Source organism: Engystomops pustulosus, chromosome 3 (assembly GCF_040894005.1).
Source record: "Engystomops pustulosus chromosome 3, aEngPut4.maternal, whole genome shotgun sequence".
Taxonomy (NCBI): domain Eukaryota; kingdom Metazoa; phylum Chordata; class Amphibia; order Anura; family Leptodactylidae; genus Engystomops; species Engystomops pustulosus.
In genome coordinates, this window is record NC_092413.1 from 78,653,969 (window position 1) to 78,942,326 (window position 288,358).

Consider the following 288,358-nt stretch of genomic DNA (forward strand, 5'->3'; position numbering starts at 1 on the left):
TACTTGTCCCGCAGAAGTACGCCCTCTGCCGCTAGCGTTGTCAGAAGGGAAATACTGTTTCAGCTTGTGCACCAGGGCCTGCTGGTATTCATGCATTCTCACACTCCTTTCCTCTCCAGGGATGAAAGTGGAAAGATTTTGCTTGTACCGTGGGTCCAGGAGAGTGAATACCCAGTAATCGGTGCTGGAATAAATTCTTTGAACGCGAGGGTCACGGGATAGGCAGCCTAGCATGAAATCTGCCATTTGTGCCAGAGTCCCAACACGCAAGAATTCACTCCCCTCACTGGCCTGACTGCCCATTTCCTCCTCCTCCAACTCCTCTTCTACTGCCTATACACGCTGAACAGTGAAGGACTGAACAATGGTCCCCTCTTCTGTCTCGCCAACATTCTCCTCCTCTTCCTCCTCCACCTCCTCCACCTCCTTCGATATGCGCTGAGAAACAGACCTAAGGGTGCTTTGGCTATCAACAAGGGAATCTTCTTCCCCCGTCTCTTGTGACGAGCGCAAAGCTTCCGACTTCATGCTGACCATAGAGTTTTTCAACAGGCCAAGCAGCGGGATGGTGAGGCTGATGATGGCGGCATCGCCACTGACCATCTGTGTTGACTCCTCAAAGTTACTCAGCACCTGACAGATATCAGACATCCACGTCCACTCCTCATTGTAGACTTGAGGAAGCTGACTGACCTGACTACCAGTTCTGGTGGAAGTTGACATCTGGCAGTCTACAATCGCTCTGCGCTGCTGGTAAACTCTGGATAACATGGTTAATGTTGAATTCCACCTCGTGGGCACGTCGCACAACAGTCGGTGAGCGGGCAGTTGGAGGCGGCGCTGCGCTGCCCTGAGAGTGGCAGCATCTGTGCTGGACTTCCTGAAATGCGCACAGATGCGGCGCACCTTCGTGAGCAAATCAGACAGATTGGGGTATGTCTTGAGGAAACGCTGAACTATGAGATTTAACACATGGGCCAGGCATGGCACATGTGTCAGTCTGCCGAGTTGAGGAGACGCCACCAGGTTACGGCCGTTGTCACACACAACCATGCCTGGCTTCAGGTTCAGCGGTGCCAGCCACAGATCAGTCTGCGCCGTGATGCCCTGTAATAGCTCTTGGGCGGTGTGCCTTTTATCGCCTAGGCTCAGCAGTTTGAGCACCGCCTGCTGTCGCTTAGCGATGGCACTGCTGCTGTGCCTAGAGCTACCGACTGATGGCGCCCTGCCCACGGATGGTAATTCGGAGGAGGAGGAGGTGGAGAAGGGGTGGGAGGAGGAGGCATAGTAGGCCTGAAATACCTGGACCGAGGTAGGCCCCGGCAGCACTCGTCCACGTGTCCGTGGTCAGGTGGACCTTGTCAGAAACGGCATTGGTCAGGGCACGGATGATGTTCTCTGACACATGCTTGTGCAGGGCTGGGACGACACATCGGGAAAAGTAGTGGCGACTGGGGACCGAATACCGAGGGGCGGCCGCCGCCATGAGGTTTCGAAAGGCCTCGGTCTCTACCAGCCTATAGGGCAGCATCTCCAGGCTAAGCAACTTGGAGATGTGGACGTTGAGGGCTTGGGTGTGTGGGTGGGTTGCGCTATACTTCCTTTTGCGCTCCAGCGTCTGGGGTATGGAGAGCTGAACGCTGGTGGATGCTGTGGAGGATCGTGGAGGCGAAGATGGGGTTTTCGCACGGGAGGTGTTTGGGCCGTGGTCCTGGGCAGGGGGCTGACTAGCAGATGACACAGGGGAAGGAGCAGTGGTGTGCCCGGCCGGAGGTGAACGGGCTTGGTGCCATTGAGTGGGGTGTTTAGCATTCACATGCCTGCGCATACTGGTGGTAGTTAAGCTAGTAGTGGTGGAACCCCTGCTGATCCTGGTTTGGCAAAGGTTGCACACCACAGACCGTCGGTCATCCGGTGTTTCTTTAAAGAACCTCCAGACTTCTGAAAATCTAGCCCTCGCCACGGGAGCTTGACTACGGGCAACATTTGGCGCTGATGCACCAGCTCTGGCCCTGCCTCTCCATCTGGCCCCACCACTGCCTCTTCCAACCTGTTCTGCTATAGGACTCGCCTCCGTCTCAGAAGCACTGTGTTCACCCGGCCTATCAACCCAGCTTGGGTCTGTCACCTCATCATCCTCCGATCCCTCAGTCTGCTCCCCCCTCGGACTTCCTGCCCTGACAACAACTTCACCACTGTCTGACAACCGTGTCTCCTCATCGTCCGACACCTCTTTACACACTTCTTCCACTACGTCAATAATGTCATCATCACCCACAGACTGCGACTGGTGGAAAACCTGGGCATCGGAAAATTGCTCAGCAGCAACCGGACAAGTGGTTTGTGACTGTGGGAAGGGTCCAGAAAACAGTTCCTCAGAGTATGCCGGTTCAAATGCCAAATTTTGCTGGGAGGGGGCAGACTGGGGGGAAGGAGGCTGAGGTGGAGGAGCTGGAGGAGTGCTGATTTCGGTGACATGGGTGGACTGCGTGGAAGACTGACTGGTGGACAAATGGCTAGAAGCATTGTCCGCAATCCACGACATCACCTGTTCGCACTGTTCTGGCCTCAACAGTGCTCTACCACGAGTCCCAGTAACTTGAGACATGATGAACCTAGGGAGTGTAGCTCTGCGGCGTTCCCCTGCTCCCTCATCAGCAGGTGGTGTCTCACCCTGCCCAGGACCACGGCCTCTGACCCCTGCAGTAGTTGGACGCCCACGTCCACGCCCTCGTCCTCTACCTCTAGCCCGCGGGTTAAACATTTTCCAAATTAAAGTGTAAACTTTTAATTTTTTTTTTTTTTAACAAAACGATGCTATCCTATTGCTATGGCTAGTTTCTAACCTACACTGACAGCACACAACTGGATTTTGTGCTATGCCTGATGACTTTGAGCTATAAAATGAAATAAAGGTAAAAAAAAAATAAATCAGCAGACTCTGCCTAATTCTAATCAAACCCCTAATAAATTGTCCCACTTCGGTGTTTGAGGTGGATATGCGTGTCACTAATAGCTAAACACAACGGTCGCAGGTCTCCCAGCAAATTCCTCACAATATGGTACTAGCTGCACTACTAATGCCAGCAAGCCCAGCCACAAGCAAACAAAAAAAAGGAAAATATAACGCTATTGTAGGCCTAAGTAAGCCGTTGGGGTTCTCCTATGGCTATTTTCTAGCCTACAGTGAAAGCACACTGTTTTGCAAGATGAGTTTGAGCTATAAAATGAAATAAAGGTAAAAAAATAAATAAATCAGCAGACTCTGCCTAATTCTAATCAAACCCCTAATAAATTGTCCCACTTTGGTGTTTGAGGTGGATATGTGTGTCACTAAGAGCTAAACACAACGGTAGCAAGTCCCCCTGCAAATTACTCACAATATGGTACTAGCTGCACTACTAATGGCAGCAAGCCCAGCCACCATCAAATTAAAAAAAAAATGTATAACGTTATTGTAGCCCTAAGGCCCCTTCTACACTGGCGTTTTTCACGCGCGAGTTCTGCGCGTGCATTTGACGCGCAGAACTTGCATTGCACTCTGTCCCATTGTATTCAATGGGTCTTTCTTCATTTGCGTTGTTTTGCACGCGCGTGCTTGCGTTCGTTTGCACGCGCGTCAAAATCGCAGCATGCTCTATTTTTGCGATTCACGCGCATTTTTCACGCCCCATTCAAGTCTATGGGGACGTATCAAAAACGCATTGCACTCGCAAACATTGCAAGTGCAATGCGAGTGCAATGCGTTTTAAACGTAAGGGTTGCTAGGTGACCAGTATAACAGTATTTCCCCTGCTCGCGAACGATCAAATAATTAAAAAAACACAATGAAGAACAGTGAAGAATAGAATAAAAACAGTGAACACAGTGAACACAGTGAACACAGGATCATTTAAGTGAAAAACACAGTGCAGAACACAGTGCAGAATAGATTACAGATGTTCGGCACATCTGCTTACTTGTCGGGAGATACGCGCGGAGCGGTGCGAACAAAATAGCATGTGAAGAACAATATATATGTGTGTAAAGAACACATTGCAGATGTTTCCATACATCTGCAATGTCTTCTTCACACATATATATTGTTCTTCACATGCAATTTTGTTCGCACCGCTCCGCGCGTATCTCCCGACAAGTAAGCAGATGTGCCGAACATCTGTAATCTATTCTGCACTGTGTTCTGCACTGTGTTTTTCACTTAAATGATCCTGTGTTCACTGTGTTCACTGTTTTTATTCTATTCTTCAATGTTCTTCACATCTGCTAACTTGTCGGGAGATAATATACGCGCGCGGAACAGTGAAGAATAGATTGTAGATGTTTGCATACATCTGCTATCTTATCAGAAGACATTCTTTTTCAATTAAATAAAACATTTTATTCCCGAACCTTGGTCCCTTTGAAAAAGTCCCATTGACTTAAAAAAACGCGCGTGAAAAACGCACCGAAAACGCAAAAAAACGCGAACAAAATTGAAACAAAAACGCAGCAAAAACGTCAGTTTTTCACGCATTGCACCCTGACGTGAAACGCAACGCTAGTGTGCAAGAGGCCTAAGAAGGGCTGTTGGGTTCTTGTAGAATCACTCCTGCCTAACCCTATTCTAATAGAACACCCTAACGCTTTCCCTGACCAGCAGCAGCTCTTTCCCTAGCGGCATCCAGACACAGAATGATCCGAGCAGCGCGGGCAGGGGCTAGTCTATTCCAGGGTCACCTGATCTGGCCAGCCAACCACTGCTATCGACGTGAAAGGGTACCACGTCATGCTGGGTGGAGTGCAGAGTCTCCTGGCTTGTGATTGGCTCTGTTTCTGGCCACCAAAAAGCAAAACGGCGGGAGATGCCATTTTCTCGAGCGGGCGAAGTATTCGTCCGAGCAACGAGCAGTTTCGAGTACGCTAATGCTCGAACGAGCATCAAGCTCGGACAAGTATGTTCGCTCATCTCTATTTATTATGTTTACTCCAAGAAAAAAAAAACAGACACACACTGTGGGGGGGAGGGGGCTGGTGACATGAACACTGGGGAGGAAAGGACAGGGACACACAGACACTTTGGTTAAAGATAATTTACATTATGTCAGCAGCTTGTTCTGAAGACAACCAAAGTGTCTTTGGCTGTGTTCACACCATGTTCTTGGTATAGGCCCACTAAAGCACCCGACGTTTAAAGGGGTTATCCGGGACTATAAAAATTCACCAGATGTTCCCAGTAGTCATCAATCATCACCCTAATGACCATGCCTTACCTTGATTCAAACTTTGAATCCTCCCTGCATATGGGGTTACACATCAGCCTGCAAATGTTTACAATCTCAGCTTCCTGTATGGACGTTTTTGTGCTGCAGAAACTACACTCCCCACAGTGCATTGTGCTGTAAACACAGCAGGGAATGTATCCACCCAGTCCAGCCTACACGGTGCTGGCAACCCCACCCACTACACCTTCCAGGCTCTGCTGCATCCCGCCCACTACACCTTCCTGTTTCCTACACAGTGCACAGAGAATATTCCATCCTGTCCAGCTACTGCATCTTTCCTCAGCAAAGTGTCAGTCAGATTTTCAAGGCAAAGGCAATAGATCCCTCACACAATAAAATAATGGTGATGATAGCAAAGTGTTATGAATGATACTGTAATACTATACTATAAATTAGTATCTGTAACTGCAGGGCTTTATCTCTTAGTTCTATGCTATATGATATGCATCCTACTACACATCTATGTAACTATCTCGACTCCTATATATTTATATCTAGGTATTGTATATCAATCTGCTGTTTTTATCAAATTATCTATGTGTATATATATAATATATATATATATATATATATATATATATATATATATATATATATATAGATAGATATCCTATATATCAAAGGACAGAACGTGAAAAGTGCAGTGTAAAGTGCTAAATGCACTAACGGGGACAGAATTCAATATCTGATGTATTTGTAGTAGAGCTGACTCTACTCTCACTCTCACTCTAATCATTCTAGTGCTGCCTCTGCAACATTTTGTGAAGCAGAAATCATCTTCCATGATATGATGCATTCTGTCCCTGGCACCGCAATAGTCTTTTGATCATGCCAAGTCCATCTCCTAGGATAATTGCAGCTGGTCTCATATAAATTCCTGCCCCTTCCCTTGCCGGATCTTCAAGCCTTCTCCTGAAGAGAAAGCTCCCCTATTTATCCTGCGTTCCGGTGTGCCAGTCCGTTCCTCTGTACCTGCGTTCCTGAGTGCCAGGCCGTTCCTCTGTACCTCCGTTCCTGAGTGCCAGGCCGTTCCTCTGTACCTCCGTTCCTGAGTGCCAGGCCGTTCCTCTGTACCTCCGTTCCTGAGTGCCAGTCCGTTCCTCTGTACCTCCGTTCCTGTGTGCCAGTCCGTTCCTCTGTACCTGCGTTCCCGTGTGCCAGTCCATTCCAGTGTTCCTGATCCATGTTCCAGCTCCTGCCATTCCTAGTGTCCTAGTGTGCCTTCCTGTGCTATTCTCCTGCCATCACCCCGGGTACAGATTGTCTCCTGCATTACTACCTTGGCAGCCACCACGGGCTAGTCGCACCTGCTGAACGACCTGGTGGTACTCTGCCGCAGCAAGACCATGTGCCAGGCCAGGTGCTGGGGCCCATGACACAGCTGACCCCATAGCAGCTGCTATGGCTACTACTACTGTACTTATTTTTATTATAAACTTTTTTATTTTTCCATGTACAGAGCTCTGTGATGGCTTGTTTTCTGCATAACAAATTGCACTTCATGGTGATGGTATTTACTATTCTATGCCGTGCACTGGGAAGCGGGAAAAAAAATTCTAAATGCAGTGAAAATTGTGAAAAAGACATTTGAGTCCTTTTCTTGTGGGCTTGGATTTTACTGGCTTTCACTGTGTATCCCAAATGACGTCTACTTTATTCTTTTGGTCGGTACGATCAAGGGGACACCAAATGTGTTTTATAATGTTTTCATACATTTACAAAAATTAAAACCTGTACAAAAAATTTCTGTCAATAATAACTTTTTCATAATTCTGTGTATGGAGCTGTGGGTGGTGTCATGTTGTGCGACTTTTGATGGCGTTTTCAATGCTACCATGTTTAGGACTGTACAACCTTTTGATCAATTTTTATAGAATTTTTTATATTTTTCAAAATGGCAAAAAAAATCCGACTTTGGGTGCTATTTTCCGTTACCCCCAAACCGACGGACCCCTCGTTGCGCCATGAGAGTAATGGAGCAGACGGCTGTGCATGACCGTTTTTCTCCATTCATCTCTATGGAGCTGACAGAGATTGCTGGGCGCTGCGCTCAGCAATCTCCGTCAGCTCCATAGAGATGAATGGAGCAGAACCGTCATGCCCGGACGTCTGCTCCATTACTCTGATGAGCAGTGTGCAACTAATTGCAATCATTTCAGTGCTTGTATACCAGAAACTGGCATACAAGCACTTTATAAATTCCAGCACACATTAGTACCTATAGGGGGTGGTCATATATGTTATGCCTCATATGTGACCACTACGTGACATCTATGACAATACAACATGGACCATGCCATAGGGGGGTTATGACATTTTGTTTTGGGATGTGCGTGGTCACATATGTAATGGAGAGGATTGTCACATATGAGGTCCATGTCATCTGTAACAAAAGAAAAATATTAAATGGACCTCATATCTGTCAATGACCTCCATTACACGGGCCACCCACAGCCCAAGACAAAATGACATAAGGGATTGTACATATATTTTGGTGTGTTCACATATGTCATGGTGGTGGTCACATATGAGTTTTGGGAAGATCATATTTGATCACCTCCCCATGACATATATCAGTGATGGCGAACCTTTTAGAGGCCGAGTGCCCAAAATGCAACTCAAACCCAACTTACTTATAGCAAAGTGCCAAGACAAAAATTAAAAAAAAAAACACATAGGTGTTTTATATAGGGACTTCTGTAATAAACGTTAAAAAATCCTGGCAGTGTACTGTTGTCCGCTGCTCGCCTAAAACTGTTGTATACTGTTCAGGGGAAGGATTGGGGCAGAGCTCAGGTACACCTGCAGCTGATAACCAGCATTATAGAGAGAATTGCCCCATTTTAATATTGATGTATTTTATTTATAGCGATGTCATATGTCACATATAGGGGTCTGCTGACCTTTATATGTGACCCCAATCCCAGTGGTGTAACAAGACACCAGTGGGCCCTGATAGATAGATAGATCATTTTTCTAGATACATAGATATGAGAGAGACAGAGAGATAGATATGAGAGAGAGAGAGAGAGAGAGAGATAGATAGATAGATAGATAGATAGATAGATAGATAGATATGAGATAGATACAGGGGCGGACTGGCCATTGTACCCACCGGGAATTTTCCCGGTGGGCCGGTCGGTCCTGGGCCGGTCTGGGGCCGGTCCGGGCCGGCCCGCACTCCCTCCCTACAAATTTTCATTTACTGTATAGTACCTGCATCGTACGATCGTACAATGCAGGTACTAGTAATTTGCACACAGACGCAGCGCAGCACCGCTGCTTCTGCGTCTGTGTGTACACGCAGCTGCACAGGTCGCGCAATCGACTTCATTGCGCGACCTGTGTAGCGTGGAGGAGGCTGACACTTACCAGCTGTCAGGTCTCCTCCGTCCGTGTAGCTCCGCGGCTTGGTGTAAGAGGCGCGGAGCAGTGACGTCACTATCCCGCGCCTCTACACCAAGCCGCCGAAGACCGAGGGAAGAACCCTGCTCCAAAGAGGTGAGTATGATGTTTTGTTTTGTTTTAAGTTATAGAATGGGGACATTAATTATATGTCTGGGGCAGGGGAGAGGGGACATTACTGTAAATCAAGGGCTGGCAGGGGGGGGGACATTATTGTATATCAGGGGCTGGCAGGGGGGGCATTATTGTATATCAGGGGCTGGCAGGGGGGGACATTATTGTATATCAGGGGCTGGCAGGGGGGGACATTATTATATATCAGGGGCTGGCAGGGGGGGACATTATTATATATCAAGGGCTGGCAGGGGGGGGCATTATTGTATATCAGGGGCTGGCAGGGGGGGACATTATTATATATCAGGGGCTGGCAGGGGGGGCATTATTGTATATCAGGGGCTGGCAGGGGGGGACATTATATATCAGGGGCTGGCAGAGGGGGGCATTATTGTATATCAAGGGCTGGCAGGTGGGGGCATTATTGTATATCAAGGGCTGGCAGGGGGGGCATTATTGTATATCAGGGGCTGGCAGGGGGGGCATTATTGTATATCAAGGGCTGGCAGGGGGGGGCATTATTGTATATCAAGGGCTGGCAGAGGGGGGCATTATTGTATATCAAGGGCTGGCAGGGGGGGGCATTATTGTATATCTGGGGCTGGCGGGGGGGATTATTGAATATCAAGGGCTGGCGGGGGGACATTATTTCATATCTAGGGCTGGCAGGGGGCATTAATTATATGTCTGGGGCGGGGGAGGGGTTTGTTATTCCATATCTGGGGCTGGCAGGGGGCATTAACTATATGTCTGGGACAGGGCTGGCAGGGGGGCATTAATTATATGTCTGGGGCGGGCAGGGGGGCATTATTCTATATCTGGGGTGGGCAGGGGGCATTTATTATATGTCTGGGACGGGCAGGGGGGCATTATTCTATATCTTGGGTGGGCAGGGGGCATTTATTATATGTCTGGGGCAGGGGGCATTTATTATATGTCTGGGGTGGGCAGGGGGCATTTATTATATGTCTGGGGCAGGGGGCATTTATTATATGTCTGGGGCAGACAGAGGGCATTAATGATATGTCTGGGGCAGACAGAGGGCATTAATTATATGTCCGGGTGTAGAACATAAGACGTCTGTGTGGTAAACTCTGCAGGAAAGCTGTGTACCTGGAGGAAGAGACAAGGTGATGGTGGAACTAATGGAGAAGATGAGGAACGAGTACAATCCGAGGAGACGTCACCTGATGTCACTGGATGCAAAAGGTGAGGATCTCATGTGTTTTCTGCAGCTGTATATGATAAATACTGATTTTTTTCATGTTCGCTTCTGTGTATATATGTAGGATTATAGTAGTTATATTCCTGTACATAGGTGGCAGTATTATAGTAGTTATATTCTTGTACATAGGGGCAGTATTATAGTAGTTATATTCTTGTACATAGGGGGCAGTATTATAGTAGTTATATTCCTGTACATAGGGGGCAGTATTATAGTAGTTATATTCTTGTACATAGGGGGAAGTATTACAGTAGTTATATTCCTGTACATAGGGGGCAGTATTATAGTAGTTATATTCTTGTACATAGGGGGCAGTATTATAGTAGTTATATTCTTGTACATAGGAGCAGTATTATAGTAGTTATATTCTTGTACATAGGGGGCAGTATTATAGTAGTTATATTCTTGTACATAGGGGCAGTATTATAGTAGTTATATTCCTGTACATAGGGGGCAGTATTATAGTAGTTATATTCTTGTACATAGGGGCAGTATTATAGTAGTTATATTCCTGTACATAGGGGGCAGTATTATAGTAGTTATATTCTTGTACATAGGGGGAAGTATTATAGTAGTTATATTCTTGTACATAGGGGGCAGTATTATAGTAGTTATATTCTTGTACATAGGGGCAGTATTATAGTAGTTATATTCTTGTACATAGGGGGCAGTATTATAGTAGTTATATTCTTGTACATAGGGGGAAGTATTATAGTAGTTATATTCTTGTACATAGGGGGCAGTATTATAGTAGTTATATTCTTGTTGTATATGTGTTGTATTCTTGTTGTATATGGGAGAAGGTATTGTAGTAGTTTTATTTTGAATGTGTTATTCTAAATGTGTTATTGTAGCATTATTCCTGTACATAGGAGGCAGCATATATTCTTTCTCTGACTTGTACATGTATGGCACAGGGGAAAGGTATTTAAGGCTTACCGGGTCGTGTGTTTGCAACATTCTTTGCACATTAGATTCACTTAATGCAAAACAAGAACATCTTTTGCTAGTAAGGCCATCTACCAACAATTTGTCTGTTATAACTCCACCCACATAATCTGACCACACCCACTTGTTTTTACTCCGCCCATAAAATGGGGCCACTTTTGTAGTTTTTTCCAGGGCCATTTTAAATTCCCAGTCCGCCCCTGGATAGATAGATAGATAGATAGATAGATAGATAGATAGATATGAGATAGATAGATGATAGATAGATAGATAGATAGATAGATACATAGATAGATACATAGATAGATACATAGATACATACATAGATAGATACATAGATATAAGATGATAGATAGATAGATAGATAGATAGATAGATAGATAGATTGATAGGAGATAGATAGATACATAGATAGATAGATAGATGATACATAATAGATAGATAGATACATAGATAGATAGATACATAGATATAAGATGATAGATAGATAGATAGATAGATAGATAGATAGGAGATAGATAGATACATAGATAGATAGATAGATAGATACATAGATAGATAGATAGATAGATACATAGATAGATAGATACATAGATAGATAGATACATAGATAGATAGATAGATAGATAGATAGATACATAGATAGATAGATACATAGATAGATGATAGATAGATACATACATAGATAGATACATAGATAGATAGATAGATAGATAGGAGATAGATAGATAGATAGATAGATAGATAGATACATAGATAGATGATAGATAGATAGATAGATAGATAGATAGATAGATACATATGCAACACCCTCGCCGATGCAATGGCGAGGGAGGGTTTGCGAATACGTCCCACCTGCATGTAATCCCATTACACTACATGGTCCTGACAGGACATAGGGATATTGCAGTGGTGAATCCTGCCTGGCAAGGCAGAGGTTAAGTATTTTGTATGATGCAAGATGCTGTTGTCCAATGATATGTGTTACATCCTGTGCTTTGTGAGCTGAGATGTGATTGGAGGAGCAGCCACCACCTGACCAAAGGGAGGTAATAAAACCCCCTGGCCAGGAATGTTCTGGAGATTCTAGAGAGGTTCCAGTGTAGGAGAATCCTAGAGATCAGTGAGTGAGTGAGTAATCTCAGTCTAGCCCATACCAGAGCAGGAAGAGCCTAGCCCCTGCCTCTGAAGAGTGGAGTAATAGATTAGAGTTAGTGTAGTGAGGAAAGGGGTATCATCTTACCTTTAAAGGTGATACCTGAAGCCCTACAGGACGAGCTGAAGCTGCCTCCCAGCCTGCCCTCTACATCCAGGCTGGTGAACTATCTCCTGAGGCTCCCTCCAACTCACATTCCAGTACTCCACCATCTTGTTAAAGGCACGTTTGCTGCGGTTCCTGCGGTTCAAATAAAGAACTGTAAGTTGTTTTCTTCAACTTCTGTCTCCATCTGGTCCCTGCTAATACGGCTGCCTTCATCACCGGCACCCTGTCCATCACCCAGAGACTCACACTCGGGACATTAAGGGGTTGCCCCAGGGAGATCCGCTATAGCAGCCTCTCCCTCATCATTTCTTGCCAACACCACCCTGCTGGAGACCTGCCAGGCTGTAGGACAGCCCTCCGGTTCCCCCGTACCAAGCACCGTGACCATAGCGTGCTTAGGCCACAACCGCCAGCCACTCCGGTACCGCGGGCCCCGGCTGTCTCCAGGCCTCACCTCAAGGGCTAGGCCCCGGTGGGGGATGTTGCACATACATAGATAGATACATAGATAGATAGATAGATAGGAGATAGATAGATAGATAGATAGATAGGAGATAGATAGATAGATAGATAGATAGATAGATAGATAGATAGATAGATAGATAGATATGAGAGAGACAGAGAGATAGATAGATATGAGGGTGCTGGAAAGATATGAATAGTTTATATTTACAGGATAGCAGGGGAGAAGGGGAGAATGAGCTGATGCTACACTTTATGCATGTCATTTATTACCTTTCTATACTGCAGCTACATGCAGCCCGGGCTCTGGTGATTCCTCTTCCCTCCTCTCCTCTCCTATTGGCTGGTCGGGTCAGGTGACCAGCCCTCTGTGTGAGTCCCGGCTTTAGCAGGGGGGAAGGCAGAGCAATGACTGCCTTCCTGCCGATATTACTGTCCCAAAAGAGCACATTGAACAGTGCAGCCGCTGGACCCCTGTATCTAAGGGCCAGATCCTTATGCCCCTGCCCAATTCTATTATGTGGGAGCAGCTGTATCATGCTGCTCTCTTCTCCCGGCAGTGGTTTCTATGGGAACCACAATAACATTCAGCGCTCCCGCGTGCCCACAGGAACAGCTCTGCGTGCCGCATGTGGCACGCGTGCCATAGGTTCGCCATCGCTGACATATATGAACATGAGTCCAATTAGGTATATATAAATGTTTTATAGGTGTTTTACAACTGTAATTTTTAGAATCATTCTCGTCCAATTCTCAAGCACAGCAAGCCACTCTGCGCCTAAGCAAGCAAGCTGTGCTGTGATTGGACGCGAATATGCGGCAGCGGACGAACGCGATGACGTGCCCTGCGCACCCCAGCATGGCAAAGTACTAGGTATTCCGGGCATGCGCAGCGGCCGCATCAAAGCGCTTCCTCTACTGCGCATGCGCCGGAATGATGCTGACTACCCGACCCCATTGCAGTGACGACGAGAGAAGACTCCACCTATCCGTCCCGCAGGCGGCAACCTGTGGAAGAGACCTGTGGACGTGACGTCAGCGGAAGTGAAGAGAGAAGAAGACGCGATGTCACGTGACCGGCTCCGGACCGAGGGGAACCAGCCACTTCAGGAACGGTAAGTATATTGGAAAGTTAGTCAAGTGACACATAGTTTTAGATTAGTCAGGGGAACCTAGGTCCCGGACAACCCCTTTAAGCTTAGTGTATACATTGGCAAATAGTTGCAGATGGAGGCGGATTATTTGGCTCCCTCTGATGCCAAAACTTTAAATCAATGACTAAATGCATGCTGGCCAAAGTTAACAAGATAATTATCTTTATTTAAATAGCGCCAGCAAATTCCGTAACGCTTTACAAATCAATATACATCTTTCCACTATGTAGCCACCACAAGAGCAATGTATGCTGGGTGGCACGGTGGCTCAGTAGTTAACTCTAAAACTTTGCAGCACTGGGGACCTGAGTTCAAGTCCCATCCAGGTCAACATCTTCAAAGAGTTTGTATGTTCGCTACGTGTTTGAGTATGTTTTAGAGTGTGGGAGGAAACCGTAGGACCCGGAGGAAACTCAAAGGTTGTTTTGATTGTGAGCCCCATTGGGGACAGGGACCATTTTGGTAAGGAATGATTATTAATTATTATGTGCTCATCGGAGGCAAGGGGTGCCTATGTTAAGCAAATGCAGTGTTTTGCATCCCTACTCACAGCCCCGCCAAGCACTTACATCACTCATCATTATTGAAATTATTGGAAGGGTTAGTAAAAGACTTCATACTGGAGTATGTGACATCAAATAGTATAATAAGTGACAGCCAGCATGGGTTTACTAAGAATAGAAGTTGTCAAACTAACCTGATCTGCTTCTATGAAGAGGTGAGCAGATAACTGGATGGAGGAGCTGCTGTGGATATTGTGTTCTTGGACTTTGAAAAGGCATTTGACACTGTCCCTCATAGACGCCTGTTGGGTAAAATTAGGGCTTGGTTTGGCAGAAATCATTTGCAATTGGAATGAAAACTGGTAAAGGATTGTAATCAGAGAGTTGTGGTCAATTATTCTTACTCGGAATGGTCACCAGTTATGAGTGATGTACCTCAGGGTTCTGTGCTTGGCCCACTACTATTTAATGTATTTATTAATGATTTAGAGGTATGAATTAATAGCACTGTGTCTATGTTAGCAGATGACACCAAACTGTGTAGTGTAATAACGTCTATGGAGGATGTTCATAGGCTGCAGGGGGACTTGGACAAACTGAATGTTTGGTCATCCACTTGGCAAATGAGGTTTAATGTTGATAAATGTAAGGTTATGCACCTGGGGGCCAATAATCCAAAGGCAAATATGTCCTTGGGGGAGTAAATCTGGGAGAGTCCCTTGTTGAGAAGGACCTGGGGGTACTAGTAGATCATAAATTGAATGACAGCATGCAATGTCAATCAGCTGCCTCTAAAGCTAGTAGGATCTTGTCATGTATCAAAAGTGGTATGGACTCTCGTGATAGGGATGTAATATTACCACTATACAAGGCACTGGTTCGGCCACACCTGGAATATGCTGTCCAGTTCTGGGCACCGGTCCATAAAAAGGATGCCCTGGAGCTGGAGAGGGTTCAACGTAGAGATTTATTTAGTTTGGAAAAGAGACGACTACGAGGGGACATGATTAATTTATATAAATACATGAATGGTCCATACAAAAAAATATGGTGGTAAGTTGTTTCAGATTAAATCAAATCAAAAGACGAGAGGGCACTGTCTCCGTTTGGAGAAATCAAGGTTAAATCACCGGAGGAGACAGTGCTTTTTTACTATGAGAACTGTCAATCTGTGGAATAGCCTGCCTCAGGCCCTGGTCACAAGAGGGACAGCGGAGAGCTTCAAGAAGGGTCTAGATGCCTTTTTACACCTAAATAACATTGATGGTTATGTTATACAGAATTGTTTCCCCTAAATCCCTTTTTCATCCAATCCCTTCCCTTCCTTGGTTGAACTTGATGGACAAGTGTCTTTTTCAACTGTATAAACTATGATACTATGATCAGGAAAGAGGAGCAGCGTGGAATTCACGTACATCACACCATATCCCTTTAACTGAGCCTGGAGCATAGAACATACATGCAGACACATCCCTTTAACTGGGCCTGGAGGAGGGAACATATATGCAGACACATCCCTTTACCTGAGCCTGGAGCAGAGAACATACATGCAGACACATCCCTTTAACTGGACCTAGAGAAGGGAACATACATGCAGACACATGCCTTTAACTGGGCCTGGAGGAGGGAACATACATGCAGACATATCCCTTTAACTGGGCCTGGAGGAGAGAACATACATGCAGACACATCCCTTTAACCTGGCCTGGAGGAGGGAACATACATGCAGACACATCCCTTTAACTGGGCCTGGAGGAGGTAACATACATGCAGACACATCCCTTTAATTGGGGCTTCTTGCTTTTCAAAAGCAACATTTTCAAAGTAGGATCGAAAGCTAAAAAAAATTGCCCTGACATTCACCACCTTCTTCCCGATGTATGTGAGTGCATGTCTTGCGACACAATTTGAATTGTAAATTCCACGGTTTGTCCGAATCAGTCGGGTTGTCCGACAGTCACGCCCCCGATTTGTGTCGTGTGCAAGCCGGCGTCAATGAGCCACAATCCGATCGCGTGTGCCAAAAACCCGGGGCAATTCAGGGCAATCAGAAATATTCGGAAAACCCGTTGGAAATACGTCCGACGGACCCTTCGTAAATGAGCCCCATTGTGTCTGAGACTTTTACTGTTTACTGTAACTTTTTTTCTATTATTTTTAAAACTTTTTTGAAACTTTTTTTTTTACTATTTCTAAGACCCTCTAGGGTACATCAACCCTACATTGTCTGATTGTTCCTACTATATACTGCAATACTACTGTATTTGTGAGGATAAATAAAGTATACTTAACCCCTTAACGCTCTGCGCCGTAGCTCTACGGCACAGAGGTACAGGGAATGTATGAAGAGGGCTCACGGGATGAGTCCTCTTCATACAATGGTGGAGGTTGTTGCATATTGCAGCAAACCCCCACCACTAATAACCGTGGTCGGTGCTTGCAGGGCTATAACCCTGTATTAACCCTTTCATCGCCGGCAAAGTCGCCAGCGGCATTTAAAAGGCGGTGGCGCATGGGCGCCACCATCTATATATTACGATCGTCGCGCCCCCGAACGTCATTGGGGGGGCGGCGTTCAGTTGCCATGGTAGCCTCGGGTCTTCGTTTGACCCAAGGCTATCTGGCTTCTGCAGATTTGTTACAATCAGCCAGTGGCTCATTGTAATGAATGACGATCTGACCATCTAGGGTTAATGTACCCTAGATGGTCTAAGAATTAGTGAAAAAAAAAAGAAAAAAAAAAGTTTAAAAAAGAAAAAAAATTATTAAAATTTCAAATCATCCCCCTTTCCCTAGAACTGATATAAAACATAATAAACAGTAAAAATCACAGACACATTAGGTATTAGGTATAAAAACAGTTACGGCCGGCGGTGACCTCCGAGACGGGAAATGGCGCCCAAATGTCCGAAATGCGACTTTTACATCACATCACACTTTTACATCACATAAAAAAATGGAATAAAAAATTATCAAAATGTCGCACAGACCTCAAAATGGTAGCAATGCAAACATCGGCTCATTTCGCAAAAAAATTACACCTTAGACAGCTCCGTGCGCCAAAGTATGAAAAAGTTATTAGCTTCAGAAGATGGCAACATTATTTTTTTCTTTTTTGTACACATTCGTTTAATTTTTGAAAATGTATTAAAACACAATAAAACCTATATAAATTTGGTATCACCGCGATCGCACCGAACCAAAGAATAAAGCTGAGGTGTTATTTGGAGCACAGTCAAAGTCATAAAAACTGAGCCCACAAGAACGTGACGTGCAGGTTTTTTTTCCAATTTTTCCACATTTGGAATTTTTTTTCAGCTTGGCAGTACACGGCATGTTAGAATAAATAAAAATACGGGAAAGTAAAATTTGTTACGCAGAAAATAAGCCCTCACTCAGCTCTGTACATGTAAAAATGAAAAAGTTATGGATTTTTGAAGTGGAGAGCGAGAAATGAGCGAAAAAACCCTGAGTCCTTAAGGGGTTAAACAATATCAATTATTTGCTGAAAGTGGACAACACTTTTAATCCTATACAGAAACAGGAACTTCAAGATGTTGCTAGATGATACATGGGGGTATAACCAGATGCTGAGGAGGACAAACAAGTGAGTCTACATTCTACCACCAGCCACTGGACAAGGTGGCATAAAGCAGATACCTAGGGCTCCTAAATCCCCAACACTCACCTCTGGAGTGCCCGATGGTCCCCCAGATGCCAGCGATGGCCAAAGGAAAGGGAAGGAAAGCACAGCCACTGAAGCTGACTTCTTCTACTCTGTGATCATAGTATTATAGTAAATAATGCCGGAAAAAGACGCAAGTCCATCAAGTCCAGCCTTTAAGAAATAAATAAATGTTTTATCCCCATAACCCGTGATATTTCTGCTCTCCAGAAAGTCATCCAGGCCTCTCGAACATGTACATAGAGTCCGCCATAACAACCTCCTGCGGCAGAGAGTTCCATAGTCTCACTGCTCTTACAGTAAAGAACCTTTGTCTATGGTGATGGTAAAATCGCCTCTCCTCTTGGCGTAGAGGATGCCCCCTTGTCCTGGTCACAGGCCGAGGTATAAAAAGATCTTTGGAGAGATCCTTGTACTGTCCGTTCAGGTATTTGTACATTGTAATGAGGTCTCCCCTCAGTCGTCTTTTTTCTAAACTGATTAATCCCAAATTTTGTAATCTGTCATTGTATTGGACTTTCTGCCGCACGAGGTTGTTATGGTGCATTCTATGTACATGTTTAATAGAGGCCTGGAGGCCTTTCTTGAGAGCAAAAATATCAAGGAGGTGATGTCCTGGTCTAGTCCCCCCATTCCCTTAATAATCTTGGTTGCTCTCCTCTGCACCCATTCCAGTTCTACTATGTCCTTTTTATACACTGGTGCCCAAAACTGTACACAATATTCCATGTGTGGTCTGACCAGTGATTTGTATTAGGGCAAAACTATGTCTTTATCATGAGAATCTATTCCTCTCTTGATACATCCCATAATTTTATTTGCTTTAGCAGCAGCTGCCTGGCTCTGGTCTCTATAATTAAGTTTCACGTCCACCAATACCCCAAAGTCCTTTTCAGCTCCAGTTTTACCAAGTAATTGACTGTTTAGAACATAATTAACATATTTTTTGGACTATAAGACGCATATAAGGGCTCTTTTAATATGAGAACTGTCAATCTGTGGAATAGTTTCATAGTTTACACGATTGAAAAAAGACACTTGTCCATCAAGTTCAACCAAGGAAGGGTAGGGATTGGAGGAGGAAGGGATTTAGGGGAAGCAATTCTATATAACATAACAATCAATGTTATTTAGGTGTAAAAAGGCATCTAGACCCTTCTTGAAGCTCTCCGCTGTCCCTCTTGTGACCAGCGCCTGAGACAGGCTATTCCACAGATTGACAGTTCTCATAGTAAAAAAGCCCTGTCGCTTCTGGTGATTAAACCTTGATTTCTCAAAACAGAGACAGTGCCCCCTCGTCTTTTGATTTGATTTAATCTGAAACAACTTACCACCATATTTTTTGTATGGACCATTCATATATTTATATAAATTAATTATTTCCCCTCGTAGTCGTCTCTTTTCCAGACTAAATAAATCTAGTTGTTTTAATCTTTCCTCATAACTAAGACCCTCCATACCCCTTATAATTTTTGTGGCTCTACGTTGAACCCTCTCCAGCTCCAGAGCATCCTTTTTATGGACTGGAGCCCAGAACTGGACAGCATATTCCAGGTGTGGCCGAACCAGTGCCTTGTATAGTGGTAATATTACATCCCTATCACGAGAATCCATACCACTTTTGATACATGACAAGATCCTACTAGCTTTAGAGGCAGCTAATTGACATTGCATGCTGTTATTCAATTTATGATCTACTAGTACCCCCAGGTCCTTCTCAACAAGGGACTCTCCCAGATTTACTCCCCCAAGGACATATTTTGCCTTTGGATTATTGGCCCCCATGTGCATAACCTTACATTTATCCACATTAAACCTCATTTGCCAAGTGGATGACAAAACATTCAGTTTGTCCAAGTCACCCTGCAGCCTATGAACATCCTCCATAGACTTTATTACACTACACAGTTTGGTGTCATCTGCAAAAATAGACACAATGTTATTAATTCATACCTCTATATCATTAATAAATACATTAAATAGTAGTGGGCCAAGCACAGAACCCTGAGGTACACCACTCATAACTGGTGACCATTCCGAATAGGAATCATTGACCACAACTCTCTGGATACGATCCTTCAGCCAGTTTTCAATCCAATTGCAAATGATTTCTGCCAAACCAATAGCCCTAATTTTACCCAACAGGCGTCTATGAGGGACAGTGTCAAATGCCTTTACAAAGTCCAAGAACACAATATCCACAGCTTCTCCTTCATCCAGGCACCTGCTCACCTCTTCATAGAAGCAGATCAGATTAGTTTGACAACTTCTATTCTTAGTAAACCCATGCTGGCTGTCACTTATTATACTATTTGATGTCACATACTCCAGTATGAAGTCTTTTACTAACCCTTGCAATACTTTCCCCACAATGGAAGTTAAGCTCCTGGCCTGTAATTGCCTAGCAAAGTTCTAGAGCCCTTTTTATATATTGGCACCACATTTGCCTTGCGCCAGTCACTTGGCACCACACCAGACATTAAGGAATTCCTGAAGATTTTAGACAGCGGTATAGCAATAACAGAACTGAGTTCTTTAAGAACTCTGGGGTGTGACCCATCTGGTTCAGGAGCCTTGTACACATTGATTTTATTGAGCTTAGATTGGATAATGTCATTTAGCCAGTCTAGTATATTACAGGGTGCATGACCCGCACTGGCACCACCCAAGTCAAAAGTTCTCTCTTCTATTGTATAAACGGAGCTAAAAAACCTATTAAGTATCTCCGCCTCCTCTTGGTCTCCAGTCACCGATGCCCCATTTTCAGAATAAAGGAGTCCAACCTGTTCTGACCCATTTTTTTTTTGCATTGATATACCTACAAAATTCTTGGGATTTGTTTTGCTATCTTTAGCCACCTGTCTTTCATTTTGTATTTTGGCTGATTTGATTTCCCTTTTACAGATTTTGGTAAGTTTTTTGTAAGTATTGAAAGCCTCAGGTGACCCATCAGATTTATATTTTTTAAATGCCCTCTTTTTCTCATTAATTGCCCTTTTAACTGTAGCTGTAAGCCACGAGGGGTGTAATCTAGCCCGTCTATACTTGTTACCTATTGGAATAAATTTAGAAGTATAAAAACCCAGGATAGATTTGAATTTCTCCCATCATTTGACACAATCTGATCCCAGTCTATATCCTGTATTGCAGCCCTGAATTTATGGAAATTAGCCCTCTTAAAATTCAAAGTTTGATTTTCCCACCTGTTTCTGCTTTTTAAAGTTTAAGAGGAAAATAATTACATTATGATCGCTGTTCCCAAGGGGTTCCCGGATTCTGACATTTTGGACAATCTCCTCATTGTTAAAAATCACAAGGTCCAACAATGCGTCACCTCTTGTGGAATCTTCTACAAGCTGCACCATAAAATTATCCTGAAGAATGTTCATAAAATGTCTCCCCTTCACAGATGAAGACGAGCCCTGACCCCAATTTATATTTGGAAAGTTAAAGTCTCCCATTATCACTACGGTCCCCTCCTGTGCAGCCCGCTCCATCTGTTTATATAGGTGACCCTCTATTTCCTCAGAGATGTTAGGGGGTCTATAAATTACACCAAAAATAATTTTTTCAAAGCTCTCTTGGCTTTGAATTTCAACCCACAAAGTTTCAGCCTCCTCACACTCTTCTGAGACCACTGACTCATTCACAATCGCTTTTAAGTCTCTTCTGACATACAGACATACAGCACCTCCCCTCCTATTTGCCCTGTCTTTCCGAAAGAGTGTAAAACCTTGAATATTAACACCCCAATCATGCGATGCATCAAGCCTCTGCTACACCAACGACATCTAACTGTTCCTCTAATATCAGAGCCTCAAGCTCGTCCATTTTGCCTGTGATACTTCTGGCATTTATGAACATACAATTTAATTTTCCACAATTATTTGTCTGATTTAAAGTAATTTTACTGCCACATATATCCTCACCACTGTTCTGCAACTTGTGGATCTCCTTATTCACTGCCTTAGGCCCCCATTACACCGCCCACCTCACCACCCACCAACATAACCTGCCCCCTCTCTGACCTGTCTACTAGAGATGAGCGAGCACTAAAATGCTCGAGTGCTTGTTATTCGAGACGAACTTTTCCAGATGCTCGAGTGCTCGTCTCGAATAACGAGCCCCATTGAAGTCAATGGGAGACTCGAGCATTTTTCAAAGGGACCATGGTTCGGGAATAAAATGTGTTAATTAATTGAAAACGAATGTCTTCTGATAAGTTAGCAGATGTAGATAAACATCGGCAATCTATTCTTCACTGTTCCACGCGTATATAATCTCCCGACAAGTTAGCAGATGTGAAGAACAGTGAAGAATAGAATAAAAACAGTGACCACATTATCATTTAAGTGAAAAACACAGTGAAGAATAGATTGCAGATGTTCGGCACATCTGCTTACTTGTCGGGAGATACGCTGTCCCGGGATCCGCTGCTCTTCTTCCACTGAAGTCTCCCCGATCTCTAACTGCTGCCCCATGTCTCCCCGCTGCCCGATGTCTCCCCGCTGCCCCATGTCTCCCCGCTGCACCATGTCTTCCCACTGCACCATGTCTCCCCGCTGCACCATGTCTCCCCGCTGCACCAGTCTCCCCGCTGCACCAGTCTCCCCGCTGCACCATGTCTCCCCGCTGCACCATGTCTCCCCGCTGCACCATGTCTCCCCACTGCCCCATGTCTCCGTGCTGCCCCATGTCTCCGTGCTGCCCGATCTCTCCGTGCTGCCCGATCTCTCCGTGCTGCCCCATGTCTCCGTGCTGCCCCATGTCTCCGTGCTGCCCCATGTCTCCGTTCTGCCGCTGCCCCATGTCTCCGTGCTGCCCGATGTCTCCGTGCTGCTCCCCGATGTCTCCATGCTGCCACTTCCCCGGTGTCTCTGTGCTGCTCCCCATTGTCTCTGTCCTGCTCCCCGGTGTCTCTGTCCTGCTCCCCGGTGTCTCTGTCCTGCTCCCCGGTGTCTCTGTCCTGCTCACTGTGTTCTTCAATGTGTTCTTCACACATATATATTGTTCTTCACATGCTATTTTGTTCGCACCGTTCCGCGCGTATCTTCCGACAAGTTAGCAGATGTGCCGAACATCTGTAATCTATTCTTCACTGTGTTTTTCACTTAAATGATCCTGTGTTCACTGTGTTCACTGTTTTTATTCTATTCTTCATTGTTCTTCACTGTGTTTTTTTAATTAAATGCTCGATCTCGAGCAGGGGAAAAACTCGTCCGAGCAACGAGCCGTTTCGAGTACCTTAATACTTGAATGAGCATCAAGCTCAGACGAGTATACTCGCTCATCTCTACTGTCTACCCATTTAGTGTCTTCCTTTTCCTCCTCCCCAGATCCTAGTTTAAATACTCCACCACCCCTGCTAGGATCTTCTCCCACAGCACTGCAGCCCCCCTTCCATTTAGGTGCAAGTTATCTGCGGAAAACAGCTTGCACCCCAGTGAAAAGTCAGCCCAATGCCCTAGGAACCCAAATCCCTCTGCTCTACACAAGGATCTGAACTCCCTGAGCTCCTGCTGTCTGCTCTGTGTAGCGCATGGCACAGGTAGAATTCCAGAGAATACTACCTTGGAGGTCCTTCCCTTAAGCTTTGAACCTAGTTCTTTAAAATTATTCTTCAGGCTCCTCCACCTACCATCTATTCTGTCATTGGTACCAACATGGACCACGACAGCTGGGTCATCCCCAGCCCCTCCCAGTAATTTATCCACCCTTTCCACCACATGCCGAACCCTGGCACCAGGGAGACAGCAAACCATTCGGTTGAGGCGGTCTTATTCTATCCGTCTTCCTGATTATAGAGTCCCCTACAACCACTAGCTGCCTTGGCTTACCTGCACTCCCATCCGCTAGGGCTGCCATTTCTGACACTGACGTCCTTACTTCATTGCACAATTTTGCAATTTTGCTTGGATGTTTAGAGTCAGAGTTGGCCCTCCTTTTCTTTGACCCCATCCTACCCCCTCTATTTACAGTAACCCAGCTACCCACCTGGCCCTGCTGGCTTTCCTTTCCACCCTCCACTTCTACCCCACTTATTGCTTGCTCAGTGAGAAGCATACTCCTCTCAAGATTGTCAATTGCTTGCAGCCGTGCAATATCTTCCTCCAGATCTCTAACACAAGCTTCCAGTAGAAAAATATGGGCACATCTGTCACAGCGGTATTCACCCTGGAACTCTTGCTCCAGCAGTGTATACATGCGGCAGAGTGTGCACTGGAGCATACCACCAATCTTGCTAGCCATATCCTAGTACAAAACTGTGATGAGTATATAAATCAAGAGATATAAAATGTAGATTACTTACAGCTCTGTGGACTTCTCTTTTTCAAACTCTGCTTTTTTCAACTCCACTTAAGCTCACTAGCCACTTAGAATCACAAGCCAAAACTGAGCGAGCCTGACTCAGGCCTGACTCAGGCTCTGGTCACAACAGGGACAGCAGAGAGCTTCAAGAAGGGTCTAGAGGCCTTTTTACACCTAAGTAATATTGATAGTTATGTTATATAGAATGGTTGAACTTGATGGACAAGTGTCTTTTTTCAACCATATAAACTATGAAACTATGAAACCCTACTGACTGCTGTAATTGAGATCGGGTACTACCCTGACATAGAGCTGCACCCGATCCCCCGAGAAGACCCTCCATACTGCTCTCTTCCTACAGGACCTGCAGTGATGTCATAATCATGTGACTGATCACGTGCTTCTTATATCACTGCCATGCTGTGCTGGGAAAGGGTATGAAGAAGGGGAATGGGAGAAGTGTGTGTGTGTAGCTGAGCTGTGTGTGTGGTTCTGTGTGTGGTTCTGTGTGTGTGTGTGTAGCTGTGTCTGTGTGTGGTTCTGTGTGTGTAGCTGAGCTGTGTGTGTAGCTGTGCTGTGCATGCGTGGTTCTGTGTGTGTAGCTGAGCTGTGTGTGTAGCTGAGCTGTGTGTGTGTGTGGTTCTGTGTGTGTAGTTCTGTGTGTGTGGTTCTGTGTGTGTAGCTGAGCTGTGTGTGTGGTTCTGTGTGTAGCTGAGCGGTGTGTGTGGTTCTGTGTAGCTGAGCTCTTTCTGTGTGGTTCTGTGTGTGTAACTGAGCTGTGTATGTGGTTCTGTGTGTGTAGCTGAGCTGTGTGTGTATCTGAATGGATGATGCAGAGCTGAGTGCGTGTAACTATGGATTATGCAGTGCTGAGTGCGTGTAACTATGGATGATGCAGAGCTGAGTGCGTGTAACTATGGATGATGCAGTGCTGTGTGTGCAAATGTAAGTCTGTGTGTGCTGTGCTTTAGTGCGCCTTGGGTGCGACCTATAGTGAGAAGCGTCTTATCGTCCTAAAAATATGGTATACTTTATCTACATTAAACCTCATCAACCATTTCTCTGCCCACTCCTCAAGCTTCCAAAAATCTCTCTTCAATGCTAAACTATCTACCTCAGTATTAATGACTTTACACAGCTTAGTATCATCTGCGAATATTATAACTTGACTGTGTAAACCGTCCCTCTGTTTTCTATCACTAAGCTTATTACTTACCCGAATACACAGACTTTCCACTAGTCCCAGCAGTCTCATTTTGTGCACCAACCTTTTATGCGGCACTGTGTCAAATGCCTCCTTTGTCTCTTTGAAATGTCCAGATATACAACATCCACAGCATCCCCAAGATCCAGTCTACAACTTACTTACCAATCAGATTAGTCTGACAGGACCGATCTCTCATAAACCTATGTTGATACTGGGTTATAAGTTTATGTACAGGAAGATACTCCAGGATAGCATCTCTAACAAACCCCTCAAATATTTTGACCACCATAGAAGTGAGACTCACAGGTCTGTAGTTTCCATGATCGCTTTTTGATCCTTTTTTTGTATATTGGTAACACATATGCTATGCGCCAGTCCTGTGGAACATAACCAGTCCTTAGGGAATCTTCAAATACTAAAAATAACAGCCGTACCTCTTCCTGGGTTAAAGTTGTTGACATTCCAAAGAGAATTTACATCATTCCTCATTGTGTATTTCGCCAGGGGATTTTCCTGGGTGAAGACATCTGAGAAGGCGACATTCAGTAGATTGGCCCTTTCCTCACCTCCTTCCACCATGACCCCCATGTTACTTCTCAGAGGGCCCATACTCTCCGTTTTTAGTTTCTTATAATTTATATACTTGAAAAATAATTTGAGATTATTTTTGATCTCCCTGGCAATATTTTGGATTTATTTTTCTCTCTATAATCCTACAATGCCTCATAGCTACCTTTGCGTTTTAGCACCTTATCTTTCTCGCTTATTGCTCTCCTTACAAGACTACTTTTTCCTCTTATGCTTTTTTTCCATATGGTAAGTGTTTCTCACAGGTCTTTATTAGAATAATTGTGACAAAGCCCCATTTTGGGGGGCGGGGGGCTTTTGCCTTTGAGAAAATTGTCCCAGTTTATGCCTATAAGGTCTTCCCTTAGTTGCTGAAGAGTTGCCCTCCTGACGTTTAGAGTGTTCGCTGCCCCTCCACTAACGCTCTTAGTAAAGCATAATAAAAAAAGACTATAAATATCTATATCTATACTAAAAGCCCAGTCATAGCTACTGTCCAGCCATGTCTCGCTGATATCCACTATATCAAATTTACGCTCCAACATTAAGGGTTCCAGTTCCTCCATTTTGTTTGTGAGGCTTCTGGCATTTGTGTACATGCACTTTATATGGTTTTCCGTATCCCTATTCCTTTTGTTCTTATTCCCCAATATTATTCTAGCCCCCCTTTCTCCCCCATGGACTATGACGCTTCCCAGCTCCCTATCAAAACAATCTTTTTGCCCTGCAAATGTGTAGTTACCCTCCCCCTATGTCTCTAGTTTAAACACTCCTCCAACCTTCTAGCCATTTTTTTCCCCAAAACAACTACACCCTCCCCATTGAGGTGCAGCCCATCTCTTCCTTCCTATACCTTTTGATCCACTTATTTACCTCCCTGATCTCCTGCTGCCTTTCTGGTGTGGCACGTGGTACAGGTAGTATTTTGGAGAAAACTACCTTTGAGGTCCTTGCTGAAATAATTTTTAAGGACCTTCCACCTACCTCTTACTTTGTCATTAGTGCCAATGTGAACCATGACTGCTGGTTCCTCACCAGTAATCTGTCAACCCAATCCACAACATGCCGTACCCGAAAACTTGCCAGACAATACACTGAGGCACATTTACTTACCCGTCCGAGTCGCAATCCCCTATGTAGATCCTGAGCCCGATATCCTGCATGTGTTGCTCCCCGCTCAGGTCCGCTCATGCATGTAAGTGCTTGGCTTGCGACAAAATTTGAAGTTAAAACCCACACTCAGTCCGAATCCGTCGGATCGTCCAACGCCTCCCTGGCATGTCCCCCCGAAAAGTCAGGAATCCCAACGAAAATGCGGCTGCGAAACCCTTAGTAAATAAGCCCCATGCATGGTCTTTGTGACAGATTGCCCTCTCTGTTCCCCTAATTATAGAATCTCCCACTACCATCTGTCTGATCTTTCCTGTGCTACCATTACCCTTCTTACTGGAGCAGAGTTGCTAGAAGCCAGGTCTTGCTGCAGCAATGCAACCCCAGAGCTGATATCCCCCTCATTCGCCAGCCTGGCAAACTTATTGGGGTGCTTCCATCCCCACACCCCTCTTCCTCAGAGTTTGTGCTCCTGGAGCAGCAAACTTCGCTCCATATAGTCAATTGTCCGCAGCCTTGAAATTTGCTCATTTAGATCCAGAATTTGATCTTCCAGATGAGCAAATTTAACACATCCCACACAGCAGTATTCCCCCTCGAACGGTTGTTCAAGGAAAGCATACATGACACAGGATGTACACTGTGTAGCATTGCCACTTATGAAGTACATAGTGCTAACGGGGAATACAAGAGAAATATGGAAGAAAAGAAGAATTCACAGTAAAAGTAACACAAAATACAGCAGTTACCTGCTAAAGTCTCTCAAACTTAAGTCCTACTTTGGACACTGCACACACTTAGGGGCGGACTGGCCATTATACTCCCCGGGAATTCTCCTAATGCGCCGGTTGGTCCGGGGCCAGTCGGGGCCGACTGGGCCAGTATCGTCTCCCTTTCCCCGCTACGCCCTCCCCGGGCGTTCTACAACTGTCCTTAAGTAGTCAATAGTAACCACACTATTAATTAACATACAGACGCAGTGCAGCACCTCTGCTTCTGCGTCTGTAGGTTACTCTCCACTAAACAGGTTGTGCAATTGATGTAATTGCTGACACGGGAGCCGCGGAGACGAGAGATGCGGAGGCAGGAGCCCCGGAGACGGGAGCAGTGGGGTAAAGTATTTTAAAATCTGTCTGTGAAAAACTTTTATTGTATGTGAGGGACTTACTATTTATGATTAAAACTACATAAAATTATTATAAGTTGGGCTGGGGGACTAATTATTCAAATAAAAATGAAAGGGAGCACATTATTGTTATTGAGGGATACTATCTATTGTTATGTTTGCACTAGAAATATTATTAACCCCTTAATGTCCAGGCCCATTTTAGTTTTTGCATTTCCATCTTTCACTCCCCTCCTTCAAAAATTCATAACTTTTTAATTTTTCTGTGCACAGAGCTGTATGAGGTCTTGTTTTCTGTGTAACCAATTGCACTATATAGTAACGGTATTTAATGTTCCATGTCGTGTATTCTGGTCCTAATAACCTTTTCATACTTCAGTGTACGGAACTGGGTAAGATGCAAATTTTTGTGGGATAAACTGATATATTCTTTGCAACCATTTTGGGGACTGCACAGCGTTTTGATCACTTGTAGGCGAAAAAGTGGCATTTTAAACATTTGGGCGCTATTTTGCATAAGTGGGTCCAACGCTGAGAATAACCGTCATTATATTTTGATAAAACAGACAGTTTGAGTTGTGGGGAAACCTAACATGTTTATGATTTTTACTGTTTATTTTTGTATCAATTCTAGGGAAAGGGGGTGATTTGAATATTTAGCTTTTTTTTATAATTTTTTTCCCCCTATTTTTCATACCCCTTGGTTGTCTGATTTATCCTTCCATACACTGTAATAAAATGGTATGGCAGTATATGTGGATTTAACACATTGGGGGTCATTTACTAAGGGCACGATTCGCGTTTTCCCGACGTGTTACCCGAATATTTCCTATTTGCGCCGATTTTCCCTGAATTGCCCTGGGCTTTTGGCGCATCGGCGCCAGCATGCACGAGACGGAAATCGGGGGCGTGGCTGAATGATAACCCGACGGATTTGGAGAAACCGCCGCACTTAAAAAAAAAAAGTGTTGCGGGACACGCACTTACCCTCACCAAGTATAGGATCGTACGCACTCCGGCGGGCCTCGGCGCAGCAACGACACCTGCTGGACGTCGGAGGAACTGCCTTAGTGAATCGCCGGAAGACCTGAATCCACCGCAGAGAACGCACCACTGGATCGCGAATGGGCCGGGTAAGTAAATCTGCACCCATTATCTATTATGTCAAGCTGTGAGGCTGTGGACCCTCTGGACCGGAGTCTAAGAGGCACCTGGCCTTTACCGGTGCCCTCCACAAAGCGGATTGGTGTTGCTGCGGCGGGGTACCACCAGGTTATTACACAGGTGCAACTAGCCTGCGGTGGCAGCCAAGGAAGTAATGCTCTGTAGAAGACAGTCTGTTCCCTGGCGAGACAGCGGGAGAACACCACAGGAAGGCACACTAGGACTCGCAGGAGCTGGCACACAGATCAGGAACACAGTAACTGACTGCCACACTGATTAGGAACACAGGAACGGACTTGCACACGGTTCAGGATAAACAGGAATGCAGGAATACACAGGAGGGCTTTCTATTCAGGGAATGGCTTGAAGATCCGGAAAGGAAGTGGCAGGAATTTAAGTGGGAAGGCGGCAAGCCAGCGCCAATTATCGGCGCTGTGGCGCTGAACCGTGGGAGCCGCTGAGACTGCCATTGGAGCCAGGAGAGGTGAGTTAAGCTGGACTCCGGGGGCACACAGAGGAACAGGGGTGCGTCCGCAATCCGAGACAAGAATAGCGGGAGCACCCGTAATGGTACCCCCCCCCCCCCTTCGGTCTCCCCCTCTTCTTGAGCCTGAGGAATCGCTGAAGCTGGCTTTTGTCCAGGATGTTATCTTCAGGCTCCCACAATCTCTCCTCAGGCCCGAACCCCTTCCAGTCTACAAGAAAGAACCGCTTACTTCTCACAATCTTCATGTCCAGAACCTCCTTAACTTCATAGACATCTGGGGACCTTGCCTCAGGAGCAGGAGGAGGGGATTGCTGGGAGAAGCGGTTCAAGAAAACTGGCTTCAGGAGGGAGACATGGAAGTAGTTTGGGATGGGCATAGAGGGAGGAAGGCAGAGCTTGTAGGTCACTTGATTGATGCGCTTGATTACCTCAAAGGGACCAAGGAACTGGGGACCAAGTTTGGAGCTTGATATCTTAAGCCAGACGTATCTGGAGGATAACCAGATCTTGTCACCAGGAGAGAAGACAGTAGGAGCTTGACGTTTCTTATCAGCCTGGGTCTTGGTACGATCTGTAGCTCGCAGAAGGGACTGGTGGGTCTGGTCTCAAATAGACTTGAGGTCCTGCAACAGATCCTTTACCACAGGGACATCAGAGGGAGTAGACAGCAGAAGGGGAGGGCGAGGAATACGTCCATAGACCACAAAGAACGGAGCCGAGCCAGTAGACGCAGAGTCTAGGGAATTGTAGGAGAACTCAGCTCAAGGTAGTGGGTCAGCCCAGTTATCTTGACAGGCTGTGAGGAAGTGGCGGATGTAGCAGCCCAAAATCTGGTTCACCCTCTCTACTTGACCATTTGCCTGAGGGTGGTAGGCAGAAGAAAAGTCAAGGTTGACTATGCAATTGGTTACACAAGAAACGCCATAATGTGGACACAAACTGGACTCCTTGATCGGACACGATGAGTAGCGGAAGATGATGTAGCTGGAAGTTATGTTTGAAGAAAAAACTGGCAAGCCATGGGGGAAACAGAAGACCTGGAAGGGGAACAAAATGGTTCATTTTGGAAAACTGGTCTGTCACCACCCAGATGACAGTACTGCCTGAAGAGACAGGCAGATCGGTGACAAAATCCATTGCCACATGGGACCAAGAGCGACTGGGTATCGGCAACGGAAGTGACAGTCCAGTCGCTTTGAGACGAGAGGGTTTGTTGTGGGCACAGGAGGAGCAGGATCCCACAGACTCCCGAACATCTTTGACCAGGTCTGGCCTCCAGTAGTAGCAGGATATGAAGGCCACGGTGTATTGAACCCTAGGGTGTCCAGCCACACAAGAAGAATATCCCCAAGACAGAATCCTCTTCTGGACAGCAGGTCTAACATATGCCTTGCCTGGAGGTAGCTGACAAAGATCCACCAGAGCTGTAACAACAAGCTGGTAAGGAGAAATGATGTCCCGAGGAGCCGGTTCTTCTCCAACAACATCCGAAGCATCAGGGCATCAGCCTAGACATTCTTGTCAGCTGGATGAAAATGAATCAGCAGGTCGAACCAGGAGAAGAACAGTGACCACCAGGCTTGCCTTGGATTCAGGCGCTGGGCTGTCTGGAGTTACAGCAAATTCTTGTGGTCAGTGTACACACTAATGGGATGGAGAGCTCCCTCCAGAAGACACCGCCTTTCTTCCAGAGAAAGTTTGATGGCCAAAAGCTCTCTGTCTCCAATCAAATAATTCCTTTTCAGCGGGAGAGAAAGTTTTGTAAAAGAAGCCGCATGTGGAAGTTCGACCCTTTGGCCCTTTTGGGTGAGCACCACTCCAGCTCCTACGGACGACACATCCACCACGGAGGCGATCAAAGAGTTCTGTAATTAGTGGTATCTTAGTGGACCCTTATAATCAGCATTGTAAGCATAAGGCCTACACTTATCATGAGGGCGGGAATGCCACCCGCATAGACAGGGTATACACAAAGAGAGGTATGAGAACCTCCCAGTATAATATCACCCCCATAGAGTTCTCTGACCATTGTATGGTAAGTGTGTACCTGGAGCTGAACACTGCTGTGGTTTGTGGTAGGGGTTACTGGAAGAGTAACAGCTTGCTCTTCCAGGACCTGGAGTTTAAGGATTCATTTACCATGTTCTATAATGACCGGAAGACCACCCAGTGTATGTTTGATGGTACGGCAGAGTGGTGGGAGTGTATGAAAGGTGACATCAAGCAGTTTATTCTGGGTACTGCCAGGAGACAGAGTAATGTGGAGTACATGAGATACTCTGCCCTCAGACTACAGCTCAGCCGCCTGTATAGCAGGATGAATAGTGGTGAGAGCGTGGACAGTGAGAGTCTCCATCAGGTGAAGCAGAGGATGAGACAGCTGCAGTACAATTGCCTCAAATCCCTCAAAGCTCACAACCCAGACCCTTTTATTGTCTGTAAAAACAGGGTCAGTAAGAAGCTGATGAAGGCATTATTAGATGAGAATGGGCTGGAGCAGTCTGAGCAGAGCAGTCTTCAGAAGATCATTGGAGACTATTATGAAGATTTCTTCAGAGGTTGTCAGATGAGCAGTGATAACATCCAGAGCTATCTCAATAGTGTGACTCTGCAAAAAGAGGATGAGGTGAAGAGGAGCATTGACTCCTTAAAAGCCAAGAGGAGCCTGGGGTTGGATGGTCTCACTAGTGAATTCTACAAAGAGTTCAGGGACTTGCTGGCACCGGACCTGGCGCAGGTCTATAATGACTGTCTATGTGCTGGGAAGCTTCTTCCCTCACAGAATAATTCTGTACTTGTTCTCTTGGCAAAGAAGGGAGACCTGAAAGACTTAAAGAACTGGTGGCCATTGTCTCTGCTTAATACAGATTATAAAATCCTGGCTAAGATCTTATATTTCAGGCGAGTGAGGTAGCGGCTGAGCTGATCATTGATAACCAGACATCTGGTGTGAGAGGTCGGACTATAGAGGACTCATTACTGCTGGTGAGAGAAGCAGTGGCCTATGTCAAGCAGCATCATGTTGCGGCATACATTGTCGGCCTAGACCAGAGTAAAGCCTTTGATAGAGTCCACCACGGCTACTTGTACGAAGTGCTGTTGGAGTATGGCCATCCTCCACGTTTTGTCCAATGGCTACAGGTCCTCTATAAGGAGGCAATGAGTCAGCTTTAAGTTAATGGTCACCTTGGAGACCCTTTCCAGATCATGTTGCGTGTGAGACATGGCTGCCCCCTCAGCCCCTTGCTATATGTCTTTAGTTTAGACCCCTTTTTAAGAAAATTGTTTGGCAATAAGGAATTTACAGAACTGAAGCGTAGAGTAAAGTTGAGACGGTAAAGTTCTGTGCCTATGCAGATTATGTGAAAGACTTCATGTCCTCTAGAAATGACTGTGTGGCTCTACAGCAGGAGATAGCAGCTTTCTCCAAGATGTCTAACTCAGCCATGAACATGGAGTAGAGCGAGGCTCTGTGGCTTGGTGATGAAAATGGGGTCTTCTCAGTTCCTCTCAGGACAGTAGATAAAGAAGATAAAGATTCTGGGAGTTGTGTTTGGAGCTATAGATGAAGGGAAAGTAAACTGGGATGAGAAGCTGGTCGTGTGTAAGTGGAAGGTGCGGAGCTCGGAGCACTGGAAGCTGACGTACCGAGAGAAGGTCAGACTGGTGAGGACCTTCCTGCTCCCCATCTTCTTGTATGTCAGTGTGGTGTTCCCTGTGTCAGACAATTTACTTCCCATTCTGACCAACGTCTTTTTCCACTTTTTGAGGGGCAGTAGAGTCAATGTGGTTAGGAGGAATGTTGTTTATCTTCCTCATAAAGAGGATGGTCTCTCCATGCCATGTCCAGAGCTTTTCTATAATCTGATGTTTTTGATGAAAAATTTTTCAGAGGTGAAGCCGTGGAGCAGTCTGTTTAAGAGCAAGATCCAGAAGTTTGTGTCTGTGTGGTCGGTCGGGGACCTGATAAAGAGGGTGACTGCCCCTGTAAAACGTAATGTTTCCTGTTATGGGGTCCATATAATTGGTGAGATCTTGTATGAGGATGTTAGACAGCTCTCCAGGAAGCAGTTTTACAATGATCTTCTGATGTCTAAGTTTGGTGTCCAAATACAATTATGTGGAGCTCCGACACTGGATGTGAAACAGGCTGCAAAAACCCTGGAGGACCCCAGATTCCCCCCTCATATGAGGGATGTGGCCTGGCTGGCATTTCACGGGAAAATGTTTGTTAAAGCAAACCTTAAGTGCAGGAATGTGCCAGATAGATCCTGTCCTAGGGAAGAGTGCCAGCAGGACCTGGAGACCATGCAGCATCATCTGCTGGAGTGTTGTTTCAGTGTGTCAGTGTGGGAGGTTGTGTCCCAGTCTTTACACCTACCACATCTAGTGGGGCAGCCATACGGACAGCTACTGTATGGGCATTTCCAACCAGAACTCAGCAGATACAGTAAGAGCACCCTGTATGTAATAAATGTGGTGACCATCTACCATCTGTGGTATGCCCGCTGCTGCCTGGTCATCAGTAAGGAAGTCCTGACCCTGAATACAGTAACATGTAACATCATAGAGAGTCTGAGGAGCGTCTATGGCAGTGATGGCGAACCTTTTACAGACAGAGTGCCCAAACTACATCCAAAATCCACTTATTTACCGTGAAGTGCCAGCATGGAATTTTTTAAAGTAACTTACTGCTACCTGTTCTTCCACATCTTTCAATTGTATAGGCCGCCTGAGGATACCAATACAGTTGACAGAAGGAAGGCAAATTCAAACTATCATTGTAGCTTCTTTCCAGGGCCTCTCTGTACAGGAAGAAATGGTGGGTCCAGCAAGATGACCTCCAAAAATAATGCAGTTCTGTCAACACCTTCTTACTTTCCCCGCAGTTCCAAACAGCCAATAAAGTGTCACTTTGAAATAGTGCTGAGAGCAGCACCTCTTAAGTTAAAGTGTTCAGTGTTTGGCGAACTCTGTCCTTGGACAATGGCCTGAGTGCCCTCAGAAAGGGCTCCAAGTGCCCAACCCCAGTGACAACCAACCCCAGTAATATGTATTGGAGGAACATCCATATGTCAGCAATTATGTGATGTCTGTTATATTATTCATGTAACATTACTTTCTACTTGCATTCCATGATTTTATTGTGAATTTATTGTAATATTTTGATGCAAGTTTTTAAATAAAAGATCATTATAGTAGTTATATGCTTGTACATAGGTAGCAGTATTATGGTAGTTATATTCTTGTACATAGGGGGCAGTATTATAGTAGCTTTATTCTTGTACATAGGGGGTAGTATTATAGTTACAGTATAGAAAAACAAATGTCGTGCAGCTCACCTCTCCAATGATTTCCAAAGATCAGCCATTCGGGGAGTGTGGTGGTGTGAAAAATAAACACGTCTTGCGGTGTGCTCGCGTTGCCTTCTAGGATTGCAGGTGTGTCAATGCAATTTCAATCAAGGTAAACGCAGCACTTCCTTTTAAAATCTTTTTTCTTCTTTATTGATGACAAAGTTAAAACATGATAGGCAGGATAAGATTACAGCTGACGCGTTTCGCGCTATTACAGCTCTTAGTCATAGCATGTAAATGTACAAAATGTTTCAGAATTTAAAGGAAAAATCCACCAATCAAAAACATAGGGGATGTGTACAAGCCAAGCATCACAATGCGTTACAGCTGGTGCTGTCTGAATAGATCGCATGTATTGCAGTATTATACACATCCACATCAAATCAAAACATCATAATATTTCAAAGCAAGAAGAAAACATTAATCTTAGATAGTAAATCTGTAAATAACAACTGACATTTGAGAAAATTCGAAGTTATTGGATCTGGGAACAAAGACATGTTGGATACAGGTGCAAATCAATTCATGGTGATACTCAGAATCACTGTAAACATTCTCGTAAACATGGAAAAAGTTAACTACATTGCATCCCTACATAGCCAATAGGTCTAAATCTATAAATGATAACTCATTAGAATAGGAGATATGAATGATAGAACCATGAATGACAGCTGCCAATCAAGCACTTTCAATGTTGTGAGATTTAACAACAAAGATATGCAACTAAAATCATGATGATGTTTTCAGAGTTTCTATAAACATTCAATATGAGTATTCTTTGTGAATGTAGAAAATTTCTAAAAAGAGAAAAACGCTACCTCACCGTAAACATTTTTTGACTGTAAACATACCTCTCCGTAAACATTTTGTAAACATTCACTGTAAACATGTAGAGGTTTGTTGTATTGTGTTTCTATAAACAATCTCTTTAACCCATGAGGAAATTTACTCCATTATCACGAAATATTCTTCGTGAACAGGGAGAAATTGACTAACTGTCCGTAAACATTCAAGATGACATCCAATTTTTCATCCTGATATAAAATGGGTAAATTTTTTTTGACAATGTTAACAATTTGTGGAAAATCCAAACTAAATTGAGTGGAAAAAGTTATTTTAGACTTTTCAAAGTGGGCTCTAGATGTTTTTTGAGTAGTTAAGAGAATGTCACGATCTTTCTTATTGGCAATTTCAAAACCTCTGTCTATCATCCATTTGGGATAATCCCGGGAGGCTAATCTCTGATGTAATGCATTGGCCTGTTGGAGAAACTCCCCTTGGTCAGTACATGCCCTTTTGAGTCTAGTAAATTCTCCTGCCGGAATAGACTTGATGGTATGTGTAGGGTGATTACTCAATGCATTTAAAATTGTATTTCCTGCTGAGGATTTTCTATATAGGCTAGTACCGACTTTGCCTTCTAACGGGTAACCCTTCAAGAGTAAATCAAGAAAGGGTACTTCAACCTCATCCACTTTAAAAGTGAAACTGAGATTAACATTGTTATGATTGAGGTATTTGGCAAAGTCTGGCACGGACGGCACACCTCCAGACCACACAATGAGTATGTCGTCGATGTACTGCCCGTACCAGACAATGCTATCCCTGTAGATATTATGATGGGAGTAAATAAACTCCTCTTCCCACCATGACATAAAGAGGTTTGCCAATGACGGTGAAAATCGAGCCCCCATTGGCGAACCTCTAGTCTGCAAATAAAAAGTTTCATCAAAAGAAAAATAGTTGTGAGAGAAGAAATTTAGTGGCATCTATGATGTATTCGCATAATTCCGCTGAATAATGGCTAGATCTATATAAATAATGGGCCAGCGCAATAATGGCTAGGTCATGAGGTATAGAACTATACAAGGAGCTAACATCACAAGTAACCCACACATACTGCTTTTTCCAAGAAAAATTCTCAAAAACTCTCAAAACCTCTTTGCTGTCTCTCAGATAGCCTGGAAGAGAAATCACTAAAGGCTGCAATAAGGAATCTATCCATTCACACAATTTCTCATTGATTGATCCGATTCCAGAAATGATCGGTCTTAAAGGGGGGGGGGAGTTCCTTTATGGACTTTCGGTAATCCATGAAAAATTGGTGTGACAGGATTGGTAGGGCACAGATATGTTTGGTGTTTCTCTGGAATTATACCCAGATTTACACCTTCCTGTATTATGTTTTGAATTTGTTCCAAAAACACAGAAGTAGGATCTATGTCTAATTTTCTGTACATAAGTGTGTCACTGAGTATGTCCATGACCAGAGATCTATAGAGGTCCTTGTCTAAAGCTACAACTTTGCCCCCCTTTTGATTATTATTATATTTGCCCCGCCATTTTGATTATTATATAGTTATTATGTCTTAATGTGTTTAGGGCGTGTTGTAGATGGGGGGTCAAGTTGTCGGTTTGACAAGAAAGTACGGTATTGGACAAACTCAGTAAATCCCTTTCCACTGTAGATTGAAATTGGTCCATAGCTTGGACTCTGGAATTGATAGGGTAGAATTGTTTGTTAGACACTGGCATAGAAACTGTATGAATACTAACATATCTCTCACCTAAATTACTCATGCTGTTAAGATTGAGCAATACACATTGGTCGCCAAACTCTAAATTGTTATATTCATTATTACCACAAGTAACAGATTCACATGGATGGATGGATTCATCCTCGATACAATCAAAAAAATGTCGCTTCACTGTGAGGGCCCTAACAAATCTATTGACATCTAACAGCGTGTTAAATAAATCAAATCTTCTGGTGGGTACAAAATTAAGACCCTTCTCCAAAACTTTGACCTGATCACTGGAAAAAATACACGAAGACAAATTCAAAAAACTGGTTTCCATGGGACTAGCAAAGGCTTCAGAAAGCATTAATTGTGTCCTTTCTTTTTGCTCCGCGTTGAATAATCCCTGTTCACTGAAGCGGTACCGCCTGTGTCTCTTGCTGCCTCTGCGCCCCCGTTTTTTGAAGAATTAGAGTAAGTTTTGGGACTCTTAGGCCCCCGGGATTTGTCCGAATTTCCTATTGAAGTGTCAGAGTCAAATTCAGACGAACTAAAGGAAACCTTAGCATCACGATATTTCTTGTATTTTCTTTTGTTTTTATTTTTGTTTTTTAGAATAGAGCGTGGAGTCATAGGTTCAGGTCTTCTTTTCGTATAAATGTGGCCAGTCGAATAATCCTCTGAGTCCCTCAGGAATTTTTTCTTTTTGGTTTCCATAATGGTTTGTTCTGTTTCCATAACTTTAGTTTGAATAGTATTCAGATGTTCTTGAATATCCGGTATATCTAGAGATTTCTCTAGGGATTCAATTTCTGATTTCAAAGAAATTAGTTTAGAAGCTTCTTCTTGTACAATAAGTTTTATTAAAGAAATGGAGCAGTCCGAAAGTGTTTTGTCCCATTTCTGGAGAAATTCTTCATTGTAAATTGTTGTAGGTCTTTTGTTACTACGGAGACCTCGTGGTATCATCTCTCTTTGAAGGTAAGAGTTTAAAGAGTTATGGTCCCACCACGTTCTCAGTTCTTGAAGCATTAATAGAGATGAGCGAACATACTCGTCTGAGCTTGATGCTCGTTCGAGCATTAGCGTACTCGAAACTGCTCGTTGCTCGGACGAATACTTCGCCCGCTCGAGAAAATGGCATCTCCCGCCGTTTTGCTTTTTGGCGGCCAGAAACAGAGCCAATCACATGCCAAGAGACTCTGCACTCCACCCTGCATGACGTGGTACCCTTACACGTCGATAGCAGTGGTTGGCTGGCCAGATCAGGTGAACCTGGAATAGACTAGCCCCTGCCTGCGCTGCTCGGATCATTCTGTGTCTAGATGCCGTTAGGGAGAGAGCTGCTGCTGGTCAGGGAAAGCGTTAGGGTGTTCTATTAGAATAGTGTTAGGCAGTGATTCTACAAGAACCCAACAGCCCTTCTTAGGGCTACAATAACGTTTTATTTTACTTTTTTTTGTTTGCTTGTGGCTGGGCTTGCTGGCATTAGTCGTGCAGCTAGTACCATATTGTGAGGAATTTGCAGGGGGACTTGCTACCGTTGTGTTTAGCTCTTAGTGACACACATATCCACCTCAAACACCAAAGTGGGACAATTTATTAGGGGTTTGAGTAGAATTAGGCAGAGTCTGCTGATTTTTTTTTTTTTTAGCTGTATTTCATTTTATAGCTCAAACTCCTCTTGCAAAGCAGTGTGCTCTCATTGTAGGCTACAAAATAGCCATAGGAGAACCCCAACGGCTTACTTAGGCCTACAATAGCGTTATATTTCCCTTTTTTGTGTTTGCTTGTGGCTGGCCTTGCTGGCACTAGTAGTGCAGCTAGTACCATACTGTGAGGAATTTGCTGGGAGACCTGCGACCGTTGTGTTTAGCTCTTAGTGACACGCATATCCACCTCCAACACCGAAGTGGGACAATTTATTAGGGGTTTGAGTAGAATTAGGCAGAGTCTGCTGATTTTTTTTTTTTTAGCTGTATTTCATTTTATAGCTCAAACTCCTCTTTCAAACCAGTGTGCTCTCATTGTAGGCTACAAAATAGCCATAGGAGAACCCCAACGGCTTACTTAGGCCTACAATAGCGTTATATTTCCCTTTTTTTTGTTTGCTTGTGGCTGGCCTTGCTGGCACTAGTAGTGCAGCTAGTACCATACTGTGAGGAATTTGCTGGGAGACCTGCGACCGTTGTGTTTAGCTCTTAGTGACACGCATATCCACTTCCAACACCGAAGTGGGACAATTTATTAGGGGTTTGAGTAGAATTAGGCAGAGTCTGCTGAATTTTTTTTTTTTTAGCTGTATTTCATTTTATAGCTCAAACTCCTCTTGCAAAGCAGTGTGCTCTCATTGTAGGCTACAAAATAGCCATAGGAGAACCCCAACAGCTTACTTAGGCCTACAATAGCGTTATATTTCCCTTTTTTTTGTTTGCTTGTGGCTGGCCTTGCTGGCACTAGTAGTGCAGCTAGTACTATACTGTGAGGAATTTGCTGGGAGACCTGCGACCGTTGTGTTTAGCTCTTAGTGACACGCATATCCACCTCCAACACCGAAGTGGGACAATTTATTAGGGGTTTGAGTAGAATTAGGCAAAGTCTGCTGATTTTTTTTTTTTTTTACCTTTATTTCATTTTATAGCTCAAACTCATCTTGCAAAGCACAAAATCCAGTTGTGTGCTGTCAGTGTAGGTTAGAAACTAGCCATAGCAATAGGATAGCATCATTTTGTTAAAAAAAATTAAAAACTAAAAAAAAATAAACACAAAATTTTTTTTTTTTTCAAGTTTACACTTTAATTTGGAAAATGTTTAACCCGAGGGCTAGGGGTAGAGGACGAGGGCGTGGACGTGGGCGTCCAACTACTGCAGGGGTCAGAGGCCGTGGTCCTGGGCGGGGTGAGACACCACCTGCTGATGGGGGAGCAGGGGAACGCCGCAGAGGTACACTCCCTAGGTTCATCATGTCTCAAGTTACTGGGACTCGTGGTAGAGCACTGTTGAGGCCAGAACAGTGCGAAGAGGTGATGTCGTGGATTGCGGACAATGCTTCTAGCCATTTGTCCACCAGTCAGACTTCCACCCAGTCCACCCATGTCACCGAAATCGGCACTCCTTCAGCTCCTCCACCTCAGCCTCCTTCCCCCCAGTCTGCCCCCACCCACCAAAATTTGGCATTTGAACCGGCATACTCTGAGGAACTGTTTTCTGGACCCTTCCCACAGTCACAAACCACTTGTCCTGCTGCTGCTGAGCTATTTTCCGATGCCCAGGTTTTCCACCAGTCGCAGTCTTTTGGTGATGATGACATTATTCACGTAGTGGAAGAAGTGTGTAAAGAGGTGTCGGACGATGAGGAGACAAGTTTGTCAGACAGTGGTGAAGTTGTTGTCAGGGCAGGAAGTCCGAGGGGGGAGCAGACTGAGGGATCGGAGGATGATGAGGTGACAGACCCAAGCTGGGTTGATAGGCCGGGTGAACACAGTGCTTCTGAGACGGAGGCGAGTCCTATAGCAGAACAGGTTGGAAGAGGCAGTGGTGGGGCCAGATGGAGAGGCAGGGCCAGAGCTGGTGCATCAGCGCCAAATGTTGCCCGTAGTCAAGCTCCCGTGGCGAGGGCTAGATTTTCAGAAGTCTGGAGGTTCTTTAAAGAAACACCGGATGACCGACGGACTGTGGTGTGCAACCTTTGCCAAACCAGGATCAGCAGGGGTTCCACCACTACTAGCTTAACTACCACCAGTATGCGCAGGCATGTGAATGCTAAACACCCCACTCAATGGCACCAAGCCCGTTCACCTCCGGCCGGGCACACCACTGCTCCTTCCCCTGTGTCATCTGCTAGTCAGCCCCCTGCCCAGGACCCCGGCCCAAACACCTCCCGTGCGAAAACCCCATCTTCGCCTCCACGATCCTCCACAGCATCCACCAGCGTTCAGCTCTCCATACCCCAGACGCTGGAGCGCAAAAGGAGGTATAGCACAACCCACCCACACGCCCAAGCCCTCAACATCCACATCTCCAAGTTGCTTAGCCTGGAGATGCTGCCCTATAGGCTGGTAGAGACCGAGGCCTTTCGAAACCTCATGGCGGCGGCCGCCCCTCGGTATTCGGTCCCAAGCCGCCACTACTTTTCCCGATGTGCCGTCCCAGCCCTGCACAAGCACGTGTCAGAGAACATCCTCCGTGCCCTGACCAACGCCGTTTCTGACAAGGTCCACCTGACCACGGACACGTGGACGAGTGCTGCCGGGCAGGGCCACTACATATCGCTGATGGCACATTGGGTTAACTTGGTGAAGGCTGGGACCGAGTCTGACCCTGGGGCTGGTCATATACTGCCGATGCCGAGGATTGCGGGGCCTACCTCGGTCCAGGTCTCAAAGGCCTACTATGCCTCCTCCTCCTCCCACCCCTCCTCCACCTCCTCCTCTGAATTACCATCCGTGGGCATGGCGCCATCAGTCGGTAGCTCTAGGCACAGCAGCAGTGCCATCGCTAAGCGACAGCAGGCGGTGCTCAAACTGCTGAGCCTAGGCGATAAAAGGCACACCGCCCAAGAGTTATTACAGGGCATCACGGCGCAGACTGATCTGTGGCTGGCACCGCTGAACCTGAAGCCAGGCATGGTTGTGTGTGACAACGGCCGTAACCTGGTGGCAGCTCTGCAACTCGGCAGACTGACACATGTGCCATGTCTGGCCCATGTGTTAAATCTCATAGTTCAGCGTTTCCTCAAGACATACCCCAATCTGTCTGATTTGCTCACAAAGGTGCGCCGCATCTGTGCGCATTTCAGGAAGTCCAGCACAGATGCTGCCACTCTCAGGGCAGCGCAGCGCCGCCTCCAACTGCCCGCTCACCGACTGTTGTGCGACGTGCCCACGAGTTTACCAGCAGCGCAGAGCGATTGTAGACTGCCAGATGTCAACTTCCACCAGAACTGGTAGTCAGGTCAGTCAGCTTCCTCAAGTCTACAATGAGGAGTGGACATGGATGTCTGATATCTGTCAGGTGCTGAGTAACTTTGAGGAGTCAACACAGATGGTCAGTGGTGATGCCGCCATACTTAGCCTCACCATCCCGCTGCTTGGCCTGTTGAAAAACTCTCTGGTCAGCATGAAGTCGGAAGCTTAGCGATCGTCACAAGAGACGGGGGAAGAAGATTCCCTTGTTGATAGTCAAAGCACCCTTAGGTCTGTTTCTCAGCGCATATCGGAGGAGGTGGAGGTGGAGGAGGAAGAGGAGGAGAATGTTGGCGAGACAGAAGAGGGGACCATTGTTCAGTCCTTCACTGTTCAGCGTGTATGGGCAGAAGAAGAGGAGTTGGAGGAGGAGGAAATGGACAGTCAGGCCAGTGAGGGGAGTGAATTCTTGCGCATTGGGACTCTGGCGCATATGGCAGATTTCATGCTAAGCTGCCTATCCCGTAACCCTCGTGTTCAAAGAATTTATTCCAGCACCGATTACTGGGTATTCACTCTCCTGGACCCACGGTACAAGCAAAATCTTTCCACTCTCATCCCTGGAGAGGAAAGGAGTGTGAGAATGCATGAATATTTCCCTTCTGACAGCACTTGCGGCAGAGGGCGTACTTCTGCGGGACAAGTAGCGAGGGAGAGTAGGCGACCAGGCAGCTTGTCCAGCACTGGCAGGGGTACGCTTTACAAGGCCTTTGCCAGTTTTATGTCACCCCAGCAAGACACTGTCACCTGTCCCCAGTCTCGGCAGAGTAGGGCTGATCTTTACAGAAAGATGGTGAGGGAGTACGTAGCTGACCATACCATCGTCCTAAATGATCACACAGCTCCCTACAACTACTGGGTTTCAAAGCTGGACATGTGGCACGAACTGGCGCTGTACGCCTTGGAGGTTCTTGCCTGCCCTGCCGCTAGCGTGTTGTCCGAGCGGGTTTTCAGTGCAGCTGGTGGCATCATCACCGATAAGCGTACACGCCTGTCGACTGACAGCGCTGACAGGCTGACGCTTATCAAGATGAATAAAGACTGGATTTCTCCGCATTTCCATTCTCCACCAGGTGAAAGAAGCTGAACCTGAATAATGTATGCACTCCTCCTCCTCATTGTCTTCCTTCTCCTCCTCTTTGTACACTAAAGCAGAGGAAACTGGCAATTTTTTGCCAGGGCCAACTGGCTCTGGCTATAGTACTCTATGTATTTCATTTTTCTGGAGGGCCAACTACCCTGTCCTCTGTTTTAAACAATTTTTGGGAGTGCCACATACAGGCACTCAATCTATGTAATTTTTCTGGAGGACCAGCTACCTGCTCCTCTGATTTGAAAACTTTTTTGGACTGCCACATACAGGCACTCAATTTATTTAATCTTTTTGGAGGACCAGCTACCTGCTCCTCTGGTTTGAAAACTTTTTTGGACTGCCACATACAGGCACTCAATCTATGTAATTTTTCTGGAGGACCAGCTGCCTGCTCCTCTGGTTTGAAAACTTTTTTGGACTGCCACATACAGGCACTATCCAAATTACATTGTCTCCATAGCAGCCTCCACACGTCGTCTTTTTAGCTGCCTTCACACGTTGTTTCCATTGCTACCTTCACACGTCATCGCCATAGCTGCCTCCAAAAGTCGTCCATATAGCTGCCTCCATACATTGTCCCCTTATCAAACGAGCTGTGTCAGGCAGAATTTTGGGTTGTTTTCATGGCTTCCACATCAAACTTGTTAACTTTGTCGCCACCCTGCTGTGTAATCCACAAAATATACTGGCAAACTTTTATCATTTACCAATATTATTTCAGCGCTTCTTGCGCATCTGTTTACATTCCCCTCACCCGCCATATCCTAAACTTATAAGAACGCTACTACACTTGATCTTATACAAAAGGTTCTTAGAAGTGCTGTTTGGGGAGTAGCCTAGAGACAGGGGCTTGGATTGGCGAAAGCTCACCTGGCAGCGGAGCGTCAGCTCTATCCCAAGATCCAACTAACATAGTTTTAACTGCAGCACCTTTAATCTACTACTAGTTCACTGCCTCCATACATGGTCCCCTTATCAAACGAGCTGTGTCAGGCAGAATTTTGGGTTGTTTTCATGGCTTCCTCATAAAACTTGTTAACTTTGTCGCCACCCTGCTGTGTAATCCACAAAATATACTGGCAAACTTTTATCATTTAACGATATTATTTGAGCGCTTCTTGCTCACCTCCTTTGGTTCCTCTCTGCCACCCATTGGTTTTAAGCCTGAGTCCATTTGGGGTATGTTGCCAAGACACTCTCTAGCCTGCCGCTGCTGCCGCTGCCTCTGCATGCCGTCCCCTATAGTGTCAGGGTCAATTATTGGATGTTTTAGATGCTATCTAGCCTCATTCGGTCACTCTGTCATTGCCATGCTGTTGCCCATAGTTTTGGCATAATGGTGCGATTAAGCAGCCTCAGAGGCATCCATGCATGCTGCCCCTGCTGTTTCCTGTCCATTTCCGTGGTGTTTCCATCCTTTTCTGAGGTTCCCAGGTGCTTGGCCAAGCTTCCCTGTGCAGATCCTTGGTCCCCTTGAAAAATGCTCGAGTCTCCCATTGACTTCAATGGGGCTCGTTTTCGAGACGAGCACTCGAGCATCGGGAAAAGTTCGTCTCGAATAACGAGTACCCGAGCATTTTAGTGCTCGCTCATCTCTAAGCATTAACTTTTCATGATTGAAGAGTTTGTTTCTCAAGTCTAAGTCTTGTGCCATATTGTCAGCGTTCACATTGAAAATCTCCGCTAACTTGCGGTTTCTTTCATTAATGGTTTCTTCAGTGATACGGGTTGCTGAGTTTCCGCCCGACTCCATGTCGGCAGTCTTTGGGTGCTATCCTTTCCCCAAGTCTTAATACCAATATACAGCCAAAAAAAACCTCTTGGCTTAACATTTTAGTTTTTTTCCGATGCGGTACAACAAGATGCAATATGTGCACATATGCCAAATGCAATGATCATTTTTTTTCTTTTGATAAAAAGGAGAAATTTCCCATTAAGTCTTTCATCAATTGTGATTCCACTTTAACTATTGTTTACATCATAGAGTGCATATTTTGCAACATCATGTATGTAGGTTCTACTACACGCAAATTAAAGGTTAGAATTGCGGAACATTTACGAGACAGCACTAAAGATTTCCAAAAAAACATGTCAGGGGCGTCCAGACATTTTGTCAACATACACAAAGGAGATTTATCTTCTTTTCGCTTTTTTGGATTCGAAAAGGTACACTCTCCTTCAAGAGGAGGTGATAGGAGAAAATTATTACTACAGAGAGAAGTGTTTTGGATTTTTAAGTTGGGCACAAGAGCACCACAAGGTCTAAACTTCAGAACAGATTTATCTTATTTTTATTAATGGGATATCTGTTTTTGCATTAATCCAGAGAATGTTATTGATTTTGTATATACTTCTTCACATCGATCCATGGAATGACATCCAATTTTCCTTACCTATAAAGGGTCACAGACATTCAGATTCATACATGGATATTCTCTATTTCAAATGAATTTCCATTTATGGACCTAAGTTTGTTGTTCATATAGAGATAATATGGAGCAAATTCCCCTATGTTTATAAAGATTGTTTACAGAGATACAATATAGCAAACAGTGCATGTTTACAGTGAATGTTTACGGAGATGTGGTCAATTTCTCTGCGGTCACGAAGAAGTTCATGTAAAATGAAGTTAATTCCCCTATGCTTACAGTGATTGTTTATAGAAATATAATATAATAAACTTTCCTATGTTTTATAGTGAATGTTCACAGAGCATGTTTACGGAGATGTAGTCAATCCCTCTACGTTCACAAAAAATACCCACAGGGAATGTTTATAGAGATTCTTAAATACCATTATGATTGGGAATGTTTATAGAGATTCTTAAATACCATTATGATTGTAACTGCATACTTTTGTTCACAAAGTGAATGTTTAGATTGTATGTTCATAGAGAATGTTTACGGACAGTTAGTCAATTTCTCCCTGTTCACGAAGAATATTTTGTGATAATGGAGTAAATTTCCTCATGGGTTAAAGAGATTGTTTATAGAAACACAATACAACAAACCTCTACATGTTTACAGTGAATGTTTACAAAAATGTTTACGTTGTATGTTTACAGTCAAACATGTTTACGGTGAGGTAGCGTTTTTCTCTTTTTAGAAATTTTCTACATTCACAAAGAATACTCATATTGAATGTTTATAGAAACTCTGAAAACATCATCATGATTTTAGTTGCATATCTTTGTTGTTAAATCTCACAACATTGAAAGTGCTTGATTGGCAGCTGTCATTCATGGTTCTATCATTCATATCTCCTATTCTAATGAGTTATCATTTATAGATTTAGGCCTATTGGCTATGTAGGGATGCAATGTAGTTAACTTTTTCCATGTTTACAGAGAATGTTTACAGTGATTCTGAGTATCACCATGAATTGATTTGCACCTGTATCCAACATGTCTTTGTTCCCAGATCCAATAACTTCGAATTTTCTCAAATGTCAGTTGTTATTTACAGATTTACTATCTAAGATTAATGTTTTCTTCTTGCTTTGAAATATTATGATGTTTTGATTTGATGTGGATGTGTATAATACTGCAATACATGCGATCTATTCAGACAGCACCAGCTGTAACTTATTGTGATGCTTGGCTTGTACACACCCCCTATGTTTTTGATTGGTGGATTTTTCCTTTAAATTCTGAAACATTTTGTACATTTAAATGCTATGACTAAGAGCTGTAATAGCTCGAAACGCGTCAGTTGTAACCTTATCCTATCATGTTTTAACTTTGTCATCAATAAAGAAGAAAAAAGATTTTAAAAGGAAGTGCTGTGTTTACCTTGATTGAAAAGGTAGTATTATAGTAGTTATATTGGTGTACATAAGGGGCCAGTATTATAGTAGTTATATTCTTGTACATAGGGGGCAGTATCTCAAGCATATTCTTGAGAGGAACCACCGCAATGTGATGCTGGGAGACCAGAGTGGCATCCATAAAATTACCCATATAACCAGAGTCCAGGAATGCTGAGACTTGCACGGGTGAGCGAGCACCGACACTGAGGAGCACAGGAACCAACAGACGAGGAGACACAGCATTAACACCTAGGGAAATACCTCCCAGAAGTTCAAGGTGTTGGGCCCCAGTGGAGTGTTCAGGACTAGCGCAGTACAGGCAAAGTCTCTCTCTGACTGTCTGTGTGACCTTTTCTGTCTCTAATTGACTGTCTCTGTATCTGACTGTCTCTGTTACTGACCTTCACTGTCTCTGACCTTCTCTGATCAAGTATGTCTCTGACTTTGTCTGACCATTTCTGTTGCTGAGTGTTTGTCTCTGTTTCTTTGACTGTTTTTCACATCTAAGGGAACATTTTGTGGTATTCTACTGCCACCTACTGACTCATAAATATAAAACATGCTGGAGGTAATGTCCATCACTGCCTTATATTTTGCCCAGCCCTTCATGGCTGCTGGTTGTTCAGTCTAATCTGTGTATCTAGTGCTCTTGCCATTGCGTTTCTTGCTATTCTGTGTATTGACTTCTGATTTGCCTATCGACCATTCTATTGCTATTCGATTCTGTACATTTGCCGCCATCGTGGTTTTGACCCGGTTTGTTTGACTCCGTAGTCTGTCTGTATTTGTTGTTTGTCCCTCAGTATCGTTTATCTCCTAGTGTGACCCCACTTTCCTGTATCAGTCTTGTTTTGGGTTGTGTGTACCAGTGTGAACACTGACCTATATCTGTATTCTGGTTACCTGTCCGCTCCACCATTCAACAACTGTCAGACGAAGTAAATCTTCCCTATCATCTTGTAGGGTCACTCGGGGACCATTAGTTAGGTTCGGGATAGTGGGTTCACCCTTGCTAGGGCAGTTTATCTGCTTTGGGCAGGGCCTTAGCTTGCAAGGACATCGCAGGGTGAGTTTGCCACCACTTACCTAGTCTGAAAGCTAGCACCAAGCCTGGTTGTGGTTGCTCGGTTGCTGGACAAGTACTGACAACATCAGTTTAAACTCCGCACACGTTTTGCAGGGATGTCTGCTTCAATCCCAGGGTGTCCATTTTGGGGGATCTATATACCTCAAATAGCAGTTCTTTTTTGTTGCCAAACAGAATAAGAAGAATTCTGTGTAAAATCCACGTATATTCTGTAGTGATTTCTGCTCCTATTCCAGGATGTTAGTGCTTTTGCTTCTGTATTTCCCAGATTTCAAGTTTTTTTGGTAGATAAAGTAGATCCATGTCAAATTTAACATAGTTGATTAACCAATATGTCAGACATAGAGGTGGCAGGTGGAGCAGACACAGGTTGCAGCACAGTAAGGGGACGTCACAGCAGGCGTGACTCTGTGAGGCTATAACTGCCATTGTCATCTAATAGCAGTTGTCGATTGGTTGACTAGCTCATCCAATTCCTCCCAGATAACATCTGAAAACCCCAGCCAAGAGTCTGTGGGTTCGTCAGATACAACCCTTAGTAGGCATGGCCCAGGAGCAGGTCAGTGGCGCTCACCTGTCCTCAACCAGCTTCTGACCTGTTCATTTCACTCAGCCAGCGATCTACTAGGTGGTCTGGGCTCAGAGCCACTATACAGCGAGGACAAACTTCTTGAGGACAGTCCGCAGCTGCTTGGCAGAGAAGAGTTGGGGCAGACATCTGCTGCATTGTGCAGTAGGCGGGAAAGTAGAGATGAGGAGAGGCACAGGAGGTTATGTTGCACTTGCAAGTAATCAGGCTGTGCATACTGAGACCGTTGAGAATAGCAGTGACAGGGAAACACAAATTGTTGATGATGAGACTGGAGCAACTCAAGAAAGCCGCAGACTGGAGCAGCTCTTGGAAAGCCGGAGACTGGAGTGACTTCTAGAAAAGCCGCAGACTGGAGTGGCTCTGGAAAGCTGGAGACTGTAGTCGCCTCTTGAAAGCCGCAGACTGGAGTGGCTCTTGTGTAGCCGGAGACTGGAGCAGCTCTGGAAAGCCAGAGACTTCTGGAAGAGCCGCAGACTAGGGTGGCTCTTGTGTAGCCGGAGACTGGAGCATCTCTGGAAAGCCGGAGACTGGAGTGGCTTCTGGAAAAGCCACAGACTGGAGTGGCTCTTGGGAAGCCAGATACTGGAGCAGCTCTGGAAATTCAGAGACTGGAGTGGCTTCTGGAAAAGCCGCAGACTGAAGTGGCTCTTGGGAAGCCAGATAATGGAGCAGCTCTAGAAATCTGGAGACTGGAGTGGCTTCTGAAAAAGCAGCAGACTAAAGTGGCTCTTGGGAAGCCAGGGACTAGAGGGGCTCTGGAAATCCGGAGACTGGAGTAGCTTCTGGAAAAGCCGAAGACTGAAGTGGCTCTTGGAAGGCCGGAGGCTGGAGTGGCTTTTGGAAAAGCTGCAGACTGGAGCGGCTCTGGAAAGCCACATACTGGAGCGGCTCTTTTGTAGCCGGAGACTGGAGCAACTCTGGAAAGTCGCCTACTGGAGCAGCTCTTGGAAAGCCGGAGACTGGAGTGACTTCTAGAAAAGCCGCAGACTGGAGCAACTCTGGAAAGCCGCAGACTGGAGCAGCTCTGTAAATTCAGAGACTGGAGTGGCTTCTGGAAAAGCCGCAGACTGAAGTGGCTCTTGGTAAGCCAGAGACTGGAGCGGCTCTGGAAATCCGGAGACTGGAGTGGCTTCTGGAAAATCCGAAGACTGAAGTGGCTCTTGGCAAACCAGAGTGGCTTCTGGAAAAGCCGCAGACTGAAGTGTCTCTAGGAAGGCCGGAGACTGGAGTGGCTTTTGGAAAAGCTGCAGACTGGAGCGGCTCTTTTGTAGCCGGAGACTGGAGCAACTCTGGAAAGCCGCAGACTGGAGAAGCTCTTGCAAAGCCGGAGACTGGAGTGACTTCTAGAAAAGCCGCAGACTGGAGTGGCTCTGGAAAGCTGGAGACTGTAGTCGCCTCTTGAAAGCCGCAGACTGGAGTGGCTCTTGTGTATCCGGAGACTGGAGCAGCTCTGGAAAGCCAGAGACTTCTGGAAAAGCCGCAGACTAGAGTGGCTCTTGTGTAGCCGGAGACTGGAGCATCTCTGGAAAGCCAGAGACTGGAGTGGCTTCTGGAAAAGCCACAGACTGGAGTGGCTCTTGGGAAGCCAGATACTGGAGCGGCTCTGGAAATTCAGAGACTGGAGTGGCTTCTGGAAAAGCCGCAGACTGAAGTGGTTCTTGGGAAGCCAGATACTGGAGCAGCTCTAGAAATCTGGAGATTGGAGTGGCTTCTGAAAAAGCAGCAGACTAAAGTGTCTCTTGGGAAGCCAGGGACTGGAGGGGCTCTGGAAATCCGGAGACTGGAATAGCTTCTGGAAAAGCCGAAGACTGAAGTGGCTCTTGGAAGGCCGGAGGCTGGAGTGGCTTTTGGAAAAGCCGCAGACTGGAGCGGCTCTGGAAAGCCACAGACTGGAGCGGCTCTTTTGTAGCCGGAGACTGGAGCAACTCTGGAAAGCCGCAGACTGGAGCAGCTCTTAGAAAGCCGGAGACTGGAGTGACTTCTAGAAAAGCCGCAGACTGGAGTGGCTCTGGAAAGCTGGAGACTGTAGTCGCCTCTTGAAAGCCGCAGACTGGAGTGGCTCTTGTGTAGCCGGAGACTGAAGCAGCTCTGGAAAGCCAGAGACTTCTGGAAAAGCCGCAGACAAGAGTGGCTCTTGTGTAGCTGGAAACCAGAGCAGCTCTGGAAAGCCAGAGACTGGAGTGTCTTCTGGAAAAGCCGCAGACTGAAGTGGCTTTTGGGAATCCGGATACTGGAGCAGCTCTGGAAATTCAGAGACTAGAGTGGCTTATGGAAAAGCCACAGACTGAGGTGGCTCTTGGGAAGCCAGAGACTGGAGTGGCTTCTGGAAAATCCGAAGACTGAAGTGGCTCTTGGCAAACCAGAGTGGCTTCTGGAAAAGCCGCAGACTGAAGTGTCTCTTGGAAGGCCAGAGACTGGAGTGGCTTTTGGAAAAGCTGCAGACTGGAGCGGCTCTTTTGTAGCCGGAGACTGGAGCAACTCTGGAAAGCCGCAGACTGGAGCAACTCTTGGAAAGCCGGAGACTGGAGTGACTTCTAGAAAAGCCGCAGACTGGAGTGGCTCTGGAAAGCTGGAGACTGTAATCGCCTCTTGAAAGCCGCAGACTGGAGTGGCTCTTGTGTAGCCGGAGACTGGAGCAGCTCTGGAAAGCCAGAGACTTCTGGAAAAGCCGCAGACTAGGGTGGCTCTTGTGTAGCCGGAGACTGGAGCATCTCTGGAAAGCCGGAGACTGGAGTGGCTTCTGGAAAAGCCACAGACTGGAGTGGCTCTTGGGAAGCCAGATACTGGAGCGGCTCTGGAAATTCAGAGACTGGAGTGGCTTCTGGAAAAGCCACAGACTGGAGTGGCTCTTGGGAAGCCAGATACTGGAGCGGCTCTGGAAATTCAGAGACTGGAGTGGCTTCTGGAAAAGCCGCAGACTGAAGTGGCTCTTGGGAAGCCAGATACTGGAGGGGCTCTGGAAATCCGGAGACTGGAGTAGCTTCTGGAAAAGCCGAAGACTGAAGTGGCTCTTGGAAGGCCGGAGGCTGGAGTGGCTTTTGGAAAAGCCGCAGACTGGAGCGGCTCTGGAAAGCCACAGACTGGAGTGACTCTTTTGTAGCCGGAGACTGGAGCAACTCTGGAAAGCCGCAGACTGGAGCAGCTCTTAGAAAGCCGGAGACTGGAGTGACTTCTAGAAAAGCCACAGACTGGAGTGGCTCTGGAAAGCTGGAGACTGTAGTCGCCTCTTGAAAGCCGCAGACTGGAGTGGCTCATGTGTAGCCGGAGACTGGAGCAGCTCTGGAAAGCCAGAGACTTCTGGAAAAGCCGCAGACAAGAGTGGCTCTTGTGTAGCCGGAAAAGCCGAAGACTGAAGTGGCTTTTGGGAATCCGGATACTGGAGCAGCTCTGGAAATTCAGAGACTAAAGTGGCTTCTGGAAAAGCCACAGACTGAGGTGGCTCTTGGGAAGCCAGAGACTGGAGCGGCTCTGGAAATCCGGAGACTGGAGTGGCTTCTGGAAAAACTGAAGACTGATGTGGCTCTTGGGAAGCCGGAGACCGGAGCGGCTTTTGGAAAAGCCGCATACTGGAGTGGCTCTTGGGAAGCTGGAGATCGCGGCGGCTCTGGAAAGCCGGAGACTAGAGTGGCTTCTGGAAAAGCTGAAGACTGAAGTGGCTCTTGGGAAGCCAGAGACTGGAGTGGCTTCGGAAAAAGCCGCAGAATGGAGTGGCTCTTGGGAAGCTGGAGATCGCAGCGGCTCTGCAAAGCCAGAGACTGGAGTAGCTTCTGGAAAAGAGGCAGACTGAAGTGGCTCTTGGGAAGCCAGAGACTGGAGTAGCTCTGGAAAGCTACAGACTGGAGCAGCTCTTGGAAAGCCGGAGACTGGAGTGACTTCTACAAAAGCCGCAGACTGGAGCAGCTCTGGAAAGCTGGGGACTGTAGTTGCCTCTTGAAAGCCGCAGACTGGAGTGGCTCTTGTGTAGCGGAGACTGGAGCAGCTCCGGAAAGCCAGAGACTGGCTTCTGGAAAAGCCGCAGAATAAAATGGCTCTTGTGTGTAGCCGGAGACTGGAGCAGCTCTGGAAAGCCAGAGACTAGAGTGGCTTCTGGAAAAGCAGCAGACTAAAGTGGCTCTTTGGAAGCCAGAGACCGGAGCGGCTCTGGAAATCTGCAGACTGGAGTGGCTTCTGGAAAAGCCACAGACTGAAGTGAATCTTGGGAAGCCAGAGACTGGAGTGGCTCTGGAAATCCGGAGACTGGAGTAGCTTCTGGAAAAGCCAAAGACTGAAGTGGCTCTTGGGAAGCCGGAGACCGGAGTGGCTTCTGGAAAAGCCACAGACTGAAGTGGCTTTTGGGAATCCGGATAATGAAGCAGCTCTGAAAATTCGGAGACTGGAGTGGCTTCTGAAAAAGCCGCAGACTAAAGTTGCTCTTGGGAAACCGAAAACCGGAGCGCCTCTGGAATTCCGGAGACTGGAGTGGCTTCTGGAAAAGCTGCAGACTGAAGTGGCTCTTGAGAAGCCAGAGACTGGAGTGGCTTCGGAAAAGCCGCAGACTGGAGTGGCTCTTGGGAAGCTGGAGATCGCAGCGGCTCTGCAAAGCCGGAGACTGGAGTGGCTTCTGGAAGAGGGGCAGACTGAAGTGGCTTTTGGGAATCCGGATAATGGAGCAGCTCTGAAAATATGGAGACTGGAGTGGCTCTTGGGAAGCTGGAGATCGCAGTGGCTCTTGGGAAGCTGGAGATCGCAGCGGCTCTGCAAAGCCGGAGACCGGAGTGGCTTCTGGAAAAGCCACAGACTGAAGTGGCTTTTGGGAATCCGGAAAATGGAGCAGCCCTGAAAATTCGGAGACTGGAGTGGCTTCTGAAAAAGCCGCAGACTAAAGTTGCTCTTGGGAAGCCGGAAACTGGAGCCCCTCTGGAATCCGGAGACTGGAGTGGCTTCTGGAAAAGCTGAAGACTGAAGTGGCTCTTGGGAATCCGGAGACCGGAGTGGCTTTGGAAAAGCCGCAGAATGGAGTGGCTCTTGGGAAGCTGGAGACTGGAGTGGCTTCTGGAAAAGCTGCAGACTGAAGTGGCTCTTGGGAAGCCGGAGACTGGAGTGGCTTCTGCAAAAACCGCTGACTAAAGTGGCTCTTGGGAAGCCGGAGACCGGAGCGGCTCTGGATATCCGGAGACTGGAGTGGCTTCTGGAAAAGCCGCAGACTAAAGTTGCTCTTGGGAAGCCAGAGACTGGAGTGGCTCTGGAAATCCGGAGACTGCAGTGGCTTCTGGAAAAGTCGAAGACTGAAGTGGCTCTTGGGAATCCGGAGACCGGAGTGGCTTTTGGAAAAGCTGCAAACTGGAGTGGCTCTTGGGAAGCTGGAGACCGCAGCGGCTCTGGAAAGCCGGAGACTAGAGTGGCTCTGGAAAGCCAGAGACTGGCTTCTGGAAAAGCTACAGACTAGAGTAGCTCTTGTGTAGACGGAGACTGGAGCAGCTCTGGAAAGCCAGAGACTGGCTTCTGGAAAAGCCACAGAATAAAGTGGCTCTTGTGTAGCCGGAGACTGGAGCAGCTCTGGAAAGCCGGAGACTAGAGTGGCTTCTGGAAAAGCCACAGACTGGAGTGGCTATTGGGAAGCCAGATACTGGAGCGGCTCTGGAAATCCGGAGACTGGAGTGGCTTCTGGAAAAGCCGCAGACTGGAGAGGCTCTTGGGAAGCCAGAGACTGGAGTGACTTCTGGAAAAGCCACAGACTGGAGTGGCTCTTAGGAAGCCGGAAATAAGAGCAACTCTGGAAAGCCAGAGACTGGAGGGTCTTCTGGAAAAGCCGCAGACTGAAGTGGCTTTTGAGAATCCGGATACTGGAGCGGCTCTGGAAATTCAGAGACTGGAGTGGCTTCTGGAAAAGCCATAGACTGAGGTGGCTCTTGGGAAGCCAGAGACTGGAGCGGCTCTGGAAAGCCGGAGACTGGAGTGGCTTCTGGAAAAGCCATAGACTGAGGTGGCTCTTGGGAAGCCAGAGACTGGAGCAGCTCTAGAAATCTGGAGACTGGAGTGGCTTCTGAAAAAGCCGCAGACTAAAGTGGCTCTTGGGAAGCTGGAGACCAGAGCGGCTCTGGAAATCCGGAGACTGGAGTGGCTTCTGGAAAAGCCGCAGACTGAAGTGGCTCTTGGGAAACCAGAGACTGGAACGGCTCTGGAAATCCGGAAACTGTAGTAGCTTCTGGAAAAGCCAAAGACTGAAGTGGCTCTTGGGAAGCCGGAGACCGGAGTGGCTTCTGGAAAAGCCGCAGACTGAAGTGGCTCTTGGGATGCCAGAGACTGGAGCGGCTCTGGAAATCCAGAGACTGGAGTGGCTTCTGGAAAAGCTGAAGACTGAAGTGGCTCTTGGGAATCCGGAGACCGGAGTGGCTTTTGGAAAAGCCGCAGACTGGAGTGGCTCTTGGGAAGCTGGAGACCGCAACGCCTCTGGAAAGCAGGAGACTGGAGTGACTTCTGGAAAAGCTGCAGACTGAAGTGGCTCTTGGGAAGCCGTAGACCGGAGTGGCTTCTGAAAAAAACGCTGACTAAAGTGGCTCTTGGGAAGCCGGAGACCGGAGCGGCTCTGGATATCCGGAGACCGGAGTGGCTTCTGGAAAAGCCGCAGACTGAAGTAGCTCTTGGGAAGCCAGAGACTGGAGTGGCTTTGGAAATCCGGAGACTGCAGTGACTTCTGGAAAAGCCGAAGACTGAAGTGGCTCTTGGGAATCCGGAGACCGGAGTGGCTTTTGAAAAAACTGCAGACTGGAGTGGCTCTTGGAAAGCTGGAGACCGCAGCGGCTCTGGAAAGCCGGAGACTGGAGTGGCTTGTGGAAAAGCTGCAGACTGAAGTGGCTTATGGGAAGCCGGAGACTGGAGGGGCTCTGGAAAGTCGCAGACTGGAGTGGCTTCTGGAAAAGCAGCAGACTGAAGTGGCTCCTGGGAAGCCGGAGACCAGAACGGCTTTTGGAAAGCCAGAGACTCGAGTGGCTTCTGGAAAGCCGGAGACTCGAGTGGCTTCTGGAAAGCCAGAGCCAAGCAAGGGGGACGTGGAAGCTGACCTCAAAGTTGCTGAGGTTCAAGCAGACATTTAAGCGTGGAGGCATCTCTGCCTACTTGTTTTTCCAGAAAAGTGAGCAGGCCAGACTGCTGGTTGACCACTCCGGAAAAAACAGCCAGCAACAGCCAGCCTGATCCTGGCAGAGTCCACAGCTGGATCTTTCTGTAACGGTACACTGACAATGGAACTAAAGTCTCTGTGGGAAGAGTCCAGAAGAATGTGTGGACCAGTGGACCATCTGGACCACCACGGGAGGATGTAGATGGTACTAGCCGACACCCAGTACCAGAGTCTAAGTGCCACCTGGTCTTCAGCAGAGCCTGCCGCAAAGCAGGATGGTCTTGCTGCTTCGGGGTGCCACCAGGTCGTTCCACAGGTGTGACTAGGCCCTCGGTGGCATTCAGGGAAATGGTTAGCAGGACACAGTCCAAGCCTGGGACGACCGCGGGAGTATGGTTTGGAAGGATGAGCTGGAACTCATGGCAGGCAAGCAGGCAGGAGTTGGCACACGACCCAGGCGGACAGGAATGGACAGGTCCTTGAAGACACACTGGAGATTCTGAGGACACACTGAAGACACGGAGGCATCTGGAAACGCTGAAACTATCTCACGCCAGTACGGTTAAGACCTTGACAATGGCCCACATCTGATACGTAATAACCTATCGCGTATTGATAGACAAGCCCTCACTGAGCTAATCCATGATGACAACTTAATAATAAAACATGCCGATAATGGAGAAGCAGTTGTTGTCATGGACCGTGATAAATATATATGTGAAATTCAGCGTCAATTGGACAAGGATCAAGTGTACCAGAAATTAACAGGGAATCCACTCTCTTTGGATTTTGCCTATGCTACTTCTATCATTGACGAATATACTCATGTCTTTTTGATCCCTGATAAACCAGTTACTACTGAAATATACTGCTTACCTTAAACCCATAAATGCCTTGTTCCCCACAGGAAGCCCATTAGTGTCAGGGAAGAATTCTGTATTGTTCCCAGCAGCGATGTTTGTAGATAAAATACTGTCCCATTTCGCCACAATTCTCTATTATATCTTATATTATATAATACACCTCTTATTTCTTTATGAAGTTACCTGAGGTTGAAATTCCACAAGCAGCCATTTTAGCATAATTAGATGGTACCAGCCTCTATACAAGTTTTAATAATGAAAGGGGTCTGGCTTGTATCAAAAGTACTACAGATTACTCTGGAGATTGTCAATCACTTGTCTTGGGTTTACTGAAGATCATATTGACATGTAACTATTTCATTTTTGGTGATGATTACTACCTGCAGCCACATGGCCTAATATGACCCCAATGTATGCCAATATTTTCACAGCGGATTTGGAGTCATTGGTATATCTGTCACCATTCTTTGGCTCTGTACTCTGTACTATGGTAGCGTTAGATTAATAATATCTTCCTATCCGGACAGGTGATGTTGACAATTTCTTAGAATCAGATGGACCCAGACATCAAATTTACTAAGTCTTATTCCTTTTTGACTTTTCAATTTTTGAAAACCAATGTTTATATTGATGGTAACAAACTGAAAACAGACCTATTTGGGAAACCACTTGACCTTAAACATTTATTAAGGTATAACAGTGCACATCCCAAGAGAACAATGGAATTTCTCCTTTATAGCCAAATAATTAGAGTCCGTAGAATTGTTCATGCCCCAATACGGGTTGATGTGAGACGAGATGTGGTTGTTCCACTTGGCTTATTACTAAACAAAGACAAAGGGTTAAAATTCTTCTTAAGTCTTCTCTATTAAAACACGATGTATGGGACAGAAAAACATTGAACAGGATCCCATTTGTGTTGTCAATATGTTTCTAAGGTGATACGCAAGAACTGGCCCATTATCGTAGCGATATTAGTAGAGATGAGCGAGCACTAAAATGCTAGGGTACTCGTTATTCGAGACGAACTTTTCCCGATGCTCGAGTGCTCGTTTCGAGTAACGAGCCCCATTGAAGTCAATGGGAGACTCGAGCATTTTTCAAGGGGACCAAGGCTCTGCACAGGGAAGCTTGGCCAAACACCTGGGAACCTCAGAAAAGGATGGAAACACCACGGAAATGGACAGGAAACAGCAGGGGCAGCATGCATGGATGCCTCTGAGGCTGCTTAAATGCACCATTATGCCAAAATTATGGGCAACAGCATGGCCATGACAGAGTGACAGAATGAAGCTAGATAGCATCTAAAACATCCAATAATTGACCCTGACACTATAGGGGACGGCATGCAGAGGCAGCGGCAGCAGCGGAAGGCTAGAGAGTGGCATGGCGACATACCCTAAATGGACTCAGGCTTCAAACCAATGGGTAGCAGAGAGGAACCAAAGGAGGTGAGCAAGAAGCGCTCAAATAATATCGGTACATGATAAAAGTTTGCCAGTATATTTTGTGGATTACACAGCAGGGTGGCGACAAAGTTAACATGGAAGCCATGAAAACAATCCAAAATTCTGCCTGACACAGCTCGTTTGATAAGGGGACGATGTATGGAGGCAGTGAACTAGTAGTAGATTAAAGGTGCTGCAGTTAAAACTATGTTAGTTGTTTCTTGGCATGGAGCTGGCGCTCCGCTGCCAGGCGAGCTTTCGCCAATCCAAGCCCCTGTCTCTAGGCTACTCCCCAAACAGCACTTCTAAGAACCTTTCGGATAAGATCAAGTGTAGTAGCGTTCTTATAAGTTTGGGATATGGCGGGTGAGGGGAATGTAAACATCTGCGCAAGAAGCGCTGAAATAATATCCGTAAATGAAAAAAGTTTTCCAGTATATTTTGTGGCTTACACAGCAGGGTGGCGACAAAGTTAACAAGTTTGATGTGGAATGCCCTGCAATAGCTCTTGGGCGGTGTGCCTTTTATCACCTAGGCTCAGCAGTTTGAGCACCGCCTGCTGTCGCTTAGTGACGGCACTGCTGCTGTGCCTAGAGCTACCGACTGATGGCGCCATGCCCACGGATGGTAATTCGGAGGAGGAGGAGGTGGAGGAGGGGTGGGAGGATTTGGAGGTATAGTAGGCCTTTGAGACCTGGACCGAGGTAGGCCCCGCAATCCTCTGCGTCGGCAGTATATGACCAGCCCCAGGGTCAGACTCGGTCCCAGCCTGCACCAAGTTAAGTGTAGTAGCGTTCTTATAAGTTTGGGATATGGCGGGTGAGGGGGATGTAAACAGATGCGCAAGAAGCGCTGAAATAATATCCGTAAATGGTAAAAGTTTGCCAGTATATTTTGTGGATTACACAGCAGGGTGGCGACAAAGTTAACAAGTTTGTTGTGGAAGCCATGAAAACAACCCAAAATTCTGCCAGACACAGCACGTTTGATAAGGCGGGCATGTATGGAGGCAGTGAACTAGTAGTAGATTAAAGGTGCTGCAGTTAAAACTATGTTAGTTGGTTCTTGGCATGGAGCTGCCGCTCCGCTGCCAGGCGAGCTTTCGCCAATCCAAGCCCCTGTCTCTAGGCTACTCCCCAAACAGCACTTCTAAGAACCTTTTGTATAAGATCAAGTGTAGTAGCGTTCTTATAAGTTTAGGATATGGCGGGTGAGGGGAATGTAAACAGATGCGCAAGAAGCGCTGAAATAATATCCGTAAATGGTAAAAGTTTGCCAGTATATTTTGTGGATTACACAGCAGGGTGGCGACAAGGTTAACAAGTTTGTTGTGGAAGCCATGAAAACAACCCAAAATTCTGCCAGACACAGCACGTTTGATAAGGCGGGCATGTATGGAGGCAGTGAACTAGTAGTAGATTAAAGGTGCTGCAGTTAAAACTATGTTAGTTGGTTCTTGGCATGGAGCTGCCGCTCCGCTGCCAGGCGAGCTTTCGCCAATCCAAGCCCCTGTCTCTAGGCTACTCCCCAAACAGCACTTCTAAGAACCTTTTGTATAAGATCAAGTGTAGTAGCGTTCTTATAAGTTTGGGATATGGCGGGTGAGGGGAATGTAAACAGATGCGCAAGAAGCGCTGAAATAATATCCGTAAATGGTAAAAGTTTGCCAGTGTATTTTGTGGATAACACAGCAGGGTGGCGACAAAGTTAACAACTTTGATGTGGAATCCATGAAAACAACCCAAATTTCGGCCTGACAAACCTCGTTTGATAAAGGGACGATGTATGGAGGCAGCTATATGGACGACTTTTGGAGGTAGCAATGGAGACAACGTGTGGAGGCTGCTATGGAGACAATTCAATTTGGATAGTGCCTGTATGTGGCAGTCCAAAAAATTTTTCAAACCAGAGGAGCAGGTAGGTGGCCCTCCAGAAAAATGGAATAGATTGAGTGCCTGTATGTGGCAGTCCAAAAAAGTTTTTAAACCAGAGGAGCAGGTAGGTGGCCCTCCAGAAAAATGGAATAGATTGAGTGCCTGTATGTGGCAGTCCAAAAAAGTTTTCAAACCAGAGGAGCAGGTAGGTGGAGCTCCAGAAAAATTGAATAGATTGAGTGCCTGTATGTGGCACTCCCAAAAATTGTTTAAAACAGAGGACCGGGTCGGTGGCCCTCCAGAAAAATTAAATGCATAAAGTACTATAGGTAGAGCCAGTGGGCCCTGTCAAAAAATAGCCAGTTTCCTCTGCTTTACTGTACAAAGAGCAGGAGAAGGAGGAAAATGAGGAGGAGGAGGAGGAGGAGGAGTGGATAAATTATTCAGGTTGAGCTTCCTTCACCTGCTGGAGATTGGAAATTAGGAGAAATCCATGCTTTATTCATCTTGATAAGCGTCAGCCTGTCAGCGCTGTCAGTCAACAGGCGTTTACGCTTATCGGTGATGATGCCACCAGCTGCACTGAAAACCCGCTCGGACAAGACGCTAGCGGCAGGGCAGGCAAGAACCTCCAAGGCGTACAGCGCCAGTTCGTGCCACATGTCCAGCTTTGAAACCCAGTAGTTGTAGGGAGCTGTGTGATCATTTAGGACGATGGTATGGTCAGCTACGTACTCCCTCACCATCTTTCTGTAAAGATCAGCCCTACTCTGCCAAGACTGGGGACAGGGTCTTGCTGGGGTGACATAAAGCTGGCAAAAGCCTTGTAAAGCGTACCCTTGCCAGTGCTGGACAAGCTGCCTGCTCGCCTACTCTCCCTCGCTACTTGTCCCGCAGAACTACGCACCCTGCCGCTAGCGCTGTCAGAAGGGAAATACTGTTTCAGCTTGTGCACCAGGGCCTGCTGGTATTCATGCATTCTCACACTCCTTTCCTCTCCAGGGATGAGAGTGGAAAGATTTTGCTTGTACCGTGGGTCCAGGAAAGTGAACACCCAGTAATCGGTGCTGGAATAAATTCTTTGAACGCGAGGGTCACGGGATAGGCAGCCTAGCATGAAATCTGCCATATGCGCCAGAGTACCAACGCGTAAGAATTCGCTCCCCTCACTGGGCTGACTGTCCATTTCCTCCTCCTCCAACTCCTCCAATTCCTCTTCTTCTGCCCATACACGCTCAACAGTGAAGGACTCAACAATGGTCCCCTCTTGTGTCTCGCCAACATTCTCCTCCTCTTCCTCCTCATCCTCCTCCACCTCCACCTCCTCCGATATGCGCTGAGAAACAGACCTAAGGGTGCTTTGGCTATCAACAAGGGAATCTTCTTCCCCCGTCTCTTGTGAGGAGCGCAAAGCTTCCGACTTCATGCTGACCAGAGAGTTTTTTAACAGGCCAAGCAGCGGGATGGTGAGGCTGATGATGGCGGCATCGCCACTGACCATCTGTGTTGACTCCTCAAAGTTACTCAGCACCTGACAGATATCAGACATCCACGTCCACTCCTCATTGTAGACTTGAGGAAGCTGACTGACCTGACTACCAGTTCTGGTGGAAGTTGACATCTGGCAGTCTACAATCGCTCGGCGCTGCTGGTAAACTCTGGATAACATGGTCAGTGTTGAATTCCACCTCGTGGGCACGTCGCACAACAGTCGGTGAGCGGGCAGTTGGAGGCGGCGCTGCGCTGCCCTGAGAGTGGCAGCATCTGTGCTGGACTTCCTGAAATGCGCACAGATGCGGCGCACCTTCGTGAGCAAATCAGACAGATTGGGGTATGTCTTGAGGAAACGCTGAACTATCAGATTTAACACATGGGCCAGGCATGGCACATGTGTCAGTCTGCCGAGTTGCAGAGCCGCCACCAGGTTACGGCCGTTGTCACACACAACCATGCCTGGCTTCAGGTTCAGCGGTGCCAGCCACAGATCAGTCTGCGCCGTGATGCCCTGTAATAGTTCTTGGGCGGTGTGCCTTTTATCGCCTAGGCTCAGCAGTTTGAGCACCGCCTGCTGTCGCTTAGCGACAGCACTGCTGCTGTGCCTAGAGCTACCGACTGATGGCGCCATGCCCACGGATGGTCGTTCGGAGGAGGAGGTGGAGGAGGGGTGGGAGGAGGAGGAGGCATAGTAGGCCTCAAACACCTGGACCGAGGTAGGCCCCGCAATCCTCGACGTCGGCAGTATATGACCAGCCGCAGGGTCACACTCGGTTTCAGCCTCCACCAAGTTAACCCAATGTGCCGTCAGAGATATATAGTGGCCCTGCCCGGCAGCACTCGTCCACGTGTCCGTGGTCAGGTGGACCTTGTCAGAAACGGCGTTGGTCAGGGCACGGATTATGTTGTCTGACACGTGCTGGTGCAGGGCTGGGACGGCACATCGGGAAAAGTAGTGGCGGCTGGGGACCGAATACCGAGGGGCAGCCGCCGCCATGAGGCTGCGAAAGGCCTCGGTCTCTACTAGCCTATAGGGCAGCATCTCCAGGCTTAGCAATCTGGAGATGTGCACATTAAGGGCTTGGGCGTGCGGGTGGGTTGCACTATATTTGCGTTTCCGCTCCAGCGTCTGGGGTATGGAGAGCTGAACGCTGGTGGATGCTGTGGAGGATCGTGGAGGCGACGATGGGGTTTTTGTGGCAGGGTCCTGGGCAGGGGGCTGACTATCAGCTGACACAGGGGAAGGAGCAGTGGTGTGCATGGCCGGAGGTGAACGCGCTTGTTGCCACTGAGTGGGGTGTTTAGCATTCATATGCCTGCGCATACTGGTGGTAGTTAAGCTAGTAGTGGTGGAACCCCTGCTGATCCTGGTTTGGCAAATGTGGCATACCACAGTCCGTCGGTCATCCGGTGTTTCCTTAAAGAACCTCCAGACTTCTGAAAATCTAGCCCTCGCCGCAGGAGCCCTTGCCACGGGAGCTTCACTAGTTGACACATTTGGCGCTGATGCACCAGCTCTGGCCCTGCCTCTCCGTCTGGCCCCACCACTGCCTCTTCCAACCTGTTCTGGTCGAGGACTCTCCTCCGTCTCAGAAGCACTGTGTTCACCCGGCCTCTCAACCCAACTTGGGTCTGTCACCTCATCATCCTCCGATCCCCCCTCGGACTTCCTGCCCTGACAACAACTTCCCCACTGTCTGACAACCGTGTCTCCTCATCGTCGGACACCTCTTTACACACTTCTTCCAGTACGTCAACAAGGTCATCATCACCCACAGACTGCGACTGGTGGAAAACCTGGGCATCGGAAAATTGCTCATCAGCAACCGGACAAGTGGTTTGTGACTGTGGGAATGGTCCAGAAAACAGTTCCTCAGAGTATGCCGGTTCAAATGGCAAATTTTGCTGGGAGGGGGCAGACTGGGGGGGAGGAGGCTGAGGTGCAGGAGCTGGAGGAGTGCCGATTTCGGTGACATGGGTGGACTGCGTGGAAGACTGACTGGTGGACAAATTGCTCGAAGCATTGTCGGCAATCCACGACATCACCTGTTCGCACTGTTCTGGCCTCAACAGTGCTCTACCACGATTCCCAGTAACTTCAGACATGAACCTAGGGAGTGTAGCTCTGCGGCGTTCCCCTGCTCCCTCATAAGCAGGTGGTGTCTCACCCCGCCCAGGACCACGGCCTCTGACCCCTGCAGTAGTTGGACGCCCACGTCCCCGCCCTCGTCCTCTACCCCTAGCCCTCGGGTTAAACATTTTGAAAATGAGAGTTATAACTTGAATTTTTTTTTTAACTTTTTTTTTTTGTTTTATTTTTTTTGTGTTTTTTAGTTTTTAAAACCAAACGATGCTATCCTATTGCTATGGCTATTTTATAGCCAAGTATGAAAGCACACTGCTATGCCAGATGAGATGACGCTGAGTTATGAAAAAAATAAACGTAAAATAAAAAAGGAAATGGCAGACTGTGCCTAATTGAAATACAACCCCGGCCCCTAATAAATTTTCCCACTTCGGTCTTTGCGATGGATATGTGCGTCACTAAGCGCAAAACACAGTGGTCGCAAGTCTGACTCCAAATTGCTCACAATTTACTAGTAGATGCACTGCAACAACTACAGCCACCAGCAGATCAACCAGAAATCAAATATATATAACGCTACTGTAGGCGTAATTAAGCCGTTTGTATTCTCCTATGGCTATTTTCTAGCAAAGTATTACAGCACACTACTATGCCAGATGAGATGACGCTGAGTTATGAAAAAAATAAACGTAAAATAAAAAAGGAAATGGCAGACTGTGCCTAATTGAAATCCAACCCCGGGCCCTAATAAATTTTCCCACTTCGGTCTTTGCGATGGATATGTGCGTCACTAAAACACAGTGGTCGCAAGTCTGACTCCAAATTGCTCACAATTTACTAGTAGATGCACTGCAACAACTACAGCCACCAGCAGATCAACCAGAAATCAAATATATATAACGCTACTGTAGGCGTAATTAAGCCGTTTGTATTCTCCTATGGCTATTTTCTAGCCAAGTATTACAGCACACTACTATGCCAGATGAGATGACGCTGAGTTATGAAAAAAATAAACGTAAAATAAAAAAGGAAATGGCAGACTGTGCCTAATTGAAATACAACCCCGGGCCCTAATAAATTTTCCCACTTCGGTCTTTGCGATGGATATGTGCGTCACTAAAACACAGTGGTCGCAAGTCTGACTCCAAATTGCTCACAATTTACTAGTAGATGCACTGCAACAACTACAGCCACCAGCAGATCAACCAGAAATCAAATATATATAACGCTACTGTAGGCGTAATTAAGCCGTTTGTATTCTCCTATGGCTATTTTCTAGCCAAGTATTACAGCACACTACTATGCCAGATGAGATGACGCTGAGTTATGAAAAAAAATAAACGTAAAATAAAAAAGGAAATGGCAGACTGTGCCTAATTGAAATACAACCCCGGGCCCTAATAAATTTTCCCACTTCGGTCTTTGCGATGGATATGTGCGTCACTAAAACACAGTGGTCGCAAGTCTGACTCCAAATTGCTCACAATTTACTAGTAGATGCACTGCAACAACTACAGCCACCAGCAGATCAACCAGAAAACAAATATATATAACGCTACTGTAGGCGTAATTAAGCCGTTTGTATTCTCCTATGGCTATTTTCTAGCCAAGTATTACAGCACACTACTATGCAAGATGAGATGACACTGAGTTATTAAAACAATAAACGTAAAATAAAAAGAAACTGGCAGACTGTGCCTAATTCTACTCAAACCCCTAATAAATTTTCCCACTTTGGTGTTTGAGGTGGATATGTGTGTCACTAAGAGCTAAACACAACGGTAGCAAGTCCCCCTGCTAATTCCTCACAATATGGTACTAGCTGCAAATAAAAAAAAAAATTATAACGTTATTGTAGCCCTAAGAAGGGCTGTTGGGTTCTTTTAGAATCACTCCTGCCTAACAGTAAGCTAATAGAACACCCTAACGCTTTCCCTGACCAGCAGCAGCTCTCTCCCTAGCGGCATCCAGACAGAGAATGATCCGAGCAGCGCGGGCAGCGGCTAGTCTATCCCAGGGTCACCTGATCTGGCCAGCCAACCACTGCTATCTACGTGTAAGGGTACCACGTCATGCTGGGTGGAGTGCAGAGTCTCCTGGCTTGTGATTGGCTCTGTTTCTGGCCGCCAAAAAGCAAAACGGCGGGAGCTGCCATTTTCTCGAGCGGGCGAAATACTCGTCCGAGCAACGAGCAGTTACGAGTACACTAATGCTCGATCGAGCATCAAGCTCGGACGAGTATGTTCGCTCATCTCTAGATATTAGCGAATATCAGTAACCACCTGTATTTTCCTACAATAGGCCACAAAATCTTAGGGATCGTCTGGTCAAAAGTGACATTGGTTCTAATGATAAGAGAGTCAGTCTAACTATTTTAAAACCAGGCTGTTACCCATGTATGAACTGTGAGAATTGCAAATATATTTTAAAAGGTGAAACATTAACTCGCCCCATGACTGGTACTGATACGATATCAAATACCATATGATCTGTAGATCGGTTCATGTCATTTATGTCCTGACAAGTTCTTGTCCTAAAGTCTACGTAGGTGAATCTACTACAGAATATAAAATGAGATTACACCAGTTCTTCTATTAAAACTAATAAACTTGACTTACCTGTCCCTCGACATTTATTTAAATCCGGTAACAGGATCCATCATCTTTAATTCTGCATTGTGGATAACGTTCCGCCATTGAGGAGAGTGTTTAACAGACAAAAGGTCCTTAAACGATGTGAAACTGAATGGATATAAAGACTCAATTGATTACAACCTTCTGGTCTCAACATTGAATTTAATTTGAACACTCTGAACTGAGTTTGCCCTGTTGATACAACCACCGTGCATATGCAACATGCATAATTTATTGTTGGGATGTAATTTCTCTTCTTTAGGATCTAAATGATGTCAATTGTATGGTAAATTAGAGATTGACTCTCTTTTTTTACACAGATCACTTTGCTCACATTGTCAAGGGACACTCACCACCAAGTGCTGCTGGGCTCTTTTTTAATTTTTTTAAAATTTATATTTATGAACTGACATTAGAGATGAGCGGGCACTAAAATGCTCGAGTGCTTGTTGCTCACGTCAAACTTTTTCCGATGCCCGAGTGCTGGTTTCGAATAACAAACCCCATTGAAGTCAATGGGAGACGAGCATTTTTGAAGGGGACCAAGGCTCTGCACAGGGAAGCTTGGCCAAACACCTGGAAACCTCAGAAAATGATGGAAACACCACGGAAATTGACAGGAAACAGCAGGGGCAGCATGCATGGATGCCTCTGAGGCTGCTTAATCGCACCATTATGCCAAAATTATGGGCAACAGCATGGCGATGACAGAGTGACTGAATGAGGCGAAATAGCATCTAAAACACCCAATAATTGACCCTGACACTATAGGGGACGGCATGCAGAGGCAGAGGCAGCAGAGGCTAGAGTGTGGCATGGCGACATACTCCAAATGGACTCAGACTTCAAACCAATTTAAAAAATTTGTTTTGGCGAGGATAACGTGTAGCACTGTATGTATGTATCAGTATTTTTCCTGGTTAAGGCGGCAGAGAGGAACCAAAGGAGGTGAGCAAGAAGCTCTGAAATGATTTCCTATGTGAACAAAAGGTTGACTGTATATTTAGTCGATAACACAGCATGGTGGCAACATTTTTTTATTTTTTGTTTTTTTCGGAAATGGTTCCATGATTAAGAGCAACAGCATGGGGCATCCATATTGCGCTGCTATGATTGCAACTTCAGGTCTCCAGCATGGCAGCGACAGATGGGCCGAGTTCCATTATGTATCTGGTGAAACACCCGAAAATTCTGCCTGACACAGCTCGTTTGATAAGGGGACAATGTATGGAGGCAGTAAGGTAGTAGTAGATTAAAGGTGCTACAGTTCAAACGATGTTAGTTGGATCTTGGGATGGAGTTGGCGGTCCGCTGCCAGCTGAGCTTTTGCCTGTCCAAGCCCCTGCCTCTTGGTTCCTCCCCACCCAAAATGGGCCTGGGGGCCAGAAGTGTTAAATTTGAAAAAATTATAATTTTCAAAGCAGGTGGGGTCGTTTGAATATTTCATCTAGGAATAATAGAATAGCATAGTGGTTCTATTTTTTATTTTATCCGGAAATGGTTCCATGATTAAGTAGTGGGCATCCATACTGCGCTGCTATGATTGCAACTTTAGGTCTCCAGCATGGCGGCGACAGATGGGCCGAGTTCCATTATGTATCTGGTGAAACACCCGAAAATTCTGCCTGACACAGCTCGTTTGCTAAGGGGACGATGTATGGAGGAAGCTATGTGGATGACTTTTGGAGGCAGCTATGGAAATGACGTGTGGAGGTAGCAATGGAGACAATGGGGGTCATTTACTAAGGGCCCGATTCGCGTTTTCCCGACATGTTACCCGAATATTTCCGTGGCCAAACGAAGCCCCGACGTATTCGGAAAAACCGCCGCATTTAAGAATGGAAAATGTGTCGCTCGGGACGCGCTTACCTTCACTCAGCCCGAGCCGGTGAACTCCAGCGCGTTCGGATGCTTTTCAGCGCAGCAGCGCCACCTGGTGGATGGCGGAGGAACTACCTTAATAAATCCCGGCCGGACCCGAAACCAGCGCAGAGAACGCGCCGCTGGATCGTGAATGGACCGGGTAAGTAAATCTGCCCCAATGTGTGGAGGCAGCTATAAAGACGACGTGTGGAGGCTGCTATGGAGACAATTAAATTTCGATAGTGCCTGTATGTGGCAGTCCAAAAAAGTTTTCAAACCAGAGGAGCGGGTAGGTGTCCCTCCAAAAAAATTAAATACATAGAGAACCTGTATGTGGCACTCCCAAAAAATTGTTTAAAACAGAGGACCGGGTAGGTGGCCCTCCAGAAAAATTAAATACATAGAGTACAAAAAGCTAGAACCAGTTGGCCCTGGCAAAAAATATCCAGTTTCCTCTGCTTTAGTGTACAAAGAGGAGGAGAAGGAGGAGAATGAGGAGGAGGAGGAATGCATAAATTATTCAGGTTGAGCTGCTTTTACCTGGTGGAGAATGGAAATCCTGAGAATTCCAGGTTGATAAGCGTCAGCCTGTCAGCGCTGTCAGTCGACAGGCGTGTACGCTTATCGGTGATGATGCCACTAGCTGCACTGAAAACCCGCTCTGACAACACACGAGCGGCAGGGCAGGCAAGAACCTCCAAGGTGTACAGCACCAGTTCGGGCCACATGTCCATCTTTGAAACCCAGTAGTTGTAGGGAGCTGTGTGATCATTTAGGACGATGGTATGGTCCACTACGTACTCCCTCACCATCTTTCTGTAAAGATCAGCCCTACTCTGCCGAGACTGGGGACAGGTGACAGTGTCTTGCTGGGGTGACATAAAACTGGCGAAGGCCATGTAAAGCGTACCCCTGCCAGTGCTGGACAAGCTGCCTGCTCGCCTACTCTCCTTCGCTACTTGTCCCACAGAAGTACGCTAGCACTGTCAGAAGGGAAATACTGTTTTAGCTTGTGCACCAGGGCCTGCTGGTATTCATGCATTCTCACACTCCTTTCCTCTCCAGGGATGAGAGTGGAAAGATTTTGCTTGTACCGTGAGTCCAGGAGACTGAATATCCAGTAATTGGTGCTGGAATAAATTCTTTGAACGCGAGGGTCACGGGATAGGCAGCCTAGCATGAAATCTGCCATATGTGCCAGAGTCCCAACTCGCAAGAATTCACTCCCCTCACTGTCCTGACTTTCCATTTCCTCCTCCTCCTCTTCTTCTGCCCATACACGCTGAACAGTGGAGGACTGAGCAATGCTCCCCTCTTCTGTCTCAACAACATTCTCCTCCTCTTCCTCCTCATCCTCCTCCACCACCTCCAATACGCGCTGAGAAACAGACCTGAGGGTGCTTCTTCCCCAGTCTCTTTTGACAAGCACAAAGCTTCTGACTTCATGCTGACCAGAGAGTTTTTCAACAGGCCAAGCAGCGGGATGGTGAGGCTGATGATGGCGGCATCGCCACTGACCATCTGTGTTGACTCCTCAAAGTTACTCAGCACCTGACAGATATCAGACATCCACGTCCACTCCTCAATGTAGAATTGAGGAAGCTGACCGACCTGACTACCAGTTCTGGTGGAAGTTGACATCTGGCAGTCTACAATCGCTCGGCGCTGCTGGTAAACTCTGGATAACATGGTCAGTGTTGAATTCCACCTCGTGGGCACGTCGCACAACAGTCGGTGAGCGGGCAGTTGGAGGCGGCGCTGCGCTGCCCTGAGAGTGGCAGCATCTGTGCTGGACTTCCTGAAATGCGCACAGATGCGGCGCACCTTCGTGAGCAAATCAGACAGATTGGGTATGTCTTCAAGAACCGCTGAACTATGAGATTTAACACATGAGCCAGGCATGGCACATGTGTCAGTCTGCTGAGTTGCAGAGCCGCCACCAGGTTACGGCTGTTGTCACACACAACCATGCCTGGCTTCAGGTTCAGCAGTGCCAGGCACAGATCAGTGTGCGCCATGATGCCCTGTAATAGCTCTTGGGTGGCGTGCATTTTATCGCCTAGGCTCAGCAGTTTGAGCACCGCCTGCCGTCGCTTAGCGATGGCACTGCTGCTGTGCCTAGAGCTACCGACTGATGGCGCCATGTCCACAAATGGTAAATCGGAGGAGGAGGTGGAGGAGGGGTGGGAGGAGGAGGAGGCATAGTAGGCCTGAGAGACCTTGACCGAGGTAGGCCCCGCAATCCTTGGCGTCAGCAGTATATGACTAGCAGAGGCAGCAAATGACACAGGGGAAGGAGCAGTGGTGGACCCGGCCGGAGGTGAACGGCCTTGGTTCCATTGAGTGGGGTATTTAGCATTCATATGCCTGCGCATACTGGTGGTGGTTAAGTTAGTAGTGGTGGCAGCTCTGCTGATCCTGTGTGGCACAGGTTGCACACCACAGTCCGTCGGTCATCTGGTGTTTCTTTAAAGAACCTCCAGACTTCAGAAAATCTAGCCCTCGCCATGGAAGCTTCATTATGTGAAACATTTGGTGCTGATGCACCAGCTCTGGCCCTGCCTCTCCGACTGGCCCCACCACTGCCTCTTCCAACCTTTTCTGGTATAGGACTCACCTCCATCTCAGAAGCACTGTGTTCACCCGGCCTATGAACCCAGCTTGGGTCTGTCACCTCATCATCCTCCGATCCCTCAGTCTGCCCCCCCCCCCCCGAACTTCCTGCCCTGACAATAACTTCACCACTGTCTGACAACCGTGTCTCCTCATCGTCCGACACCTCTTTACACACTTCTTCCACTATGTCAAGAAGGTCATCATGACCCACAGACTGGGACCGGTGGAAAACCTTGGCATCGGGAAAGAGCTCATCAGCAACCGGACAAGTGGTTTGTGACTCTGGGAAGGGTCCAGAAAACAGTTCCTCAGAGTATGCCGGTTCAAATGCCAAATTTTCCTGGGAGGGGGCAGACTAGGGGGAAGGAGGTTGAGGTGGAGGAGCTGGAAGAGTGCTCACTTGGGTAACATAGGTGGACTGCGTGGAAGACTGACTGGTGGACAAATGGCTAGTAGCACTGTCCACAATCCACGACATCACCTGTTCGCACTGTTCTGGCCTCAACAGTGCTCTACCACGAGTCCCAGTAACTTGAGACATGAAGCTAGGAAGTGTAGCTCTGTGGCGTTCCCCTGCTCCCTCATCAGCAGGTGGTGTCTCACCCTGCCCAGGACCCCTGCAGTAGTTGGACGCCCACACCCTTGTCCTCTACCCCTAGCCCTCGGGTTCAACATTTTCAGAATTAAAGTCTATTATATAGACAAAACAGAAATATAAACTGTAAATGTTTTTGTGTTTTTTTTTATCTTTTGTTTTTTTATTTTTTGTGTTTTTTTGTTTTTTAAATTTTTTTATTTTTTGTGTATTTTTTATAGAATAAAACGTGCAGAAGAAATCACACAGCAACCACAGAAGATGATGATTGCTATGGCTAGTTTCTAACCTACACTGACAGCACAGCACACAGGATTTTGTGCTGTGCCTGTGACTTTCAGTTTTGAAAAAAAATAGACTGTGCCTAATTCAATCAAACCCCTAATAAATTGTCCCACTTAGGTGTTTGAGATGGATATGTGTGTCACTAAGAGCTAAATATAACGTTCCCAAGTCTCCCTGCAAATTCGTTACAATATGGTACTAGCTGCACTACTAGTGCCAGCAAGCCCAGCCACAAGCAAATAAAAAAAAAATAAAATATAACGTTATTGTAGCCCTAAGAAGGGCTGTTGGGTTCTTGTAGAATCGCTCCTGCCTAACACTATTCTAATAGAACACCCTAACGCTATCCCTGACCAGCAGCAGCTCTCTCCCTAACGGTATCCAGACAGAGAATGATCCGAGCAGCGTGGGCAGGGGCTAGTATATTCCAGGGTCTCCTGATCAGGCCAGCCAACCACTGCTATAGACATGTAAGTGTAGAGATGTCTAGCTAGGCTGCAAAGGTTACATGTGGTTCTTCTTGGGCAATCCTTAGAAATGTGTCCTGTCACCTGGCAATTTTTGATGCTTCCTCCTTGCAGGCCTTCATCACGTGCCCTTCTTTGCCACATTTCTGGCAGGTCTGCAGCATGTCCGGGTAGTAAATCAGGCCATAGGAGTTCCCCAGCGTAAACGACTAGAGCAGGTGCTTGAGTCCGTTTCTGCCTTCCGGGTCCGGGGTGAGCCGGACAGTCGCCGACCACTTACCCATCCAGAGGCCGTAGCAGTTCAGGAGTTTCGTGGGCTCCTTCACCAGTATGTCGAACCTCTTGAGAAAAGTGTTGATGTCACAGCCGGGGGTCCGCAAGTTCCACATGGACACCGTGATCTTCCTCTCTTACCTTTACAGCAAGCAGTTGCCAACAAAGTTGGAGAAGGGAGAGTACAGGGCCGCCACTTTGATAGTTTCCCGATATCTTCTACAGACGCTCACCAAGATGAATGTCATGAAGAAGAGCCTGGTAACCATGGCCTGGATTCCGAAGCTGTCTGAGGCTTGGATCCCCTGGTCCAGCAGCATTTAATTGCAGTACCCTTCTTTTGTTATGTCCGGCACCCTTCCGTCTACCTACTTCAGTCGCAGCGCCACCATGTCCCCCATGTATGGTGGGAGCTTGGAGGGTTCTGGGTTGGAGGAGGTTTTAGGGGTTGAAGCAGCTGCTGGGACCTAGGGTTCCTCTTCGATCTTCTTTTCCAGGGTGTGCTGCGTCTTCTTCAGTTTCTTTGTTCCGATGGCTTTGCTTGAAGAGGCCATGGCTTCTTTCAGGATTCCTCCGGAGGTGTGAAAGATCTTCCAGGCAGGCTTGCAAGAAGGGGCAGAGTTATGCAAACCTTCCCAAATGAGTTCTTCTCAAAAAGCATCTTCATTTCTCTTCAGGTGAATCGAGAACTAAGCTTAATCTGCACAACTAGCAATGATCACGCCTCGGATAAACCTTGTGAGCTACTGTACTGCCGCTGCGCAAAGTACTGTTTTAAACCTGGTTGTGTCTCCTCAGTACAGCGCAGGGAACTGGTTTGGCTGTGTGAGAGGCTATTGACTAGGGTCAGACAGTAGGTGTTCTTCTTACAGAGACATTGCCAATTAAGGACACCTTAAAGGCATGTGGAGACTTAAAGCCATAGATCCTCCACTAGGGAATTCTGGGAAGTATGCAAATACATTTCCAACGTGTTAAATGGAAAAAAATTGCCTCCTTTTGCTACCTTGAAAGGCAGCCCCCTTAACACCAAGTATGACCTACTAGAGGTTAAAAACATGATGTATGATTAACCCCTTAGCGCTCTGCGCCGTAGCTGTACTGCGCTGAGTCCCGCGAATAGCGCTCAGCGCAGTACAGCTACTGCGCAGAGACGATGCCGGTTCAGCGCTGTATAGCAGCCGAACTGGCATCGTTAGCCGCGGGATTTCAATGGTAATCTACCGTTGACATCCCCGGCTAACACCCGCGGTCGGAGTGGGCTCCGATCGCGGGTGTTTAACCCGTTAAATGCCGCGGTCAACGCGACCGCGGCATTTAACATGCCTTCTGGGGGTCTTTACCCCACGATCGGCCCCCCCGCACCGTTTTCGGGGGGGCCGATCGCTGTTTTGGCACCTCTGGGGTCCGATCGGGACCCCAGAGAAGCCTGGAGGGTTTACCTTTAAGATGGCGCCTGTGACGTCATCTTAAAGGCAAAGTGTCAGCCTATGCATCTGCATAGGCTGGCACTGATAATACCCTGCAATACATTAGTATTGCAGAGTATTATCAAGAACAAGCAATCAGATGATTGCTTGTTCATATCCCATGGTGGATCATGTAAAAAAATGTAAAAAAAAATGTTTTTCAATAAAAAATTACTTTATAAATCACTAAAAATGCCCCTAAGCCCCAAAACATATAAAGAGACATATAACACTCAAAAAAGTCTAAATCATAACACAAACCCCACATATATAGTATCACCGCGTCCGTAACAATCCATAGAATAAAACTAAATAACTATTGAACCCATATGATGAACGCCGTAAAAAAAAACGTTAAAAAACTGCCAAAAATTATGATTTTTACCTATTATATCCCACTAAAAATGCAATAAAAAGTGATCAACAAAACATATGTACTCCAGAATGATATTTTTGCAAAGAACAACATGTCCCGCAAAAAACAAGCCATCAATCAGCTCTGTAGCCAAAAACGTAACAATGTTATGCCACTTGGAAGACGGCGATGCAAAAATGATAGATTTTTCCCCACATTAGGGTTTTATTTGGCAAATTTAGTAAAACATAAGAAAAAATATTCATGTCTGGTATCCCCGTAATCGTATCGACCCATAGAATAAAGATAACAGGATTATTAGGCTATACGGTGAACACAAAAAAAAAAAAAAAGTAAAAAATCCAGTACAGAATTGATGCTTTTCTACTCATGACCTCAAAAAAAGTTCCAAAATTTTCAACAATAGGTGATACCAACCCCAAAATGGTAACACTGGAAAAAGCATCTCGTCCCGCAAAAAAAATGCTGTCACATGGCCCAAATAACGGAAAAGCGAAAATGTTATAGCCTTCAAAAGGGGGCAACCAGAAAACTAAAATCCTGGCAGCTGCAGGGTGCTCCTTCCCTTCTGCGCCTTGCTGTGCCCCCATAACACAAGTAATGTCCACATGTGGGGGGTCGCTGCACTCAGGAGAAATTGTAGAACAAATTTTATGGTGAGTTTTCTCTTTTTATCTTTTGGAAATGTGTAAATTTTAGGGCTAGATGAACGTATAACCGACAAAATTTGACCATTCTAAATTTCACCGCCATTTTGATTCAATTACTATGAAGATCTCAAGGGGTTAACAATCTTTGTAAATGCTGTTTCTGATAGCTTGAGGGGTGCAGATTTGAAAATGGGTTGGTTATATAGGGGGTTTTGTTGCTACATATGTAAAATTTGATTTCAAACAGTATTTATCCCCAAAATAGTCAATTCCGAAAATACGGAAAATCGCTATTCGATTTGTAGGCCGCGTGACGTCAAAATAAATTATCCAAACATTTCAAAAATTATGAAAATGTAAAGTAGACAAATGGGAAATGTTATTCTGCAAGTTATTTAGGTGGTAAATTTATCTGCCTGAAAACGCGGTGATTTTGAATTTCGAAAATGGCAAATTTTTCTAAAAATTCATCATTTTTTTCTTTTTTTTGTAAATAAACGCAAAACGTATCAGCCAAAATTTACCACTAAAATGAAGTACAACATGTGGGGAAAAAACAATCTCAGAATCGCTTTGATAAGTAACAGTGTTCAAAAGTTATAACCATATAAAGAGACGCAGGTCAAATTTAAAAAAAAAGTTGCGAGCCTTAACCTGCAAACAGGCTGCGTCCTTAAGGGGTTAAGCCAAACCAGTACAGTATATCTATTCCAGAAGGAACAGACTCCCAACTGTTTATTTTACACATGAACGCTCCTTGACGTACATGTCTGTCATGGGTCTGTTAAGAATGTATAAAGATGACTCACAAAGTCAACAAGAGTACTAGTTTTTTTCAACAGTTTCACCACATTTGGATTTTTTTTCCAGCTTCCCAGGACACATGGAATATTCAATACCGTCACTTGGAAGTACAATTTGAAATGTCAGCAAAAATCAGTAGTACAGGTGATAATATTACATTTTCTTTAATCCATTTTTTTCTCTTTTTCCTTTTGCATTTATCACAATTTGTAAACCAGCTTTCCCTCTGTACTCACACTTTCAGCAGATAGTATCGCTTTATAGTCACTTTATTCTATAAACTTCATACAGAGCAGTAATATTAAATATTCCTCAGATCCGTATGGATATCTACACACAGTGTAGAATGGCTGCATAATTTACTAAAATCGGCTTGTTGTAGATCCTGTTGTGATTCTGTCCAGTGCTCAACCTTTGTATAGAAAAACGTTGATTTCTGCAGCAAAAGTGAAATGCCATCAATCAAATACACTACAATACAACTGTATTGCACTGCAAATAAGCTGTGTGGAAATTCGGTGTGGCAAATCCACAAGCAATCCGCAACTTGTGCAGATAAGGTAAATGTTAGTCTCCATTTTTTATCTGCTTTCAGAAACACTGTTCACTGCAGGACACGACAGATTAAAAAATATAAGACGGATAAGTATTTTTCTTTAAAAAAACATATTACAAAGTTTAATCCCTTCTTGACACGTGATGTACTATTTTGTCAAGGCATTGGACAGGGTGTATAAAGAGGGCTCAAGGGGCATATTGCAGAAAACACAGATTGAGAGTGTAAACCATTTATATGCCTTTGGCAATGCTTCTGACATCTTGGATTAGTTTGTCACACCTCCCCCCGTTGATTAGTTGCTATGAACTCCCACGTTTCTCATTCAAGCCTGATCTGCAACCAACTGCTGGAGGCAGTTCAAATCTGCCCATTTCCCTAGAGCTGATATAAAAAATTTATAAAATCATGAATCATAAACATGTTAGTATGACCAAGTCAAAAAATGCTTGATCTATCAAAACATAAAAATGATTATTCTCGGAAATAAACCGTGTGCCTAAAATTAACCCCTAACTGTACAAATTACCACTTTTTTTGCATTTTGCAACATATAGAAATTAGAATAAAAACATAAAGTCTTACAGTCTCCAAAATGATAGCAATGAATAATGTTAACTTGACGACAGACGCTACTGTCAATTTCTGAAATAAAAATAATAATCAGAAATTGCTTCAAAACACTTAAACGGGTATTCTCATTTTAGCAAATTGTTATTTTTTGTATGATGAAAAATTCTATAAAAACCTATGTTTACTTCAAGTGGACAGAAATCTGACAATAGTTACGCAGATGCGTGGCTTGTTACAACAAAGAACTCAGATTTCTGTCCACTAGCTCTGTCCAGCAGACCTGATTCAGCTCAACATCTGACAGCCAACACCCCAATGTAACATCCGCGGTCGGAGTGGGTTCTGATCGTGGGTGTTTAACCCGTTAAATGCTGCTGTCATAGCTAACGCGTCATTTCAACTGCCATCCCACCCCATGCACTGTCTTCGGAGCCCTGAGGTTCGATCAGGACCCCAGGCCTACCTGCCGACAGTGCCTGTAGAATGGCGTCTATGATGTCATCTTAAAGGCACAGTGTCAGCCTATGCACATCAGTATTGCAGAGTATTATCATGAACAAGCAATCAGATGATTGCTTGTTCATGTCCCATGGTGGAACTAGTAAGAAATCAATAAAAACTCCATAGCAACTCGTAGAATAAAAGTAAATAATTATTGAACCTGCACGATAAACGCAGTTAAAAAAAACTTTTAAAAACCCACCAAAAATTATGATTTTTACCTATTTAATCCCACCAAAAATGCAATTTATAGTGATAAAAAAATATGTACTCCAGAATGATACTGTTGCAAAGTACAACATGTCCCACAAAAAAACTAACCATCAACCAGCTCTGTTGCCAAAAAAGTAAAAATGTTATGCCACTTGGAAGACGGCAATGCAAAAATGATAGATTTTTTCCCACATTAGGGTTTTATTTGGTAAAAACGTAAGAAAAAATATTCAAGTATGGTATCCCTGTAAACGTAGTGATCCATTGGATAAAGATAACATGATTATTATGCTATACGGTGAACTCCAAAAAAAGAAAAAGTAAAAAATCCAGTACAGAATTGATGCTTTTCAACTCCTTCCCTCAAAAAAAGTTCCTAAGTATTAAACAATAGGGGATACCAACCCCAAAATGGTAACACTGGAAAAAGGATCTCATCCCACAAAAAAATTGTCATCACATATCCCCAATAATGGAAAAGCTAAAATTTTATAGCCTACAAAAGGAGCCAATGAGAACTAAAATCCTGGCAGCTGCAGGACACTCCTTCCCTTCTGCATCTCGCTGTCCACCCATAAATAAAATAACGGTCACATGTGGGGGGTCTCTGTACTCTGGAGAAATTGTAGAACAAATTTTAAGATGGGTTTTCTCTTTTTATCTTTTCGAAATGTGTAAACTTTAGGGCTAAATGAACATATAACCAACCAAATTTGACCATTCTAAATTTCGCCACCAGTTTAATTTAATTACCATAAAGATCTCAAGGGGTTAACAATCTTCCTAAAAAATGTTTCTGATAGATTAAGATATGAAAAGGTGTTGATTATATAGAAGGTTTCTTGATGTTAAATATCTAAAATTTCATTCAAAACAGTATTTATCCCCAAAATAGTCAATTCTGAAAATACGGAAAATCGATATTCAATATGTAAGCTGCGTGACATCAAAATAAATTATCCAGACATTTCAAAAATTATGAAAATGTAAAATAGACATATGGGAAATGTTATTTAGCAACTTATATAAATGTTAAATCTATCTGCCTGTAAACGCAATGATTTCGAAAATGGCAATTTTTTTAAAACATTAATCATTTTTAATTTTTTTTTTGTAAATAAATGCAAAACTTATCAGCCAACATTTACCACTTAAATGAAGTTCAGCTTGTGAGGAAAATCTCAGCATCGTTTTGAGAAGTAACAGTGTTCAAAAGTTATAACCATATAAAGCGATACAAGTCAGAATACCAAAAATGGGGCTGAGCCTTAAGTTACAAAAGTATTTTAATAGATTGCACATATTAAATTGCTAATTGCTATGAAAGAAAATAGATGTATAAAATCATAAACAGTGGTCATATTTTTCTACCAAAAATTAACATTTTTGAGATATTTGCAATGATTATTTTTGATTGTAAAAAAAATCAATACTTCCAACCCTTTTAATATGTAAATAGTCATATTTAGAGATGGGCGAATTTGTTAAAATTTGGTTCGTCCTGATTCACCAAATTTTTGGGAAAAATTTGATTCGACCCAAATCGAATCATAACAAATCACGTTAAAAACAGGTATTTTCTGGCTGCAGTGAGCCTGTTGGGTGTTGTAGAATGTTGTGCCATGCTTAAATATGCATAGGGAGCATGGTTTGGTCTTCAAACAATGCTGTGTTTTATATGACACGCACATGAAAGCCACCGCTCTTAGAATCGCTTCACTCTTCACTTCCATGTGCACTTACATAGGCCAACTTCACCAAATAAGTGAAGCGGTAACGCAGCCTGACAAGGTAATGTCTGTGCCAGCTCCAAAGGACCAAGCTGAGGGCCAAGATCCCACTATATCACTCTTTTTACATTGACAGCAGATAATTCCATAGATTATGACAGAACCTGTTCAGTTAAACGCGGATACATGTAGAACCCCCCCAAAAGAGTCGAGAGGGTGTCGCAGTAATTTTGCATTGACGTCACTGATCATTTTGCCCTGCTTTTCACCCGTCAGTGTCCTCTTTCAATCGGTCAATAATCCATCAGTATTGCTAAAGCCAAAAACAAACAGGAGTTGATCCAGAACAGAGATGAGCAGTAAATGGGATACTTGCATGTCCTGTGTGTTCTGTATCGACTCCTGTTTTGGCTATCAATCCTGAAGCTTTTCATCCTTCTGACAGATGAAATGAAGGGGAAAACCAAATAGTGGCAACGTCATAAAGTGGTGGAGGGTGAAAACAGCATTATGGAAATCACAGGGTTTTCCTGGGAGACAGCAGTTGGCAGAAGCATGAGTAGGCTGCAGAGTGGCACAATCACAAATAATGGAGGTGGCAGAAACATGGTAGGCCACAAAGTGGCACAATGATATAGTGTGAAGGTGGCATCAACAGGAGCCCACAGGTGGCAGCAACATCTTGGCAGAAACAACAAGAGGCCACAAAGTGGTACAATGTTAAGAGTGTGGAGGTGGCGGCAGAAGCAGCAAGAGCCCACAGTTGGCAGCAATATGGTGACAGCAACATGGAAAGCCACAGAGTGGCAAAATTATATAGTGTGGAAGTGGCATCAGAAGCAGCAACAGGAGGCCACAAAGTGGCACAATGATAAGAGTATGAAGGTGGTGGCAGAAGAAGCAGCAGCAGGAACCCACAGGTGTCAGCAAAATGGTGGCAGTATTAGGGAAAGCCACAGAGTGGAACAATGCTATAGTGTGGAGGTGGCATTAGTATCAGCAGGAGCCCGCAGGGTGGCACAATGATATTATGTGAAGGTGGCTTCAGCAGCAGCAGGAGCCCACAAAACCCACAGCAGAGGAGGCCACATTGAACAATGAAGTTTGAAATTAATTTGAATTAGAAGAATTCAAGGTAAATTTTAATTTGTAGATTTGAGACGCCACATCCATTATACATTACAGTTTTCCTGAAAATATCAGGTCTTTGACAAAAAAGGAACTGCAAAGGTGGCGCCAACAGCAGCAGCAACATGGTGTCAGAGGTGTGGAGGTGGTGGCAACATGGTAGCCACAGCGTGGAACAATGATATAGTGTGATGGTGGCATCAGCAGCAGAAGCAGGAGCCCGCAGAGTGGCTCAACTATATAGTGTGGAGGTGGCATCAGTAGCAGCATCAGCAGGAGCCTGCAGAGTGGCAAAATAATATAGTGTGAATGAGCATCAGCAGCAGCAGGAGCCCGCAGGGTGGCACAATGATATGGTGTGGAGGTGGCATCAGAAGCAGGAGCCCAGCGAGTGGCACAATGATATAGTGTGAAGGTGGCATTAGTAGCAGCAGCAGCAGGAGCCCGCAGAGGGGCACAATGATAGTGTGAAGGTGGCATCAGTAGCAGCAGGAGCCCGCAGGTTAGCACAATGATATAGTGTGGAGGTGGCATCAGTAGCAGCAGCAGCAGGAGCCCGCAGAGTGGCACAATGATATAGTGTGAAGGAGGCATCAGTAGCAGCAGGAGCCCGCAGGGTGGCACAATGATATAGTGTGGAGGTGGCATCAGCAGGAGCCCACAGAGTGGCACAATGATATAGTGTGAAGGTGGCATCAGTAGCAGCAGGAGCCCACAGGGTGGCACAATGATATAGTGTAGAGGTGACATCAGCAGCAGGAGCCTGCAGAGTGGCACAATTATATAGTGTGAAGGTGGCATCAGTGGCAGCAGGAGCCCACAGGGTGGCACAATGATATAGTGTGGAGGTGGCATCAGCAGCAGCAACAGGAGCCCACAGAGTGGCACAATGATATATTGTGAAGGTGGCATCAGAAGCAGCAGCAGCAGGAGCTCGCAGAGAGGCACAATGATATAGTGTGAAGGTGGCATCAGTAGCAGCAGGAGCCTGCAGGGTGGCACAATGATATAGAGTGGAGGTGGCATCAGTAGCAGCAGCAGCAGGAGCTTGCAGAGTGGCACAATGATATAGTGTGGAGGTGGCATCAGCAGCAGCAGGAGCCTGCAGGGTGGCACATTGATATAGTGTGGAGGTGGCATCAGTAGCAGCAGCAGCATGAGCCCGCAGAGTGACACAATGATATAGTTTGAAGGTGGCATCAGTAGCAGCAGGAGCACAAAGGGTGGCACAATGATATAGCATGGAGGTGACGTCAGAAGCAGCAGTAGCAGGAGCCCACAGAGTGGCACAATGATATAGTGTGAAGGTGGCAGCAGCAGCAGCAGGAGCCCACAGAGTGGCACCATGATATAGTGTGGAGGTGGCGGACCATTACAGTTCCTGGTAAAGATGGTAGGAGGCAGATGGAGCAACTGGCAGCAGGCGGGTGGCGGCATCAGAATAGTGGCTGAGGCAGGTAGTTAGAACCTCGACTCATTTCTCAACGTTTGGTGGAGGTGTTATGGCTGATCTAATCTGATGCATTAGGCATTGATGAGTTGAAATCCTAGCCGATCCAAGCCTGATTCATCTTGACAAAGGTCAGTCTCTCCACATTAGTGGTGGACAAGCGGGTTCTCCTTGGGGTAACAATGGCCCCTGCCGCTCTGAAGCCATACTACTGGCTGGGCAGGACAGCTTCTCTACTGCAAACTCCGCAAGTTGCGGCCACGCATCAAGTTTGGCTGCCCAGTAGTCCATGGAATCCTCTACCTAAGGTGGTAAAGTGCTGTCCAATTAGGCCACCACCTGCTGGTGCAGGATCTGTTCCATGTCCTGCTACTACTGCTGCTCGTGGCGGCTACCCTCCTCACTAGGCGGGTGAAGGAAGTTGCTCAATAAGAAATCCAGACTTACGCTGCTGCTGATGGAGCTGCTACTGCTCCTACCCCTCCCCCCCCAGCTCCCCACAGCAGCCGTGGCAGTAGTACGCGAGGGATCACTGCCAGGAATTCCCCAGTCAGATCTGACAGAGGATGGACAATGGCTCACAAAGACAGCGGCCAACTGTGTGCACAGTATTTCTCTATAGTATGCCAGTTGTTTCTCCCTCTCGGCATCTGAAAAAGTCACCCATTTTTGATCGGTAGCAAGGGTTCAAGAGGGTGGAGAGTCAAAAGTCATCCTTATGGCGGATGTTAACTATTCAGCTTTCACTAGTTAGGCAAAACTTGCTGCTGGCCACCTGCGCAAGTGACTCTGAGGGACTCCCGCCTCCATATCCACTGTATACTGCCACGGTGCTTCTGGGTCATCTGGCTCGTCTTATACCTCCTCCAGATGCTCCTGCTCCTCCTCTTCTGTCACCTGAGTGGAAAAACCACAAATTGCACCAGAGTCTGCCTGTGCTCCAATGCCCTCCTCCTCATCCTCCTCCAGTTCAGCCCCCACCGGACTCATGTGGCCATGAGATGTAGTCTCCACTTCTCCAGTGCACTGACCAGACAGATTTTGCAGCATAAGTTCTAGGACATGAAGCAGTGGAATGACGTTATTCATCCTGCAGTCCTGGCGACTGACAAATAACGTGGGCTCTTCAAAGGGCCTGAGCAAACGGCAGGTGTCACGCATGAGCTGCCAGTGGCTGACATCAATGTTACACAGAGGAGTACTACGGTCCGCTTGCATCATCAAAAGGCGGTCTAAGATATGGAGGCTGGAATTCCAAAGGGTGGAAACATTGCATATCAGACTATGTTGGGGTAGGCCGTTCTGACGCTGCAACTCGAGGAGGGTGTGCTTGGCTTTGTTAGAATGGCTGAAGTGCATGCACAGTGTACTGGCCATTTTTATAATGTCTTGCAGATGGGTGTAAGACTTCAAGAACTTGTTGTCTACCAGATTGAACACGTGCGGCATGCAAGGCGCATGGACCATCCCTCCTCGGTGCAGCGCGGACACCATGTTCCTCCCATTGTCTGTCACTATGGTTCCGATTTTTAGTTGTCACGGGGAAAGCCACACATATATTTCTTGTTGCATGACGTGGAGCAGTCCCTCCCCTGTGTGACTTCGTTCGCCCAGGCAAATCAGGTGTAGAACTGCGTGAAACCGCTGTGCCCTGCACATGTGGCATGATGGAGCAACATTTGTGGAGGCTGAGGTGGTGGTGGAGAAGGAGAAAAAGGAGGCGAACACTGGCGCAGGAGCAGCAGTTTGACAACATGGTGGAGAAAGCGCTGTCTCTTGTGGAAGTTGTTGGTGTGGCTGGGCGGGAAGCACATTAACCCAGTGGGCTGTAATGGACATGTACTGGCCCTGAACATAGTTGCAGCTAAACGTGCTGCTGTGCACCTTGGAAGAAACTGATAAGCTCGAGGACTGGCCCACTTTCTGTTGTACATATTGGTGAAAGGCTGGCACTGCCTTTTTGGAAAAAAAATTGCGGCTTGGCACGCTTTACCTCGGTTTGACACAAGCCATTAGTTCTCTGAAGGGTGCAGAGCCCACGACGTGGAAAGGTAGAGACTGCAGTATCAACAACTTCGACTAGAGCGCGGTCAGCTTCTGCACCTTAGGATGGCTGGACGCATAGAGTAGTCTCTTTGTAGTCGCCTCGCTCAAAGACTGCTGGCTCAATGCGTAGTGAGGAGCAGGAGCATCTGGACCGGGAGATGATGTCAAAGACAAACAGCTCCCTTTGGCAGAGGTGCTGGAGCCTTGACTTGATGAAACAGCATGTGTGCCACTAGGTGCTGCTGCTGCTGCTGTTGCTGCGCCTGCAGGATGGACCACATCTGACACCCGTTTCTCCCAGGCCATTAGATGGTGACGCTTTATTTGTTGGTCGCAAGGCCATGGTGCCAACGTTAGCTCTCTGGCCATGCTTCACTTTCTGCCCGCTTGGCTCCACGGGTGTCGTTACAAAAAACTGCCACACCGCCGAGGTGGTAATTTTACCGCCAACACTCTGCACTGAGCGACTACTACCGCCGCTGCCTCGCTGAGCCCCTGTGCCACTGCTTACTTGGACCTGCAAATCGGAATTTGTACCCTTGCGGACGTTTGGCTCCAGTACTCACACTGCTGCCACCCTGCTGACTCAAGGCCACAGTAGCGACTTGCTGCCTGACGCGCAAGCTGACACTCTCTTCGCCTGACGATGATGAATCCCTTGCTACACCCAGGTCCCAAGTGCAATCAGCTACATCATCATCAATTTGCGTTTCCCGGTTACTGCTACTCTCCTCACCCGTGTCAGTATGCACAGCCTGCCTACTGCAGGAAGCAGCGGAAGTCTGCCCCACCTCTTCACTGCCAAGCAGCTGCTGACTGTCCTCAAACACTTTGTCCTCGCTGAATAGTGATGCTGAGCCCAGACCACCTAGTAGTCTCTGGCTGCTGGAAAGGAACAGTACAGAGACAGTGTTTCTAAGTCATCTGCCTCGTCTTCTACCTCCTGCGGATGCTCCTTCTCTTTTGACACATGAGTGGAAAAACCATAGATTTCACCAGACTCTGCTTGTGCTCCAATGTCCTGCTCCTCCTCAAGTTCAGCTCCAGCCAGAGACCTCAACCGCAGCCCAGATTGCGGAGAAAGTTGTTTTGGACCGTTTCCTCAGGGCCTTGCCGGGTGAGATCCAGCAAGGGGTGGGACACAGGGACTCATCTGATGCCGGGGCACTGTTGGGGTTAGTGGAGAGATTTTGTGCTACCCAGTCCCTAAAAAAGGGAGCCCCTTGTACCAGGGCAGGCCTTAAGGCACGGAAGGTCATGTCACCTATGAGTCCTCAGGCTAAAACCACTACTCATGTCCAGGAGGTACCCCAGGGGAGGAGGAGGGGGAGGCTCCCGCCTCTTGGACCTGCCATGAGCCAGGTCATATTGCAGCCCATTTCCCCAATTCCTCAGAGCCCATTGACTGCAGTTCTGCCATAAGGGTTTCTCTCTATGCTGCCCCAGTCTACACAGCTACTAGTCTTGACTACTAGCGCTGATGAGCCACCTGTGTAGGGTGACTTTTGCAGGGCATCCAGGGTTGGCCCTGCTGGACTCAGTCGGGTGACCTTGATTAATGGGTCCCTTATAGATCCCAAGCCAGTCACAGGGTGCACAATTGGTGTCCTGTGCATCCATGGGGACATAAAGGACTTCCCCACTAAAGTTATTAACTTCCAGACCTCCTGTTGAGAGACGCTACATGAGGCAGGGGTTGTCATGAACTTGCCCCATGACCTTATCTTGGGACGGGACTTCCCCATGTTCTTGAATTTATGGCGGAGAAACCAAGAGTTGGGGGTTCATTCTCCAGTGTCGTCTGGTCAGATCTCAGAACCCGAGCCTAGTGACCCAGACTCAGGGGTTCCTGCCGTAGGGGTGGCCGCCATAGAAGAAGATGGTAGTTTAACATTTCCCCTAGATGTTATGGCAGGTGAAACTGATTTGGTAGTGACAGGGCCGCTGTTGTCAGATTTGGAGGTATCTCGTGACAACTTTGGTAGCGCACAACTCCAGGACTTCACTCTGGTCCGCACCAGGGAAAACTTAGTAGAAATTAATTGAGTACCTCAGCACAGAGGTGCTGATAAGTTGTTTCCTTGAGTGGTGGTTAATTAGGAATTATTGTACCGAGTTGACAAGGTGTACGGTGAAACCCGGGAGCAATTAATGGTTCCCCAGCCATATCGCCAAACGGTATTGGACCTCGCACATAAGCATGTTATAGGAGGACACCTAGGCACCACAAAAACACTGGAACACATCTTGCAGCATTTCTATTGACCAGGAGTGTACGATAAGGTAAAAAATATTGTGAAACTTGCCCTGATTGTCAATTGCATGCACCCATGGTACACTTTCGAAGTCCGTTGGTACCTCTGTCCATTATTGAGGTACCATTTGAAAGGGTCGCTATGGATTTGGTGGGTCCTCTGGTTAAATCTGCTCGGGGGCATCAGCATATTCTGGTAGTCAAGGACTATGCTAACAGATATCCTGAGGCCATCCCACTATGGCACACCTCAGCAAAATTAATTGCTAAAGAATTGTTTGCCATGTTTTGCCGAGTAGGACTACCAAAGGAGATCCTCACAGATCAGGGAACCCCTTTCATATCAAAAGTCACCAAGGAGCTATGTGGGCTCTTTAATATTAAACAGTTACGCACCTCTATGCACCATCCTCAGACGGATGGATTGGTAGAATGGTTTAACAAAACTCTAAAGAGTATACTAAAGAAGGTGGTAAACAAGGATAGGAAGGACTGGGATGTACTGTTGCCATATTTAATGTTCGCCATCCGAAAAGTCCCACAAGCCTCTACTGGGTTTTCACCGTTCGAGTTGGTGTACGGCAGACATCCCAGGGGCCTTCTAGACATAGCCAAGGAGATATGGGAACAAGAGCCCACCGACCACAAAAGTGTAATAGACCATATTGCAGATATGCAATACAGGGTGGCGACTGTCATGCCCATAGTCAAGGAGCATATGGAGGAGGCACTAAGAACTCAAAGCCGGGTTTATAACAGGTTATCAAAAGTAAGGACCTTTAATGTCGGTGATTGGGTACTTGTGCTAGTCCCCACTGTAGAGAGTAAATATCTCGCTAAATGGCAAGGACTGTATGAGGTTCTAGAGAAAATAGGAGAGGTGAACTACAGGATACGTCAGCCCGGATGGAGAAAACCTGAGCAGACTTATCATATAAATCTGTTAAAGGCCTGGAAAGACAGAGAGACTCTGCTTACAGAGATGGTTCTGGCTAGTCCACCTCCTGTGATACCCTCACAGGCTGCAGATAAGCCTGTAGCAAATGCAGAGGTGCGAATAGCTGATGCCCTTACCAAAAGACAACAGTGAGAGGCTCGAGAATTTGTAGCAAGAAGATGAGTTCTCAGAGTTGCCTGGTTACACATCTGTAATTAAACATGATATTGACACTGAGCCAGGGGTTAAGGTAAGATCAAGGCCGTACAGAGTCCCTGACGCCAGATCGACCACAAACCCCAAGAAATGTGCGCTGGGAATGGAGGAGACACACTATTTGGGGTATGTGATCGGTCGAGGTAAAATTAAATCTCAGGTCAACAAGATCGACGCTATCCATGGTTGGCCTCAACCAGTGAGCACTAAACAAGTCTGGGCGTTACTGGGCATCGTTGGGTACTACAGACGGTTTATACCAAACTTTGCCACAGTATCCGCTCCCCTGACAGACCTGCTGAAGGGTAAAAGATCTGTCATGGTGCGGTTGAATGAACAAGCAGAAGGTGCTTTTCAGGCATTGAAGTCTGCGTTGTGTGGATCTCCCGCCCTCATTACCCCAAACTTCAAGGAAGAGTTTACTGTGCAGACGGATGCGTCAGATGTAAGGCTGGGGGCTGTCCTGTCTCAGGAGGTGGATGGAGAGGAAGACCCCATTACCTACCTGAGCAGGATACTCATCCCAGCAGAGAAAAATTACAGTATAGTAGAAAAGGAATGTCTGGCAATAAAATGGGCATTAGAGTCCCTAAGGAACTACTACAGTTCCGTCTTATAACTGACCACTCTCCTCTTTCATGGATGAGTAGAATTAAGGAGAAGAATGCCAGGGTCACTAGGTGGTTCTTGTGCCTCCAAAATTTCAGCTTTACGGTGGAGCACAGAGCTGGGAAACTACAGGGCAATGCGGATGCCTTGTCCCGGATGCATTGTTTAATGGCATAAGTTTTCCCCGGTGGGTCTGAACTGAGGGAGAGGGTAAGTGAGAAAGTGAGAGGTGTCATTTGGGAGAACAACTATCTGTCCTACAGGCAGATAAAAAGTACATGGTAAAAGCCCTGGATTTGTCTGCAGTAACCCAAGGGTTAATGCAGACATGTGGTAAGCAGGAGAAATCTGTTTGGTCTATGTTGGCCTAGCTAGCATAGACAACTTTGTAATGTCAGTACTGGGCCGCTTATTATGGAGTAGGGGTAGACTGATAGTGGTACTCCTACTCCATCTGGGCGTCAGTCCTGGGTTTCTGTATAGCCTACAGGTGCGGGTCCAGTAGGAGAGGCACTACCTGGAGAGCTGAAGGCTGGACCGTGTTCACACAGCAAAGGTAACTGAGTGCCTCCTGATATTTTGCTGCCCAAGAGCAGCCTGGTACATGTATAGTTAGGTGCTGTTATTATATTAGGCAGTGCCAAGCCGGGCAGGGTTTATTTTTGTATTTTGTATGTGCCTAAGCCAAGGCTGAATTTGTGATTTGACAAAGAAGTGTGAATAAACACTTGATTTTGGACTTTAACTCTGCGTGTGTCTTTGCTTCCTGCACTGCTACAAGGCATCTACCAGAGCAATTCCCCACAACCCCAAATAGCAGTTCTTTTTTGTTTCTGAGGTCAATAGGAAGAAATCAGTGTGAAATCCACATACTTTCTGCAGTAATTTCTGCTCCTTATCCTGGTTGTCAGTTTTTGTGCTTCTGTATATCATAAATTTCAATTTGTTCTGTTAATTAACGTAGATCTGTGTCAATTCAACATAGTTGATTAACCAAAACCCCAGTCAAGAGTCCGTGGGTTTGTTAGATACAACCGTTAACCAGCCTCTGTCCTGTTCGTTTCCCTCAGCCAGAGATCTATTAGATGGTCTAGGCTAACCGCCACTATATAGCGAGGGTGAATTCTTTGAGGACAGTCAGCAGCTGCTTGGCAGTGAAGAGGTGGGGCAGATATCCGCTGCTTTATGCGGGAAAGTAGAGATGTGGAGCGTGGCAAAGGAAGTTAAGTACATACTAAGACCTTTGAGGAGGATAGCAGTGACAGGGAAACACAAATCGATGATAATGTAGCCGATCGCACCTGGGAGACGGGTGAAGCCAGGGATTCATCATCCTTGTTAGGAGAAGAGGGTGTCAGCTTGTGGGTCAGGCAGCGAAGTGAGCAGCAAGTCGCTACTGGGAGAAATGTGGAACAGATGTGGTGGTCCATCCTGCCGCAACAGCAGCAGCACCTAGTGGCACACATGCTATTTCAGCCAGTTAAGGCTCCAGCACCTCTGTCGAAGGGAGCTGTTTGTTTTTGTCATCATCTCCCGGTCCAGATGCTCCTGCTCCTCACTACGCATTGTGCCAGCAGTCTTTTAAAGAGGCGAGTACAAAGAGACAACTGTATGCATCCAGCCATCCTAAGCTGACCTTGCAGCTTGGAACTCTCTCGTGAAGGTGGAGAGTTCCAAGCCGCATTTTTTTTCCCAAAAAGGCAGTTCCAGGCTTTACAAATATGTAGAACAGAAGGTAGGCCAGTCCTTGAGCTTATCTGTCAGCTGTAGCTACAGTCAGGGCCTGTACATGTCCTTTACGGCCCACTGTGTGAATGTGCTTCCCGCCTAGCCACACCAACAACTTGAACAAGTGATGCCGCTTTCTCCTCCACGTTGTCAAACTGCTGCTCCTGCACCAGTGTGCGCCTCCTCCTTCTCCACCACACCTCAGTACCCACAAGTCTAAGTGCTTCTCCCTCATACCACATGTGCAGGGCACAGCGGTGTCACGCAGTTCAACACCTGGTTTGCCTGGGCGAACAAAATCACACACAGGGGAAGAACTGCTCTGTGTCATGCAAGAAGAAATCAATCTATGGCTCAATCTATGGCAGTGAAAACTGAAAATCGGAACCATGGTTACAGACAATGGGAGGAACATGGTGTCTGTGCTGCACCGTGAAGGGATGGCCCATGCGCCCTGCATGGCGCACGTGTTCAATCTGGATGTAAACAGTTTCCTCAAGTCTTCCACCCATCTGCAAGACATTCTAAAAATTGCGCACTGTGCATACAATTCACCCATTCTTACAAAGCCAAGCACACCCTCCTCGAGTTGCAGCATCAGAACAGCCTCCCCCAACATGGTCTGATATGCAATGTTTCCACCCATTGGAATTCCAGCCTCCATATGTCAGACCGCCTGTATGAACAGAGAAAAGTCAATAATGATTTTTTGATGATGCAAGCGGATCGATGCACTCTCCAATGTAAATTTGATGTCAGCCATTGGCAGCTCATGCATGACACTTGCTGTTTGCTCGGGCCCATTATTTGTCAGAAAATAGAGAAAAAGGGCAGCAATCCACAGCAATTCCTCCTAGGGTTTGGTCCTCGCAGCTGAAAGTTCTGGCGTTCAAAACTTCATATATGGCATAGTGGAAGGAGAGAGTCACAGCACCGAAGAGTAAAATGCGAAGAAGTCTTTATTGGTACATCATCCAGGCATAAAAAGAGCAACGTTTCGATTCCAATGCAAATCTTTTTCAAGCATTCATGCACTGCTACAAGGCATCTACCAGAGCAATTCCCCACAACCCCAAATAGCAGTTCTTTTTTGTTTCTGAGGTCAATAGGAAGAAATCAGTGTGAAATCCACATACTTTCTGTAGTAATTTCTGCTCCTTATCCTGGTTGTCAGTTTTTGTGCTTCTGTATATCATAAATTTCAATTTGTTTTGTTAATTAAAGTAGATCTGTGTCAATTCAACATAGTTGATTAACCAATATGTCAGACAGAGAGGTGGCAGGTGGATCAGGCACAGGGTGCAGCACAGTAAGGGGACGTTGCGGCAAAGGTGGCTCTGTGAGGCCACAACTGCCATTGTCATCTATTGGCATTGTGTTGATAAACAACCCAAAGATTGTTGATTGGTTGACTGAGTCATTCAATTCCTCCCAGATGACTTCAGAAAACCCCAGTCAAGAGTCCGTGGGTTTGTTAGATACAACCGTTAACCAGCCTCTGTCCTGTTTGTGTCCTGCTTGGAAAAGATTTGCATTGGAATCGAAATGTTGCTCTTTTTATGCCTGGATGATGTACCAATAAAGACTTCTTCGCATTTTATTCTTCAGTGCTGTGGCTCTCTCCTTCCACCATGTTATTTGTCAGTCGCCAGGACTGCAGGATGAATAATATCATTCCACTGCTTCATGTCCTGGAACTCATGCTGCAAAATCTGTCTGGTCAGGGCACTGAAGAAGTGGAGACTACATCTCATGGCCACATGAGTCCGGTGGGGGCTGAACTGGAGGAGGAGGAGGACATTGGAGCACAGGCAGAGTCTGGTGAAATCAGTGGTTTTTACACTCAGGTGGAGGTAGAAGCAGGTAGAGCAGGAGCATCCGGAGGGGGTAGTAGATGAGCCAGATGACCCAGAAGCACCATGGCAGTATGCATTGGACATGGTGGCATGGAGTCCCTCAGAGTCACTTGCGCAGATGGCCCGCAGCATGCTGCTTTGCCTAACTAGTGACAGCAGAATAGTCAACATCTGACTTTTGGCTCTCCACCCTCTTGAAGAGTGAAGCGATTCTAAGAGTGGTGGCTGTCATGTGCATGTCATACTAAAACACAGCATTATTTGAAGACCAAACCACTCTCCCTATGCATATCTAAGCATGGCACAATGTTCCACATGGCACAATGTTCTACTGACCTTTGTCAAGATGAAGGAGGCTTGGATCGGCCAGGATTTCAACACACCAATGCCTTATGCATTAAACTAGATGAGCCATGACGCCTCCCCCAAACGTTGATAAATGAGTTTGGGTTCTAAGTACCTTTATTGAACGCTGCAGGTGCATATATACATGAACAAATGCTTAAGATCGATGTGTTACTACGCTAGCTTGTCTTAATCATGATCTCCATAAAAAGCATATGAAATACACTCTTTAAATAAAATTACTCACCCAATGTCTGTTCTGGGGGCGGCAACCAATACACACCGAAACATGCAGCAAACCACACGCTGGCATAGTTGTGCTTCATCTGTAGCTAGTATATCTCGCACTGTTGACGTAATGCCAAAAAAGTCACATGATATTAGTCATGTGACTTAGGCCGGTGCTAAATTATGAAACTGGACCCCAATCATATAGAAAAACATATATATGATAAAAACATATAGACTTTCCCAACAAATATAAGTATGCACATAAAAATGTTATATGAAAGCTAACATGTTACACTGGAACGATAACATTGATCCGTAGATATATTACCTCTTAAACAACATGCATAATGTAAAGTACGGGACATGACAAATTATTTTATATATTAAAAATTGGAAACAAAGCACAGTAAGTTACTGGTGGGGAAAACACTTACCCACGTTAATACAAGTGTAGACTGGAAGTGCAGACTATCAACCTAATAAATTACCTGTATAGTGATACTAGGAAACCATATAACTGGTTTTGCTGCATATACAGCAGTGATGCACAACCATCTGAATGGCAAGGTAAAACCACGCATTCACTCTCAATAATTAAGGATCAAATCAAACCTTTTGTTGAGACCCTCTGGATGTCGAGTGCCCAGTACAAACATCCAGAAGGTCTCACAGTTAAGCAGTTTTCGTTTAATGTCCCCTCTTCTCCAATTAACAAAGACCCTTTCAATGCCACTCCAGATAAAACCCAATGTGCTTTTATTATGTATTTCCCTAAAATGTCTGGATAGTGTTGAGACATTTACTGCATTATTTTCTATATTAAATAGATGATGTCTGATCCTAGTTTTCAAAGGACCTGCCGTATGACCCACATACTGTTTACAACAAATGGAAAACCCTGCTAGGTACACAATGTTCTCCGAGTTAAAGTTGATGTAACAGAGTATATAGTACTGTTTACCGAGTATGACATAAAAGAGTTCTGGACACTTATATAGGAACAGGCCTTACATCTAGTGTGACCGCATTTATAGCATCCAGGAAATTTTAGCCAACTAGGGGCCAGAGTACTACCACCTGAGCTATCAAATAGACTGGGAGACAAGATGGAACCTAATGTTTTGGCTTTTTATGCTATACATTGAACGCCAGGTGATATTATTGGGGCCATCTCTTCATCTTGCAGTAGAATGGGCAAATATTTGTTGACTATATGTTTAATCTGAACAAATTATTTGCTGTAACACGTTGAAAAGACGAGGGCTTTAGATTTATTGACTTTGTTGACTAGAGCACGCACCTCCACATGGATTGTCTATAGGATGACACTAAGGTGATTGGGTGAGCTAACCGGTTATTTTTCTTTTTGTACATAGTGCTGCTATATTTGGCTTCTCCCGGTGTTGCTCCCTGTTACACCAAGTCCAATATTGTGGACTGCATCACATATTTTTTACAGCTGCTTCTGTTGTTTATGTTGCTTGACAATGGAGAATGCGGTGCCGGTTGATCAAGAGGATTTGTCTGAATTAGATCTCAATAGGGACAAACGAGACTGTGCAAAAAAGATATTTAATATTGAATCCTCAGAACTTGATCAGAATACTAGTTTTTTTGTTCAATGGAACCAATTACACAAGTTAATGGAGAAAGAAGCACGCATGTGGTGTGACGCGGAAACCCTAGAGTCATACTTAGACCAAAAAATGATACCACGGGGTCTCCGCCTTTTGAAGACACCGACCACGCTATATTCACAAACCTTCTTGGATAACTGGAACTCTGTTCTTAGTGAATGTTCATTAAAAAAAGTACTACTCCGGCCCCTAGTTGGCTAAAATTTCCTGGATGCTATAAATGCGGTCACACTAGCTGTACGGACTGTTCCTAAATAAATGTCCAGAACTATTTAACGTCATACTCCACCGGTAAACAGTACAATATACGCTGTTACATCAACTGTAACTCGGAGAACATTGCGTACCTAGCAGGGTGTTCCATTTGCTGTAAACAGTATGTGGGTCATACGGCGGGTCCTTTGAAAACTAGGATCAGACATCATCTATCTGATATAGAAAATAATGCAGTAAATGTCTCAACACTATCCAGACATTTTAGGGAAATACATAATAAAAGCACATTGGGTTTTCTCTGGAGTGGCATTGAAATGGTCTTTCTTTTGGGTGAATACATGGTTTTACCTTGCCATTCAGATGGTTGTGCATCACTGCTATATATGCAGCAAAACCAGTTATATGGTTTCCTAGTATCACTATACAGGCAGTCCCCAGGTTACGTACAAGATAGGGTCCGGAGGTTTGTTCTTAAGTTGAATTTGTATGTAAGTCGAAACTGTATATTTTATAATTGAAGTTTTTTTTCTCTTGTCCCAGTGACATTTGGAGTTTCAAAATTTTTGCTGTAATTGGAGCAAGGATTATCAATAAAGCTTCATTACAGACACCTTACAACTGATCATTGCAGTCTGGGACTAAAGTAAAGCATCCAGAGAGCTTCACCAGAGGTCACAGTAGGCAGAGGGGTCCGTCTGTAACTATGGGTTGTCCGTAAGTCGGTGTCCTTAAGTAGGGGACTGCCTGTACAGGTAATTTATTAGGTTGATAGTCTGCAATTCCAGTCTACACTTGTATTGACGTGGGTAAGTGTTTTCCCCATCAGTGAATTACTGTGCTTTGTTTCCATCTCTTAATGTATAAAATCATTTGTCATGTCCCGTACTTTACATTATGCATGATGTTTTAGATGTAATATATCTACGGATCAAAGTTATCATTCCAGTGTAACATGTTATAACATTTTTATGTGTATACTTACATTTGTTGGGAAAGTCTATTCTTCATTAAGTTTTTATCTTATATATATTTTTCTCCCCTAGTCTGATCGGGGTCCGGTTTCATTATTTAGCTCCGGCCTAAGTCACATGACTAATATCATGTGACTTTTTTGGCATTACGTCAATAGTGCGAGACATAAGCATTTGTCCATGTATATATGCACCTGCAGCGTTCAATAAAGGAGGATTCGTTTTGTACTACTTTTTGGAACTGAGTGCCGTTAACCGTTAATCTTTTCCTAAGTTTGGATCAATATTGTAAACTAACTCAAAGAAATATTCTCATGTATATAATCATATATCCGCAGGTGGCATGCGTGGTCACTCTTTATGGGAGTGCCAAAAATACTAACTTCCATATGGCCTGGTCACAGGAATGGATATATAGAACCCCATTTTTGAGGTAGGTACGGTACCCAATGTTGTAACCCATATCTATCATGTATTAACAACTTATTTTGTTGATATGTCATAAAAGTTATATATGAGAATATCTTTTTAACAAAGGAGATGTTTCATGCTCAGACCTTTTCATGGACAGCTTCAATGTCCTTAAAACTGTGTACTTGTATTTGTGTTTTCCTGAAATCAATGTACTCAACAATAATATAAAGCAACATTCCAAACAATAAAGTTGCTAACAGGATGCATAATTTTACATACACGCCTAAAAATGAACTATATCCAAATGATAACATATATCCCAAGGATTTCCATAGTAGATAATTGGCAAAAGCTGCTTCTCTGTTATCTTCAAATAGTATCCCATAAAAACCTGCACACAAACAGAAAAAGTTTATAATTTCGTTACATCCTTCTTCGCCTTATTTTCATGAACTCATTGATCCTTTGTGATACAGCTTATGGCATCTTCAAGGCATATGTACCAAATCTGCGTTTTGCAAATCCCAATGCTGACCCCACATTGCTGGCCGGGATCAGAATGAAGAGGAACACGTGTGAGCATCTGTAGCTTGTTTTAACCCCTATGGGACTCAGCATCTTTTGGCCTAAAGGACGCGGCCCCATTTTTCAAATCTGGCCTGTGTGGTTATAGCGTGGGAACACTATGAGATATCCAGGGGATTTTGAGATTGTTTTCTCGTGACACATAGTAATTCAAATTAGTTTAAAAATTTGGATGAAATCTTTTGCGTTTAGTTATGAAAAAAAACAAAATTTGGCAAAAATTTTGAAAAATTCTTTATTTTCAACGTTCTAAATTCTGTACTTTTGATGCAGATAGTCAAAGCACCCAAATAAATTCATAACTTACATTTCCCAAATGTCTGCTTTATGTTGCCATGATTTTTTAAGATTCCACATATTTTGCTAGAATGTTATGAGGCTCAGAATTTGGGTGCCATTTTTCACATTTTTTGTAAAATCACCAAAACCCGTATTTAGATGGACCTGCTCAACTTCTAATTGATACAAGTAGAGAGAAAAAAGGGGCACTCCCAATGGCAGTCTTGATGAGAAGGGTACACCTCCTACTTGGTTTCTCTGAGCCTTTTCTATTGGAGGACTGGCGACATATCTTTTATGTGGTGGTGCTCATACCTAAAACAGCAATAGGTATACAGTGATTTGTCCATATAGGATATAGAAGGAAAGAAAGGTAGGCACTCACCACATCTTCTTAAAAAATTCTTCTTTTATTCAGACATCTTTAAAAATTGGCATACACAGGGAAGGGAGGATAGCATGCTGTGGAGCGTTCCAGGGACGAGTCGTTTCGCGTTACTGTCAACGCTTCATCTTGCCTGAAGCCCTTGGTGTTCGCGCCCGATTTTTAAGTCGGGCCGCCCAGGGTAGCTTAGACACACCTTCACCTTAATAGATATGTGATTGGTTAAAAACAGGGGGGGGGCGGGGTGATATCGCGTCAACTCCGCCCTTTTAGTCTAGCAAGCTGCGTTGTCGGACCTGAATGGAGACTGCTGCGTTGCTCGCAGCCAATTAGATCAAGGTACTGTTAGAAGGTAGGAGGGGTTTCGCTAGATAGCGAAGGCGGACCTAAGAGGAAACAATACTCGCTAACGTCACAAAATATGGGCGTTACTGATCGAATTAGGGGAGGGACCAAAGGGGGACTAGGCTAAGTTACGATGCATTCTAGAGGGGCATATCCATACATTTTTTCTCATCGTCTCATGTATATAAGGGGGAAAAAACTTCTAACTTCTAATTGACACTGAGATGCCTAAATAATAGCGAGACTCATAAATTACCCCATTGTGGAAACTACACCCCTCAACGTATGAAAAACCACTTTTAAGAAGTTTGTTAACCCTTTACGTGTTTTATAGGGGTGAAAACAAAATGGAGGTGCAGTCTGCAAATTGTAATATTTTTTTAACAATTGGGTGGAAAATTAAACATTTACAATGGATTAAATGAAAAAAGGCTCCACAAAGTTTGATACCCAATTTCTCTCGAGTACACCGATACACCATGTGTGGTGGTGACCTGCTGTATGGGCACACGGACGGGCATAGAAGGGAAGGAGGCGCCATCCAGATCAGATTTGCTATGTCACATTGTACAGGCTATAATTTTTTTCTTTTTTTATTGAGGACCTATAGGGGCTTATTTCTTTTGCCACATGAGATGCACTTTTCTGGTACGTAATTTTGGGGCATCTATAGCTAATTGGTGAGATTTAATTAACTCTTTGTTAGTGGAGGAAATGAAAATCATACATTTTTAGGAAAATTTTTATATGTTTTTTTTTTGGCCGTTAACCATACCATAAAAATAGTATATTATATTTATTCTATGGGTCGCCATGATTACGAAAATACTTAATTTATATATATTTAGTATTTTTTCCCATTTTTAAATTATCTTTTTTCAGAACGTTTTTTGCGTTTTTTTCCTCCTGCGTTTACCAGTCGGGCCCAGTAACAATTCTGTTTTATTATGCAGATTGTTACGGACGCGTCAATACCAAATATGCGGAGGTTTTTTATGTGTTTTATACTTTATTAAGTGTTTTTAAGTGTTTTTATGGGAAAGTGACATTTCAGGGGCTTATATTTTTATGTATTTATTTTTTATTTATTATAATGTGTAGTGTTTTTAAAGTGTTTTTGCATATTTTTACTTACTTACATACTTGAACTTAAACCAGCGATGCTCTAATCCCTGGTTTAAGTTCAATACACTGCTCTACAATACTATTTTATTGTAGAGCAGTGTAAACTGTCTGAGCATGGACCCCCGGAAGGGGTCTGACTGCCATGGAGACCGGGCAGCTCTGGGGCACATGCCAGTCCTCGGAGCTGCCCAGAAGAGGATCGGATCCCCCGTTAAGCGGCACGGGGGATCCGATCCATAGGGGGAAGAACCTTACACGCCGTGGTCATGCTTGACCGCGGCGTGTAAGGGGTTAACACCCGCGATCGGAGTCGGCTCCGATCGCGGATGTTACAGCGCGGTGTCAGCTGTACTAGACAGCTGACAGCAGCTGCTTCTGGTACCGGCTCCATTCGTGAGCCGTGCCAGAAGCAGGACGTTATAGTGCGCCCTGGTGCGCTAAGTATCTAGCCACCGGGACGTACTATAACGTCCTGGTGCGCCTAGGGGTTAATATATACGTACTGGTTGTTTTCCTTTAAATATATTGAAGACTCGGGGAGTATAATATACATAGTGTACGATATTCAACTGTGATATCATTGCTGCTGAATTATTTATTTTTATTTTGTATTTCTATAATTTTAAATACATTTTACTATTCCTCCTAATGCTTCCAACCAATTGTTATAACTGCATGCATCATAGGTTTTGCTTCCACTCTTATCAAATGCAGTGTGTATTTTATAATTTAGTTATAACCCTTAAACATATTTTAAAAGATGTTTGAATCGGTGAACTTTTAACAGCTATAAAAAATGGTGTAGTTAACTCCTTAATGACCACCGTATCAGGATTCTACGGTGGTCATCAAGGGTACTTCTTCTGACGCGACGCCTTTCTACGGCAACGCGTCATAAGAAGATTTCAGGACATCGGGTCTCGCTAATGCCGGTGTCGGGCTGTGATATCACAGCCCGGACCCAGCACCAACACCCAGGATCTGATCCCGGGTATTTAACCCCTTACATGCCACGGTCAAGCATGACCGCGGCGTGTAAGCGTGTCCCACGTGGTTCGGACCCCCAGGGGTGCTTTTCAGGAGATCCGATCCCTCCTGCCGCTGCTCAGCATGCTCAGTTACTTACACTTTACACTGCAATACAAGAGTATTGTAGTGTAAAGGCTTGAACAAGCGATCGGATGATCACTTGTTCAAGCCAAAGAATGGAAAATGTAAAAAAAGATTAAATCATTTTATAATAATAATTAAATAAATAAATACAATAAAAGTCCCATAATCTCCCCAGTTACACATATAATGCAAATAAAGTGTATAAAACACAAAAAAAATTTACATATTTGGTATCACTGCGTCCGTATTAATCTGTACAATAAATCTAAATCAATATTGAACCCACTCGGTGAACGACGTAAAAAAAAAAAAAAACCCACGAAAAACTTCCCGTAATATAAAATTTTTCATTAAACACCATCACAAAAAATGTTCTAAAAATAATGTGATTTTCACCAATATTGGTTTTGCTCAGTAAAATTGAGCAAAGATAAGAAAAATATTATATAAATGAGGTATCACCACAATCGTAGTGAACCAGAGACTAAAGATAAAAAATTTTTTTGACATTACAGTATTATGAAACTGTTAGTTTTGGCCTAAATTAATGTATTTTCCCCAAAAATTCTAAAGTTTCTAAATCGCAGGTTCATATTGTTTTAACCCATGTGAAACACTTAAAGGGTTAATAGACTCAATAGAAGTTGTTTTACATACGCTGAGGGGTGAACTTTTTATAGTGGGGTAATTTATGGGGTTTTATTATTTAGGCCTTGGAACATTTCAAACTTGGAAAATGAAGAATCACTTCATTCAAAACTTATCACTTAAATTTTACAACTAACATGAAGTACAATGTGTCAAAGAGTTCCAAAGTTATAACCAATTATCGTGAGACATGTCAGATTTGAAAAATCGAATCTGGTCATTGAGCTGAAAACTAGTGTCGGTGATAAGGGGTTAAATATTTTATTGATGCACAAATTAAAAATTATTGCAGGTTTTTATTTTTTTGCCATAGAAAAAATTAATCACAGAAGTTGAGGAGGAGATCATAAAATGGATTTGTTAATGTGTAAACCTTAGGGGATTTGTAACTTAAGCACTATATTTCAAGAATGATTTGGCATACATTTATTAAGCAATATAATGAATTAATATGCATTTGCAATTGTAAGGCTTAGAGGTTGTGGATCCTCTGAACCACTGCGGACGATGACACAAGCCACTACCTGGGACCGGAGTCCAAGTGGCACCCGGTTTTCACCAGAGCCCGACGCAAAGCGGGTTGGACTTGCTGCGGTGTGGTACCACCAGGTCGTTCCACAGGTGTGACTTGTCCGCAGTGGCAGCCAAGGTCGAGGTACAGAAACGGCATGCAATCTCGTAGTCGGGGACAGGCAGGAGGTCAGGACGGGCAGCACATGATCGGAGTCGGTGTCCTAGCAACAGGTCAGTGCAGGCGGCACAATGGGAAATCTCAATAATAGCACTAGGCATCAAACACAGCTTTCTCTAAGGCACAAGGCACAAAGTTCCAGCAAGGGTAACAGGAAGAGGTAGGGTTAAATAGTTAACCTAGGAAAGGCCAGCGCCAATTAGTGGCGAGCTGGGCCTTTAAATCTGCTGGAGCCGTCGCGCGCACAGCTGAGAAGGACGGAGCAGCAGCAGCCGGACGGGACCGATCTGGAGTGGGGCTGGAGTGGGGACCTGTGAGTTGCGTTTGCGAGGCGCTGGTCGGGGACGAGAGGCACTGTTGAGCCCGCGATGTGGTTCGCGGGACCACCCGTGACAGCAATATATCTACTGATGAATCATTAGCAACTTACGTGAACATTTATGTGTATTTATATATACACTCACCGGCCACTTTATTAGGTACACCTGTCCAACTGCTTGTTAACACTTAATTTCTAATCAGCCAATCACCTGGCAGCAACTCAGTGCATTTAGGCATGTAGACATGGTCAAGACAATCTCCTGCAGTTCAAACCAAGCATCAGTATGGGGAAGAAAGGTGCTTTGAGTGCCTTTGAACGTGGCATGGTTGTTGGTGCCAGAAGGGCCAGAAGGGCCAGAAGTATTTCAGAAACTGCTGATCTACTGGGATTTTCACGCACAACCATCTCTAGGGTTTACAGAGAATGGTCCGAAAAAGAAAAAACATCCAGTGAGCGGCAGTTCTGTAGGCGGAAATGCCTTGTTGATGCCAGAGGTCAGAGGAGAATGGGCAGACTAGTTCGAGCTGATAGAAAGGCAACAGTGACTCAAATCGCCACCCGTTACAACCAAGGTAGGCAGAAGAGCATCTCTGAACGCACAGTACATCGAACTCTGAGGCAGATGGGCAGCAGCAGAAGACCACACCGGGTGCCACTCCTTTCAGCTAAGAACAGGAAACTGAGGCTACAATTTGCACAAGCTCATCGAAATTGGACAGTAGAAGATTGGAAAAACGCTGCCTGGTCTGATGAGTCTCGATTTCTGCTGTGACATTCGGATGGTAGGGTCAGAATTTGGCGTCAACAACATGAAAGCATGGATCCATCCTGCCTTGTATCAACGGTTCAGGCTGGTGGTGGTGGTGTCATGGTGTGGGGAATATTTTCTTGGCACTCTTTGGCCCCCTTGGTACCAATTGAGCATCGTTGCAACGCCACAGCCTACCTGAGTAGTGTTGCTGACCATGTCCATCCCTTTATGACCACAACGTACCCAACATCTCATGGCTACTTTCAGCAGGATAATGCGCCATGTCATAAAGCTGGAATCATATCAAACTGGTTTCTTGAACATGACACGGAGTTCACTGTACTCAAATGGCCTCCACAGTCACCAGATCTCAATCCAATAGAGCATCTTTGGGATGTGGTGGAACGGGAGATTCGCATCATGGATGTGCAGCCGACAAATCTGCGGCAACTGTGTGATGCCATCATGTCAATATGGACCAAAATCTCTGAGGAATAAAGTGGCCGGTGAGTGTATATTTATATGTATCATAGTACCATAGTTTATACGGTTGAAAAAAGACACTTGTCCATCAAGTTCAACCAAGGAAGGGAAGGGATTGCATGAGGAAGGGATTTAGGGGAAACAATTCTATATAACATAACAATCAATGTTATTTAGGTGTAAAAAGGCATCTAGACCCTTCTTGAAGCTCTCTGCTTTCCCTGCTGTGACCAGCACCTGACGGGGGCTATTCCACAGATTGACAGTTCTCACAGTAAAGAAGCCCTGTCAACTCTGGTGATTAAACCTTGATTTCTCCAAACGGATATATAGATATATAGTTTTTTGTTTTTTTTGTGAAATATAATTGTTATGCAGGATGTGACGTAATTGTATTTTCAGGTGTACTGCTATGGGCTATTTGTCTTTTAAATGTTGGCACATGGCATTTAGAATCTAACCATAATTAAGGCATGTTTTTTCCAATACTCATAGTCTAATTCTATGCCTATAGCTTACATGTTTCAAGCATCATGATTTTTTTGTAAAATACTTTAGGAGTACTCGGAATACAAGTTCCTTCATGTGAAGTCAGCATCCATTAGTGCACTTCGAATTAGCTGCACGTGTATGGTTTCCTAGGACGAGGTGTGAAAGCTTTTCCTACACTTTGCACTATATTTCAGGTACCAGGTCTTTCCTTTTACTAGCTTTACTTACTGATTCTGACTGACAAGATTTTTGCCTCCTCACCCCCGCCCCAACATTGCATATTAGTTCCTCATAAATTATATATTTATAATTCCCTGGAAATTATTATATCGAGTAAAGCATCCCCAATATATTATATATACTGCACAACCACTTATACATTACTTAAGGGAGTATACATATAACATAAGCACAAAATGCATTAACATTGCAAATACAATACATACTGTTGAATGCTTGTACACATTTAAGAGGAGCCAGGATACTTTTGATTTGCAATGATATTTCTATTTTATGTTGTGCGCTTTGACATTTCTGTGGGATCTCTACAATGGTTGAACAACGACCCCAGACATATTGACCTAGCAGAGGTCTGATACATGGAATTTTCCCCAAGGATCTTTATATATGCTATTTGACTTTTTTTGTTCTGAATGTGCTTCTGAATACTTTAAAAAGGAAAACCGTATAGCAGGAAGATTATAGGTAGATGGAATGAAGTAATCATATAATGGGCTGATTTGTCTGAGTTGCCTGACAACAGCAATAATCTGATACCGATACCCTATGGTAAGGTTAGTTTAACAATATGCTGATTCTAGAATCTTACTTTATGATTTGTGAAATACTTGCCATTTAAAAGTGTTTGCCAGACAGCATCTGCAATACCCCAAAGTCCAGAAAATACAAAAAACACTCCTAGCTGATAGTCATGAGGCCTCCATGTAAACAGTGCTGCAATACTGCTGATGTTTATAACCATTGCTGTGTAAAGAAAGAAGAAAAATATCCTGTTAAAATATCCTTATTAAAAATTAATTTCTTTTAACTCTTTTTATACTTAAGACATTTAGCTAATTGTGCCATGAACTGAAACAAAGGTAATTTTCATGCAGTAGTGTTTTATACAATTTTTTGCATCAATATATGAACCCCCACATTAGAAATGGCTATGTGGTTGCAATTTTGCTGCAAGAATCAGAATATACAGTAAATGCTGAACAATAAATGGCCATTCTACCCTATTTTACTGCAGTTTAGCTTAGGGTTACTTTATTAGCTTGAGTTTAGTCCTGGTGCCACTCAGCTGAAGGAAAAAAAGCTTTTTTATTTTTTTCCTAAGCATGTTTCGAAAAACTTTTCCCAGCATACTGTATAGACCTAGATGAGAGCTATTATACCATGTGGAACACTACACCATAAGAGTATGAATGACATTCTGGGCTGGAGAACAGTAATGTGTTTTAACTCAACTATTTTAGGTAGAAGTATCAAGACAGAGATAGCACTGAATACTGTGGTAACCCACAGGTGACAACTGTATGACAGACCCTACTCTGAGTATGTGCTCAGAACAGATGACAAACGAACATCTTTTTTCCCAGTCCAGCTCCTGGGCTCCTTTAATTATGTCTTCTACAAAAAGTCAGCCTTGGAAAGTGTCTGCTTTCCATTACACAAAACAACATCCCTGAAACCTAGGGGAAAAGCATCTTCCTTCAATGACTTTTCCCATCACTATCTCACAACATATGTGGAGATCCAGGAGACTTCTTCAACTGCTGATTGGATTTTCTGTTCATCACTCAAACCACACCTGACACCCGCAGCATTAGTTCTGACAGAATCACCCCTTTAAAGAGGGGTCACCCTTGCCCAAGGGATCAAACTTATTGGGGTTGAGGATATGTAACCTCATTAGTAGGCAAAAAATGGAAAAGCAGCACTCCGTGTCAAATGGGTGTCTATTTCACCAGTGGGGATTACAACGTTTCAGCTATCTCAATGTAGCCATTTTCAAGTAATAGCTGAAACGTTGTAATCCCCACTGGTGAAATAAACACCCATTTGACACGGAGTGCTGCTTTTCCATTTTTTGCCTATTGGATACTTGGGATCCCTAAGTCAGACCTTCACAAGCCTGCACCCTACCCTTGGATTTAATCCGAATTCACAGTGCTGCTTCATCCCTCTACTCTCTATAACCTCATTAGTAGGTGGCCACCTTCTTTCCTCAGGACAATGCCACTTCCAATAAGATATTAAACAGAACCTTGGACCCTTGGATCAGCAACCTCATGCTCCAATTGCCCTAAATGATAATGGATTCTGGCAGACTAGCTGGGGTAGAATTGGCAAGACATACTTTTTAACATATGTTCATGGAAAATATTATGAATTCTGAAAGTATGCGGGAGAATTAAACTGAAAATGACAGGTTTGATGTTTATTAATAGACAAGATCTATACATTTTAGACCAATTCACCTAAAGGGACTTCCAGATGCAAATTTTTAGTACAATCCAGACCACATCACCAGTAGCAAAATCCCATCCAGCAATTTGTTTTTTTTCCCTCTTATTTACAGGTGAAGCATTGGGCTTTTATCCTCTGCTTGAGGTGTGCCGTAATAGTAAGGTATGTGTCGGGTGTGGATGCACAGAGAGGGCTCACAGGCTGCAATATGCAGCAAAGACTTACCAGTAACACCTGCAATCGGTGCTAGCACCAATCGTGGGTGTTATCCCGCCGATCGCCGCCTGCAAAGCTGCCGGAAGCTTCAAAAAGATGGCTGCTCATGGGTACCGCAATCTTCCAAGGACCTGAGGCTGTCTCATGTTAACCATTTCATTACAATGTGCAATTTGCAATCAGAGCATTTTTTAAAGAAATGTCCTGTGTAAGTGCTTTAAGGTGGTACGTTGCACCCAATCCAACACAGTCTGAACCTGAAGGGTGCCCCTGACTGCCTGACTGGAGCCCAAGGGGTTAAATCGGGATTACGATTTGAGTTGTCTGGAATCCTGGAATCATACCTAGAGATGGGGGAATTTGTTAAAATTAATTTCGTCCCGATTCGCCAAATTTTTTGAAAAAATTTGATCCGAATCGAATCAAAACGAATCATGTTAAAAAAACAGGCACTTCCTGGCTGCAGAGAGCCTGTAGGGTGTTGTAGAATGTTGTGCCATGCTTAAATATGCATAGGGAGCGTGGTTTGGTCTTCAAACAATGCTGTGTTTTAGTATGACACGCACATGACAGCCGCGGCTCTTAGAATCGCTTCACTCTTCACTTCCATGTGCACTTACGTAGGCCAACTTCCCCAAATAAGTGAAGCGGGAACGCAGCCTGACAAGGTAACGTCTGTGCCAGCTCGAAAGGACCGAGCTGAGGGCCAAGATCCCACTATAACATCAAAGAGCGCACTCTTTTTACACTGACATTAGATGATTCCATAGATTACGACAGAACCTGTTCTGTTGAACGCGGATACATGTGGAAAGGCCCCCAAAAGAGTGCAGAGGATGTCGGCAGTAATTTTGCATTGACGTCACTGATCAATTTGCCCTTCTTTTCACGCGTCAGTGTCCTCTTTCAATCGGTCAATAATCCATCAGTATTGCTAAAACCAAAAACAAACAGGAGTTGATCCAGAATAGAGATGAGCAGCAAATGGGATACTTGCATGTCCTCTGTGTTCTGTATCCACTCCTGCTTTTGGCTATCAATCCTGAAGCTTTTCATCCTTCTGACAGATGAAATGAAGGGGAAAACCAAACATAGTGGAAACGTCATAGAGTGATGGAGGTTGAAAACAGCATTATGGAAATCACAGGGTGTTTCAGGGAGAAAGCGATCAGTTGGCAGCAGCATGAGTAGGCTGCAGAGTGGCACAATGACAAATTATGGAGGTGGCAGAAACATGGTAGGCCACAAAGTGGCACAATGATAAGAGTGTGGAGGTGGCGGCGGCAGCAGAAGCAGCAGGAGCCCAAAGGTGGCAGCAACATGGAGAGCCACAGAGTGGCACAATGATATAGTGTGAAGGTGGCATCAACAGGAGTCCACAGGTGGCAGCAACATGGTGGCAGCAACAACAAGAGGCAACAAAGTGGTACAATGAGAAGGGTGTGGAGGTGGCGGCAGCAGGAGCCCACAGGTGGCAGCAATATGGTGGCAGCAACATGGAAAGCCACAGAGTGGCAAAATGATATAGTGTGGAAGTGGCATCAGAAGCAGCAACAGGAGGCCACAAAGGGGCACAATGATAAGAGTGCGAAGGTGGTGGCAGAAGAAGCAGCAGCAGGAACCCACAGGTGTCAGCAAAATGGTGGCAGTATTAGGGAAAGCCACAGAGTGGAACAATGCTATAGTGTGGAGGTGGCATCAGCAGCAGCAGGAGCCCACAAAACCCACAGCAGAGGAGGCCACATTGAACAATGCAGTTGGAAATGAATTTGAATTAGAAGAATTCAATGTAAATTTTAATTTGTAGATTTGAGACGCCACATCCATTATACATTACAGTTTTCCTGAAAATATCAGGTCTTTGACAAAAAGGAACTGCAAAGGTGGCGCCAACAGCAGCAGCAACATGGGGTCAGAGGTGTGGAGGTGGTGGCAACATGGTAGCCACAGCGTGGAACAATGATATAGTGTGATGGTGGCATCAGCAGCAGAAGCAGGAGCCCGCAGAGTGGCTCAACTATATAGTGTGGAGGTGGCATCAGTAGCAGCATCAGCAGGAGTTTTCAGAGTGGCAAAATAATATAGTGTATAATATAGTGTATAATATAGGAGCCCACAGGTGGCAGAAACATGGTGGCCGCAACAGGGATAGTCACAGAGTGGCACAATGATTTAGTGTGGAGGTGGCATCAGCAGCAGGATTCCACAGGTGGCAGCAACATGGTGGCAGTAACAGGGAAAGCGACAGAGTGGTACAATTATATAGTGTGGAGGTGGTAACAGCAGCAGCCGCAACAGGAGGCCACAAAGTGGAACAATGATAAGAGTGTGAAGGTGGCATCAGTAGCAGCAGCAGCAGGAGGAGCCCAAAGAGTGGCACAATTATATAGTGTGTTGGTGGCATCAAAAGCAGCAGCAGGAGCCCGCAGAGTGGCACAATGATATAGTGTGAAGGTGGCATCAGTAGCAGCAGCAACAGGAGGAGCCCACAGAGTGGCACAATGATATAGTGTGTTGGTGGCATCAGAAGCAGCAGGAGCCCGCAGAGTGGCACAATGATGTAGTGTGAAGGTGGCATCAGAAGCAGCAAGAGCAGCAGAGTGGCACAATGATATAGTGTGTTGGTGGCATCAAAAGCAGCAGCAGCAGGAGCCTGCAGAGTGGCATAATGATATAGTGTGAAGGTGGCATCAGTAGCAGCAGCAGCAGGAGGAGCCCACAGAGTGGCACAATGATATCGTGTGTTGGTGGCATCAAAAGCAGCAGGAGCCCGCAGAGTGGCACAATGATATAGTGTGTTGGTGGTATCAAAAGCAGCAGGAGCCCGCAGAGTGGCACAATGATATAGTGTGAAGGTGGCATCAGAAGCAGCAAGAGCGGCAGAGTGGCATAATGATATAGTGTGTTGGTGGCATCAGAAGCAGCTGCAGCAGGAGCCCGCAGAGTGGCACAATGATATAGTGTGAAGGCGGCATCAGAAGCAGCAGCAGCAGGAGCCTGCAGAGTGGCTCAATCATATAGTTGAAGGTGGCTTCAGAAGCAGCAGCAGGAGCCCGCAGAGTGTCAAAATGATATAGTGTGAAGGTGGCATCAGAAGCAGCAGGAGCCTGCAGAGTGGCACCATGATATAGTGTGGAGGTGGAGGACAATTCCAGTCCCTGGTAAAGATTGTAGGAGGCAGATGGTGCAACTAGCAGCAGATGTGTGGCATCAGGCGGGTGGCAGCATCAGAATAGTGAGGCAGGTAGTTAGAACCCGACTCATTTCTCAACGTTTGGAGGAGGCGTCATGGCTGATCTAATCTGATGCATTAGGCATTGGTGAGTTGAAATCCTGGCCGATCCAAGCCTGATTCATCTTGACAAAGGTCAGTCTCTCCACATTACGGGTGGACAAGCGGGTTCTCCTGGGGGTAACGATGGCCCCCGCCGCACTGAACACCCGCTCTGATGCCACACTACTGGCCGGGCAGGACAGCTTCTCTACTGCAAACTTCGCAAGTTGCAGCCATGCAACCGGACCCACGCAACCGGTAGCGAGTGTCCAAGAGGGTGGAGAGCCAAAAGTCATATCTATCCTGGATGTTAACTATTCGTCTGTCACTAGTTAGGCAAAGCAGCATGCTGCGGGCCATCTGAGGTGACTCTGAGGGACTCCCAGTCACCATATCCACAGTATACTGCCACGGTGCTTCTGGGTCATCTGCTTCGTCTTCTACCTCCTCCGGATGCTCCTGCTCCTTCTCTCCTGTCACCTGAGTAGAAAAACCACAACCTCTGCTTGGGCTCCAATGTCTTCCTCCTCCAGTTCAGCCCCCACCGGACTCATGTGGCCGTGAGATGTACTCTCCACTTCTTCAGTGCCCTGACCAGACAGATTTTGCAGCATGAGTTCCAGGACATGAAGCAGTGGAATGACGTTATTCATCCTGCAGGATGAACTTGGTGACTACCAGATTGAACACGTGCGCCATGCAGGGCGCATGGACCATCCCTCCTCTGTCCAGCGCGGACACCATTTTCCTCCCATTGTCTGTCACCATGGTTCGGATTTTTATTTGTCGTGGAGAAAGCCACACATTGATTTCTTCTTGCATGACGCGGAGCAGTTCCTCCCCTGCGTAACTTCGTTTGCCCAGGCAAACCAGGTGTAGAACTGCGTGACACCGCTGTGCCCTGCACATGTGGTATGATGGAGCAGCACTTGTGGAGGCTGAGGTGGTGGTGGAGAAGGAGGAGGAGGCGGACACTGGCGCAGGAGTAACAGTTTGACAACGTGGAGGAGAAAGCGCCGTCTCTTGTGGAAGTTGTTGGTGTGGCTGGGCGGGAAGCACATTCACCCAGTGGGCCGTAAAGGACATATACTGGCCCTGACCATAATTACAGCTCCACACATCTGCGCTGCCGTGGAACTTGGAAGAAACTGATAAGCTCAAGGACTGGCCCACCTTCTGTTGTACATATTGGTGAAGGGCTGGCACAGCCTTTTTGGAAAAAAAATTGCAGCTTGGAACTCTCCACCTCGGTTTGGCACAAGCCATTAGTTCTCTGAAGGGTGCAGAGTCCACAAATTGGAAAGGGAGAGACTGCAGTACCAACAACTTCGACAAGAGCATGGTCAGCTTCTGCACCTTAGGATGACTGGATGCATAGAGTTGTCTTTTTGTAATCGCCTCGCTCAACGACTGCTGGCGCTATGCATAGCGAGGAGCAGGAGCATCTGGACCGGGAGATGATGTCAAAAACAAACAGCTCCCTTCGGCAGAGGTGCTGGAGCCTTGACTTGCTGAAACAGCATGTGTGCCACTAGGTGCTGCTGCTGTTCCTGCGCCTGCAGGATGGCCCACATCTGACACCCGTTTCTCCCAGGCCATTGGATGGTGACGCTGCATGTGTTGGCGCAGGGCCGTGGTGCCAAGTTTTGGCCCGCTTCACTTTCTTCCCGCAGATACGACATATACCCACGCTCGGCTCCTCTGGTGTCTTTACATAAAAGTGCCAAACCGCTGAGGTGGTAATTTTACCGCCAACACTCTGCACTGAGTGACTACTACCGCCGCTGCCTCACTGAGCCCCTGTGCCACTGCTTATTTGGGCCTGCGAATCGGGATTTGTAACCCGCGGACGTTTGGCTCCCGTCCTCACACTGTTGCCACCCTGCTGACTCACAGCCACAGTAGCGACTTGCTGCCTGCTCCGCAAGCTGACACTCTCTTCGCCCGATGATGATGAATCCCCTGCTACACCCAGCTCCCAAGTGCGATCAGCTACATCATCGTCAATTTACGTTTCCTGGTCACTGCTACTCTCCTCACTAGTGTCAGTATGCACAGCCTGCCTACTGCAGGAAGCAGCGGAAGTCTGCCCCACCTCTTCACTGCAAAGCAGCTGCTGACTGTCCTCAAACACTTCGTCCTCGCTGAATAGTGGCCCTGAGCTCAGACTGTGGGAAAGGAACAGCACAGAGCCTGGTTGAGGACAGGTGAGGGCGCTGACCTGCTCCTGGGCCATGCCAACTAATTGTTGTATCAGAGGAACCTACGGACTCTTGGCTGGGGTTGTCAGATGTTATATTTGAGGAATTGGATGACCTAGTCAATCATTCAACAACCTTTGGGTTGTTGATCAACACACTGCCACTAGATGACAATGGCAGTTCTGGCCTCACAGAGTCACCCCTGCTGCGACATCCCCTTACTGTGCTGCCACCTCTGCCTGCTCCACCTGCCACCTTTCCGTCTGACAAAGTGGTTTATAAACTACGTGGATTTGACATGTAAATCTGGCTGTAAACTAGAGCCCCCAAAAGGTATTGCAATGTGCGTTATACAGATACCCCACAACTGACAGTGTAATTTCAGCGAAAATCACTGTATAAACTATGTGGATTTGACACGTAAATCTGGCTGTAAACTAGAGCCCCCAAAAGGTATTGCAATGTGCGTTATACAGATACCCCACAACTGACAGCTCACTACTGCAGATGCATGAATGTCAAACAGATTTCTTCCTATTCGATTTTGTCACTAAATAGAACTGCTATTTGGGGTATACAGACCCCCCTTTAAGAACAACCAAGGATTGGTCCACCAATCGCTACTGCAGATGCATGAAAGTCAAACAGATTTCTTCCTATTCGATCTTGTCACTAAATAGAACCGCTATTTGGGGTATACAGATCCCCCTTAAAGAACAACCAAGGATTGGTCCACCAATCACTACTGCAGATGCATGAAAGTCAAACAGATTTCTTCCTATCCGATTTTGTCACTAAATAAAACTGCTATTTGGGGTATATAGAACCCCCTTAGAGAACAGCGAGGGATTGCAGCAAGAATCGCACAGTACAATAGCAGCAGCTGGATGCTACAACATGAAGTGTAAAGTGCTGAGATAGAAAATGGCTGGGTTTTATAGGGCTGTGTGACATCACATAAGCCTGCCGGTCGCTGATTGGCTTACAGGTCTGCAGATGTCATTGAGGGTGTTCCTTTCTCCTTCCCAGAGTGCCACATGTAACACTTTGTTCTCGCGCCCATTTAGCAGAAACATGAGGGGAAAAAACCAACTTCATTCCTGCGAATCAGCATAAACTTCGGCTTCGTGGCGAATAGGGCATAGAAAGGCTGAGTCGTGGCTGGGCGGGTGGAGGGGAAGTAGGAGTAGATGCAGAAGCTTGTTGCTAGGAATCAAGCAGCTGTTGAATCGCAGCGGCAAATTTGCCTAGTAGTTCACCTTGAGCAGCAATTTGCTGAGACTGCCAGGATACAATGCTACGTTCCGGAGGTGTATCCTTTGCGGGGTCCCTGGCCGGATCTTACTGTCACAGATTTTTGACAGTTCGTATAGACGACTGTCAGGATTCAGAGTCTGTGGACCGCGGGAGATGGTAGTAGCCGACACCCAGGAAAGGAGTCTAAGTGGCACCTGGTCTTCACCTGGGGTGCCACCAGGTCATTCCACGGGAGCGACTAGGCCCACGGTGGCAGACAAGATATTATGGAGATGCAGGACACAGTCCGACCCTGGAGTAACAGCAGGAGAACGGCTTAGGAGGATGATCTGGAACTCACGGCAGAAACGCAGGAGCAGGCACATGGAACAGGCATGGATGAAATGGTAGATGAAACAGGAATGCAGGAACTGGCACACGGTACAGGCAGATAGGACCGGATGACAGGAACACAGAGGAGCACTGGAAACACAGGAACACGGAGGACACTCAAAACGCAGGAGGGCTTTCGCAGGAATTGATGCTGAAGATCTGGCGAGGCAGGAAGGGAGGTGCCGGATTAAAAGGCTGAGCCGGATTAATCAGCGCCAATAAGGAGGATGCTGACCCTTTAAGTCTTGAAGAGCCGACAGGGGGACGCGCCCAGCCTAGGCGGATGGGACGCAGGCTCTTAGAAAGGTAATTCTGGGCCGGGGGGCATCTGTGAGAGATATTTTCCCTCAAACTACACTGCTACTGTATTACACTACAGATTTACTACATGCATACGTCACACTTCAAATCCACAGGTAATACACAACGTGAGTGGGTACCCTAAGACTATTTTCACACTTATGTATGCTTGTCCAGGCCACAGATAGGGCAAGCATACAGCCATGCTGCAGATTAGGTTGTAGATGTTTTTTATAGATTTCTCTGCAATTTTGGTAAGCCAAATATAGCAGGGGAACAGGTTGAACGATAGGTGGGCTCATCATTTCAATTTTCTTTTCAGACAGCAAAAAAGCTTGAAATGGCCCTAGTTGCTATGGACAAGGCTGCAAAGGTACTAAAAGGAGACTCATAGGCAAAATACCTGGAATACTGGCAATGTTTCCCAGGAACACCTGGAACAGAAATATGTTTTTTTTGATCAGAACAACGGTTAAGCTTGAAGCCAGAGTAGACAAAGGACTACATCGACAGACAGATCTTTCAAAACAAACAAGCAACATTTCTCAACATGAATAACACCAACTCTCATGAAAACTTCCAGAGTACAGAATTGAAACTACCCCCTCACAAGTGAGCAGCATTAACACCAGTTATCTGGATTGGATTAGGCAGACCTTGCAAAATCTAAAGCCAAAATGAATTTGAATTGACAAAACTGACAGCAGCCCCTGAATCAATTAAGACCTTGCCAACATAGAGGCACTGCATTTTTCCACCGGTGGGCTTGTTTGAAAAGGGCCTTATCAGATGACCGGGATTACTTTAAAAGAAGCAGAGAGACTTCATTAGGTGATAGTCTTTATGTTCATGTCATGACATACAGCAGTTCTTGCTTGAATGGGTTTTTCAGCATGCCACAGGTTCTATTTAGATCTTAGTAGGAAGTGGAAGGAGATAGAGAAGAAGGGACAGGTGCAGAGGACATCTCTCTATAGCATTAGCAGCATTGTCTGGTTCCTCATACAAGAGCACCAAAGCAAAGAAAAATACATCAGAAGACATCTTAGGAATGGAAGAAAGTGCTCATTCCCAAGGATCCTCATGCAAAAAATAAAAAATAAATTGGTCCAACTGTAGGACATCATTACCAGAGAACTGGAGTTTTGAACCACTTAAATTTAGGTTCTGACACTGGCTGACTCTCAGGACATAATTTCCAGAGGACTGGGGTCTTAAAACAAAATAAAGGAAAAGAAAAGCTTTCTGTCTCCACTAAATATTTGTTAACTTAACTTTTGGTTCCGACACTGATTGACCTAAACTAGGAGGAGCGCTCTGTTCCTGCAGCTGAACATACTCAGCCAGGTTCTAGACCAGTGGCGGTGAACCTATGGCACGGGTGCCAGAGGTGGCACTCGGAGCCTTCTCTGTGGGCAACCAGGCCATCACCCCAGAATAGAGCTCACCATACAGGGCTCAAAGAATGTTGGCCCAACGATTCTTCCTGTACACAGGCACCCTGTAGAGAATCTGCAATAGTCCGAATTTTCCATACTCCTTTCAACTGCGTTGGTGTTCTCAGCAATAACTTACTGCCTAAATTGCTGTGCTGGCACTTTGCCATAAAAAGGTGGCTTATGGTTGAAGTTTGGGCACTCATGATCTAAAAGGTTTGCCATCACTGTTCTAGACCATTTGAATCAGACCCTGCATCTGATTTAGAATAGCGTTTATGTTCTTCATAGAAGAGTAGGATGGTAGGGATGGATATTCTGTCAAGACAAAGAGAAATACCGTATATACTCGAGTATAAGCCGACCCGAGTATAAGCCGAGACCCCTAATTTTACCAACAAAAACTGGGAAAAACTACTGACTCGAGTATAAGCCGAGGGTGGGAAATGCATTGGTCAATCCCCCCCAATAGTATACAGCCTGCCAGCCCCCAGTAGTATACAGCCTGTCAGCCCCCAGTAGTATACAGCCTGTCGGCCCCCAGTAGTATACAGTCTGTCGGCCCCCAGTAGTATACAGTCTGTCAGCCGCCATGTAGTATTTAGCAGCCCCTAGTAGTATACAGCAAGCCCCTAGTACTATACATCAGCCACCAGTAGTATACGGCAGCCCCTAGTAGTATACAGCAGCCCCTAGTAGTATACAGCAAGCCCCTTGTAGTACACAGCAGCCCCTAGTAGTATACAGCAGCCTGCCCCCACGGACCTTAAAAAAATAAACTTAAATACTCACCCTCCGACGTCAGTGCGGCTTCCCAATGTCGGCGCTGCTTACCGATGTCCCCGATGTCAGCGCGTCCTGTCTTCTTTCTTCTCCGCGGCTCCTCTTCATTCTTCCGGCATGGACGCGGCCATCTTTTCTTCTAGCAGGCACATAATAAGACGCGGCCACTGCTGACGTCATAGTATGCGCGGCCATGAAGAAAACATGGCCGCGTCAATGCCGGAAGAAAGAAGAGGAACCGCGGAGAAGAAAGAAGACAGGACGCGCTGACATCGGGGACATCGGTAAGCCGCGCCGACATCGCTGACGTCGGAGGGTGAGTATTTAAGTTTATTTTTTTTAACTGGGTCTTTTTTTTTTATAATAGACTCGTGTATAAGCCGAGGGGACATTCACGAAAAAAAACTCGGCTTATACACGAGTATATACATTAGGTGCAGACCCTGCACAAGAGTTACTACTTCTAGCATGTGCTCAAAAAAGATGAAAAATGAACGGAGATAGACAGGCAGATACAAATAGACACAAGTGAAGTTAGAAGAACTTGGTCCAAACCAAGCTAGCAATGAGCTAAAAAGGATTTTGGTGAAAAATTCATACAAAAGTCTAAAATTTTGATTCAACTAGTTCTTATGTTTTTCCTACACCAGAAGGTACTGGAGAAGGTTTCTGCCTTAATTTGTGACTTTTTTGAAAAGTCACACTTTATAAATCTGTCTAGCACTTCCAGATTCACATGCTAAATGTCTAAAAATGTGGGATGAGTTGGTAAAAGTCACCAAAAAGCCACAAATCGGTACATTGCAACAAATTGAAACATTCTGAAAACGGAAAACTGAAATAACTGGAATGATACACACTAGAGATGAGCTAGCACTAAAATGCTCGGGTACTCGTTATTCGAGACGAACTTTTCCCGATGCTCGAGTGCTCGTTTCGAGTAACGAGCCCCATTGAAGTCAATGGGAGACTCGAGCATTTTTCAAGGGGACCAAGGCTCTGCACAGGGAAGCTTGGCCAAACACCTGGGAACCTCAGAAAAGGATGGAAACACCACGGAAATGGACAGGAAACAGCAGGGGCAGCATGCATGGATGCCTCTGAGGCTGCTTAATCGCACCATTATGCCAAAATTATGGGCAACAGCATGGCCATGACAGAGTGACCGAATGAGGCTAGATAGCATCTAAAACATCCAATAATTGACCCTGACACTATAGGGGACGGCATGCAGAGGCAGCGGCAGCGGCAGCAGCGGCAGGCTAGAGAGTGTCATGGCAACATACCCTAAATGGACTCAGGCTTCAAACCAATGGGTGGCAGAGAGGAACCAAAGGAGGTGAGCAAGAAGCGCTCAAATAATATCGGTACATGATAAAAGTTTGCCAGTATATTTTGTGGATTACACAGCAGGGTGGCGACAAAGTTAACATGGAAGCCATGAAAACAATCCAAAATTCTGCCTGACACAGCTCGTTTGATAAGGGGACCATGTATGGAGGCAGTGAACTAGTAGTAGATTAAAGGTGCTGCAGTTAAAACTATGTTAGTTGGATCTTGGCATGGAGCTGGCGCTCCGCTGCCAGGCGAGCTTTTGCCAATCCAAGCCCCTGTCTCTAGGCTACTCCCCAAACAGCACTTCTAAGAACCTTTTGTATAAGATCAAGTGTAGTAGCGTTCTTATAAGTTTGGGATATGGCGGGTGAGGGGAATGTAAACAGATGCGCAAGAAGCGCTGAAATAATATCCGTAAATGAAAAAAGCTTTCCAGTATATTTTGTGGCTTACACAGCACGGTGGCGACAAAGTTAACAAGTTTGATGGGGAATGCCCTGTAATAGCTCTTGGGCGGTGTGCCTTTTATCACCTAGGCTCAGCAGTTTGAGCACCGCCTGCTGTCGCTTAGCGACGGCACTGCTGCTGTGCCTAGAGCTACCGACTGATGGCGCCATGCCCACAGATGGTAATTCGGAGGAGGAGGAGGTGGAGGAGGGGTGGGAGGAGGAGGAGGCATAGTAGGTCTGAAACACCTGGACCGAGGTAGGCCCCGCAATCCTCTGGGTCGGCAGTATATGACCAGCCCCAGGGTCAGACTCGGTCCCAGCCTGCACCAAGTTAAGTGTAGTAGCGTTCTTATAAGTTTGGAATATGGCGGGTGAGGGGAATGTAAACAGATGCGCAAGAAGCGCTGAGATAATATCTGTAAATGGTAAAAGTTTGCCAGTATATTTTGAGGATTACACAGCAGGGTGGCGACAAAGTTAACAAGTTTGTTGTGGAAGCCATGAAAACAACCCAAAATTCTGCCTGACACAGCACGTTTGATAAGGCGGCCATGTATGGAGGCAGTGAACTAGTAGTAGATTAAAGGTGCTGCAGTTAAAACTATGTTAGTTGGTTCTTGGCATGGAGCTGGCGCTCCGCTGCCAGGCGAGCTTTCGCCAATCCAAGCCCCTGTCTCTAGGCTACTCCCCAAACAGCACTTCTAAGAACCTTTTGTATAAGATCAAGTGTAGTAGCGTTCTTATACGTTTAGGATATGGCGGGTGAGGGGAATGTAAACAGATGCGCAAGAAGCGCTGAAATAATATCCGTAAATGGTAAAAGTTTGCCAGTGTATTTTGTGGATAACACAGCAGGGTGGCGACAAAGTTAACAACTTTGATGTGGAATCCATGAAAACAACCCAAATTTCGGCCTGACACACCTCGTTTGATAAAGGGACGATGTATGGAGGCAGCTATATGGACGACTTTTGGAGGTAGCAATGGAGACAACTTGTGGAGGCTGATATGGAGACAATTCAATTTGGATAGTGCCTGTATGTGCCAGTCCAAAAAAGTTTTCAAACCAGAGGAGCAGGTAGGTGGCCCTCCAGAAAAATGGAATAGATTGAGTGCCTGTATGTGGCAGTCCAAAAAAGTTTTCAAACCAGAGGAGCAGGTAGGTGGCCCTCCAGAAAAATGGAATAGATTGAGTGCCTGTATGTGGCAGTCCAAAAAAGTTTTCAAACCAGAGGAGCAGGTAGGTGGCCCTCCAGAAAAATTGAATAGATTGAGTGCCTGTATGTGGCAGTCCAAAAAAGTTTTCAAACCAGAGGAGCAGGTAGGTGGCCCTCCAGAAAAATTGAATAGATTGAGTGCCTGTATGTGGCACTCCCAAAAATTGTTTAAAACAGAGGACCGGGTCGGTGGCCCTCCAGAAAAATTAAATGCATAAAGTACTATAGCTAGAGCCAGTGGGCCCTGTCAAAAAATAGCCAGTTTCCTCTGCTTTACTGTACAAAGAGGAGGAGAAGGAGGAAAATGAGGAGGAGGAGGAGTGGATAAATTATTCAGGTTGAGCTTCCTTCACCTGGTGGAGATTGGAAATTAGGAGAAATCCAGGCTTTATTCATCTTGATAAGCGTCAGCCTGTCAGCGCTGTCAGTCGACAGGCGTGTACGCTTATCGGTGATGATGCCACCAGCTGCACTGAAAACCCGCTCGGACAAGACGCTAGCGGCAGGGCAGGCAAGAACCTCCAAGGCGTACAGCGCCAGTTCGTGCCACATGTCCAGCTTTGAAACCCAGTAGTTGTAGGGAGCTGTGTGATCATTTAGGACGATGGTATGGTCAGCTACGTACTCCCTCACCATCTTTCTGTAAAGATCAGCCCTACTCTGCCGAGACTGGGGACAGGTGACAGTGTCTTGCTGGGGTGACATAAAACTGGCAAAAGCCTTGTAAAGCGTACCCTTGCCAGTGCTGGACAAGCTGCCTGCTCGCCTACTCTCCCTCGCTACTTGTCCCGCAGAACTACGCACTCTGCCGCTAGCGCTGTCAGAAGGGAAATACTGTTTCAGCTTGTGCACCAGGGCCTGCTGGTATTCATGCATTCTCACACTCCTTTCCTCTCCAGGGATGAGAGTGGAAAGATTTTGCTTGTACCGTGGGTCCAGGAGAGTGAACACCCAGTAATCGGTGCTGGAATAAATTCTTTGAACGCGAGGGTCACGGGATAAGGCAGCCTAGCATGAAATCTGCCATATGCGCCAGAGTACCAACGCGTAAGAATTCACTCCCCTCACTGGCCTGACTGTCCATTTCCTCCTCCTCCAACTCCTCCAACTCCTCTTCTTCTGCCCATACACGCTCAACAGTGAAGGACTCAACAATGGTCCCCTCTTGTGTCTCGCCAACATTCTCCTCCTCTTCCTCCTCATCCTCATCCACCTCCACCTCCTCCGATATGCGCTGAGAAACAGACCTAAGGGTGCTTTGGCTATCAACAAAGGAATCTTCTTCCCCCGTCTCTTGTGAGGAGCGCAAAGCTTCCGACTTCATGCTGACCAGAGAGTTTTTCAACAGGCCAAGCAGCGGGATGGTGAGGCTGATGATGGCGGCATCGCCACTGACCATCTGTGTTGACTCCTCAGTTACTCAGCACCTGACAGATATCAGACATCCACGTCCACTCCTCATTGTAGAATTGAGGAAGCTGACCGACCTGACTACCAGTTCTGGTGGAAGTTGACATCTGGCAGTCTACAATCGCTCGGCGCTGCTGGTAAACTCTGGATAACATGGTCAGTGTTGAATTCCACCTCGTGGGCACGTCGCACAACAGTCGGTGAGCGGGCAGTTGGAGGCGGCGCTGCACTGCCCTGAGAGTGGCAGCATCTGTGCTGGACTTCCTGAAATGCGCACAGATGCGGCGCACCTTCGTGTGCAAATCAGACAGATTGGGGTATGTCTTGAGGAAACGCTGAACTATCAGATTTAACACATGGGCCAGGCATGGCACATGTGTCAGTCTGCCGAGTTGCAGAGCCGCCCCCAGGTTACGGCCGTTGTCACACACAACCATGCCTGGCTTCAGGTTCAGCGGTGCCAGCCACAGATCAGTCTGCGCCGTGATGCCCTGTAATAGTTCTTGGGCGGTGTGCCTTTTATCGCCTAGGCTCAGCAGTTTGAGCACCGCCTGCTGTCGCTTAGCGACGGCACTGCTGCTGTGCCTAGAGCTACCGACTGATGGCGCCATACCCACGGATGGTCGTTCGGAGGAGGAGGTGAAGGAGGGGTGGGAGGAGGAGGAGGCATAGTAGGCCTGAAACACCTGGACCGAGGTAGGCCCCGCAATCCTCGGCGTCGGCAGTATATGACCAGCCGCAGGGTCAGACTCGGTCCCAGCCTCCACCAAGTTAACCCAATGTGCCGTCAGCGATATATAGTGGCCCTGCCCGGCAGCACTCGTCCACGTGTCCGTGGTCAGGTGGACCTTGTCAGAAACGGCGTTGGTCAGGGCATGGATTATGTTGTCTGACACGTGCTGGTGCAGGGCTGGGACGGCACATCGGGAAAAGTAGTGGCGGCTGGGGACCGAATACCGAGGGGCGTCCGCCGCCATGAGGCTGCGAAAGGCCTCGGTCTCTACTAGCCTATAGGGCAGCATCTCCAGGCTTAGCAATCTGGAGATGTGCACATTAAGGGCTTGGGCGTGCGGGTGGGTTGCACTATATTTGCGTTTCCGCTCCAGCGTCTGGGGTATGGAGAGCTGAACGCTGGTGGATGCTGTGGAGGATCGTGGAGGCGACGATGGGGTTTTTGTGGCAGGGTCCTGGGCAGGGGGCTGACACAGGGGAAGGAGCAGTGGTGTGCACGGCCGGAGGTGAACGCGCTTGTTGCCACTGAGTGGGGTGTTTAGCATTCATATGCCTGCGCATACTGGTGGTAGTTAAGCTATTAGTGGTGGAACCCCTGCTGATCCTGGTTTGGCAAATGTGGCACACCACAGTCCGTCGGTCATCCGGTGTTTCCTTAAAGAACCTCCAGACGTCTGAAAATCTAGCCCTCGCCGCAGGAGCCCTCGCCACGGGAGCTTCACTAGTTGACACATTTGGCGCTGATGCACCAGCTCTGGACCCGCCTCTCCGTCTGGCCCCACCACTGCCTCTTCCAACCTGTTCTGGTCGAGGACTCTCCTCCGTCTCAGAAGCACTGTGTTCACCCGGCCTCTCAACCCAGCTTGGGTCTGTCACCTCATCATCCTCCGATCCCTCAGTCTGCTCCCCCCTCGGACTTCCTGCCCTGACAACAACTTCCCCACTGTCTGACAACCGTGTCTCCTCATCATCGGACACCTCTTTACACACTTCTTCCAGTACGTCAACAAGGTCATCATCACCCACAGACTGCGACTGGTGGAAAACCTGGGCATCGGAAAATTGCTCATCAGCAACCGGACAAGTGGTTTGTGACTGTGGGAAGGGTCCAGAAAACAGTTCCTCAGAGTATGCCGGTTCAAATGGCAAATTTTGCTGGGAGGGGGCAGACTGGGGGGGAGGAGGCTGAGGTGCAGGAGCTGGAGGAGTGCCGATTTCGGTGACATGGGTGGACTGGGTGGAAGACTGACTGGTGGACAAATTGCTCGAAGCATTGTCGGCAATCCACGACATCACCTGTTCGCACTGTTCTGGCCTCAACAGTGCTCTACCACGAGTCCCAGTAACTTCAGACATGAACCTAGGGAGTGTAGCTCTGCGGCGTTCCCCTGCTCCCTCATAAGCAGGTGGTGTCTCACCCCGCCCAGGACCACGGCCTCTGACCCCTGCAGTAGTTGGACGCCCCCAAGTCCCCGCCCTCGTCCTCTACCCCTAGCCCTCGGGTTAAACATTTTGAAAATGAGAGTTATAACTTTAATTTTTTTTTTAACTTTTTTTTGTGTTTTTTTTGTGTGTTTTTTAGTTTTTAAAACCAAACGATGCTATCCTATTGCTATGGCTATTTTCTAGCCAAGTATGAAAGCACACTGCTATGCCAGATGAGATGACGCTGAGTTATGAAAAAAATAAACGTAAAATAAAAAAGGAAATGGCAGACTGTGCCTAATTGAAATCCAACCCCGGGCCCTAATAAATTTTCCCACTTCGGTCTTTGCGATGGATATGTGCGTCACTAAGCGCAAAACACAGTGGTCGCAAGTCTCACTCCAAATTGCTCACAATTTGCTAGTAGATGCACTGCAGCAACTACAGCCACCAGCAGATCAACCAGAAATCAAATATATATAACGCTACTGTAGGCGTAAGTAAGCCGTTTGGATTCTCCTATGGCTATTTTCTAGCCAAGTATTAAAGCACACTACTATGCCAGATGAGATGACGCTGAGTTATGAAAAAAATAAACGTAAAATAAAAAAGGAAATGGCAGACTGTGCCTAATTGAAATACAACCCCGGGCCCTAATAAATTTTCCCACTTCGGTCTTTGCGATGGATATGTGCGTCACTAAGCGCAAAACACAGTGGTCGCAAGTCTCACTCCAAATTGCTCACAATTTGCTAGTAGATGCACTGCAGCAACTACAGCCACCAGCAGATCAACCAGAAATCAAATATATATAACGCTACCGTAGGCGTAAGTAAGCCGTTTGGATTCTCCTATGGCTATTTTCTAGCCAAGTATTAAAGCACACTACTATGCAAGATGAGATGACACTGAGTTATTAAAAAAATAAACGTAAAATAAAAAGAAACTGGCAGACTGTGCCTAATTGAAATCAAACCCCTAATAAATTTTCCCACTTTGGTGTTTGAGGTGGATATGTGTGTCACTAAGAGCTAAGCACAACGGTAGCAAGTCCCCCTGCTAATTCCTCACAATATGGTACTAGCTGCACTACTAGTGCCAGCAAGCCCAGCCACAAGCAAATAAAATAAAAAAGTATAACGTTATTGTAGCCCTAAGAAGGGCTGTTGGGTTGTTGTAGAATCACTCCTGTCTAACAGTAAGCTAATAGAACACCCTAACGCTTTCCCTGACCAGCAGCAGCTCTCTCCCTAGCGGCATCCAGACAGAGAATGATCCGAGCAGCGCGGGCAGCGGCTAGTCTATCCCAGGGTCACCTGATCTGGCCAGCCAACCACTGCTATCGACGTGTAAGGGTACCACGTCATGCTGGGTGGAGTGCAGAGTCTCCTGGCTTGTGATTGGCTCTGTTTCTGTCCGCCAAAAAGCAAAACGGCGGGAGCTGCCATTTTCTCGAGCGGGCGAAATACTCGTCCGAGCAACGAGCAGTTACGAGTACGCTTATGCTCGATCGAGCATCAAGCTCGGACGAGTATGTTCGCTCATCTCTAATACACACCCAATGGGGGATATTTATCAGGACCTCTGCGCACCGCAAGTGGCGCAGAGGCCCTGAAATAATCGCAAATGCTAGCTTATTGCTAGCTTTTGCGATTATTTTCCCCAATCCGCCACCTTCACGCCAGTGGGGCGTGAAGGGGCGTGAAGGGGGGGCGTGGCCGGCCAGGGGGCACGGCCGGACGGGAGTGGGCCGGCGCGGGGCGTTACTGTCCCCACGCCTGTGCACTCGCTGCTGCCGGCGACTTTTCATACGTGAAAAGTCGCCGGTTGCGTTTTTTTCTACGCCAGGCCCTGCCTGCCGTAGGATAAGCGCTGCGCAACTGGCAACTCGATACATCAAGAAGCAGAAGCCTCTTCATGTATCGGGCTGCAAATTTGCAGCGGCGGGGCTATCATACATAAATATCCCCCAATATCTCTTTCTCATTTCCAAATTTATCAATTTCAAATTTATTTAACAGAAACATTTGACAACCTTTTAAAAATCAATAGTGCAAGTGACAATATTAAACTGTTTCTGTGTGTTTCTTTTTTCTCTGCCTTACTTACTTATTTAAGAAGTTTGTGTAAATCAGCACCATCTCTTGTACAACACTGATCAAATAAGAACCTGATAATATTCCTTATAACTTAGAGGGGTATTCCCATCAGGGCATTTACATTTAATTAAATTCATTCGCCATATATAAACATTTCTTCAATTGGATGTTAATAAAAAAAATGTTCATGTGGGAAGATAATTTCTCAAAAATGTTGCCATGTTGTCCCTTAGAAACGAGATAGCTTCCTTGGATACGACCACCTCACACTCTGGCAGTGGTGGCCAGACATGCGCTGCAGGACCATTAGGATTCAGCAATCATTACCACATTATCATTGCTGTGGGACCTGCAGTAACTCCTGAACATTTCATATACAAAAACAATTTGTTTCTTTGTGCAATCACTCCAGTAGAGGTGGCCATATCCGAGGAAGATATCTCGTTTCTAAGTGACAACATGGCTACATTTATGAGAAATTATCTTCACACAGGAACATTTTTTTTAATAACATCTAATTGAAGAAATGTTTAGATATGGCAGATTAATGAAACTTAATGCGAATGCCCAGACCAAAATACCCATTTAACTCTTTCCAGACTGTCTCTGGATGTCTAAACACTTTAGAGAGTTTCATAATCAAGGTAGAAATACTATAGCTTTAGAAAGAGTTAATAATGTGTCTTCTTATCTGCTAAATGTAGAACTAAATGCTTTGGAATACACTTCTCATTGCTTATGATAGAGCAGAAACAAGACACAGAGATGCTGATTTAACTATGAAGTTTACTATTATCACCTGCTGTATTCATTTCTGAAATAAAGAAAAAATGTTTCAAAAGTTTAGTTTCTCTTTAATTCTATGGGAAGAAATGTGAATCTTACCTGAAATAAAGAAGGAAATTCGTTTTACATACTTTGACAATTTTCCGAATACATATGAAAAAATTGAGGCAGTCGTTCCATAAACAATGATTACATAACCAACATACTGCATACCCAAAGCGCATGTGACATAGGACTTGAAAAATATAAAATGAAAAAAATAATAAGTAATCGATAAGTATATTGAATGTACTTGTTATATCTATAAGATTGCATTGAAGCAAATGTTCTCAGATACAGTTAAAGGTTTTGTCCCATTGTCCCTGCTCTTTCTTTTGATATATTATAGGATATGGACATTTTTTGTTATTCAGAAAACAGCAAAACATGGCTTCTGCTGTGATAGGCCACATATTATTATATGGTTTTGCATAGAAGATCTAGAGAAATCTAAACATATTTTAGAAAATATGTTCTTATTCAACAGTAGCTTTTTGGGTTTCCCAACATAAATACTATGCTGGCATAAATCAATGGCCTATATTAATAGATGACCTAAATATATAGATTTACATTTTTTGTAATTAAACATATAGATAAGTCAATTCCAAATTTTGGGCATTTATGTTCTCAAATAAACAAAAAATAATACAATTAAAACCTTACCTTTGTGTAGTCACTCAAAATGAAACCTTGTACTATTCCACTATACACTGTTATTGGAATTAGGAGGCACTGGCGCTCATCTTGAAGTTGTTTCATAGTTTCCAAAAACGGTGTGTAAAAGTTTTCATGGCAGTCAGCATTCTTATTTTCAGTTTGATGGTCAATTGGATCCAGAAATACAGCAACGAGTAGCAGAGCAATCAAGCCACATGCTGGAAATGTAAGTAAATATTGTGGTTTTTAAAGTGCTGTGGTGGCACTATATAATAACCTTGTATTATTATAGGGTGAGTTCTGTGACAATGCTCAATTATGACTGTTTTTACTTGTCATGTGCTTAAAATATCTAGGACAAGATCTCTTAACTAAATGTTCTCATCACATGTATAGTAAAAGCTGACATGTAGCAAAAGCTGGAGAGTGTCATTATGTGTAATATGCATCTCACTAATCTCATCATCTCATCTTTGATATGCCTCATCTCTCTTTTTCTATGAGTCAGATACCAGTACAATGTTCAGAAGATAAATGAAAGTGTATATAAACCTGTACCCTGATAATCTAACCACGCTCACAGAACAAGATGGATCATAATGTATGTTCTAAGAGAGTGCCCGTCCACACTATCAGTGACTGAGTGATAGGAGCTAAAACAGAATTAAAACAGAGTAAAATTTTAAAGTAAAGGGTTAAAAATTATCTTTAGTGCGTTATCATCAGTAGGGGATTAAAATTTGAGAATTTTCTTTCATTGGCAAACCTGTTTAATTGAACAATGGGGGTTAGACTAAACATTCTTATTCTGCAATAGATTTATTAGGAATAATGTTCCAAATAAATATAATTTTGGTGCCGATTTTATGGCACATAGTTTTTTATTCTTAGGGCACAAGTCTGTAACATATTCTTTTTCAAGTCTGTAACATACTGCAAAAGGTCTAAAACCTTTAATAAATATGCTGCAAGGCATTTCCGGCAGTTTTTGGTACAAATAGCAAAATTTTGGCACAGAAAACTTGATAAATTTCTCCATTGAATTATGACTTCTTATATTCTCAGTATCACATTTAAGAATGCAAAGTTTGTACTGGAATAGTTTTTCTGTATACTGTAATAATTCTGAATAAAAGACGTAATTTATACAAAAAAATACTGTATAAACAAAGCATGCGGGGCTAAAGCAGTCTTACCTACATATACTCCAAAGATGATATAAACTACAATATTTGATGGTGGGGGTGGACTAGATGATGTCTGATTCGAGCTAACGTTATGTTCACTTAAATTTCCAGCAATCTCATTCAAGTTTCCCGTAAATAATAAACTTTCACTTGCTCCACAGTCTGTATTATTCCAGATTTTTTCATCTAGAAAGTAAAGAAACTTTTCTGTAAGGAATATACATTTATAAAGAAATTAAAAAAGAGCTCTCATCCACTAACTGAAATAGATCTGAGTCTTTCCCCAATTAACCCCTTAAGGACGCAGGGTTTTTTCGCTCATTTCTCACTCTCCACCTTCAAAAATCCATAACGTTTTCATTTTTATGTGTACAGACCTGTGTGAGGGCTTATTTTGTGCGTAACAAATTTTACTTTCCCGTAATGTTATTTATTTTAACATGCCGTGTACTGCGAAGCTGAAAAAAATTCCAAATGTGGAAAAATTGAAAAAAAAAACGCACATGCGTCACATTCTTGTGGGCTCAGTTTTTACGACTTTGACTGTGCGCTCCAAATAACACCTTAGCTTTATTCTTTGGTTTGGTGCGATCGCGGTGATACCAAATTTATATAGGTTTTATTGTGTTTTAATACATTTTCAAAAATTAAACGAATGTGTACAAAAAAGAAAAAAAAAAAAGAATTTTGCCATCTTCTGAAGCTAATAACTTTTTTATACTTTGGCGCACGGAGCTGTGTGAGGTGTCATTTTTTGAGAAATGAGCCAACGTTTGCATTGCTACCATTTTGGTCATTTTTTATTCCATTTTTTTATGTGATGTAAAAAGGTGTAAAAGTCGCATTTCGGACATTTGGGCGCCATTTCCGTCTTGGAGGTCACCGCCGGCCGTAACCGTTTTTATATTTTGATAGATCGGGCATTTTGGGATGCGGCGATACCTAATGTGTCTGTCATTTTTACTGTTTATTATGTTTTATATCAGTTCTAGCAAAAGGGGGGTGATTTGAATTTTTAATATTTTATAAAATTTTTTTATTTTTTAAACGTTTTTTTTTTCACTATATCTTAGACCATCTAGGGTATATTAGATAGTCAGATCGTTCCTACCATATACTGCAATATTTCTGTATTGCAGTATATGGCATTTTTGCAGCTCATTCATTACAATGAACCACTGGCTCATTGTAACGAATCTGCAGAAACCATTAAGCCTCGGGTCAAACGAAGACCATGGCAACTGATGACGTTCGGGGGCGCGGCGATCGGAATAAAGATGGCGGCGCCCATGGGCCGCCGTCTTTTAAATGCCGCCGGCAACTTTGCCAGTGGCAATGAAAGGGTTAATAGCCGCGATCGGTGCAAGTACCGACCGCGGTTATTAGCGGTGGGGGTTTGCTGCAATATGCAACAACCCCCACCTCTGTATGAAGAGGACTCAGCCCGTGAGCCCTCTTCATACATTCCCTATACCTCTGCGCCGTAGAGCTACGGCGCAGAGCATTAAGGGGTTAATCTGCAGTCCTGACCATCCACCATATTCCTCAATAACCTCCATCACCTTTGTAATGGAGCTGGGGGATTCTCTAAGATACAATATAATGTTGTCTGCATATAGACACACCTTATCATCTACCCCCCCCCACATCCTCCACCAACTATCCCCCTATCCTTTCTTATTCGAATGACTAATGGCTCTATAAACAGGGCAAACAGCAGGGGTGACAGTGGACACCCCTGCCTAGTGCCTCTAGTTAACTCAAAGCTACTGGATTCCTTGCCATTCAGGACAATTTTTGCCCTTGTTCCAATACTTTCCAAAGAAACCTCCACTCCACTCTGTCGAACGCTTTATCTGCGTCCAATGCCAGGATGGAGTGGAGGTCTCCCTTCCCCAATTCAATGGTGGCGTACAGTCTCTGTAGGCAGTCCCCTACTTTCCTCCCAGGTATGAAGCCATTCTGATCCTCATGAATGAGGGTAGTTATTACTTTCCTTAATCTTATGGCCATCGTTTTCGCTAATATTTTAAAGTCAGTATCGAGCAAGGATATGGGCCTATAAGACCCCATGTCCACTTTGTCTTTCCCCTTCTTGAAGATCAGAACCATATTGACTTCGGACATACTATAAGAGACTTTCCCTTACTTATATACTTCCTCATATCATTCTAGTAATCCTGGTAAAATAACCTCGGAATTCTTCCTGTAAAAATCAGATGATTTATATATCTCTGAGTAGAATTGAGCAAACTGTTGTACTGTCTGCTCCGTATCCCTTCTGATTTCCCCATCTATCCCCTTTCCTGCACTCACATAGCGACCGGGTTTTCTCCCTTGTTGTTCAAAAAAGCCTGATATTCCTGCCGTGCTTGTAGCGTTCTCTTTCTGTTCTCGTCTGAGGGGGCCTCTACCAATTCCTTCTCTGATTCGACAAGTTTCTGTTTGTGTATCTCTTCCTGCTTGTGAAACTGTTGACGGGCTACCCATATCGCTTTTCGGTATATACCCCGGACAAAGGCCTTGAAGGTATCCCACGCCACTAACCTATTGCTATCTTTACTGTTCTTATCCCAAAATTCTTTCACCTCCCTTTTGAGATCTAGCTGTCCCTCTAAGACCACCAGCCAGTGCGGATTTAGTCTAAAGGGTCTAAGTGATTCTTCACCTCCCTTAATCGTAACCACTATTGGTGAGTGGTCTGAGAGAATAATGGGCTCATAGACAACCTTATGGACCAGAGGGATAAATAGCTGATTCGCTAAGCATAAATCAATTCTAGATAGTGTACCATACGATTTACTCATACAGGAATACACCGTCCTCTGACCACACTTATTCCTCCATACATCCATCCACCCTAATTCTGCACAGAAGGTTGCCAATCTGGATCCCTGGGTCTGACTCAGTGTCTCCTGCTTGTTCCCGCTAAATCTATCCACCTTGGGGTCCAATACCATATTGAAATCCCCTATAACCAGGACTGGGGACTCCTCTCTGAGACAAACTTTGCCAAATCACCTAGAATGGTTACAGAAAAGGGGGGAGGTATATAGACAAAGGCTAAAATAACTCTACGTCCTTCTAAAACTCCATACAGAAATACGTATCGACCCTGCGAGTCAATCAGCTTACTTAACAGGGAGAAGTTAAACTTTTGATGGAATAATACTGTCACCCCTCTGGAATAGTTGTTCCCAAACGAATGAAACTCTAACCCCACGCATCTCTTCTCAACTCTATTAACTGTTTCTTTAGTAAGATGTGTTTCTAGTAGGCATATCACTGCGGGTAGGTGTTTCTGTATTAGATCGAATATTGAGCACCTTTTTACTCGATCGCTCAATCCACGAATATTGCATGACATAATTCTTACCGCCATTTCATTAGATCAAGAGGGAAGTACAAAAAAACAAAAAAAAAACAAAGACAAAAAGAATAATAATTTTCTCCAGCTCTCGTCCAAACAATCCCTCCAACCATTCAGTCACCTCCTGTACCATGTCTGTCCCATTTTCCCCCTCCGGGTACCCCACTATCCTGATGTTACTCCTCCTTGAACGGTTCTCCAAACCAGGGATCTTGTCTTTTAGGGATCTATTATCCTTTTTAAGATCTTCCAGTGACGCCTTTACACCTTTTACTTCTTGTTCTAACAGTTTCAATCCCTTTTCTGTACTCTTGAACTGGCCCCTCAACTTATTTACTTCATTTTTCACCGCAGAAATCTCCGCCAAGGCCCCTCCCATTTGTTCATTCAAGGACAAGGAGTCCACTGTATTTTTTAGTTCTTTTACTGTGGAGAGTATCTCTGTCAGGATACCACTGGTATCTTGGGATGTCTCAGCTCCCTTTAGAGCCGAGTACCTTGAACCCGAGACCCCTGGGTTATCCTCTACCACTTTCCCCTCGCCCTTCACCTTCCCATTGCCAGAGGTTTTCACAGATGATGCTTTCCACATTTTTTCCAACCCCGTGGACTTAAAGGTATTACCTTTAGGTGGCATTTCTCTTTCCCTTTTCCTCCTATACCCCCTGGTCTGGCTTCTAGTATACAGTCTTGATTCTTGTATACTCTAGCTGTTGTACCCCTGCTTAGTCAATAACAGACAGGAATGACCACTAAGCAGAGTTAGTATTCATACACACTCTTTCAGTCTCCCCGGTTCCGGCTTATTCAAAGAGATTACTTAAGCCTCAATTTAAATGAAGGTCCCCGTAGTACCAGTTACAGTAAAGCTTAGACCTCCAATTGGAGATCTATCAGCCGGACTTAACCAATACAAATGTCAATATTTACCAACAATCCCCTTATATAAGCCAAAAGAAATTAATCAATATAACAGGGTAAAAAAACAGGTACAATTTGCTCAACACTGCAGAAAAAGGTAAATTTTTAAACTTCAGCTCAGAATCCTATGTGCCAATGTTAACCACTCCAGTAGTACCAACGTCAGAGCTTATTGCTATAACATACAACAGTCAGCACAGAAGCAGGCAAGGAGCAACGTCAGATGTCAGCTCAAGCAGCGCATGAAGAAGTCAATCAACATGACAAAGCAACAGACAGGTACGCCTTGCCGAGCAGTACATACAAGGTAGGCTTTTAAACTTTAGTTCAAAATCCTGTCTGCAGATGTTAACCAGTTCAATAATGCAGATGTCAGAGCAAGTTGCTATAAAATGTAACAGTCAGCACAGGAACAGACGAGGGATAATGTTAGATGTTAGTTCAGAAGACACAGAAAGAAACCAGTGGGCCAGAGGGTCTCTGATACCTTGGTTAATGTCACTTTTAAATCATGTCTCCAGGAGCACCAATACAGCGTAACTGCCATTAAATCATGCCCTCAGAGGGGTTAGTAGAGAAATATGGCCGCTGAATCATATAGCTAGATTGCAAAGCATGAGAGAAGCATCAGTTAGTTGAAGCAAGAGCAAAAGCGGGGGAGCAGCAAACAGTCAGACGATCTCACTAGTCTTCCTCACAACAGCCCTGCAGGTCTTCCACGTGGAGAAATATTCCGGAGACGGCAGCATATCAGACTCCAACCTCCCGTAATCGTAACAAGCAGGATCTGCGCATATAGCCAAGGTTCTTCTCCCACTACCATACAGCTTGTAGCTTACTCTCCTGCCCCTCTTGACTTCCTACCCAACCTCGGTGCCCCGACGTCGGGGAAATCCGTTGGCCCAAGCGGGCAACTGCACCTGAGGGCCCAGTCTCTGGCCAGATGGGAAGCTACCCCCTCTGTGCCGGTGTACTCCGGTGTACTACACAGTCAGCGGTGCGGTTAGCAGAGTGGTGCAGCTAGCGGAGCGGTGCAGTTAGCAGAGCGGTGCAGCTAGCGGAGCGGTGCAGTAAGAGCTGGGTCCCGGGGAACTCCAGTGTCGGTGCCTGGAAACATCAGGTGCCGCGGCCGGCCTCGCTGCACCTAGTTGCAAGACCGCCGAGTCTCCATCAGGTTGCAGGGCAGGTGCGCTTGGCTGGGGGAGTAGCATTGCGGCGTGCTTCCTCACATCGCCGCGTCCGCGCCCCTCATCCTCCAAACAGTGACATAACTCAAACATAATTACAAATTACATGTTAAACATTTAAAAAATGAAAATGCTTAAGGTAACAATGGCTGAATTGACTCATCCACAAAGCTCTGCATGATGCTGCACCTTCTATCTCCCACCCTTGTCTGCCAGTGAATCTAGATTAATCTCTCTACCTTAATTCAAACCTCTCATGCACGTCTCTAGGACTTCTTCCAAACTGCACCACTGGAATGCCCTACCCCGGACTAACAAACCAATACCTGACCTCCAAAATTTCAAACATGCTCTTAAAACCCACCTCTTTAGGCAAGCCTAGCACACTCGCTAACTGCATGTCCTCCCCCTGTCTGTTATCTGGCAAACACCAGATAGATGCCAAGATACAGTCTTCTCTGAAATCACAATAACCTTGAAAATTTGTATATAGGATGACAGATGATGGCTGGTTCAAGCAGCAGCATTTTTATTTATTAAATTATTTCATTCTGTTGTATTAAAAAGAATGGCTGGACCATCATACAAGCTCTATATAGCTTATACCTCTTGTGTCACCGCTTCATCCTCACAGAATGTAAGTTCTTGAGAACAGGACCCTCACTCACTATCGTTCCATATGACTGTTTGTACTCTGTAATGTAATATTATATTTGTACATGTCCCCTATGATTTGTAAAGTGCTACGGCATATAATGGTGCTATATAAATAAAGATTTTTGTTATGATGATGATAACATGCACTAATAACTATACTTAAGGCTTCATGTACACTACCATGTGTAATTGGTAGTGCCATTTTAACTACCAGTTTCTGGTCACAGGAACATGCAGTTTTTGTAGCATATACCACAGTTTTTCCTGTAAAATCTGTGGGCTGGCAAATGATGTCAGTGGCTTGTCCAACACAAAATGTGGTCATCTGACCGCCCCAAACTCAAAATCTTCTTTACTTGAGAGCATGGTTAGATTTTATTGTTGACTCTGGCTGTGGTTTCTGGCTTTTCTGAGCTATTTCAATGGCATTCAACCCTGTCGATGATCTTCTTTTTTGACTGGGTCACTCTTGAGTACCTCAGAATGGTGTCATCTACTATAAAAGAGGACCATATGGTTTTATATTCACCTATTGTCGTCCAGTGGTCTAGGAAGGGTCACTTCAAGATATTGGAATCGGGGCTCAGCCTCAGGATACAACCTTAAATTGGTCCATCAATTTCTTATGAATGGCTCCTTGTTACACAGTGGTAAGTTTTTATCTCATTGTTGTAATTAGTTGGTTGTTTCATCTGCAGCATATTGCAACAAACACTCACCAGTGGTTAACCCTATAATTGTCGCCAGCCATCTGTTGTGATCATTTCTCCCCGGGGAGAAATGGAGAAAGAGGGGCGTCCCAATGGTGTAGTTATTCTGACTCAATAACACATATACATGTCAATGAATAGAAACAAGTCCTGGGACATGACAGTAGTATCCTTGTTAAACCGGTGGGTTAAACTCTGTGATGCACATATATCTCGGTACTTTTCCGTTGGCGTCTTGCCTGCAGCTACACTCCGGGAGTAAATCTTTCTCCGGATAGACTCCCCCGGTAAGACAGTTATCTGGCACTCTTTTTCCGCACTGAATGAGCGTTTAGCATGGCGCTGGAAGATCGGACTGCCGTGATGATTTCAAATCCAATTGTTATTGGTTAAAAAGACACTTTTTAATAAAATAAAATAAAGTAAATTGAAAATAAATAAAATTAAAATTGGAACTATGCGTTTCGCACTCGGACTAAGCGCTTCTTCTGGTTCATGATAGGTATGTATAAGTATATGCTCTTTTATATCAGTAGCGATCAATTGATTTAAATGGTGTGATACGAGGATGAGTAGTAAGTGTGACAATTGCAGTGCAGTGTTGCAGTGTATGCAGTGTTGGTACAATGGATTATAGATTTACATATACAGGCAGTCCCCGGGTTACATACAAGATAGGGACTGTAGGTTTGTTCTTAAGTTGAATTTGTATGTAAGTCGAAACTGTATACTTTATAATTGTAGTTCCCGACAATTTTTTTTTTTTGCCCCAGTGACAATTGGAGTTTCAAATTTTTTTGCTGTGATTGGACCAAGAATTATCAATAAAGCTTCATTGCAGACAATTTTAAGCTGATTATTGCAATCTGGGACTATTTTAAAGCAACCAGAGAGCTTCACCAGAGGTCACAGTGGGCAGAGGGGTCCGTCTGTAACTATGGGTTGTCTGTAAGTCGGGTGTCCTTAAGTAGGGGACCGCCTGTACATAACAAAATGTGTTTCTACATCATGATGATATAACAAAACAAAGTCTGGACAGCGAGAATAACATTAAATTATAAATGGAAGAACTATAATTGTACTTTGTAAATGGAACTACAAGACTGCAAACTGGACACCTGAAAAAACTACAACTACTGGAGCCGGATGTAACCAAAAAGTCTTACTTGCGTGTATTTAAACTACGGAAGCCGTATAGGGTCAAAAAGAAAAATGCGATGGTCGAAGGAAAAGACGTTGTATCAAGGCAGGTATCTCCATGAAGTGCATCAATAGTCATCCCGTGGGGGAGAGCAGAGAGATGCAGCCATCTCTTGGGGAAACAACAAGGAGCCGGCGATAAACTGGGTAAGTAAAATAATTATTCTGATATTATATTTTAAACTGAAATACATATATATTGAGTTGTATACTCAGAGTGTTATAAGATGGTTTCCTGAATTTTATTTGGCCCATTTGGAGATAGTGTATTCAGTTTGAACATCCAAAAAACTTCACGCCTACACAACATTTGGAAGCGATTAGGTGTCATCTCAGAAACGTGATCTATAGGCATGATCGAGATTGGAAATTGTACTTAAGGGTGATATAATGTACAGTGTTTAGATACTCCTTGCAGGAGAAATTTCTTTTTTACATTTCCCCTACGTTTATTTAGACGGCTTCTTAGGGACTGTACCGTTTTTCCCACAGATAGAATGTAAGATATGCCATATGCAATCAGATATATTATATATTTTGTATAACAAGACATTTGTGTTTTTATGGGGTAACTTTCTTTTTTGTTTGTAGATGCGAATAATGTCCCTGTTTTGATAGATGAACAGCAAAGGCACCTTGCCTTGCCACATTTTTTTACCTGCCCTTTATCTTTGTTTTCATTTTTTATCCTGTGTTGCCTTAGGATGCTAGGGGCTAGTAACTTTTTAATTGTGGCTGACTTTCTGTATGTTATTTTCAGCTGTCTAGGGAGGTGTTCTTTCAGATATATATCATTCTGTAATATATGCCAGTGATTTTGCATAATTTTCCTTATTTCTTTGTGTTGTCATTATCTAGTGATAAAGTTTGTTTCATATGGGTGTTTCTTGTCTGCTATATTAGGGTTATCCTTAGTGACAGAATCTAATTGATTAAGGGATCTAGCTTTTTGGTAGCATATTTTAACAGGTTTTTAGGGTATCCCTTTTCTTTAAACCGATCTTTAAGAATCTTGGCTTGTTGGTCATACCAGTATGTGCTTGTACAGTTTTTTCTTATTCTTTTATACTGTGAATATGGTACATTTGTTATCCATTTTTTATGGTGTGAGCTTGAAAATTCTAAATAGTTGTTAGTCTACCTTCTTGAAATGGGTTATAGTTTTGAAATGGCTTCTTCATGGTAGATTTGAAGATCTAAAAGTAAACAGATTTCTTCAGCGTGGCTATAGTAAAAGATCTCTGAAGCAAGCATACAGACGCGCAAAGAATACCTCACGCCAAACTCTTTTAGTACCCAGGCAAAAGGAAACGCCTCCAGATCTGGTTATTTACATCTCGGGAAAATCCGGCACCATCTTTGGAGCCGAACGGCCAACAGGGGGATGTAAACCAATGTCCCAATGTGGAACGTGCATACACCTTCACGGATTCGTCAGGCTCCAAGACCTATAACGTCCTACACAATATCTCATGCAGAACCACAGCGGTAATATACTATGCTACTTGCCCCTGCAACCTGATCTATATCGGCCTAACAAGTAGAGCCATGAAAGTAAGGGTCAGGGAACATATGCGGGACATTAAAGCTACACTCGACAGGGACACAGACCTCGAGGGTAAACCAGTGGCACTCCTGTTTAAGGAGAAACATAATTCGGATCCAAGTCTCCTGCGAGTGCGTGGTATTGAAAAAGTGGACCTCGGAATCAGAGGTGGTCCGATCCAGAAGATTCTAGCTCAACACGAAACCCGATGGATCTGGACCCTAAACACCTTAAAACCAAGAGGTCTCAATGAGACCCTTAGTTTTGCTCCGTTTCTCCAATAAACAAACCCTCTAAATAGTCGCTATCCCCTCCCCCCACCTCTCCAACCTTTACTTTGTTAATACCGCCGGGTTCATGTCTTGCATTCACACACTGGCGTCTCAGAACACCAATTTTTAATTGTTTTTTTAAACGTTGCTAACTTTTATATTTTGTGTTTCAGCATTCTTTTCTTCCACAGTTTTCGATATGCATATATCATCAACAATAATTAGCCCTTAGGATTTTTCCAGACGAATGATGAGGAACACATAAGACTGAAACTGAGAATATATTCAAACCTGCTTGAATCATTAATTTTCTTCTCTATAAAGTTCTTTTGGTTTTCCGGTTTACCGTGAACATGTACTTAGATATATGAGACTACACTGTATTATATTCATTTGGATAAACGATATGAACAAGATAATACCGATGCCCTGGTACCTTTTAAGCTTTTTAGTGTAACATGTTAGTCACAATATATCTCACATTGTCTCTTCACACCCCTCCCACACTCCCTCACTTCACACCCTCCACTCTTTCCCTCCAATTCCCCTGCACTGCCACAATCACTCCACACCATCGTACTTTATTGCAAAGTCAAAAATGTGGGTCTTTACATGGTATAAGTATTTTAACATGCTTATCTTCACAAAGGTCAATGTTAAAAATTGTTAATACCAATGCTAAGAATTCCTACGTATGTGCTATTCTGTACCTAGAAGTTTCAGTATTTATATATGCCATCTAGCTTTATGTGCGCATTATAGATTATCTAGCCCTTTATGTATAGGTCACTCAACATGTTCATTTTTTTACAAAGGTCAATGTCAAAAATTGTTATCAATAATGTTAAGAATTCCTACATATGTGCCATTCTGTACTTAGAATTTCCAATATTTATCCATGTCATATAGCTCTATGTGCGAATTATAGATTATTTAGCCTTTTATGCACAGGTCACTTTATTCTCAAAAGGTTGCACAAATTCTTGTGTTTGCTATGCAAGATATAATATAATAATTTTTCACTACAATAATGCACAATTCAGCGCTTTATGCACAGGTCACTTTATTCTCTAAAGATTGCATAATTTCTTGTATTTGTTATACAAGATACAGTATTGGCTACTATAATATGCCTTGTTCCTATGCACTGGTGATACTTATCACCTGCAACAAGTTTGTTTTGACTCATCACCTGCATGCTACAGCATATCTTCTTCTTTTTGTAAGCAGGTATTTCTTCTCTAGGGGGCGCCCCGTACGCATGCGCTTCACAGCGCTACATCTGGGCTCCTAGACCAGCGTTGGTAAGAGATGTCGTACTCTCGCAAGATCACGTCACGTGTCCCGGTGACGCCGCAGGTCACGTGACCAAGCTCGACGTCATCGGGTCTCGTAATTAGCGGGTTTGCGATCACATGTACGTCTTCCTACATGCCCATTGGCTCATTCCCCCTTTATATATGTTTTCCATACCTGGTAGACGCCACTCCCCAGACGAAGGCTCAGCGCGAGCCGAAACGCGCGTCGGGGACGCGGTATATCCCGGACGGTGGAGCATCATTACCTTCTCTAATCTGGTAGGAGCTGGCTATTCACCTGTTTGTCTACTTCTCTCATAATATATAATTTGTCCCTTTCTTGGGCATTAATATTTGGTTGCCAATAGATTGGTCCACAGACAAAACATTCCTGGTGTAGCATACACCTCAGGCCTAGCTCCATTTGCATATACAGTGTGTACCATTCACCCTCCATCTTGTCCGGGTAGACCCGCTTTTGTATCTGTACCATCTCACTTGCTTGCTCTTCTGTAAACTATGTACACAATTTTCATTTATATATTAGTGCCAGTTTGCTGTCACTTGTATATTTTTATATGTTTGCAATCTTCACCAATAAAGATTTAATTTTAATCTCAATATTAGTTCTCAGTGTTTGTCCAATCTCCCCTGTAATGCAAGGGGTACTCTTCCTACCTCCATTGACTACAGTAGTGGCCTTGATCTGGTTGCATATCGTGTGGCAAGATCAAGGCACAGCACACGGTAGTGTTCATGTAACCTTTGTGACATAGTGATAGGCATAGAGTCATAGATGGAAGTTTTTTTCCACCAGAATATTGTCATATTCAGCTTAATCTCCAGGGAATACTCTGTTCCGGTTGGCAATGTGTAAAGGGTCTGTTCATGTACATAGGTATTTGTCCGTATATGTGTATGTATGTATAAGTAAATATATGCGTACATTCCTTCCCCCTGGAAAAGGGCTCATCTGTTTTCAACTCCCCAGGGCCAGTTATTCGGAGATTATATGTCTGGATGGGAATCCAGGTGCTTTTGTTTCCAAAGTCGTTCAACTCCCCAGGGCCAGTTATTCGGATACTATATGTCTGAATGGGAATCCAGGTTCGTTTGTCATTCCCATCTAAGGGGGGCTGAATGGTTGACCATTTTGGGGGAAAGGGGAAAAGGAGAGACTTATAAGGGCATGAGTGTGGAGCATAGGGGAAGAAGGAATCTTCCCTGTATACCAGCTAGGAAGGAAGAAGGAATCTGCCCTCATTACCACCTAGGAGGATCACCACACAGAATACACCATACCACCTTCCCAGAGTTGGCTGAGTACCTGTCCCCCTCCATTCTCTTTAATAGGAGGGATAGTTAGGTGTAAGGATTATTATAAGTGTGTGGGTGTGTGTTTGCACGCATTGTTGTGGGTTGAATTCCGTGGGTTTTGTGGGTATTGTGTTTAACATTGCATTCTATTAGTGTGTTAATAAATATTTTTAGTATTAACCCTGAGTGTGGAAAATTATAGTGTACAACACAGAAACAGAAGATACAGAATATTGTAAACAGTACAAGGAATGTAGTGATATTAATCGTTATATCGCATAATAATTTATAGCACTACCCGTCCCTTTACATTGGCAAGCCAGCCAGGACTGTTTTTATTTGTTCTTTTGTCTTTATTAAGTTTAGCTTTTTTATACTGTTAACTAAGACAGGTGGAGTGGCACAGGCATTGGTACACGGTGTAATGTCGTGTTATACTGCCTAGACCTTGATGTTTAGAAAGGTAACACAGCTGTGCTTTAGAGGACAAAGAAGACTTTATAACAGAGAATCTATTTGAATTTTTTTGTGTACTGTTGTATGATTTGTAATAATTTTCTGTTTCCTTTGCAAAACTATCTGTGTGAGGCTCTTTGACAAGGAGTAGTTGGAAGAGAAGTCCATCAGGGCATTCCACTGCATAAATGTTGGTGTTTATGTTCTACGGTTGAAATCCAGCTGGTCGGGAATAGGCGTTCTGGAAGATAAAGGACCTTTTTCAAGCAGCGCAGACAAAAAGGACAGCATACAACAGCGGAGATGCCATGGAACAAGTAAGTTCCATCGCCCGCGATGGTCCAGAGGATCCACTGATCCTGACAGTAAGATCAGGCCATGGATCCTGCCGAGGCTCCTCCTCCCAGTCAGCTGATCTAGCCACCATCGTGATCCACCAGTCCCGGCAAATTGCCGCACAGTGGAATCAGCTAGAGCAAGTCACCGCCATGCTGCAACAGCTGCTAGCTACCCAGCATCAGCAACAGTCTCCTGAGGCGGCCGCTGCTACTCCTGCTACCCCGGCTTATCTTCCTGCTGCTGAACCCAGGCTCTCTTTGCCCGGCAAGTATGATGGAGATCCCAAGATATGCAGGGGCTTCATAACCCAGTGCTCTCTGCACATAGAACTCATGCGGTCGCAATTCGTCACAGAGCGGTCCAAGGTGGCATTTGTCCTCAAGATTCTTTCCGGGAAAGCCCCGGCCTGGACTACTCCTCTTTGGGACAGAGATGACCCGGTTATGTCTAGCCTCAAAAAAGGGCTCTCTGCGCAGGTCAAAGACGCACTGGCAGCTCGGGACCTTCCGTCTACCCTGAGTGGCCTCATCACCTTGGCCACTCGAATTGACGTTCGGTTTAAGGAGCGCGCTGAGGAACTACGCTCCGAGTATCCCCAAGGCTGTGTTAGATGCCTTCCTCGCCTGGCACCAGTCTTCCAAAGGCCGCTCCAGCCCCCACCAGAATCTTATGCTGAGGAACCCATGCAGGTCGACTGAACCTGGCTCCCTCTACAAGAGCGTTCCAGACGACGTCAGGAGAACCTGTGCATGTATTGTGCTAGCCCAGAGCACTTCCTCGGGACTTGTCCTGTCCGTCCCCAACGTCCGGGAAACGCCAGCACCTAGGCTTCTCAGGAGAAGCGTCCCTAGGTGTGAATAAAGCTTCTCCATGCCTGATTCTCCCCGTGCCGGTACCCCGGTCCAGGTTTCCGTTTTCCTGGATTTGGGCTTTACAACGAACTTTGTAGATGCTGCCCTGGTCTCCCTGCATTACTTCCCGGTGGTTCGTCTCGAGAAGCCCTTGTCCATTGCCTCAGTCAGTGGCCAGATTCTCTCTATGCCCATCTGGTTTCGCATGGAACCTCTGCTCCTTCAAGTTGGTGCATTACATAAAGAGAAACTCTTTTTCTGTGCTGCAACAGTGCACTTCCACTCTCCTGCTGGGTCTTCCCTGGTTGCAGCATCATCCCCCTGTCTTGGACTGGTCTTCAGGGGAGATTCTCCGTTGGGGTCCGGATTGTTCCTCACGCTGCATGACGATTCCACATCCGCTCCCTGTCAGGACTGCTACCTTGTCTCCCAAGCCTCTGGAGGGACTTCCCGCTCCGTACCGGGACTTTGGAGATGTTTTTTTTAAAAAACAAGCTGAGACCCTTCCTCCACAAGTATGTTCGGCTTAAGATCCCGAGCTATAAATTGGGACCCCGGTTCTTGGGTCCATTTGAAATTCTTAGCCGCATCAACACGGTGGCTTACAAGTTGCGTCTGCCTCCCAGCATGCGCATTCCCAACTCTTTCCACGTTTCTCTCCTTAAGCCAGTCATCTTCAACCGTTTCAACCGACAAATTACTCCTCCTCCGGCACCACAGGCTGATTCCACCGATGTCTTCGAAGTGAAAGAGATCCTGGATACTGAGATGGTGAGAGGTAGGCGGTTGTTTCTGGTAGACTGGAAAGGATTTGGTCCTGAGGAGAGATCTTGGGAGCCAGAGGATAACATCCTGGACAAGAGCCTGCTCCAACGTTTTCTCAGGCCCAAGAAGAGAGGGAGGCCCTTCCGGGGGGTACTGTCACGGGCGCATCCGTGCTCCTCCGTGTGCCCCGCTGCAGCCCGGTCACGTCACTCACCTCTCACGGCTCCTACTCTTCCCCGGACTGCTGTGCGCGTGTGTCCCCGCCTCCTAGGGCGTGCGGCTCCTGACGAAAATTTAAAGGGCCAGCACACCGCTAATTGGTGCACTGGCTGAACACCTCACTTTTAAGAATCCTGCCTCTTCCTGTGCCCCCTGCTGGATCTTTGTGCCTCACAGCCTAAGAGAAAGCTTCCTGGTGATTATTCCTGCGTTCCTGTGTATTCCTGCGTTCCTGTGTATCCCTGCGTTCTTGTGTATTCCTGCGTTCCTGTGTGTTCCTGCGTTCCTGTGTGTCTCCACTCCCGAGTCCTGTGTAGCCATGTTACCCGAGTTCCTCTGTCTTGCTGTGTTCCGTGTACCTGTGTTCCCGTTCCCACCTGCCTGGACCTCCCATTGCTGACCCCGGATTTGGACTTGACCTTGCATCTCTGCTGCCTGCCCTAACCCTGTGCCTGGACCTGACTACGACACTGTCTTCTGCTAAGGTACCTCGACCTCGGCTGCCACCGCGGGCTAGTCGCACCTGGGAACGACCTGGTGGTATCCTGCCGCAGCAAGTCCAACCCGCTTTGCGGTGGGCTCTGGTGAAAACCAGGTGCCACTTAGACTCCGGTCCCAGGTGCCAGCTAGTTCCATCTCCCGCGGTGGTCCAGAGGATCCACTGATCCTGACACAGAGAGTGCTAATCTTAAGTCAAAATTGATGGAAAGTGGAATGCACAATGCTGATATTGAGGCACAGTTGGCATAGCTCTAAGCTGAGGTCAAGAGATTTAAGGATCAGGCAGCAGCTACTGATGTAGTGATTGCTAAGCTCAATGATGAACTTGCAGCCCGGTCTCAACTGATATCTAGCTTGCAAGACATCGTTAGTAATTTCTCTAAAATGGTGCCAGCCTTGTCTTTTTCCTTAAAGTCAAGGCTAGAGTCCTCAGAAGTTTTGCCCTCTGCAAGGCAAAAGGGGGGTGTAGAGCTGGCAAAAGATTTAACATCCCCAACAGTGATCCTACCCAGAAAGCTAAAGGTAAAACAATGCTTTCTGGTATAGTAAGTAGGATTGTTAGAAGTGCATCCCTAGCTATGGATGAGTTTAGAAAATGTAGAAACAATCTATACTGTCCTAAGCCAAGCATGAAAGGTATTACGTGTTTTTCTTGTGGTTGCTCAGGTCATATAGCTAAGTATTGTAAATTGAAAAATAGTGAAAGGCAGAAGAAACATTCTTTGTGAAATGTTTTAAATGTGACAGCTTTGGTCATATTGCTAGACAATGACCGTTCGCAAGTAGCTGTAAGGTGTCTAGAAATGTCACCATAGAAAATTCATCAATGTGGCACAAAGAAAATGGCTATAAAAGAGTTTCTTCCCAGCAACATGTGCCCCACCAAGTGATGATTATTCAAAGTGACCAATTAAAACTGGGTAGGACCTAAATTACATTCTATGTGGTGTCTGTTTGTGATTACTCGTTGTCTTTAACCCCTTCACGCTCTGTGGCGGATATATCCGCCACCGAGCGCAATGAGTTAGCGCTGGGTGGTGGATATACAGTATCTGCCAGCGGCGCGACATGCAAATATTAGGTCATCCCGTCGGGAGACGGAATGACAGTCCACCTATACCGGGCGGAATCAAGAGGGGAAATCCCCCCTCTGACATCACAGGACCTGTCATGTCAGTCCTGTGATGTTGATCACTGCGATTGTCCCGTCTGTACAGATGGCCAATTGCAGCGATCAGAGGCTAGGGGCTGGCGGCTCTGGGGTTAAATGACGTCATCCCGTTGCGAGACGGGATGACATACCCCCGGAGCATGCCGGGATTGCTAGGGGACGTCCCCCTCTGAAATCACAGGACCGATCTGATTGGTCCTGTGATGTCAATCGCTGTGATTGGGCTATCTGTACAGACTGGCCTATCGCAGCGATCCGTGAGTGTGGAGGGCAGATCCAAGACCCTGCACGTTCTCCAATGCCGCCATTCTGCATTTGGTAGTGTTGGAGAGCAGAGTGTCTTGGGATCTGTCCTGTAGAGTGTGCAAAAATCACTACACCCATCCTCCATCCCCTCCCAGTGTAATCCCACTTCCTTGTACTATCCCCCCCATTGTCTGTATTCCCTTTTCCCCCAAACCGCACTTTTAAGTGCGAATCGTGTGGAGTAGGTGTTTAGTGGAAGAGAAGGCGTGTGTGGAGGAGAAGGTGTTTAGTGGAGGTGAAGGGGTGTGTGGAGGAGGAGGCGTTTAGTGGAGGAGAAGGCATTTAGTGGTGGAGAAGGCATGTGTGGTGTAGTGGAGTAGGTGTAGTGGAGAAGTGTAGGTGTAGTGTAGGTTGCATACTATCCCCCCCACATCATGTCCCAGGAGACATATACTGATTTGGAGGTCTATAATTATATGGACTCCGATACGGAGTCAGCTAGTGCCCGGGACTTCTGCTGGAGTGCCCGGGACTTCTGCTGGAGTGCCCGGGACTTCTGCTGGAGTGCCCGGGACTTCTGACCCCACATAGGTGACCCCCAGTAGTTATGCCCCCCAGGTCCCTGATTTTACGGCCAGTCCTGGGATACACAGGGCTCGGACCAGTGGACTTTTTTAAGTTCTTTTTTAGTGAGTATCTAATTTGTCTGATGGTTTCCCAGACCAATCTTTATGCTGCACAATACATGGCCAAAACCCCACTACTTTTTATGCGCAACACCACAGGTGGACCACTGTTAGTGCAGCAGAGATGGAGAAGTATTGGAGCATAGTACTTCTTATGGGACTTGTCAAAAAGCCCGCTATCAGGGACTTTTGGAGCACAGACAAACTGTACCACACCCTGATGTTCCGCATGGCAATGAATAGGATGCGCTTTTAAGCCATCCAGAGGTTTCTGCATTTTGCTGACAATACTCAGTGCCCACCCAGAGATGACCCCAGTTATGACAGGTTGTATAAGGTCCGACCCATATTAGAATACCTGAGTGCCCAATTTATGGATGTGTAGACTCCAAAGATGCACATATCAGTGGACAAGTCCCTGATTTCAAAGGGAGACTTCAGTTCCGACAGTACCAGCCCAATCAGAGGGCACGGTATGGCATGAAGATGTATAAGCTGTGTGAGAGTACATCAGGGTACACTTTTAGGTTCAGGGTATATGAAGGGAAGGACTCTAGGATACTGCCCCCTGAATGCCCCCCCTTCCTGGGAATTACCGGAAAGATAGTTTGGGATTTGGTGCGCCTACTATTGGACCAGGGCTAACACCTCTACCTGGATAATTTTTATACAAGTATTACCCTGTTCAAGTGTCAGAGAGTTCTCCCTAAGTTACTGCTAGGGGAAAAGCTCAGAAGGCACGAGAGCCGAGCACCAAGCAGCGACTCAGTATTGTGTGTTAGGTACAAGGACTAGAGGGACGTCCTTTTACTAACTACAATACATGGGCACAGCACCACCCCTGCCTATGTACGAGGTACCAGTGCAGAAGCCCCCAAGCCAGACTCTATTCTGGATTACAATAAGCACATGGGAGGGTTGGATTTGTCGGACCAGGTGCTTCAGCCATACAATGCCATGCGGAAGTTGAGGGTGTGGTACAAGAAGCTGGCCGTGCACATCATGCAGATAGCACTGTATAATGCTTACGTTCTGCATCGATGTGCCGGCCAGAGGGGAACTTTCCTGGAATTTCAAGTCATGCTTGTGAAGCAGTTGATTTTTAGGGGAGTACGTCTGGAAGCGAGGCCACATCACGGATTGTACCAGGGCAGCACTTTCCAGGAGAAGTTCCCCAAACAGCCAGCAAGGGAAGAAATCAAAAAAGGTGCAGGGTTTGCCACAAAAAAGGCATAAGGAGAGAATCCATATACCAGTGTGACACATGCCCCGACAAACCAGGGTCATGCATGAAGGCGTGTTTTAGGATATATCACACGTCCCTGGATGTATAATTGTACCCTGATGCACACAGCTTATACATCATGCCGCATCTTCCCTGCTGAGCTCTGCCATGTGCTCAGCAGATGGGGTATTGACGTACCTGGGAGAACCCACATCATGATCTTTGGGGTGTATGTCTCCCGTGGCAGGAGCTGGGAACAAGATGACATAATGGATATTTTGTACTATGCTCTATCCATTATGCATCATCCTTGGGGTCCACCTGTGGGGTTAAAATGCTCACTACACCCCTAGATTTATTCATGGAGGGTTGTAGTTTCTAAATAGGATCAGTTCTCATGGGTTTCTATTGTACTGATCCCTAAGGGCATCTACAAATGTTTTATGATGTAAAAAAAAAATTAAATATCTGTGCTCCAAATACCATTCTATTCTGAGCTCTGCCATGTCTCCACCTTGTAGCCTATTACCACACATGGGATTTTGCCATACCCGTAATAACCTGCAGAAAGATTTTTGGGGTGTTTATCCACAGTGGCATGAGTTGGGCGGTTTTCATTTGTCACTACAATGCCACATTTGAGAAAATAATGCAATTTCTACACTGACCCATTCACTTTGTATTACATTTGGGCCAGCATCTCAGGGGTTAAAATGCTCATACAACCCTAGATCAATTCTTTGAGGTATGCCCTTTCCAAAAACGGGGTCACTACTCGGGGTTCTATTGCATTGGTACCTCAGGGGCACCCCAAAAGCAAAATCTTACTCCATCCCTTCTCAGCCTTGTTGTGTGCCCAGCCTGTCAATTATTGGCACATGTGTGATATTGCCGTACTCAGGACAACCCACAGAATTATTTTTGGGGTGCTTGCCTAGAGTGGCATGGGTTGGGCACAGTAAATGAGGCACTAAAATGACATTTTTTACTCTGCACCATTTACTTTACATTAGATTTTGGTCAGCATTTTGGGAGTTAATATGCTCACCACAACCTCAGATAAATTCTTTGAGGGGTCTAGTTTCCAAAATGGTATAATTTCTCAGGGGTTTCTATTGCACTGGTACCTCACGGGCCTTGCGAACATGACATGGCACTCCGAATCCAAACGTGTGAAAAAGGAGAGGAAAAGCTAAATTTCACTCCTTCCGTTCTCAGCCCCGCTGTGTGCCCAGTCTGTAAATTATTGGCACATGTGTGGTATTGCCGTACTCAGGACAACCCACAGAATGATTTTTGTGGTATTTGTCTAAAGTGGCATGGGTTGGGCACAGTATATGAGGCACTAAAATGACATTTTTGAGATAAAAACGCATTTTTTACTCTGCACCATTTACTTTACATTAGATTTTGGCCAGCATGTTGGGAGTTAAAATGCTCACCACAACCTCAGATAAATTCTTTGAGGGGTCTAGTTTCCAAAATGGTGACATCTTTGGGGGTTTTCTATTGTACTGTTACTTCAGGGGCTCTTCAAGTACACTGTGGCACCACAAAACATTTGCAGCCAAATTGGCCTTCCAAAAACGCATTAGTACAAACTCTGTTCTGGACATCGCTGTGCGTCAAAGCAGCAGTTGACATCCACATGTCTGGTATTGCTGTACTCGGAAGAAGTAGGGCAATAATTTTAGGATGTATATTTACCTCAAATTTCTTCTGAATGTGTGCATTTTAGGGCTAAATTAGAAAAATCGTTATGAAAAATTTAAATTTCAGAATTTCAAATCAAAGTTTGTTTGTTTCCAGGAAAAATAACAGACATCCTAAATGCTTATTTGAATAGGTTGTGATGTTAAGTTCATAAAATGGTGCTACTTGTGGCGGTATATAGTACAAAAGGCTTTATAGGGCACTGCCAAACTGAATAGATCACCAAAAATTTAGCAATTTTCAAATTTCAAGAAAATCGGAGAACGTTGCTACTAAAACTTCAAACCTTCTCACATCCGTAAAAAAAATGGAAACTTAAAACAAATAATGGAAATAAAAAGAAGACCAATGGCAAAAGGTTTCTACCAAAAAAAAAATTGCAGTGTGACTTTTTGTCTAAAGAGTATAACATTTGAAACTTTGAAAATTGTAATTTTTTTCAGATTTTTCCTAAATTTGTGAATTTTTACCCCCCAAAAAAGGAACGGATCACCGAAATGATACTACTAACATAAACTACAATGTCTCACGAGAAAAAATTCTCAAAATCACAGGGGTATCTTAAAGCGTTGAAAAGTTATTACCACAGGACAGACACTGGGCAAATTTCTAAGGGTTTCCTAAGGGTTCATTTTATGTGTAACCTGTGTAATGTTTGTTTTCTTGTGATAGATCCTTATATGTAAACTGCACCCTGTAGACATATGGCATATGACAAAACACTTCCCTCAAATTTAATTGTCACATTCCCGAAAACAGGGGGATTGTAAACGGAATTGTCTGTTCATGTACATAGGTATTTGTCTATATATGTGTATGTATGTACAGGCAGTCCCCGGGTTACATACAAGATAGGGACTGTAGGTTTGTTCTTAAGTTGAATTTGTATGTAAGTCGAAACTGTATATTTTATCATTGTAGTTCCCGACAATTTTTTTTTTTGCCCCAGTGACAATTGGAGTTTCAAATTTTTTTGCTGTAATGGGACCAAGAATTATCAATAAAGCTTCATTACAGACACTTTTAAGCTGATTATTGCAGTCTGGGACTATTTTAAAGCATCCAGAGAGCTTCACCAGACGTCACAGGGGGCAGAGGGGTCCGTCTGTAACTATGGGTTGTCTGTAAGTCGGGTGTCCTTAAGTAGGGGACCGCCTGTATATATAAGTAAATATATGCGTACATTCCTTTCCCCTGGAAAAGGGCTCACCTGTTTTCAACTCCCCAGGGCCAGTTATTTGGAGACTATGGGGCACATTTACTAAGGGTCCGAACACCGCATTTTCGTCGGGTTTCCCGACTTTTTACCGTTTTGCCCTGAATTGCCCCGAGTTTTTGGTGCACGTGATCGGATTGTGGCGCATTGTGCTGGCTTGCTTGTGACACAAATTGGGGGGCGTGGATGTCGGACAACCCATTTTGACGCTAATAACTTTTTCATACTTTGGTGTACTGAGCTGTGTGAGGGGTAATTTTTGGTGAAATTAGCCGACATTTTCATTGCTACCATTTTGAGGACTGTGCAACATTTTGATCACTTGTTGTTACATTTTTTATGTCACGTAAAAAGGTGTAAAAGTCCCTTTTCAGACATTTGGGTGCCATTTCCAGTTTTGGAGGTCACCGCCGTCAATAACCGTTTTTATATTTTGATATATTGGGTATTTTGGCAATACTTATTGTGTTTGTGATTTTTACTCTTTATTATGTTTTATATCAGTTCTAGGGAAAGAGGGGTGATTTTAATTTGTAATATTGTATAAATATTTTTTATTTTCTGAACTTCTTTTTTTTTCTTTTTTTTCCCTCTATTTCTTAGACACTCTAGGGTACATTAACCCTAGATGGTCCGATCGTTCCTACCATATACTGCAATGCTACTGTATTGCGGTATATGGCGTTTTTGCACCTGATTCATTACATTCATTCATTGTAACAAATCTGCAAAAACCAGGCAGCCTCGAGTCTGACGAAAACCCGCGGCTGTAGTGGCAACCAATCTGCGCCTCCCGATGATGTTCAGGGGAGCGACGATCGGAAGAAACATGTGGCGCCATGTTTTTAGTTCCGCCGGCGACTTTGCAAGTGGCAGAAAAAAGGTTAACACCCGGGTGATAGAGATGGGTCTTTGCTGCAATATGCCCTCTTCATATACCCTTCATAGCTCTGTGGCGGATATATTCACCGCACAGTGTGAAGGGGTTAAAGTGATAACAAGCTTACCAAAGGCTGTTTTAAATAGTTTGAGGGGTGCTGTTTTAAAAAAATGGGGCAATCTGTGGGGAGTTTCTAATAAATCTAATCTTATAAAGATGAATTGTCCTCTAAAAAATTTAATCTGAAAGTTACTTAAAAAGGTAAGCCTCCTAACGTCCTAATAAAATAAATTAACAGAAGTGCAAAATAAGTAAACCAAAATATAGCATTAATGTGAAGTACAATATGTAATGAAAAAATAAACTTGGTAAGACAAAGTGTTCCAAAGTTATAACTGCATATAGTGACACAGGCAAATTTGAAAAATCAGGCTGTGTCCTAAAGGTGAAAATGAGCTGTGTCCTTAACCCCTTAACGCTCTGCGCCGTAGCTCTACGGCGCAGAGGTATAAGGGATGTATGAAGAGGGCTCACGGGCTGAGTCCTCTTCATACAAAGGTGGGGGTTTTTGCATATTGCAGAAAACCCCCACCGCTAATAACCGCGGTCGGTGCTTGCACCGATCACGGCTATTAACCCCTTTGTTGCCGCCGGCAAAGTCGCCGGCGGCATTTAAAAACTGCGGCGCGCGGGCGCCGCCATCTTTGTTATGATCGCCGCGCCCCCGAACTTCATCGGGGGGCGGCGATCGGTTGCCATGGTAGCCTCGGGTCTTCGTTTGACCCGTGGATACATGGCTTCTGCATATCCATTACAATGAGCCTGTGGCTCATTGTAATGTATAGTGTGCAAAAATGCCATATATTGCAATACTGTAGTATTGAAGTATATGGTAGGAGCGATCTGAACATCTAGGGTTAGTGTACCCTAGATGGTCTAAAAAATAGTAAAAAAAAAAGTTTAAAAAATAAAAAAATTAATAAAATATTAAAAGTTCAAATCACCCCCCTTTCCCTAGAATGGATATAAAACATAATAAACAGTAAAAATCACAAACATATTAGGTATCGCCGCGTCCCAAAATGCCCGATCTATCAAAATATAAAAACCGGTTACGGGCGGCGGTGACCTCCGAGGCGGGAAATGGCGCCCAAATGTCCGAAATGTGACTTTTACACATTTTTACATAACATAAAAAATGAAATAAAAAATTATCAAAATGTCGCACAGACCTCAAAATGGTAGCAATGAAAACGTCGCCTCATTTCGCAAAAAATGACCCCTCACACATCTCCGTGCGCCAAAGTATGAAAAAGTTATTAGCGTCAGAATATGGCAAAAAAAACCTATATAAATTTGGTATCACCGCGATCGCACCGAACCAAAGAATAAAGTAGGCGTGTTATTTGGAGCGAAGAGTGTAAGTTGTAAAAACTGAGCCCACAAGAACGTGATGCACGTGCGGTTTTTTTTCAATTTTTCCACATTTGGATTTTTTTTTCAGCTTCGCAGTACACGGCATGTTAAAATAAATAAGATTACGGGAAAGTAAAATTTGTCACGCACAAAATAATCCCTCACACAGGTCTGTACACGTAAAAATGAAAAAGTTATGGATTTTTGAAGTTGGAGAGCGAGAAATGAGCCGAAAAACCCTGCGTCCTTAAGGGGTTAAAAGGTTAAGGCGGTATTTTTGTTTTATTGATAAACCCAGGCAAAACTTGGACTTTACATTGTTGTCATTGTCTTTAAAAGCCCTGGTTGCCTACCTGATCCTGCCGCTACTCCCCACACCTTATGCACTATGCCTGTAAATGCTGCGTAATTAGATGCTGCATCCTTTAGTTTATTTTGAACTTGTTCATGAATATGTGGACACAATTTTTCTCATTTAAACTGCTGTTTTCGCTCTGTTTTTATCTGACAAAGTGGTTAGATCAGGGCACAGTGTTTATCTACAGTATTATCGAGCTTCTGGACATTCTACTAGCATCTGACATATAAAAAAATAAATAAAGATCTTATGTTGCCTGTAGCTTGTAGATTTAGAACTCACTCACATTGGTTGAAGTGTGTATGTGAGAGCTTGTCTTGGAATGCAGTGGGAAGGGGCTGAAGTGCAGAGTGACTACAGCAAGCAGGAAGGAGAAGATTTTCATGAGAAGAATCTGTCCTGTCCGGCCCAAGACAGTCGGATCCCAGGGCAATCAAAATTGTGTACACCAGGACTGATAGAGACAGGTTGTATTATATCTGTGACATACTGTATTTTTGTTAATAAATGTGAATGTCCCGGCAGCCATTAACCTTTGCAGGTCGGATGAAATTCCGCTTCGCCAGCTTCCCTAAGCACTTATAAGTGCCAGTGTGCGGAGCCTACAAGCCCCCCAGTCTTCACCAGAAACTGCAGCAAAGTGGGATGGATTTTGCTGCAGGACGCTTAACTTGTGGTAAAAGCTCGACAGGTAGTGGCTGATAAGAAGCCGGGGCTGAGGACAGGCAGATGTCAAAGCAGAGTCCAGAGTAAGAACCAGGAACAGGTTGGAGTGTAATGGTCACAAACACTAGGTCTGGGACACATTATATACACGGAGCAGGCAGAGGTCTGCGGCATCGGGTAGAGACCTAATACATGAGCAAAGACAAATGGCACAAGAAACACATTTATAGCCCATCCCACAGAGATCATGTGACTTCAGGAGGAAGTTGCAGGATGGAGCTGCAGTGCAGAACACCAGCCACCAGAGGGAGTTCAGCAAACAATCTGATTATCTGACAATTTGGTACTTCCTTCATTCCTGTGTCATTCTAAATTAAAGAGAACCCGTCATGCAAAATAATCCCCCTAAACTAAATATATTTTCATATTCTGCCATTAGAGAGCATTGCCTCTATCCCTTCATTGTCCCTCTACATGCCTGTAAACCTAAGCAATGAGGTCCTAAAGCTGTATGCAAATGACCTGTGAAATGTCCAATGAAGCATTAGCATATTCAAGCTGTCCACTCTATTCATGAGTGGGAGGCACAGCCACACCCCCAGTGCATGACTGACAGCCTGTGTAATGGAGTGAGGCTGTATAATGATGTGCTTCCTTGTGCTGGTGGCCACACCCCCTGCAGCCTGTGTGTGCATGTGGGTGTGTATAGGAGAGATACAGCAGCTCCAGGATGCAGCCATGTTATAGCAGAACATGTCAGATTCATGTGTAGCTGATGTCTGTGTCTCTCACCTGTATATTAGGAGGATGCAGCATGTCAGCAGATGCAGCACACACACTAGCCATGCTTTACTATACATTACACACAGACATGAGCAGGGGGAGGAGAGGGGAGGGGTGACAGTGGCGACATCACTGCCTCTGACCATGTGACCAGCCTCATTTACATGATAAAGAATAGATGATTTTACAATGATTAATGTATGAAATAACTAGATAAAGGCTGGGATGGGATCCTTGTGAGCTGCTCCAACAGGAAGAGGTGACAGGACTAGTGGCAGAGACCTGATGACAGGTGTCCTTTAAGCAGATAAAAGGTTTGGAGTTGATTTGAGGTGTTGTGCTTGTATTTAGAATATTTTGCTGCAAATAAAAATATGGTCAAAGGACCTCTCCGTGAAAGCCACAGAAAGAAAGTTCCCACCTGGAAAATTGCTACAATACAGTGGCAAATCTACAGTTTGGAACTTCCTGAGAAAGAAATGAAGCACTGATGAGTTTATAAATGCAAAAACAGCGGTAGATGATCCCAAAATAATTTTCATGGTGAAGAGAAACTTCTTCACAACAGCCAATCAAGTGAACAACACTCTCCAGGATGTAGGCATATCACTTTGCAAATCTACCAGACTGCATAAAAGTAAATACAGGGGTTTTACTGCACCTGCACCTTATAAACATCAAGAATAAAAATGCTAGATTGGACTTTGCTAAAAAAAATAGCAAAGTTCTGGAAGAAAATTGTTTGAACAGATGAAACCAATATCAACCTCTGACAGTATGATGGAAAAAAAGGATGGCGAAGGCACCTCGCCACAACTCATGATCTAAAGCATACCAAATTATCTTTAAAAAAATACGCCAGAGGTGTGAAGGCTTGGGCATGCGTGGCTGCCAGTGGCACTAGGCCACTAGTATTTATTGATGATGAGACACAGGACAGAAGCAGCCAGATGAATTTGGAGTTGTTCAGAGACATATCAGCCCACATTTACTAAGAACATTGAAAACTGTGGAGTGTGTAAGGTGCACCAGATTCAGGAATTGTTGCACCCGTTCTACATGAATCTGGAGTTCCCTGCATTGCTCTGACAGAGTGCAACAATTTTTTTTTTGGTGCACTTTTAACATGGGACCTGCGACAAACTTCTGTCGGTCTTTGCATGAATAATAAGACTACACCAGAACACCCATTTCAGTACAGAAATTTGTGTTGCATCGGGAATAGTGTAGCCGCAAAAGAAATCCGTGTGACACATGTGGAGCTGACATTTCTTAACCCCTTAACGACCTGGCCCTTTTTTGTTTTTTCATTTCCATTTTGCTTTCCCCACCTTCAAAAATCTATAACTTTTTTATTTTTACATGTAAAGAGCTGTGTGATGGCTTGTTTTCTGCTAAACAAATTGCACTTCATAGTGATGGTATTGAATATTTCTTGTCATGTACTGGGAAGCGGGGAAAAAATTCCAAATGCAATGAAAATGGTGAAAAAACTCTTTTGAAACCTTGGTGAAAATGGTGAATAGCTTTTGAAATCTTGTGGGCTTAGATTTTATTGCTTTCACTATGCGGCCCAAATGACATGTCTACTTTATCTTTTTGGTCGGTATGATCACAGGGATACAAAATATGTATATGTTTTATAATGTTTTCATTAAAAAAACTTTATTTTTTGATTTTGCCATCTTCTGGCTAATAACTTTTTCATACTTTGGTGTACGGAGCTGTGGTTGATGTTTGTAACGTTTGATGACGTTTTGAAAGCTATCATTTTTAGGACTTTACAACTGTTTTATCACTTTTATGGAATTTTTTTATTTTTTTCAGAATGCCAAAAAAGTGCCATTTTCAACTTTGGGCGCTATTTCCCGTTATGGGTTAAACACAGTAAAAAAAAGTTATTATATTTTGATAGATCGGGCATTTTCTAATGTGGCAATATCTAATGTGTTTATGATTTTAACTGTGTATTTACATTTATATCACTTCTAGGGAAGAGGGGAGTGATTTGAATTTTTGTTTTTTTATTATAATTTTTTTAAACTTTTTTATTTTTATTTTTCCTATTTTTCAGACTCGCTAGGGTACTTTAACCCTAGGTTATCTGATTGATCCTATCATATACTGCAATACTACAGTATGGCAGTATTTGGGGATTTTCTTCCCCATGAATGGGTTAAAACGAGACAGCCTTGGGTCTTCAGAAGACCTGAAGCTGTCATAGCAACAGATTGCTGCTCCCCTATGACGTCACGCAGCTTTGAAGCAAAGACATATTGGCTATGGAGAGTGTTCAGCCCGGGGTATGTACCCGCACCAGACGTCGTTAAGGGGTTAAATACCTGTGCAAGTATTTTGTACATAAAAGAATGTGCAAGGTCTGCTAGAAAACCAGTGCAGAGGTCTTAGTAAATGCCCCGTTGGGGCACATTTACATAGAAAGACTAAAAGTGCTCTTTCCGTGTATAATGCTGGGTGTGACACATTTATTAACAACATACGCCAGAAATCATGAATCCATCGCTCTCCCGCACTGGCCCGACAGAGTTCACCAACTTTTTTTGGTGCACCTTTAACATAGGCCGTGCTACACAATTTGAATGTTAAATACCGCGGAACACCCCCTAATTTGTGTACCATGAAGGCTAGCGCAGCTGCACCAGAAAAGGGTCGCTTGCGACACAATAGTGATGCAGATACTTCTTAAATACCTGTGCAAGCCGTTTTCACCAAATGCATACAAACTGGTTGGTGCTTAATAATACAGATGGAGAATGACCCAAGACATAAATCCAAAGCAACCCAGGAGTTTATTAAAGCAAAGAAGTGAAATATTCTTTAACCCCTTAATGACCGCCCTATCGGGAATCTACGTCGGTCATTAAGGGTACTTCTTCTGACGCTACGCCTTTCTACGGCGCCGCGTCAGAAGAAGATTTCGGGACATTGGGTCAGTATAGTGCCGGTGTCGGGCTGTGATATCACAGCCCAGACCCGGCACTAACACCCGGGATTGGAAAAACTCCGATCCCGGGTGTTTAACCCCTTACACACCGTGGTCAAGTATGACCGCGGCGTGCAAGTGTGCCCCACGTGGATCGGACCCCCCGGTGTGCTTACCGGGGGATCCGATCCCTCCTGCCGCTACCCCGGGTCTGGCGAGTGACACGGGGTTTCCTGCTCCTCTTCTCGCCGGGTTCTGCCTTCCTGGCAGGACCCGGCTGTATGTAACTGAGTATATTGCAGTGTAGAGGCTTGAATAAGTGATCAGATGATCGCTTGTTTAAGCCAAAAGGTGGAAAATATGTGAAAGTAAAAAAAAAAAAGATTAAACCATTTTATAATAATAATTAAATAAATAAATAAAATAAAGTCCCATATTCTCCCCAGTTACACATATAATGCAAATACAGTATATAAAACACAAAAACACACAAAAATTGTACAAACTTCCCGTAATATACAATTTTTCATCAAACACCATCACAAAAAATGTTGTAAAAAGTGATCAAAAAAAGCTATGTTCCCTAATATGATATGACTGAAAAGAACAACTCTTTTCGCAAAAAATAAGCCCTCAACCAGGTCTGACAACAGAAAAATACAGAAGTTATGGCCCTAAAAAGTTGTCAATAGTAAAAACAATGCGATATTCTCCAATATTGGTTTTGCTCAGGAAAATAAGAAAAACTATATAAAAGAGGTATCACCGCAATCGTAGTGAACCATAGAATAAAGATAAAATATTATTTTTATGTTACGGTGAGCGGGGGAAAAAAAATGCTAAAAATCCAAAATAAAAATTGATGATTTTGTTTGTGTCCCCCTTGAAATATTTAATAAAATCTCATGAATAAGCTATAGACCCCCTAAATTAATTATCTATACATTGTATCTCATCCCGTAAAAAATAAGCCCTCATATGTTTGCATTACCAAAAAAAAATAAAAATGTATAGGTAGTACAATGTGACAATACAAATCTGCTGTGAATGGCGTCTCCATTCATTCTATACTTAGCTGTGCACCCGTACAGAAGTTTACCACTCGGGAGGAATTGGGCATCAAACATTGCAGTGCGTTTCATCATTTAATTTATTCTGAAACTGTCAGTTTGGCCTAAATGAATGTATTTTCCAAAATATTCCATAGTTTCTAAATCGCAGGTCCATATTGTTTTAACCCATGTGAAACACTTAAAGGGTTAATGGACTTAATAGAAGTTGTTTTACATACATTGAGGGGTGAAGTTTCTATAGTGGGGTAATTTATGGGGTTTTACTATTATTTAGGCCTTACAAAGTCACTTGGAAGCTGAGTTTTCCCTCAAAATGTGAGTTTTGGCAATTTTCATGAAAATGAGAAAAATCGCACCTAAAGTTCTGCCCCTCATAACATAATAGAAAAGTGAGAGGATGCATAAAATATCATCCCAACATAAAGCAGACATTCTGTAAATGTAATTCATCGAGCTTTTTGGGTAGTTTTACTTCCTGTCTGGAAAGCAGAACATTTCAAACTTGGAAATGAAGAATTTTTACAAACTTTTGCCAAATTTTCTCTTTTTTTCAGAACGAATCGCAAAACGTATCACTTAAATTTTATAACTAACATGAAGTACAATGTATCACGAGAAACCTTCTCAAAATCACCGGGATATGTTAAAGCGTTCCGAAGTTATAACCAATTATCGTGAGACATGTCAGATTTGAAAAATCAAGTCTGGTCATTGAGCTGAAAACTAGTGTCGGTGATAAGGGGTTAATGCCCAAGTCAGTCATCTGATCTCAAACCAATTGAACATGCTTTTCACCTGTTACATGCTAGACTTCAGACAGGCCCAAAACTGCCACAGTAAAGCCTGGAAGAGCATTAAAACTTAAGAAACACAGTGGGGCAGATTTATCAAGCAGTCTGAAAGTCAGAATATTTCCAATTGCCCATGGCAACCAATCACAGCTCCCCTTTAAAATATTCATTAGCACTGGTGAAATGAAAGCTGAGCTGTGATTGGTTGCCATGGGCAACTGGAAATATTCTGACTTTCAGACTGCTTGATAAATCTGCCCCAGTGGCTCACATTTATCAAAAACAGTGCAAACTGCACTTGGTAAAATTTGCCTGTGGAGTGTGCAGGGTGCGCCAGATTCATAAATTGTGGTGTGCATTCTTCATGAATCTGGCACCTCAAATACCCCCTCCCCCCCCCTCCCCCTCACTGCTCTGTACCAATTTTTTTTGGTGGACTTCTAACAAAGTTATTGCGATACAACTCTGCTTGATAAATGTGTCGCAGGGTTCAACTGTGCATCGGACCGCTCCTGATAAGAGTGTGGAGGTCGTGGCAGAAGAAGCAGCAGCAGGAGCCCACAGGTGGCAGCAACAGGGAAAGCCACAGAGAGGCACAATGATATAGTGTGGAGGTGGCATTATTATCAGCAGGAGCCCGCAGGGTGGCACAATGATATAGTGTGTACGTGGCATCAGCAGCAGCAGGAGGCCACAAAACCCACAGCAGAGGATGCCACATTGTGGCACAACAATGAATTTGGAAATGAATTTGAATTTGGAATACTCAATGTAAATTTTAATTTGTAGATTCGAGGCACCACATCCATTATACATTACAGTTTTCCTGAAAATAACAGGTCTTTGACAAAAAAGAACTGCAAAGGTGGAACGAGCAGCAGCATGAGGTTAGAGGTGTGGAGGTGGTGGAAACATGGTAGGCCACAGAGTCTCACAGTGATATAGTGTGGAGGTGGCATCAGCAGTAGCAGCAGGAGCCCACAGAGTGGCACAATGATATAGTGTGAAGGTGGCATCAGTAGCAGCAGCAGGAGCCCACAGAGTGGCACAATGATATAGTGTGAAGGTGGCAACTGTAGCAGCAGGAGCCCGCAGGGTGGCACAATGATATAGTGTGTTGGTGGCATTAGAAGCAGCAGCAGCAGGAGCCCGCGGAGTGGCACAGTGATATAGTGTGAAGGTGGCATCAGCAGCAGCAGGTGCCCGCAGGGTGGCGCAATGATATAGTGTGGAGGTGGCATCAGTAGCAGAAGCAGCAACAGGAGGCCACAAAGTGGCACAATGATAAGAGTGTGGAGGTGGCGGTATCAAAAGCGGAAGCAGCAACAGGAGGCCACAAAGTGGCACAATAATAGGAGTGTGGAGATGGTGGCAGAAGAAGCAGCAGCAGGAGCCCACAGGTGGCTGCACCATGGTGGCAGCAACAGGGAAAGCCACAGAGTGGCACAATGATATAGTGTGGAGGTGGCATCATTATCAGCAGGAGCCCACAGGGTGGTGCAATGATATAGTGTGGAGGTGGCATCAGCAGGAGCAGGAGGCCACAAAACCCACAGCAGAGGAGGCCACATTGTGGCACGACGATAAAGTTGGAAATTAATTTGAATTTGAAATATTCAATGTAAATTTTAATTTGTAGATTCGAGACACCACATCCATCACAATGATATAGTGTGAAAGTGACATCAGCAGCAGCAGGAGCCTGCAGAGTAGCACAATGGTATAGTGTGAAGGTGGCAGGAGTAGCAGAGTGGCACAATGATATATTGTGGAGGTGGCATGAGTAGCAGCAGGAGCCCGCAGACTGGCACAATGATATAGTGTGGAGATGGCATCAATAGCAGCAGCAGCAGGAGCCCGCAGAGTGGCACAATGATATAGTGTGAAGGTGGCAGGAGTAGCAGAGTGGCACAATGATATAGTGTGGAGGTGGCATCAGTAGCAGCAGCAGCAGGAGCCCGCAGAGTGGCACAATGATATAGTGTGAAGGTGGCATCAGTAGCAGCAGAAGCCTACAAGGTGGCGCAATGTCATAGTGTGGAGGTGGCATCAGTAGCAGCAGCAGGTGCCTATAGAGTGGCACAATGATATAGTGTGAAAGTGGCATCAGTAGCAATAGGAGCCCGCAGGGTGGCACAATGAAATAGTGTGAAGGTGGCATCAGCAGCAGCAGGAGCCCGCAGAGTGGCACAATGATATAGTGTGAAGGTGACATCAGTAGCAGTATTAGCCCGCAGATTGGCACAATGATGTAGTGTGAATCTGGCAACAGTAACAGCAGGAGCCCGCAAAATGGCACAATGATATAGTGTGGAGGTGACATCAGTTGCAGCAGCAGCAGGAGCCCGCAGAGTGGCACAATGATATAGTGTGAAGGTGGCATCAGTAGCAGCAGAAGCACAGAGGGTGTCAAAATGTCATAGTGTGGAGGTAGCAGCACCAGCAGGTGCCTGCAGAGTGGCACACTCTGTGTGGAGTGTGGAGGTGGCATCAGTTGCAGCAGCAGTAGGAGCCCACAGGGTGGCACAATGATGTAGTAGCAGCACCAGAAGGTGCCTTCAGAGCGGCACACTCTGTGTGGAATGTGGAGGTGGCATCAGTTGCAGTAGCAGTAGGAGCCTGCGGGGTGGCACAATGATATAGTGTGAAGGTGGCATCAGTAGCAGCAGCAGGAGCCCGCAGATTGGCACAATGATATAGTGTGAAGGTGGCATCAGTAGCAGCAGCAGCAGGAGCCCGCAGGGTGGCACAATGATATAGTGTGGAGGTTGCATCAGCAGCAGCAGGAGGCCACAAAACCCACAGCAGAGGAGGCCACATTGTTGCACGACAATGAAGTTGGAAATTAATTTGAAATATTCAATGTAAATTTTAAATTTTAGATTCGAGACGCCACATCCATTATAAATTACAGTTTTCCTGAAAATATCAGGTCTTTGACAAAAAAAGAACTGCAAAGGTGGAACCAGCAGCAGCATGAGGTTAGAGGTGTGGAGGTGGTGGCAACATGGTAAGCCACAGAGTCTCACAATGATATAGTGTGGAGGTGGCATCAGCAGTAGCAGCAGGAGCCCACAGAGTGGCACAATGATATAGTGTGAAGGTGGCATCAGTAGCAGCAGGAGCCCGCAGAGTGCCACAATGATATAGTGTGGAGATGGCATTAGTAGCAGCAGCAGCAGGTGCCCGCAGAGTATCACAATGATATAGTGTGAAGTTGGCATCAGCAGCAGCAGGAGCCCGCAGGGTGGCACAATGATATAGTGTGAAGGTGGTATCAGTAGCAGCAGCAGCAGGAGCCCGCAGATTGGCACAATGATATAGTGTGAAGGTGGCAACAGTAGCAGCAGCAGCTGACTACCAGATTAAACAGGTGCACCACGCAGTGCGCATGTACCATCCCTCCTTAGTGCAGCGTGGACACCATGTTCCTCCCATTGTCTTTCACTATGGTTCCAATTTTTTGTTGTCGCGGAGAAAGCCACACATTGATTTCTTATTGCATGACGTGGAACAGTTGCTCCCCTGTGTGACTTTGTTAGTCCAGGCAAACCAGGTGTAGAACTGCATGACACCGCTGTGCCCTGTACATGTGGTATTATGGAGCCGCACTTGTAGAGGCTGAGGTGGTGGTGGAGAAGAAGGAGGCGGACACTGGCACAGGAGCAGCAGTTTGACAACGTGGAGGAGAAAGCGCTGTCTCTTGTGGAAGTTGTTGGTGTGGTTGGGCGGGAAGCACATTCACCCAATGGGCTGTAAAGGACATGTACTGGCCCTGACCATAGTTACAGCTCGACATGTCCGCACTTCCGTGCAGCTTGAAAGAAACTTATAAGCTCAAGGACTGGCCCACCTTCTGTTGTACATATTGGTGAAGGGTGAAAAATAATTGCAGTGTGGAATTCTCCACCTCAGTTTGGCACAAGCCATTAGTTCTCTGAAGGGTGCAGAGTACACGACTTGGAAAGGGAGAGACTGCAGTAATAACAACTTCGACAAGAGCACTTCCAGATTCTTAGGATGGTTGGGCGCATAGAGTTGTCTCTTTGTAATTGCTCAACGACTGCTGGCGCCATGCGTAGCGAGGAACAGGAGCATCTGGACCGGGAGATGATGTCAAAGACAAACAGCTCCCTTCGGCAGAGGTGCTGGAGCCTTGACTTGCTAAAACAGCATGTGTGCCACTAGGTGCTGCTGCTGTTGCTGCACCTGCAGGATGGCCCGCATCTGACACCAGTTTCTCCCAGGCCATTGGATGGTGACACTACTTGTGTTGGTGTAGTCCCTTGGTGCCAATGTTAGCTCCCTGGCCACGCTTCACTTTCAGCCCGCAGAAACGACATATACCCACGCTCGGCTCCTCTGGTGTCTTTACAAAAAACTGCCAAACTGCCGAGGTGGTAATTTTACCGCCAACACACTGCACTGAGTGACTACTACCGCCGCTGCCTCGCTGAGCCCCTGTGCCACTGCTTACTTGGACCTGCGAATCAGGATTTGTACCCCGCGGACATTTGGCTCCCATCCTCACACTGCTGCCACCCTGCTGACTCACAGCCACAGTAGCGACTTGCTGCCTGCTCCGCTGTCTGACGCGCAAGCTGACACTCTCTTCGCCTGACGATGATGAATCCCCTGCTACACCCAACTCCCAAGTGTTAAGCTACATCATTGTCAATTTGCGTTTCCCAATCACTGCTACTCTACTCAACGGTGTCCGTATGCACAGCCTGCCTACTGCAGGAAGCAGCGGAAGTCTGCCCCACTACTTCACTGCCAAGCAGCTGCTGACTGTCCTCACACACTTCGTCATTGCTGAATAGTGTCCCTAAGCCCAGACCACCAAGTAGCTCTCCGACTGCGGGAAAGGAACAGGACAGAGGGTGGTTGATGAAAGGTTAGGGCCCTGCCAACTAATTGTTGTATCTGAAGAACCCACGGACTCTTGGCTGGGGTTGGCAGATGTTACATTGTAGGAATTGGATGACCTAGTCAACCATTCAACAACGTTTGGGTTGTTGATCAACACACTGCCGATAGTTGACAACGGCAGTTCTGGCCTCACAGAATCACCCCTGCTGCGACGTCCTTTTACTTTGCTACCACCTCTGCCTGCTCCACCTGCCACCTTTCTGTCTGACATAGTGGTTTATAAACTATGCGGATTTGACAAGTAAAACTGGCTGTAAACTATAGCCCCAAAAAGGTATGGCAATGTGCGTTATACAGATATTCCACAACTGACACTGTCATTTCAGCCAAAATCACTGTGTATACTATGGGGATTTCACACGTAAATCTGTTTGTAAACTATAGCCCCAAAAAGGTATGGCAAGGTGCGTTATACAGATACCCCACAACTGACACTTTAATTTCAGCGAAAATCACTGTAAAAACTATGATGATTTGACAAGTAAATCTGGCTGTAAACTATAGCCCCAAAAAGGTATGGCAAGGTGCGTTATACAGATACCCCACAACTGACACTGTAATTTCAGCGAAAATCACTGTATAAACTATGTGGATTATACACTTAAATCTGGCTGTAAACTATATCCCCAAAAAGGTATTGCAATGTGCGTTATACAGATACCCCACAACTGACACTGTAATTTCAGCAAATATCACTGTATAAACTATGTGGATTTAACACGTAAATCTGGCTGCAAACTATAGCCCCAAAAAGGTATGGCAATGTGCGTTATACAGATACCCCACAACTGACACTTTAATTTCAGCGAAAATCACTGTAAAAACTATGATGATTTGACAAGTAAATCTGGCTGTAAACTATAGCCCCAAAAAGGTATGGCAATGTGCGTTATACAGATACCCCACAACTGACACTGTAATTTCTGAGAAAATTACTGTATAAACTATGTGGATTTGACACGTAAATCTGGTAGCAAACTATAGCCCCAAAAAGGTATGGCAATTTGCATTATACAGATACCCCACAACTGACACACAGTGAGAGATCCATAAATCACTACAGCAGCTGCATGAATGTCAAACAGATTTCTTCCTATTCAAGTTTGTCACTAAATAGAACTCCTATTTGGGGTATACAGATCCCCCTTAAAGAACAACCAGGGATTGGTCCACCAATCGCTACTGCAGTGCATGAAAGTTAAACAGATTTCTTCCTATTCGTTTTTGTCACTAAATAGAACTGCTATTTGGGGTATACAGATCCCCCTTAAAGAACAACCAGGGATTGGTCTACAAATCACTACTGCAGATGCATGAATCTCAAACAGATTTTTTCCTACTCGATTTTGTCACAGAATAGAAATGCTATTTGGGGTATATAGATCCCCCTTAAAGAACATCCAGGGATTGCAGCAAGAATCGCTACTGCACAGTATAGCAGCAGCAGCTAGACTCTACATGCAATGCATTCAAGAGGAAAGAAAGAGCTGGCACTTACCGCTGTTGAAGTAAAATCAGCCTTTTATTCCATATAGCTTTAAAAACTTCGCTACAGGAGAGAGGAATAAAACAGGAGCCCACAAGAGGCGACAGTCCGTTTCACGCTACAAACGCTACAAGCGAGGCAGGATTAAGCGCTTGTAGCGCAAAGCGGGCCGTCGCCTCTTGTGGGCTCCTGCTTTATTCCTCTCTTCTGTAGAAAAGTTTTTCAAGCGATATGGAATAAAAGACTGATTTTACTTCAACAGCGGTGAGTACCAGCTCTTTCTTTCCTCTTGAATGCATTGTTTTCTAAGCATCGTGAACTATGTGAGCTAGAGCAACCCCACACACAGTCTGTTTCCAGATCCTCATTGCCTGGACTGATTGATTTCAAGTTAATGCTCAAAAAAAAATCTGCTGTGGGATGTTTTGTTAGCGCTGTGCCTCTCTGTTTTCTTCCTCTACATGCAGTGTGAAGTGTCGAGATTGAAAAAGGCTGGGTTTTATAGGGCTGTGTGACATCACATAAGCCTGCTGGTCACTGATTGGCTTACAGGTCTGCAGATGTCATTGGGGGTGTTCCTTTCTCCTTCCCAGAGTTCTCTGCCCCATGTAACACGTTGTGCTTGCACCCATTTAGCTGAAAAAAGAGGGAAAACAAAAACTTTGTTCTCGCGAATCAGCATAAACTTCGGCTTCGTGACGAATCAAATGTTTACTGAAATTCTAACCGAAGTTAGAATCGTTAGAATCGATTGGCCCATCTCTATTAGCACTGTCAGCATCAGTGAGGAGGGCAGGGTAGCTTGACTGTATGCTGCAGCTCCTAGCTTTCATGACTGCAATGGAGGACATTAAAAAATATATTTTTTGGAAGAATGGTGACTATAATCCAAGTCACCATGGGGGTGGGTGGGGGGAGGAGTGGCTGGTGAATGGTACAATCAAAATTGAAAAGATGTTCACCTCCGGCCCCCTGTAAGGAGGGGGTGGCTTGGAGCACAGGGAAATATAAACAGGAGGGTCAGCCCTAAGCTGACCACCCCAAGCTTACTGGTCGCCACCTTAAGCGGTGGGCAGTAACTGGGCATCGGTTCCTTCCTTAATCACAGTGCAGACCTGAAAAAAGACTGACAAACAGACAACACAGAAAGCAAGGTCAGAGGTCTGGATTACAACAAGATAGCAAGTACAGTATAGTACAAAATCGGAATCCAAATGGGATAGTCGATATTACGATATTAATAATAAAATTAATTAATTAATAAAATAGCAAATGCACAAGTGAGAAACAAGCTGAGAAATGCAATATAACCAGCGAGGTCTGATGGGACTAAGAAGTTATATAAAGAAGAACATGGACAAGTCTCCAGCAGCGGACTAGAACAGCTGTCGATCAGGCTAGTAACCATTGCTGGACAGGGCTGAACAGAGAGCAGGCAGTGGCTCAATAAACCCAGACACAACAAAGGCCTAAGCCGCAGTTCACACACAGGAAACACACAGTAAGCCTGGAAACCTCTTATACCTGTCCTTCTCTTTCACTCAATCATTGCTTTGCTTATCAACTACACATTACAGTAAATTAATTTATTAAACTATATTCAGAGTATTTCTTACCATTTGGTTGGGCTAAATTTAATACTAAAGAAGATATTAAATTTCCCCAAATACGAGAGGACTGGAAGACAAAGAAAAAGATTCCAAAGTATTGGTTGATAACATGCATATCCTTTTTGCCAGATCTCAGTGCATATCGCCTTGCAGTAAAGGTAAGGTATGTGCACTTTGCTGTCCAGAAGGGGCTTCCCCCAAGACCCAACAACACAGATGCAGGAACAAGAGTATACCTGAAAATCAAGCCAAATAAATATGAATAAAGACATTTAACTATATATACATTCATGAACAAATATTACTGTACAAGGATCATGCAGCCAACATGCAAAGAAATTATCTTTGATGTATAAACAAATGTAGATTCCTCTGCATTCATTCCATATATAACAAAGTATTGCAGGGCACATGTTTAATTTATAAAGTATGTCACCTCAGAGTTAGTGTTTCCATATATGCCATCAATGACAAGGTCATCCTTTGAGGTTCAGTCAGGTACAGTTTGGTCTGGGCATTCATATTCAGTTTCATTAATCTGCCATATATAAACATTTCTTCAATTACCGTAGATGTTATTAAAAAAAATTGTGTGTGTGAAGATAATTTCTCAGAAATGTAGTCATATGGTCCCTTAGAAAAAAGACTGTGTCTTTGGATATGGCCACCTCTTCTGGAGGGATTGCACAAAGAAACAAAAAGTTTTTGTATATAAAAATGTTCAGGAGTTACTGCATGTCACACAGCCGTCCTGTGGTAATGAATGCTGAATCCAGGTGGTCAGGCAGGACTCAATAGCGCATGTCTGACCACCGCTTCCAATATGTGAGGTGGTCGTATCTGAGGAAGCTATCTCGTTTCTAAGGGACAACTTGCCAACATTTATGAGAAATTATCTTCACACAGGAACTTTTTTTTAATAACATCCAATTGAAGAAATGTTTACATATGGCAAATGAATTCAATTAAATGTGAATGCCCAGATGAGAATACGCCTTTAATTGTTTTATGTAATGTAAGTGGTGCTCTAAAAATAAATAATAATCAATTAGGTTTGCTTATACTGTTTTACAAAGATCTAACTGATATTTATCTATAGACATACCCACTTCTTATCCTCTTCTTATTGGGACCACATGTACACCATGGCCAGCAGATCCTTAGCAGCCAGTGGAATACAGACAGCAGGTTTTAATATATTCTCACATTGGTACAGGGTGCTAAATTTCATACCCACTATATTGGCTACTTTTTTCAGATGTGGTGTCACAGTGGAAACCTTGATTCATATCTGGAATAATACTGACGTAGCAGGCCAGAATAACTCTGTCCGAGATTATACCAAGTGTATACTTTGGGCTAGCCCAGAATATCCCCCCCAGCCCAAAATATCTGCCTCCAGGAACTTTATAAGTGTGAATTTCAAGAAGTTTTCTGGTTAAAGAGATACCAGTCTATTGTTTTTTTAAATTTTTGTCATCACCTACACCAAGTACGGGGGCTGTGGGCACTAGCTTAGTGAATCGCCGGAAGGCTGGTGCTGAACCTTATGCCTGAAATGGAGGTGTGCAACAATGGCTGAAACCTTGTAAGATCTTTGGGCCAAGCCAGATTGATGCACATCGCTTGCCTTGCACATGTGGTAAAATTGGTGGTGCAAGGGTTTTTGCAGAGCTGCTGCATAAAGTGCATGGCATGTGTATGCATTTTTGGCATTCACACTCTGCACTGCAGGGGAACTTTGACTTTCTCTCCCACCTCATATGTGATGTATCAATTTAATGGAATTAACTCTGCATATGCAGGAAAGGGTTTGTGAGCAGTAGTAGGAAATAGAGTATACACAACAATGTATTTTTCACTCTCCCTCTATATATTAGCTAAATACATACCGAGACTCCAGACATGTCGCCGTTTCTTCTTTAATGGGTGCACAGTGAGGCACAGAAGAGAAGGAGCGCTGTGTAGCTGCCATATGACAGCATTTTTTTTTAGCGGGACGAGATGCTTTTCCCTGTGTCATATTTTGGGATTTTCTCCTAATGTTGAAAATTTATGAACTTTTTTGAGGGCAGGAGTAGAAAAGCATCAATTCTGTACTGGATTTTTTCCTTTTTTGGTGTTTCTTGCACAAGATGTTTCTGGTATTTAGATATTTTTTTTTTACATTTTACTAAATTTGCCAAATAAAACCCTAATCTGGGGAAAAATCTATAATTTTTGCATTGCCGTCTTCCAACTGGCATAACATTTTTATTTTTTTGGCTATGGAGCTAGTTGATGGCTTGTTTTTTGTGGGACATGTTGTATGTTCTGGAGTACATATGTTTTTTAAATCCCTTTTTATTGCACTTTTTTGTTGGATGAAATAGGTAAAAATCATATTTCCATGAAGTCCCCCATGATGGCACACTTGGAGGATGCCTCTTGACCTCTGTATGGATGGGAAAAAGAGAGGTTAAGGGCCTCCCACTCACATCCTTCCACCAGTGTTCTTCCTGTCCCTACAGCAGTCAGTTCAAGAGAGGGTCTGTCTCTCTCCTAACTGGGGGGGGGGGGTGGAGGGACATCGCAACTTACCAGGGGCAACACTTGCGCTCTGTGACGACTTTCCGGCCATGACCGGAAGTGATGAAGAAGATGCAAAGCGGAGCGCTATTGGCAGCCAACTGCATGGAGGATGAGGTATTTATCAGTCATGTTGATCTGAGGTCTCTGTGTGCATGCTTGAGTGTTCCTTGCCATCCCAGACGTATCATGGCTGATGAGGCAGACTTGGGCCACCTCCACTCACCTGTTCATGTTAGTGGTGCTGTGTGGCATGTTCTATTTTTTCACTTGTTTATTACAACTCCAAGTTAGCATCTTCTTTACCTCCCAGGAGAAAGATCAAGGGTCTAATGGGAAAGGTAAACCATGTATAGAAAATTTTATGCAAGAGGAAAAGGGGTCCTTCATTCTCGAGTTAAAGTCCTTTATTGAAGAAAAGGTGGTTTCATCTGTAACCTCCTCATAAAAAATCCAAACTAGTTATAAATTCCTCTTCCAATGAAAATAACTGTGCTATGGAGCATGTAGGAGCTTCTGAATAAGACACAGATGATCAGGATCATTCCCGCCACCTGTTTCATATCGAGGAGTTAGTCTCCTGAAGGCGATTCGTGGGGCCCTAAATATCGAATAAGAGGTTCCCAATATGCCTCGCGAAGATGAGCTGTTTGGCGGACTTAGAGCCAAGAAGCAAGAAGTAATGACACTTTGAAGGAATTAATCACAGAGGAATGGAATGATCCCAAGAAGAAGAAAGCTATTTCTAAGAATTTCAGAAAACTTCTTGTCTTTGATCAGAAGGTTTCTAAGGACTGGGACTCCTTTCCTAAGGTAGATGTATAGGTGACTAAAGTCTTCAAGAAGACGGACCTTTCCTTTGAGGACTCGGCACAGCTTAAGGATCATATGGATATGATCTACTGAAGAGGGCTTGGGAGACTTCCATACTCAGCCTGTAATCCAATCAGTCTGTTACATCCGTAGCAAGAACACATTTTTTTTCTGTCTGGGAGAACTAAAGACTCATATCCGGGAAAGTACTCCCAGAACAGCTCTTCTAGAAAGTGTTCCCTTACTGAAGTCTGCCACTGCCTTTCTAGCAGACACCTCTGATGAAGGTATTCGGTTTGCAGCTAAATAGGGAGCATTAAACAAAACTTTAAGAAGTGGCTGAAACAATAGGGCGGTCACATACATTCTAAAATGAAGCTCTGCAGTGTCCCCTTTACTGGAGGTTTTGTATTCGGACCAGAGTTAGATGGCATTCTGGAGAATGCTTCTGTTAAGAAGAAGGGGTTTCCAGAGAATAAAGTGGTTACCAAGAATTCTTCCTTTCGTACCTACAAGAATACTTTTCATGGAAAAGGTAAACAGGGTCACTTGAGCTACCTTTAAAGGAGGAGGAGGAAGGGGGTTCCTTTTCGATAATCCTCTTGACAGTACTGGAAGCAAGAAACAGTGATGCCAGGGTTGGGGGGGGATTTCTAGGCTTTGCGTTGCAGTGGACAAATATAACATCAAACCCTTGCGTCCTGAGCATTATCCAACTAGGATATGGAATAGAATTCAATCCCCCCCCCCCCCCAAGATTTATTCCTCCTTTGTCATCTGCTTCTCTCTCCACTCATTCTCTTACCTGGCAGGAAGTTTCATCTCTTATCCACTCGGGAGTGGTAATCCCTGTACCACACAAAGAAGAAAAGAAGGGATTCTACTCTCCGCTGTTCTTGGTCAAGAAGCCTAATGGCTCCAATCCTCTAATTATAAACCTGAAATTTCTAGACAACTATATTACCTAGAAGAAGTTTTGCATGGAGTTGGTAAGATCCGCTACTCAACTTATTCACACAAATTTCTTTATGTGTGATCTTCAGGATGCCTACTATCATGTCCCAATTCACCCTTCATCTCAAAAATTTCCCAGATTATCGGTTCTCCAATAGGCTTTACTCTTCATTTTCAATTTTGTACTCTCCCTTTTGGTATTTCCTCAGTCCCAAGAGTTTTCATAAAAATCATGGTGGAGGTTGCAGAATGTCTCTATCATTCCCTACCTAGGTGACGTCCATATTTTGGGGGCGAAGGACAGACCAGGTCTAATCAAAGAAACTCTTAGATCTGGGGTCGTTAGTCAACACACAAAAGTCAAACTTAACACCTTCCACCCACAAAAATGTTCTAGGAGTATTGTTGAACTTTACTTATCAAATGCCTTTCCACCCACAGGAAAAGGCAAACAACATAGAAGGTCAGATACAGTCCTTCGAGAAAAGGACATCCCTATCTATTCGAGGGGCAATAAAGATCCTGGGCCTCCTGACCGCTTGCCGTCCGCTAGACTGGAGCCACTATCGGGTTCTGCATCAATCTGAAGGAGGACCTAAACAGGGAAGCAGATTATCTCAGCAGGAGAGACGTCTTACCCAACAAATAGTGCCTCAATCAATGTTTTTTCTAGGGGCTTTTGCTATTTCTTGTTTTGTTTATTTCAATTCCTCCCTATTATAGCCTTTTTACTTTACACATCTTTCAGACAGGATATTTGTATGTGTCTCTAATGAGATCAATTAATGCAATTAAAAACAGAATAAATTGCCAAAAAAGGTATCATCTACAGTATTAAATGCATTTGTGAAAAAATATATGTTGACAGAACTAAGTGTCCTGTGTTTGAAAGAATTAATTAAAATTTGTGAAACATCACAAAAAAGAACTAAGGCCATCCCATGACACTTAAACATGCTGGAAAATTGACAGGAGTAACTACCTTTGGAGTTTAAGTTGACTGGAGAGGGAGTAATTTTGTTAATAAAATGTCCAGAGCTGAAAGCAGGTGGATCTAGAAGCTCAATACTTTGGTTCCATTTGGGTTAAATAGTGAAATAGAAACCTTTACTTTTTAGCTGAAGATTCCTGTAAATGCTGTTAATCTTCAAAGGTGTGACTGCAAGCTGTAAAAAGCAAGTAAAAGAAGAATGGACACTATCCCTGATGAAGAAAGGTGAATAGGTTCTGAATTGCGTAGAAAATTTGTCCTTCACAGCCCATCATAGATAAGTGGTGACGTCACTCAAGCACTGAAACCTGTAAACAGTACACAGCAACTACAGATATCAGAACATAGCCACCAGCTGGGCCTGAATCGGATCTGTTGCAGCAAGGAATTCATGAAAATTCTATACTCCCGACTGGATTAAAAGTCAGAACAATTACCGATACTTGCATTAGTGTTATTTAAAAAATAGAATACTGTCATCCACATTTGCATATACAGGGAGCGCAAAATACATTGTTGTGTATACTATGTTTTTCATTTTTTAATATCAAGATAGGAGATATTGTGTATGATCCAGCACCCAATAACATAAAACTGCACCACTGAGTTCCGATTTTGATTGTAGTAGGAACAGCACTTCTCCGCCAAAGACTAGTTCCTCTTGGACGGTTTCAGGTGTCAGGCCAGTCCAGAGATGGCTCACACTCACAGGGTGGGTTGTTAGACCCATGTTCAGGTAATGCACTGTCCAACCAGGGGAGCATTTTAGAATTGGAAGAGGAGGAGTTTTTCTTCCAGCAGGGTGACAACCAGAGCAGCTCATGGGTATTTTTTTTTAGCAAAACTGGGGGAAGTGGAGGAGGAGGAAACACCCTCCAGCAAGGACAGCTTGTTTTTGCCTCTGGCAGTCTTGCCCACATGAGCCAATACATACCTACATGACAACACCAGAGTTACCCAGAGAGTCAGCATTTAGAAATACTGGGTGGCAACCCTGCTAGATCCATGCCACATGGATAGCCTAGCATCCTTCTTTCTACCAGTAGAGCATAATAGAAAATGAGTACAAGCATACTTTAATGGAGGTACTGCTGGCAGAGTTCCCATCTGACATTGAGAGCTCAAGGCAGCACAAAAGAAGAAAGTCACCAACACAAGAGGATCAGTTAATATTGGCAAAATGTCAATTCTCTTCAGCCTTCACCAATGGATACGGTACGTAGTACCAGGAGGCAGACTGTGACTCGCATGCCCGAAGATTATCTATTAACACATCTCCTGGTACTGATGGATGTGTCAACCCCATTCAATTTCTTAGTGGAAAAATTGGACACATGGCCAGAACCTTCCCTCTATGCCATGGAGGTGCTGTCCTACGGCAAGTATGTTGTTAGCGACAAGAGGATCTTTACCACATCCAACAGGGGCATCCTCAAGTTCATTTCTCACTTGTGTTGTAGTGTTTTGTCAGAATCTAACTGTTTAAGGGCCTAAATATTTTCAACTCAAATGCCATATGCATTGATGGTACTCTGATGATTATCCTGTGAAAAACAGTACTATTTTGACTGAGGTGGATCTCCACAGTACAGCAAACCCTTAATTGCCAGTCAGACTTTCACTTCCCGACCCTAGTCACAAGCCTCTCACCAGTTTCCTACGCTATACTGAAAAGACCCAACCAGTTGGAAACAGCGCTGTCTTCAGTTGGGAGTCTGTTCCTTCTGGAATAGATTTACTGGTTTGGGTTTAATCCTGCATCATGTCATAAGGCTTCTTGTAGGTCATGCTTGATGTCAAAGGAGCTGCCTTACAAGGTAGCCAAAAGAGGCTTAGTTTTCCTTATCCCATCCTGGAAAACATTGTATATTTTTCCAGATAACAAATATAAGAACATTACCAGTCACTATGCCTGGATCTATGAGTATGTGTCCCTGGTTTATCATGCTAGATTTTGATGGTATATTTGCTTCAAAGTACATTACCATCAGATTTACTCCTTTGCATATTTTATAAGTCTTTTTAAGAGGTACCATGTAGATCTATAAGATAAACAGATTATCCCCTAGTAAACAGAAAAAGAAAGGAAGTGAGGTCAGTGTACTATCAGTAAATCTGATAGTAGATGTTCTTTAACCCCTTTGTGTGTAATCCATTGTAGAAAAATAAAATTTAAAATTGCCCTGTGTCATTATAGGAGGTCATAACTTCATAAGTTTTTTATATATCCAGGGAATTTTGAGATTGTTTTCTCATCACACATTATACTTCAAAGTAATAGAACATTTTTGATGATATCTTTTGTGTTTAGTTATGAAAGAAACTTGGCGAAAAATTTCTAAAAATTATTCATTTTCAAAGTTTTCTTCTTTTCAGGCAGATAGCACCCAAGTAATAGCACCCAGGTAACTTTATAACTAACATTTACCAAATGTCTACTTTATATTGGCATAGGGTTTTATGCATCCTCACTCTTTTTTAGGTTGTTAGGAGGTTCAGAATTGTGGGTGCAAATCGCCATAACTATTAATTAAAGGCCACCTGCTCAGCTTTAAGTGACTTTGAGTGGCCTAAGTAGCAGTAAAACCCTATAAATCATGCTATTTTAGAAACCACATCCCTCAATGTGTTAAAAATCAACTTCAAGGGGTTAAAACAAAATGGATGTGTAATTTACAAGCTGTAATGTTTTTTAGACAATATATTAATTTTGGCCAAAAATTAAACCCTTACAAAATATTAAATGACAAAACAGTATGAGGATGCCCCATATGTGGTGGTAAACTGCACACGGCCGGCAAAGAACGGAAGGAGCGACATTCAAAGCAGATCTGCATTGTTACATTTTACAAGCTATAATTTTTTTTTTTTGTAATTTGGACATATGAGTGATTATATTTTTGTGGGTGAGATCCACTTTTCAGGTACATCATTTACCTTCAATAGCTAATAATCATATTTTATTAACACTTTTTTTGGTGGTGGTTAAAAAAATCATTATTTCTTGCCTATGGTTTTTAGTATTTTTTTCCTAAACGTTCACCTTAATAAATAATAAAAAACATAAGTAATGTGTTATCTTTATTCGATGGGTCATCATGATACCCCATTTATATAGCTTTTTATAGTTAACTTTTTAACTTTTTTTTTGCAGAATATAGAACTCATTTTGTGAGAAATGTGCTTGTTTTTGCATCGCCAAGTAACAATGGGCGGAACATTTATACATTTTTTTTGTTTACGGAGCTGTTTTAGAGCTTATTTTTTGCAGGACAAGCTGTACTTTTTCTTGGCATCAGCATGTCAACAGCATTTAACATGCCTTCTGGGGTCTTTCCCCAACAATTGCCCCCCTCCCCCGCTGTCTTCAGGATTGTTTATATGACAGCCATGGGGTCCAATGAGGACCCCAGAGCTGCCTGCAGGCACTGCCTGAAATATGGCATCTCTGACATCATCTTAAAGGCATGTGCATAGGCTGACACTGCATATTCCCTGCAATACATCAGCATTGCAGTGTATTATCATAAACAAGTAATCAGATGATTGCGTGTTTATGTCCCATAGTGGAAAAAGTAAGAAAGTTAAAAAAATGTTTTTCAATGAAAAATAAAGCAAAAAATCTATAAAAATGCCCATAATCCCCATGACATATAAATAGACATATAACGCAAAAAACGTCTAAATCATAACACAAACCCCACCATATAGTATCACTGCATCTGTAACAATCCGTAGATTAAAATTAAATAGTTATTGAACCCGCATGATGAACACCGCTAAAAAAAACCTTTAAAAACCTGCCAAAAATTATGATTTTTATCTATTAAATCCCACAAAAAAGCTATAAAAAGTGAACATTAAAAAAATATGTACTCCAGAACAATACTGTTGCAAAGTACAACATGTCCCGCAAAAAACAAGCCATTAACCAACTGCTCCATAGCCAAAAAAGTAAAAATGCTATGCCACTTTCAATACGGCAATGCACAAATGATAGATTTTTCCCCACATTAGTGTTTTATTTGGCAAATTAAGTAAAACTTAAGAAAAAATATTCAAATCTGGTATCCCCATAATCGACACATAGAATAAAGATATCATAATTATTAGGATATAAGGTGAACACCAAAAAAAAAGTAAAAAATCCAGTGCAGGATTGATGCTTTTCTACTTTTGTCCTAAAAAAAAGTCCTAAATGTTCAACAATAGCGAATACCAACCCCAAAATGGTAACACTGGAAAAAGCATCTTATCCTGCAAAAAAATGTAATCACATGGCCCCAATGACGAAAAATCTAAAATTTTATAGCCTACATAAGGGGCCAATAAGAAAACTAAAATCCTTTGGTCGGCAGAAATTGCATAACAAATTGCAAGGTGTGTTTTGTCTTTTTATCTTTTGGAAATGTGTCAATTTTAGGGCTAAATGAACATATAACCGACACAATTTGACCATTCTAAATTTCACCTCCATTTTGATTCAATTACTATGAAGATCTCAAGGGGTAACAATCTTCCTAAAAGCTGTTTCTGATAGTTTGAGGGGTGCAAATTTGAAAATGGGTTGATTATATAGGGGGTTTTCGATGTTAAATATGTACAATTTCATTCAAAACAGTATTTATCCAAAATAGGCCATTCTGAAAATACGGAAAACCAATATTCAATTTGTAAGCCGCGTGACATCAAAATAAATTATCCACACATTTTACAAATTATGAAAATGTAAAGTTGACATATATGTTCTATTTGCCTGAAAACGCAATGATTTCGATTATCAAAAATGGCAAAATGGCATTTTTTTCTTTTTTTGTAAATAAACGCAAAACTTAGCAGCCAAAATTTACTACTAAAATGGAGTAAAACATGTGGGGAAAAACAATTTCGTTTTGATAAGTAACGGTGTTCAAAAGTTATAACCATATAAAGAGATGCACGTCAAAATACAAAAAAATGGGGCTGAGCCTTAAGCTATAAACTGGCTGCATCCTTAAGGGTTAAATTATTTGCTTTTTGAGTGAGTAGAGGAGTAGAAACGGATCTGTACAGGCTGCTAAATGAAAGGAAAGAGAAAAGGGATAAAGAACATTTTTCTTTCATAAAGTATATTACAAAGTTTATTATTTCCTTCTGTGCTCTGAAATTTGGCTTAAAAGTTTAGTTACACTTTAAGCCTTTGTATCACCTTTTTTATTATAACTGAAATAACTTGGATGTTTGACTTTATTTCAGTAAACCCAGGCCACCAAAATATTTTAATAAGAGTTAACATCTAAGTACCAATAATTACTCTGACCATGTAAAAATAAAGGTTAGTGTAACATTTAACATTACCATCTTGGATAAAAGTTTGCCAGGGTGTAGATGATGTAAAAGCAGGTAACAAATATCATTGTCCATTTACATCCAAATTTATTAATAACCGATGGAGTAAAAACTGCTGCAGAGAAGATTTGCCCTCCATATGTTACACTTAAAGACACAGCACCCAGTCCTCCAGAAGGGTTCAGACTACTCTGCAAATAGAAACACAACATGTTAAATGTATGAAAAGTTGGTTAAGAAAATGTGTAAAAGAAAAATTAAGAAAAAAAGGGTAAATGGGTTCTCCAGTCATAGCAAGTTAGGCCCTATGCTGTGGATAGGGCCTAATTTGCTGTTCATTGGTTTTGTATATTACCACACTGAAATAAGAGCAAAACAAGGCAGATGCAGTTGAAGTTCAAGCTTATGGCTTTAACTCAATAGATTGAAAAAAATGATTGCATAAAAATGTGAGGAACTAAATAATTTTTTTAATACAATCCCTTCATTTCCTGGGCTTAAAAGTAATCTGACAAAGGAAAAAATTGTAAATAAAATGTTCATCTAATACTTGGTTGAAAACCCTTTATTGGCAATGACTGCCTAAAGTCTTGAACTCATTGACATGACCACATGTTGGATTTCCTTCCTTTTAATGCTGTTCCAGGCAAGTAATGTTGCTTTATGTTTTGTGTCCTTGTCCATCTGTATTACAAAGTGCCAACTAATCAGTTTGGCTGCATTTGGCTGAATTTAAGCATACAATGGGCAGATCAGCTGCGGCAAGTTACTGACCTTGCACTAGAAAGAACATCTTTGGAGCTTCCACAAGTATTTAATAAGTGTCTTTGCCAGATTTGTGTCATGGCTGCACTGTGTCAAGAAATGTGCACCTACAGGGGCGTGTTCATGGTTAGTCGGAATTTGCGACACATTTAATACAGCGACTTGTGTTGCATGCTGTGTGTTAAAGGTGCACCTAAAAAAAGATAGTGCCCACTTTCCAACCAGTGCAGAATGAGCCAGATAAGTGAAGACTGTGCGCCAGTATTCAATAATCTTGTGATAAATCTGAGCCAATATGTCTCTGAATACCTCAGAATTCATCTGGCTGATTCTGTCCCATGTTACATCATCAACAAACACTAGTGAACCAGTGCCACTGGCAGACATCCACGCCCAAGCCATCACACTACCTCCACTCTGATTAACAGATGATGTGGTATACTTTGGATCTTGAGTAATGTGGCTTGCACCGTGCAGCAAACCCTCTATATTTACTTTCATTCAGTATTCTCTTTATGGTAGATTTGGATATTAAGACAACTTCATCCTGGAGAGTATTATAAATTTTGTTGCCTTTTTTTAAAGGGGTTTCTTTTCAACATGGAAATTATTCTGCAATCATCCACCACTGTTGTGTTCCCCAAACATCCAAGTCTTTTTGCATTAATGAGTTCACCAGTGGTTTTGCCACTCCTAATACTGCAGAACTTCCTTAGATGAGCTTTGCTTAATGATGGCATGATTACCCTGCATGAAGGGCTCCAGGCATTTTATCGGCTTAATTGAGAATGAGGTAATGAAGGACTTGCCAACACCTACCCATGAAACAGCCTTTCAATCAATTGTCTAATTACTTTTGGTCCAGTGGAGCATGTTAAGGAGCTGACACTCCTAAGCCCTTGATTCAATTTTAATGTGGATACCCTCAAATGAAAGCTGACTTTAACCCCTTAAGGACGGAGGGTTTTTCGGCTGATTTCTCCATAACTTTTTCATTTTTACGTGTACAGACCTGTGTGAGGGCTTATTTTGTGCGTAACAAATTTTACTTTCCCGAGATGTTATTTATTTTAACATGTCTTGTACTGCGCAGCTGAAAAAAAATTCCAAATGTGGAAAAATTGAAAAAAAAACGCATGTGCGTCACGTTCTCATGTGGGCTCAGTTTTTACGACTTTAACTCTTCGCTCCAAATAACACGCCTACTTTATTCTTTGGTTCGGTGCGATCACGGTGATACCAAATTTATATAGGTTTTATTGTGTTTTAATACATTTTCAAAAATTAAACGAATGTGTACAAAAAAGAAAAAAAAAAATTCTGACGCTAATAACTTTTTCATACTTTGGCGCACGGAGATGTGTGAGGGGTCATTTTTTGCGAAATGAGGCGACGTTTTCATTGCTACCATTTTGAGGTCTGTGCGACATTTTGACCATTTTTTATTTCATTTTTTATGTTATGTAAAAAGGTGTAAAAGTCGCATTTCGGACATTTTGGCGCCATTTCCCGCCTCGGATGTCACCGCCGGCCGTAACCGTTTTTATATTTTAATAGATCGGGCATTTTGGGACGCGGCGATACCTAATATGTCTGTGATTTTTACTGTTTGTTATGTGGGGGTGATTTGAACTTTTAATATTTTATAAATTTTTTTTCTTTTTTAAACTTTTTTTTTTCTTTTTTTTTCACTATTTTTTAGACCATCTAGGGTACATTAACCCTAGATGGTCAGATCGCTCCTACCATATACTGCAATACTACAGTATTGCAATATATGGCATTTTTGCAGGTCATACATTACAATACAGGTCATACATGTAACGAACCTGCATAAGCCATGTAGCCTCGTGTCAAAAGAAGACCCGAGGCTACCATGGTAACCGATGACGTTGGGGGGCGTGGCGATCGGAAAAAAGATGGCGGCGCCCGCGCGCCGCTGTCTTTTAAACGCCGCCGGCGACTTTGCCGGCGGCGTTTAGAGGGTTAATAGCCGCGATCGGTGCAAGCACCGACCGCGGTTATTAGCGGTGGGGGTTTTGTGCAAAATGCAAAAACCCCCACCTCTGTATGAAGAGGACTCAGCCCGTGAGCCCTCTTCATACATCCCTTATACCTCTGCGCCATAGAGCTACAGCGCAGAGCGTTAAGGGGTTAAGAAATAATTTTTGTCTATGTCCATTATATAACTATAACTTTAATATGTTTCAGTAAATAGGTAAAAAACTAAATTTGTGTCAGTGTCCAAATATTTATGGATCTAAATGTATTTATGTCAGTACAAAGATGGCTCCAATCAGAGCTGGTGTGCCCATAGATTCATCTTGTTTTCACACAATACTGGGCCCTAAAGGTACAGATAAAAACAATCTTTTTTGGCGGCATTCGATACTAGTGTATTTTATTTGTTTGACTGATTCACAATTAATGTTTGTCACACACAGGGGTGTGGGAGAGTCTCTTGGTGCAAAAGTCAGTGGACTCCCTGGACCACCACGGGGGATGATGGTACTAGCCACAACCCGGGAGCGGAGTCTAAGTGGACCCCTGGTCTTCTCCAGAGCCCGCTGGGATTGTCTTGCTGCGATGGGGAGCCACTAGGTCGCGCCACGGGTGTGACTAGGCCCGCGGTGGCACCCAAGGTAGGGACACAGGGAAGGCAGGACCTCGGGTAGGCAGGACCTCAGGTAGGCAAGACCTCGGGTAGACCGTAATTCTGACATCAATGTGCTTACAGGCTGCAGGTCAAGGGTGGCAGATTAGACGTCTGTCCCTATATAGCCCCGAATGACTCCCGCCCTTACAAGGGCAGTCCACAACTGACCCTGTATACGCCATACTCCCTTATGCGTTTTGTCAAACTGACTCCTCAGAGGGATTTCAAAGTGTAATAGTGCTTTATGCCAGTCCACCATGTACCTGGCTCAGCTTAGGCTAAACAACCAGTGGCATGCATATCAACGGTGGGGAAAAGTTTTTAGCATGAGAGATTATATAAACTTCAAAAGCACTGGGGTTATCTGTAAGGTTACTTGCAGGTGTGATCTGGATTATGTGGGCAAAACCTACATGGAATTATGCAGAAGAGTGGGGGAACATTTGGGAAACATCTCACATCGAAGAGACAGACCACTGGCAAATCATGTATTGGCATACCATAATGGGCATGCAACATTTTTGCGCTTCATGGATATTGATATGGTCCAGTTTCCAGCACAGGGCGGTAACTGGGACAGGATCATCCTCCAAAGTGAGGCAAGATAGATTTTCACTTTAGACACCATCTGCCCCAAGGGCCTCAATGACCAACTTGCGTTTGCATAAATTCAGTGAACTGCGTTAGTTGACCATTTTTCCTAGACATCGGAGGCCGGAAGAAGCGCGGGTCTGCGTGAAACGGCTGTTGCCACCGACTACAGGCATTCTGCCTTCACCCCCCCCTCCCTTGCATGCACAGTATGTCTTTGCTCCTGTAATGTGAAATAAAGAGCAAGAAGATTTTTTATCGAAGATTGGTGAGTGCCGTCCATTCCTTCTCTGAATTACAATTTCTCCTGTTTGGCTGAATTCTTTTCCTTAACAATTATCAGTTTTTTTACTGTACATAATATATAGATTTTATTGGCTCTCTGGTCACGGGCTGCATTACTAATCCATGCAACAAAACGGGGCCAGATTTTTGCTATAATACCATGCAATACGGACTAAGGGACATTCTGGGTTAAGGGATTGTAGGACAATAAGAGTCACGTCATGAGATCGACCCCCATCATATATAGCATTTGCTATTAATGGGTGGGATGATATGGTAAGACTTCATGCGACTGCACTACTGGGCTCCCAGCTTTTTTCGGCTTCACAGCCCTAGTAGTCTACACCGTGGTCCACCCTACTCTTGTTGCTGGGGTCTGCGACCTGACCAAAAACAAGCCAAGGGTTAATATGTGCGTCCAATGAGATTAGCCAAGGCGGGGTTTAGGGTTTAAATGGGCGGAAATACCCTCCATGCGGCACGATGACAGTGCCAACAGGCGTCTCATCTGCCACCCTTGACCTCTAGCCTGTAAGCACACTGACATCAGAATCACGGTAAGAGTGAACGTTTCTCGTACTTCAGCTCTTACATCTGAGCTTGTATGAATACCTTTGAGGATACGCTTCCGCAATAAGGTTATTGTTATACTGTTTATCCTTATATGAGACATTTTGCACATGACACTTTAGTGCGGTTTTATGTGATTTCAATAAAAGTTATATTTTAGTACATTTTTTTCACTCAATAATTTTCACTCATTATTTGAGTGTATGATAAGATTTAGTTAAAAACAAAAAGCAGGAACATTTTTTATTTATTAAAGTATATTATAAAGCTTACTATTATCATTTGCACTATTTTGGGTGGCATAATTTAAAAGGCAGGTACCCTTTAATTACTATGGCATTTCTTGGACAATGTAAATTGATAACAGATTATTAAAGGAGTATTCCCACAAAGACAAGTTTCTTGTGTGTACTCAGGAAAGCAAAATTACACATTCTCTAATTCCTGTTATCAACAAAAAACAGCATTTCACAGATATAAGAACAACCTGTCCCTATCAGCCCTGGTGTACACAATTTCAGTTGCCCCTAGACACGACCCTGTAACTTCTGACTTAGGGTCGGGTGGCCGTCATCTTGAATTCCTGTGTGAGCTGAGATTTCTGTCTCTCTCTGCTGTGAGCCTGTAGCCATGCCCCCCTGCAGTACAGCACTGGGCATACAGACACTCAATGATTCCCTTTCTGCCAGCAAACACATTGGGGCAGATTAACTATGCGATTCACTACGACCGTGCGCCCGGTATCCTGCATCTTTCGCTTCCCCAGTCAGGTCTGCTGGCTTGCGTCACAATTTATATGTTAAATCCCGCGGTTCATCCAACGGCCTACCCCACGTTTTGTATTACATGAAAGCGAGTGCATTTGTAACACAATTCGATTGCTTGTGACACAATCCCGGCCGCGGGATCCTAAGTAAGTAAGCCCAATTGTGGGAAAGAGAAGCTGCAAACTACAAACTACAAGCAGATAATTGATCCGGGGGAAGGGGGAGGCAGGCACATATCTGTAAGAACTGATATGTAGCAGAGCTGACAGTGTAGAAGTCTGTCAGCCTCTGTCATGCCTCTGTGTAATAGGCATCTCATGCAATCTCGTCCTCTCTGATTTGTCTCATATCTTTCTATGTGTTAGTACAATATCAGAAGCCAGATGAAAGTGTATATACACCTGTACCCTGATAATCTAACCACATTGTCACACCACAGAACTAGATGGATCATAATTAGAGATGAGCGAGCACTAAAATGCTCGAGTGCTCGTTACTCAAGTCAAACTTTTTCTGATGCTCGAGTGCTCGTTTCGAATAACAAACCCCATTGAAGTCAATGGGAGACTCGAGCATTTTTCAAGGGGACCAAGGCTCTGCACAGGGAAGCTTGGCCAAATACCTGGAAACCTCAGAAAATGATGGAAACACCACGGAAATGGAGAGAAAACAGCAGGGGCAGCATGCATGGATGCCTCTGAGGCTGCCTAATTGCACCATTATGCCAAAATTATGGGCAACAGCATGGCGATGGCAGAGTGACCGAGTGAGGCGAGATAGCATCTAAAACACCCAATAATTGACCCTGACACTATAGGGGACGGCATGTGGAGGCAGCGGCAGGCTAGAGAATGGCATGGTGACATACCCCAGATGGACTCAGGCTTCAAGCCAATTTAAAAAATTCCTTTTGGCGAGGATAACGTGTAGCACTGTACATATCAGTCAGTATTTGGCCTGGTTATGGCGGCAGAGAGGATCCAAAGGAGGTGAGCAAGAAGCGCTGAAATTATTTCCTATGTGAACAAAAGGTTGACGGTATATTTAGTCGATAACACAGCATGGCTGCGACATAGTGACGAAGTTCCATAGCGTATCTGGTGAAACACCCGAAAAACGAGCCTGACACAGCTCGTTTGCTAAGGTGATGACATGTGGAGGCAGCTATGAAGATGACTTTTGGAGGCAGCTATGGAGACAACGTGTGGAGGCAGCTATGGAGACGGCGTGTGGAGGCAGCTATGGAGACGGCGTGTGGAGGCAGCTATGGAGACGCCGTGTGCAGGCAATAGGGACGGTTATGGCACCCGAGGTGAACGTAAGGAGGTGAGAAAAGAGGAGTGAAAAGATAGATTTTAGAGGTAAAAAGTTATAGGTTGTGGGTTGAAGGTTGCTGCAGTTCAAACAATATTAGTTGGATCTTGGGATGAAGCTGGTGGTCCGCTGCCAGGCGAGCTTTCGCCTGTCCAAGCCCCTTCATCTCAGCTCCTCCAAACCCAAAATGGGCCTGGGGGCCAGTAGCATTTACTTTGAAAAAATTATAATTTTAAAAGCAGGCGGGGTCGTTCGAATATTTCATCTAGGAATAATGGAATAGCATAGCCATCCTATTTTTATTTTTTTTCGGAAATGGTTCTATGATTAAGAGCAACAGTATGGGGCATCCATATTGCGCTGCAATGATTGAAACTTCAGGTCTCCAGCATCGCGGCGACAGATGGGCCGAGTTCCATTATGTATCTGGTGAAACACCCGAAAATTCTGCCTGACACAGCTTGTTTGCTAAGGGGGCGATGTATGGAGGCAGTAAGGTAGTAGTAGATTAAAGGTGCTGCAGTTAAAACGATCTAGGGGTGTTAGTTGGATCTTGGGATGGAGCTGGCGGTCCGCTGCCAGACGAGCTTTCACCTGTCTAAGCCTCTTCTTCTCGGCTCCTCCCCACCCAAAATGGGCCTGGGGGCCAGAAGCGTTTACTTTGAAAAAATTATAATTTTATGCGCTGAGAAACAGACCGGAGGGTGCTTTCAACAAGGGAATCTTCTTCCCCCGTCTCGTGTGACGAGCGCAAAGCTTCCGACTTCATGCTGACCGGAGAGTTTTTTAACAGGCCAAGCAGCGGGATGGTGAGGCTGATGATGGCGGCATCGCCACTGACCATCTGTGTTGACTACTTAAAGTTACTCAGCACCTGACAGATATCAGACATCCACGTCCACTCCTCATTGTAGACTTGAGGAAGCTGACTGACCTGACTACCAGTTCTGGTGGAAGTTGACATCTGGCAGTCTACAATTGCTCTGCGCTGCTGGTAAACTCTGGATAACATGGTTAATGTTGAAATCCACCTCAAGGGCATGTCACACAACAGTCGGTGAACGGGCAGTTGGAGGTGGCGCTGTGTTGCCCTGAGAGTGGCAGCATCTGTGCTGGACTTTCTGAAATGTGCACAGATGCAGCGCACCTTCGTGAGCAAATCAGACAGATTGGGGTATGTCTTGAGGAACCGCTGAACTATGAGATTTAACACATGGACCAGACATGGCACATAAGTCAGTCTGCCGAGCTGCAGAGCCGCCACCAGGTTACGGCAGTTGTCACACACAACCATGCCTGGCTTCAGGTTCAGCGGTGCCAGCCACAGATCAGTCTGCACCGTGATGCCCTGTAATAGCTCTTGGCCGGTGTGCCTTTTATCGCCTATGCTCAGAAGTTTGAGCACCGCCTGCTGTCGCTTAGCGATGGCACTGCTGCTGTGCCTAAAGCTACCGACTGATGGCACCATGCCCATGGATGGTAATTTGGAGGAGGACGTGGAGGAGAGCTGGGAGGAGGAGGAGGCATAGTAGGCCTGAGAGACCGTAACCAAGGGAGGCCCCGTAATCCTCGGTGTCTGCAGTATATGAGTGGCCCCAGGGTCAGACTCGATCGCAGCCTCCACGTGTCCATGGTTAGGTGGACCTTGTCAGAAACGGCGTTGGTCAGGGCACGGATGATGTTGTCTGACACGTGCTGGCACATCGGGAAAAGTAGTAGCGGCTGGGGACCGAGGGGCGGCCGCCAACATGAGGTAGCTAAAGGCCTCGGTCTCTACCAGCCTATAGGGCAGCATCTCCGGGCTGAGTAATTTGGAGATGTGGACGTTGAGGGCTTGGGCGTGTGGAACTCTATTTCCTCTTGCGCTCCAGCAGCTGGGGTATAGACAGCTGAATGCTGGGCATGGAGACATTTGTGGACACTGTGGAGGATCATGGAGGCGAAGGTGTGGTTTTCACGCGGGAGGTATTTGTGCCGGGGTCCTGGGCAGGGGGCTGACTAGCAGAGGCAGCAAATGATACAGGGGAAGGAGCAGTGGTGGGTGAACGGCCTTGGTTCCATTGAGTGGGGTGTTTAGCATTCATATGCCTGCGCATACTGGTGCTGGTTAAGCTTGTAGTGGTTGGAACCCCTGCTGATCCTGGTGTGGCACAGGTTGCACACCACAGTCCGTCGGTCATCTGCTGTTTCTTTAAAGAACCTCCAGACTTCAGAAAATCTAGCCCTCGCCACGGGAACTTCACTGCGTGAAAACATTTGGCGCTAATGCACCAGCTCTGGCCCTACCTCTCCGCCTCGCCCCACCACTGCCTCTTCCAACCTGTTCTCGTATAGGACTCGCCTCCGTCTCACAAGCACTGTGTTCACCCGGCCTATCAACCCAGCTTGTCTGTCACCTCATCATCCTCCGATCCCTCAGTCTGCTCCCCCCTCGGACTTCCCGCCCTGACAACAACTTCACCACTGTCTGACAACCGTGTCTTCTCATTGTCCGACACCTCTTTACACACTTCTTCCACTAGATCAAGTAGGTCATCATGACCCACAGACTGCAACCGATTTAAAACCTGGGCATTGGGAAAGAGCTCAGCAGCAACCTGACAAGTGGTTTGTGACTCTGGGAAAGGGTCCAGAACACAGTTCCTCAGAGTATTTCCTGGGATAGGGCAGACTCGGGGGAAGGAGGTTGAGGTGGAGGAGCGCTCACTTGGGTAACATGGGTGGACTGCGTGGAAGACTGACTGGTGGACAAATGGCTAGAAGCATTGTCCCCAATCCACGACATCACCTGTTCGCACTGTTCTAGCCTCAACAGTGCCTTACCACGAGTCCCAGTAACTTGAGACATGAAGCTAGGAAATATAGCTCTGCGGCGTTCCCCTGCTCCCTCATTGGCAGGTGGTATCTCACCCCGCCCAGGACCACGGCCTCTGACCCCTGCAGTAATTGGACGCCCACGCCCTCGTCCTCTACCCCTAGCCCTTGGGTTCAACATTTTCAAAATTAAAGTCTATTATATAGACAAAACAGAAATATAAATAATAATATAAACTTTAAAAAAAAATGTGTGTGTGGTTTTTTTTGTGTTTTCTTTCTTTTTTTTTTATAATAGCACAAAACGTGCAGAAGAAATCAGTAACCACAGAAGATGATTGCTATGGCTAGTTTCTAACCTACACTGACAGCACACAAAAGGATTTTGTGCTGTGACTGAGTGTGTCACTTTAACTTTTGAAAAACGCTAATGTAGCCCTAACAAGGGCTGTTGGGTTCTTGGAGAATCACTCCTGCCTAACAGTAAGGTTCTTGGAGAATCACTCCTGCCTAACAGTAATCTACTAGAACACCCTAACGCTATCCCTGACCAGCAGCAGCTCTCTTCCTAACGGCATCCAGACAGAGAATGATCCGAGCAGCGCGGGCAGGGGCTAGTCTAGTCCAGGGTCACCTGATGAGGCCAGTCAACCACTGCTATCAACATGTAAGTGTACCACGTGATACTGGGTATACTGCAGAGTCTCCTGTCTTGTGATTGGCTCTGTTTCTGGCCCCCAAAAATCTAAACACCGCGAGATGACATTTTCTCGAGTGGGCGAGTATGCTCGCTCATCTCTAATCATAATGGGGGTCATTTACTAAGGGCCGGAATCACGTTTTTTCCATTGCGTTACCCGAATTTTACCAATTTGCGCCAATTTTCCCTGAATTGCCCCTGGATTTTGGCGTATGCGATCGGATTGTGGTGCATCGGCGCCAGCATGCACGTGACGGAAATCGGGCCTGTGGCCATCGGAAACCCCGTTGGATTCAGAGAAACCGCCGTATTAAAAAAAAAAAATGTGTAAGCGCATGTCAAGCGACCTGCATTCGGCCTGGCTTGGTGAACTTCAGTGAACTCAGACGGAATTCAGCGCAGCAGCGACACCTGGTGGACATCGGGGGAACTACCTTAGTGAATCGCCAGGAGACACGAATCCTCCACAGAGAACGCGCCGCTGGATCGCGAATGGACCGGGTAAGTAAATCTGCCCCAATGTGTCTGCTTAGAGAGTCCCCACCCATACCCAGAAATTTTACACTGACCAGCCTAGGGAGTGATAGGAGCTAAAACAGCAATAAACTGAGTAAAATTGTGAAGGGGTTAAAATTATCTTTATATTGTAAACATAGGGTATTGAGAGTTGAGAATTTTCTTTTGTGGGAAAATCCATTTAAGAAACAATAATTATAATATAATAGAAATCGAAATAGTTGAGAAAAAAATGATTGAACTAAGTACAGCTAATATAATTATTTATTTTAATACACTGTACCAACTCAAAATTTACTAGTTAAAATGGTATTATACTGTTAGTGCCATATATTTTTCTGTAATCTATATGTATTTTATATTATAAAATATTCTACTATTTACACAATAATATATTTATACAGTTCAGTAATTTACCTGCAATGTTTGAAGGCCACCAAAGGCTACAAAAATAAGTAAAAATCCCACAGATACAACAAAAACATTCTTTAGAGGGCTTTGTTCCATGTTAGATTTTTGCAGTTTAGTACTTGGTCTTTTACAATCCTGTGTTCCCAAACAGTCCATATTTCCTGAATAAAGATATCCAAATCACATGATTAAGTCAATAAAAAAGGCACAAAAAGGCACAAAATGACAGTAAATGCAGGGAAAAAATTACAAATTTAGCAAAATCTGAAAAACTGTCTAGTTGAAGTATGACAAAAGAATGTTAACCCCAAGCCAAAAAAAATGCAGAAGACTTTGATATACAAACAATGTGAGAATTGCATAACATACTTTATTTAGTATTTTGATACTTTTAGCTGGTACAGTTAGATGTAAAATAAGACGATATATCAAAGACCGCATATATTAGTGAACCTACTTAACCAGTTAATGTGTCTAGGGAGCAGCTAAGGTAATATTCACTAGTAAAGTGAAAATTTCAGCAACAAATTGAAGATACTATTGATCCTGTGTTTTTGAAATAAATGAGCCAGTGGGGCCAGTATTTCCTTCTTTCCATCAAAGAAGGAACCAACCAACGTGTGCAGCTCACTTAGAAAGCAATTAGTGGGATAGAAATGGAATTTAACGCGGAAAAGCAAGAGGATCCAGCATGTAGATCTGTTACTGTAGACAGGGCCGCCACCAGGGCAGTGTATTTCCTTCAGAGGCCCAGTCACATTACTAAGGAAAGGGAGCCCAGTGCTGGTATCCCTGAAATCTGTCCTTGTGCTCTGGCACAATGTATATACTATGTATATGGTACCCCCATAATAAATTATTATATAAATATGACCCCAGATGAATTACATGAATGAATTACAATTTTATATGTATTATGAGTGGCCTTGTTTGTAAAGTATATTATAATTTATTATTGTAACACCATGTAGACATAATATATACATAATGTCCTAATAAATATATTTTAACCCCTTCAGGACGTAGCCAGTTTTTATGTTAAGGTTTGGCCTCTTTTTTGTTATCTGGCAGGTGTTGCTTTGTATAGTTATAACTTTTGAACACTTTAATGTACCAAAATGATTTTGAGATTGTTTTTCTTGACACATTGCACTTCATGTTAGTGGTAAATTTAGATTGATATGTTTTGTGATTATTTATTAAAAAAATTAAATACAATTTGACATTTTCAAAATTCAAAATCATCTGCTTTTGAGACTGAAAGTTTTACCACCTAAATGAGTTACCTGATAACATTTCCCATATCTCAACCTTATGTTTTCATCGTTTTCATATTTTGGGGTTCATTTACTGAGGATCGTGGATCACACTTTAGTCTGATTGTGAGACGTTTTTGGGGATTGCGCGGCTTGGACAGGTATTTAGCAAGTTTGGTGCACACGCTCAATTTTTGTCACAGCTGTGCTAGCTTTCATGCAACACAAATTGGGGGGATGCTGCCGGACGATCCGACTGATTCGGACTGAGCATGGGATTTAGCAATACTGACTGGATCTTACAGGCACTGCCTGTGGACAGCCCTGGGGTCCAATCTGACCTCAGGGTTGCCTTTGAAATGATTGTCATACCCGAAGCAGGAGTGGGAGGGAGGAACGTCCCTAGAAGGACATTTAAATGCTGCAGTCACTGCGGACACTGACTGAAGCATTTAACAGGTTAAATACCCACAATCAGTGCTCACTCTGACCGTGAGTGTTGCACTGGGGTGTTTAATGACACCCTGTGTTTAATGATGCTGGCCCAGTTCCGATTACATGCTGTATCAGTATCAGCTAAGCAACGGATAAATCTGCCACTGAGCATTAATCTACAGAGCTCAAGATGTTACTATATAAATAATTGATAGGCCACTACCAATGCTGAGTACCCAAGCAAAATTGTGCAATTATGCAAGAAATGACAGCCCTAAAAGATACTACTCAATGAAACAGCCAGAAAACAGGCCAGTTAGTGGCAGGGAGTAGTGATAAGCGAATCCGAAGCACCAAATTCTGCACTGAATTTGGTAGGTTTAGCACCCTCAGACTCTAAGTCGAAAGTCAGAAATCATTCGGGCTTTGGGTCCCAGCTTTGGGAAATGCACCAAGATGCTTCATTGACTGCTGAGCAGCTAATAAAGCTTTCAGGGTATGGCTGTGTTTGGCCATTTGGGACATGTGACCCTGCTGTATTCTCAAAGGTGAGATTAAAAATACAGATGATGTTGAGTGTGATAAAATGTAGTTAGTATTAAGAACTTAAATCTTATGTCATTCTATCGGTATATATACTACTATATCCAGTGCCACAGATACAAAAGATATAAGTGTCATGACTTGTCATCATACTTCATTCTATTTTTGACACAGACGCTAAGCTAAACAGGATCGGGCTACACATGGAGAAGCTAGCTGCATTGTTGAGAATCTAGAACCTACCAATGTGCTGGACTAATGCCCTCGTAGCATGCTGCTGCACTTTGCCTGCCACGTGGTCACTGAGGTTCTGGACGCAGACTGGAGGTGCTGGTTGAACGTACCTGGCTGACACTTACCACGCAGACGCTGATGCTTTGTATATAGGCCTAATGCACTTGGTTGGTGTATGTACCAGAGCAACATTGGACCAAGTGTGTGAGGACGTAGTGCTATTTTGTATTATGTATACCAAGTGATGTGTGCTCTGTAACCGCAAGTAGAGCAGCTAACACGACCTGTCTCTTTGAACTTGGATCTAGACTGTAACTTTTGTTGGTGCTGCTTGGTATAGCCCTGAATTGTCCATAGACCAAACAGAACGCAGTGACCTGTATCATGTGAATTAAGAAACACATACATCACCCACTCTATAATTCCAGCTAGAGCAGCTAATGTGGAGCAAATTTTTGAGTCCAGAATCCGAATGAAATCCTACTTTGTGACCTACTGTTGGGTGCTGCGGGGGTGGAGTTCTGAACTGTTTATAATCTTAAACTAAAGCACATAAAACGCAAGGTGCAAGACGTATTATCTTATCAGGGTTAATGATTTTATCACAATTGAAAAACAGGAAGTGAATCCAGCGCTTGTATCCAGGGTTGTAGTTAAAACTTCATCTGTATTCAAAAACGTGCATGATCCAATACAACTTTAAAATACACGATACCGCCTGTATCACATATCATCAGCTCGCTATTTACAGTTGTTAGTAACCTGGCTTAGCCTACGCGCTTCTAGTGTCTACAGACACTCTTATTTATGGCTAAAGTCACGGACGCCAAGAGGAAACTAAATGCAAGTGAACCGGAAACCCAGCTCTGAAGCAGCAGAGAATGGGAAAGTCCAGTGTGGATTCCTCGGCGTGCGTGGCGTATAGTGATTTCTGGTTGATATCATTTTAAATGTAAATGTACCTATAATTGAATACATATACATAGATTTGTTGTGTTTTTCCAGGTATCGGTAATGTTAAAAACAACCAATTCAGTTAAAAACAAATACAGGTTACTGTGTGTTTGAACCGCACTAAATCTGGGTGGAACTGTTAGGACAAAAAGGACCTTAACTATATGCATTTTTTTCTGAATTATTATTATCTCTTCTGTTAAGACTTATTAGATATGTTATAACGATGTTAGTCACTAAATTGACAGACTGAAGGCAGATCGTAGGGGAATTTGTTCAAAGAACAAGTGAGAACCCCGAGATAGCAATGTAAAGCAGAGAAAATACACATAGGGGCATGTATTGTTTATCTATATGATTAAATTAGCCCTCGTATTCTTAGTAATGAAACATCAATTCATTTTTGTAATTTAGACCCTGAGGGTATCTGGTTTGTAGGTGAAAAATCCAAAACGCCTCCCTATCAAAAAGGCGTTTCTGTATGTCACCTCATCTTTTCCCTACTGATATTTTTTCTATTCCATATACTCTGCAGTATTGTGTTTGTCCATTGTGAAATTGATTGAAATGTTTTGATGCCCCTGATATCATTTGTTTTTGTTGTACAGTATTTCCTATATCTCTGAGGTGTTCCAGGAATCTTACTTTTAGTTTTCTCATTGTGGCTCCTACATATTTTTTATTACATTGTATGCATTCGATAACATAAATTAGACCCTCACTATTACAATTCATGTATGATTTTATATTGTGCTGTTGTGTATTGTCATGATTGTAGAACACTTTCGTAGGTAGGGAATAGTTGCATGTTTTGCATGGATGGGCACCACATTTGTAGTGACCCTTATGGTGTAACCAATTCTTCTTGTTACCCATTTGGGAGAAACTAGGGGCTATGAGATTACCTATGGACGTTGCTCTACGCCAGGGGTCAGGAACCTTTCTGGCCGAGAGGGCCATGAACGCCACATATTTTAAGATGTTATTCCAGAAGAGCCGTACCATGCGCACATGCCCCCCCAGTAGATAGGTAGTCCCAGTGTCACAGGTGCCCCTGCAATCTAGGTCTTGGATCCCAGGCACACATGTGCCCCTCTCTGTGGCGGCACCCCTTTCCGAGCTCACTCAACCCACCACTTTCCGTCTCCCATCCCGGCTGACCAGCGCGTGTGCAGATAGGTAGCCATAGCACATGTCCACAGTATATAGATAGCAACAGCACATGCCCCAAGTAGACAAGTAGCCACAGCACATGCCCCCAGTATATAGGTATCCGCATCACATACTCCCATTAGATAGGTAGCCACAGCACATACTCCAGGTTGATAGGTAGCCACAGCACATTCCCCCAGTAGATAGGTAGCCACAGCACATTCCCCCAGTAGATAGGTAGCCACAGCACATGCCCTCCAGTATATATGTAGCCACAGCACATGCCCCCCAGTATATAGGTATCCGCAGCACATACTCCCGTTAGATAGGTAGCCACAGCACATACTCCCAGTAGAAAGGTGCTCCTCATCGCTCCCACACTCTTCTCTTTGACCCATGCTTAGAAGATGGCGCCTAGGTCGTACAAAGGAAGCAGGCAGCGGTGAAATCGCTGCTTGTGTCCAGTGATCAGTCTAAGAGACACACAGCAGCCATCACTATTTATTAAAGATCTGTCTGAGAGCCAGATGCAGCCAGCAGAAGAGCCATATATGGCTCCCGAGCCATAGGTTCCCTACCTCTGCTCTACGCGATACTATATTACATCCACTTTTCAGAATTTCTGCTACTTTGTTATCCTGTAGTAAAATTGGAAGGCAGTTGTTGACAATTTTTTTTTTTTTAACGATTTAACGATTTTATGAATAGTGGTCTTGGAGCACGGCCAGTTACAGCACTGATTTTTTTTTCAAACCTTTTGAAAGACCCATAACCAGGTGGCTCAAAGCTGAGTCAGTAACTACTTGACAGATTGGTCCGTAAAGACCTATGATAATTGCTCCACAATCACTGCCTCACTACAACTTAGAAGTCTTGTGATATAAACGGTGTCTGAAATCTGCATTACTGAGAATCTGGCAACATATGCGGTTACAGAACCACTGAAGTACTGTATATTCATAGCTGCCCCAAGGTGGAAGAGTATTGTTGTTGGACCCCAGATACTGTTCTATTCAAAATTAAACCCACAGGTGCAAAGAATTGATCATGAATGTGAACCAAAAGTCTGCTTTAGATGGGAGCAGCCGCATAAACTAAGACGTTTTATACCACCGATTGGAGTAGTTTGCATTTATTGTTTTGCTGCTTTTATACAATGCACAATATCTCGAGCTATTATATTGCACCAGTTGGGTGTAGTTGTCTAGAATAAGTTGTTTGAATATTGACTTAAAGCAGATTATATGTATCACTCTTAAACTGCACTAAAAAGTCTTCTGCAGCAACTGACCTAATGCAAGCCATTTAACCCCTTAACGCTCTGCACCGTAGCTCTACGGCGCAGAGGTATAAGGGATGTATGAAGAGGGCTCACGGGCTGAGTCCTCTTCATACAAAGGTGGGGGTTTTTGCATAATGCATAAAACCCCCACCGCTAATAACCGCGGTCGGTGCTAGCACCGATCGCGGCTATTAAACCCCCCCCCCCGTTGCCGCCGGCAAAGTCGCCGGCGGCATTTAAAAGACGCCCGCCATCTTTTTTTCGATCGCCACGCCCCAGAACGTCATCGGGGGGCGGCGATCGGTTGCCATGGTAGCCTCGTGTCTTCTTTTGACACGAGGCTATCTGGCAGCTGCAGATTCGTTACAATGAGCCAGTGGCTCATTGTAATGAATGTGCTGCAAAAATGCCATATATTGCAATACAGAAGTATTGCAGTATATGGTAGGAGCGATCTGACTGTCTAGGGTTAATGTACCCTAGATGGTCTAAAAGATAGTGAAAAAAAAAAGAAAAAAAAAAGTTTAAAAAATAAAAAAAATTAATAAAATATTAAAAGTTCAAATCACCCCCCTTTCCCTAGAACGGATATAAAACATAATAAACAGTAAAAATCACAAACATATTAGGTATCGCCGCGTCCCAAAATGCCCGATCTATCAAAATATAAAAACGGTTATGGGCGGCGGTGACCTCCGAGGCGGGAAATGGCGCCCAAATGTCCGAAATGCGACTTTTACACCTTTTTACATAACATAAAAAATGAAATAAAAAATGATCAAAATGTCGCACAGACCTCAAAATGGAAGCAATGAAAACGTCGCCTCATTTCGCAAAAAATGACCCCTCACACATCTCCGTGCGCCAAAGTATGAAAAAGTTATTAGCATCAGAAGATGGCAAAAAAATTTTTTTCTTTTTTGTACACATTCGTTTAATTTTTGAAAATGTATTAAAACACAATAAAACCTACATAAATTTGGTATCACCGCGATCGCACCGAACCAAAGAATAACGTAGGCGTGTTATTTGGAGCGAAGAGTGAAAGTCGTAAAAACTGAGCCCACAAGAACGTGCGTTTTTTTTTCAATTTTTCCACATTTGGAATTTTTTTTCAGCTTCACAGTACACGGCATGTTAAAATAAATAACATTACGGGAAAGTAAAATTTGTTACGCACAAAATAAGCCCTCACACAGGTCTGTACACGGAAAAATGAAAAAGTTATGGATTTTTGAAGTTGGAGAGCGAGAAATGAGCCGAAAAACCCTGCGTCCTTAAGGGGTTAAGGTCATAGACCACAAGGACCAGGAGACCTGAGTGGAGAAATTATTATTTGTGGCGGGTATTCCTGGGGCAAAAATTAAAGGGAACCTGTCACCAGGAGACACATTTTTAGCACTCCCCCAGTCCCCACAGAGCATAGTACATACACTGCCAAAGTGTTTTTGTATTAAAAATTGGTTTTACAGAAAAAAAGATATGTTATATTGTACCTTTCATTAGCATCTGCTGTGTGACTAAGCAGTTGCCAAATGGGAGGAGCTGGAAAGGAGCAGTCCCCCCCACCTTTGGGGAACTGCTTCTCCATGTGACCTTTTCAAATATATGAAAACACCCATCACTAGGCTTAGCGACGCCCCCTGCTCCTCTACAGCCAATCCTGAGTGTTGGTAGTTATTCATATATTTGAAAAGGTCACATGTTTCCCAAGGGTGGGGTAAACTGCTCCTTTCCGGCTCCTCCCAAAAGGCAACTGCCTAGTCACACAACAGATGCTAATGAAAGCAGATCTTTTTTTCTGTAAAACCAATTTTTTTATACAAAAACTCTTTGGCAGTGTATGTACTATGCTCTGTGGGGACTGGGGGAGTGCTAAAAATGGGTCTCCTGATGACAGGTTCCCTTTAAGGTACACAACCTTGCTGGTTGTTAAATTGCTGGTGTTTAAATTATATAATTTGTTTTGCCCCAAGGGTCGGGAGATAAGGAACAACTGGTTGTGAAATTTACTGCTGTAAAGGTCTGTTCTTTTATATAAAGCAAGCTAGCCATTACTTATACGAGAAACCATCAATTGTGTTGACCACCTCTCAGGTGGCTGGGGGTTATTGTTACATGAAGTTAATAATAGACTCAACCAAAAAGGCAAACAAAAATTTATAGGATAAACTTACAGACTTAGAAGATGGATCCAGATGATCAAACATCAGAATTGTAGGGATACCAGAAGGTGATTTTGACAAGGAGATGATCAGTAAAATCACAAACTGGCTACACAACACTTTTGGTCCTGAGGGTTTTTCAAAAATTTTTGGTATTGAGAGAGCTCATAGAGTTCCTCTAAGAAAACTCCCCCCTGGCTCTACACCTAGGGCTATTTTGGGAAAAATGATAAGTTCCCAAGACCGTGACTACATCTTAAAATAAAGCCGAGACATGACAGACCTGGCCATTGATGGAGCCAATGTGGCAATATATCCGGACTACTCCAAAGAAACTCAGATGCTAAGAGCAACCTTTAAAGGGGTTAAGAGGAGACTTTGTGAGGGAAAAGTGAAATATGCACTTTTATTTTCCACAAAACTTATATACGAAGAGAAAAGTTGGTTCTTCAGTTCCCATTTGGAGGTGGCAAACTGGTTGAACTAACAAGGATTATAAAAGAAGCAGGCTCTATTTAAGCAAAGATTCCCGAAGGAAAATGATACAGATAAAGAGGGGGGAATGAGGTGGTGGAGGGTGTCATCTGGGGGAGTGAGAGACCTGTCGAGGAGCAGATGGGTTAATGAGCGGTTTGGGGGTGGGGGGAAGATCCGCTGGCAGAGGGCTTTTTCCTTTTTTTTTTTTTTTTTTTAAATATGGAAACCAGAATAATAACATCGGAATGTTAGAGGAGTTAGTGAAAGATCTAAAAGATGCAAAAGATGCAACATTTTTGATGTTATAGCTAACCAGACCCCAGAGAACACCTACCATATTAAAAAGAAGTGGGCTGGAAGCGAATTTTATGCGTTCGGCATCATCTTCTCTAGGGGAGTGTCGGTAATAATCCACAAGGATATAGACTTTGAACTAAAGGTTTCTCTGGTAGAAAAAGAGGGTAAATTTGTCTTTTTGCATGGCATTTTGAAAGGTTTAGAAGTTATTCTAGCATTTGTATACATTCCTCCTCCAGCTTCATTAGAGGTGATTTTTGCCTACTGAAAATTTACAGAAGAAAACTTGGGACCAATGCCCTCTTATGATAATGGGAGATGTTAAGAATAAGTTTAGGTTAACCCAGATGGGAAATTGCACTTGCTTTGTGAGGAATTAGGCTGGATCGATGTATGGCATAAACTATACAGGAATCAAAAAGCCTTCTCATGTATGAGCCGCTCATACCAGACGCTATCTCTGACCTGTGCCTGTCTAATTTTGCTTTCTTTAGTTTGATTCGCAAAATGTTATATGAAAATATACGTATATATCTGATCATTATGGTTATTTTAAAATCGGTAGCATATACTCAAAAAGGATTCAAACTAAACCTATTGGATCTTTATCCTCAAAGATCAATTCGATATTGGGAAGGAAGTACAGTGGTTTTGGGAGCAGAAAATCATTATGGCAGGTTACAGATCTATATGGGACGCTCTGAAACTATATTTGGGGGGAATATACCAGAGAAAATTAAACAGGCCAGGATTCAATACAGTCAACAGGAATGCAGTCTTCAACAAAAGTTGCGTAGCCTAGAATTGAAACAAGATCCAAGGTCCTGTCATGTGCACAGGCCCTTAAAGAGTTCAAAAACCAAGTTTTCTTTCATTCACAAACCCATTTTGTCGAGGGGGGGGGGGGACCAGGGAAATATTTAGCTAGCCTGATCCAGGCTATTAGGAATGATGGCAAAATTATTAAAGATCAAGATGGGGTACTTCAGGTCATAGCAACTTTTTATGAGCAATTATATATGTCCAAAAAGACACTCAGCACTAGTGAAATTGAGAAGGGGATCTGGAATCTGAAGGGGTTACAGGTCCCTAAAATCTCAGAAAATCAAAGTTACATTACATTAGAAAAGTTGAAAACCACATTGGACTCCTTTGGTAAGGATACCTCCCCAGGCCCTGATGGCCTTCCATTCAGTTTTTCTTAACATAATGAGGTGTTGCTTCCTAGACTTTTGGAGGTAATAGAAGAAGTGATTGAAGGGAAGGGTTACTAGGTCGATGGCTGAGGCTGGTATTGTCCTTATTCCAAAAAAACATAAAGACTTAATGGATGTGGATTCATACCGCCCGATCTCATTTATAAACACGGACATTAAGATATTTGCAAAAGTCATTGCAATGAGACTACAAAAGGGAATGGGTTTATTGCAGGGAGGAGCACAGGAGAATGTATCCAACGGTTTTACTCGGCTGTTGGACTAGGTCTAGGAGACCATTTTATCCACCTGGTCAAAGGCATGTACAGGGCTATAACACCAAGAATTCGAATAGGACCCAGCGAAATAATAATAATAATTCTTTATTATAATAATAATTCTTTATAGCGCACACAGATTACGCAGCACTGCACAATCATGACAAATTGGTCCCTGTCCCCATGGGGCTCACAATCTAAACAACCTAACAGTATGTTTTGGAATGTGGGAGGAAACCTGAGTACCCGGAGGAAACCCATGCAAACACGGAGAGAACATACAAACTCTTTGCAGATGTTGACCTGGGTTGGATTCGAACCCAGGACCCCAGTGCTGCAAGGCAGAAGTGCTACTCACACAGCCACCGTGCCGCCCTAATTTCATCTTACACAAGGGACGAGACAGGCGTGTCCACTGTCACCTCTGTTATTCGCAATATACATCAAAATAAGAAATGAACTTAAGATTTAGGGTGGATGATGTGGAGGTCCTGACGATAAGATTTGTCTATAAGCTGATGATTTAGCTTTATTTTTACGGGACTCCCCTGTGTCGATACCAATTGCAATGGAATTAATTGAGGAATTTGGCAGATTCTCAGGCCTGAAAATCAACTGGAGGAAATCAACAATGATAGCCTTAGATTCCTTAGTAGAAGAGTGGGCGGTTGATAATGTTACATTATCCTGTGTGAAGAATTTTTGATATTTGGGTATAGAGGTATCTTGTAAATTGGAAGAATATCATAGGCTAAATCTTGTTCCGTTAATTGGAACATTGAGGAAGAGAATTGGAGGTTGTAATAAGTGGTGGTTGTCTAGAGTGGACAAAATTGGACTCCTAAAAATGGTCCTCCTCCCACAAATATTATATTTTCTATCAGCATCACCAGTATGGGTTGAGGAATCCTATTTTAAACTGATTGTAGCTATATTACACTGTCTGATCTGGGGGAAGAAAGAGAGTCAGAATGAAGATGTTTTTTCTCTATACACCTATAAGTAAAGGGGGGCTAGGTATACCCTTTTTTCAAGGGTATTACAAGGCTGCACAAATAGGGCAACTAGCAGGATGGAGGGAATACCCGTTTATGGTAAAAACTGGTTAAAGAGGCGCAAGGTAGGGTAGAAACCATCTTCGAGTTTTTAGAGAGCTCTTTTACAGAGGGAGATGTTTTTCATAAATGGTACTTAGGAGGTGCACTAATAAGGTCCTGGAAAGCCCTAAAAAAGATCTTGGGAGTGAATGGCTACTTTAATGTTACCCCACTATGGTTTAACGCAAACTTGACAGGTATAATGGAGTTATCTGATAGGCCCTTTTGGTGGGGACTAGGTATCAAGTATTTATCACAAATTATGCTAGATGGACATGTTATACCTTTTTCATCGATGCAAAGGATATATGGATTAAAAAACGAAGATTGGCTCAGATATTTACAAATAAAACATCTAATGAAAAATAATGCACATAGAATAGCAATGAAGATAGAATCACACAACTCTATATCATTTATTAAAAATAGTGAAGGATCACTTCTTTTTTATGAAAAAGATATGTGCACAACCTTCAAAGTTTTTCAAGAGGTATAAATGAGAAAAAGAACAAAAGTATTGATTTTGAGGGGAGGTCCAAGACCGATGGAGGAGGGTACAAAAGGACGCTACCCAAGGGTGGCCAGGGACCTTGAGATGGTTATACTTGTGCACATATGTTTTGTCTGTGAAGAGAATGTATATTTTGTGATGTGAAATTCTATGTAAATATCTTTTTGATGTAAATAAAGGTGTGATGCTTTATAAAAAAAAAAACTGCCTTTTGTTTTTAGCACACATCTGATGCTACTATACCCATTTGACACTACTACCAAATAGACTACAGAGTATTTGCTTAACCAATGCTACACTCACATTCAGCATGCACACCGCAGTCAGTTGTAAGCCCACTGTGGTCTTAGTAATTGTTGATGCAGACAAAAAAGATATTTGTGTCGTGACTAGGTATGACACAATACTCTATTGTTCCCATACAGGCCAGGCTAAGTAGCTGCATAACTATAGCACACATCTGATGCTACTTTACTCACTTGATACTATTATTACTGTCCTATTAGAGTAACTTTATATTTGTGTCCTAAATATCTAGAAATAGTGATATGAAAATGAAATATAACATTTTGTAGAGTGAACACTGGACTTATTATATATACCGACAAAGTCACACCAGATTATGGTTCTTGATACTAACTACGCTGGGGCACATTTACTTACCTGGTCCTGTCACGATCCCCAAGGTGTGCTGTCCGACGAGGATGAAGTCCGGTGCAATTCACCAAGATCGTGCGCCCGATATCCATGTGTCGGTTCCCCGCTGAGGTCTGCCAGAGTTCATCTTCTTCTTCCCGGTGTATGAGAGTGCATGTCTTGCGACACAATTTGAATTTTAAATCCCACACTTAGTCCGAATCAGTCGGGTTGTCCGACGGCCACGCCCCCGGATTTGTGTTTCATGGAACCCCTGTTAAATGTGGCGCAAATCGGAAATAGTCAGGAAACCCGATGGAAATGCGATGTACGGACCATTAGTAAATGTGCCCCACTGTATCACACTCAACATCATCTGTATTTTAAATCTCACCTTTGATATCTCATTGATCTTATAATACTACAAATTAAAGTAAGGTTTTAGTATAGCTGAAATATGGTCATTTTTTGAAATATTTGTAACAGTTTTTGCTAGTTATTATTTATATGCCCTAGCAAGCTATAGGGTCCACTTGTTTTTGTGTGATGAAACGAGTCATATGCCTTGGCAGCATTACAGCGCAGAGAGAGTTAAGGAGAGCTTACTGCTGCACAGACAGTGAGAGATATTTTAAGTGCTTTTTCTTGATATCTACTTTTTCAACAAAATCCGTGTCAAATCCACATCGGTGCTGCAGTGATTTTTTCTCAAAGTCCAGGGTGGCAGTTCTTGTGGTTCTGTAAACCCCACATTTCAAGTGCTTTTTGGTTGATAAAGTAGATATCAAGAAATCAGTGTCAGATCCACATAGTTGCTGCAGTGATTTTTTTCTCTAAGTCCAGGGTGTCAGTTTTTGTGGTTCTGTATACCCCCCATTTCAAGTGCTTGTTTGTTGATAAAGTAGATATCAAGAAATCTGTGTCAAATCAACATAGTTGATTAACCAATATGTCAGACAGAGAGGTGGCAGGTGGAGCAGGCACAGGTTGCAGCACAGTAAGGGGACGTCGCTGCAGGGGTGACTCTGAGGCCACAACGGCCGGTGTCATCTAGTGGCAGTGTGTTAATTAATAACCCAAAGGTTCTGGACTAGCTCATCCACTTCCTCCCAAATTACATCTGACAACCCCAGCCAAGAATCCTTGAGTACTTCAGATACAACCCTTAGTTGCCATGGCCCAGGAGCAGTGCAGCGGCCCTTACCTGTACCTCTGTCCTGTTTATTTCCCTCAGCCAGAGATCTAATAGTCGGTCTGGGCTGAGCACCACTATACAGCACAGATGAATTCTTTGCTGCTTGGCAGTGAAGAGGTGGGGCAGACATCCGCTGCTTCGCGCAGTAGGTGCAAAGTAGAGATATGGAGAGTGGCACGGAAGGTTATGTTGCACTTGCAAGTAGTGAGGCTGTGCATACAGAGACCGTTAAGGAGAATAGCAGTGACAGCAAAACACAAATCGATAATGATGTAACCGATTGCACTTGGGAGCAGGGTGAATCCAGGGCTTCATCATCGGGAGTAGAGGGTGTCAGCTTGCACATCAGGCAGTGTTGCAGGCAGCAAGTCGCTGCTGTGGCCATGAGTCAGGAGGGTGGCAGCAGTGTGAGGACAGGAGCTAAACGGATGTGAGCTACAAATCCCGCTTCGCAGGCCCAAGTAAGCAGTGGCACAGGAGCTCAGCGATGCAGCGGTGTTAGTAGTCACTCAGAGTGTTGGCAAAATTACCAACTTGGCAGTGTGGCAGTTTATTGTTAAACCACCAGAGGAGCGTGTGTATATGTAGAATCTGTGGGCCGAAAGTGAAGCTTGGCCAGGAAGCCAATGTTGGCACCAAGGCCCTGCATCAACACATGCAGCGTCACCATCCAATGGCCTGGGAGAAACGGGTCTCAGATGTGGTGGTCCATTCTGACGCTGCAGCAACAGCAGCAGCACCTAGTGGCACACATGACGTTTTAGCCAGTCAAGGCTCCAGGACCTCTGCCGAAGGCAGCTCCCGGTCCAGATGCTCCTGCTCCTCACTATGCACGGTGCCAGCAGTCATTGCATGAGGCGATTACAAAGAGACTGTATGCGTTCAGTCATCCTAAGGTGCAAAAGCTGACGTGCTCCTGTCCAAGATGTTGGTACTGCAGTCCCTCCCTTTCCAAGTCGGGACTCAGCATCCTTCAGAAAAATAATGGCTTGTGCCGAACTGAGGTGGAAAGTTCCAAGCCGTATTTTTTTTTTCAAAAAGGCAGTGCCAGCCCTTCACCATGTAAAACAGAAGGTGGGCCAGTCCTTAAGCTTATCGGTTTCGTCCAAGGTGCACGGCAGCGCAGACATGTGGAGCTGTAACTACAGTCAGGGCCAGTACATGTCCTTCGGGGCACACTGGGTGAATGTGCTTCCCACCCAGCCTCCATGAACAGGAGAAGGCGCTTTCTACTCCACGTTGTCAAACTGCTGCTCCTGCACCAATGTTCCCCTTGTATGAACAGAGAAAAGCCATTCATGATTTTTTTGATGATGCAAGTGGACAGGAGTCCAACTTTGGTGTTAGCCACTGGCAGCTCACCAGCCATTTTCTCAGACCCTTTGAAGAGGCCAAGTTATTTGTCAGTCGCCAGGACTACATCATTCCACTGTTTCATGTCCTGGAACAGATGCTGCAAAATTTGGCAGTTCAGGGCACCAGCAGGGCATGGAGCAGACCCTGCACCAGCAGTTGGTGGCCTACTTGGACTGGACTGTACCACCCCAAGTAGAGGATCCCTTGGACTACTGGGCAGCCAAACTTGAAGTTTGGCCTCCACTTGCGGAGTTTGCAGTAGAGAAGCTGTCCTGCCAAGCCAGGAGTGTGGCATCAGAGCGGGTGTTCAGTGCAGCGTGGGCCATCACTACCCCAAGGAGAACCCATTTGTCAACCCATAATGTGGAGAGACTGACCTTTGTCAAGATGAATCAGGTGTGGATCAGCCAGGATTTTAACACACCAATGCTCTGTGGCCTACCATGTTGCTGCCACCTCCACACTTTGTCATTGTGCCACTTTCTGACATGCTGCTGCTGCAGCCACCACCTCTACGCTCCGTACCTGTGCATTTCTGTGGCCTACCATGTTGCCGCCACTTCCACACTCTGTCATTGTGCCTCATTCTGCTCTGCTGCTGCTGCCGCCACCACCTCTGCACTCTGTCATTGTGCCACTCTCTGGCCTACCCTTTTGCTACCACCTCCACACTCTGTCATTGGGCCAATTTCTGACCTGCTGCTGCGGGCACCACCTCTGCACTCTGTCACTGTGCCTTTCTGTGGCCTACCATGTTGCCACCACCTCCACACTCTGTCATTGTGCCATTTTCTGACCTGCTGATGCTGCCACCACCTCTACACTCTGTCATTGTGCCATCTCCAAACTCTGTTACTGTGCCACTTTCTGACCTGCTGCTTCAGCCACCTCCTCACTCTGTCATTGTGCCACTGTGTGACCTATCATGTTGCCACCATCTCCACACTCTTTCATCGTGACACTTTCTGACCTGATGCTGCTGCCACCACTTCCACAATCTGTCATTGGGCCACTCTCTGGCCTACCATTTTGCCACCACCTCCACACTCTGCCATTGTCTCAATTTCTGACCTGCTGCTGATGCTGCTACCTCCTCCTCATACTGTCATTGTGCCACTATGTGACCTACCATGTTGCCACCACCACCAAAATGTGGAGAATTCCCCGTACTACCACTTTCGAGGTTCCACATTTTACCTCCACACTCTGCAATTGGGCCACTTTTTGACCTGCTGCTGATGCCGCCACCTCCTCCTCACACTGTCATTATGCCACTGTGTGACCTGCTGCTGCTGCCACCACAAGCGATACGCTCTGTCCCTGTGCCATTCTGTGGCCTACCATGTTGCCCCCACCTCCAAAATCTGTCATTGTGCTTCTTTCTGACCTGCTGCCGCCACCACCTCCACAGTCTGCTATTGTGCCACTTTTTGACCTGCTGCTAATGCCGCCACCTCCTCCTCACTCTGTCATTGTGCCACTGTGTGACCTACCATTTAGCTACCGCCTTCACACTTTGTCATTGCACCACTCTCTAGCCTAACATTTTGCCAACACCTCCGCATTATGTCATTGTGCCACTTTCTGACCTGCTTCTGCTGCTGCCACCACCTCTACGCTCTGTCACTGTGTCATTCTGTTGCCCACCATGTTGCCGCCACCTCCACACTCTGTCATTGTACCAATTTCTGACCTTCTGCTGCTGCTGGATCGTAAGATCTAGGAGGATAAGCTGGAGGGGGAGGAGTGAGCTAGTAGCAGTGAGTGGTGTATTGCTGATGAAGATTATTGATTATAGAAAGTACCCAACATCAGGTTGGGAAAGTGTGATGGGATGGGCAGTTTGCAACATGAGGAATGTGACAAATGTTAAGGTGAGGTTAAATAAATAAATGGATGAAAAGTTGAATAGTTTACATGAAGGGTAGTAGGATTATAAGTAAATAGATATATGTATAAGTAAGTAATAAGTAAAATATTAGATAAATAAATGAATAAATAAATTTAAAAAATTGTTAAATAAATGTGTGGAAGACTTAATAAATAGTGTAAATAAATAACAAACCAAAGCTGCATGGTAAAGATAGGTGCATCTTGGTTTTAAAAATTGCTCTCAAGGGACTCGTTTAGACCATTTGTGACCAGACAGTTCATTTTGAATATCTAGAACATTTCCCTCTGCCTGAGTTTTTTAAGGCATTCGTTGCTGTCCGGGATTTCTTCTATTGGAGTGATTGAAAAATCCATAAAGTCTTTCTGGTGATGGGTTAATGCGTGCCTTGACTACATCTCCAAATCCCCAAAGGGGGGGGGGCAGAACCTTGACCCTTTTAAATGTATGCCCTGGATGGATAGGGTAAATGTGCAACACTCAAATTTTCAAAAAGTTGCCCGGCTTGCAACCAATAAACCGTATTTTATCCACCAGGGTATTAGTAAGTATTAAAAAGCAACTTTTATTGGATTTGCTATTTAAGAACAGTGATTCATGTATAAAAACACAGATAGACAGTATCCACACTTCTGATTATCAGTAGAGATGAGCGAACACACTCGTCCGAGCTTGATGCTTGTTCGAGCATTAGCGTACTCGTAACTACTCGTTGCTCAGACAAATACTTCACCAGCTCGAGAAAATGGCATCTCCCGCCGTTTTGATTTTTGGCGGCCAGAAACAGAGCCAATCTCAAGCCAGGAGACTCTGCACTCCACCCAGCATGACGTGGTACCCTTACATGTCGATAGCAGTGGTTGGCTGGCCTGATCAGGTGACCCTGGAATAGACTAGCCCCTGCCCGCGCTGCTCGCATCATTCTCTGTCTGGATGCCGTTAGGGAGAGAGCTGCTGCTGCTGCAGGGATAGCGCTAGGGTGTTATATTAGCTTACTGTTAGGCAGGAGTGAGTCTACAAGAACCCAACAGCCCTTGTTAGGGCTAGAATAGCGTTATATTTTATTTTTTTTTGTTTGCTTGTGGCTGGGCTTGCTGGCACTAGTAGTGCAGCTAGTACCATATTGTGAGGAATTTGCAGGGAGACTTGGGAACATTCTATTTAGCTCTTAGTGACACACATATCCATCTCAAACACCTAAGTGGGACAATTTATTAGGGGTTTGATTGAATTAGGCACAGTCTGACAAATTTTTTTTTTCAGAACTTAAAGTGACTTAAAATCCAGTTGTGTGCTGTCAGTGTAGGTTAGAAACTAGGCATACAAGAACCCAACCGACTTTCTTAGGCCTACAATAGCGTGATATATATATTTATATATATATATATATACATATATATTTTGTTGATTTGCTTGTGGCTGGCCTTGCTGGCACTAGTAGTGCAGCTAGTACCATATTGTGAGGAATTTGCAGAGAGACTTGGGAACGTTCTATTTAGCTCTTAGTGACACACACATCTCAAACACCTAAGTGGGACAATTTATTAGGAGTTTGATTGAATTAGGCACAGTCTGCTGATTTTTTTTTTTACTTTTATTTTTTTTTATAACTCAAAGTCATCAGGCACAGCACAAAATCCACAGCACAAATAAAAAAAAAAAAATAAAATCCAAAAAAAATTTACAGTTTACACTTTAATTTTGAAAATGTTGAACCCGAGGGCTAGGGGTAGAGGACGAGGGCGTGGACGTGGGCGTCCAACTACTGCAGGGGTCAGAGGCTGTGGTCCTGGGTGGGGTGAAACACCACCTGCTGATGAGGGAGCAGGGGAACACCGCAGAGCTACACTCCCTAGGTTCATGTCTCAAGTCACTGGGACTCGTGGTAGAGCACTGTTGAGGCCAGAACAATGCGAACAGGTGATGTCGTGGATTGCGGACAATGCTTCTAGCCATTTGTCCACCAGTCAGTCTTCCACGCAGTCCACCCATGTCACTGAAATCAGCACTCCTCCACCTCAGCCTCCTTCCCCCGAGTCTGCCCCCTCCCAGGAAAATTTGGCATTTGAACCGGCATACTCTGAGGAACTGTTTTCTGGACTCTTCCCAGAGTCACAAACCACTTGTCCGGTTGCTGCTGAGCTCTTTTTTTGATGCCCAGGTTTTCCACCAGTCGCAGTCTGTGGGTGATGATGACATTGTTGACCTAGTGGAAGAAGTGTGTAAAGAGGTGTCGGACGATGAGGAGACACGGTTGTCAGACAGTGGTGAAGTTGTTGTCAGGGCAGGAAGTCCGAGGGGGGAGCAGACTGAGGGATCGGAAGATGATGAGGTGACAGACCCAAGCTGGGTTGATAGGCCGGGTGAACACAGTGCTTCTGAGACGGAGGAGAGTCCTCGACGAGAACAGGTTGGAAGAGGCAGTGGTGGGGCCAGACGGAGAGGCAGGGCCAGAGCTGGTGCATCAACGCCAAATGTTTCAAATAGTGAAGCTCCCGTGGCGAGGGCTAGATTTTCAGAAGTCTGGAAGTTCTTAAAGAAACACCGGATGACAGACGGACTGTGGTGTGCAACCTGTGCCACACCAGGATCAGCAGGGGTTCCACCACTACCAGCTTAACCAGCACCAGTATGCGCAGGCATATGAATGCTAAACACCCCACTCAATGGAACCAAGGCCGTTCACCTCCAGCCAGGCACACCACTGCTCCTTCCTCTGTGTCATCTGCTGCCTCTGCTAGTCAGCCCCGTGCCCAGGACCCCGGCCCAAACACCAACCCAGCGACACGCCCAAGCCCTCAACGTCCACATCTCCAAACTACTTAGCCTGGAGATGCTGCCCTATAGGCTGGTAGAGGCTCTGCAACTCGGCAGACTGACACATGTGCCATGCCTGGCCCGAGACATACCCCAATCTGTCTGATTTGCTCACGAAGGTGCGCCGCATCTGTGCGCATTTCAGGAAGTCCAGCACAGATGCTGCCACTCTCAGGGCAGCGCAGCGCCGCCTCCAACTACCCGCTCACCGACTGTTGTGTGACGTGCCCACGAGGTGGAATTCAACATTAACCATATTATCCAGAGTTTACCAGCAGCACAAAGTGATTGTAGACTGCCAGATGTCAACTTCCACCAGAACTGGTAGTCAGGTCAGTCAGCTTCCTCAAGTCTACAATAAGGAGTGGACGTAGATGTCTGATACCTGTCAGGTGCTGAGTAACTTTGAGGAGTCAACACAGATGGTCAGTGGCGATGCCGACATCATCAGCATCACCATCCCGCTGCTTGGCCTGTTGAGAAACTCTCTGGTCAGCATGAAGTCGGAAACTTTGCGTTCGTCACAAGAGACGGGGGAAGAAGATTCCCTTGTTGATAGCCAAAGCACCCTCAGGTCTGTTTCTCAGCGCATATCGGAGGAGGTGGAGGAGGATGAGGAGGAAGAGGAGGAGAATGTTGGCGAGACAGCCTCCACATGTCGTCTTTTTAGCTGCCTCCACACCTTGTCTCCATTGCTACCTCCACACGTCATCTCCATACCTGCCTCCAAAAGTCGTCCATTTAGCTGCCTCCATACATCGTCCCCATATCAAACGAGCTGTGTCATGCAGAATTTTGGGTTGTTTTCATGGCTTCCACATCAAACTTGTTAACTTTGTCGCCACCCTGCTGTGTTATCCACAAAATATACTGGCAAACTTTTATCATTTACCGATATTATTTCAGCGCTTCTTGCGCATCTGTTTACATTCCCCTCATCCGCCATAACCCAAACTTATAAGAACACTACTACACTTGATCTTATACAAAAGGTTCTTAGAAGTGCTGTTTGGGGAGGAGCCGAGAGACAGGGGCTTGGACAGGCGAAAGCTCGCCTGGCAGCGGACCGCCAGCTCCATCCTAAGATCCAACTAACATAGTTTTAACTGCAGCACCTTTAATCTACTACTACTTTACTGCCTCCATACATCGTCCCCTTATCAAACGAGCTGTGTCAGGCAGAATTTTCGGGTGTTTCACCAGATACATAATGTAACTCGGCCCATCTGTCGCCGCCATGCTGGAGACCTGAAGTTTCAATCATAGAAGCAATATGGATGCCCCATACTGTCACTCTTAATCATGGAAGTTGTCTCCATGGCTGCCTCCACATGTCGTCCCCTTATCAAACGAGCTGTGTCAGGCTCATTTTTCGGGTGTTTCACCAGATACGTTATGGAACTTGGTCACTATGTCGCCACCATGCTGTGTTATCGACTAAATATACCGTCAACCTTTTGTTGACATAGGAAATCATTTCAGCGCTTCTTGCTCAACTCCTTTGGTTCCTCTCTGCCACCCATTGGTTTGAAGCCTGAGTCCATTTAGGGTATGTCGCCATGACACTCTCTAGCCTGCTGCTGCTGCCGCTGCCTCTGCATGCCGTCCCCTACAGTGTCAGGGTCAATTATTGGATGTTTTAGATGCTATCTAGCCTTATTCAGTCACTCTGTCATCACCATGCTGTTGCCCATAATTTTGGCATAATGGTGCGATTAAGCAGCCTCAGAGGCATCCATGCATGTTGCCCCTGCTGTTTCCTGTCAATTTCCGTGGTGTTTACATCATTTTCTGAGGTTTCCAGGTGTTTGGCCAAGCTTCCCTGTGCAGACCCTTAGTCCCTTTGAAAAATGCTCGAGTCTCCCATTGACTTCAATAGGGCTCGTTATTCGAGACGAGCACTTGAGCATCGGGAAAAGTTCGTCTCGAATAACGAGCACTCGAGCTTTTTAGTGCTCGCTCATCTCTAGTAAAGATATTTTTCCACAAGAACTGGTGATTGAGAGAGCCCATCGACTCCTCGGTCGTAAACCAGTCCCAGTTTCCAAGCCCCGTGCTATTTTGGTGAAGATGCTATCCTCACGGGATAGGGATCTAATCCTCTGTGAACTCCCTTAGAGGGAGGAGATTAAATACAATAACTTGAAAATCACAGCAAATCCTGACTTTTCTAGTGGTACAGTGCAGAAGAGAAAAAGTTTTTTTAAGTTTGAAAAAGAGACTGGCACAACACGATATATCATACTCTTTGTTATACCCAGGCAAAAATCCAGGTAATTTACCAGGAGAAAACTTTTTTCTTACCTCCCCTGAGGAGGAATTTCGATGGGCAGAGTCAAAAGGGACTATGACGTAAAATCAGGGTTTTTTTTTTATTTTTGTGAACTCAGGATGGGGAAAGGGGTGGGAACCGGGGATTGCTAGGAGGTAAGAGTGTGCAGGTAAATTTACTTGAAAAGACTCATAGTCGATCGGCATGCAACCAAAAATAGCCCTCAGGCCACACAGGCAAATAATAAAATTTAACTTTTATTAGAATATTATTTAAGAACAACTGGACTGAAAAAATGTTAAAATATACAAAGGGCAGTGACTGGGAGGTCGGATGCAGCGGGATTGGGATACTCAATTAATATTCATAAGTAACTGATGCTAGAGGGATTGATCAGTTCCCTCTCTTATAGCAGCCGACGCTACAATGGGCATCTATAAACGGGTGAGAATTATTCTCAGAGTCATCCCTACACTCCCTGCTAAGTTCAACACTTCTCTAATTCTTTATCTCAAAGGCTTGTGGATTAGCCTATATATAACCTCCGACCTAAGTATTTAGCCTCTGCACTATCCTTTGCTAGACAAAATGTATTGCTCAACCAGACCCTCCCGACAAGTTTGGCCGAAACTGCCGTCATCAGGGGTTTAGGGCTGACTGCAAAATGGTGAGCATATGTTGAGAGTTTATATAAACTATCAAGGAGGATTCATCAAGAAGCGCCACTTGTCATAGGAAAAAGGCACCTATGAGGATGGCTTTTAGAAAATAAAGGAAGTTGTGGGCATGAATTAGTATCTCGGATAGGCTAATAAGCCCCACAGTCCCTTACCTGGGGCCAGATGTTTACTAGATGTGGCACCCGAATGAAGCATTCTGGGAAAAGTCGCCTAGACACGGTGTCACGGAGCTTGCATGTGCATAAGGAGCTTAGTTTGTATGTTCAAGATCTATCAATTGCCAAAGTGCCAACTTCACCGGGGGAAATAATTACATAAGTTCATAGATTGCATGATTTAAATGTAGATGGCCCCACTATGCACAGAATATCCTGAAAGGATACAAATCCCCAAAGGATAGAAGTCAAGGACAACGACATGTTTATGTGTCAATATGACATACGCTAAATCCTTAGGCGATTCCATACTTGTTTCAAAGTGAATTCAAATAAAATTAAATAAAGATCTTGTTGTTCTTCTTCATTTGTTTATTACTTATATATGTATAAATAGAGGTAACTATTTGTGGTGCACCATTAGCATCAGAATGCGTATTGAGAGGCATGTGTGCTCAGAATACATTAGTCAAAGTATGTTGAGAAAATTGTTGACATACCGTGTTAGCCAGGAAAAATCAAAAATCTGATGTAAATACTTTTGTGTAAAAACTACAAAAGTGCTTAAGGAATGATACCTTTATTGGCTAACCATAAAAAATTATATTTGGTGCAAGCTTTCAGAGCACACAGGCCCCTTCTTCAGGCATGGATATAATTGAAGCACTGAGAGAAAAACACAACATTAGAGGGATGTTACAACAAGATAATAAGTACATATGGTGAGACTCAATGAAGATAAGCTGGGGCAATAAACCTGGAGGTTATGTTACACAGAGAAGGGTGATGGGCAGGGGAGACTCAACAAAAACTTCAGAGCAGAATGAAATCTCACAGACACACCATAAGTGAGGCGATGGACACAACTGTGGGAAAACACTTTTCTGGACCAGGCCACAGCAAGAAGGATTTAAAGGTCCTAATAATGAAAGGTGACTTTAGGGACAACAGAGAAAGGAAAACCTGGGAGTTCAAGCTGATGATGACCTTCCAGTCACTGACACAAGGCCTCAATATTGCACCTGGGTTTATGGCTCCATACATGGACTTGCTTCAGATCATTCGTTAACTGTCTTGATATTAGATATGGAAAATAGAGGCTTGAAGAGGCCTTCGAAACTTAATCCTCGATGGCTTGTTATATTAGAAAAGGATGAACAGGCTGGAGTGGAGATGTCTATATTCTGGCAGGAAAATATCAACTCCACGCATATTGAATCCATATGGTAGGCACTAAAAATTCATATTAGAGCATGGTGGTTGAGGGAAATAAAGTTTTGTAAGAAGGAATTTATGAGAAGGGAAGTAGAACACAAAGATCAGCTGTGTTATGCGCAAGAAGAATACACTAAATTGGTTACGGAAAATAATTTGGAGAAATTACAGTTAGCAAAAAGGGAATATGCAAAATTTTGTGAATGTGGTAGACCCGGGAAGCTCCTAGCAAAGGTTGTACAACAATAGGGATGTAATCGAATAGAGTGTATACAGAAAGAGGACAGTGCCTTGATAGGTATCACAGAGGCTATTTTAAAGACCTTTGCTAGCCTATAAAACTAGCGTGGAGTACCTTAATGGGTACGTTTCCCGTATCCCATTTTCTGTACTTCCTTCACTGCAAAAGGAAGCATTGGATCCACCGTTAACACTGGAGGAGGTGATAAAGGCAGTTAAATCATTTTCTGGATATACCAGTCCAGGTATGGACGGACTCCCATTTGAAATATATTGTAGGTTTGGAGATGTTCTGCTACCAATGTTGCTCTCGGTGTTCAACACCGGATTATTAACAGGAACTCTGGGTAAGTCTATGAGAGAGGCCCTAATAGTACTTATACCAAAAATAGTACTTATACCATAAAAAGGGAAGAATCCCCATGAGAGGGAATCATATAGACCTATATCGCTGTTGAACACCGATATCAAGATTCTGGCTGAAAGCACTGGCATTGAGGCTCCAGGGGGTTGCTAGTGGACTTGTCCACCCGGTCCAAAGTGGGTTTGTACCAGGTAGGCTGTTGTCCTCCAATTTAGAACGACTTTTTATGAATATACAACTCAATCAAGGGGTCGATGGCCGCTCCATCCCGTTGTTGGATGCAGCGAAAGCCTTCGATAGGGTGGAGTAGCCTTTCCTGTGGGCAGTTATGCAGTCAATGGGTTTTGGTGATAATTTTATCTCTTGGGTCAGATTGCTCTATAGTGCCCCTATGGCTAGGGTAATGGTCAACGGTAGTATCTCAGAGGGGTTTCAACTTACTAGAGGCACGTGCCAAGGTTGCTCACTGTCCTCTCTTTTATTTGATCTATTTATTGAACCCCTGGTTTGCTTGATCAGAGCAGATCCCGATATAGTAGGCTGTGGCGTTGATATGGAGATGGATAAAATCTTATTATATGCGGATGATATTCTGCTATGTCTGGGAGACCCTAATAAATCTATCACTAGGGCTATGAAAGTGATACAGGAATTTGGGAGTATGTCAGGACTTGAAATTAACTGGGGTAAGAAGTTATTACTCCCTTTGGATGGAACTAAATTTGACGGGGGGAATGATATATTGGTATTGGACCCACAGCAGAGTCTGTATTATCTAGGGATAAAAATATCGGAACATACTGAAAGATATACTGAACTTAACGTTATGCAACTAATCGCTAAGATTAGGTCTAAGATATCTATCTGGACAAAATTGCCCCTATCAAAAATGGACCTAATTGGTCTAATAAAAATGGTGATATTGCCCCAACTATTGTAAGTACTCTGCGCGTCGCCGGTGTGGATAGAGGACAGGCTTTTCCAACTGATAGAAAGGTTATTGAATGAACTGGTATGGGGTAGGAAACATGTCCGAATCAAGATTAAATATTTATATAAGGGAAGTAAAGAAGGGGGCCTCTCTATACCTAACTTGAAATTATATTTTCTTGCGGCCAAAATTCTTTCCATAAATAGATGGAAGGACTCAGAGGTAGTATGTAAAAATATTAGGGAAGGGTACAAAATGTCCCTGTTTGAGGCATTGGAAGCTGGGTTATTGGGAATGAGAGGATTGAGGAGGATACCAGTGTATCGTCTACTTAACGAGAGTTGGAAATATATTAGGAAGATCAGGGGGCAGGCAGGCTATATACTCCAGGGGGCTGGCTGGCTATATACTTGAGGGGGCTTCCAAGCTATAAACTACAGGGAACTTGCAGGCTATATACTCCAGGGGACTGGCAGGCTATAAACTGGGGGGGCTGTGACCAATGCATTTCCCACCCTCAGCTTATACTCGAGTCAATAGGTTTTTCCAGTTTTTGGTGGTAAAATTGGGGGTCTCAGCTTATACTCGAGTATATACGGTAGATACTTTATGGGAAATAGGTTTGCTTTTCACTATTTACAGGTATTGGATGCCTATAAAAAAAATCTAACAATAAAAAATGATTTATGGTCTCTTGTAACACTATTTTTGATAAACTTTTTTTTTATTGTAAAGAGAGTCTGTATTTATAGGGTATATAAAATATTGAATAGGGCAAATTTGAGTGATATTAAATTTAACTCAGAAAAACAATGGGAAAAGGATACTAACCATGACATGGTTATTCACTGGTCAGATGTATACCGCAATATTGTTTATTACTCTTTAACCCCTTAATGACCGCCCTATCGGGACATAAAATAAAGTCCCATAATCTCCCCAGTTACACATATAATGCAAATACAGTATATAAAACACAAAAACACGAAAAACGTTAATATTTAGTATCACCGCGCCCGTATTAATCTGTACAATAAATCTAAATCAATATTGAACCCGCTCGGTGAACGACGAAAAAAAAAACTACGAAAAACTTCCCGTAATATACAATTTTTCATCAAACACCATCACAAAAAATGTTCTAAAAAGTGATAAAAAAAAGCTATGTTCCCTAATATGATACGACTGAAAAGAACAACTCTTTTTGCAAAAAATAAGCCCTCAACCAGGTCTGACAACAGAAAAATACAGAAGTTATGGCCCTAAAAATTTGTCAATAGTAAAAACAATGCGATATTCTCCAATATTGGTTTTGCTCAGGAAAATTGAGCAAAGATAAGAAAAACTATATAAATGAGGTATCACCGCAATCGTAGTGAACCAGAGAATAAAGATAAAATATTATTTTTATGTTACGGTGAGCGGGGGGAAAAATGCTAAAATTCCAAAATAAAAATTGATGATTTTGTTTGTGTCCCCCTTGAAATAGTTAATAAAATCTCATGAATAAGTTATAGACCCCCAAAATGAATTATCTATACATTGTATCTCATCCCGTAAAAATAAAATGTGTACAATGTGACAATACAAATCTGCTTTGAATGGCGCCTCCATTCATTCTATACTCGGCATCAGTACACTCGGGAGGAATTGGGCATCAAACGTTGCAGTACGTTTCATCATTTAATTTATTCTGAAACTGTCAGTTTGGCCTAAATGAATGTATTTTCAAAAAAAAATTCCATAGTTTCTAAATCGCAGGTCCATATTTTTTTAACCCATGTGAAACACTTAAAGGGTTAAAAAAGACTAAAAAGAGACTTAATAGAAGTTGTTTTACATACTTTGAGGGGTGAAGTTTCTATAGTGGGGTCTTTTATGGGGTGTTACTATTATTTAGGCCTTACAAAGTCACTTGGAAGCTGAGTTTTCCCTCAAAATGTGAGTTTTGGCAATTTTCATGAAAATGAGAAAAATCGGATCTAAAGTTCTGCGCCTCATAACATCCTAGAAAAATGACCGGAAGCATAAAATATCATCCCAACATAAAGCAGACATTCCGTAAATGTTAATTATTAAGCTTTTTGGGTAGTTTTACTTCCTGTCTGGAAAGCAGAACATTTCAAACTTGGAAAATGAAAAATTTTTGCCAAATTTTCACTTTTTTTCAGAACGAATCGCAAAACTTATCGCTTAAATTTTATAACTAACATGAAGTACAATGTATCAAGAGAAAACATTCTCAAAATCACCGGGATATGTTAAAGCGTTCCGAAGTTATAACCAATTATCGTGAGACATGTCAGATTTGAAAAATCGAGTCTGGTCATTGAGCTGAAAACTAGTGTTGGTGATAAGGGGTTAAATATGAACCATAGATTGATACAGTTTAACTTTGTACAGAGGCTCTATTTTACCCCTGGAAGCATGGCTAAGATGGGGTATAGATCTGCCTGTCCTAAGTGCAACGAAAGACAGGCCGATTTTCTGCATATGAGTTGGGGGTGTCCAGCACTATAGAATTTCTGGGCTGAGATCCACTCTTATATTTCCAACAGTTTGAACATGCTGTTACCCTGCTCCTTCGAATTCCTAGTGATTAATGATTTAATGAATGAGGGAATAACAAAGATCACCAAACAACAAAAAATAACAATCTGCAGACTATCTGCGAAAGTAGTAATTGCAAGATCCTGAATGAAACCTCTACCCCCAACTATTGGGGAATGGAGAGGCCTGATAGGTAAAATCAGGAAGACAATCTGGAAGACAGTTACATAGGGTTTTTTTTTCCTTTTTCCAACTTGGCAGACAGTGTGGGGGGGGGGGGGATAATGCAATCTAAATGATATGTGTATGGGAAATAAGAGATGTATATAGTAATGTTATTTCCACTATTTTAAATATGTAAATTAATTTTGTAAAGAAATGTAAAAGTTACCCATCCAGAATACCTTGTCAATGGTCAGGCCTGCTAAACATCTGAAAATAAGTTGGAACATTCGGACAAAGTCTTCCAAGGAGATATAAGAGTTGATGAGAGCTATATTAAAGTCATGTGATTCAACTATAAGTATAAGAAAGCCATGAGGATCAATTATTATAGATTTTACTTGAGAGGGTCGGGAGTTATATAGCAGCAGGAGTATAAATCTTTGCTTATGTAGCATACTGTAGGTAGAAATAAGAGGGTATGGAATTTTGAGAGAAATGGGACTCTGGCAACATTATCACAGCCGGTTTTTGCATAAGATAGTAAGAGAGAGCTTTATGCCTTTTGACTGGAGAACTAAACCTTATTATGTGTCACAATAGTAATCATGAGGCTGTTTATCAATGGCAGAAAATTGATCAGATACTTATTTGGAATAAGCTACAAGAAATCAGTCCACAGCTTCAAATGGTGGATCATTAGCAGGTGGGGAGCATTGTCAGATGACTTGTGACCAGGAGAGTTAAGGGCATTGGGGCAAGGGAGGAGCTTCCTCCACCGATATTCCCTCTGCTTCTAAGAGCCATGCTCTCAGCAAGAATGTGCCAGATGCCATGCTCTCATGAACAATGTGCCAGGTTTTGGGCAGCATGCAGTAATAGATTTCTAATTTTCGAATAGTTCATCTTACTGATTTGGTATGAGCCCTATGAATGCAATTTATTTGGAGGTCACCAATAACTACTTGCAGCAACATGGCAACGAAGAGGTTAAGTGCAGACTCGCATATAATGATGATATACTCCAGGAGACCTCTGAATCGAGATTGCCACTCCGGATTAAAGAGTCATAGGCAATGATCTCCAGATCTTCATATTTCACTTCCAACGGATCTACCTGAGATTGGAGAGAGTCCAATTTAGTTTTCTCTGACTGTAGGGTCACTTGTTCTTTGCCCAAGGTTGTGTATCTTGGCTGAAATGTTCGAGACCACGTCTGCAAGCTCTGTTCTAAACATGACTTGGATGTAATCTAGATTCCTGGAGTCGGCCATGTCCTGAGACTAGGAAAGGGCAAGTCCATTACTCAGGTGCAATGTATGCGCCTGCCACAAATATTACCTTATAAAAAGAAAATAACCCACTTCCAGTATCTTACTTCCCTCAAATATATCTTGCATTGATGAGCGCCAAGATTCTGGAATTAATACCCCCTCTTTCTACAGCCCTAGTATACAAACTGTCTGAAATTAACCCATTCACAGCGTTGTAGGACTTTTGACACAAACTTTGACATAAACATCTTCACATGTCATACTATAACAATATTTACCTTTTTCAATGGGGCACCTAATACACTAAAATTAACATTTCATCTGTTGAGGTTATGGACTTGTGTGATCATATGGGAAGGGATTGATGGTCGATTGGGGGTGTCGGCTGTTTTGCTTACTTGTTTTTTCTTGTAAAGTATTTGATTTAAAAAACTACGGCGACGCTAGCTTTGTTCCAATCGTCGGTCCCTTGGGGAACGGCAGTCACTTGCCATGACAGCCTCAGGTCTTTGTCAGACCTGAGGTTGCATGGCATATGCAGTTCCATTACAATGAGCTAATGGCTCATTGTAATGAATACTGTGTAAAAATGCTGAATCAAAAGAAATATATATGGAGTAGCATCGTGTATATAAAACAAAGGTCGGGTGCAGATCTTCTCAAAGTGTCCGACACAAACCCCAAGATGCAATATAGATTGTGTGGTTAAGTGAATATATTTTTATTCCACCATAATTATGTAACGTTTCGCCTTCTCCATAAAGGCATTATCAAGCATGCTAAGGTCACAGGCGAAACATTGCATAATTATGGTGGAATAAACATATCCACTTAACCGCACGGAGTGCTACTTCACCTTCGATTGATAGTGTAAAAATGTCATCTACTGCAATACAATGGGAACGATCAGACCATCTAGGGTTAATGTACCTTAAAGGGTCTAAAAACTGTGAATTAAAAAAAGTTTAAAAAAAAATAAAAAAAAATAAAAATTTAAAACACCCTCCCTTTATCCAGAATTTATATAAAACATAATAAACAGTAAAAATCACAAACATGTCAGGTATCACCGTATCTCAAAATGCCCAATCTAACAAAATATAAAAACGGTTATTGTCGGTGGTGAACTCAATAACGGAAAATAGCATCCAAATGTCCAAAAAACTACTTTAACACCATGCTACATCATGTAAAAAATGTAATAAAAAGGGTTCTTAACTAGGGGACTGCCTGTAAAACCTATATATATTTGGTATCATAGTTATCGCACAGTACCAAAGAATAAAGCAGAGGTGTTATTTGAAGCGCACAGTGAAATTTGTAAAAACTGAACCCACAAGAATGTGACATAAATGTGTTTTTTTTTGCCAATTTAAACACATTTGGAATTTTTTACCAGCTTTCCATTACATGGCATGAAATAATAAATAATGTCACTGAGAAGTCAAATCTGTTATGTAGAAAATAAGCCCTCATATAGCTCTGTACATGAAAAAATGAAAGTTATAGGTGGAGAGTGAAGAATAAGTGAAAAAGAACCTGCAGCCTTAAGGGGTTAATACCTGATTGATTCATGAAAAAGCCAAACAGTTAATCAAAGGAAAAGCAAGACAATCAGCACTACAAAGATACCAAGAGCAGGGACCAGGTCAATGGCAATTTAAGCACGGTCTTCCAACACCCATCTATAGGAAGAGGAGCTTCCTGACTTGGTCACGATGCGGTGTCAAACCTTGTGCTCTCCGGATCATGGCCAGGAGATTTAGATGTCTATGGGGGCTGTGATCTGGCCGCAAATTATCCAAACAGATAAATGCACATGTTAAATAAATAATAAAGAATTGTCTTGCTAAAAATAAGAGAATTGAGAGAAATGGGATACTACAGGAACCCCAAGATGGAACGGGAGCACATGAGAGAATTGATATAAAGACACATGCAGTACCATGTTTGCAGAATAGCTTCTGAGGATTGTAACATTAACACACTTCTATCCCCTTACTCAGGGTCAAAAGTCTTGTATGCAATGAAAGATATCAACATTTACTCTAGTCATGCCATCACATAAATCATACATATTTTCATATACAACAATCTATGGTACATTTAACGATCCTGGTTTTTATGAACAAAAAGCTACATTTTATAAAAACAATTTCCTTACAACATCCTTATAACTCTCTAAACTGAATTTCATGCTGATTTTCTTGATACTCCATTTCTATTAGAATTATTTGTCCGATCTCTCATGTTTAGCACTCTCCTTCAATGACCTTTTCTTGTTTGGGCAGTTGCTTGTAGCATTTGCAACACAACTGATTTTATTTCATTAATTCTACACCTATATCACAGCCTCTTATAGTATCTAAATAATCTTCTTATACTTATGTATGTCATGAGGGAAACTATAGCAATGACTGCCGCTAAGTCTTATTTTCAGGGGAACTGTGTTCATTCTAAAAGTATTAAAACAACATTAATGTTTTAATGCACCATGCCAACCAAGACCTAACATCATGCAAACTTAGCTGACATGCTTTTTACACTGCTTTTGTTTGCCCAAATGTGCGGTCATGTATATGCAACTGTAGCCCTTTCTAGTATTGGCTGAGATCAAGTGATCAACTATTTTATTAAGATCACTAGGAAAATGTCTTTAACCCCTTTGTGATCGATGGTCATTGCTGCCTGAATGTCCAGATCAATTTTTGAAGTTCTGCTATGCACTTCTTTAAAGGACGATGGAAAAGCTTTGTATATCATAATAATATTTACTTTGTTTATTTTTCATGATTTGTGAGACATTAACACTATATGATTGTTTTATTAATTACAGGTACATATTTTTTTCTTTTATAAAATGTGCCAATAATTGACTACAAATATGAAAAAATAAGCCTTTATGTCATTGTTCCAATTAAAGTTTTAGTTGCTTTTACCAAAATAGTTTATAAATATGTGCCACATTATTCCATTACTTATCCCATTTTCAATGCCTATATCTCCTGAATCCTTGCTCCTATAAGTATTCTGGTGTCATATTAAATATGAGAGTTTCCCCTTTAATATGATATATGGAGTGTGTATGAACAGAACCCGAGTTAACTACTTTTAAAGTTACAATCAAGAATAGAAAGCTGTATATAAGCATCCATACACACTCCATGCAACAAATTAAAGGGTAGATTCTTCTGTTTAAATTGTGTTTCTTGGTGCATGTGTAAATAGGATGTATATAGGGATGGCAGTCGTGAAGGGGTTAAAAAAGTTGCCGAGAATATCCCATAGCGATGGCTAAGATGGTTTATCGCCGTCTTTACCTTTCAGATCACAAGGTACACAGTATTCAGTAAAACGTTGTAGGAATCAGAAATATCAGTTCCTAGTTCTAGCTCAGAGGTCACGTTTTATTTAGTAGTGCATTTTTCTATTTAAAAAAATGAGTATACAATTCGAACATGAATAATAATTGGAGATCTATGGTTTTAAACACTTAAATTCAAAAACAGCAAATAAAAGACGCAAACAAAACACAATTAAAGTGCAATAACAACAATAAGTACATTTGGGATGGTAAGTATAAGCCTTAAAAATAGTCATAAAAGCCATAAAAAATAGTCCAATAAAAAAAAAATAAGTCAGAAAATGATATGTGGAATTTTAAATGAGCCACTAATAAGCAGAGAAATAATGAGGTACAGTAATTGAACATCAATTTTAACAGTTTTAAATATGTTAAGTTTAAGTAACACATGTTTAATATTGTTTAGCTTCAAATTCTCTGTAGTAGTACAATTTTAATTAGCAGTACATTACATGATTTTATTTTTTATGCTATAAAATGTTACAAATCAATGTAATTCTTACCCAGAAACCACTATCCAGCTACACCAAATGCTCTCTCATACAACGGGACTATTGTGTGTTAGGAGAAGATATAGCTTTACAGATTTCATAATATTGTTTAGGGAGGGATTAGAATAATGTACTGCCAATTCATTCAGCAAATATAATCACCTTATTTCCCATTGCTCTGTCATGCTGAGCATATAAACCTTGTCTAAGATCTTTAATTACTATGTTAACCCCAACTATGTCCTTAAATTTTTGCATTTTAATTTTTTTGTTCCACTCCTTTAAAAATCAATCACATACTTTTTCATGTATGGAGCTCTTTGAGGGCTTTTTTGTGGATTAAAATGTGATGGTATTTAATATTCCATGCCATGTACTGAAAAAACAAACTGGGTCGCCTTGGGGTGACAGTTTGTTGGTATTATCAGGTGCCACTGTCCCCCCTCAGTCCATAATTGTGTGAGGGGTACAGCTGGGCTGTATCCTCCTCCCCTTTTAGATGTTTTTAATTATATGTGTTGTTTTTGTATATATTGTTTCATTTGTTAATACAGATTACTCCTTTTTGCTATCACACACATGTTCTTGTGCATTTTCTAACAAGCATTTGACTCATCACATGCTACAGGTTGGCCAACTACAAACAAGCTGGAGCAATTAGGCCTGTTGCCAATGGAGTAAGATGTGCGGTGAGTGAGCTCCGTTTACTCCTGAAAGAAACCTGCACAATCCTGCTGCCCTTGTCCTTCTGCTGACTCCCTGAAGCTGTGGAGTGCACGTTGGGGCCTACCTCCCATCCATTTAGTTATTTGCAACTCTTTCTACTGCTCTGGCCAGTATGTTCCGTGGGAACTCTGCACAACCAATGTTATAGTGTCTCAAGTGAACTCTGCTACATCCTGAGCCTTCTCTTCTTGTTAATGCTCTCCTCTCCAGCTAATGCTATAGTGACGCAGTGAACTCTGCTACATCTCCTGTCCGATATTAGTGGTTGGGGACCCTACTTAAGGTGAGTCGCTTCCCCTTGTGGCTACTTACCCCTGAGGAAGTCGTGGAATACGACGAAATGCGTGGGAGCCAGCCACCCCTGTACATCACAATCATCTCTGACTCTATGCCGCTTCACTATTGAGGTCACACAGGTTACACTCCAGAATTCATTTTAATTTGTCAATTTACACTGCTTTGACCCTGCATTTAGCAGACTTATATGTGTGACTTGGATGGGATACTTTTCTTGTGGTCAGTTGGTGTCATAATTGGACATTTCTGTGAACCTTTTGGTCTAGTGTGCACGCAAACGGAATCAGTGTTGGATGTTTACACAAGCAATTACCATTCACTTGTATTGAGGAGGGTTGTTGTCACTACTCAGTGAGTTCAGTGGGTGTTTTACAGTGTACCAATACCCCAGGTCCCAGTTTGTTATTCTTGTATATTATGTATTTTAATTGTTTTTAATGTGTCACATTATGCAATATATAAATAAAGATTTTTTTTTTGACTTTGCACTTTAACTAAGGAGCTTTTTCAGTCCATTCCTTCTTCTTCATGGAATAGTATTTATTGTGCATTGGCTCTGCCCAGTATTGTGGCTATGCTTCTCACCCCACATTCTGCTTTTCAAATTGATTATTTATTGCCACTCTGTACATGTGGCATTTTTCTGGGTGTTTATGCACGCTAGATTCCACTTGGGTTTTTCCCTCTTGGGAACCACTTGAAGGGTTCAAAGCCATTTAGGAAAAAGGACTACTACAATGCTCATACATCTGATTATAAAAGTCTCCCCGCAGAAGATCGTCAGTGACCTTTTGGAACTCCTACAGGAGAACTCTGATTCAAGTTACACAGGTAGGAAGATCTGCCCCTTAAGAACTCCCTCACAAATAACACCAAATTTGGGCTTGATACCTGCATTACAGATTTATAGATTATAGATTTTTTTCAAAAGTATGATTTCGGATATTGAAAACCTTCAGGATGATCCATTTATTGGTGAAAACCTCTCTAAGGGTGAAAGACTAGCAATAAGAAAGCTTAAATCCAACTCCAGCTTCCTTACCAAGGAGGCGGATAAATGGGGAAACATAGTACTGTGGCCGGTGGAATTATACATGAAAGAGGCCAAAACACAATTGGAAAATAGAACTTACTATTCGCCTCTCCCCTCCAACCCAACTGAGGTTTTCTCCCAAAAAATAACCACTCTATTGGATGCAGCATTGAAATATGGGGTTATCTCCAAAAAAGAACATAAATTCCTTACAGTGACTGACCCTAACATCCCAACATTTTACATGCTCCCAAAGGTCCACAAATCCCTGACCTGCCCACCAGGCAGGCCTATCGTGTCAGGGATTGGGGGCCTTTGTGAAAGAGCTTGTATGTTCATTGATTTTTTCGTACAACCATTGGTACTTGCACTACCCTCATTTATCAGAGATTCAACAGATTTAATGCTGAAAATGAACTATACACACCTCTCTCAGGATGTTTGGCTGGTCACACTGGACGTTGAGTCTCTATATTTGAATATTTCGCATGATGATGGTTTACGGGCCCTGGCAGCTTTTCTTGACAAATGTTCTCCTGGGTATCGAAGGTTGGATTCCTTTGTATTGGATATACTTGAGTTCATACTCAAACACAATTACTTTGTATTTGATTCTACAGACAGGTTTCCGGCACGGCGATCGGTGCACATTGTGCGCCCTCCTACGGCAACCTTTTTTTGGGTTGGTGGGAGGACACACACATGTACTCATCAGAATTGTTCTCACGGCATTTAATAGGCTGGCATCGATTTATGGATTTATCCTTTGGATATTTGTCACCATTCTCCTAACTTCCACTTTCTCACAAACAGCAGTTGAATTTCTGGATCTGAAGATCTCAATCGGGAATAACAATTTATGTACAGACCTGCACAGAAAGAGCACAGCTACTTACAGCCTCCTTCATTATCAAAGTTTTCATCCGCAACATCTCAAAACTGGAATACCTGTTGGACAGTTTATCCGCCTGAGGTGGAATTGTGCCTTGGAGAATGACTTCAGTAGAAATGCCTTGGACATTACAGAAAGTTTTAAGGAAAGGAATTACCATAGGAATGTTATCTCACAAGCCTTGCGGAGGGCACGGGATACCTCGAGATCAGACTTCCTGACCCCGAAACCACTAAGACAGTCTTCACAGTTCAAGGTTCAACAATCAATGGATGAACATAAGAAAGATTCTAGCCAAAAATTGGGAGATCTTAAATTCTGAACCCCGGCTAAAACATAGACAACAAACCTAAACTTGTACCCAGGCGTGCCACCAGTTTGAAGGATAAATTAACAAGAAGTCACTTTACTCGTCCGGTGGTCCCCCTGGGGAGAGGCTCAAGGTTGAAGGGCTCATTTCCTTGCGGTGAATGCTCAGTATGCCTGCTGTTGCACCCCACAAGAGAATTTGTAAACCCACTCAACCAAGATCGGTTCTCTCTCCACAACTATATTAATTGCAGATACAGGAATATTATCTATGCCCTTATTTACCCATGCAACAAGGTGTATATGGGACAGACGACACAGGAGTTGAGAAAAAGAGTACAGCAACATTTATCAAATATAAATAATGCTCATTCTGACTTCTCAAAAGGTAAGTTCCTGTCATCTGTAGCTGCACATTTTCGTACAGTTCATGGGGGCAAGACCAGTGGCCTGCAAATGGTAGATCTGGATAGGATCCGCCCTAATACTAGTGGTGGTGACTAGAGATGAGCGAACATACTCGTTCCAGCATTAGCATACTCGCAACTGATCGGTGATCGGACGAGTATTTCGCCCGCTTGAGAAAATGTCATCTTGCGGCGTTTAGATTTTTGGCGGCCAGAAACAGAGCCAATCACAAGCCATGAGACTCTGCAGTACACCCAGCAACACATGGTACACTTACATGTCGATAGCAGTGGTTGGCTGGCCTGATTAGGTGACAAAGGAAAAGACTAGCCCCTGCCCGCGCAGCTCGGATCATTCTCTGTCTGGATACCGTTAGGGAGAGAGCTGCTGCTGGTCAGGGATAGCGTTAGGGTGCTTGTAGATTACTGTTAGGCAGGAGTGATTCTCCAAGAACCTTACTGTTAGGCAAGAGTGATTCTCCAAGAACCTTACTGTTAGGCAAGAGTGATTCTCCAAGAACCCAACAGCCCTTGTTAGGCTACATTAGCGTTTTTCAAAATTTAAAGTGACACACTCAGTCACAGCACAAAATCCTTTTGTGTGCTGTCAGTGTAGGTTAGAAACTAGCCATAGCAATCATTTTCTGTGGTTGCTGTCTGATTTCTTCTACACGTTTTGATCTATTAACTCGTGGTAAAGCACTGTTGAGGCCAGAACAGTGCGAACAGGGGATGTCGTGGATTGTGGACGATGCTTCTAGTCATTTATCCACCAGTCAGTCTTCCACGCAGTCCACCCATGTTACCCAAGTGAGCACTCCTCCAGCTCCTCAACCTCCTGCCCCCTCCCAAGAAAATTGGGCATTTGAGCCGGCATACTCTGAGGAACTGTTTTCTGGACCTTTCCCAGACTCACAAACCACTTGTCAGGTTGCTGCTGAGCTCTTTCCCGATGCCCAGGTTTTTCACTAGTCGCAGTCATGATGACCTTCTTGACATAGTGGAAGAAGTGTGTAAAGAGGTGTTGAACGATGAGGAGACACGGTTGTCAGACAGTGGTGAAGTTCAGGGCAGGAAGTCCGAGGGGGGAGCAGACTGAGGGATCGGAGGATGATGAGGTGACAGACCCAAGCTGGGTTGATAGGCCGGGTGAACCTAGTGCTTGTGAGACGGAGGCGAGTCCTATACAAGAACAGGTTGGAAAAGGCAGTGGTGGGGCCAGACGGAGAGGCAGAGCCAGAGCTGGTGCATCAGCGCCAAATGTTTCACGTGGTGAGGCTCCCGTGCCGAGGGCTAGATTTTCTGAAGTCTGGAGGTTCTATAAAGAAACACCGGATGACCGACGGACTGTGCTGTGCAACCTGTGCCACACCAGGATAAGCAGTGGTTCCACCACTACTAGCTTAACCACCACCAGTATGCGCAGGCATATGAATGCTAAACATCCCACTCAATGGAACCCAGCATATAACGGGTAGGCAGCACAGTGAGAAACAAAATGGGATTCAATCCATGTGGGTGCTGACTGCGTGGGTCTGACCCAAGACCCGGTTACATAGGGGTAGTAGAGAAAGTAGCAGCACTCCGTCTTCCTAGTTCAGGATGTGTTTATTCACATGTGGTTACAAAGCTATGTTTTGGCTAGCTCAATGTAGCCATTTTCAAGCAGTGAAGACAGGTGTTACATGGCGGGTTTAAATCCCCCGCAGGATGTGACGTCATCAGTGGCGTTAACAAAGTGAAAATACATAAATATGTGCAATAAATGCGTCAAAGTGAATACTCATCGCAATATACAAATAGTCTAAAACAGGATGAAACGGTGACACAGTATAAACATAAGTGAGGAAACACTCATTGAATGATGCCGGTATCTCCGGTTTGTAAACATACGGTGTGTGCATGTCTACAGGTTGCATAGCAACACCTAAATAGAACGTGTGGGTGGGCCGGGGGTGCCATATAAGTTACACTCAGTTATGCTGCCAAGAGAGGGCCATATTTACCAACCAGACGAGGGATAGCTCCGGAAATGTCGGCTGCAGCTCCGCGATCGCTCGCATGCAGCAGCGCGACACCATTCACCGTTTGAGTCTCACCACTCGCGATAACAGCGCGTCTGGTATATTGGCGGCCATCTTGGAAGTGGGCAGGAGTGATTGGGGACCCGTCCGGGCTGCATGTCAGTGGAGGGCTGGCAAGTAGGCTGTCAGCACAGGGCACAAAGGGACCAGTGTCACAGAACCATAGTGTTCAGTGCCTCCACATGTCGTCTCCATAGCAGCCTCCAAACGTCGTCTCGATAGCTTCCTCCACACGTCTCCATAGCAGCCTTCAGACGCCGTCTCCATAGCTGCCTCCACACGCCATCTCCATAACTGCCTTCACACGCTGTCTCCACAGCTGCCTCCACACATTGTCTCCACAGCTGCCTCCACACATCGTCTCCATAGCAGCCTCCAGACGCCGTCTCCATAGCTTCCTCCAAAAGTCGTCTCCAAAGCAAACAAGCTGTGTCAGGCTCATTTTTTGGGTGTTTCACCAGATAAGTTATGGAACTTGGTCACTATGTTGCCACCATGCTGTGTTATCAACTAAATATACCGTCAACTTTTGTTCACATAGGAAATCATTTCAGCGCTTCTTGCTCACCTCCTTTGGTTCCTTTCTGCTGCCATAACCAGGCAAAATACTGATACGTACAGTGCTACACGTTATCCTCGGCAAAATACATTTTTAAAATTGGTTTGAAGCCTGAGTCCATTTGGGGTATATCGCCATGCCACTCTCTAGCCTGCCGCCGCATGCCGTCCCCTATAGTGTCGGGGTCAACTATTGGGTGTTTTAGATGCTATCTGGCTTCATTCGGTAACTCTGTCATCGCCATTCTGTTGCCCATAATTTTGGCATAATGGTGCGATTAGGCAGCCTCAGAGGCATCCATGCATGCTGCCCCTGCTGTTTCCTGCCCATTTCCGTGGTGTTTCCATCATTTTCTGAGGTTTCCAGGTGTTTGGCCAAGCTTCCCTGTGCAGAGCCTTGGTCCCCTTGATGCTCGAGTCTCCCATTGACTTCAATGGGGTTCGTTATTCGAAACGAGCACTCGATCATCGGACAAAGTTCGACTCGAGTAATGAGCACTCAAGCATTTTTGTGCTCGCTCATCTCTAGTGGTGACGTGTCTTTAGAACTATTACGACAAGTAGCCCAGTGGATTTTCATGTTTAAATGCTTTTCCCCACAGGGTATCAATGAAGAAATTTTATTCAGAGGCTTCTACAAACAAAGATGATAAGAACTATAATTGTGTACCACGACCATGGTTGATGTTGCTCCCCTTGTATCTTCAAGTCATCATCATCTCATTTTTTCATCTAATTACATACCTTCTCTTTTGGTAATTCTTCCCCCTTGTTTCTTATCACAGCATTTTTTCACTTTGTATAGTCTTGGGCCCTTATGGCCCCTTCAAGTCTGGTCTGCACGTTTTCCACATTGCATTATCTGCTTAGGGCCCCTCACCTTCCCAGCTTCACTTTCTTATATCCTGCACCAGGGTTCCTTTTTCACTTCACTATGCTGTCAGCGCATCTTATCATCTTTCTACACTTTGTTCACTTCTGTGCTCAAGCTTCATGCTCCAAATCATGTGTTTTTTCACTGTTATTGTGACTTCTAATAACCAGTGACACACTTCCACATATTCCTTACCATTTGTTTACTTACCTGTTCATTCACCACTCTATTGTGTCTCACACCCAGGTATCTCAATATTGTTCAAGTTTCCCTTTTCCAAAGCACTATTCGCCATTTCACTAAGTATATGGTATTTTTAAACCCCTTATCACCGACACTAGTTTTCAGCTCAATGACCAGACTCGATTTTTCAAATCTGACAAGTCTCACGATAATTGGTTATAACTTTGGAACGCTTTAACATATCCGGGTGATTTTGAGAATGTTTTCTCGTGACACATTGTACTTCATGTTAGTTATAAAATTTAAGTGATACGTTTTGCGTTTCGTTCTGAAAAAAAGTGAAAATTTGGCAAAAGTTTGTAAAAATTCTTCATTTTCCAAGTTTGAAATGTTCTGGTTTCCAGACAAGATGTAAAACTACCCAAAAAGTTTGATAATTAACATTTACAGAATATCTGCTTTATGTTGGGATGATATTTTATGCTTCCAGTCATTTTTCTAGGATGTTATGAGGTGCAGAACTTTAGGTGCGATTTTTCTTATTTTCATGAAAATTGCCAAAACTCACATTTTGAGGGAAAACTCAGCTTTCAGGTGACTTTGAGAGGCCTTAATAATAGTAAAACCCCATAAATTACCCCACTATAGAAACTTCACCCGTCAACATATGTAAAACAACTTCTATTAAGTCCATTAACCCTTTAAGTGTTTCACATGGGTTAAAAAATATGGACCTGCGATTTAGAAACTATAGAATTTTTTTTGGAAAATACATTCATTTAGGCCAAACTGACAGTTTCAGAATAAATTAAATGATGAAACGCACTGAAACGTTTGATGCCCAATTCCTCCAGAGTGTACTTATCCCACATATGTGGTGGTAAACTGCTGTACGGGCGCACGGCCGGGCATAGAATGAATGGAGGCGCCATGTACAGCAGATTTGTATTGTCACATTGTACGACCTATACATTTTTTTCTTTTTGGTAATGCGAACATATGAGGGCTCATTATGTACGGGATGAGATACAATGTATAGATAATTTATTTTGGGAGTCTAAAGCTAATTCATGAGATTTTATTAACTATTTCAAGGGGGACACAAACAAAATCATCAATTTTTATTTTGGATTGTTTTTTCCCCCCCGCTCACCGTAACGTAAAAATAATATTTTCTTTATTTTCTGGTTCACTACGATTGCGGTGATACCTCATTTATATAGTTTTTCTTATTTTTGCTCAATTTTCCTGAGCAAAACCAATATTGGAGAAAATCGCATTGTTTTTACTATTGACAACTTTTCAGGGCCATAACTTCTGTATTTTTCTGTTGTCAGATCTGGTTGAGGGCTTATTTTTTGCGAAAACAGTTGTTCTTTTCAGTCGTATCATATTAGGGAACGTAACTTTTTTTGATCACTTTTTAGAACATTTTTTGTGATGGTGTTTGATGGAAAATTGTATATTATGGGAAGTTTTTCGAGTTTTTTTTTACGTAGTTCACCGAGCGGGTTCAATATTGATTTAGATTTATTGTACAGATTAATACGGACGCGGTGATACCAAATATGTACGTGTTTTTGTGTTTTATTTACTTTATTTGCATTTTATGTGATACTGGGGAGATTATGGGACTTTTATTTTATTTATTTAATTATATTGTAAAAAGATTTAATTTTTTTTTTTAAACTTTTTTTTACACTTTCTACTTCTTGGCTTGAATAAGCGATCATCCGATCGCTTATTCAAGCCTTTACACTGCAATACACTTGTATTGCAGTGTATACTGTAAGTAACTGAGCATGCTGAGCATGCTCAGTTACACACAGCCGGGTCCTGCCAGGAGGCGGAACCCGGCACAGAGAGGAGCCGATAGCCCCGGGTCACTCGTCGGAACCCAGGGCTGAGGCAGGAGGGATCGGATCCCCCGGTAAGCACACCGGGGGGGTCCGATCCACAGGGGACAAACTTGCACGCCGCGGTCATGCTTGACCGCGGCGTGTAAGGGGTTAAACCCCCGGGATCTGAGTTTTTCCAATCCCGGGTGTTAGTGCCGGGTCTGGGCTGTGATATCACAGCCCGACACCGGCACTATAATAACCCGATGTCCCGAAAACTTCTTCTGACGCGGCGCCGTAGAAAGGCGTCGCGTCAGAAGAAGTACCCTTAACCCCTTAAGGACGCAGGGTTTTTCGGCTCAATTCTCGCTCTCCAACTTCAAAAATCCATAACTTTTTCATTTTTCCGTGTACAGACCTGTGTGAGGGCTTATTTTGTGCGTAACAAATTTTACTTTCCCGTAATGTTATTTATTTTAACATGCCGTGTACCGCGAAGCTGAAAAAAAATTCCAAATGTGGAAAAATTGAAAAAAAAACGCACGTGCGTCACGTTCTTGTGGGCTCAGTTTTTACGACTTTCACTCTTCGCTCCAAATAACATGCCTAATTTATTCTTTGGTTCGGTGCGATCGCGGTGATACCAAATTTATATAGGTTTTATTGTGTTTTAATACTTTTTCAAAAATTAAACGAATGTGTACAAAAAGGAAAAAAATTTTTTTGCCATCTTCTGATGCTAATAACTTTTTTATACTTTGGCGCACGGAGATGTGTGAGGGGTCATTTTTTGCGAAATGAGGCGACGTTTTCATTGCTACCATTTTGAGGTCTGTGCGACATTTTGATCACTTTTTATTTCATTTTTTATGTTATGTAAAAAGGTGTAAAAGTCGCATTTCGGACGTTTGGGCGCCATTTCCCGTCTCGGAGGTCACCGCCGCCCGTAACCGTTTTTATATTTTGATAGATCGGGCATTTTGGGACGCGGTGATACCTAATATGTTTGTGATTTTTACTGTTTATTATGTTTTATATCCGTTCTAGGGAAAGGGGGGTGATTTGAACTTTTAATATTTTATTAATTTTTTTTATTTTTTAAACTTTTTTTTTTCTTTTTTTTTTCACTATCTTTTAGACCATCTAGGGTACATTAACCCTAGATGGTCAGATTGCTGCTACCATATACTGCAATACTTCTGTATTGCAATATATGGCATTTTTGCAGCACATTCATTACAATGAGCCACTGGCTCATTGTAACGAATCTGCAGCTGCCAGATAGCCTCGTGTCAAAAGAAGACACGAGGCTACCATGGCAACCGATCGCCGCCCCCCGATGACGTTCGGGGGCGTGGCGATCGAAAAAAAGATGGCGGCGCCCGCGCGCTGCCGTCTTTTAAATGCTGCCGGCGACTTTGCCGGCGGCAACGGGGGGGTTAATAGCCGCGATCGGTGCTAGCACCGACCGCGGTTATTAGCGGTGGGGGTTTTATGCATTTTGCAAAAACCCCCACCTTTGTATGAAGAGGACTCAGCCCGTGAGCCCTCTTCATACATCCCTTATACCTCTGCGCCGTAGAGCTACGGCGCAGAGCGTTAAGGGGTTAATGACCGCCGTAAAAACCCGATAGGGCGGTCATTAAGGGGTTAATTATTAATCACCCACTTCCATATTGTTCCTTTTATTATTTCACTTACGTGGATTATTGACCATTTTTTTGTGCCTCACACGTATGGTATACAAAAGATGCTTTATAATATTTATATTATTACTAATAGTCCAAACTGTTTCTTGTGACTTGATTAGTGGGGACGCACATCGTGGTTCTGGATCAAGCAACCAATTAGATACACAGATGAAGCACTTTCTTCTGGAAGGGATTGGACTCCATAACCAAACTTCTCCAATTCCCCATTGGCTTACAATAATTTTTTCCTTTTGATCCTGAAAAAGTTCCAGAAATATTTTGACTATGCAAGTGTTACCATCGGCACAAGCTTACAAGATCTGGTGATCTAGACACAATCTGCCCAACCTTATGGATTCCTGTTTTCCATGGACATTGCTTCATGGAGTAGCCTTCTTATCAAATAATTGATTTGTTTTGCCCTCTACATATTTTTTCTGGGCCTGAACTTTTTTGACCCTTATATACAAAGATAAAAAATAACATAAAAAACTTTTGGGTCGACCCTGAACTTTACAGGGTCATCTTTAAAGGCACTTACCAACGCTCTTCCCTCTTGGATCCATGTCGAAGACCTCATTAATTAACCCCTTCCTGACGCGCGCCGTACTAGTACGGCGCGCGTCGGGTCCCGGTGCATGGAGAGGGCTCGCGGGCCGAGCCCTCTCCATAGCCGGTAAGTCTTTGCTGCATATTGCGGTAACACCGCAATGCTGCCGGAGGCTTCAAAAAGATGGCGCCGATGGCGCTATCAGCACATTGTAATGAATGAGGAGTAAAATCCCCATATACTGCCATATTGCAGTATGGCAGTATATGGTAGGATCGATCAGACAACCTAGGGTTAAAGTACCCTAGGGAGTCTGAAAAATAGTTAAAGTAAAAGTAAAAAAAGTTAAAAAAAAAAATTATAATAAAAAAACCTAAAAATTCAAATAACCCCCCTTTCCCTAGAACTGATATTAATATTAATAAACAGTAGAAATCATAAACACATTAGGTATCACCGCATCCAAAAATGCCCGATCTATCAAAATATAATAACGGTTTTTCACTGCGTTTAACTCCGTAACGGAAAATAGCGTCCAAAGTCCAAAATGACATTTTTTTGCCATTTTGGAAAATATAAAAAAATTAATAAAAAGTGATCAAAAGGTAGCACAGTCCTAACAATGATAACAATGAAAACGCCATCAAAAGTCGCAAAAAATGACACCACCCTCAGCTCCGTACACCAAAGTATGAAAAAGTTATTAGCGCCAGAAGATGGCAAAATCAAAAAAAAAAATTTTGTACAGGAGGTTTTAATTTTTTTAAATGTATGAAAACATTATAAAACCTGTACAAGTGTGGTATCCCTGTGATCGTAGCAACCCAAAGAATAAAGTAGACATGTCATTTGGGGCACACATTGAAAGCTGTAAAATCCAAGCCCACAAGAAAACGTTGCAAATGTGTTTTTTCACCATTTTCACTGCACTTGGAATTTTTTTCCCACTTCCCAGTACGCGTCATGGAATATTAAATACCGTCACTACGAAGTGCAATTTGTTACGCAGAAAATAAGCCATAACAGAGCTCTTTATGTGGAAAAATAAAAAAGTTATAGATTTTTGAAGGTGGGGAGTGAAAAATGGAAGTGAAAAAACTTAAAAAGGCCAAGTCGTTAAGGGGTTAATATATGTTGTCCATCAACCTTAGGTGGTTACAGTTACTGTTTGAAAATTGAAAATTATTCACTGTCTGGAAATTATTATTATGGAACAGGCCTTGATATATATCTTTGATGACAGAGTACTTTTTAGGCGCTATTCTGTGTATATTGCCTATTTATGTCTATAAATCTGTCAAGGGGAGCGACTCTACCTTGGGGTTCTGGTGCCCAGCCACACTATTCACTCGGACTAACCGCATTTGTTGCAATTTTATTGCCGTTATATCATGCAATAAATACCCAGGATAGATGGACTTATGAGGTCTTTTTGGGCGGCGTATGCAGTATTACTTGTTTTGATACCATTAATATCCATTCTTTTTATTCCTTTTTTTTATCTTGGTAACACATTTATAAAATGTCCCAGCACCTATTTGCGCTATTTGAGTGTTTGCTCCAAAACTTTTCGGCTTCTTTAATAGGGTATTACAAAATAATCACCTGTACTTGGTTATTCTCATGTATTCATTAAAATTAAGGTATCCCTTTCGCTGTCAAATTTTTTCTTTCACACTGATATATTGAATTGCTGGTGACTGCTTCTATCAAGTATATATCCATCGTTCTATCTTTGTACTTGCGCCCTTATTATATGATCACCGTTCTATCTCAAACACTTCGTTCCACTCATATAACTATGTTCCATACTGCATTGCCGTGATGTCACTCGGTATCTAGGTTACGAACCTAACATCTAGACCTCGGCCAGGGCTGCGCATGCGCTTTTGTATATTGATTTGTTCCAGAGACTTTTACAGGATTTCCGTTCCTGCGCCGTAACGTCCAGCACACGCCGCCTTATCAGATCTTAGTAGTTGGGGACCCTACTTAAGGTAAGTTGCTTCACCTTGTGGCTACTTACCCCTGAGGAAGTTGTGGAATACGACGAAACACGTGGGGAGCCAGCCACCCCTGTACATCACCCTCCTCTCTCACTCTATGCCGCTTCACTATTGAGGTCACACAAGTTACACTCCAGAATTCATTTTAATTGGTCTGCATTTAGCAGACTTATATGTGTGACTCGGATGGGATACTTTTCTTGTGGTCAGGACATTTCTGTGAACCTTTTAGTCTAGTGTGCACGCACACGGCATTAGTGTTGGATGTTTACATATGCAATTACCATTTACTCGTATTGAGGAGGGTTGTTGTCACTACTCCACCAATACCCCAGGTCACTTTTTGTTATTCTTGTATATTATGTATTTTAATTGTTTTTAATGTGTGTCTTATGGTAGTCTATCACATTATGCAATATATAAATAAAGATTTTTTGTTGACTTTGCACTTTAACTAAGGAGCTTTTTCAGAATGCTAATGAGAGGGCTATATACAAAAAAAGGAAGACGGAAGGCAAATATGCGAAGCTATGGGGCCCATGGCTGGATACACCGGGAGTAGTATCAGCAGAATTACTAAGGGAAAGGTGTTACAAATTAATATAGGCCAATAGGCAAGATAAGGTGATGCTTATTGTATTTATGAGCTAATCCTTTTATAGCCCTACGTGGCGACCTAAGAGTGTAAGGGATGCATGCTGAATATGCCATAAATAATTTATAGCCCTGGCTGGGATGGGGGTGGGGGGAGGGGGGATTGTTTTTCTCTTTTATTGTTTGTATGTTCTTAAAATTGAAAATAAATAAAGAAATATCTGATTTTAAAAAAAGAGCTTTTTCAGTGCATTCTTTCTTCTTCAAGGAATAGTATTTATTGTGCATTGGCTCTGCCCAGTATTGTGGCTGTGTTTCTCATCCCACATTCTGCTTTACATTATGGTGGAGCTCGCTCATCGCATACCAGTCCATTACCATGGGATCCCCACAGCGGCCCTTCATCCTGAAGATGCTAAACTACAGAGACAGAGATAGCTCTGTGTGTGTGAGGGTGAATGAGTGTTCTCTGCCTTGGGGAGGGGGGTGTTTCCTGTGAGGCAATATATGGGTTTTTTATTGCATTACTGAATGATGTATTTATCCAATATTGATATCTTATCCTAACTTCATGATTGTGCCTTATACTTCCCTGAGGCAGATGTTGTTGCCTTTTGTGCATTGTTATAATTTAGAAAAATGGAAAATAAAATCTTTAAAAAAAAATTACAAACAAGCTGTCCTGCATCATTTGAAAGTACTTTGCGTGAAGGCTAAGGACCTTCAGAGATGTCACAGGCATGTGACTAGAGATGGGCGAATCGATTCTAACAATTCTAAATTAATTTCGAATTTCAGGAAAACTTTGATTTGTCACAAATCCGAAGTTTACAGTGATTTGTGGGAACAAATTGCGATTTTTTTTCTTTAAATATATATACATTTTTCCCCTTTATTAGCAAAATGGCGGCGACCACAACGTATTACATGGGGCAGAGAACTCTGGGAAGAAGAAAGGAACATGGTGGTACTGTTCCTCACTGTATGGGTTTGCAGACAGATCTTGTTGCAGTGAGCTCAGAAGATTTTTTGTGGTAAAAAAACCTTTTAAAAAGCATCAGAAAAGCAAGTGTGCGAGCTTGGTGGCGAGTGTGCATTGATCCTAACTGTGTGCAGTGTCCAAAGTGGGACTTAGGATTAAGGGAAGGAGTACTTTTTGGATCCAGCAAAAAATAGAGAAGTGTATTTACAATTCCTGATATTAATTTGTGTGAGTTTTATTGCAACCAAGTAGATCTGAAGGTATTTTACTTGCATAATCTGTATATTGTGTGGGGGGTATAGGGAGGTATTCACCTTTCTTATTTAGACAGTATAGTCACAGGTGCTGCCTAATTAATAGTGGGGCGTGGCTATCTAATTAGCAGCCTTTATATACTTCTGTGGTCAGTTTGTTTGGTGGTTTGCAGCCAGATCTTGTTGCAGTGAGCTCAGCAGATTTTTGGGGCAAAAAAACCTTTTAAAAAGCATCAGAAAAGCGAGCGTGCGAGCTTGGTGGCGAGTGTACATTGATCCTAAGTGTGTGCATTGTCCAAAGTGGGATTTAAGATTAAAGGATTTAAGATTAAGGGACTTTAGCAGGTAATTGCTGTATTTTGTGTTACTTTGACTGTACATTCTGCTTTTCTTCCGTATTTCTCTTGTAATCCCCATTAGAACAATGGACTCCATAAGTGTTATTGCTACCCAGTGTACATCCTGTGCCATGTATGCTTTCCTTGAACAGCCGTTCGAGGGAGGAATACTGCCGTGTGGGATGTGTGAAAATGGCTCATCTGGAAGTCCAGATTCTGGATCTAAATGAGCAAGTTTCAAGGCTGCGGGCAATTGACAATATGGAGCGAAGTTTGCTGCTCCTGGAGCACAAACTCTCTGGGGAAGATGGGTGTGGGGAGGGAAGTATGGAGGTGCAGAGTGAGGGGGCAGCTAGTTGGGTAACATGTAGAAGGCGGGGTAGAGGGAAGAGTTGTAGGGAGTCTAGTCCTGATCTGGTGCACCCCAATAAGTTTGGCAGGCTGGCGGATGAGGGGGATATCAGCTCTGGGGTAGCAATGCTGCAGCAAGACGTGGCCTCTAGCAACCAGGGGACTGTCTGCTCCAGAAAGAAAGGTAATGGGAGCACAGGCAAGGTCAGACAGGTGTTGAGAGTGGGAGATTCGATTATTAGGGGAACAGACAGGGCAATCTGTCACAAAGACTGTGCTTACCAAACAGTGTGTTGTTTGCCCGGTGCTCGGGTTCGTCATGTTGCGGATCGGGTTGATAGATTACTGGGAGGGGCTGGTGAGGAACCAGCGATCATGGTCCACATTGGCACTAATGAAAAAGTAAGAGGTAGGTGGAAGGTCCTTAAACATGATTTCAGGGATTTAGGCCATACGCTCAGGGCAAGGACCTCAAAGGTAGTTTTCTCCGAAATAATACCTGTACCACATGCCACACCAGAAAGGCAGCGGGAGATCAGGGAGGTAAATAAGTGGATCAAAAATTGGTGTAGGAAGGAGGGATTTGGGATCATGGATAACTGGGCTGACTTTTCTGTTGGCTACAGGCTCTACAGTAGGTATGGGCTGCACCTCAATGGGGAGCGTGCAGCTGTTTTGGGGGGAAAATGGCTAGAAGGTTGGAGGAGTGTTTAAACTAAAGACCTGGGGGGAGGGCAACTACACATTTGCAGGGCAAATAGACATTGTAGATAGAGAGCTGGGAAGAGTCATAGTTAGAGATGAGCGAGCACTAAAATGCTCGGGTACTCGTTATTCGAGACAAACTTTTCCCGATGCTCGAGTGCTCGTCTCGAATAACGAGCCCCATTGAAGTCAATGGGAGACTCAAGCATTTTTCAAGGGGACCAAGGCTCTGCACAGGGAAGCTTGGCCAAACACCTGGAAACCTCAGAAAAGGATGGAAACACCACGGAAATGGACAGGAAACAGCAGGGGCAGCATGCATGGATGCCTCTGAGGCTGCTTAAACGCACCATTATGCCAAAATTATGGGCAACAGCATGGCCATGACAGAGTGACAGAATGAAGCTAGATAGCATCTAAAACATCCAATAATTGACCCTGACACTATAGGGGACGGCATGCAGAGGCAGCGGCAGCAGCGGCAGGCTAGAGAGTGGCATGGCGACATACCCTAAATGGACTCAGGCTTCAAACCAATGGGTGGCAGAGAGGAACCAAAGGAGGTGAGCAAGAAGCGCTCAAATAATATCGGTACATGATAAAAGTTTGCCAGTATATTTTGTGGATTACACAGTAGGGTGGCGACAAAGTTAACATGGAAGCCATGAAAACAATCCAAAATTCTGCCTGACACAGCTCGTTTGATAAGGGGACCATGTATGGAGGCAGTGAACTAGTAGTAGATTAAAGGTGCTGCAGTTAAAACTATGTTAGTTGGATCTTGGCATGGAGCTGGCGCTCCGCTGCCAGGCGAGCTTTCGCCAATCCAAGCCCCTGTCTCTAGGCTACTCCCCAAACAGCACTTCTAAGAACCTTTTGTATAAGATCAAGTGTAGTAGCGTTCTTATAAGTTTAGGATATGGCGGGTGAGGGGAATGTAAACAGATGCGCAAGAAGCGCTGAAATAATATTGGTAAATGATAAAAGTTTGCCAGTATATTTTGTGGATTACACAGCAGGGTGGCGACAAAGTTAACAACTTTGATGTGGAAGCCATGAAAACAACCCAAAATTCTGCCTGACACAGCTCGTTTGATAAGGGGACCATGTATGCCTACAGTTCATGCCAGTCGCTGCACTGGCTGCCAGTCTCCTTTCGAATACAGTTTAAAATAATAACCCTCATCCATAAAGCTCTGTATAATGCTGCACCCCCCTACCTCTCCTCTCTTATCTCAGTCTATCGCCCAACCCGTGCTCTTAGATCCGCCAGTGATCTTAGATTAACCTCTACCCTAGTGCGGACCTCCCACTCGCGTCTCCAAGACTTCTCTAGAGCTGCACCAATTCTATGGAATGCTCTGCCCCGAACTATCAGACTAATACCTAACCTCCAAAGTTTCAAACGTGCTCTTAAAACCCATTTCTTTAGGCAAGCCTATAACACTCATTAACTGCATGAAGTTTTAACTCTTCTACTAACCCGTCCTGTGTCGTCCTCCCATCTGTTATCCAGCAACCAACAGGCACCAGACTTCTCTGCAGTCCCATTCACCCTGGACCTGGTATATAAGATGACGGCTGAGTGGTTCAAGCGACAGCAATTCCATTTATTATATTTTGTTCTATTCCCTAAGAAGAATGGCTTGACCATTAAATATTCCTTTACCTCGTGTTATCCCATCATCTTCATAAACCGTAAGCTCTGGCGAGCAGGGACCTCACTCTTGTTGTTCCATACAAATGTTGTGCTCTGTTATATTACATTTGTATTTGTTTCCTATGATTTGTAAAGCGCTACGGAATATGATGGCGCTATATAAATAAAGATTATTATTATTATTATTATTATTATTATTATTATTAAGGAGGCAGTGAACTAGTAGTAGATTAAAGGTGCTGCAGTTAAAACTATGTTAGTTGGATCTTGGGATGGAGCTGGCGCTCCGCTGCCAGGCGAGCTTTCGCCAATCCAAGCCCCTGTCTCTAGGCTACTCCCCAAACAGCACTTCTAAGAACCTTTTGTAAAAGATCAAGTGTAGTAGCGTTCTTATAAGTTTGGGATATGGCGGGTGAGGGGAATGTAAACAGATGCGCAAGAAGCGCTGAAATAATATCGGTAAATGATAAAAGTTTGCCAGTATATTTTGTGGATTACACAGCAGGGTGGCGACAAAGTTAACAAGTTTGATGTGGAATGCCCTGTAATAGCTCTTGGGCGGTGTGCCTTTTATCGCCTAGGCTCAGCAGTTTGAGCACCGCCTGCTGTCGCTTAGCGACGGCACTGCTGCTGTGCCTAGAGCAACCAACTGATGGCGCCTTGCCCACGGATGGTAATTCGGAGGAGGAGGAGGTGGAGGAGGTGTGGGAGGAGTAGGAGGCATAGTAGGCCTGAAAGACCTGGACCGAGGTAGGCCCCGCAATCCTCGGCGTCGGCAGTATATGACCAGCCGCAGGGTCAGACTCGGTCCCAGCCTCCACCAAGTTAACCCAATGTGCCGTCAGCGATATATAGTGGCCCTGCCCGGCAGCACTCGTCCACGTGTCCGTGGTCAGGTGGACCATGTCAGAAACGGCGTTGGTCAGGGCACGGATGATGTTGTCTGACACGTGCTGGTGCAGGGCTGGGACGGCACATCGGGAAAAGTAGTGGCGGCTGGGGACCGAATACCGAGGGGCGGCCGCCGCCATGAGGTTGCGAAAGGCCTCGGTCTCTACTAGCCTATAGGGCAGCATCTCCAGGCTAAGCAATCTGGAGATGTGGACATTAAGGGCTTGGGCGTGCGGGTGGGTTGCACTATATTTCCTTTTCCGCTCCAGCGTCTGGGGTATGGAGAGCTGAACGCTGGTGGATGCTGTGGAGGATCGTGGAGGCGACGATGGGGTTTTTGTGCCAGGGTCCTGGGCAGGGGGCTGACTATCAGCTGACACAGGGGAAGGAGCAGTGGTGTGCACGGCCGGAGGTGAACGGGCTTGGTGCCACTGAGTGGGGTGTTTAGCATTCATATGCCTGCGCATACTGGTGGTAGTTAAGCTAGTAGTGGTGGAACCCCTGCTGATCCTGGTTTGGCAAAGGTTGCACACCACATTCCGTCGGTCATCCGGTGTTTCCTTAAAGAACCTCCAGACTTCTGAAAATCTAGCCCTCGCCGCGGGAGCCCTCGCCACGGGAGCTTCACTACGTGACACATTTGGCGCTGATGCACCAGCTCTGGCCCTGCCTCTCCGTCTGGCCCCACCACTGCCTCTTCCAACCTGTTCTGGTCGAGGACTCTCCTCCGTCTCAGAAGCACTGTGTTCACCCGGCCTCTCAACCCAGCTTGGGTCTGTCACCTCATCATCCTCCGATCCCTCAGTCTGCACCCCCCTCGGACTTCCTGCCCTGACAACAACTTCACCACTGTCTGACAACCGTGTCTCCTCATCGTCGGACACCTCTTTACACACTTTTTCCACTACGTCAAGAAGGTCATCATCACTCACAGACTGCGACTGGTGGAAAACCTGGGCATCGGAAAATTGCTCAGCAGCAACCGGACAAGTGGTTTGTGACTGTGGGAAGGGTCCAGAAAACAGTTCCTCAGAGTATGCCGGTTCAAATGCCAAATTTTCCTGGGAGGGGGCAGACTGGGGGGGAGGAGGCTGAGGTGCAGGAGCTGGAGGAGTGCCGATTTCGGTGACATGGGTGGACTGCGTGGAAGACTGACTGGTGGATAAATTGCTCGAAGCATTGTCGGCAATCCACGACATCACCTGTTCGCACTGTTCTGGCCTCAACAGTGCTCTACCACGAGTCCCAGTAACTTCAGACATGAACCTAGGGAGTGTAGCTCTGCGGCGTTCCCCTGCTCCCTCATCAGCAGGTGGTGTCTCACCCCGCCCAGGACCACGGCCTCTGACCCCTGCAGTAGTTGGACGCCCACGTCCCCGCCCTCGTCCTCTACCCCTAGCCCTCGGGTTAAACATTTTGAAAATGAAAGTTATAACTTTAATTTGTTTTATAAATAACTTTTTTTTTGTGTTTTTTAGTTTTTAAAACCAAATGATGCTATCCTATTGCTATGGCTATTTTCTAGCCAACTATGAAAGCACACTGCTATGCCAGATGAGATGACGCTGAGTTATGAAAAAATAAACGTAAAATAAAAAGTAAATGGCAGACTGTGCCTAATTGAAATCCAACCCCTAATAAATTGTCCCACTTCGGTCTTTGCAATGGATATGTGCGTCACTAAGCGCTAAACACAACGGTCGCAAGTCTCACTGCAAATTCCTCACAATATGGTAGTAGATGCACTACAACAAGGCCAGCCACCAGCAGATCAACCAGAAATAAAATATATAACGCTATTGTAGGCCTAAGTAAGCCGTTTGGATTCTCCTATGGCTATTTTCTAGCCAAGTATGAAAGCACACTGCTATGCCAGATGAGATGACGCTGAGTTATGAAAAAATAAACGTAAAATAAAAAGTAAATGGCAGACTGTGCCTAATTGAAATCAAACCCCTAATAAATTGTCCCACTTCGGTCTTTGCGATGGATATGTGCGTCACTAAGCGCTAAACACAACGGTCGCAAGTCTCACTGCAAATTCCTCACAATATGGTAGTAGATGCACTACAGCAAGGCCATCCACCAGCAGATCAAGCAGAAATAAAATATATAACGCTATTGTAGGCCTAAGTAAGCCGTTTGGATTCTCCTATGGCTATTTTCTAGCCAAGTATGAAAGCACACTGCTATGCCAGATGAGATGACGCTGAGTTATGAAAAAATAAACGTAAAATAAAAAGAAACTGGCAGACTGTGCCTAATTGAAATCAAACCCCTAATAAATTGTCCCACTTTGGTGTTTGAGGTGGATATGTGTGTCACTAAGAGCTAAACACAACGGTAGCAAGTCCCCCTGCAAATTCCTCACAATATGGTACTAGCTACAAATAAATAAAAAAAATGTATAACGTTATTGTAGCCCTAAGAAGGGCTGTTGGGTTCTTGTAGAATCACTCCTTCCTAACACTATTCTAATAGAACAGTCTAACGCTTTCCCTGACCAGCAGCAGCTCTCTCCCTAGCGGCATCCAGACACAGAATGATCCGAGCAGCGCAGGCAGGGGCTAGTCTATTCCAGGGTCACCTGATCTGGCCAGCCAACCACTGCTATCGAAGTGTAAGGGTACCACGTCATGCTGGGTGGAGTGCAGAGTCTCCTGGCTTGTGATTGGCTCTGTTTCTGGCCGCCAAAAAGCGAAACGGCGGGAGATGCCATTTTCTCGAGCGGGCGAAGTATTCGTCCAAGCAACGAGCAGTTTCGAGTACGCTAATGCTCGAACGAGCATCAAGCTCGGACGAGTATGTTCGCTCATCTCTAGTCATAGTCCATGTGGGAGGAAGGGAGGCTGGAATGAGATTGGAGAATAGGAACAAAAGGAATACGGACAGGGAAAACCATATAATGTGCATGTACTCAAATGCCAGAAGCCTCACAAACAAAATGGAGGAACTGGATCTCTTCATCTTGAAATATGATATAGTGGGTATCAGCGAGACATGGCGGGACAGTAGCTATGACTGGGCTGTTACTATAGATCAGTGATGGCGAACCTTTTAGAGATCGAGTGCCCATACTGCAAACCAAAACCCACTTATCTACCACAAAGTGCCAACATGGTAATTTAGACCAATATTACCTACAGTACATAAGGGCCAAATAATATGGCCACATGTTTACCACCACTTTTACAACAACATAAATAGCATCATGCTTAATATTACCACCATAGAGTAATTGATTTTATGGATAATATTGAACTATTGCCATATAGTTATAAATATTTGTGCCACATAGTGAAGATATGGCATAATGTAAGAGATACTAATTCTTCTGCTGCTCATATACAATAGAGCAGAGGCACTCCCCAGACACTTTTATTCTGTTTCTAAACTAAATAAAAGCTGTATATGTGACTGTACCCAGGGCCGCTTCTGCCTTGAGGCGAGGTGAAGTCCCCGCCTCAGGCGGCAGATAGCGGACCTCATTTAAGAGTGGCATTTTGCTGCTGGTAGCACGGATTTGTGTCCCTTCACAGAGCGGCTGATGGCTGGGGAAGATGAGGGAGCTGCGTGGGAGCATTGAGTGGTGAGTACGGTAGGGAGTGTATACAGTAGGGGGATCTCTAGAACATCCACCCATCTCTCATCATGATGTGTGTCCTCAGGACACAGATCGTGATGAGACGATGTGTAGTCACTGCTTTCCCCAGCAGTAGCTTCACCCTCCTGGAGTATAAGACTCCCGGAGCCTGAAGGCTGAAGGACCTTTGATGATGTAATGGTCACATGACCTGCCGGGGAAATCAATGAACACACAGAGCTGCATCAGTGAGGTGAGGGGGGAGACATGACAGAGGCCAGGAGGCCAGGGAAGGGGGAAAACATGGGGGGCTGTGTGGGCACATTACTTACTGGGGGGGGGGCACATTACTTACTGGGAGGCTGTGTGAGCACATTACTTACTTGGGGGCTGTGTAAGCACATTACCTACTGGGGGGGCTGTGTGAGCACATTATTTACTGGGGGGGCTGTGTGAGCACATTACTTACTGGGGGGCTGTGTGGGCACATTACTTACTGGGGGGCTGTGTGGGCACATTACTTACTGGGGGGTTGTGTGGGCACATTCCTTACTGGTGGGCTGTGTGTGGGCACATTACTTACAGGGGGGTTGTGTGGGAACATTACTTATTGGGGGGCTGTGTGAGGACATTACTTACTGGGGCTGTTTGGGCACATTACTGGGGGACTGTGTGGGGCACATTACTTACTGGGGGCTGTGTGGGTACATTACTTACTGAGGGGCTGTGTGGGCACATTACTTACTGGTGGACTGTGTGGGCACATTACTTACTGGGGGCTGTGTGGGCACATTATTGGGAGGCTGTGTGGGGACATTATTTACTGGGGTGTTTGTGGCACGTTACTTACTGGGGGCTATGTGGGCACATTACTGGGGGGCTGTGTGGGCACATTACTGGGGGGCTGTGTGGGCACATTACTTACTGGGGGGCTGTGTAGGCATATTCCTTACAGGGGGGCTGTGTGTGGGTACATTACTTACAGGGGGGTTGTGTGGGCACATTACTTATTGGGGGGCTGTGTAAGGACATTACTTACTGGGGGCTGTGTGAGGACATTACTTACTGGGGGGCTGTGTGGGCACATTACTGGGGGATTGTGTGGGGCACATTACTTACTGGGGGCTGTGTTGGTACATCACTTTCTGAGGGGCTGTGTGGGCACATTACTTACTGGGGGACTGTGTGGGCACATTACTTACTGGGGGCTGTGTGGGCACATTACTTACTGGGGGACTGTGTGGGCACATTATTTACGGGGGAATTTGTGGCACATTACATACTGGGGGGCTATGTGGGCACATTACTGGGGGGCTGTGTGGGCACATTACTTACTGGGGGCTGTGTGTGTACATTACTTACTGGGGGGCTGTGTGGGCACATTAATTACTGGGGGACTGTGTGGGCATATTACTTACTGGGGGACTGTGTGAGGACATTACTGGGGGTCTGTGCGGGCACATTACTTACTGGGGGGCTGTGTGGGCACATTAATTACTGGGGGTGTGTGGGCACATTACCTACTGGGGGACTGTGTGGGCACATTACTTACTGGGGGGCTGTGTGGGCACATTCCTTACTGGTGGGCTGTGTGTGGGCACATTACTTACAGGGGGGTTGTGTGGGCACATTACTTATTGGGGGGCTGTGTGAGGACATTACTTACTGGGGCTGTTTGGGCACATTACTGGGGGACTGTGTGGGGCACATTACTTACTGGGGGCTGTGTGGGTACATTACTCACTGAGGGGCTGTGTGGGCACATTACTTACTGGTGGACTGTGTGGGCACATTACTTAATGGGGGCTGTGTGGGCACATTATTGGGAGGCTGTGTGGGGACATTATTTACTGGGGGGTTTGTGGCACGTTACTTACTGGGGGCTATGTGGGCACATCACTGGGGGCTGTGTGGGCACATTACTTACTGGGGGGGCTGTGTGGGCATATTCCTTACAGGGGGGCTGTGTGTGGGTACATTACTTACAGGGGGGCTGTGTGTGGGTACATTACTTACAGGGGGGTTGTGTGGGCACATTACTTATTGGGGGGCTGTGTGTGGACATTGCTTACTGGGGGCTGTTTGGGCACATTACTGGGGGACTGTGTGGGGCACATTACTTACTGGGGGCTGTGTTGGTACATTACTTACTGAGGGGCTGTGTGGGCACATTACTTACTGGTGGACTGTGTGGGCACATTATTTACTGGGGGTTGTGTGGGCACATTACTTATTGGGGGGCTGTGTGAGGACATTTACTGGGGGCTGTGTGAGGACATTACTTACTGGGGGCTGTGTGGGCACATTACTGGGGGACTGTGTGGGGCACATTACTTACTGGGGGCTGTGTTGGTACATTACTTACTGAGGGGCTGTGTGGGCACATTACTTACTGGGGGACTGTGTGGGCACATTACTTACTGGGGGCTGTGTGGGCACATTATTTACGGGGGAATTTGTGGCACATTACTTACTGGGGGGCTATGTGGGCACATTACTGGGGGGCTGTGTGGGCACATTACTTACTGGGGGCTGTGTGTGTACATTACTTACTGGGGGGCTGTGTGGGCACATTAATTACTGGGGGACTGTGTGGGCATATTACTTACTGGGGGACTGTGTGAGGACATTACTGGGGGGCTGTGTGGGCACATTACTTACTGGAGGGCTGTGTGGGCACATTAATTACTGGGGGACTGTGTGGGCATATTACTTACTGGGGGACTGTGTGAGGACATTACTGGGGGGCTGTGTGGGCACATTACTTACTGGGGGGCTGTGTGGGCACATTAATTACTGGGGGTGTATGGGCACATTACCTACTGGGGGACTGTGTGGGCACATTACTTACTGGGGGGATGTGTGAGGACATTACTTATTGGGGGGCTGTGGGGGCACATTACTTGCTGGGGGCTGTGTGGGGAACATTACTTACTGGGGGCTCTGTGGGCACATTACTTACTGGTGGCTGTGTGGGAACATTACTTACTGGGGGCTGTGTGGGCACATTACTTACTGGTGGACTGTGTGGGCAAATTACTTACTGGGGGCTGTTTGGGGACATTACTGGGGCGCTGTGTGGGCACATTACTTACTGCGGGGATGTGTGGACACATTACTTACTGGGGGGGCTGTGTGGGCACATTACTTGCTGGGGGCTGTGTGGGGCACATTACTGGGGGGGCTGTGTGGGCACATTACTTACTGGGGGGTTGTGTGGGCACATTACTTACTGGGGGGTTGTGTGGGCACATTACTTACAGGGGGTTGTGTGGGCACATTACTTACTGGGGGGCTGTGTGAGGACATTACTTACTGGGTACTGTGTGAGCACATTACTTACTGGGGGGCTGTGTGGGCACATTACTTACTGGGGGGCTGTGTGGGCACATTTCTTACAGGGGGTTGTGTGGGCACATTACTTACTGGGGGCTGTGTGGGCACATTACTTACAGGGGGGTTGTGTGGGCACATTACTTCCTGGGGGGCTGTGTGAGGACATTACTTACTGGGGAGCTGTGTGAGGACATTACTTACTGGGGGGCTGTGTGTGGCACATTCCTTACTGGGGTGCTATATGGGGGACATTACTGGGGTAGCTGTGAGGGAAATTACTGGGGGGCTGTGGGACACTTTACATTGGGGTTGTATGGTGGAAATTACGGGGTGTTGCATGGGACACATTACTGGGGGTAGCTGTGTGGGGGACATTACTGGGGGTAATTGTGTGGGGCACGTATACAGCTGAGACTGTATACGGGTGGTGGGGGAGCTGAGTCTGTATCCAGGGGGTAGAGGAGAAGCTGTGTATTCGGGGGGGGCATAGGCTGTGTATACTGGGGGTAGGGGACGAGGCTATGTATACAGGGGGTAGGGGATGAGGCTGTGTATACAGGGGTTAGGGGACGAGGCTATGTATACAGGGGGGTAGAGGTGAGGCTGTGTATACAGGGGGGTAGAGGAGAGGTTGTGTATACAGGGGGTAGGGGATGAGGCTGTGTATACAGGGGGGTAGAGGAGAGGCTGTGTACACAGGGGGGTAGAGGAGAGGCTGTGTATACAGGGGGTAGAGGAGAGGCTGTGTATACAGGGGGGTAGGGGATGAGGCTGTGTATACAGGGGGTAGAGGAGAGGATGTGTATACAGGGGGGTAGAAGAGAGGCTGTGTATACAGGGGGTAGAGGAGAGACTGTGTATACAGGGGGGTAGAGGAGAGACTGTGTATACAGTGGGGTAGAGGAGAGGCTGTGTATACAGTGGGGTAGAGGAGAGGCTGTGTATACAGTGGGGTAGAGGAGAGGCTGTGTATACAGGGGGATAGAGGAGAGGCTGTGTATACAGGGGGGTAGAGGAGAGGCTGTGTATACAGGGGGGTAGAGGAGAGGATGTGTATACAGGGGGGTAGATGAGAGGCTGTGTATTCAGGGGGTTAGAGTACCGAGGAGCCGGTTCTTCTAAAACAACATCCGAAGCACAGGACAGGGCATCAGCCTTGACATTCTTGTCAGCTGGACGAAAGTGAATCAGCAGGTCAAAGCGGGAAAGGAACAATAACCACCAGGCTTGTCTGGTTTTCAGGCGCTGGGATTTCAGGAGGTACAGTAAGTTCTTGTGACCAGTGTACACAGTAACGGGATGGAAAGCTAAGATAACATACCACCATTCTTCCAGACCAAGCTCTCTGTCTCCAATCGCCCTTTCTGGGTGAGCACAGCTCCTACGGAGGACGCATCCACCTCAAGATGGAAGGGTATGTTCGTATCAGGCCTAGTGAGTACTGGAGCTGAGGCAAAAGCGGACTTCAACTTGGAGAAGGCCTCTTCAGCTATGGGAGACCAGGCATGTGGATTGGCAGCCTTCTTGGTGAGTGCCATGTTCTGAGACACGAGTGGAGAAATGCGGAAAAAAAACTGTCAGTAATAGTTCTCAAAACGCAGGATCTCATGAGTCTTCCATCTGAGGACTGGAGCATGGAGTTGAAGCCAAAGAAGACCCAGAAGAAGAGCTGATGTTGAGCAGGGCAGGACATAGAAGACCTGTCTTTCTTGGTGTAAGAATCCAACCTGAATACGGATAGGTTCCATTTGGTATGGGACCGGATTGGAAAGAAGCTCTCCGCTTACTGAAGAAATGACCAGGGGTGACCAGAGGAACCACCGGAATGTGATGCCGGGAGACCAGAGCAGCATCCACAAAGTTCCCCGCTGAACTAGAGTCCTGGAATGCTGAGACTTGCACGGGAGCGCTGGTACCAACATCGAGGAGCACTGGAACAGTGAGACGTGGAGAAGATGAATTCACACCTAAGGACGCTTCTCCCAGAAGCCCTATGTGCTAGCGTTTCCCTGATGTAGAGGACGGACTGGACAAGTCCTGATAAGGTGCTTGGGACTAGCACAGTATAAACAGAGTTTTCCTTGAAAACGGTCTCTGTTAACCTGCATAAGTTCAGCTGCAGACTGTGTGACCAGAGCCTGGAGCGGCTTCTCAAAAGCGAGAACTGTGTGATGAATCCTCTGCACAGTTTGGGTTTGCCATCATATTAATCAGGCATAGATAGTTTTAGCCTAGGCTCCAGTGTTGGTGGACAAGCCGGGATGACAGGAGAAGTCGCAGGGGTAGACACTGGAACTGCCGCAGAAGTAGTCACAGGGTCCTGGTGCTAAGGCTGAGAGTCAACAGTGGAAGTAACTTGGCCTCGAAGTTCTCCTTGGGCAGCAATCTGCTGCGACTGCCAGGCGACAACACCGGAAGTATTCAGCCAGTATCTGACGTGACTCCTTGGCGGGGTCCATGGCTGGATCTTACTGTCAGGGCTCTGAGCCTGTGGACCCTCTGGACCACTGCGGGAGATGGTACAAGCCGACACCTGGGACTGGAGTCTAAGTGTCACCTGGTCTTCACCAGAGCCCGCTGCACAGCGAGATGGTCTGGCTGTGGCGGGGTACCACCAGGTAGTTCCAGAGGTGGGACAAGCCCATGGTGGCAGCCAAGGTAGTAATGCAGGAGACAGTCTGTACCCGGGGAGACAGTGGGAGAACAGCACAGGAAGCCACATGAGGACTCATGTCAGGAATCACAGGAGCTGGCACACGGATCAGAAACACAGGAACGGTCTGACACACTGGGCATTAACGCAGGAGATTCGGCGGAGAATGATGGGAGCCACCGGCTTAAATGCATTCCCGGAAGAGGCCAACGCCAATCATCTGTGCGCTGGACCTTTAAATCTTGAAGTACCGCCGCACGCTCTAGTGAGCAGGGCCACGCGCAGGGCCTGGTCTGGACAAGAGAGTGAGCATGGCGATGTAATTCCACGGGAGTGGGCCGGGGCAGCAGAGAGGGGCAGGTGTACAATGTTTTTCTATTTATTTTTGGTTTTGTTGGTAGTTTACTATTCAGTTGACAAAGGCTTCACTGGAAGCTGAAACACGTTATGTTATATACTGTACATGATTTTGTTCAAATAAATTCGTTTGGAGCAATAAGACCTTGTGTGTGCCGGGACATCTCTGTTTTGGATTTACATAGTGTTCAGTCGCTTGTCCACTTGCACCACGCTGACGTAGAACCGTATTGGAGTCTTAACCCCTTAACGCCGAAGCCACTTTTCACCTTCCTGACACGGCCTATTTTTTCAAATCTGCCCTGTGTCACTATAAGTGGTTATAACTTTGGAACGCTTTAACATATCCTAGTGATTTTGAAATTGTTTTCTCGTGACACATTGTACTTCATGTTAGTTAAAACATTTTGGTGGTATGTTTTGCATTTATTTATGAGAAAATCACATATTTGGTGAAAATTTGGAAAAATTCTCAATTTTCGAAATTCAAAATGTTCTACTTTTTCCACACATGAGTCATAACACCAAAAAATGTAATAACTAATATTCACTGAATGTCTACTTTATACCTCCGTGGTTTTTTATACATACTATCATTTTTGTAAGATGTTATGGGGCTTTGAACGTGAGGTGCAATTTTTCACATTTTCATAAAAAACGCAAAATCCTGCTATTGAGGGACCTACTCAGGTTTGAAGTCACTTTGAGAGGCCTATATAAAAGTAAAACCCCATTATAGAAACTACACCCCTCAATGTAAGTAAAACAACTTTTATGAAGTTTGTTAACCCTTTAATTGGTTTACAGGGGTTAAAACAAAATCGGATGCAATTTTGAAATTAATTTTTTTTTTACTAAATTAATGTGTTTTTCATAAAATGTACAAATTCTCAGTGGATAAAATACCAAAATGCTCCACAAAATTTGATACCCAGTCCCTCCTGCATATAACGCCAGGGCATTGAGGGGGGAGCTGCACTGTTCAGAGCAGATTATGCATTGTCACTTTATAATGGCTATACAATCTTTATTTTTTTGCGACATGAGATGCACTTTAGAAATACTTCATTTTAGTGGGTCTGTAGCTTTTTGATGAGATTTTATTAACTCTTTAATGTATGGAGGAAAAGAAAATTGTCAATTTTGGGTTTAATAGTAAACCCAAAAACTAAACTATTTGCAGTAATAGTACATCAAATGTCGGGAAGGGGTTAAATTTGAATCGTACACCCTTGGGTCTTGATCTCTGCTACCACGTTACCATTTAGAGATGAAGAAGCCAGCACAGCTGTACCTCAAGTGACAGCTTCAACTGAATTTTTGAATATACCTCAGAGTGAATTCAGTTGGAAAGACTGGGAAAGAGAGCGGAGGAAGCTCACGTCATTTGAACTGCATGCAGTTACTCTGGCCGAATACCATAAGGCTGGATGCATTCTGAGAGGCTTACGAGTAAGACTCCAAACATCTATGTTTTTATTGACCCAGAGTTTCAGAATCATTTTGAAAAAATTATCAATAAATTTTCTATGGACCTTATTTTACTAACAATAGGTCGTATTAAGACGAAAACTGCTGAACATACAAAGAAAATTGACTCGATTGAACAACAACTTAGGGATAGCATTGGGGCGCGCAAATTTAAAACATTGAAGGAGAGTGTGGATTCTCACATTGATAAATATGGTCAAGAAACGGAGGAAACTAAAAGAAGAAAATATCTGTGAGGATTATAGGATTAACATGGTATACAAATGGCAAGATACCTCTAACATGTATGCTCCGTTCATAAGATTTGGAACAGGAGGAGGGCGTTGTTCCTCCAGCTCCAGCAGCGACATGAGTGGAAAGAGACGGGATCGTCATCATTTTCATTCAGTCGACAAAAGCAAAGAGCCACCAGGTGAAACAGAAGGGGCATCCATCATCACAAGAGATCGACTGGACCCTGTAATGACCAATCCCTTGTTATAAAAAATTCATCTAAAGCTTTAACTGTGGGACAAATAGTCTTACTTCAAAAGGGCCATTTTTCAGAAATATCAGACTTAGACTTTTTTTCATAATTCTGAATTGTCTGATCAGACAGTTAGACCCACTGTTGATGTTTCTACTATGTTGAAATTAGATGATTTGGGGCTCCGACTGAAATGCTCATTTTCCCCACCAAAGAAGTTCCACCCTACTGAAACGTACGTTACATTTGTGAAAAGAGATATTGATTCCCTGGTGGATAAAATGAGACTTTGTGAGTTTGATACTAACTGTAACCTGACAATGATGAACTGTAACCTGATGAATTTTCTGCACTTCGTACACTAACGTCTGACAAAGAGTTCTTTATTCAGCCTGCGGATAAGGATGGATTGAGTAGCATATGTGCATGAAATAGAGCGCCAGTTAGCAGACACTGGAAAGTATCAACCTTTATCACATAACCCTTTTTTCCAGGTGAGATCTAAGATTTTTCCGTTACTTATAAATATGTAAGATTAGGCGTCATTGATGACAAATTGGCAAGATACCTGGTGAACTGCGACCCTATAACACCAGTATAATATATACTCCCAAAGGTCCATAAAACCCTAATAAACCCACCCAGGAGACCTTTAGTCGCATCCACGGACTCTATTTTTACTCCTTTAGATAAAGTTTTGGAAAAAATCCTTACTCCGTTAGTTAGGAATACCCCAGCTTTTTTGCTTGACACAACTACCTTCTTACAAGAGATTTAAATGATTGAACGATTACAACCGTCTGATATTTTAGTGACCATAGACGTGATCAGCTTGTATACATAGATTGACCATATTAAGGGTGTGGAGGCTACTCTTAGACTTTTGCAGTGTGATTCTACACTACAACCGATTCAATTACAGTTTCTGAAGGAGATTCTTAAAATTGGGTTATTTGTGAACTACTTTCTGTTTCAGGTTCTTTCTCCAGGTATGTGGGATAGCCATGGGGCCGAATGTGGCCCCGCCCTATGCAAATTGCTATATGGTGATGTTTGAAGACTATTATGTATATCCCCATCCTTTGTTTATAAAATATAACAAGTTTTGCCATTGTTTTATTGACAATGTGAGTTGCATATGGGCGGGGCCACAGGAAACCTTGGATGAATTCCTTACTTTTCTGAACTCAGTCAGAGAGGAATTAAAATTTTCCATGACTTCAGACATATCACAGGTCAGTTTTTTGGATACACTGCTGATTAAAATGATACTGGCATTTAAGTACAGATTTATTTAGAAAATCAACGGACAGAAATAGTGTTCTCCATTTCAAGAGTAATCATCCTCAGGTGACAAAAAAGGCGATTCCTAAATCACAGTTTCAGAGGATTAGATGGATTGTGTCCGATGAGTCAGTTCTTGAAACTAGATTGGATGAAATGGAAACCAGGTTTAGATGGTGAGAATACCCTTGCGCTGTACTCAAAGAAGCACGTTCATCTTCAGTGATACTTCATACTTCTTCTAGGAATGCTTCACAAAATAGAGTGGTCTTCTCTCATTAGTTTCACCCTCTTAATTATAAAGTGGACAATATAGTCAGAAAACACTGGAAATTGCTTCAGTCAGCTTATCCTGGTATTACATAATCCAAAAACCACCATTAATTTGTAATAAGAAAGCTCCCAATTTACGTGATAAATTAGTCAAGGCAGACCTTGGTAACTCCTTTAAAATTCCACGTCAAACTTTTTTAGCCAGTAGGAAAAATGATACTTACCCATGTCTGAATTGCTCCCAATGTAGTAACATCATACAAGGAGATACCCCTTTAAAGTAAATGTTTTTTTCACTTGTGAATCTACCAATGTTATATACTTGATCAAATGCCCATGTGGCTTATTTTACATTGGGGAAACAATACAACAGGTCCGTGAAAGAATTGGGAAGCATAAGTCTACTATAAAATGTAATGAATTACTTTGGCCAATTCTCCAACACTTTCACAAACATGGTCACACAATAGCACAACTGAAATTTATGGTTGTTGAAAAAAATCGAGACGAGCATCAAACAATTCTTTTGCGCGACTAGGCGTTATAGATTCATACCCTTAATACTTTGGAGCCTAAAGGGTTAAACCGTGAATATAATATTGCCCATCTAGGATATACCATATATATGAAAAAAAAAAAAAAAGAGTTTCTTTCTTTCTTTTCATGTTTCTTTTAATGTAACAAATAACTAATTAGCAACATAACTAATTCATAATAATTCTGAATGTATCTTTGCTATATGTCATTAATTGTTTCCTACCTCTCTTTTTGATTATAGAAAAGAAGTCAGAAATGAATGTTACTGAAGGTGTGACATCAACAGTAGGAGACACAATGTTTTCCTATTTATTTTCGGTTTTGTTGGTAGTTGACTCTTCCGTTGAAAAAGGCTTCACTGGAAGTCGAAACGTGTTTTGTTATATACTGTACATGATTTTGTGCAAATACATTCGTTTGGAGCAAGAAGACCATGTGTATGCCAGACGTCTATGTTTTGGATACACTAACAACATGAACCACTTTCTTGCTTTCTCCTTCACGTTGTCAAACTGCTGCTCCTGTACCAATGTCTGCCTCCTCCTCCTCCTTTTCCACCACCACCTCTGCCTCCACAAATCTTAGTGCTGCTCCATCATACGACATGTGCAGGGCACAGCAGTGTCATGCAGTTCTACACCTGGTTTGCCAGGGCGAACAAAGTCACAGAGGGGAGGAACTGCTCTGCGTCATGCAAGAAGAAATCAATGTGTGGCTTTCTGCAAGTTGGAACAACTGCAAATTGGAACCATGGTGACAGACAATGGGAGGAACATGGTGTCCATGCTGCACTGAGGAGGGATGGTCCCCCGCACGGAGCTGCTCGCTGGAGGCAAAGAGAACAGGGGTGAGTCAGCTGAATCCTATACTCCAGCCCCAGATTCTCCCCCAAAGAGCCCAAGCACTAGGTCCCGAGACAGTATGGCTCCACCACACAAGCAGCAGGACCGTAGCAATAATCCCTCCTCAAAAAAGAGCACAGGAAATAGTGGAGGTACAAGCAACAGTCCACCTTCCAAACGTAGCCTATTTGGGTCCCCAGAAGCTCTCCAACTTGATATGCTCTACAATAAGAACCTTCTGTAACACAAAATGAAGCTGAAGTAGCTCCGCACCAAAAATCTCAATCTAACGCCCTGACTAATTTACCACCACCTGAAGAAGCAGTCTTAGCACTAAGAGGTCATCCAGAGCTACAAGCTCTTTTGGCCCTTTTACCATCTAAAGGAGACATGGAGAGCTTGGCAACAGAATTAAAAGGAGCCTGGGGACAGGACTTACAAAAAGTACAAACAGACGTTTCTGACCTGCAGGACAGGGTGCAAGGCCGGCTCCAGGTTTAAGTGGGCCCCTGGGCGATAGAGCCCCTTAACAGTGAACTTATGTAAAATACCAAAACACATACGCAAAGATAGACAGAATATATACACACACATCCAGTATATACAATACATACACACAGCTATACAACATATATACACACACATCCAGTATATACAACACATACACACAGCTATACAACATATATACACACGCATCCAGTATATACAACACATACACACAGATATACAACATATATACATACGCATCCAGTATATACAACACATACACACAGATATACAGCATATATACACACGCATCCAGAATATACACAACACATACACACAGATATACAGCATATATACACATACATCCAGAATATACAGCATACGCACAGCTATACAGCATATGTACACACACATCCAGTATTTACAACAAATACACACAGATATACAGCATATATACACATATATCCAGAATATACAACATACACACAGATATACAACATATATACACATACATCCAGTATATACACAACACATACACACAGATATACAGCATATATACACATACATCCAGTATATGCAGCATACACACAGATATACAACATATATATACATACATCCAGTATATGCAGCATACACACAGATATACAACATATATACACATACATCCAGTATATACACAACACATGCACACAGATATACAGCATATATACACATACATCCAGCATATACAACATACACACACATATACAACATATATACACATAAACACATATACATGTATTTACAGATGTAGCAATTATACTTACCCCAGCTGGATGTCACTCGGTCGGGACGTGGAAGGGGACAGCGTAGAAGAGGGCGGACAGGCCTGTGTTGCGTGCGGCCTGGGCCGTACATGAGGCGCGGAGGCCGGGCCGGATGTGAAGTGCTCAGCCGGGTGAGATGGAAGGCGTTCGGGCCGGGCCGCAGGTGAAGCGGTTGGGCTTGGTAGGGCAGGCGGGCAGGGCGGAGCGGCCAAATGTAAGGTGGGTAGGGCAGGGCGGGGCTGCCAAGGTCCTTCTCCGCCCACCTCCTATGCGGTCTGCAATCAGCGGGGGCTGCCTTTTAAATTGGCGAACCCAAACATGGTCGTGGTGGGCCCCTTGGAAGCTCTGGGGCCCCGGCACTTGCCCGGGTCAGCCGGGTGCTGACGTTGGGCCTGACAGGGAGGAAGAGCTCGAGGCATTCAAAGCTGAAGTTTCCTCCACACTTTTAGATTTACAAGCTACCGCGAATGCACATGAAAGCCAACAGCGCCCCAAATGGATGATTTGGAAAATAGAAATAGTAGGGATAATATAAGAATCAGTGGTCTTCCAGAAGCTACACATGCATCAAACATAACACCTACTCTAACAGGCATCTTTAATACTCTCCTGGGACGATCAGTAGATACTCCTATAGAAATTCGACCGGGCGCACAGAGCCCTCAGAGCTAAAAGTTCTGACCCAGCAAAACCAAGAGACATAATCTGCCGAGTCCATCACTGTGCGCTCAAAGAGCAAATAATGCTAAGAGCCCGCAGCAAAGAGAAATCGACTTTTATGGTGCAAAAATATCTCTCTATCCTGACCTCTCAAGAAGAACATTACGCCAAAGAGCAATGTTTCGTCCAATGCTATCCATTCTGCAGGAAAGAAATATCATCTATAGATGGGGCTTCCCTATTGCCCTACATGTCAGAAACGGACACAAACAAATAACACTGTCGAACCCAGAAGACCTGGCAACATTCCTGGAGGAATGAAATTTGCCACCTATCACTCTCCCTGACTGGAATGATCCACTCCGAGACCAAGGACCTCGACAGGGAACAAGAAAAATGCCCTGGAATCAATAACCGACTCCCAGAACCTACACTCCTCGTCCACAAAGACAGAGAACATACAGACAGCCAACTTCTGAACGTCAACAAGAGGACTAGAACTCCTGGCTCATTCTCTGTAAAGTATAAATGCAAATCAAACCTTGTTCTTGCTTCTATTATTGTATTGCTACTGTGACGATACCAATGTTCAATAATGCTCACATGTTTATATGTAAACGCTGACCTAAGGTGACTTTGCGGCTCCTATCTCTTATCACCACACATGACCAATCTTTAAACTATTGAAAACACATAAACTTGGTCCCGCGAGGTCACAAAGGGTAATTTGAAATTTAAGGTTAACTCCCAAACACACAACTCAAATTAAATCATCAATACCCCATAAATCAATGATTATTTTTATATAATCTCAATAGTCTATCCATAGGCCCAATAGGACAGATCAACAAAACTAGACACACTACCTGCGACTAAATCAGAGATCTTCTCTGAAAATAAAACTTAACCCCCAATAGGTTGAACTGTAATAAGGAATTATGGTTTCTGTTTCGCCATACGGCACAACTCTCTAGATACAGCCCGGCACCCAAGTTCACCCCCATCCACGTCCTACCACCCCATCACGTTCCTCCCCCCTCCCAGGTCGCCTAAAATACTCTTTACGCTAGTAAGAGACAACCTAAATGTCCTCCACTTTGAAAATAGCCTCGTTCAATGCGAAAGGACTTAATTTACCAGTAAAAAGATCAAAAACCCTCTTCACAATGCACAAACAAAAAGTACATATACTATGTATACAAGAAACACACTTCAAATCAAACCACACACCCAATACCAAAAACAGATACTATCCCAAAGCTTACCATTGCACAAATCCAGACGGGAAAGCAAGGGGGGTCTCGATCTTCATCCACAAAAACAAAGCAATTGAGGTAAAAATGGATGAGAATGCAAGATTTCTCTTTATAAAATGTGACATCCAAGGCTCCAAATTCACCATTGCAAACATATATGCACCAAACTCAGACCAAACTAACTTCATAGTAAACACCTTAGATGAATTATGCGCAATCGCTCGGGGCTCACTAATACTAACGGGAGACTTTAATCTACCAATAAACCTAATAATAGACACTTCCACAGGAAAATCGACCATATCCTATATCAAACTAAACAGAATCAGAAAAGCCTTGCATAAAATGCAACTATGCGATATATGGAGGCTACAAAACCCAGAGGTCAAGGATTATTCCTTTTATTCATTTACACATAACTCATACGGTAGAATAGATTACATCTTCACACACCACAAACTTCTCTCAACAATACAATCGGCCAAAATAGGATTAATATATCTTTCAGACCACGCCCCTGTGTTTTGCACTCTAGCAATATCTCCTCAAAAATGATCATCTTACAACTGGAAATTAAACAAATCACTGCTTAAAAACCCTGACTTACTAACAGAACTCAGACAGCAAATAGAGACATTTAAAAAAGAACACGCACAGGATAACTCGTCACACACCACATTATGGGAAACGCTAAAATGCTCGCTTAGAGGAGTATTAATAAAACATGTGGCCCGCTTAAAAAGAGCTTCGGAAGATAAACAAAAAGCACTTCTCACAAAAATACAACACAGTCCCTCCAAACGACTACACTACGTGAACTCACACTAGTGAGACACGAGCTGAATACAATCCTAGAAGCCAAACAAAAAAGAATAAAACAAATCTGTGCCAGATCATATTACGAGTGGAATAATAAACCAGGGAAATATTTAGCCAGAGCTCTAAGAGACAAAAAAGCGGCATCTTTTATTCCCTCTATAAAAACAAATTCCGGAGTAACTGCCCACAAAACAGAAGAAATAGCAAAAACCTTTGTCTTCCCTCTATAACTTACCATCTCCGGCCTCAAATTTCACACCTCCCCTGACTTCCAAAACTCTCCCCCAATATATTCAAGAAACTGCCCTTCCTAAAATATCAAATGAAGAGGCAGAACAATTAGAGAAACCCTTCACAACAGACGAGATACAACAGGTAATGACCTCGCTACCAAATTGAAAAAGCCCAGGTCCAGATGGCTATACAGCTATATTCTACAAAATATTAGTAGAGGAGCTGACCCCAACCCTCTTGCAAACATTTAAAGGTGGGGGGGAACTGCTCTTTTCCAGACCCTCCCTTTTGGCAACTGCCTAGTCACACAGCACATGCTAGTGAAAGGTACAATATAACATATCTTTTTTTCTGTAAAACCTATTTTTTATACAAAAACTCTTTGGCAGTGTATGTACTATGCTCTGTGGGGACTGGGGGAGTGCTAAAAATGGGTCTCCTGGTGACAGGTTCCCGTTCCCTTTAAAATGACAATACTGCCAAAAATATTATATCTATTCCAAACTATACCCCTTTCTCTTCTAAAAACTTTCTTCAGCAAACTATCCTCGCTAATAAATCAGTTTATCTGGTCCCCCTCCAAAACAAAAATATATCTAAAAACAAACTGAAAAGAAGGAAAACACAAGGGGGCCTTGGCCTCCCAGACTTCAAAGGCTACTTCTACACCTCAAATTTGGCTAGAATAATGGACTGGTTTCACCACCCCACAAAACCATGGATCAAACTAGAGGAACCCCACAACCTCTGAAAGGACTCCCTTGGTTATCCACCCCAACATTCCTTCCACATCGGCTGAACATGCTACCTTTCATAGCAGCCCAAACACTTAAATCAATACATAAACTCCATGACACAGCAAAACTGTTTGAGAACAATGGACCTCTCACCCCAGACAACCCAGATTTCCCTCCGGGACAAAACACCAACTTTCTACAACCTTTTAGAGACAGTGACAAGCCCCTGAGATTTAGAAGCTTTACAGAAGCAACTTCATTAATGCCAATAGAGTCATTAAATAAAATTACCCCATGCTCCCCAAAAAGCCAGCGGGAATACAGGCAGTTACTAAATTTCTACTCCAAATACAAAAATAAACTAAATCTTCACAGAGATCTGACCCCATATGAAGAACTCTGCATTGCGCCCTCTCCAATCTCCCACACTATATCTGTCATTTATAACCTCCTACTAGACAAATGGTCTATGCACCCACTCCAAACTACAAAAGCATGGGAAGAAGAATTTAATAAAAATTTCACAAAAGAAGAATGGCATAAAGCAGCAATGGCGAACCTATGGCACGCGTGCCACATGCGGCACGCAGAGCCGTTCCTGTGGACACACGCGCTGTCACCATTGAAGCTCCGGCTGTCGGGAGCGCTGAATGTTATTGTGGTTCCCATAGAAACCACTGCGGGGAGAAGAGAGCAGCATGATACAGCTGCTCCCACATAATAGAATTGGGCAGGGGTGTAAGGATCTGTCCCTAAGATATAGTGGGCTGTCACTGTTCAATGTGCTCTTTTGGGACCCCTGAGGACAGTAATGTCAGCAGGAAGGCAGTCATTGCTCTGCCTTCCCCCCTGCTAAAGCCGGAACTCACACAGAGGGCTGGTCACCTGACCCGACTAGCCAATAGGAGAGGAGAGGAGGGAGGAGGAATCACCAGAGCCTGGGCTGCATGTAGCTGCTGCAATGTAGCAAGGTAATAAATGACATACACAAAGTATAGCATCAGCTCATTCTCCACTGCTATCCTGTAAATATCCCCCTGACAAAGCTGCCTGTAAACAAGACAGATCAATAAACTACAACATGCAGCTATTTCATATCTTTCCAGCACCCTCATATCTATCTATCTATCTATCTATCTATCTATCTATCTATCTATCTCTCTGTCTCTCTCATATCTATGTATCTATCTATCTCCTATCTATCTATGTATCTATCTATCTATGTATGTATGTATCTATCTATCTATGTATCTATCTATCTAATATCTATCTATCTATCTATCTCATATCTATCTCATATCTATCTCTCTGTCTCTCATATCTATCTATCTATCTATGCCCACTGGTGTCTTGTTATGCCACTGGGATTGGGGTCACGTATAAAGGTCAGCAGACCCCTATATGTGACATATGACATAGCTATAAATAAAATACATCAATATTAAAATGGGGCAATTCTATCTATAATGCTGGTTATCAGCTGCAGGTGTACCTGAGCTCTGCCCCCAATCCTTCCCCTGAACAGTATACAACAGTTTTAGGTAAGCAGAGGACAGCCGTAGTACACTGCCATGATTTTCTAACGTTTATTACACAAGTCCCTATATTAAACACCTATGTGTTTTTTTTTAATTTTTGTGTTGGCACTTTGCTGTAAGTAAGTTGGGTTTGAGTTGCATTTTGGGCACTCGGCCTCTAAAAGGTTTGCCATCACTGGCATAAAGCATTCGAACAGGCACATAAAACATCTACCTCTGTAAAAGCTCAGGAAACAAACTACAAAATTATATCAAGGTGGTATTGGGTCCCAGCCAAACTCCACAGGATATACCCCACATGCTCTGACGAATGCTGGAGATGTAGAGGAGCTGCAGGCACAAAGAAGCATATTTGGTGGGAATGCCCCATAATCCAACCTTTTTGGGAAAACGTCTGCAAAATATCCACAGAACTGACAGGTGAAAATGTACCAAATGACCCAGCAATCCTACTATTATCCATCCCTACTAGAGATGAGCGAGCACTAAAATGCTCGGGTACTCGTTATTCGAGACGAATTTTTCCCGATGCTTTTTTCAAGGGGACCGAGGCTCTGCACAGGGAAGCTTGGCCAAACACCTGGAAACCTCAGAAAAGGATGGAAACACCACGGAAATGGACAGGAAACAGCAGGGGCAGCATGCATGGATGCCTCTGAGGCTGCTTAAACGCACCATTATGCCAAAATTATGGGCAACAGCATGGCCATGACAGAGTGACAGAATGAAGCTAGATAGCATCTAAAACATCCAATAATTGACCCTGACACTATAGGGGACGGCATGCAGAGGCAGAGGGAGCAGCGGCAGGCTAGAGAGTGTCTTGGCGACATACCCCAAATGGACTCAGGCTTAAAACCAATGGGTGGCAGAGAGGAACAAAAAGGAGGTGAGCAAGAAGCGCTCAAATAATATCGGTACATGATAAAAGTTTGCCAGTATATTTTGTGGATTACACAGCAGGGTGGCGACAAAGTTAATATGGAAGCCAAGAAAACAACCCAAAATTCTGCCTGACACAGCTCGTTTGATAAGGGGACCATGTATGGAGGCAGTGAACTAGTAGTAGATTAAAGGTGCTGCAGTTAAAACTATGTTAGTTGGATCTTGGCATGGAGCTGGCGCTCCGCTGCCAGGCGAGCTTTCGCCAATCCAAGCCCCTGTCTCTAGGCTACTCCCCAAACAGCACTTCTAAGAACCTTTTGTATAAGATCAAGTGTAGTAGCGTTCTTATAAGTTTAGGATATGGCGGGTGAGGGGAATGTAAACAGATGCGCAAGAAGCGCTGAAATAATGATAAAAGTTTGCCAGTATATTTTGTGGATTACACAGCAGGATGGCGACAAAGTTAACAAGTTTGTTGTGGAAGCCATGAAAACAACCCAAAATTCTGCCTGACATAGCTCGTTTGATAAGGGGACCATGTATGCCTACAGTTCATGCCAGTCGCTGCACTGGCTGCCAGTCTCCTTTCGAATACAGTTTAAAATAATAACCCTTATCCATAAAGCTCTGTATAATGCTGCACCCCCCTACCTCTCCTCTCTTATCTCAGTCTATCGCCCAACCCGTGCTCTTAGATCCGCCAGTGATCTTAGATTAACCTCTACCCTAGTGTGGACCTCCCACTCGCGTCTCCAAGACTTCTCTAGAGCTGCACCAATTCTATGGAATGCTCTGCCCCGGACTATCAGACTAATACCTAACCTCCAAAGTTTCAAACGTGCTCTTAAAACCCATTTCTTTAGGCAAGCCTATAACACTCATTAACAGCATGAAGTTTTAACTCTTCTACTAACCCATCCTGTGTCGTCCTCCCATCTGTTATCCAGCAACCAACAGGCACCAGACTTCTCTGCAGTCCCATTCACCCTGGACCTGGTATATAAGATGACGGCTGAATGGTTCAAGCGACAGCAATTCCATTTATTATATTTTGTTCTATTCCCTAAGAAGAATGGCTTGACCATTAAATATTCTTTTACCTCGTGTTACCCCATCATCTTCATAAACCGTAAGCTCTGGCGAGCAGGGACCTCACTCCTGTTGTTCCATACAAATGTTGTGCTCTGTTACATTACATTTGTATTTGTTTCCTATGATTTGCAAAGCGCTACGGAATACGATGGCGCTATATAAATAAAGATTATTATTATTATTATTATGGAGGCAGTGAACTAGTAGTAGATTAAAGGTGCTGCAGTTAAAACTATGTTAGTTGGATCTTGGGATGGAGCTGGCGCTCCGCTTCGAGGCGAGCTTTCGCCAATCCAAGCCCCTGTCTCTAGGCTACTCCCCAAACAGCACTTCTAAGAACCTTTTGTATAAGATCAAGTGTAGTAGCGTTCTTATAAGTTTGGGATATGGCGGGTGAGGGGAATGTAAACAGATGCGCAAGAAGCGCTGAAATAATATCGGTAAATGATAAAAGTTTGCCAGTATATTTTGTGGATTACACAGCAGGGTGGCGACAAAGTTAACAAGTTTGATGTGGAATGCCCTGTAATAGCTCTTGGGCGGTGTGCCTTTTATCGCCTAGGCTCAGCAGTTTGAGCACCGCCTGCTGTGGCTTAGCGACGGCACTGCTGCTGTGCCTAGAGCTACCGACTGATGGCGCCATGGCCACGGATGGTAATTCGGAGGAGGAGGAGGTGGAGGAGGGGTGGGAGGAGGAGGAGGTATAGTAGGCCTTTGAGACCTGGACCGAGGTAGGCCCCGCAATCCTCTGCGTCGGCAGTATATGACCAGCCCCAGGGTCAGACTCGGTCCCAGCCTGCACCAAGTTAAGTGTAGTAGCGTTCTTATAAGTTTGGGATATGGCGGGTGAGGGAAATGTAAACAGATGCGCAAGAAGCGCTGAAATAATATCCCTAAATGGTAAAAGTTTGCCAGTATATTTTGTGGATAACACAGCAGGGTGGCGACAAAGTTAACAACTTTGATGTGGAATCCATGAAAACAACCCAAATTTCTGCCTGACACACCTCGTTTGATAAGGGGACGATGTATGGAGGCAGCTATATGGACGACTTTTGGAGGTAGCAATGGAGACAACGTGTGGCAGTCCAAAAAAGTTTTCAAACCAGAGGAGCAGGTAGGTGGCCCTCCAGAAAAATGGAATAGATTGAGTGCCTGTATGTGGCAGTCCAAAAAAGTTTTCAAACCAGAGGAGCAGGTAGGTGGCCCTCCAGAAAAATGAAATAGATTGAGTGCCTGTATGTGGCAGTCCAAAAAAGTTTTCAAACCAGAGGAGCAGGTAGGTGGCCCTCCAGAAAAATTGAATAGATTGAGTGCCTGTATGTGGCAGTCCAAAAAAGTTTTCAAACCAGAGGAGCAGGTAGGTGGCCCTCCAGAAAAATGGAATAGATTGAGTGCCTGTATGTGGCAGTCCAAAAAAGTTTTCAAACCAGAGGAGCAGGTAGGTGGCCCTCCAGAAAAATGGAATAGATTGAGTGCCTGTATGTGGCACTCCCAAAAATTGTTTAAAACAGAGGACCGGGTAGGTGGCCCTCCAGAAAAATTAAATGCATAAAGTACTATAGCTAGAGCCAGTGGGCCCTGTCAAAAAATAGCCAGTTTCCTCTGCTTTAGTGTACAAAGAGGAGGAGAAGGAGGAAAATGAGGAGGAGGAGGAGTGCATAAATTATTCAGGTTGAGCTTCCTTCACCTGGTGGAGATTGGAAATTATGAGAAATCCAGGCTTTATTCATCTTAATAAGCGTCAGGCTGTCAGCGCTGTCAGTCGACAGGCGTGTACGCTTATCGGTGATGATGCCACCAGCTGCACTGAAAACCCGCTCGGACAAGACGCTAGCGGCAGGGCAGGCAAGAACCTCCAAGGCGTACAGCGCCAGTTCGTGCCACATGTCCAGCTTTGAAACCCAGTAGTTGTAGGGAGCTGTGTGATCATTTAGGACGATGGTATGGTCAGCTACGTACTCCCTCACCATCTTTCTGTAAAGATCAGCCCTACTCTGCCGAGACTGGGGACAGGTGACAGTGTCTTGCTGGGGTGACATAAAGCTGGCAAAAGCCTTGTAAAGCGTACCCTTGCCAGTGCTGGACAAGCTGCCTGCTCGCCTACTCTGCCTCGCTACTTGTCCCGCAGAACTACGCACTCTGCCGCTAGCGCTGTCAGAAGGGAAATAGTGTTTCAGCTTGTGCACCAGGGCCTGCTGGTATTCATGCATTCTCACACTCCTTTCCTCTCCAGGGATGAGAGTGGAAAGATTTTTCTTGTACCGTGGGTCCAGGAGAGTGAATACCCAGTAATTGGTGCTGGAATAAATTCTTTGAACGCGAGGGTCACGGGATAGGCAGCCTAGCATGAAATCTGCCATATGCGCCAGAGTACCAACGCGTAAGAATTCACTCCCCTCACTGGCCTGACTGTCCATTTCCTCCTCCTCCAACTCCTCCAACTCCTCTTCTTCTGCCCATACACGCTGAACAGTGAAGGACTCAACAATGGTCCCCTCTTGTGTCTCGCCAACATTCTCCTCCTCTTCCTCCTCATCCTCCTCCACCTCCACCTCCTCCGATATGCGCTGAGAAACAGACCTAAGGGTGCTTTGGCTATCAACAAGGGAATCTTCTTCCCCCGTCTCTTGTGACGAGCGCAAAGCTTCCGACTTCATGCTGATCAGAGAGTTTTTCAACAGGCCAAGCAGCGGGATGGTGAGGCTGATGATGGCGGCATCGCCACTGACCATCTGTGTTGACTCCTCAAAGTTACTCAGCACCTGACAGATATCAGACATCCACGTCCACTCCTCATTGTAGACTTGAGGAAGCTGACTGACCTGACTACCAGTTCTTGTGGAAGTTGACATCTGGCAGTCTACAATCGCTCTGCGCTGCTGGTAAACTCTGGATAACATGGTTAATGTTGAATTCCACCTCGTGAGCACGTCGCACAACAGTCGGTGAGCGGGCAGTTGGAGGCGGCGCTGCGCTGCCCTGAGAGTGGCAGCATCTGTGCTGGACTTCCTGAAATGCGCACAGATGCGGCGCACCTTCGTGAGCAAATCAGACAGATTGGGGTATGTCTTGAGGAAACGCTGAACTATCAGATTTAACACATGGGCCAGGCATGGCACATGTGTCAGTCTGCCGAGTTGCAGAGCCGCCACCAGTTTACGGCCGTATGTCACACACAACCATGCCTGGCTTCAGGTTCAGCGGTGCCAGCCACAGATCAGTCTGCGCCGTGATGCCCTGTAATAGTTCTTGGGCGGTGTGCCTTTTATCGCCTAGGTTAAGCAGTTTGAGCACCGCCTGCTGTCGCTTAGCGACGGCACTGCTGCTGTGCCTAGAGCTAGCGACTGATGGCGCCATGCCCACGGATGGTAGTTCGGAGGAGGAGGTGGAGGAGGGGTGGGAGGAGGAGGAGGCATAGTAGGCCTGAAAGACCTGGACCGAGGTAGGCCCCGCAATCCTCGGCATCGGCAGTATATGACCAGCCGCAGGGTCAGACTCGGTCCCAGCCTCCACCAAGTTAACCCAATGTGCCGTCAGCGATATATAGTGGCCCTGCCCGGCAGCACTCGTCCACGTGTCCGTGGTCAGGTGGACCTTGTCAGAAACGGCGTTGGTCAGGGCACGGATGATGTTGTCTGACACGTGCTGGTGCAGGGCTGGGACGGCACATCGGGAAAAGTAGTGGCGGCTGGGGACCGAATACCGAGGGGCGGCTGCCGCCATGAGGTTGCGAAAGGCCTCGGTCTCTACTAGCCTATAGGGCAGCATCTCCAGGCTAAGCAATCTGGAGATGTGGACATTAAGGGCTTGGGCGTGCGGGTGGCTTGCACTATATTTCCGTTTCCGCTCCAGCGTCTGGGGTATGGAGAGCTGAACGCTGGTGGATGCTGTGGAGGATCGTGGAGGCGACGATGGGGTTTTTGTGCCAGGGTCCTGGGCAGGGGGCTGACTATCAGCTGACACGTGGGAAGGAGCAGTGGTGTGCACGGCCGGAGGTGAACGGGCTTGGTGCCACTGAGTGGGGTGTTTAGCATTCATATGCCTGCGCATACTGGTGGTAGTTAAGCTAGTAGTGGTGGAACCCCTGCTGATCCTGGTTTGGCAAAGGTTGCACACCACAGTCCGTCGGTCATCCGGTGTTTCCTTAAAGAACCTCCAGACTTCTGAAAATCTAGCCCTCGCCGCGGGAGCCCTCGCCACGGGAGCTTCACTACGTGACACATTTGGCGCTGATGCACCTGCTCTGGCCCTGCCTCTCCGTCTGGCCCCACCACTGCCTCTTCCAACCTGTTCTGGTCGAGGACTCTCCTCCGTCTCAGAAGCACTGTGTTCACCCGGCCTCTCAACCCAGCTTGGGTCTGTCACCTCATCATCCTCCGATCCCTCAGTCTGCTCCCCCCTCGGACTTCCTGCCCTGACAACAACTTCACCACTGTCTGACAACCGTGTCTCCTCATCGTCGGACACCTCTTTACACACTTCTTCCACTACGTCAAGAAGGTCATCATCACCCACAGACTGCGACTGGTGGAAAACCTGGGCATCGGAAAAATGCTCAGCAGCAACCGGACAAGTGGTTTGTGACTGTGGGAAGGGTCCAGAAAACAGTTCCTCAGAGTATGCCGGTTCAAATGCCAAATTTTCATGGGAGGGGGCAGACTGGGGGGGAGGAGGCTGAGGTGCAGGAGCTGGAGGAGTGCCGATTTCGGTGACATGGGTGGACTGCGTGGAAGACTGACTGGTGGACAAATTGCTCGAAGCATTGTCGGCAATCCACGACATCACCTGTTCGCACTGTTCTGGCCTCAACAGTGCTCTACCACGAGTCCCAGTAACTTCAGACATGAACCTAGGGAGTGTAGCTCTGCGGCGTTCCCCTGCTCCCTCATCAGCAGGTGGTGTCTCACCCCGCCCAGGACCACGGCCTCTGACCCCTGCAGTAGTTGGACGCCCACGTCCCCGCCCTCGTCCTCTACCCCTTGCCCTTGGGTTAAACATTTTGAAAATTAAAGTTATAACTTTAATTTTTTTTTAACTTTTTTTTTTGTTTTGTGTTTTTGGTTTTTTTTGTGTTTTTTAGTTTTTAAAACCAAACGATGCTATCCTATTGCTATGGCTATTTTCTAGCCAAGTATGAAAGCACACTGCTATGCCAGATGAGATGACGCTGAGTTATAAAAAAATAAACGTAAAATAAAAAGGAAATGGCAGACTGTGCCTAATTGAAATCCAACCCCTAATAAATTTTCCCACTTCGGTCTTTGCGATGGATATGTGCGTCACTAAGCGCTAAACACAACGGTCGCAAGTCTCACTACAAATTCCTCACAATTTGCTAGTAGATGCACTGCAGCAAGGACAGCCACCAGCAGATCAACCAGAAATAAAATATATATAACGCTATTGTAGGCGTAAGTAAGCCGTTTGGATTCTCCTTTGGCTATTTTCTAGCCAAGTATGAAAGCACACTGATGAGATGACGCTGAGTTATGATAAAATAAACGTAAAATAAAAAGAAACTGGCAGACTGTGCCTAATTGAAATCAAACCCCTAATAAATTTTCCCACTTCGGTCTTTGCGATGGATATGTGCGTCACTAAGCGCTAAACACAGCGGTCGCAAGTCTCACTACAAATTCCTCACAATTTGCTAGTAGATGCACTGCAGCAAGGACAGCCACCAGCAGATCAACCAGAAATAAAATATATATAACGCTATTGTAGGCGTAAGTAAGCCGTTTGGATTCTCCTTTGGCTATTTTCTAGCCAAGTATGAAAGCACACTGATGAGATGATGCTGAGTTATGAAAAAATAAACGTAAAATAAAAAGAAACTGGCAGACTGTGCCTAATTGAAATCCAACCCCTAATAAATTTTCCCACTTCGGTCTTTGCGATGGATATGTGCGTCACTAAGCGCTAAACACAACGGTCGCAAGTCTCACTACAAATTCCTCACAATTTGCTAGTAGATGCACTGCAGCAACGACAGCCACCAGCAGATCAACCAGAAATAAAATATATATAACGCTATTGTAGGCGTAAGTAAGCCGTTTGGATTCTCCTTTGGCTATTTTCTAGCCAAGTATGAAAGCACACTGATGAGATGACGCTGAGTTATGAAAAAATAAACGTAAAATAAAAAGAAACTGGCAGACTGTGCCTAATTGAAATCAAACCCCTAATAAATTTTCCCACTTCGGTCTTTGCGATGGATATGTGCGTCACTAAGCGCTAAACACAGCGGTCGCAAGTCTCACTACAAATTCCTCACAATTTGCTAGTAGATGCACTGCAGCAAGGACAGCCACCAGCAGATCAACCAGAAATAAAATATATATAACGCTATTGTAGGCGTAAGTAAGCCGTTTGGATTCTCCTTTGGCTATTTTCTAGCCAAGTATGAAAGCACACTGATGAGATGATGCTGAGTTATGAAAAAATAAACGTAAAATAAAAAGAAACTGGCAGACTGTGCCTAATTGAAATCCAACCCCTAATAAATTTTCCCACTTCGGTCTTTGCGATGGATATGTGCGTCACTAAGCGCTAAACACAACGGTCGCAAGTCTCACTACAAATTCCTCACAATTTGCTAGTAGATGCACTGCAGCAAGGACAGCCACCAGCAGATCAACCAGAAATAAAATATATATAACGCTATTGTAGGCGTAAGTAAGCCGTTTGGATTCTCCTTTGGCTATTTTCTAGCCAAGTATGAAAGCACACTGATGAGATGACGCTGAGTTATGAAAAAATAAACGTAAAATAAAAAGTAAATGGCAGACTGTGCCTAATTGAAATCAAACCCCTAATAAATTTTCCCACTTTGGTGTTTGAGGTGGATATGTGTGTCACTAAGAGCTAAACACAACGGTAGCAAGTCCCCCTGCAAATTCCTCACAATATGGTACTAGCTGCAAATAAAAAAAAAAAAAGTATAACGTTATTGTAGCCCTAAGAAGGGCTGTTGGGTTCTTGTAGAATCACTCCTGCCTAACAGTAAGCTAATAGAACACCCTAACGCTTTCCCTGACCAGCAGCAGCTCTCTCCCTAGCGGCATCCAGACACAGAATGATCCGAGCAGCGCGGGCAGCGGCTAGTCTATCCCAGGGTAACCTGATCTGGGCAGCCAACCACTGCTATCGACGTGTAAGGGTACCACGTCATGCTGGGTGGAGTGCAGAGTCTCCTGGCTTGTGATTGGCTCTGTTTCTGGCCGCCAAATAGCAAAACGGCGGGAGCTGCCATTTTCTCGAGCAGGCGAAGTATTCGTCCGAGCAACGAGCAGTTTCCAGTACGCTAATGCTCGAACGAGCATCAAGCTCGGACGAGTATGTTCGCTCATCTCTAATCCCTACCTCTCTACTAAATTTCATGTTGATAGCCGCACGTACAACCATTCCAAGGCTTTGGAAAATCCCCAGAACCCCTTCTACCACGGATTGGTTCAAGGAAATACTACACCTACAACAAATGGAAGAGCTCACAACAGAAAACAAAAAAACGCATGAGAAATACCTCAAAACATGGACTCCATGGATAGAATTTAAAGAGTCTATAACATTTTTAAATACGACAGACTAAACCACATTGCTTTTGCCCTCATTACTCAGCATAATAGGTTGACTAGTTAAATCAGACCAACGCTCACCCTACTAAACCTACACCCATCCCCAAACACCTTTCCTACACCTCACCCCCTATTCCTCCCTGTTTACTTAAGTTTACAATTAAACTGTTTTTTTTAAAGATACTGTAGTTAATAGACGACAATGTTATGACATCACAAGATCCTTATAACTCATATGACGTTAAACACGTCCTGAATTGTCATCCACCTGTTGTACCTGTAACTTTCTTATATTTAATAATAAAGCAAGATTGATAAATAACTTAAAGCTGCTGAGCAAAACAGGCCCCCTAATTATAATGAATTGTATATAGTTCTAGTCCCTTTATATGGGTAAAAAGCACATATCAGGTCCCAATAGTTTCCCGATTCAAATGATTCCCTGGATGATCCTTTGTAGGTCATTTGTAACGTAGACAAATCTGTAGGTTTTCTTTTTTTTATGATATTGAATACGTATGTAAAGCATTGTATCTCAAGAATCATGGTAATTACTCCTGTGAACCATGCCACCATACCAGTTTTTCAAGGGAGTGGTAAATTGTCTTCTTATGTATGTGGCTTCATTTGAAAAACTGATTTTCAGGACAGGGTGTTGTCTCAAAATCAGTGCTGTACTAACATGTGCTGCAGGTGATCCATACAAGCTGAAATATAAATATGACTTAATGTTCCATTTGGATAGCATTTTATTGTCTCTTTGCAAATAAAAGATTACATTTCATTATCCTTTTAAACATAATCTGAAGCATGACATCCGAGAATAAAAAGCTTCCCATGTTCTGAAGGAGCACAGATAGAGGGTCAATCAACTCTCTAGGGAAGAAATACTTAACCCTCCTTTTAGAACAAATTTCGTTGAACATATCACTTCCACATATTTTGAGTCCAGTACTGCAGTGTCTCAGATCACACGGTCCCATTGGCACATTCTGAAAAATACAGGAATAGTTACAAATCCTTCATTGTTCTCATATAGTAGGACCACCAATCTAAATGATCAATTGGTTCACTTTGATTTAGGTCCAGAAAAAAAGACCATGCAGACATTTTTGGCGGTTGTCGGCAAGGGATTTTATCCATTTTTGGGATGCACTAATTGTAAACTTATAGTCATAGTCAAGGGGAATACATCCAAGAGCCCCGCTACCTGAAGTCTTTAACATTAAATATTCTTTAGGGTTCATTCACACTGCCATCTGCTGGGACGTACATACGTCCCCATAGACGGCAACGGCGGCCCGGCGGTGGTACCGTTCCGCACCGCAAACCAGGAAAACATAGAACATGCTCTATCTTTTCCCTGGTGTCCAGTCGTGCGCCGCTGTTTGCTATGGAGGGAGGAGGGGCCACCTTCTCCTTCTCTCCAGCACACGGCCGTATGCCCGCACTTCGGGCATACCGCATGCGAATGCAACCTCAACTTGTAACTCCTACGTGGTATATTTACTTGATTGTAAATATACAATCAATTGACAATCAATTAGGGACAAGAGATTGGCTTTACCGGTTTTCAAACACTTTACTGAAGCAAGCCACAGAGAATTTTAGGCTGCATTCATACAAACTTATGAAAACAGAATTATATACTGGTATCATATGGCCCCATTAATCTCCATTTACATGGCTGTATTGCCCACCGCATCTTACCGTAAGCAAAATATAGAGCATGTCCCATTTTCTCATGTATTTCCATTCTGAATGCCCTAGAAGTCTATGGGAATGTATAAAATATAAGTTGCATATGGACTGCTTGCGATTGTGGGAGGTGCCTTCTGTCAGCCAGTCAATAGTCAGCCAGCCATCATTTGCGAGCCCACCGTACAAATATAAGTCATCATGTATGGGGGGGGAGGGGTCCAACCGTGCATGGAGTCGGACGTGTAAGCCCACAGCTCCAGAGCCTAGCGGTCAGTAATCGGCACACTGAGGCCACAGAGTAAAAGAAATTCTACATCTTTCCTGCCACGGAGCCCATCCAATATGGCACTGCACAAGCAGAGCATGAAGAACACGAGGCCTGCATCAGAGAGGTGAGCGCTTCTCCAGATCCTGGGCAAGGTGATCTGCTAATAGCAGAACGCCTCTTATCTCTTGAATCCTCCAGCAGCAGCCCGGGCTCTTTCCAGCTAACCTGGGGAGTACAGAGTCTGCATTAGATGCGGCCATACCAGTGACCCCAATGCCAGCCTTAATAGATACTCCTCAGAGAGGATCAACAACCACGAAGGTCAGTGCACATGCAGGTACATTTGATTGCTAACATGGCCCTATATCCTCCTACACGCTTTCTGCCGAACTATTGGACTCTGCTCCATTAACAGTTGGAGCAATGAAACTTATGCTATATGACCTACATACAAATATTACTAAAGAGCTTCAACAATCCCTACATGCAGTTAGGGTAGAGGTATCTGCTTTAGGGGAAAGAATGGCACACATAGAGAATAAGATGGCAGAAATAACTACAGCCCATAACAATATGGTGGATGCTACTACATCGTTGGAAGAAGAATTACACTCTTTACAAGCCAAATTGGCAGATATGGAAGAGAGGAATAACCTCCGATTCAGGGGGGTTTCAGAATCAGTTAAGCCTGACGACCTTCTGGAATTTTTGACTGATTATTTTACACTGCTCCTACCACAAGTCTCTCAAACTGACGTAATAGTGGACAGACAGTACACAGGCTACCCAAGCCGAAGCACAAATCCACTTTTATCATATTAAGGAAAAGATTTCTCCGTCTGCCCGTTCACAACCTGCACTTTAAGGACTTATCTGTTTATGCTGATCTACCAGCAGCTACATTAGCCCGTGCCGTCCCTTTCATCTCAGCACACCCATCTTCAGGGCACATGGAATACAGTATCACTGGGGCTTTCCAGTTAAATTGCTGATAAACAAAAATGGATCCAAATCCATGGCTAACTCACCATAAGAAGCTTATCAGTTGTGTAAGCAGTGGAATCTTGTGGATGAAGGAGCAGAAGTTCACCCACCAGAACGCCCATCACCATTTCATCTTCAAGCGGAGTGGAACACGGTTGCCTACGGGAAAAAGAGGGCGACCTGACCGAACCCTTTCAAGCTCACTTTGTGGCTTTCCAAAAGCTGGATTTTCATGACTGCTGCAGACACGCTTTTTCCGGTCCTCAATGATCTGGACCCCAAATGAATGTGTCTCTTTTCTCATTTAGGATTTTACATGTTTATGTGGTAATAAATGTACCTAGTTTGGTTATTATCCCCTTTGTTTTTGGTAATCATTGTATGCAAGTATTAATGTATCCACATCACAACTGTGTTATCAGAGGGGCGAACCTAGCCCAGGGGGCTCGGCATCTCCTGTTTATAGTATACCGTATACTTCCATTATGAATATTTTTCCATTACCATGGTACTTAAATTCTTATCACTCGATGTGAAAGGCTTAAATTCCCTGTGTTAAAGAAGTTTCCATATGTGTATCTCGCCCCAGCCTTAAGTAAAAAAGGTGGAGTAACAATCGCCATTAGAGACACTGTGGCATTTCAATTCCAGGAATCTCTAGTGGATGTGAAAGGGAGGTTTGTTGCTGTTAATTGCTTATCAACAGTATACTATTGTCTCTGTTTATAGAAAGCAACACGTTTATAGAAAGCAACACGTTTTGTTAAAAAAATGCTATTCAAGATCAATAAGATCAAGAAAGGGTATTTAATTATGGCAGGCGATTTCGGCCATCAATCAACTCCAAATCTGCTAACAAGGTGCCAGAACCCACTCCGTTTGCCCAAACTATATTCAAAAAGGAACTGTATGATGCTTGGTTCTGATGGCTTCTCCAATTAATATTTTAAACACCAGAAAGACAGATTAGCCCCATATTTGGTAAGATTATTTAATAGCATTATGAACCAGGGTTACATTCCACAGGAAATGTTACAGGCTCTGGTTATAACATTGCCAAAACCAGGGAAGCCTGCAGATTCCCCCCTCCTCTCCCAATTTTCGGCCCATTTCCTTATTAAATACGGACCTTAAATTATATGTGACAGTATTAGCTACAAGACTTGCTCCCACAGGTTGTGGCAAAGCATCAGGTGGGTTTTGTAAGGGGCTGCCAAACGTTGGATGGAACAAGAAGGCTCATTAATCTGATCTCAATCGCTGAAACCCTGTTCTCTGTTCCTCACGGTGGATGCGGATAAGACATTTGATAGGGTACATTGGGGGTATCTGAGTCAAAAAATTTGGAGTGGTAGGTCTTTTCCATAAAGCAATAATGGCACTGTTTTCCCGACCATCAACCTGAGTTTACTCCTCAGGAGTTTTTTTCGCAACCCTTTATGATTACAAATGGCACAAGACAAGGGTGTCCCCTTGTCTCCGCTGATTTTTGCTCTGGTTATGGAACAAGCTATCAGGCAGTCGTCGGAGATAGAGGGCATCCAGGTGGGCAGCAGAAATCACAGAATTGGACCTTTTGCCGATGGTGTGGTTTTCTGCCTCACTGACCCAGAAAGGTCGCTAAAGGGAATTTTATCTATCGTAGAGCAATTTATCAATATTAGCTATTATAAGATCAACCCAACTAAATCCCTAATACTGGATATGGGGAATTGTTCTCTGCCAACTATATCCCATTAATACCCATAGTAACAAAGTAACTCCAGTCATTCTCTCTTTACAGAGAATGGTCCGAAAAAGAAAAAACATCCAGTGAGCGGCAGTTCTGTGGGCGGAAATGCCTTGTTGATGCCAGAGGTCAGAGGAGAATGGACAGACTGGTTCGAGCTGATAGAAAGGCAACAGTGACTCAAATCACCACCCGTTACAACCAAGGTAGGCAGAAGAGCATCTCTGAATGCACAGTACGTCGAACTTTGAGGCAGATGGGCTACAGCAGCAGAAGACCACACCGGGTGCCACTCCTTTCAGCTAAGAACAGGAAACTGAGGCTACAATTTGCACAAGCTCATCGAAATTGGACAGTAGAAGATTGGAAAAACGTTGCCTGGTCTGATGAGTCTCGATTTCTGCTGCGACATTCGGATGGTAGGGTCAGAATTTGGCGTCAACAGTTCAGGCTGGTGGTGTTATGGTGTGGGGAATATTTTCTTGGCACTCTTTGGGCCCCTTGTTACCAATTGAGCATCATTGCAATGCCACAGCCTACCTGAGTATTGTTGCTGACCATGTCCATCCCTTTATGACCACAATGTACCCAACATCTGATGGCTACTTTCAGCAGGATAATCTTAAAGCTGGAATCATCTCAGACTGGTTTCTTGAACATGACAATGAGTTCACTGTACTCAAATGGCCTCCACAGTCACCAGATCTCAATCCAATAGAGCATCTTTGGGATGTGGTGGAACGGGAGATTCGCATCATGGATGTGCAGCTGACAAATCTACGGCAACTGTGTGATGCCATCATGTCAATATGGACCAAAATCTCTGAGGAATGCTTCCAGCACCTTGTTGAATCTATACCATGAAGAATTGAGGCAGTTCTGAAGGCAAAAGGGGGTCCAACCCGTTACTAGCATGGTGTACCTAATAAAGTGGCCGGTGAGTGTAGCTATGGTTAAGTTATCGGTTTTACTTTCATCTATTGCAGAAGGAGGACTAGGGTGCCCAAGTGTGGAGAAATACTACGAATCGGTTATAGCTGACCAATTGCAGGCATGATGACACGGGGACATTGCTTAACAGTTCTAATAATCTGCAATACATCAGTATCACAGGGTATTAAAATGAACAAGCAATCAAACGAGTGCTTGTTCATGTCCTATAGTGGGAAAAAGTAAAAAAAAAAAAAGGTTTTAAATTAAAATAAACTAATTAAAAAGTCCCCAAAGCCCTGTTAAGCATAATAATTACAAAAAAAGTGAAAATCATTATAAAAACCTCACATATACAGTAAGTTATCGCTGTGTCCGTAATGACCTGTGCAATAAAACAATATGATTGTTAAACCTGCACAAAAAAACCCTCCAAAGATTATGAAATGCAATAAAAAGCGGTCGAAGAAGTATCTCTACAAAAATGTTATTGTTGTTAGTAAATGAGCCCCAATGTACTTAACCCCTTAACGCTGAAGCCACTTTTCACCTTCCTGACACGGCCCATTTTTTAAAATCTGACATGTGTCTTTTTAAGTGGTTATAACTTTGGAACGCTTTAACATATCCAGTTGATTTTGAGATTGTTTTTTCGTGACACATTGTACTTCATGCTGGTTGAGAAATTTAATCAATATATTTAGTATTTATTTATGAAATAAATGGAAATTTGGCAAAAATTTTGAAAAAAACAATGTTTTCCAAATTCAAAATTTTCTACTTTTTGGAAAGTTGGTCATATCACTAAAATAACTTGATAACTAATATCTTCCATATGTCTGCTTTAACTTGGCATCATTTTTCAAACCTCTTTTCCTTTATTTAGGATGTTAGGAGGCTTATAACTTTAGGTGCAATTTTTCAGATTTTCACGAAAATCATCAAAACCTACTTTTGGAGGGTCAATTTAGTTAGAAGTGACTTTATAAGGCCCACATGACAGGAAACCCCCACAAATGACACCATTTTAGAAACTACACCACTCAAAATATTCAAAACAACCTTTGGGAATTTTGTTAACCCTATGAGCGTTTCATGAGGGTGAAAGATAAATGAAAGTGAAATTACAGAAATGTAATTTTATCTTGCTATAGATTCATTGAACACTAAAATTTGCACCTTCACAATGGGATAAAAAGGAAAATGCATTTTACAATGTTGAGGGCAATTCCTCCTGAGTATGCCAATACCCATTTTGTCACTGTAACCTGCTGTACGGGCACAGGGGGGCACTTGGAATGGAAAGAGCGTTGTTTCGTTTTTGGAGGGCAAATATGGCTGAAAAAGTTTTCATGTGACAGGATGCATTTGGAGAGCCATAATGGTACCAAAACAGAGGAAAGCCCCAACAAGAGACACCATTTTGGAAAGTACACCCCTTGGAGAGTTTAGCAACGTGTAATTTGTGTATTTGCCCCAACAGGTGTTTGATTCAATTAGGCCCCAAAAAGGAAAAAGGTGAAAATTTTCTCAAAAAAGTCACTTTTACCCCAAATTTTTGTAAGCTACAAAGGATAAAAGATGAAACAACCGCATAAATGTGTAAAACTATTTCTCCTAAGCACAGAACTGCACCACTTTTGCATATAAAGTGTTGTATGGGTACGCAGTGAAGCTCAGAAGGGAAAGAGGGGCTTTGGCCTTTTAGAAGCCAGATTTGACAATCATCCTTTACATGTGTCAGGATTCATTTGGAGAGCCCTAGTGGTACCAAAACACAGGGGAACCCCAACAAGTGTCACCATTTTGGAAAGTGCACCCTTTGGAGAATTTAGCAAGGTGTAATATGTGTATTTTCCCCTACAGGTGTTTGCTTCAAATAGGTCCCTAAAAGGAAAAAGATGAACATTTTCCCAAAAAAGTCACTTTTACGGCTAATTTTTGTATCCCATAAGGCATTAAAGATGAAACAACCCCAAAAAATGTGTACTAGCATTTCTCCCGAGTATAAAATTGCCCCACACATGCAAATAAAATGTTGTATGGGTACGCAGTGAAGCTCAGAAGGGAAAGAGGGGCGTTGGACTTTTAGAAGCCAAATTTGACAGACATCCTTTACATGTGTCAGGATGTATTTAGAGAGCCGTAGCGGTACTAAAACAGAGCGGAACCCCAACAAGTATCACCATTTTGGAAAGCACACCCCTTAGAGAATTTAGCAAGGTGTAATATGTGTATTTGTCCGTAAAGGTGTTTGATTTAATTAGGACTTAAATAGGAAAAAGGTGAAAATTTTCTTATAAAGGTCATTTTACTCATAATTTTTGTAAGCCACAAGGGATAAAAAAATGTAATAACCCCCCAAAATGTGTAAACCTATTTCTCTCGAGTGTAGAAGTACCCCACATGTGTATATAAAATGTTGTATGGGCGCACAGTAAAAGGAAAGGGGGATGTTTGCCTTTTAGAAGCCAAATTTGACAGAAATGTTTGACATGCATTTGGAGAATCCTAGTGGTATAAAACAGAGAAGAATCCGAAAAGTGACCCTAATCTTTGAATGCACACCCCTTAGAGAATTTTGCAATGTGTAATATATGTATTTGCCCCTACAGGTGAATGATCCAATTAGGCCCTAAACATTAAAAAGGTGAAAATTTTCCTATAAATGTCACTTTACCCCTAATTTTTGTAAGTCACAAGGGATAATATATTAAATAACCCCGAAAAAGGTTTAAAACTATTTCTCCCGAGTGTAGAAGTACCCCACGTGTGCATATAAAATGCTTTATGGGCGCACAGTAGTGGAAAAGAGGGATGTTTGTCTTTTAGAGGCCAAATTTGACAGACATCCTTCATATGTGTCAGGATACATTTGGAGAGCCGTAGTGGTACCAAAACAGAGGAAAACCCGAAAAGTGACCCTAATTGTTGAATGTACACCCCTTGGGGAATTTAGCAAGGTGTAATATGTGGTGTAGTGTAATACACGTGGTGAAATGAGCATTTTGAACATACAGGTGGTTTCCAAATATCATGTGCAATGGAGTCCGAGATGGAAATTGCAATTATTTCTGGAAAGTTCAGTGCCCGTTATGTGGCTGGCGCCCCTTATGAAATAATGGAGGGGTATAGGGAGCAACGTGACCCAACAGTTGTTACAATTATTCATTTTACCGAAATTAATTTACAACAGGTTGGGCGTGAATTGTGAATGTGTTGCGTATAAGGAGGTAGAATATACCAAGGGACCAACTAAACTTTTGTCACTCTGGAGTTGTCGCAGGTCTCTTAGTAGTATGTAGTGTCCATCCTTAGTATATAGTGTCCATCCTTAGTATATAGTGTCCATCCTAACTCCTCTTTTGGAACAGACTCTTTATTGAGTCCTACTTTTAGAAGCAGCAGAATTCACCGGGAAAATGCTGTCCTGGCAAAACACAGGAACATCTAAACCAGAGGTACTGGGGCCCCGTCCTTCTTGTCCCAATATTAGTTTCCTAATGTCTTCCTCTTGAAAACGGAGAAACGATACGGCAGGACATGCACATTGGAACAGCCCGTAAGAGTTGTATACCATAATCTGTACAATGTGCACGGCCAGCGCTTTTGTACCAAATCTTGGTTTTTTGTAGGGAAATTATCGCCAAGTGTTGCTCTTATTCACCCTAGCGATGCCCATTGTGAAGAATTTTGCTGCTTTTGGCTGGACCAAATCGACCAGCCAATAGCGGCAAACATGGACAGAGGGGGGCAACAAAACCCCTCTGGACCGCAAGGCAAAATTGGTGGCTGTCAGGAACAGCCGCCACCCTACCCCGATCACCGTGTCTACAGACATGGTGATCGGTATTACTGACGTCATAAGTAAATTCGCTGCTATTGGCTGGTCTGAATTGATGAGCCAGTAGCAGCGATCATGTGGGGGGGACGTAACCCTTCTGGTCCATGGGGCAGGATGGATGGCCGTCAGGAACAGCCGCCATCTTGCCCCGATCACTGTCTGAACCGTGTTGGCAAGTCACTACCCGCCGCACCGTTCTATAACAACGTGCGTTGGGAATAGGCTAAACAATCTTTATTTATTTTTTAAGCAATTTAGACACATAAGGGCTTATTTTTTGCGAGATGAGATGCACTGTAAAAAAAACCTTTATTTTAGTGGGTTTTTAGCCTATTGAAGCAATTTTATTAACTTTTTACGTGTGGAGGAAAATAAAATCATCAATTCTTGTTTTGGATTTTTAGCATTTTTTGGGGGGGTGTTCACTGTAGCATAACAATAATATATTATCTTTATTCTACGGATCACTACGATTACGGTGATACCTCATTTATATAGTTTTGTTTATATTTGTCCAATTTTATTGAAGAAAAACTAGAATAGAAAAAATTGCATTTGTTTTAGTATTTCCATTTTTATAGCAGCATAACTATAGTATTTTTTGGTTGACGGAGCTGGTTGTAAGCTTATTTTTTGCGTGACAAGTTGTTCTTTTCATTGGTATCATTTTGGTGCTTGTAACTTTTTCGGATAACTTTTTAGAACATTTTTTGTAAAGCAATTTGATAAAAAGTTTACATTTTTTGGCAAGTTTTTGGGTTTTTTTTTTACCACGTTCACCGAGGGGGTCCAATTATGTTTAGGATTTATTGTACAGATTGTTACGGACGCAGCGATACCAAATAAGTGGGGTTTTTTTGTGATTTAGTGTTTTTTATACTTTATTACTTGTGTACAGGGAAATGTGGTGTTTGGGGGGACTTTCACTTTCTTTTATTATTTATTTTTATTTTAAAAAAACCTTTATTTTTTTTTTTTACTTTTTTTACAGGTAATGACATCTAAGCTTGAACAAGTGATCTTCTGATCACTTGTTCAAGCTCTTTTACAGCTTACACAGTGCAATACAGATGTATTGCACTGTGTAATGTAAGGCACTGAGCATGCTGCGCATGCCCAGTGTCTTACAGCCGGGTCCTGCCAGAAGGCAGGGACCCGGCTTCCGGATGAAGATCGCGCAGTCCCGGGGCTGCGATCGGAGCAGCGGACCCCCCCGGTAAGCGCCGCGGGGGGGTCCGATTCACCTTTTCTAAACTTTAAATGCCTCTAACACGCCGCGGTCAGCGCGACCGCGGCGTGTTAGGGGTTAACACCCGCGATCGGAGAAATCTCCGATCGCGGGTGTTAGAGGCAGGTGTCGGCTATCATATATAGCTGACACCCGCAGCTTCTGGCCCCGGCTCCGTTCAGGAGCCGGGGCCAGAAGCTTGACGTAATAATACTGCATTTTGCGGGAACGCACCTCCCGCCATGCAGTACTATTACGTCAAATGTCGGGAAGGGGTTAAGGGTCCGCAGGCCACGATTCCATCAGGTTTCCCGAATATTTCCAATTTGCGCCATTTTGTGGCGCATCGGCGCCGGCTTGCATGCGACGGAAATGGGGGGTGGGCGTGCCATCCGACAAACCGGCAGATTCAGAAAAACCGCGAAATTTAAAAACGGAATTGTGTAGCAAGATCAAGCACTCACATGCACCAGGAAGAAGAAGAAGGTGAACTCCGGCGGATCTCAGCGCAGAAGCGACACATGCAGAGAATTGGACGCACGATCTTAGAGAATCACGTCAGACCCGAATCCTCGTCAGACAGCGCACCGCGGGATCGCGACAGGAACGGGTAAGTAAATCTGCCCCAATATGTCCTGCAAAAAAACAAGCTCTCAAACAACTCCATAAACTCAGATCTAAAAGAGACCAACTAACTTCATGTAGAAACACTGTTACTTTGCCTCCTAACTCATTTCCCTAACAAGACAACCTCAATGATAAGACGCGCAATGTTTTCCATGCATTTCTTGCTAAAGGAGCGAACTTCCTGATGATCTCTGTTGCTGAATGAGTTAGCAGGATATTCTGCTCAGATCTAAAAGAGACCAACTGACTTCATGTAGAAACACTGTTACTGTGCCTCTTAACTCATTTTCCTAACAAGACAACCTCAATGATAAGACGAAAATTGTTTTACTTGCTAAAGGAGCTAAGTTTGTGATTATCTCTGTTGCTGAATGAACTAAGAGGTTATTCAGCTCCAATCTTAGAGAGACCAACTAACTTCATGTAGAAACACTGTTACTTTGCCTCCTAACTCATTTTCCTAACGAGACAACATCAATGATAAGACGCACATTGTTTTCCATGCATTTCTTGCTAAAGGACCTAAGTTCGTAATTATCTCTATTGCTAAATGAGCTAGGAGGTTATTCTGCTCCAATCTAAAAGAGGCCAACTAACTTCATGTAGAAACACTGTTACTTTGCCTCCTAACTCATTTTCCTAACAAGACAACCTCAATAATAAGACGCACATTGTTTTCCATGCATTTCTTGCTAAAGGAGCTAAGTTCGTGATTATCTATGTTGCTGAATGAGCTAGCAGGTTATTCTGCTCAGATCTAATAGAGACCAACTGACTTCATGTAGAAACACTGTTACTTTGCCTCCTAACTCATTTTCCTAATAAGACAACCTCAATAATAAGGCACACATTGTTTTCCATGCTTTTCTTGCTAAAGGACCTAAGTTCGTAATTATCTCTGTTGCTAAATGAGCTAGAAGGTTATTCGGCTCCAATCTAAGAGAGACCAACTGACTTCATGTAGAAACACTGTTACTTTGCCTCCTAACTCATTTTCCGAACGAGACAACCTCAATGATAACATGCACTTTGTTTTTCGTGCATTTGTTGCTAAAGTAGCTAAGTTCGTGATTATCTCTGTTGCTAAATGAGCTAGGAGGTTATTCAGTTCCGATCTAAGAGTGACCAACTAACTTCATGTAGAAACACTGTTACTTTGCCTCCTAACTCATTTTCCTAACGAAACAACCTCATTGATAAGACGCACATTTTTTTCCATGCATTTCTTGCTAAAGTAGCTAAGTTCATTATTATCTCTGTTGCTGAATGAGCTAGCAGGATATTCTGCTCAGATCTAAAAGAGACCAAGTGACTTCATGTAGAAACACTGTTACTTTGCCTCCTAACTCATTTCCCTAACAAGACAACGTCAATGATAAGACGAACATTGTTTTCCATGCATTTCTTGCTAAAGGTGTTACGTTTGTGATTATCTCTGTTGCTGAATGAGCTAGGAGGCTATTCAGCTCCGATCTAAAAGAGACAAACTAACTTCATGTAGAAACACTGTTACTTTGCCTCCTAACTCATTTTCCTAACAAGACAACCTCAATGATAAGACGCACATTGTTTTCCATGCATTTCTTGCTAAAGGAGCTAAGTTCATGATTATCTCTGTTGATAAATTAGCTAGGAGGTTATTCTGCTCAGATCTAAAAGAGAACAATTGACTTCATGTAGAAACACTGTTACTTTGCCTCCAAACTCATTTTCGTAACGAGACAAGCTCAATGATAAGACGGACATGGTTTTCCATGCATTTCTTGCTAAAGGAGCTAAGTTCGTGTTTATCTCTGTTGCTGAAAGAGCTAGCAGGTTATTCTGCTCAGATCTAAAAGAGACTAACTGACTTCCTGAAGAAACACTGTTACTTTGCCTCCTAACTCATTTTCCTAACAAGACAACGTCAATGATAAGACACACATGGTTTTCCATGCTTTTCTTACTAAAGGACCTATGTTCGTTATTATCTCTGTTGCTGAAAGAACTAGCAGGTTATGCTGCTCAGATCTAAAAAAAAAAACAACTGACTTCATGTAGAAACACTGTTACTTTGCCTCCTAACTCATTTTCCTAACGAGACAACCTCAATGATAAGACGCACATGGTTTTCCATGCTTTTCTTGCTAAAGGACCTATGTTCGTTATTATCTCTGTTGCTGAATGAGCTAGCAGGTTATTCAGCTCAGATCTAAAAGAGACCAATTGACTTCATGTAGAAACACTGTTACTTTGCCTCCTAACTCATTTTCCTAACAAGACAGCCTCAATGATAAGACGCACATTGTTTTCCATGCATTTCCTGCTAAAGGAGCTAAGTTTGTGATTATCTCTGTTGCTGAATAAACTAGCAGTTTATTCTGCTCAGATGTAAAAGAGACCAACTTACTTCATGTAGAAACACTGTTACTTTGCCTCCTAACTCATTTTCCTAACAAGACAGCCTCAATGATAAGACGCACATTGTTTTCCGTGCATTTCTTGCTAAAGGAGCTAAGTTCGTTATTATCTCTGTTGCTAAATGAGCTAGGAGGTTATTCAGCTCCAATCTGAGAGAGACGAACTAACTTCATGTAGAAACACTGTTACTTTGCCTCCTAACTCATTTTCCTAACGAGACAACCTCAATGATAACACGCACATTGTTCTCCATGCATTTCTTGCTAAAGGAGCTAAGTTCGTGGTTATCTCTGTTGCTGAAAGAACTAGTAGGTTATTCTGCTCAGATCTAAAAGAGACCAAGTGACTTCATGTAGAAACACTGTTACTTTGCCTCCTAACTCATTCTCCTAACGTGACATCCTCAATAATAAACACACATTTTTTTCCAGGCATTTCTTGCTAAAGGAGCTAAGTCGGTGGTTATCTGTGTTGCTGAAAGAGCTGGCAGGTTATTCTGCTCAGATCTAAAAGAGACCAACTGACAACAAGTAGAAACACTGTTACTTTGCCTCCTAGCTCATTTTCCTAACAAGACAACCTCAATGATAAGACACACATTGTTTTTCATGCTTTTCTTGCTAAAGGAGCAAAGTTTGTGATTATCTCTGTTGCTGAAAGAACTAGCAGGTTATGCTGCTCAGATCTAAAAAAAAAACAACTGACTTCATGTAGAAACACTGTTACTTTGCCTCCTAACTCATTTTCCTAACGAGACAACATCAATGATAAGACGCACATGGTTTTCCATGCTTTTCTTGTTAAAGGACCTATGTTCGTTATTATCTCTGTTGCTGAATGAGCTAGCAGGTTATTCAGCTCAGATCTAAAAGAGACCAATTGACTTCATGTAGAAACACTGTTACTTTGCCTCCTAACTCATTTTCCTAACAAGACAGCCTCAATGATAAGACACACATTGTTTTCCATGCATTTCTTGCTAAAGGAGCTAAGTTCGTGATTATCTCTGTTGCTGAATGAGCTAGTAGGTTATTCTGCTCAGATCTAAAGAAGACCAACTGACTTCATGTAGAAACACTGTTACTTTGCCTCCTAACTACTTTTCCTAACAAGACAGCCTCAATGATAAGACACACATTGTTTTCCATGCATTTCTTGCTAAAGGAGCTAAGTTCGTGATTATCTCTGTTGCTGAATGAGCTAGTAGGTTATTCTGCTCAGATCTAAAAAAGACCAACTGACTTCATGTAGAAACACAGTTACTTTGCCTCCTAACTCATTTTCCTAACAAAACAACCTCAACAGGTTTTCTTGTGTTTTAATACATTTTAAATTATTACAAGCTAGTGTGCTAAAAAAAATTGGCTTGCTATCTTCTGACGCTAATAACTTTTTCCCACTGTGTCCCCCATGACAACCTACTTGCTCCTATTATTTGCAGGGACTGGAAGTTGAAAGAGGTTAAATGGCCCTCCCTAGCAATCAGTGTCTTCCTGTCCCTTCAGAGGATAGAAGGTGTGAGAGCCTCCTCCAGGTGGATGGGGGAGCAGATCGCTGTCCTGGGAAGGTTCAACTAACGGGCTCCCTTCCAGCGACTCCATGGAGGGTGTTAATGCAGGGGCCACACGTGTGAGTACGCAGGGTACTGAGGAGGTATGGGGTGCCAGCTCTCCCCCTGCTGTGTGATTGCAGCGTGGACTTGCAGTACCTTAACTGTGTGCGTGCGCCAAAATTCTAAACTGAAGTCGGAAGACGCTGCTGGTTAGAGATATAAGCAAGTTGTCACTATGCTCTGAAATCTCTGATCCTGCGATGGTGCCCTGCATCTGCAACCTGCACAATTGTGGACAATGTAGATCCTGTGTATGAGGTCCTGGTCAGTGAGTAACCATTTAGTTTGCTTGGTATTATATATGCACTTATGTTACTGAAAGACCTTTCCTTTCTGTTTTAGGAAGTTGGTTCCAAGGAGAAAGAGCCTGAGAAAATTAGTAAATCATTTAAAAATATCCAGACATTGAGTGTATTGCTAAAGTGCTAGAAAAATACAGCCGTCCACTGTGTGAAGTATGTATTGCAAATGTAATGAGGGCAGAAAAAGCAACGTTTATGCAGGATTTTAGATCTATGATCAGAGAAGAGGTCCCGCAGTCTTTGTTTAAGCCATTACAAAGCTAAAGTCAAATGTAGTCTCTACGTCTGTTGCCTGCACATTATATTTTTGGCCGGGGGAACATGAAACACTTAAGAGAAAAGACCCCTAGAGTAGAAATACTTAATACCCTGCCTATTTTCAAAACTGCCACGGGATTTCTAGCCTCCGCAGAAAACATTAGGTTTTCAGCTAAAGAACGTGGCCTTACAAATTCGGTTTGTGCAGTTTGTAGAGAATTGTGGTTGAGACAGTGGAAAGATGATTTTAAGTCTAAAAACAATTTATGTGGTATCCCCTTCCATGGTAATTTGTTGTTTGAAAGAGCTTCCAACAATAAAAAATAAAGATCTTCAAATCGCCCGAGTGGAATGTTCTATCTCTGACAGCAGTTTATCTGAGAGGTTCAAAAAATACAGAAGCAAACTATTTTAGAACCAACTAAACTGATCCTGATCACGCCATTCTGGTCCAAAAAGAGCTGGTTGTCAACTCTCCTAAACATTACAATGGAGGATCCAGTATTTTTACCTCTTCGCCCAGTTCTTCTCCTTCAGGGAACAATTTATCACACAGGTTTTCAAAGTCTAAACCTTTTAGCATGGATCCTGAAATTAGCCTTCTAGAGCCAAAACGTCTGTCAGCAAAAGTACGGTGTGAAGGTGATACACCAGACCAACGGAAACCAAACAGTGCTGAAGTATTGGATTTTCTACAAGCAGGGCTGTTAAATGGACTGAAACCAAATATGTTGAAGGAATTGAGGTTCTTCTTTGACAATTCACTTACTGCATATTCCTTGATTAGTAGATTGATGAAAGGATGTCTTAGGTTTAGGCCTACGATTAGGAATATAGTCCCTCCTTGGAACCTTACTCTAGTTTTGGAAGCGCTGACAAATCCACCATTTGAACCAAATTCAGATATAGATATTAAACACCTCACCTTTAAAAGTATCTTTCTTGTAGCAATTGCAACAGCTCACAGGCTCAATGAACTACAGGCCTTATCATGTAAACATTCATTTTTGCCTATTTTGGATGGAATTATCCTAAAAAAAATTTCTTCCAGGTAGTGTCAGATTTTCTAAAAAAATCAAGAGATAGTCTTACCATCTTTTTTACAGTAACCCAAAATATTCTCAGGAAAAGAAATGGAGTTGTTTGGATGTTAAAATATCAGTATTTTAGAAGCAACAAAGAGCTGGAGGAAGGGAAAAGCAAAGGCACCAAAGCTTCTAAAAGTTTAATCGCA

At 44.2% G+C, this 288,358-nt stretch overlaps 1 protein-coding gene across 1 annotated transcript; it reads right to left on the bottom strand.

Annotated features, from left to right (window-relative positions):
- Window positions 1-73,473: 73,473 nt before the first annotated feature.
- On the bottom strand, window positions 73,474-221,150 carry LOC140122851 (protein unc-93 homolog A-like). The gene is made up of 9 exons (XM_072144097.1): window positions 221,119-221,150; window positions 187,643-187,797; window positions 176,257-176,438; window positions 165,600-165,829; window positions 126,798-126,974; window positions 125,608-125,819; window positions 125,002-125,137; window positions 103,965-104,119; window positions 73,474-73,608 (listed from the first exon to the last, which is right to left on the bottom strand). Exons 2-9 carry the CDS (start codon window positions 187,790-187,792, stop codon window positions 73,474-73,476), a joined length of 1,377 nt encoding a protein of 458 aa, XP_072000198.1. The 5' UTR covers window positions 187,793-187,797; window positions 221,119-221,150.
- Between the last annotated feature and the right edge of the window lie 67,208 nt (window positions 221,151-288,358).

Excerpts from the sequence above, each read along its gene's own strand:
- LOC140122851 (XM_072144097.1), bottom strand. The coding sequence starts at position 187,792 with ATGGACTGTTTGGGAACACAGGATTGTAAAAGACCAAGTACTAAACTG. Across the intron at positions 126,975-165,599 it reads AAATTTAGCCCAACCAAATG|ATGAAAAAATCTGGAATAAT; the intron begins GTAAGAAATACT and ends TTTACTTTCTAG. Across the intron at positions 73,609-103,964 it reads AGTATTTCACAAATCATAAA|CCTGCCTGGAAGATCTTTCA; the intron begins GTAAGATTCTAG and ends CCTTCTTGCAAG.